Below are 288,358 nucleotides of genomic sequence, written 5' to 3' on the forward strand. Positions count from 1 at the left end.
TGCTTATGATTTCTCTCTCTCTCTCTTTTCCTCATAATAAACACAATCTAAAAAAATATCACTGATATAGCTCATAAAGTACTATTTGAGGAAGAAAATCTAATGGATTTGTTGAACAAAGGAAAGAAAGAATTAAACAAGGGAAAAATATTGGGAACTAACAGTATTACATCATCACCTCCCAGTGGACAACCTTCTATAGTCACCTTAAAAATCACGATAAACGCAGATTCCTTGTCTTAGAACCTATAACCATTGAATCAGAATCGCTGGGGAGTGGGGGAGTAGTTCCCAACTATCTGAAGATTTAACAAGCACCACAGAGATTCTGATGCACTTAATCTAGGGAAAACCCATAGAGAATAACACCCTAAGAAGTAAAATTGTTTATAGAGGACATGGCCTCTTATCCCTTAAAACATTCTTAGTTTACAAGTTAGAAAAAATGTTTAATTTAGTAGATATAATTAGAAAACTTTATCCAACTTTCAGAGAATATATACATAACTTTCTTAAATACATACATAACATTTATAAATGTTCATCACATTCAATATCGGATGGGCTAGAGCATAGGTCTGCAACAAAATGAAAAGAAAACTTAAAAAAATTAAAGTATGTTTGGAAAACTTAAATTATACTTTTAAATAATTAGTTTATTAAAGGCTATATCTTAAGGGGAAATCAGATGTACCCAGAATGAATGAAAATACTATATATCGAAACTTGCAAGATATAGCATAATCAGTACTTAAAGATAAATTTATAGCCATAAATTCTTACCTTAGGAAAAGAGAAAGTTGAAATTTAATGAGCTAAAATGTCAAAACTCAGAGAAAAACATAAATTATTGGTCCCAAGAAAATGAAAGTAATCAGATGATAAAAATAAGAGCAGAAATTAAAGAACACAGCAACCGTATCATAATGAAGATCAAGAAAGCCAAAAATTGTTTTTTTGAAAAGAGTACAATAAAATAGACAAAAATTTCTGCTGAAATTGATCAAGACAAAAAAGGGTGGTGCGCACACAAACACAAATATGTTAACAGTGAAAACGGGATCCAGCACAGATAAATCATAGATTAAAACAATAATGACACAATAATATGGATGACTTTTTACCTATTTTATTTTAAATAAAATATATAATATAAATATATAATATGAATATAATATTTTATCTATTATATTTAGATTTAAAATCTAAAATACATTGTGGAAAAGATCATTAAACAAAATTAATTAAAGGAGATATACACAATATAAACAACCCTATAATATTTGATGAAATTGAATCAGTATTTAACAATCTTCACACAAAGAAAATATAGAATTTGGTTGTTTTGTGAACTATTTCATTTTTTGCAAAATCGTCCAAATAGGAGGAAAAAAGGGAGCACTCTGAATCTCATTTCATAAGACTAAAATTACCTTGATGTTAAAAGTATATAAGAAAAGCAAATAAAAATTAAATTTTATAAGCTAATTCACTCATGTGCATAGATTCAGGAATATATTTTAGCTAAATTACTTCAAGCAATATATGTGAAAGTGTAATCGATCACATCAAAGTGCTATCTTTCAGGAATCCAAGGTTAGTTTAACATTAGAAAATTTATTCAAATAATTCAGTACATTAGTAGACTAAGAGAGCAAAAACGGATAATATTCTCAATAAATTCAGAAAAAATTATTTGATAAAACTCAAAACCTATTTATAATAAAAATTTAAACTTTTAGCAAATTAGAAGATAATATGCACTAACAATTTACAATAAATATTATACTTAATGATCAAATGATAGGAATCAGGAACAAAACAGTGAGGTCTTATATCATCATTTCCAGCAAACATTGTTCTGGAGACCCTAAAATTCAGGTCTGCATACATTGTACAAGAGACTTCCAAATGTCACTGCCACCGTGGTGCAAACACCAAGAGTCACCTGATGTAAAGCTGGCACTTCACACACCTGTCTTCTGTTGGAGATGCTTTTCATACCACAGCCTTCCAGATAGTAACTCAAGTTTATAAGCATTTAATGGCAAGCATCAGTTCAAAAAGTCCTCTGTGCATCTAAGCTGAACCAAGTCCTTACAGAATCAAGGACACCTGAGCCATGACATGATTCCTTTTTTTTTTTTTTAAAGATTTTTCATTTATTTATTTTTGCAAGATAGAGCGTGCACGTGAGTGCGCGCAAGCCCTCAAATGGGGGAGGGGCAGAGAGAGAAGTAGACTCCCTGCTGAGCAGGGAGCCTGATGCCGGACTGGATCCCACATGACCTGAGCCAAAGGCACATGCTTAACCAACCAAGCCATCCAGGCGCCCATGACATGATACTTCAATAGAAGTGAAGGGGTGGGCGCCTGGGTAGGGCAGTCGTTAAGCATCTGCCTTCGGCTCCGGGCGTGATCCCGCGTTCCGGGATGGAGTCCCACATTGGGCTCCTCCGCTGGGAGCCTGCTTCTCCCTCTCCCACTCCCCTGCTGTGTTCCCTCTCTCGCTGGCTGTCTCTGTCAAATAAATAAATAAAATCTTAAAAAAAAAAAAAAAAGAAGTGAAGGGGTGACCTGCAGTCACTGATCAAGGTTGAGGCTCATAAAATCCCCACAACTGTAAAATCTGTGAGATTCAAATGATCCCAACTGTGGAAATTCTTTGTTCATTGTGCTTATCTAAGAAACTCTTCATCAGCCGCTTCTCGCATCTCTCCATTTCTGATTTCTGAAGACAAGGAATCCTGTCTTTCCATAACAAATTATCTCAAATATGGTAGATTAAAACAACAGAAATTTACTCTTTCATGGTTCTAGAGTCTAGAAGTCCACCATCATTTTCATTGGACCAAAATCAAGATGTCAGCAAAGACTTGCTCCCTTCAGAGGCTCTAGGGAAGTATTCTTCCAGCTTCTGGTGGCTGCTGTCTTTCCTTGCTTGTGCTGCATCACCCCCATCTTTGCCTCATGGTCACATTGCTTTCCACCTTCTGGGTATGTCATCTGCCTCTGCCTATCTCTTAGAAAGACACTTGAGATAGAATTTAGAGCCCACCTGGAGAGTCTAGGAAAATCTCCCCCATGTCAAGATCCCTAACTTAACCATATGTGCAAGATTCTCTTTTCATATAAGGTAATTTTTGCACATTCCAGGAATTAGGACCTGATATCTCCGGGTGGCCATTATTTAGCCCATGACACAAAGTGATCCAACATCATGAAGAGCAGCTGGAGGCCCTGACCAATAACAGTCTCTATATAGCCTGGCAGGGCTCCACTGGGCTTTACCTAGGATGGCTACCCTCAAACAGGTGGCAATGTTAGGTTCTGCCTTTGCAGGCCAAGAAATGATAATACTTGTGGCTGCCATCATAGTAATCTGTAGCCACAAGCTTGCAGTTGCTGCTGGAATATATATAAGATATTTATTTTAATTTAATAGCACATCGGTATCTCAAAATTAAGAGACTGACTAGCACAGACCTTGATATATAACAAAAAGCCACTAAGTAGGTGTTTAGCTGAGCCAAAAAATACCATAAAGGTATTTGTCAAGGAGATTAGATTTGGAGAAAATGTTCCTTTATTACAGTAAAAGCTGTAGAAAGCATACCAGAATATTTGTGCTTTAGAAAGTGTTTTTTGGTTGCAAGGGACAGAGATCTACTCAAGAAAAGAAAAGAGGACTGGGGTGGGGTTATTGTAAGAATGTACACTGTGGGGGCGCCTGGGTGGTGCAGTCGTTAAGCGTCTGCCTTTGGCTCAGGGATCAAGCCCCACATCAGGCTCCTCCGCTAGGAGCCTGCTTCTTCCTCTCCCACTCCCCCTGCTTGTGTTCCCTCTCTCACTGGCTGTCTCTGTCAAATAAATAAATAAAATCTTTTTTTAAAAAAAAAGAATGTACACTGTGTACACAATTGGACACAAAGCTGCTCCTCTTTATCCCTTTCTCAGACCCCATTCATTTGCCTCAGCTTTTTTACATTCACTGTGCTTTTCTTCAGATATACCCACTTACTCAAGACTTCGGTTTGAGTGGGACCCATGATGGCTATGCCATTCAGGTTGTCTCTCAATAGCTTTTGGCAATTTCTTTCTGAATGACATACTTCAAACAACAAAAATGTCTGATTTCTTCAGCTTTTGTGAAACAAGAGCTACAATCAGAGGTTATGGATTGGCTGACTTCGAAGTCCTTGTCAATTCCTATCCAAGGGCAGAGTGGGCAAAGGATTAAGGCAGGGTCATGTGCACAAAAACACACCACCTGGGGTAGAAGGGGCTGTATGAGGATACATTTTCCTAACCCAAACTTTAGGCACCCTAAACTATATCAACCACAATCTTCTGTTGGAAATCTAGATCATTAAAATTCAAATGACTCCTCATGAAGCCAGCATAAATGTAAAGGTTAAAAATCTTAAAAAGCAAAATATACCATCTGGTTGTTATATTATAGGCATTTACTGGGGAATGGAGTTTTTAAATATAAGTATGCTCAAAATCTAATGTCACATTCGCAGTATTTCACTATTCTCTCTCTTCATCTCTACTGTTTCTAAAGCTTCAGTAAATTTACTAAATGTTCTCTTGCCTATAGTCTTATGTTCCAATTTGTCTTTATTTCCACTCTGTTCTCACTGACCTCTTGGACTAAAAGGATAGCTGAGCTCTGTGGGACCTAGATCTCAAAGAAGGGACACTCTATATTCCTTACCTAGCCATTTCTAAGATGCCTTGCTTTCTGCTTTGTGGGAAGACTATTCTTAAATACAGAACAAATGAGAAAAAAAAAAGAGAAACCAGCTTAGAGTTAAAAATCCCAAACCAGACCAGCCCCAAGAGCTTGCCCTGCTAGTTCCTGAAAAATGTGATGTCAACTGTGACGAAGATCTACTTAGAGATGTCCGGCTTCATATATTGAGTCCTACTAAGAATTGAGAATGGTGCAAAGCACTGAGTTAGGGCAGGACAGCCCCTGGCCTTGAAGAACTCCCCCTAGCAATTGAAAGAGACATGGACCAAATGATCACAATCTAATATTCAGGCAGAATAAGAGGTTTGTACATAGTGACAGCTAGAAGGATCTGGAAACATAGTCTTTGGTACTCAGGAAAGGCTTCACCACGCTAGTTATCATGTTTAGTATATGAAGGATAGGAAACAATTCCCCAGGAAGACAAAAGAGAAGGGGACAATGGTGGTACAAAGATAAATATGTGCAGAAGTGTCTATTTGTATAAATACACCGAAGCCTAGTGGTGCCAAACACAGTGGCAGGAATTTTCAGAATGCATGACAAGAGAAGGGTAGGAAGTGAAACAAGAAGTATAAACTGAAGCCACATGGTGAAGGACCTGGATGGTCAGCAAAAGAATATGGATTTATCCCTAGGTCACTGGAAGACACAGAAGGGTTTGAGATAGAAGAGAAAGATGATCAGATTTGGGTTTGGCAAGGCAAAGGCAAGAGTAGGTTAAAATGGGGAAGGGTCTGCTGGTGGGAAATCATTGGGGACACCTTCATAACAATGCAAGTGAGGACTTCTTCAGGAGGCCTGAAACAAGGCTCAGAAACGATGGGGGGGTCAACTGGAGTGTTCACACTGAGTGAGAAGAGAACCCGGACATCTTCCATCAGGTTTTAACCCGAGCTTGCTGGCTTGATTCAAAAGTGTGGTGGACAGGGGCGCCTGGGTGGCTCAGTCGTTAAGCGTCTGCCTTTGGCTCAGGGCATGATCCTAGAGTCCTGGGATAGAGCCCCACATCAGGCTCCTCCCCTGGGAGCCTGCTTCTTCCTCTCCCACTCCCCTGCTTGTGTTCCCTCTCTCGCTGGCTGTCTCTCGCTCTGTCAAATGAATAAATACAATCTTAAAAAAAAAGTTATTCTGTTCTTTAAAAAAAAAAAAGCGTGGTGGACGATGCTGTTAACTATTAACTGAACTACTCGTGAGAGAAAGAACAGAGTTGGAATAGGTTTGGAAAATTTGGGTTGAGAAAGGGGCTGGGTAGAGACGGGGATAGAAAAGTAGCAATGGTGATCTTCAAAGGATTGGATCGCATTCAAATCAGGCAAAACAACTCCATGACCACGCGAAAAACCACTGAATTGTATACTCGAAATGGGTGAGCTTTATGGTATGTGAATTATCTCTCAGTAAAGCTTTTAAAAAACAAAAAGTCAGGCCAGGGAGAAAGAATTCACAAAATGACTGAGAATTTCAAGGAGTAGAAGGTAAATATCCGTCAGACTTTTCCTTACTTTTCTTATTCTGTTATTTTTTATTCTCATTTCACCATTCCTAATTCTGCTTCCAATCTCAAGCTGCCTGTTTCATAATCCCCACCAGAAAGGGCCTACCATTCCCTTTAATGGACCCGAATTCTGATGACTCCAAGTCAGCAGTAAATTCACATATGCTAGTAGTAAATTCACATATTCATGTTTCTCACAAAGGGAACTTGTGACCAGAGAGAAACTGTAATTTTTATTTGATTGAGCACGTGCAGGTCGTCACAAGAATTTAATGCACGATAATAACGAAATGTTTTATTTGCTACATTTTTGTAAATGATTTCGAACAACCATATCAGGAGACCTTAAAAGTGAAACTTTCAATCGGATAAACCATAACCATACACAAATACTAAAATACTGATTGAGAAAAAATTCTTTATATTGGATATATTCATAATCCTGAATGTTTTTATACCAGTAATAAAGTATTGGTATGCTTACTGACATGTGACAGACGGATATGTGATCTCAAAGTCATGCGATCTATTTATACAGGCTAGAAGATGACAACCACAAGTTTTCTACAAAGAGAGAAGGAGATTGACAACAAATAGAACTATAATTTAAAATGGGAGGTGGGGGTGCAAGAAGAAGCCCACTCAGTGATCCTGTTAAAATGTAGGTCAGGTCGTGATTCTGTCACCTCCTCTGCTCCAAACCTTCCCAAACCTTCCCATCTCACCTGGAATAAAAGCCAAAGGCCTCCTCCTGAGCTTCCTGGACTCCCCCCATCTCTTCCCTTCCTGACCTGGTCTCCCATTCTCTGCCCCCATGTCACATGCTCCTGGGCCCCTGGCCCTTCATGGTCCTTGACCCTGCCACTTCTGCTACACGGCCCTGACTCTTGCTCTGCCCTCTGGCCAGAAAGCTCTCCAGATGGATAGCCACCAGCTCTCTCACCTCCTTCAAATCTCCCTGGCCTCGGCCCTGGACCTCCCTGTCCTCCACCTCTGCTCTGTATCTCCCCATAGCACCTATCCCTGAAATGACCGCATTACTTTTTATTTGGTTTTCCTGTCCCCGTTTCCACACTTAACAACGGCTCCACACAAGCAGAGATGTTTGTCTTTTTTTTTTTTAAAGATTTTATTTATTTATTTGACAGAGATAGATGGCTCCATACAAGCAGAGATGTTTGTCTTGTTTTGTTCACTCACGTGTCATCAGCACCCATAAGAATGCCTGACACATAATAAACTGTCTGTAAATATTTTTGAGTGAATGAAAGAATCTATTCCTTGAAGTTTGGGCTATACATATTTATCCAGTAAGTATTATAGAAATTAATACATTCTGGATCACTAAAGATTTTTCTCGTTAACATATACAAGGTATTTCCAATGAGGATTTCACCTCTTTGAAGTGCTGGGAATCCAGTATGAATCTTAAGTACTTGAAATGATACGCATCCTCTAAAGGAAATAGGTATATGCAAACGTGTGTTTATTTTTTTTTATTTTATTTTTTTTAAAGATTTTATTTATTTATTTAACAGAGACAGCCAGCGAGAGAGGGAACACAAGCAGGGGGAGTGGGAGAGGAAGAAGCAGGCTCCTAGCGGAGGAGCCTGATGTGGGGCTCCATCCCAGAACTCTGGGATCATGCCTTGAGCCGAAGGCAGACGCTTAACGACTGCACCACCCAGGCGCCCCCAAACGTGTGTTTAGCCCAGCCTACAGTTCACTGCTGTTAACATCTGCCTTTGTATCAAGTATCTATAAGAAGCCAACTCCCACAGTGAGTAAGGCTGAAATTCTATGTATATTTCTATATCAAAATAATTTTTAGAAAATGAATCTTAGTGAAGTTTCTTAAATTCTTTTGCATGTGTATATATGCTTTCTTTAAATATATTTTTATGTGTATTCCTGTGTGTTGTACTTTTTGTATTGGTTGATTGTTAACTCTGGGTGCAGAGAATATTTATCTTTTTTTTCTTGGTATCATTTTCACAAGTTTTGCCAAACAGATTAGAGACAGCCCATGATATATGTTGCTGAATGGTTGAAAGCACATAAAGGCAAGACTAAGAAAGTACCACACGTGAACACTGTCGGCATAGTCCCCAGACTACCAGTTTGATTTTCTTGCACTCATTTTGTCCAAGGCTAACTCTTCATAGAGCTCTGCCCTGATTAAATAAATAAGGAAAAAATAATTGGACATCTTTGGCATTTATACTGTTTGAAAAAATAACTCTCATGAGATATTAGAAAACACACGCGCACACATTTTAATGAGATCTTCTATTTCAGAGTCTAAAGAACACCTGGTTCATTTGGGGACATACATCATAATGTTAAGAACATGGAGTGGCTAAAGCCCGAGAGAATAAAGTGCAGTGGAAAGTATATTCAGCGTTATTGGAAATGCATTTTATTGCAAAACAGTAAAGATTTATGACTGAGTCAGGAGGATTAGCAGTACAGTTTTCTCATTTTCTTTAATAAATAAATTATGTTAATAACAGCTTTAAAAAACATCAGCAAGGTACCCTATAATTTTTAAGTTACATAATAAATAGTGACTAGAAACATTATTAAACCAATTAAAATTTATATTTAAAATTCCCCACTAAATTTATCTATAATTATTTTTAGAGGTCTGTGAGGGTTTCCAGCTTGCTGACCTGAATTTAATTATTGCTTAATGTGTTTTATGCACACATGTTCAAAATTTTTAAATGTTTTCTATAGATTATTAATCAATATGTCATATTCTGCCAGTCCAGTTGAAAGGCATTTGAAAATAAGGGGAACTAACAAGGAGTAAAAGCTTGCTGTGCATTATTTCATATCCTGAATTTAGCAGAGTATAAATATTATTCATTTAGTAATTCATTCTTTGAGGATAATTTCTCTGAGCATAAATAAAAGAGATGCGTAATGTTCTAAAGACAAAGATTACCTGCCAACATCAGAGTAATTAGCTAAATGTCCACTATGGAAAACAGATTTTTCTTTTCTGACAGAATGTAATGGAAGAAATATTTCAGGATTTACAACAACTATTCTGATGTTAAATTTATAATATTATTTCTTTCTTCATGAGTATGAAGAACATGGATGGAATTCTCATGAAATTCTCAGAGCCTTGGGGTTAGTATGGTGTCAGCAAGCAAGTTTTCCAGAGCCAAGTCGCACTGTGCCTTTTACCCAGGTGACCTCTGTAAACACCATCTGTAGGATTCTTTGCCTTTAAATAAGTCCATTTGCCTCTTTTGGGAGGTATATACTGCAAGACATTTACAGAAATATGGTATATGAGGGCACCTGGGTAGCGCGGTCGTTAAGCGTCTGCCTTCGGCTCAGGGCGTGATCCCAGGGTCCTGGGATCAAGTCCCACATCAGGCTCCTCTGCTGGGAGCCTGCTTCTTCCTCTCCCACTCCCCTTGCTTGTGTTCCCTCTCTTGCTGGCTGTCTCTCTCTCTGTCAAATAAATAAATAAATAAAATCTTAAAAAAAAAGAAATGTGGTATAAATCATAAACAATGCTTCTCCACAAATTCTGCATTTAGATAAGAATATTTTCTTACAGCAAGTTGCAAATTATAAAGCCTGGAACTTCTGGATAAAAACACGTTAAGCCTCCCAATATAAATACCCCAGGAATAAAGGACCTGTTCCATGACTTTTCTCCCAACTTCTCAGCCCCTGTCTGACTATCACTTGCTTCTCCAACTGGCATCCATCATGGTCACTAACTAGGAAAAAGCATCTGAGAAACAAATATGGAGGGAACCCTCCAAGCCTAGTTTGGGGATGTTTCCATAGGCTCTCTGTTGCCCAGGTGTATGCTCGTACTTCCAGAGCCTCTTCAAATATTATTCTTGCTCTACACTCTGCTTTCTGGCCTTTTGGAAGCAGTGCCAAATTTACAGAGTTAGTAGCCCAAGTACATAATGTCCCTTGTGGGATATTGGGCTGGCTCTTTCTCCAGAAATCCTTCTCTTTTACCCCCTTGAGACAACTGACATTTCACCATCAAAGAAAACTTCACACCTTTGGGTTTCCATACAGAGAAACACCAATAGAAGGCTAAATGTTTCCAGACTTAGAAGTTTGATGGAAACAAGGAATAACTTGTATGTTAAAAGACCAACTTTCCAGGCTTCCCATTTAACAAGGAAGGGTCTAAATACCACTTGGTTCACTTTTTCCTGAATTTCCATTAATATCCTGAGACAATATTTAAAATACATATATAAAAGCTTGCATCTGCATTGTAAACTAACAATGACAGAAAATGATATGCCAAGAGTCTAGGGCAAATTTTTACTAACTATTGCATTCATAGGGCTCAATGGAGAAAAAGAATCATGGGTCACCTCACACTCAAACCAGCACAGTGTAGTTGGGAAGAAGGAATTAGGAAAACATTTTGATTTCTGCTACATCATTCATTTCAACTTCCAACCCTACCACCCACCAGAGACTGAAACTGGCAATAAAAAAATGCAGCCTGCACCCTAAAGGCAAAAAACCAAAACAAAACCTTAACAAAAAAACATTACAGGCAAGAGAAAAGAGAAAAATCCTCAAAGAAATGCGTACTAAGAGATCTTGTCTTTTAAGTACCTAACCTGGACCAAACAAACTATGTTTTAAGCAATGAGAATGCAGGTAAAAAAATAGTAAAAATCCCACCTCCCACCTCAGTCTAAAAGAATGGCGCTGAATAAATATTGTATCAGCCAAGAATCATTCTGTGGGAAATGACAGAAACCTAAATTACCTTGTGCCGTAGAGGGAAGTTTATTGGCTCAGATATTTACAAGGGAGGGGGAAAGGGCAGAGGTGAAGGTGGCCTTGGAGAAAGCCAGATACTACACCCAAGTATCTCTCCTCCCTCCCTCTCCACTTCCCTCCCTCCCTCCTTTCTTCTCACCCTTCATCTTTCACTCACCTTTCCTCCCTCTCTTTCTGTCTCCTTGGCTCCAGACTTTCCTGTCTCTGTCTCTTCCTTCATCTTTCCTTTCTCTATGTCAGCTTTATTCTTTCTAAGTGCTACACCCTCCACTCCACGTAGTAGGGGAACAGGTTCCCAGCAGCCCTGTACTCATATCCTAATGGCTCTAAGGGCAGAAAGAAAAGGAGTCTTCTCTGCGAGCTCTATTTTAATCTTGAAGGACACTGAGAGGCTAGGCTTGGGTTACATGCCCATCTCTATGACAGGGGAGAGAGTAACATGACCAGCATGGCCTGAGTCATATGTCCCTGTCACCATGGTTGGAGTGAGAGAACAGGAGGAGCTCAAAGGGAGGGAGAAGTGTTTTGGAAGAAATGGTGAAAACGTGTTCGTGCTTACTGCAAATGCCTGCAAATCATCAGAGCTTTTGCTAGGTCAGTATTAATCTTCTCTCCAGGTATGGATGTATGGATATTCTTTTTTTGGTACAACTTTATTGTGGTATCACTGAAGTACATTAAACTTATTCTTTTAAAATGTACAATTTGATTGGCTTGAACATATGTATATAGTCTTGGAATCATCACCACAATAAAGATGACAAACATTTCTATCACCCACAAGATTTCCTCATGTTTCATTGCAACTCATCCTCTTCTACTCCCCTTATCTAGGCAGTCACAGACCTGCTTGCTGTTACTACAGATTAGTTAGCATGTTCTAGAAATTTGTATAAACAGAATCATGCAATAAAGGATCTTTTTTGCGGATTCTTCTTACTCAGGTTAATGTGTTTGAGAATCATCAATGTTATGCACATCTATAGTTTTTTCCTTCTTATGGCTGAGGTGTATTCCATCATATGGATGTACTAGAATTCGTTTATCCATTCCACTGCTGACAAACATTTGGGTTGTTTTCAGTTTAGGCTATGACAAATAAAGTTGTTATGGGTTTTTGTGTATAAGTCTTTGTGTAAGCATGCTTTGTGTTTCTTGGGTAATTACTAAAAGTTGAATGACTGGGGCATACAGTTGGTATATCTTTAACTCTTCAAGAAACTTGCAGATTTTGTCCAATGTAGGTGTACGCTTTGACTTTCCCATTGATAGTGTGTGAGAGTTCCAGTTGCTCCACATCCTCATCAACACTTGTTATGACCAGTCTTTTATATTGTAGCCATTCTATTGAGTGTGTGGTGGTATTTAATATTTTTTTTTGCATTTACCCCATGAGTAATGATGGTGAGGATCTTTTAGTGTGTATACTATCCATTTTTAGACTGTACATTCAAATCGTTTTTTAGTTGTTTCTCTTGTCGTTAATCATAAGAGATCTTTATATGTTCTTGTTTTAAGTTATTTGTGCAATGTATATGTTATAAATATTTTCTTCCAGTCTGTGAATTGCTTAGGTATAAGAAAAAAAAAATTTTGGTGTTTGTATGCTGTCCCCAGCACAGAGCTCCTAAAACCTTTGGAACTTCCTGAATGATTTGAATGAGGTTTTTTGTTTGATTGTTTTTTTTAAGTATAGTCCACACATGTTACATTATTTTCAGGTGTAGAGCGTAGTGATTCGACAACTCTCCACGTTATGCTTAGGTCACCACAAGTGTTGCTACTATCTACCATCATATGTTATTGCAGTACTATGGACTATATTCCCTATGCTGTACCTTTCATCCCTGTGGCTTATTCAGAACTACCCTTTGTTATTCATAACAAGCCTCTTCCAACCACATTTGAGTATATTATCATGCAGTGACTTAGGGTAGGGACACTAGAAAGCCTCAGAATGGAATTGATCATCAGCAGAAAGACCAAGTGATTAAATGATTGGAACTGTAAGCCCCACCCACCTACCAGAGGGGATTGAGCTCTATACAAATTTCTGAGCAAGGAGATTTGGAAAATTTCCCAATTGGTGAATACATCTAAGTGCTGGGATGGTAGCCTGCCCCAACTTCACTATAGGACAGAAGCTTCTGGACTTTGGAACCTTCCAGACCTTGCTTTATGTGTGTTTTTATCTGGCTATTCATTTGTATCCTTCATAAAAACTAGTAAACATAAGTAAAGTGTCCTTCTGAGTTCTGTGAGCCATTCTAGAAAACTGTCAAACCTTAGGAAGGTGTTCTATGAACTACCAACTTATAGCCAGGTGGTTAGAAGTCTGGGAGGTCTGGGACTGGCAGCTGGCAGCTGAAGTGGGGGACAGTCCTGTAGGACTGAGCCTTTAAGTTATGCAGTCTGTGCTAACTCTGAGTAGTTAGTGTCAGAATTGAATTGAATTGTTGAACACCCAATTGGGTGTCTGGAAAAATTGGAGAATTGGTTATTTGTGTTGAAAAACATGCCAGATTTTCATTTTTCTTAATGGTATCTTTTAAAGAACAGAGTTTTTACTTTTACCATAGTCCAATTTATCAACTCTTTCTTTTGTTTTTCATGCTTTTGGTGATCTAACAAATTGTTGCCTATTCTAAAATCTATATCTATTTTGAGTTAATTTTTGTTTATGATGTGAAGAGTTGAGGATTTTATTTTTTTTCTGTATAAATATATAGTTAGTTCACCACTATTTGTTTAAAAGTCTTGCCTTTCCCACGTTTAATATTCTTTGATCTTTTGCCTAAAATCAATTGATTTATATGTGTGGATTTATTCACAGCATATGGGAGTAAAAAGTGCCCCAGCATACTTCCTATATTCTAGACACACTGTTTATTCTGTTCCACTCATCTGTATGTTCATTTTTTCCACTAACACCAAAATGTTTCAATTACCGTAAAGTAAGCCTTAAAATCAAATAAAACAAAGCCTGCTTGTGAGAAATCGATTACCTCTTTCAAAATGGTGTCATCTGTCATGGGTCCATTGCATTTTAATAAGTATTTTTCAATTGGCTTTTAAAGTTTATAAAAGAAAAGTCAACTGGAATATGGATTAGGATTGCATCAGATCAATTCATCACTTTGGGGATACTTGTATTGTCACAATACTGAGTCTTCTAATCCATGAACATTGTAATATAACACTCTACTTATTTACGTAATTTTTAAATTCCTCTGTGCAATGTTCTGCAGCTTACAGTGTGAGGGTCTTAATTTCTTCTGTTAGATTTATTCCTACGTATCTGTATCAGTCAGAGTTCTACATATATATGCATTTGTAATAGGAATTCGATCTAGTGCAATTGTGAGAATCTCTAAGGCTGTTGTTTTTAATACTGAAACAGAGCAGAGAATTCTGAATGGGAGATAGACATAAAGAGAGGAAGAGCATAGACAAGCTAATACCCATGAATGTAAACTGAAACTTATGAGTATGAGTTGTCTGGAACCCATGAGAACACACTGGACCCTTATTAGTTCTTACTTCCTCCACCATGATGAATTGCATGTCCTCCAGGAGAAGCTGACACCCTGAATCATGAAGTTAAATCACACTTGGCTCATCAGTAAAAGATGAAGGAGGATTTAAGGGTAAGTGGAAGAGTTACAGACCTAGGTGTTGCCCTACATCAAGGAGGTAAGCCAGCAGGTGAACACCAACATGAATGAGGTACAGAGGCTGTTTGCCCCAACCTCTCAAGCAAATATGCAAAAGGGCTACTACTTTACTTTTGCATTCCAAATCTTGCATGAAAATAGGACTATAGTTTACCTGAACTGGAAATATTCAGGGAAGGGAACGCCAAGAAACAGTTCATCGCAGATGAGTTTAACACATTACAAAACCACATCAGTTCATTGCTTATCAACTTGCCACCCATATGTCTCTCTTCAAACCATACTCAGTGTCCAAACAGAAATAATAGCAAAGTCACATTTCTACCAAACATGAGGCAAACAATAAAAACAGGATAAGACTTCCCCCCCCAAAATGGATGCAAAGGCCTTTCTGAATCTCGGGTTGATGTTCATTCTTCTTCCAGATGATTTATACTCCTCATTTGACATTTTGTAACTTAAGTAGATATAAAATAAACTACTATTAACATATCTTATGTTAACTAGGAGACTGGGAAAGGTGAAGAAAACAAAAATGTTGGTTAATATAAGCATTCATATCAAGATTAAAAAAATACTCAACTGTCACAGTACTTAGTATACAATAATTATAACTAAATTATTCTACTACCCATTCAAAATTCCCTTTGCCTTCAGAAAGTGGATCAGTTGGTAATATTGAACACTTTTGAGTGACCAAACCTTCATTCTTGAATGCTCTGGTTATTAACAATCCTATCTGAATTGGGTTTTTGTAGTTTCCAATGACTTTAGTCTCAGGACATGAAAGTACTAAGAACTGCCCCCAAGGGATCTCCTACATTCCAGGCATACTGTTCCCTACCCCCACTGTGGAGTAGCTACCCTATTGTTCCTTAATGGTCGTGATCAATCATCCCAGCCAATATAGTAACAACTTTCTTTCCTGGTGGTTCACTGAAGCATCAGAAAGTGGCCAGGTGACAGTCTTAACTTACAGCTTAGTGGAATTATTGTTGTTCCCATGGGAAGCATTCATCTTTTGGAATTAAGATCTCCAGATAAGCAGAGTCCAAAGTTGCAGAAACAGGAAACACAAATTTTTCTTGTAGATCACCAGGAGTCAGAGTAAGACATTTCTAATCCCTCATTCCTAGATGCCTGAATCCTGGGTATGGGAAAAACAATTGATTTGAAGAACATACTGCATCCTGGAAGAAGTTTTCCTACCTCTCCAAGGTGCCGTCACCTAACAGATGCTATAAGTGAGTCCTCAAAAGGCCAGTCTACCTGCTGTTTCAGGATGGTGGGAAACGTGGTAAGGCCAGTTAATTTCATGAGCCAGGACCCATTTCTGCTCTGCATCTGCTATAAAGTGAGCTCCAGCAATCAGAAGCAATGATGAATGGAATACCATGATGGTGGATAAGGCATTAATAAGTCCATGGATGATGGCGTTGACAGAAGCTTTGCAGTCAGGGAAGGCAAATCCATATTTGGGGTAATTGTCTATTGAAGTGAGAAGAAAGCATTGCCCCTTCTGTGACGAAGTCTTTTAAAGTAATCACCCTGACACCAGGTAATGGGCTGGTCAATTCGGGGAGTGGTGCCATAACTGGTACTCAGTGTTAATTTCTGTCACAGGTTGGGTATTCAGTAGTGGCTGCAGTTAGCTCAGCCCTGGTGAGTGGAAGGCCATGTCACTGAGCCCATGCATAACTTCCATCCTTGCCACCATGGCCGTTTTGTTCATGAACGCATTGGGCAATGACAGGGACAGCCAAGAATGAAGCTGACTGGTATCTATAGAATGGGTCAACTTCTCCACTTGATCATTAAAATTCTCCTCTGCTGACATCACCCTTTAGTAAGCATTCACCTGGAACACAAATAGATTCACATTCTTCACCCATTCTGTCAGGTCTACCCACTTTCGCCTTTCCCTGGTGACTAGCGCTTGCACGACCCTGAGAGTAAGAGCCTCCTTAAATTGTGTGTGCTAGGCACTTCAGTGGTCTCATTCACCCTAGTCCTGGCCCAGGTTCATATCTCCTTCTCCAAATTACTTAAAAGACCAAGAATATTGTATTTTAGAACTTCTATTGCCAATTTTTTTTTTAGAAATTGAGGAAAATGGGAAAGATGATAGAAAACAAGATGAATAACTATTGACGAATTTCTGCCCAGAAGTTTCAAAAACCATTGGTTCATGCATTCCTTTCCATGACATCAATAGCATGCCAGGCTGGGCAGTTTGGACTTTATGCTGAAGACAGTAGGGAGTCATTGGAGAGATTTAAGCTTATGGGAAAGGGCTGATGTCACTAGATTTATAATATTCATAGAAGTGTCTCTGATTGCAGGGTGGACCATGGAACCAAAGGGGAAGGGACAGAAAGCAGGTAGGACACATTTTCTTCCTGAATGAGCTTAAGAGAAGTGATAGCCATTCTACCTCAATAAAGCTTATAAGAAAAGAAAGAGTGGTCAGTTTTCCTCAAGCTAACCTAGAGGAGGGGCGGGGGAGATACTGGAGTTGAGAGCCAAAGAGAAGTTTCAAGGATGAGATAATACTTGCAGAGTCTTAGACAAATATGTAGATAACTAATAGATGAGAAAAGGGGGAAGGTGTATTCTAGATAAAAGCGACCTGATGATAGAGGGTCTAGTTTAAGAATTAGCAGAGTATGTACAATGGCTGAAACCAAATCTTGGGGAACATAAACGCCTAGGGAAGAAACAAGTTTTTCACCAAACCATGAGAAATTCCTGTGCATTCAGTGGGATTCGCATCTATCTCTGAGTACTAACTTTTCTATTTTTTAGCCGTGGTCTTCAGGCAGTTAATTTACACATTCTTTCTCTGGCCCAGGTAATTCTAAGGCATAATACTGTGAAGGTTGTTTAGAGAATTATGTAAAATACAATTCTAAACCCTCATATATTAGGTGCTTATAAATGGAAGTTATTATTATTACATTTATTAAAAATGGTAACTTGAAGAATCGTGTAGTTATATAAATTTATGAATCCCTCTCCAAAACTGATAATTACTGAATGTTACCCTCAAGTAGAATCTTGAATGACCCTCTCTTTGGGTTTCTCTCAATTTGGGTCTACCCAAAGTATTATCAATAATTTCAACAACTCCTAGAATACAAGTTTATTAAATTTACAAACAACATCAAGCTTGGAGAAAAAGTGTATTTGATAGCAAATTAGAATTCAAAAAGGAAGCAAAAATGGTAGAAGCTTAAATTATTAGGCACAGTTAGCAGAGTTTAAAAATAATAATAAATCTACCTGAACTTTCCTTCCGCTCTTCAAACACACTGGGTTAACTCATGCATTGCGGCCTTTGCACCAGTTTTTTCCTGGCCAGGAATGTTCTACTTGCTTGGCTGGCTCACTGTGTCATTCAGATGGCAGCTCAAAGATCACCTTTTCGGAGTGGCTTCCTTGAGCACCCCATCATATATAGTACTATCCTTCTACCTAGCAGCAAGTTATCATATCACTTTCTATCATTGCCTTCATTACATTTATCAAAGTCTAACAGATTTTCATTTCACGAAGCTCACTTGGAATATGGAAGGTGTTTCCTTTGCCTAATAACTATTTCCCTGATAAGGTTCTTTGATGACATTCACAAACACAAGGCCCTGCTTGAGATTCTGCCTAGACGTAGTGTGCTCAGCCGATCCCATACTCGGTTTCCTTCCTTCTTTTCAGGAAGTAGCCATCTCCAAGCTACAAAAGTAGCTCTTGGTGAAAGTGGGGAGAACAAATAGGGAGGCCATTGTCTCCATTGTCCCTTCTCTGAATGGGGCAGACTCTTGTTTTCTCTTTTGGCTGGCAGGAAGTGAGGGAGAAATTGCTGGATTCCAACCTTTTTTCTTGCCAGCAGCTTTGCTCCATTTCATCTGACCAAATAGCTCTAGGCTAGCAACTGTAATTCTTAATTCAAGTCCACGGATCCTTTTTGATACCTTCTGGAAAATTTTCTCAGAAAATAGTCTAATTGTTGCAGTAGGTTGACTGACAGTTTTGGTCTTTTCATTCTATTTTCAGCATCTTTATTTCTCTTTTAGAAAAAAGTTAATGGGAGTCACATAGGGGCTACTATCCAGACTACTTTTTAACCATTTCCATCTCCTCGCTAATACCCCTCAGATTTCTTTTCTTTGTATTGTTTGGCTACTTCCGAGCAGGTTATTTGTTGTTCTAAACACCCGAGAATGACTTTATACTTAGACATCTTAAGCTTCACCCTGAAGATTTGGTTTATTGTCCCAACCTGATGTGATCTCTTTAAAATCTGTTTCATATTTTTCCTTTAATTACATGCAACTTTGTATTGCTTGAGATGTAGTAGGTTATGTTCATATTTAGAAATTTTGCAGTGTTAATGTAACTCCTTTCTTTGTACGTTTCAACACTATTTTAATTGAAATATAACTGGCATTACGGTATATATTTACATATATTTAATTAAAATGTAACGCATGAAGATTTACATGCTTATATATATTTAATTAAAATATAATTGAATATACAAATCTCGAGTGGAAGCTTGCTGGATTAGCACAAAGTGAACCTCCGTGTAGCTACCACTTATTAAAGAAACATCAAATAGCTAGTCCCTCTTAAGCCCTCCATGCTCCTTCCCGATTATTAATACCACCCTGTTCCCCCCCAAAAATCCCTCCTATCCTGACTTCTAAAGGCATAGATTAGTTGGCCCTTCTATTAAACATTATATAAGTCGAATTATATAATACCCATTCTTTTGTATCTGACTCCCTTTATTTAATAATGCATTTGGGTTTCACCCTTTTGGTTGCACATATCAGTAGCTTATTTATTCTTAGGCTGTAGAGTATTCCATTGTATATTATGAATATACCACAATTATCTATCAATTGTACTATCGAGAATATTAGTTATTGCCAGTGTTTGGCTCTTGTAAATACTGCTACTATGAGCATTCTTGCGCACGTCTTTTGGTTCATGTATGTACGCATTTCTTCAGGGGCATATTTCAAGAAGTAGAATTGCTGGGTCTAAGAGTATGAGTGTGGTTAGCTTTGGTAGACACTGACAAAGTGCTCGTATAGACTTACGCTCCTACCAGCTATGAATCAGAGTTCCAGTTATTACACAACTTGTCAGGTATTTTGGTTTTTAATTTTACTCGTTTTTGTAGTTATGTAGTGGTAATTTATTGTGATTTTAATTTATAATCCCTTAGTATGAATGAGGCTGAACACATTATTTTAATATCCTTATTGGCCATTTGGATACCTTGTTCGTGAATCCTAAGTCTTTTGCCTACTTTTCTTTGTTGTCTGTGAGTTCCTTGCATATTTTGTGTATGAGCCTTTTGTAAGTCATATGCATTGCAAATGTCTTCTCCTACTTTGATGAACAGGACTTCTTAATTTTGATGTAGTTCATTTTATTAAATTTTTATTTTATGTTTAAATTACTGTAGCGTTATAACAGGTCTTGGTACTTAGTAGTAAGATTCCCCCAATTTTGTTCTTTTTCCAGATAGCCTTGAATAAAACTGTTGAAATTTTATTTAATTGTTTTCTTTGTGCATTTTTTAATCCAATAGGTTATAAATTACTAAATGGCAGGATCATCATTTTTTCACTAGGAAAACGATGTACAGATTGTGAAATTCTCACATCTATGTGATAAATCTCTCTTCCTCTGTTCTTTTCTATTAATGAAATTAAAATCTCTGCTGACCCCCAAATGAAATCAACAGTATTTCTATCACACTTTGGCCTACAATCAATCAATCAGGCAACTAAGAGAGTTTTAATTCACTTAGACAGATAACCGTGTTTTAACAATAGGAAATCATCTGACCTCTACCTTCAATACATGGTCTTAATTACCCAGAACTAATTGTTTTCTAATTTAATCTTCAAGGGCTATAAAACGCATAAGAATTTTCAAATAGTTTCCTTCTTAAATCCACCAAGTTCTTCCTGATTGCAAAATAAAATATTTTCCTTATCTAATTGATGTCACTTTTTTCATGCCTAATCGTTTACAGAAATTCAGAACAACTGATCAGTCTGCTGTCTGCCCACTCCACAGACTCTCAGAAACTTTAAGAATTGTCTCTCTTCCCTGTCCTCCTATGACCTATTTCCGATTCCCCCCCAAAATTGTTTGCTATCTTTAAAATACAATAATAAAACCTAGACAAAACAAAGAGTGAAAGAAAGGCTATTTCTCAGACTTTGAAATGAAACTTTTTCCAAATATACCATTCCAGAACCGAATTGAATTTCATGAAACAAAGAGTTTCAAATCTAGCTCCTATTCGGCTTAAGAACTGCTATTGAGGTGGGCCTTCATTAATGAAATAATGGTTTGCCAAGGTGTTTTCATCACTGGCGTGCTTAAGCAGAGGCCATCTGCCCACGACGAAGTAGGCACTTTGTGTATGAGATTGAACTAGACATGCTCTCAGATCCAAAGCTAAGATAATTTGACCCTCAGGACTTTTCCTTTTAGTAATTCCTTAGCCTGCATTATATTGCATTTTCTGTTGTCAGTATTTATTACTAAGGGTTATCATTTTTCCTAATTCTAGATCATCCTACCTCTGATATACAATCCATTTTCAAGTCCCATTGGCTCTACTTCAGAAATACAACTCAAATTCATTAAATGTTCCTTCATCTTAATTACTGCCACCATGGTGCAAGCCACCTCCATCTGCTTCTCTGGACACTGTGAAGTTTCCAAGCTGGTCACCCAGCTTCCATTCTTAACTATCCTGCCACCCCCTGCAAATTTATGACATCTCAGCTAGATCAGTGTTACAGGAACAGAAGACAGATTATGCAGCTTTCAGGAGGCATGCAGAATAAAATCTCAGTTCCTTACCACAGCCTTACCTCTTCTCCAGCCTCACCTCCAACCTTTCCTTGATCATAAAGTCTAGTTGTACAGGTCTTCCTCGACTTAAACGGTGGGGTATGTCCCAATTAACTCACTGTAAGTTGAAAACACAGTAAGTCAAAAATACATACAATACACCTGTCTTACAAAACATCATAGCTCAGCCTTGCCTGCCTTAAATGTGCTTACAACACTTACATTAGACTACAGTTAGGCAAAATCATCTAACACAAAGTCTATTTTATACTAAAGTGTGCACTCCCTCATGTAATTTATTGACTACTGTACTGAAAGCAGAAAGCAGAATGTTGCACAGGATGGAATGGCTACAAGCGTGTTGGTGGTTGACCCTCATGATCCTGTGGCTGCCTGGGAGCCGTGGCTCTCTGCCGCTGCCCCGCATCACAACAGAGGAACCTACTGTCTATCGCTAGCCCAGGAAAAGAGTCAAATTCAAAATTCAAAGTATGGTTTCTCCTGAAAATGCGTATTGCTTTCACAGTGTTGTGAAGCTGAAAAATGGTAAGTTGAGCCATGGAAAGTCGAGACCTTCTATACTTGTCTTCCTTTTTCTCAAACACACCTAGCTGATTCTTCCCCCAGGGCACCCCTGGGGTGGGGTTGAGTTAGATCACATGGTCCAGAAGGGCTCGTTGGGAAGATGGTGTTTGAGGAACCAGCCGTGCAAAGAAGAGGGGAAAATGTATTCCAAGAAAAGGGAATGGCTATGGCAAATGCCCTGGGACTAGCTTTCCTTAGCATCATTCTACGGAAAACAAGCACACTCATCATCAGCTAAAATGGTCTCATGCATTCTTTATTATTTGATTGCTTTTGCTCTCCCGCCATGAGAACAAGGTACAAGAACCCGGTCTGCTTGTTTCCTGTTAGATCACCTTAGAGAAACTTCGCAGTGTATGTTGCTTGAACGAATGAGTGAATTAACAAACTACTGAATAGTGAGTAAACTCTTTTTATGATATGCCCATTCTTTCTGCACCTTCTCTACTGTCATCCTCCTAATTCTGACTTGTTATTGTAAAAACCTTACATCTAATTTAGGCTTGTAGTTTGTTGAGTACATAACGGGGAAGGTCTCATCTTGCTCCGTGAACTCTAAGAATCTATTTATACACACTCACACAAACATTATGTTCAGCATATAAATGTTTCCGATCTTTTAAAAATGTTGTAGATTCTTTAATCCTGGATTAGTTAAATTGTTATAAACGATTTGCCTGTCATTTGGTGAAGCACCAACAAAATGCTATTGCTGTGATCCAAGTCATCTTTCCAAATACCTGGGATTTCTCTTCTATAAAATATTATTCTTAGATTCTCTTTTAAGAGCTTGGAAGCTTTTCTTATCAGTGCAGAGAACAGAAATCCGAGTAAAAGGACCAGAAGCTGGAACTTTTCAGGCATATTTGTGGCTGGAGTTATTCCACTTCTTGTACATTATGTGGTTTACCTCAACATGTGGAAAAATACAGTAAGTTCTTCATTGCCCAGGGTGTAGTTACAGTCTCGTGTAACTTAGATGCTTTATACTTTTTACAAATATCTCATGATAAATACACAATATGCTGACATCCTTTCTGAATAGTTACTGTCTATTTGCTTAAAGAAGCGAACTTTTATCTATAAAAGCTCTTTTCAATAAGCATGGTTCTGCCTGCCCTTTACCTCTACTAAGAAAGTTCCAACCCCACAAATGTAGAAAAATGGCTTTAGGTTGACTGAGATCATTTATTCATGGGAGTATACAGAATAAATCAGACCTGCCTATCAGGAGAGACAAAAAGGAAGAATTCTGTTATGACTATACCAGATTTGCTTATAACAGGAAATTTACAACTTTTCTTCTCCAGATAACATAATTTCTCTACTATTATGGGAGGAGGATTAAATTAAGTGTACAGTGCACCCAGAGTTTATGCCTCACATATTACATTTTTTGCTATGAAACATTTTTTAAAAATAGTTCTAAGAAGTCATCAAAATATTCGGTTTAGTTTCTGACACTTTCAATGACCTCATCAATTTCACCAATAAGAAAAAGAATTCTTTTTGTATTTAGTCTTAAGGATTAAAGATCTATTGCTTTATTTTCTTTGGGATCTTGAGAATTCATGAGGGCTTACTACTATTTTGTTTTATCTGTAATATTAGACATACTAATCTGAATAGAAAATTAAGATGATTTTAAAAACAGACTAAAACTTTTCCTTACTCCAAAATCTCAAAGTTGTTTTTTATGTACAATTTTAAAACATCTGTTTTATATAAAAAGTTGTTGAATATTAAATCATATAATTATGATTCATATTACTGTATATTTCTATTTGTACATTGAAAAGTCTTATTTTACCATTTAATCACACCCGTTAACAGAGGTCAAAAGTGCTCAGCAATAATATTTTATACTAAACTTAGTGCTAAATGACCAGTGACTCTTTTCTGACCATTTAGAATCTTTGGAAACATTGTTCAGAAGCAACCATTCAACTGGCTGGTGTGTCATTCACAGATGATTCTTATTCTCATCATTTCTGAAGTTAACTTCCTGTTTTACAACTTTGTCCACCATAGACTCTCAGACCCCTTATCAGTTCTTCTTTATTTTATGTACAATTGTAATTTCTCCAACAGAAAAACCCTACACTGCTCTTTTTAACCCTCCCATTTTATAAAGTCATATTAAAATTTCATTTCCTCAAGGAAATTTTATAATCATCCTCCATCTGACTTCTCCATACAGCATCTGTTTGGTACTTATTTGAAATTGATCTTGTGTTATATTTATTGAGTTTATTTATCTGTTAAATTTTTTCATGGGTATATTCTCTTACTTAAGGAAATAAAAAATTACCCATGGATTGAAATAACATTTAATAATTTGCTGATAACTCTGACTCCTTCCAGCCCTTCTGCATCATATGCACAATGGGCTCTCTACAACATGAGTAGATCATTGGAAAACCTCTCATTATGACCAAACTCAATTATAGATGGGTGTGTCTCTATAAATTATGTTATCACTTTAGTGTTGCAGTAAGGGCAGAAGATTGCAACCTACATGTATCAATCTAGTCCCCATCAATAATTTATTAAAATGCTCTCTTAAATGTAATATGCTTCTACATTTAAATAGTTTTGTCCTTTAAAAGACTCAATCATTAGGAACAGCAAAGACTTTCTCAATGCAATTGTTAATACATGTACATATATAGAGATAAGCAGATAGAAGCTTACGAACAACACAGTTATTTATTCATGTCATGTAACAGTTTGCAAAATGATTTATGGTACACTTAGAGTTACAGCATTGGATCTATGGCATCAGAGAGAAAATCAGAGTCTGTGTGGAGAAAGACAGAAAAAATCACAAAACAAAAATTTCTAGCACCAGGATTGCTGTGTGCCCTCCCCCAGGGAGAGCCGCACCTGTGGGATAGCCTGTAGAGCTGGGCACTGGAGGCCCTCAGTTTTGTGTGGCAGCCCTGCAGAAACCAGAATGTAGAGAAAGATATTAAATTTCAAAGCCAGTCCTTAGTTAAACAGTCTTAAAACTCTTACTGATGTCTAATGAATCTGTTATAACCCATCCTACCAAAATGTACAATGGTCCTTACCAATCATTTTATTTATTTGAGAATAAAAATAAGATATAACAATAAAAAGTAAATTATGTATTTAAGATACATGTGAGTAAAATAGAAGTGAGGGAGAAAGCACAAAATGTGATATGACTAACATCAAAAATTAAGTACTTTTACAGTCTAAACTCTCTGCAAATATACCATAAGCATTAAAAATTTATACTGCTTATATGAGTCTTATGTCTCAAAATAAAAGAAGATTTTGTAGTGACATTTCAGTCTCCAGAAAAAGTCATCATTCAGGAAAGCTAAAAATATTTTATGCTAAATTAGTAACATAAAAGATTTCATAATAGCATATGATCTTTTGTATGAATTATATATTCTGGGTTACTTCTCAGTCAGATAATAGCAACTTTTAAGCATTATTTGACCACATGAAATGTTGAAAATTGAAATTTGTTACCTATCATATCAGAAAAAAATATATACTTTTTAACTTAAATCCTTTTTAGAAGCTGAGACGCAGGAAAACAGAGATATTATCTATTTCGTCAACAAATTAGCTAAATGCAAGTTAAGGAGTAGGTTGTTTATATTTACATAAGATAACCTTTCTATATTTATAAAGCTATATGGAAAATGCAACATGTCAGGGGGGCTATACACTGGTGGGAAATGAGCATATATGAGTACACATCCACTTTAATTAGCCCATTTTCACTAACCAAGAATATAAATTACGAACTGTGTATGTAGCCACCTAGATGGAGCTACAGACAGCCCAGACCATGCAGGAAAGCATCTCTCAGGATTTCACAAGCTCAGTACTTCCCCCGCCTATGTCCTGTTGTATTTGGGGCTCACGCCTTCATTCTGGAATAACTAAAATTATGATTCAAGAAAATATTATTGGAAAAACTCTTTCCTCCAGTGAGGATGGATCCTTTGCCAAATATTAGTCGATTTTTGGGCTGTCAATTCTGCTCCATGGGTTAATGTGTCTGTTTTTATGCTAGTACCATACTGCTTGGATTACTATAGCTTTTCAATATAGTTCAAAAATCAGAAAGTGTGTCTCCAGCTCCATTCTTCTTTTTCAGGAATTTTTTGGCTATTTGGGGTGTTTTGGGGTTCCAAATGAATTTTAGGTTACTCACCACAGAAAAGACAGTTCCTTCAATAAATCTTGCTGGGAAAATTGGGTATTTGCATACAAAGAAAAGAAAAAGACAGAAAAAAAGAAGAAAGAAAAAAAGAAAGAGAGGAAGGAAGGAAGGAAGAAACTAGACCCTATCTTAAACCACTTATAAAAATTAACTCAAAATAAGTTAAAGACTTAAATATAAGATCTGAAATTATAAAACTCCTAAAACAAAATATAAGGAAAAGCTTTTTGACATTGGACTTGGCTATGTTTTTAATTAATTAATTTATTTATTTATCTATTTAATGTATGGCTATGACACCTAAAGCACAAGCAACAAAATCAAAAATAAATTAGTGGGACTACATAAAACTAAAAAGCTTCTGCACAGCAAAAGAAATCATCAACAGTATAAAAAGGCAACCTATGGAGTGGGAGAAAATATTTGCAAACCATTTATCTCATAAGGGGTTACTATCCAAAATATGCAAAGAATTCATACAACTCAACAACAACAACAAAACATACACACAAATAATCGAATTTAAAAATGGGCAAAGGACCTGAATAGACATTTTTCCTAAGAAATTCAAATGGCCAACAAATACCTGAGAAGATGCTCAACCACGTCACTAACCATCAGGGAAATACAAACCAAAACCGAAACGGGCTCTCAGCTCACATCTAGTAGAATGGCTATCGTCAAAAGGAAAAGAAATATGTGTTGGAGAGACTGTGGAGAAAAGGAAATCCTTGTGCACTCTTGGTGGGAATGTAAATTGGAAATAGCCACTATGGAAAACACTATGGAGTTTCCTCAAGAAATTACAAATAGAACTACCCATCAAGCAATTCCCCTGCTGGGTATTTATCCAAAGGAAATGAGAACACTGACTCAAAATGATATGTGCACGCCCACGTCCATTGCAGCAGTATTTACAATAGCCAAGATGCAGAACGGCCAAAGTGTCTAGCAAAGAATGAATGGACAAAGGAAATGTGGCATATATACACGATGGAATATTATTCAGCCAAAAAAAGGGAAGGAAATTCTGCCATTTGCCACAGCACAGATGAACTTTGAGTGCATTATATTAAGTGAAAAAAGTCGGACAGAGAAAGACAAATAACTGTGTGCTGTCACTTATATGTGGAATCTAAAAAACCCAAACTCGTATCAACAGAGAACAGACTGATGGTTGCCATAGGGTTGGGGAGGAGGTGAGGGTGGTCACAAGGCACAAACTTTCAGTTATAATATAAATATGTTCTGGGATGTAATGTACAGCTTGGTGACCATGGTTAACAATATTGTATTGTGTATTTGAGAGTTGCTAAGAGAGGATCTTAAAAGCTTTCATCGCAAGAGAAAAAATTTGCAATGATGGGAGGTGATGGATATTAACTGAACTTAGTACAGGAATCATTTCATAGTGTACACATACATCAAATCATTATATTGTCCATTTTAAATTTATACAGTGTTCTATGTTAATGATATCTGCATAAAATGGTGGGGGAGGGAGGCATATTAGCAAGGCCTTGGGCTACTGGGGGAAGAAAGCAGAGTCAGCTATCAAGCATGCCCAGAGAACTGCTCTGCTTCCAGGATTCCGAAAAGCCCCTTCTACTCTGACTCCCCTACCACCTCCACCGCTCTGCCTGGGTGATTCACATCCTGTTTGGAACTAAAACTGCCATCACAACTCTATTTTCTCAAATATAATATTTTCATTTAGAAAAAAAATAACACCTTATGCACAGAAAATTAACAAGAATATTTGCTATTCATATTCTTAAACGTGAGACTTTATGAATGTTTTCAAATCCTAGGACGAGCTGGATCTTCCCGTAATTTCGCGTTCGCACTGGCAGGTGGGAAAGGAGCCCCGCTGGCTGTTGGGAACCGCATGCAGCTTAGGGACTTCTCCAGGCTGCCAGCGCTTCCTGTGCTCCACTTGGTCATGCAAGAAACGTTGCAGTGTAGAACTTATGCCAGTTCTGGGGACTGCAAGTTGATGAATATAAAGCGACATTAATAATTGCCCCACTATCAGGGCACGATTTATCTCAGTGAATATCTGATGAAATTTTGTCAGGTGCTCTGATTTTGCTAAGTAGTGTGAGAAATTTCACAAGAGGGGTTAGCTGCATCCCCTGTTCTCATATGGCTTACAGTCTTAATGAGGTTAATGAGGAGACACCCAAATACCACTAATTGAGCAGGACAATTTATTAATGCATAGAGAGGTCTGAGTTCTGAGAAATAGGCAATCTAATCAAATATAACAGAGGAAGACCTTCTAAGAACAGCATGATTAAGATATTTACTAAGAGTTTGGGAACCCAGCCAATCCAAAATTCAAAAGATTATTGTGTGATGATTATGAGAAAATTATGCTAGTATTTAAAATTTCTATTTACTGCTTTGCATAAAACTCCCAACTCACAGCTAAATAGAAAGTAGAAACTGTCACAGGAAGATGTGAATATTGATAAATGTCATAATTACATATCAACATTTTTGTAACCGATGTTGATTGTGTATCCATACTTCTGTTCTATCAGCAACGCCAAAATGGCAACATATGCTTCTTTGTTTTTTCCCCCGAAAGATATCAACATACTATGACTTAGTCTTCCTGTATATTCTCTGGATTTGGGCTGGAGTGACTAGTGAGCTGGGGCGTAAAGACATTCTCTTTGTCACCATATTCCGTCTTTTTCTAACCTTTCTCCCTCTGTTCCTCTACCTCATCCCTCTTCTATGACAAACTAGCTGGCAATTTGCAATTGCCAATGTTCTAAAAGGATATCTACTTAGAAGTCTTGACTGCTGGTGGTGAAACTAGCAGAAAATTTAAAATATGTGCAATTCATGAGTAAATAAAATGAGTTAGTCATTGACGTACTGCTCAAAAGATTGATTTTTACCAATTCGGAGAATGGAAGAATAACATAGAAGAGATAATAAAGAACACATTTGACTGGTATGTGTGATTACACAATGAACCAGGAAAGCTATTGTACTAAGCACAGGTAAGATGTGAATGACTAGATGCATGAGTGAAAACATTGAAAATGAGAGATTCGGTGACAGAATAAGTGAGGGAGGAATGAGTGGGTGAATGAGCTCAAATTCACATCTATACCAAAAGCACTCTGACATTTTGTTAAAAGTTCCTGATAATTTGCAGGTGATTTCTGCAGATATCAGAAATACCATTGCTCATCCTTCAGATTAATACCAGGTGACTGAAAAATAGAATGCCTACATGAAATTCTGAATATATTTTTACCGAACATCTAGAAGCCGTAACATACACTTGAAAAAGAGTCGGGGGGGGGGGGGGGAGAAATGCACATTGAGAATGCACCTACTTTAAGCCTGTTTTAAATAGAAGAAAATGGTTATTATGTATCCGTACCATCTGTGGCTCAGAGACCTAATACTCCCTCACTTGTCCATTTCTCCTTGGTCTCTCCTGCTTATTACATTTTTTTTGCTCGTTTGCATCTCCGCCATAGAAAGGAAGAGAAAAGTTCAAATTAGTTCATTTTTCTGGCTACTAGTGAACTGGTTTAATATTTGATTAGCATGAGGTTTGAATGAAATCAGGGATTTCAGTTATTCATGCCACTTCTGATTTTTGATTCCAGGGAAAATGAGAATTAGTGGGCTGTGAACAAAATGGATTATATTTCTATTAAGTAAGTAGCTTAATGTTCTAAGTTCACCTTGGCACAAGTAGTTTAAAAGTGCTCCATATATTTGGTACATTATTCCATACCATGAGAATATAGAAGGTTTATATACATATTTGTAAAAGATTGATTGATTGATTGATTGATTTATGAGAGAGAGAAAGAGAGCAAATGGGCAGAAGGGGCAGAGGGAGAGGGAGAGAGAATCCCAAGTGGACTCCACGCTGAGCAAGGAGCCCGAAGGCCTGCTCGATCCCACAACCCTGAGATCACAACCTGAGCCAAAACCAAGAGTCAGATGCTCAGCCAGCTGCACCATGCAGGTGCCCCAGAAGGCGTATATATTAACTTAACATTCCATACACCATGCAAGCAAATTCTGGCAGCTTAAACCTTTCAAAAGTTTTAAAAATCTGGAAGCAAGTAAAAGTTCTGAGCCAAATAGTAACAAGAGCTCATGTATTTATTTTGTAAAAGCAGACACAACATCTCAGTACTGAAGCATAGATCAGTTTTAGAGCTGGAAAGGACCTGAACAGTTTCAAGCTCCTCTACGTAATTAACTTGTTATACATAATATTTGGCAACCTAGAGTTTCTCAGGGAATTTTCTATTGTGTTTGGTGTCAAGAACAGACTAGGAAAATCAGTTCATTCAGTTCAATTGAACAGACAGCATCCATGTGCCTTCCATGGTCTCAGCATCGGGAGGTGGGGGAGAGGGGGAGCATTCAGTCATCAGCTCCAGCTCCTGGGTACCAACGATACCAGCTTCTCCTTCATCTGTGCTCTTTGTAGTGGAGTGTCTGGCTCCCACTAAAATCTAGGCTGACTCCTTTTTCTCGTTTGTCCTTCAGCTTCTTGAGAACTGTTTAAGTAGTTCCCTGTATTTCAATTCCATTTCCTGCCTGGATCCTGACTGATGAGGGGAGCTGTTCGTGCAGGAGGAAGGGAGAATAAGGATAACTTTAGCTATTGATTGACAGGTGGCAGATGAACATTAGGGGTGTAGGAGATAGCCAGGTGGAATCAGGTACAGCATTTGTGCTTGTCAATTTGTTTGTTTTAAATCTCTGATCCATTGCAGTCTGTTATTTGCATACAGACTACAAAATACAATGAAATATAATGTTCCAGCAGTGACAAATAGCTATAAAATTTTGTAAATGGCAGCTTCCACTTTTTAACCTCATCTTGCTCCAGAACAGTAATCAATTCACAGGCTACTGCTGGTCTACGGACAGCACGCTGAGTAGCACTAGTCCAGTAGAAAGCTAGGACAAAGAAAACAAAACAAAACAAAACACCTTCTTTGAAGATTAGAAAATGAGGTGGAAGTTAGAGATCAAAATTCTAGAGACCCTGACAAATTTCTGGCAGTTGGGGGCATAGAATTGGAAGACAACGGGTAGGAAGAATACATAGAGATTAATAGAAACAGTCTGGGGCAGAACATCAAGTGTCCAACAGCATCCAATAGCATCGTCAGTTATTACCGGAAGAGGCTACTCCACCAGGAGCAACTTGCCCTCAGGGTTATCTCTTATTGCACATTTCACAGTTTATTACATGTCCATGCTGATGATCAGAGAAATCAAAACAATTGAATTATGTTCATGAATACTGACCTGCATCATTTAATACTACCAACAACTATCATTTATGGAATATTCAGTCTGTGCTTTGCAATCTACATGCCTCATTTTTAATTGTAGCAATGGCTCTAAGCATAAATATTATAACCCCATTTTATGAACAAGAAGCTCAGGCCCAGGGAAGGTCAGTGACAAAGCCAAGGTCACAGAGTTAGTAATCAAAGAATTGAAAGACTGGTCCATGTGACAGATAATCTGAGAGAAACAAGAGGTGAAGATGGGGAAGAGAGATGCCAGACGAGGAAAGAAAAGCATGAGCTCCACGGCATGCCATTTGGGTCCACTGGGGCATTAAAGAGGCATTGTGCTTTCCTTGTGCTTTACTGATGAAGGCAAGCTGACATTCACGTTTACATACCCCAAAAGTCAAACGTTGAAATCCTAACCTCCCCAGGTGACGCTATAAGTAGGCATGGCCTTTGGAGGTGATTAGGTCATGGGGGTGGAGCCCTCATAAATGGGATTAAAACTCTCAGCAAAGAGACCCCAGAGAGCTCCAGGCTCCCTTCCCCTTTCTGTCACATAAGGACACAATGAGATGGCCATCTATGAAGCAGGAAGTGGGCTCTCACCAGACACTGAATCCCTTGGTATCTTGATCTTTGACTTCCCAACTTGCAGAACTATGAGAAATGAACTTCTATTACTCGTAAGCCACACAGTCTATGGTATTTTTGGTATAGCAGTTCAAATGGACTAAGACACAGGAACATAAATGTATTACATGTTTTAGAAAGAACTCCATCAAAACAGAGCAATTCACTTGAAAAATTCAATCACAGAGAACACCGTCTTTCTTCATTGGTGATACAGACAAACAGGTGAAGCATCAGTGTGGACAGAACTTTCGGCAATGTTGATGGAAATGTGTTTTGTCTGTGCTGTCCAGTGGGGTAGCCATCAGCTACCAGTGGCTCTTGGACACTTGAAAAGTGCCTAGTGTGACTGAGAAACTGAAGTCTTCAACCAATTCAATTTTAATTCATTTAAATTTGAATAGCAACATGTGGCTAGGCACTAGCTTGTTAAATAGATGATTTGTATGACTCCGAGGCAAGTTTGGCTTAGAGTAAAAAATACATAGGCTTTGAGGTCACATGGACTAGGCTTTCAATCCTTTGATTACTAACTCTGTGACCTTGGCTTTGTCACTGACCTTCCCTGGGCCTGAGCTTGTTCATAAAATGGGGTTATAATATTTATGCTTAGATCCATTGCTACAATTGAAAATGAGGCATGTAGATTGCATAGCACAGACCGAATATTCCCTAAATGTTACCTGTTTCGTAGTATTAAATGATGCAGGTCAGTATTCGTGAAAGTAATTCAATTGCTTTGATTTCTCTGATCATCAGCATGGACATGTAATAAACTGTGAAATATACAATAAGAGATAACCCTGGGGGTGGTTGCCTCTGGTAGAGTAGCCTCTTCCGGTAATAACTGACAATGCTTTTCTAGTTAGTGATTCTCTTATCTCTGCCTTGCTGTGAGAGCTGTCCTTTTTCAGTGTGATTGCTTCTGGCAAATCCACTCTGCTCCTCCCAAGGAGCATTCCTCACTGCTTTCTCTATAACCTCAGAAGAACTATAGGCTGTTCAGGAAAAAAGACAAATGGAGCTTGTCCAATCAATAACTTTAATTTTACATGCAATTCTAAGTCAATGGAGTCTGATCAGATGGTCTTTCAAGTTTTCTTCTGCGGAATGAAGGGCACAAATTCAGAGACATTTACTTCAACCCTGGCGGATCATTACAATATTTTGGGAGAACTTCTAAAAAAATATGCATGCCTATCCCTCCTCCCCCTAACCTGGAGCCCTGGTGCTGTTAGGAGCACCCCAGGAGATTCTGTTTCATGGTTTGAAAATTATCAGTGTATCCCATTTTTCTCGGGTGGGCTCTGGACAGATGGGAGCCCAGGTTAAATGAGAGATTTCTGTACCACTCTAGGGTGAGAACATAGCACAGACATTACACGGATCCACCACAAGGATGTTGAGGACCTTTGAATATTGGGCTGAAATTTTCCCTTGGGGAATGAGAGCCAATCGTTTGAACAAGTGTCATTCAGAGCTGGGTCTGGATTCTAGAACTAGTTTCTCTTTACTTTTGCTCCTAATCTACCCTGTCATGTTTCTGGGGATGGTTTACCTACTTGTACATTTTGTGGGGCTCCAATCTGATTATGATATACTATCATTCAGCTCATGGACTTTTGTGCGTGAAATTTCACTAGTTGTTGACATGACCAGGTACATACCCATCTGAAGAAAAACTAGCGAAAACTCTTCTCCCTTTATTTTTTTTAAAGATTTATTTATTTATTTGAGAGAGAGAGAGAGAGAGACACCTCGAGCTCCAGAGGGGGAGGGGCAGAAGGGGAGGGAGAAAGACTCCTCAAGCCGACTCCTTGCTGTGTGGAGCCAGATCCCAGGCCTCTGAGATCAAGACCTGAGCTGAAATCAAGAGTTGGCCCCTTAACTGAGCCACCCAGGCACCCCCTCTTTACCCTTTAGAAACCACTCTTGCAATCAGAGGCTCAGAGCAATGTCTTTATGTCTGTCTGACCCACTCTCTTGCCACCCAAAAGTGACCTGTGAGTAATGGTGAAGCAACATACCGATTAGCGTATGGATGCTTGTTAGGTTACTAGCCAAATAGTGTTACATACTTTTGGAGACAATTTCTGTGGAACAAAAGAATTCCAAGCATAAGCCAAGGGCCCACTTCTCCTGAACAATACGCAACACAATAAAATTCCAGCACAACAAAGCAATTTCAACAGTCCGTGAAGGTCTGTAGCAGGCCCTAAAATTTTCAAACCAGAAAGGATTATGAAGGCACATTTTATTGGAGTAATTGGCAAGACAAAAAATTTAGGGATGTTATGGTTTAGATATATTATTGTTTTCTCTCTGGTTTTCTAACCACATCTTTTATTAATTTTTGGTTTTAAGAGGGAGCAAGTGAAAATATTAAACCTACGCTGGGCAGCAGTAATACCTTAAATGAGAACCTTAGTCGTATTAAAAGTTAAGGCTTCCTTATTTTGTTATGAAGAGGCAATTTAGGTGATAGAGAAACTAGGACTCATTGATTACATCCCTGATTTTCAGGGCCTGGATCACATGGGAATCTCTTATGGCTTGAGAAGTGAGTATTTTGGAAAGAAACCTAACTCCCAATAAGCTAGAAAGACAATTAGTGCATTTCCCTTGAAATCCAGGAGTTTTGATTGGTTTCAGAGGTGGCCTTCTGGAGGGGCTCATTTATGCCATCAGAACTCTTCCTGTCTGTTGCTCAGCTGGCTTTCCTCTGGCGTGGACTTACTCTCTAATAGGCTACGTCCAGCGGCTTCAGGCTTACATGGCCTGGCCTCAGAAGCTGCCACATCAGCTGGGAAAAAGGACCTCCATTCTCCCAGATTAGGTTACATGTATCTCCCCTCCTCCCTTCGTGCCTAGGGGATGAGATGCACTCTCATTGGCAGGCCTTGGTCACAAGCCCCTGCAATGGCAGGGAAAGTCTGTCATACACAATGTGAGGGAGCAATTCCTAAAAGGAAGAGGTTGGGACAAAGAAGTTAATTTTTTTAATAGCTTACTTCAGGGTGAGAAAAGTTACTTCCGATTTGCTATGTGAATGATGAAAAATAACTTCATTCTACCATTACACGACTTTTGGATTTAATGGAGACCACAACATAATGTGTGATTATCACATGAAATGTGTTAGTATGCTGAAGGAAAGTTCCATTCAAAACCCAGTATCATCTCACTTTCTTAAAATAGTTCTCTTGTAAATAGCCAAAAGTTTATTGTGGAAGTCTGAGTTTTATTTATTTGACAATCTCTGAACTGGAATGAAACAAGTCACACAATTCAAATATAGACGATTTTTCTGAGGAAAAGGGATGAATGCAATTTTATTTCAAATGTGCAAAAGGTATAAAGAAATCTCTGCTAAATATTTTAGAGAAATAATTATGTTGTGAATTTGTATCTCATTCAATCGTTTTGATAAATATGGATTTCATCCACTAGAGTTCCCAATAGTAAAAACTAAAGTAGAATGTGCTTAGTATTCCTAAAACAACGAAACCCTCGAAAAACCAAGTAATTAAGCAAATTTAAAGAAAAACATTACCAAACTACACATTACGGCATGAATCATGATGTACCCCGAAACATTTAGTTAACTTGGAAACATCAGCTGGCCCATACTCTAGGGCTGTACATCGTGCTTGAGATTTTTTCTATATTCTTTACTGTTTTTTTCCAAACATTTTTTGGAGTCTTAAAAAAACCTTCAGAAATTAAGTCTACAAATGATAAGCAGGCTCCACTGAGTATGTGGAAGTGAGTCCATAGAAAATGTCAGGCTCGAAGATCATCTGGATGGGTTGACTACCAGGTGGGGTTATCGCATTCACAAAACAGACTTCAGGTCCCCCGTGCGCTGCGGTCTGATCTGGGGCTTTCTGGCAGTTGAGATTATGTGGATTCTTCCCACTGGGGCGGGAGCGGCGGTGGGTGTGTGGAACGGGTTTGAAGGTGGGAGAGGGGGTGGGTGTGTGGGAGGGGTTTGGAGGTGGAAGTGGGGGTGGGCCTGTGGGAGGGGTTTGGAGGTGGGACCGGGTTTGGAATGGGGGAGGGGATAGAGCTGAGGGAGGCGGCAGGGCTGGAAGTGGGGGTGTGGGAGAGGGCGAGAACAGGGAGGGGGTGAGGAGGGGGCGGGACGGAGGCGGGGCGGGGCGCTCTATAGGGGCGTGCACACTCCACAAGGACACGCGCTCTGGGCCACAGCAACTCGCTCCAAGTTCCCTCCCTCGCGCTCCGCGAAGCCCGCCTGAGCCCTCCCACTCGGTGCAGACCGAACCATCGCGGCCGCCGCCAGCCGGGCCCTCCACTGCCTTGTGTCTCGAGCCCCCTTGGCTAACCGGGTCAGCTCTCTATCCGTGACCTCGCGGAGGCGGCGCGAGGACTAGGCGGCCCCTGCGGCCCGCGCTCGGCCCTCCGGCGGCGCCGGCGGCCCGGACCCCCTTCCTGGCGGGGCCCGACCTTCCTCCCCGCCGTCCCCGGGAGCTTGGCGCCCGGCGGGGGCCGCATCACCCGGGGCCCGGGAGCGCGACCGAGGTAAGCCTGGGGCGGGGGCCGGGGCGGGGGTCGCGCGGGTGGTCGCGCGGCGCCCCAACCGCGGACAATGCCCGAGCCGCGCGCGGCCGGAGCGGAGCCGGGTCCACCTCTGAGCCTCCGCGCCCGGCCTGGGTGTCCATCCAGCCCGGCCCGGGAGCCGCACTGGCCCGGACGGACCCCCGGCCCGCTGTGAGGGCCGCGAGAGGAGGCGGTCGGCTGCGCGTCCGGGCTGGGCGTGGAGACCGGGCAGGGGCGCTGCGGAGCGGGGCGGGCTTGCGGGGCGCGAGCGGCGGGCTCCGAAAGCGCGCCTGCCGCTTGCTGCTGGAGGAGTGGGTAGGCGAGGGACCCGGACTCCGCTCAACCTCTTTCCTCGCGTAGTCTCCAGTCTCGGGGGCTAACTACTGGAGGGATCAATATTTCCTAGTCGCCGGCTGGGAATTCTTGCAAGAAATGCAGATTCAGAGGCTCTGGAAGTTTGTTTTTGGTTACCCCCTCCAGTTCCACCCATGGTCTCGATCGTCTCCACTTTCTTTGAAAGCACACAGGTTTGAAATAGGATTAAATTGTCCTTGGCTCACTCGTGCCCCCGTCACCCAGCGGAGCTCATAACTTGGCAGCAAAATGCGGGCAGGCGGTGGGAAGCCGCCGGTGCCTGCTGCCCAGCCTAGTGCCCTTTGATTGTTGTTGGAGCAGGAGCTGCGTGGTGGAAATGGCAGTGACAGTTCTCCCTCCGCGCAGGCTGGTGGGGAGGGTAGCAGAGATAACTTTGCTATGTGCTTCAGTTCCTCGGGAAAGTGGAAAGAAAGCACCTGGTGCCCGGCTTTTTAACCCTTTCAGGTTGTATGCAGATTTACCGAGCCACAAAAATGAACAGGCTTTCTTTGCTGCCTAAGATGCAGGCAAACTCTGGGTTTTTCCTCACGGTTATATCCTGTGCAAAATCTGGCACACATCTGTGACAACACTGCATGGCTGGCATTGTAAGGACTACAAACTGATTTGTTTTTGAGAAGGGGAATGTGAGAGTAGAATACGCATTTTTGCAGTATAGATAATATGACTTTCATTTTCCTCATTTCCCCTGCTGGTGTTGAAGACCCACATGTAGCATCTTCTCTCCAGTTTACATGTGGAGTCATTCCGTGGAAAATACCTGTACTAACCTGTACTTATTTTGTGACCTCACAACCCCCGGTCATTCAGATGAGCTAGTAAGCATAGTTATTTTAACATAAGGGCGAGGTAATGATAAGCCAGACTTCTTTGTCCATAACATCCCATTGATTTATTCTATGGTATTTATGGTGCTACTATAGATCTTACAACAGTAAAGTCACTAATTGAACAGGGAGATGGCCGTGCTTTGTCAGCTTGATAATCTGTAAAGTGCTTTGAGCTGTGCCTGGAACACAGTGTTAGGTAAGTGTCACCTAGTTTTATTTTTTATTTTCAGTCCATGTGTTTTTCTGTTTGGAAAACAGTTGTTTTGTTTTTCAGATTGCAGCACTTTTAAATCATGGTCTATTTTAAGTCTGTGGTTTAATTTTAGATCAGAATTGAGGTTGGGTTGTTGTTTTGCTTATGACTGACAGTCTGTTCTGTGTGTTCTTATGCACAATGTATAGCAGATCTGTAAGGGCAAGAACACAGTCCTGAGCCGTCATATCCAGGTACATTTCATAATAAGGAGGCTTAATTATCCTTAAGGGCCTAAATGTCTAAGAAGAAGCCTAGACAATAGGGGAAATGTGGGCTCTGGACCCTATTCTGAACCCCCTCGTTCTCTAGGTTGACAATAATACTTCTGATTCCTACTTGAAATTCCACTGTGGTGGCACAACAGTGAGGTAACACCCACTGGGTCAAAAGTTAATGAAGTATAAACATGCACATTGTATATACATCAACCAGATCCTATAATTCCTACTTGTGCTTTCAAATCTTTAGAGCAGCCTAATTAGCTAACACAACGAAAAATGGAAACTACTTACTTGCCATGTGTCTGCAACCAAATGATTGTGTTTGCTAGCTAGATATCTTAAAAGATTGTCAGGGGTTTACTTTCATTTTGAGATTCCCCCCCCACCCCCACCCCCTTTTAACTTTGAAATGATATCTCTTTCATTCTTAAACAGTTAACTTAGCTAATCAGAGGCATGGCTAACTCTTGGGGCCCTGCAGTACCAAAGCTGCTGTAGGCACAGTCTAGCAGTAGGTGGCGCTGTGGGTAACGCTGGTGGTCAGAATTGGAGGGGTTAATTTAGTAATCCCATTGCTTGCCCTCTCCCCCAAAATACACTCTTACCACACAAATACCATCTAACAATCTTTTTAGGAATAAACTTTTTAAAAAGTCTCTCCTTTTTATTTCAACCTTTTTTAGACTCTTTTAGATTTTTCTTTCTGAAAACCCTAGTGTTCCTGGTGTTAAGACAAACATTGCTTTGTAAAAATCTTATTTAATTAACTGTACTCTTTACTCTTATTTTTCCGTGATAGATTAAGATTGATCAATCAGAGCCTAGAGGATCTCCAACTAACCTGGACTTTTTTTCAGTACTTAACCTGTAAGAGAAACAAATGGTAAGAAACCCAGTTGCATTATGACTTTAAGAAAACGGCTTCTCATTTATTCTGATTTTTACCATTTTTCTGAGTCCCAATATGATGCAATGAGCATTGATATTCAGGATGAAGACTCCGAAGCTCTGCAAAGCCATGACTCATCCCCAAAAAATATATTCATTCTATTTAGTACAGCACCAAGGATAGGGAGTGAATAAGAAGACTCAGAACAAGGACTTTGTGGACTGTAATCCGAGTTATCTCTGTGGGCTGGCTCGGGGACTGGCCTCGTCCTAGGCAGTTGACAGTGGATTCTCTTTATTCCAACACAGGATAGTTGTTGTTATCTTCTCTCTTCGGGTGACATGGAGTGACTGGCTGAGTCACGTAGCTACTAAGTAGCAGCGCTGTGCTTTTCACCCCGGGCCTGTGTGCCTCTGGAACCCATGGATCGATCTTTCCACCACACCATGTGGAATAGCCTCTGTTTTGCACATGCAGGAGGTGCTCAGTACATTCTTTTGGGGTTTGATACCAACACATCTCTTCTTCATAGCTCAGTGATATGCTTTGAATGTCCTGGGTAACGTTGGGAGTCCAAAACAGGAGAAATGAAGCTAATTTTAATGTTCAGGGATAACCTCCTGAGATTTCACAATACTTACTAAAGATTGCTTATTTTAGAAGGACTGAGGAGAAGGCTGGCAGGTTTAATTTCTTTGAACCATGTAAAGGCCAGTGCAAATGGTTTAGATTATGAAGTCGTGTTGGGTCTGTTTTTGGCTTTTTTGCTCAGGTGAGCTGGTGAGAGTTCTAGCCTTCCGTATACCTCCACTGGCTTTCCTTTCCTTGCTTTAAAGGAGCTTCATTCATTTCCATCACTTAACTACATCAAATAATTAAATACGTTATGATGATTAATGAAACACTGGATCAAACCTCCTTTCAATGTATTCACTTTTTTAATTTTACACTTTAGCCAGAGCTGAGTTTAATTTTTTAATGGTCATTTTTGTATTGAAAGCATTATAGAAATACAAAAAAGTAGTATTGGAGAATTGTTCAGAAGAGAACACAGACTTTGCACAAAATGTTTACCAAAGAAGCTAAAGGTAGCATTGATTCTGAAGTTTGAAAGGATAAGTTGAGATCATTTGCATGGAAGATTTTGGAGAAAGTAGTGAGAAATACAGTTTTTCATTGTTTATGGATGTCATCACCCACACAATTAACTACAGATAAGGAAGGTATGGGCAAGGCTTCCAAATGTTTGCAGAATACACTTTCCTTCTGTTTTGAAGCCTGGGTTTGTTTCTAGATGATCTCTTGTACAAAATTAATGACCTTAAATCATGCATATTCCTATTATGGCACATTGGGTTTCCTCCTGCTTGTGAAAAGGGACTGTGTGTGATGTTTATGTTTTTAACATTTTGAGTCTCATAAGAAGAGTCACATAAGAACACAGCATTCAAAGGCATAAGACTGGGTTTTTTGGCTTTTTTTTTGTTGAAACTTTAGTAGTTAGTAGATAAGCAATTTACTTCCTCTTTCCAGTGTGTTTGGTGATAAAAATAGTGAACATGTGGATGATTAAACAATTTCAAACTGGGACTAGCGCAAAAGCTGGGATTTTAAAATTGTAAACACTTTAGAGGGAAGTTCAAAGGTGAATACTATGCAAAAGGAAACAATATGTCATTTGGCAGAGAGGTTTCTAGAAAAATTATAAGAATTCTGTGGTGTGTTTTATACCTCAGAGCAAGATCAATGGGTTTTGAAATTGTCCAGTTCCAGATAAAGCTTTGAAAGATACACTTTAGAAGCATATGGGAAATTTTTGAGTGGTTATGTTGTCAGGCAAATCATTTGCTCCTCAAAAACCCCACTGGAAGTTTGTTTTCTTTTCTTTTTTTTGTCTTTTTCAGGAGAAATCACAGATATGCTTCAAAATAATCATTGCCAGCAATTTTTTTTTTTTGGTCTCATTGACTGGAACTTAATGAAAAGAAAGTAACTATGAGAAGGAATGTAGTTTAGTAATTTCTTCCATTATGATTATTATGTTAAATGGATATTTATAGAGGATTCAGTGTGTGCCTAGGTACTAGGGATAAGCAGTGCCCAAGAAAGACAAGGTTCTTGCTCCTTTGAGGCTTAATGGTATATCAAGTGGAGGAAAAGCTAATAAAATAAACAAATAAATGAAAAGCTAGGGTTTTTTTTTAAAGATTATTTATTTATTTTAAAGAGAGAATGTGCTCGTGTGTCTGCATGTGGGTGCACTCGAGAGGTGAGGGGCAGACGGAGAGGGAGAGAGAGAATCCTTAAGCAGACTCCCCACTGAGCACAGAGCTTGACATGGGGCCAATCCCGGATCCAGAGATATGATCTGAGCTGAAATCAAGAGACAGACACTTAACCAACTGAGCCACACAGGTGCCCCCATGAAAAGCTAGTTTCAAGCAGTAGTTAGTGCAGTCAGGAATGAGGGTGGCATTCCCAGCTAGGCTGGGTGGTCCGAGAGGGCTCTGGAGGATGTGTGAGCTGAGACTTAAGTGGGAAAAAAAAAGAGGCAACCTCTGCAAGGTCTCTGGGCAGAGAGGACAGCTTATGCAAAGGTCCTGAGGCAGGCAGAACAGGAGATAGCATCAGAGGAATCAGGTCAGCAGGGCCTTCTAGACTATGGGGGTTGGGGGAGTGGATTTCTGTTTATTCTAAAGTAGTGGGAGCTGCTGGAGGGTGTGATACAAGGAGGACCAGGCTGTAGTGTGCAGATTCGGCAGCTCACATGGCCTTCCTTATGGAGAATGCATTGCCAGAAAAGAGTAGAAATGTGGAGACAGAAAGCTGTCCTGGTGACCAGCCAGTTGGACTAGAAGGAAAGAAAGGAAATGGGGAGGGGACCCGATGTTTGCACAATTTTGAATTTCTCCTAACCTACCCCACTATTGATCTTAAGCTGCATCATTATCGTACGTAACACCACGAAAGAAAACACACCGCTGGTTAAGCTGCGACATACCACTCATTGTGATATGACTCCTGATTTCAGGTATTAAAATGGGAAAATAGATGTGTCTTAGAATCAGTGAAATATGGTATACTCTGGAGCTGGAGCTGAGAGGGCTTGAATTTGTATTTTATTTCTGTTTGTGTATCAGTGATAGAAGTTGAATCCTGTTATTTGGAAGAATCTGGGGGTCCTATGTAGTGGAATCCCCTCCCTCAGGATTGGAAGCTGGTGTAGACAATTGCATCCAGTGTCTGTAGTCTTTCTGATATTTTCAAAATATGTCGAGCAGGCATTCACAGATGCTGTTGCCCCACATGCACTACAGGCCGCTGGTGTCAGAGATCAAGGAAAGTGGGACGGCCCAGATTTGTCAGATTCGAGGGGAGTCAGGGGCACCATGTACACCTTCAGAGTGGGTGGCAGAGCCCTGGGGAATTACTAGCTTTATTTCTTTGACACCAGGAGCAGGGCAGTGAGGCCAGGGTGACGGGTTCGGTTTGGGCCATGAGGATTCCAGGCCAAACACTCATTTGAAGGCCAGCCTGTAACAGAGAGGCTGAGAGAAAGTTTTTAGGTGTGTCTGGGGGCAAAGATTGGCTCTGTGTGAACTTGAGTGAGTTATGGAGGCTTCTGGAACCTCAGTTTCCTGATATGTAAAATGGGGATAACCTCCTTCCTGTCGTACCTGCTTCATAGGGTTGCTGGGATGGTAAGATGGTGCTTGGGAAATGCGGAGCACTCCAGTGAGGCTGGGTGCTCTTACAGATCTCAAGGGCCGTTCCATCTGTCTTGTCTGTCCTCATCATATAGGTCAAGGGCTGAAAGTCACTTTTTCAGAGACTTACCCTGACCCCGGGACCTAAGGTAGCCCTTTCTCCAGCCACTCTCTTTCCCATCGTCCTGCTTTATTTTCTTCACAGCCCCCGTGTCTATCTAGAACCGTGTAATTTCTCTACATGTTCAAAGTATCTTCTCCAGGCTGAAAGGGATGCTGTCATGGCAGCTGCCCAATCCACATTGCCTAGAACCGTGCCAGGCCCCTTGCGGGGCCTCTGAAATACCTACCCTGTGGGGTCCGGGTGTGACCTGCTGGTGAGGAGGTCTTTGCCTGTGGGACCTTGAAGGTGCAGCAAAAAGGTCAGAACTCAAGCAGAACTCTGCTCTCACCTTTGCGTTTGTGCTATGAGATGACTGGCTTTCCAGTGAGGTGGCTATACCTGAGGTCCCTTGGACAGGTTTTGAGCGGTCCTTGGTTGAGTATTTTGGGGACAGAGAGTCAGAGGAGAGGGATTTCTTGGGGTAGGACACGCTCGTGGGTTCGCCCTGGCCTTTCAAAGAGCATCACTGGCTTCATCCTCAAGCCAAGTGTCATCCAAGGCCTCCCTGATATGTGAGATGCCAGCTCTCAGGCACCTTGTCCTTCTATCAAAACCACAAGAGGAAACAAGGTAGAGAAATGTACCCACTATAAAAAGCAACCAGTGCTTGTCAGGCTGCCCTGGCTGTTCCGGAAGCCGGCCATGAAGTTGGGGCCGCAGCCGGCAGCCTGATAGACCTGCGCGGTCAGCAGTCTCGACTGCGGGCTCTCGCCCCTGTGTCTGAGCCAGATCATGTTACTTACGATGCCACATCTCATTATAGTGACTCTGGTCGGGGCATTTGGATGCTATTTGTATTTCGAAAAAGGAAATCATACCCACTTTAGAAATAAGCTTTCACGGTGCTCGCTTGTTGACTGTGGTCCTTGGGTGAAGTTTAGTGAATAAAATGCAAGGACTTCTTTTTTCTTCTTCTTCTTTTTTTTTTTTTTTTTATATTTTCTTTCTCTTTTTCTTTTTTTTTTTTTTTGTTTTTTACAAGAACTTATTTTCAAATGCTTATGTTGACACACTCCACAATCATAGGTGTATGCTTGTATTTATTCACTTACACGTGCAAACTATTTGTCATCTTTCTTTCCCTGGCTACCATGGGGCCATCCCTTCCACAGTTGGTCAGGAACAGACGGAAACAGAACCCAAAAGTGTTGAGAGATACCATTGAATCCTGACAGCACTTCTGTGTCTAGAACAAGGTGAAATGGAAGGCTCATTGTACTCTTAACTATGAGTTGGGGATTTAAAAAATCCTTTTAATCTGTCCCTGGCCTGTGCTCATTCAAATGATCATTAATTGGAATGTTGTGATTTTTAAGACTCAGATGTTGTTCTTCCCAAGACATTTTGTTCTTGTTTAGTGACCATGAAAGAAGAATAGAAATCTTTGTGTTGGTTCTGAATGTGACTGGTCAGGGATGGTCTTCATAGCTTCTGCGGGCTTTGTTCTAACCTGCAGCACGAATCTGGTGTGTAACCATATAAACCTTTTTATAATGTTTTGGTCAAAGTGGCCACCATCTCCGAGGGGATAGACAGGCTAACAACTCAGTTATTTAACCTAATGAAGATTTTCTTTTCTTCTAGTTCCCCCTAGGGAATTTATACTTATAGCTCTTGTAGAGGGAGAGGATTATAATCATATAAATCTACATTTTGTGGAAAGTTGAAATAAGGTTCTATCTGTGTATTTGTGTGCGTGCGTGTGTGCGTGTGTGCGTGTGTGTGTAGAGGTCCAGTTGTCAATACGAACTTCGCAGTGGCCATGTTTCCCAGTTAGAAGTGGCTCTCCCGGCTCCCCAGTGGCACACATTCCGGCTCATGTGGCCTATTTTGCTTATCTGATTTCTCCTCCAGGTATTTTTTTTCCTCTCAGAATTCACCGGCACAGAACTGAACTGCTTTAGTTCTTAATCCCCATTGCTATTTCCACATGCCTTTTCGAGTAATTTCAGTGTGAGGCATTCAGCTGTTGAAAAGCTCTGTCTGCCCTTCGGACCTTTCCCAAAAGGTGTTTAGATACTGTGAGTTAATGATAAAGAGACTGCATCACCAAGACCTTTTCATTCAGGATACTAAGAAATAATCAGACATTTTGTGTCTTTTTTTTTTTTTTAAGATTTTATTTATTTATTCGACAGAGATAGAGACAGCCAGCGAGAGGGGGAACACAAGCAGGGGGAGTGGGAGTGGAAGAAGCAGGCTCATAGCGGAGGAGCCTGAGGTGGGGCTGGATCCCAGAACGCCGGGATCACGCCCTGAGCCGAAGGCAGACGCTTAACCGCTGTGCCACCCAGGCGCCCCGACATTTTGTGTCTTAAATACTTAAATATCCTCATTTTAATTTGAACTTTTTTATATGACCAGGTAGTATGTGTCAGTCTTAGATACCTCGTGTTGGTCAGGGTTCTCCAGAGAAACAGAACCAATAGATTTCTGTCTCTGTCTCTATCTCCATCTCGTTTTAAAGGAGATTTATTACAAGGAAGTGGCTGGTGAGGTTATGGAGGCTGGGAAGTCCCAAATCCGTCATCTGCAGGCTGAAGACCCAGGGGAGCCCATGGTGTAAATTCCAGAGTGAGGGGTGGGGAAGACAGATGTCTCAGCTCACGAAGTCAGACAGAGATCAGATTCTCCCTTCTCCCTCTTTGTTGTATTCAGGCCTTCGACAAACTAGATGAGGCCCACCCACATTGTGGGGGAGGGCGGTCAGCTTTACTCAGGCTATCCATTCACGTGTCAGTCTCATCCAGAAACATCCCTACAGACACGTACTCGTTCAGCCGTGTATCTGGGCACCTTGTGTCCCGGTCAAGTTGATGCGTAGACTTCTCTAGTCCTAATGCCATGTCACTGCCTGTAGTAGAAGAATGGAAGTGACCTCAGGCGTTCTGACCTCATCCATCCTCTGAAGTGTCCTGTTGCTCTTGTTGAAATTGTCGGTGTGCCTTGTGAATGGGGTCACGTGCATCTCGGTGATGGCTCCTTTGATGCGGAGGATACAACATCAGTGAAGCAAAGATTCATCTCTTCATTTTTAGGGAAAAATAAAGCTTTGTCACTTTTTCTTTTTTTCTGTCACGTTTTGGCTCCCCTGTCCCCTCGTGGAACAGAAAGTTACATAAAAGGAATATGATGTCAGCAGGTATTTTTTTTCCTTGCATTTTGATGTAAAACTCCTATAAGAAGTTTCCTTCTACCAATAAGAGGATAAATTCCTCAAACCTAAAATAGCAAACATACTGGTAAGCAAGACAACTTTTGTCTGTGCTCATAGATTTTTAATCGATTCATTGATGCTTTGTGGTCTAGTGAAATGACATGATAAGAATCATGAAAAGCATTTGGAAAGGGGTGAATTCTTCCCCCTGCAGCTGAGCTGATGTTGACGTTGGGAATGCACCCCATGAAGGGGAGAGCCCTTCAGATTGACGGGTCTTTACAGCTGACGTGCAGCATCTTGATATTGAAGTCAGGACCCTGGTCCACTTTGACGTCCTCTCTATTTCCCTCTCTCCCTGACTCTGAAATATCTCCCCTGCCTGCCGCTCTCTGCCTCCTTGGTGCACCTTCCATCTTAGTTCAGTCCTGGGCCATCTTCTCCTTTCTGGCTGATAGCCCTGCCCTGAACCTTCTTCTCCTTCCTGCCTCCCTGGTAGTCTCGCCAAAATTAGCTGAGGTATCGGTCTGTCACATTGCTTGCCTGCCCCAAGCCCAGACCACATACTCAAAACAAAGTCTTATTAAGATTCCATTCCAGGGGTGCTTGGGTGGCTCAGTCAGTTAGGTGGCTGCCTTCGGCTCAGGTCATGATCCCAGGGTCTTGGGATCAAGCCCCGCATCAGGCTCCCTGCTCAGCGAGGAGCCTGCTTTTCCCTCTCCTTCTGCCTGCTACTCCCCCTGCTTGTGCTTTCTCTGTCAAATAAATGAACAAAAATCTTTAAAAAACAAACAAACAAACCCCAAAATATACCATTCCTATTCTTCCCGGTGTGGCTTCCGTGTCCCTCCAGCCCCTTCCCTTGGGCGTCTCCCTGCAGTGCACCTGCTGTTCATTCTGTCCAGAGTGCCCGTTCACCTCCGCTGTGCTTTGTGCAATCCTGGTCACCCTAAAGCGGTGTCTATCATGCTTCCTCTCTAATTATTTTCCTTGATCATAAATGGTCTGAATAAAAAAGAGCAGAAGAGGGGGCACCTGAGTGCCTCAGTCAGTTGAGCATCTGACTCTTGATTTCAGCTCGGGTCTTGATCTCAGGGTTGTAGGATCGAGCCCCGTGCTCAGTATGGAGGCTGCTTGTCCCTCTCCCTTTGCTCCTCCCTGCCTGTCGTCTCCCTCTCTCTCTTTCTCTCAAATAAATAAATAAATAAATAAATAAAATCTTAAAAAAAGGAAGAACAGAAGAAACAATCATGTCTTTTATGATATTTAAATAACTTGAATGCAAGGGCATAAAAGTATATCTCTGCCTTATGACTATTGTATGACTTGATAGAGGACATAAATCATATTTAAACCAGCAGCTTCTTGTGAATATCTGCGTCAGTCTTAAGCCACTCTGCTATGTAAGTAGTTTGCATTTCAAGATTGAAGTGAATGATCTCTCAGATGCTGAAGGAGTTTGCAGCTGGGATCAAGGCACCACTATTGATAATATCCTGAGAGATCATGGAGAAGACGGAAGTGCCGGAATCAAGTCAAATGCCCTGATTTTTCAGAAAGTGACAAGATCCTAGACCTGCCTGTCCAGTATGGGGGCCACTGGCCACACATGGCTACTGAGCACTGGCTGTGTGGCTAGCATGGATTGAGATATCCTGTAGGTGTAAAGTACCAGACTTTGCAGATTTAGCTTGAAAACAGAATGTAAAATAACTCATTAATATTTTTTGGATATTTTGGATTGATTGGGTTGGATAAAATATATTGTCAAAAATGACTTCATCTTTTTCTTTTTAATTTTTAATATACCTATAAGAGGGTTCGAAATAACCTGTGGTTCACCTTTGCAGCTTGCATTGTATTTCCATGGGAGGATGCTGTTCTAGACTCTACAATTCTATTATTTTACTCCCTATCCTTGGCAGCATTCTAAAACATAGTGTTAAGCAGATGGTTGTGTGCTTGTAGCAAAGGAAGTAGTAATAACTAAAAGCAAGAACAGTTCACTAGGAACAAATCATGCCAAGCTAACCTCATTTTTTTTTTCCCCAATCAGGTTTCTAGCCTCGAAGGTCAGAATGCTTCTGTAGATTTCCATTTGGGTTTCTGTGAAACACTTGGAACATGTCCTCTGATAAGCTCAAGAACAATTTAGAGTACATAGAGTTGTGGTCGATTGTGTGGCTGTGTCTGTAGCTGGTTGAACTCGGTTCTCAGAGTAGCTCGTATTGATTGTTGTGTCAGAAACAGGCTGGGGATGCTCTCCGGCTTCCCATAGAGCTTGTTCCATCTTAGTCACATGAGGGAACATAAACTAAGGTCATTTGTGAAGAGGTCAAGTTGGACCAGATTTCAGGCTTCCGTAGGAAGGTACGTCTCACCAGCCATGTTCTGCCACCTGGTCTGGAGTGCATTCACTGCACACATTTGTTTAGTTCGTATGTGTCAGGCACTACGTTGGGTGCTGAGAATAAAGGTCAATAATATATTGTCCCTAACTCCAAAATTTCATCTGATGGGAAAGAAAACCCCCAATAAAACCGTGTGATCACACATTGGTGTGTTGACTGCCCAGCAATGCAGAGACTCTCACCTCAGCTCTGCTGCCACAAAGAATGGCTTAGTATTAATTGGTCTGAAACAAAATCATTATCTTTAATGGTTCATATCTAACAACTCAATACATAATGAATTAATTTATGAGAGGGTTTTTGTCTTAATTGGTTTTATTTATATTTTTTCCAGCTTTATTGAAGTATAATTGACAAATAAAAGTCATTTATGTTTAAGATATACAGTGTGATGTCTTGGTGTATGTATGCATTGTGAAATAGGGACCACAGTCAAATTAATTAACACGTCCACTATCTCACGAAGTTACTGTGTGTGTGTGTGTGTGTGTGTGCATGTGCACACATGTGGTGAGAACATTGAAGATCTACGCTCTTAGCAAATTTCAAGTAGAATAGGGTATTATTAGTTACAGTCGTCACGTTGTACATAAGTCTCCAGAACTTATTCATCTTATAACTGAAAATTAGTTCTCTCTCTTTTTTTTTTTTTTAAGTTTGTTCTCTTTGACCAACATGTCCCCATTTCTCAACCCCCTACTCCCTGGCAACCAGCATTCTACTCTCTGCTTCTGTGAGTTTGACTTATTTAGATTCTTCCTGTAAATATGTGAGATTTTTTTCTGTGGCTGTGGTAGAAAGCTTGGTAATACCTACTCTGAAACATTTCCAGAACAAAATCACCTTGACGGTATACTTTTGGGGGTTTACTGGACCCATGTACTGGAGTGGGTCCTACAAACTACTATTTCTCAAAGAACGTTCTGGCTTTGCCCCCTAGATACCTTTATGGCTGCATTCATACAGAAGAGGATAATTCTGCATTCTGGTCAGGCGTTTGGAACTTCTGTTGAGAACTATGAATCTACTGAGCTCTTAACAATCTAAGAGGCTTATTTATTGTGAATTGTGAATGACTTTTTCAAGATTTTACTTAGCCCATCCCCTGCTTTGGTTTTTTCGACTTTGGTCTTCAAGTAGGTGGCTCTAGGTAACATTTAGGTGGCAAGGCGTTATTTTAGACTCTTCTGGAATCGTCCTCCTGACCAACTAGCCCTCTCACCCATCCCGTACTCTGCTTTGGTTGAAGGAGATTGCAGAGGCGGCCACACAACATCTCTTCCTGTATTTTGGTGGAGATGTCAGTAAGTACCTCTTGCATTGCTACCATCCAGTGTGCTCTACACTTTACACACTTAAAAATTTGTCAGAGACATGCAAATAATTTAATCATAAACAATAAAGTGAAAGCAAAATTGAAGCTCAACTGTAGCAGTTAAGCTGGAAATCATGACTAGTTTCTTCTCTATCTTGACCTGTTTCTGTGTTTAATTTTCTCTAGGTCTGTTTTCCTCTGATTTTATTTTTTGCTTCAAGGTATCTCACATCTTTTTGTGAAAGAAGGCAGGTTTAAAGTAAAACTAGAGGCTTTCTTAATGTAATTTTTGGTCTGTAAGTTGGTTATATAAACTATATTGGGAAGGTATGAGTTGTATATTTGACGTTCTTGAAACTTTCCTATTAAATATTTAAATCGTGGCAGTCAGCTTTTTAATTATTTATTTTTTGTAGATGAAAAAAATATTTAGAGGTCACTTTTTTTTTCCATATCAAATCACAAGTTCTGTTGAGCCCTGTGGCAGAAAAATTCTTACAACTTAATGATCTCCTGTGTAGAAAATCTCAAAGGGTAGAAAATCTCAAAGGGGGATCTGGTGATGTTTCTGGGCCATGAACAGCACATTCTCTGGGAGGGCTTGGTGGTGACCGTGTAAGGCAGGCATACCTCTTTGGGTTCCTGTGCCTGAGGGGGCTGCTGGAGGTTACCCAAGGTTACCTCATTTCTTTCTTGGAACAACACTGCAGTGTTGGTATTACTGTGGTCCCACCTTACTAATAGGTGCCAGGAGGTGACATGGAATCTTCAAGTCGTCGGGGAGTGGAAAAGCTGGTTTAGTGCCTGGACTCAGTGAGCCAGAGCTGCATACAGCCTCAGCTGTGGCAGAAAGAGGGGTTCCCACTGCCCTCCCCAGCCTGGTCATCCCTGGTGGTGCATCTCATTGCCCTGAAATGGCAGGATGGAGTGAACATTCCCACGTTTGTCTTCTCTGGCAGGTGCCTCCCTCCCAGGAGCTGCTTCCAGAGAGGTCCTGCATTTCACTGTCCCCTGGGATGTCTTTCTGCCAGCCCTACTTTTCCCCCAGGCCTGAGAGGGATCATTGATGACCCTCTGTTGGGTTTTCCTAGAGCATCTCCCCATCCTAAGAGACTGTTTTGGAATTAGATGGTGTGCTTTCTGAAACTGAGACTGGCCGGGCTTTACTTAACGAAGATTTCTCCCAGTACTGCAAATGAAGGCAAATATCTGATGTTCCAGAATCTTTACTTATATGTATCAAGGATGGAATATAGCAGCAAGAAATGCCAAGGCCAGTGCAAGAGTCTGAGGGGAGAGGTTTTAGGATGTGCCCAATGGCCGTCCTCAGTCACACGCTAGGGGCTCATGTGGAGATGGACTATTATCCTGTCCAAGACAGCTGCCTTGGCCTGGCATATGTCTGGGCTCGGTAAATAGTAGTTGACAATACTAGAATGGTCTTCGTAGGGTGGAAGAATTAGTGAATTGTATGCTTTGCAGATTACCCGGCCAAGATCCATGAGGGAAAGTGATATGAAGGCAGATTTCAACTTAATGAAGGTCAGAGGTGACCCAGACCAGAATGGGCTGCCATTTAAAATGGACCCTCTATTGTTGGGATGGGGAAGGGGGTGTCCAGAGGGGGCCTGGACAGTTGGCTTTCTGTCCCCTGTGCTGAGACCAAGATTGTTTTTATCCTGACACATACCAGCTTCACCTCAACCCACATGGCTGTTGCCATTTCTAGCAGGATCTTTCTGACTTCTCATTTTGTGTTCATTTCATCATGCGTTAGAAGCTGAGTCGGCTCCACGGTAGACTTAACGGAATCTATTCAGGGCACTCTCTCAGGGACACAGTATTGGAAAATAAGGTCATGTCTCTCTTTAACACCGAAATAAACTGATAAATGCTTGTAAAGCAGAGTAGGAGAGGAGCGAGGTGGCCGGCCTTCCATTTGGGGGCGTTTGTTACCTCGCTGGAAATGAGACTGGGACACGTGCCTCCTGGGAACGGGGTTTTCTGTGCATCCCAGATCCTGGCCTCCACAAGTGCAGAGTTATGCATTTGCCTTCCGTTCTTGCTGGCTTGGCAAACGTCCAAGCAAAACAGGAACTCTCGGGGCTGACTTGGCAAAATACATACCAGTTCTTCCTCGAAGTCTTCCTTCAAGTTTGCCTACTGCAGTGGTCCACATCGTCAACCCAATAAGAACGTCTGGGATTCTGCAGCGCCCTGGGGCCCTACCCCAAGTAGGAATTTGGGGGCACTGTGGAGGTGACGTGTGACGGTGCTGCCCAGGTGGCTTTGGGAGCCCCCAGACTCCAACACAGCAGAGTCACCTGGAGAGAGAAACACAAATTGCCAGTCGGTTCCCAGAGTTTCTAATTCACAAGTCAAGGGGGGACCTGAGAATTTGCATTGCTAACAGGTTCCCTGTGGCTGTGCAACTGCTGAGCTGGGTGAAGTCCTCATTTTAGGGGTGCATGGTGCTATATTGCAAGCCCCCAGACACAGTAAACTTGGCAGGAGCCTGGGCAGGAGGGGAGGAGATGGGGGGTATTTGAATGTGGATTTGTTGTGGGAAAATGCTGGGGAGGGCAGAAAGGGTTACAGACATGTTCCCAGAGAAGATCTGCCTTGTGTCATAGGCTTTAACTTCTCAGCAAGAATCTGAAACAAAGTCAAAATTGTTAATAGAACACTTCCGCTTAATAAGCCACGTGTAAGTCTGTTTTTCTGTAACCATTTTGCACTTGTCTTTGTAGTCTGTGTGGATATTCGTGTTTAAAGTATCAGTTGAGTTATGGTTTGGTTTTTGGGGTACCATTTTTTAAACATTTTTGGATATTTGGAAGCAAGACTATGATGAAACTGTTTTATTTTAAAATAAAAAAAATAATAGAAATCTGTTTTTGGAGCATGTTCAGCTTTTGTAAGATATTTTTTAAATGTAGTCATTCTAAGATGTTTTTGTTAACATCAAAACTTTGGGCCATGAAAATGTACTTACTTCCTCAGGTTTAAAAAACGTTTTTATGAAATGATATTCTTTTTTCCTTGGGAGTTTTTGGGTTTTTAGCTGAAGCGTTTGATGTTCTTTGAGGTAGCTAAGCTCTTTTTTTTTTTTTGTTTTAGAGTACATAATATTTACACTCTTGGAACAATTTTTATTTCAACAGAAATTGATGTAGATATTATTAAATGGATTAAATTTGGAGGAATAAATATAGCAAAGGTGATTTCTAAATTTAGTCTTAGGTCCTTAAGTAAAAATGGCTTCAGTGAACTGAAACATAATTTTAAAAAGTTCCAAGAGTTTAAAGTAACGTCTAATGAAATGTGTATTCTATAATTAAAATAAGTCCTATTTGGAAACAAATTTAACTCAAAGAATATTGAGCTATTACTTACTATATCGTTCAACTCATTCTATTTTTACAGTTTAATTATATAGTTGACCCATTTAATCTGAATACCTCACAAAACAGAAACTAGGGTATCTTTTAAACAATTTTAGAATCTGAGAAATCTGATGTCTCTTTGGTGAGGGTGGCCAGAGGGAACTAGAGCGTGTATTCTCTATGGCTCTTTGATGATTTTTTTTTATCCGAAATAGATACTTTTAGATAAATGATTATACTGAGCAAAAAGGAAGCTAAGAGTTGAAGTAAAATCTGTCTTATCTCTTACGTAAGAAGTGACCCCAAAACTTAGTGGCTTGAAAAATGTTAAGTGTCCCATCTTGACATTTCTCTGGGGATTCAGGGTGTCTCTGGAGGCTGTGGTCACCTGGAGCCTGGATGGGGCCTAGAGAAGCTGCATCCGAGGGGGCTCAGCTAGGTGGCTGGTGAGTTGAGGCTGGCTGTTGGTTGGGGGGTGGAGTTCAGTTCCTTCCCACCTGGGGCCTTTCCGACTGCTGGTTGAACTATTTCGTTTTTAGGTCCAATTCTTGGCCAGGGAAGCACCAGAGAATGATTTTTCACAACGTCTAATACTGGCTCTCTACCCAACTCCACATACGTACCAAAATTTTCCTGAGGTGCGGCTTTGCACCGAAGTTCTCCAGGCAAACACCTGCAATGCTCTTTGCCTCAAGGAGCCCAGAAGAGATGGTGCGGTGATCAGAATGTGCTAGCCTGAAAGGGAGGGGAGGGAGTAGCCCAGGGAAGTTTTCCTGAGGAAGGTCAGATCCAAGCTGAGTCACATCTACCTGCCTAAGGAAAGGGAAATGTTAGCCCAGGATGGGCTGGGGTGGGGGTTGGGGGAGAAATTAAAGAGGGAGATTTCAGCCAGATGGGACAGACCCAGTCAAGGGACTGAGGCATGATACGGCATGGCCTGTCTGGGATGCTCCGAACAATTTCGTTTTGCAGTGTAAGGCGACATATTTCAGTGCGGCGATTCCAGGAATACAGAGACCTAGTGTGGCAGGTAGTGGTGTTCGGACTTCAGCGTCTAAGTCTGCGCTTTTGAACCATGCAGCTTGGACACCTGGTCACCTTGCCTGTCAGGCATATTTTCCCATTCATTCCTTCAACAAAGAATTTGAGCACCTGTTAGGTTTGAGGCATTGTACTGTTTGCCTTACTCTACTCCTAAAAGGAGGATGTGTCTCCATTTTATAGATGAGAGACTAGTTGAGGGGGATTCATTGACTTGCTAAGGTCCTATGGCCAGTGATGTGGGGCTGAGTGTCTATTTGCACCTTTGTGAAAACCTGAAGGTTTTTCTGTAAGAATCACCAGAGACACATATTTAAAATAAAGATTTCAGGACCTCACCTTAGACTTATTTATTTCTCAGGGAGGAGCCCCAGGTGATGCCTGCTATTGGTGAAGTCCAGAACCTAGCTTTTTGCTTTGGGTTTGAACTTTGTACAGTATGGGTTGGGAAATTAGAGAAGAGGGGATGCAGTCTCTTTTTTGTCTATACAAAAAAGGGGCATGAAGACCAAGAGATGGTATCTCTCTAAGTGAAATTATAGCAGATGTTACAGCAATATTTTCTGCTAAGAGATTTATTTCCAAAGTCTTTAAAAAATAAATTGTGAAGGAAGATACCCATCAGCTTCGGTATCTTGGAAAGCAACACACCATCTGAGTTTTGTTAATTGATTTTATTGATATTTGGTATTTGGTTTGATTTAATATTTCACTTGAATTACTAGCTGAAAGGTGCTAGTAGGTACTTAATACCTGTACTGGAGCCAAAAGCTGAGAAATACGTGAATATAAGAGCTTACACCAGTATTAATGTCATGCGGTTTCCTAGGACTTAAACCAAAAAGAGTGGAATTCCTAAGAATCATTCAAAAAGGGTACTTTGGTGTTCAGGATTCCTCTGTATTTTATCATGTACTGTTCTAAGCACTTCAAGTGTTTCGGATCATTTTATTCCCAGAACCAGAAAAGCTTCGGCTTCTGTTTCCATGTCACAGGGATATAGAATGCACAGTTTATTTAGAAAAGGACATATAGCGGCACCTGGGTGGCTCAGTCAGTTAAGCATCTGCCTTTGGTTCAGGTCATGATCTCGGGATCCTGAGATCGACCCCGTGTCATTCATGCTCCCTGCTCCATGGGGAGTCTGCTTGTCCCTCTCCCTCTGCCTCCCCAGCCCCTGCTCCTGATCTCTCTTTCTCAAATAAATAAATAAAATCTTTAAAAAAAGAGAAAAGGACATATATACTAGTTAATTATTATGTTTTTTATTGCTCAAATAAATGTATTAAAATGTTCTATATCCTTATCATTTTTTTTTTGTCTACTTGTTCTCCCAGTTATTGAGCAGAGGGTGCTAAAAATCTTCAACTATGATTGTGGATCTGTTTCTCTCTTTAGTTCTGTAAATTTTTGCTTCATTTAGTTTGAGGTTTCATAATCGAGTGCATACACATTTAGAACTCTTAATGTGTTTGTGCTGAATTGACTCTTTGACCATTATAAAATACCCCTCCTTATTTCTAGGGATACCCCTTGTCTTGAAGTCTACTTTATCTGATAGTTATGTAGCCACAACTGTTTTTTATGATTGGTGTGTGTGTATATATATATGCATATATATACACATACACATAAAATACATATAACATATACGTATGTGCATTACTGCATTACATATATATATATATAATATATACAATTACATGCATACATATATACATATATATGTATAAATTCTGTTATTTCTGACCTATCTGGCCTTTGTACTTAAAGTGTGTCTGTTATAAATGGCATATAATTAGGTGTTCCTTTTTAACCAGTCTTGAATATTATCCCTCTTAATTGAGGGTTTTGTCCAATTACATTTAATGTAATTATTGATAGGGACAGTTTTAAGTCTGCTGTCTTATTATTTGTATTCTGTTTATTTGATGTGTTTGTCTTTTCTTTCTGCCTAATTTTGGATTACTCAAGTCTTTTTTTAGTATTTCATTTAATCTCCTTTTGGTTTTAATTTTTACTGGTTGTTTTAGGGATTCATCTACATTGAATTCATATTACACCTTTGAATTTAATCTAAGAATCTTATAACTGTACATTTCCATTTAGCCTCCTCTCATCCATCGTCCTGTTGCTTTACTTTTTTACTTCTACGTAAGTTAGAAACTCCATAATAATACAGTAGTATGTTTTGCTTCACAGCCAATTATCTGTTTTTTTAAGTTTAAAAAAACTTTAAAATATTTATCCACACTTTTACCATGTCTTTGCTCTTCATTCCTTCTTGTAAATCTGAGTTTTTCTGTTTGGTGTTATTTCCCTTCAACCTGAAGAACTTCCTCTATCATTGACTGTAATGTGGGTCTGCTAGTGAAAAATATTCTCATCTCTCATTTAGCTGAAAAGGTCTTTAATTTGCCTTCATTTTCGAGGGGTAATTTTGCGAAGTATCAGATTCTAGATTGACAGTTTTCTCTTTTTTCCTTGTAGAAAGTTTTCTCTTTTTTCCTTTCCTTTACGTAGGTCGTTCCATTCTGGCTTCTATTTCTCCTAATGAGATGTTCGCCATTATTATTGTCTTTGTTCCCCTGTATGTAATGTCTTTTTTCCCTTCTTGCTTTTTATTATTTTTTTCTTTTTATGGTTTGTTTTCAGAAATTAGACCATGATATGCCTACGTGTGGTTTTGTTTGTATTTTTCTGCTTGGGATTCATTGAGCATCTTGGGTTAATGGTTTGATGTTTTTCAAATTTGGTACATTTCATTCACATTCTTGAAATATTTTAAACCCTGTTCTCTCTCCTCTAATTATTCATATTTTGGATTGTTTGATAGTATTTCTCAAGTCAGTGCTACTTAGTTCATCTCTTTCCTTTTCTTTTTCTCTGTTTAATTTGGAAAATATAAGATTCCTGACTTGTCTTTTATGAGGCCCATCCAATAAACTTTTTTTTTTCAGATTTACATTTTTCTAATTAAGTTTTTCATTTTAATTTCAGTATTATGAACATACCATGTTATATTAGTTTCAGGTGTACAGTATGGTGATTCAGCAGTTCTATACCTTCTTCAGTGCTCATCATAAGTGTCCTCTTTAATCCCTCTCACCTATTTCACCCATCCCCTCTCCCTTATGGTAACCATCAGTTTCTCTCTCTCTCTTTTTTCCTTTGCTCATTTTTTTTGTTTCTTAAATTCCACTTACGAGTAAAATCAAATGGTATTTGTCTTTCTCTGACTGGCTTATTTCACTTAGCATTATACTCTCTAGTTCCATCTATGTGGTTGCAAATGGCAAGATTTCATTCATTTTTTTATAGCTGAATAATATTCCTGTGTGTGTGTGTGTGTGTGTGTGTGTGTACCACACCTTCTTCATCCATCATTGGGTAGTTAGGCTGTTTCCATAATTTGGGTATTATAAATACTGCTGCTATAAACATAGGGGTACATGTATCCCTTTGAATTAGTGTTTTTGTATTTTTTGGGTAAATATGCAATATTGTGATTACTGGATGGTAAGGTATTTCTATTTTTGATTTTTGAGGAACCTCCGTGCTGTTTTCCAAAGTGGCTGCACGAAGGGGTTTCTATTTTTGATTTTTGAGGAACCTCCGTGCTGTTTTCCAAAGTGGCTGCACCAGTTTGCATTCCCACCAGTAGTGCACAAGGGTTCCTTTTTCTCCACATCCTTGCCAGCACTTGCTACCTCTTTTGTTTTTGATTTTAGCCATTCTGACAGGTGTGAGGTGATATCTCATTGTAGTTTTGATTTGCATTTTTCTGATGATGAGTGATGTTGAGCATCTTTTCATGTGTCTTTTGGATGTCTTTGGAGAAATGTCTGTTCATGTCTTCTGCCCATTTCTAATCAGATTACTTGGGTGTTTTTGGTGTTGAGTTGTATAAGTTCTTTATATATCTTGGATACTGGTTGCCTGGGCACCTCAGTTGGTTAAGCATCTGCCTTTGGCTCAGGTCATGATTCCAGGGTCCTGGGATTGAGTTCCGCATTGGGTTCCCTGGTCAGTGGGGAGCCTGTTTCTCCCTCTGCCTCTGCCTTCCTCTCTTTCTGTCTCTCATGAATAAATAAAATCTTTTTAAAAAATTAAAAAATAAATATTTTGGATACTAACCCTTTATCAAATATGTCATTTGCAAATATCTTCTCCCATTCAGCAGGTTGCCTTTTTATTTTAGTTGATTGTTTTCTTCACCATGCAGAAGCTTTTTATTTAGATGTAGTCACAGTAGCCCATCTTTGCTTTTATTTACCTTACTTCAGGAGATATCCCATCCAATAAACTTTTTACTCAAATGCTGTATTTTTAGTTCTGGATTCTTTTTTTTTTTTTTAAGATTTTATTTATTTATTTGACAGAGACAACCAGCGAGAGAGGGAACACAAGCAGGGGGAGTGGGAGACGAAGAAGCAGGCTCCTAGCAGAGGAGCCTGATGTGGGGCTCGATCCCAGAATGCTGGGATCACGTCCTGAGCCGAAGGCAGACGCCTAACCGCTGTGCCACCCAGGCGCCCCTAGTTCTGGATTCTTATTTAGTTCTATTTTAGAATTTATGTTCTGTACTAATATATCTCCGATCTTCTCCCATTATATGCTTATTTTTCTACATATTCTTTAACATATTTATTGTAGTTTATAAAGTTCTTAGCTACTAGTTTCATTAATGGAGTCATCCATGTTTCCTTTCTTATTCACTATGTTAATCTTTAATTATAGATCACATTTTCCTGTTTTTTTTTTTTATGTATTTTGTAATTTTAAAAATTGTATCTCAGGTGGTGTAAATAAAATAGTAAAGACTGAAGTATGATATTTTGTTTGTTTCAAATTGCAGAGCATGCAAGCTCTTCCTTCTTCATGGAGCTTAGGGTGAGGAGCTGAAAATTCAGATCCCTTAGAATTTAGCTAAAGTCTGGGTTGCACTTTTAATCAGATGGAGTTCACCTGATCTTCCTTTTTTTTTTTTTTTTTAATCTCTGTCAGTATTTCAGCTGGGAGAGGATTGGACTACCATCTTAAATATTTTGATTCTCCTTTGCATTCAGAGATTAGGTACCATGAGAATATATGGGCTATGTGATTTATCTGGGCTTTCTAACCTCTTCTCGGTTGCTCTCTTGTCTGGTTTTTGGGAAGAAGGGTATGGGGTAGATTGGAAACCTTACTGGTAATTTGCTGTTGCATTTGTGGTTCTTCCAGATTCCTGTCTGTCTGCCCTACCAGGTCACACTGTCCTGTAAGGCTGCTCTCTCTCTGTGTGTTCCTGCCAGGTCAGGACTGTCTGTGGGATCTTCTTCCAGCTCTGCAGGCTAGCCAGGCACAGCCTTCAGATATACAGCCTGCACTGGCTTTCAGCTTGCCTGTGAAGGGCTTGTTTCTTATTGAAATGAGGTCATCAAGGCTTCTGTGTTTTTATCACTCTTTGCTAGACTGGCCCACAGAAAAGTATGTTTTTATTTTGTCCAGATGAAATTTCTTGTGACCACGAGATCAAAGGCCTTTCTACGTGCTCTGTATCCTAATTGGAAATGGAAGTCTCATATGCATTTTTGAAAGCAAATGCCCAAAAGTTTGAAATCCGTCAGTGAGTTTTCTGGATTCTGGTTGGGTTTGACCAATGGAAAACACTAGCAGATGAACAGTTCAAGTCGAAAGTGCTGAGTGACATTCTACTTTTTTCTTTTTCTAAGACTAAAATCAGATTTCTGTACAATTCTAATGAGCCACCCCTAATTACAGATACCTGACAATAAAATAAGACATCTGAAAGAGAATAAAAATAAAATCAATCCTTGTTCTCTGGCACTTGCCCTGAGACAAACTTCTTTTCAGTTATGGAACTGCCCAATCAAATGCAAGTCAGAAAACAGGAGCAGTTAAAGATACATACAAAAAGTGGATCCATCGCTGTCCTCGTCTTTTTAGACCGCTGTAGCAAACTACCGAAGACTGGGTATCTGGAGACTGTGAAGTCCAAGGTCAAGGTTCAGGCAGCTGCTGTGCATCAGGAAGGCCAGTTTCCTGGATCATGGATAATTTTTTAGTCTTATGTCTTTACAGGGCAGAAGGGGTGAGGAAACTTTCTTGTGTCTCTTTTATAAGGGTACTTGTCCCATTTATGAGGGCTCCATCCACATGACCTAACCACCTCCTGAAGGTCTGCTTCCTAATACCATCACAAGAGGTCCATTGCAATAACATTACTACCACTAATGGTTGAAACATAAAGGATTATTTACTGTATTTCAGGTTTCAACCTAGTGGTATTGAATGTGTTTGTCCTTTAATTCAGAGCAACTCTGAATAGAACTGAGATTTAAATTGGGAAGTGTTTTACTCAGCCATCAGAAAGGATGAATACTACCGTTTACATCGATGTGGTTGGAACTGGAGGGTATTATGCTGAGTGAAATAAGTCAATCAGAGAAAAACAATTATATGGCTTTTACTCATATGAGGAATATAAGAAACAGCACAGAGGATCGTAGGGGAAAGGAGGGAAGACTGAATGGGAAGTCATCAGAGAGGGAGAAAAACCATGAGAGACTCTTAACTATGGGAAACAAATTGAGGGTTGCTAGAAGGGAAGTAGGTGGAGGAATTGGGTAACTGGGTGGTAAGTATTAAGGAGGGCATGTAATGTGATGAGCACTGGGTGTTAGATGCCACTGATGAATTATTGAACACTACATCTGAAACTAATGACATACTATATGTTGGCTAATTGAATTTAAATAAAAAAAATAAATTGAGAAGTGTTTGACTATAAAACAAACACCTTTAACCACTAAGCTATAAATACTCCCTTGTTTAACCACTTTTTAATGATCAGTCCATTTATTTTTCATGTGTTAGTTGGTCCTATCAATTACTTTTTGATCAACCAGTAGCATTTTATCCAATACCTAGTTTTGTGTGAACATTGATGTGAGATGGATATAAAAGAATTCAAAGACTGTTTTTCTTGAAATACATAATTTATTTGGGGAAATAAGGCTTACATAAAATAGCCACACAGCCAAAAAAGTGCTACAAAAGATCATATAATAAATGCTGTATTTTATGGAGCAAGTTGTATTTTTTATCTTGCAATTTGGTATTACCATGAAGATAGGAAAATTGCCTTACATGTAATGGAGCCATTAATTTGATGTTTACTAATAATAGTGTCACTCTTTCCTGGCCAGTCATTTATATTGATACTCATTTCCCCAAAGCTCTAAAGATTGGGAATAGCAGACATGAAAAATGGAAAGTTCAGTCCTCAGTGAAACCGTACCCTAACTTCTTTTACCGACATGCCAGGTGGTCTGGCTCCCAAGCCCTACTCACTTGCCAGAAACAGGTTGAGAAGGGAGCCAGGAGCAGCATCCTGTGGTGCGGAGGACGCTCGTCTTCCTGGATCCGACTAGTACCGTCCGACTCTTGCTTTATAAGCACAGCGACTTCTGTTGGGACTGTCCATTCACTGCAGACCTGCAAGCATCTGGTTCTGCAGTTCTGTTCTGAAGCTAAAGCTTTCCTGTGATGTGTGAGGTCAGAAGTGCCCAGTAGAGGGCGCCTGGGTGGCTCAGTCGGTTAAGCGTCTGCGGCTCAGGTCATGATCCTGGGGTCTGGGGTCCTGGAATCCAGCCCCTGCTCAGAGAGAGGGTAGTCTGCTTCTCCTTCTGCACTTACCCTGCTTGTGCGCGCGCGCTCTCTCTCTCTCTCTCTCTCAAATAAATAAAATCTTAAAAAAAAAAAAAAAAAAGGAAGTGCCCAGTAGACACAGGCTACAGGACGAACCCAGAGGACTTAATGCTGAGTGAAATGAGTCAGTGGCAAAAGGACAAATGCTGTAAAATCCCACTTACGTGAGGTACTTAGGAAGCCGAATTCACGGAGACAGAATTAGCAATTGCTAAATATTGGCTGGGGCGTGGGGAGAGGGGCAGGGGAGCAGAGTACAGAATTTATTTATTTATATTTAATGGGTACAGAATTCCAGTTTTTCAAGGTGAATAGTTCTGGAGGTGGATGGTGGTGACGATTGAACAAGAATAGGAATGTACTTGATGCCACTGAACTGTACACTGAAAAATGGATAAGGTGGTAAATTTTATGTCATGTGCATTATACCACTGATTAAGAAATGTAATAATATAAAACCCGATGTCTCAGTAAATGCAAGTATTTAAACATTAAAAAAAGAAGTGCCCAGTAGATTGCATTACATTTCATTAAGATTATGCTTAATTTTTCTAGGATAGCAGAAAATGCCAGTGTTGATGTTGGCATTGTTCTATCCTTGCTTATTAATGAGACGAACAGCTTTTTTAAGAGAAAGCTAAAAGTAGAGATTCTTTGGCCTGAAGTCATTGCCACCTGCTCTGGAAGGTACTTGAAAGGGACTCCAGTGACACTTCTCACCTAGACAAAGAGCCCCAGACCTCAACGTTGTTAAACAGAGATCCGTCTCTTGAGAACCAAATAAAAAACAGCAGTGTGGGAAAGCTGCTGTGCCTGCATGTTTGATGAGGATAACAAGTGTGTGTGTGTCTTGCAAACAGTGTAATTGATACTTAGAGTCCCTGCGGTCCAACGTTGAATATATCATGGAGACTAATTTTTTAAGGCAAAAAAAAGGTGAGGAAAGACAAGCATTTCTTTTTTGGTATTTGAGCGTGCCTGGCAGGATGGGAAATTGCCAGTTTTTAATCATAGCAGAAAACAGAATTTTGTTGACATAATTTCTTGGCATGATAGGGTTATTCAAGTACTATTGCATAATTTTTATTTTTTGAGGAACATAGTGATTGATTTAATTACTCCCTGATGTAATTTACTCATCCAAAAATTATAACTTATAAAAGTAGAATTATCATATGAGCCAGCAATTCCACTTCTAGGTATACAGTCAAAAGAATTGAAAGCAGGGTCTTGAAGAGATATCTGTACACCCATGTTCATAGCAGTATCATTTACAGTAACTAAAATGTACAAGCAACTCATGTGTCCATCAGTAGATGGATAAGTAAGCAGAATGTGGTATGTCCATACAATGCAACAGTATTCAGCCTTCAAAACAAAGGAAATTCTGACACATGCTACAACATGTAGGGTGAACCTTGAAGACATTATACTAAGTGAAGTAAGCCAATCACAAAAGGACAGATACTATATGATTCCGCTTATATGAAATACTTGGAGTAGTCAAAACCGTGGAGACAGAAAGTAGTTGCCAGTGGTGGGGGGAGTGGGAATGGGATTTGTGGTTCGGTGGGTACAGAGTTTCAGTTCTGCAAGAGAAAAAGAGTTCTGGAAATGGATGGTGGTGATGGTTGCACAGCATTAGGAATGTATTTAATACCACTGAACTGGACACTTAAAAACAGTTTTAGATGGTAAATTTTGTGTTGGGTATTTTACCTCAACAAAAAATTTTTAAAAATAATAATTTAAAGATCGGTCTCCAGATAAGATAAATGCTTTTGCCTTGGGTTAGGAAGTTCCTTACTGCTACGTTTTTTTCTTGAAAGAACTATTTTCCATAATGTAGGTTAATAAGGGATTTTGCACATAAAAATTTGAGGAACTGCAAAATACATGTTTTCTACAACACTTTCTCCTGGACAAAGAAGTACAGTGACTTTGGAAGTATATTTTGGATTTAGGAGATCTCTGGTGTTGTACAAGTTTGAAAAAAAATTTTTTTAAAGTTTTATTTATTTAAGTAATCTCTGTACCCAGTGTGGGGCTTGAACTCACAACCCCAAGATCAAGAATCACATGTTCTTCCTGCCTGAGCCAGCCAGGCACCTCACAAGTTTGGAAAAAAAAAATGTTTTTTAAAGATTATTTATTTGAGAGAGAGAGAGAGAGCATGAGCAAAGTGAGGGGCAGAGGGAGAAGGAGAGAGAGAATCCATAAGCACACTCCCTGCTGAGAGAGGAACCCCACACTTGATCCCAGGACCCCAGGTTCATGACCTGAGCCAAATTCAAGAGTTGGAGGCTCAACCAGCTGAGCCACCCAGTTGCCCCTCAAGTTTGAAAATTTTCAAGGAAGGAAGCTCTTCTATTCTTTTTTCCTAGAATAGCATATTAGTCCTGCAGGATATATCAAAATTACTCCCGCTTATATTCATGTCCTTGCATCTAAATAACTGTGCCACCCAGCTTCATGCTGGCATGTGGGCTGGGAGCTACTTACCATGAACTGTTTGCTTTGTGATTTTATTAATCTTTTCTAAATGAGATATTATTTCAGGTACTGACTCACAATCATTAAAACCCTGGAAAATGACGATAATAGTAATTGGATCATAAGCCAGTTGATAAGGTGCTAGGTTTATAAACACATCTTTGTATAATAAGCTCTGTGTTGAGTGTTAAAAATGGACATTTGAAATGACACTCTTTCTACAAAATGTGTTGTTTGGAACCAGGTGCATTTATCCTTAAGATAAATTTGTGACATGGAGACTGTAGTAAGCCATTTACGGGTTTTTCCATGATGACATTTTCAGAAATTTCTATCTTGGCTATAACATTTCTTCGACCAAATGTGGTTTGCTAAGTGTTATTTTTTATAGAGACTCAATGAACAAAAGTGATGGGATACATTTGAGTAAATCTAATGGAACTTTTTAGTGTGCTTTTTTTTTTTTTTTTTGGTCAAGCCTAGAGAAATATAGGGATCTGTTTAAATTCAGTCCAAATAAATTAATTATTGGAACACATAAAAAGCCTCTTTTGAAGGAGTCTTCATGGTATGTGAGGTGATTGTGGTCTTTTTGGTTTGAACCTCAAGAGATTCTCTAGTTGTATAATCCTGTCTTTCTGGAAAGAAAAGGTAATTTTCTAGGTTTAGAAATCAGTGATTCATAATCAAGTGATTCCTGTGTACTTGGCATTTTTACACATTTTGTTGAAATGCCTTATTCCAGAGTAGGTGGTATCTCCATTCCTTAATGGAGGCGCAGGCAGGACAAGGTTGCGGAGCCATCAGACAACATTCAGCGAGCGTTTGCCACGTCCTGATTCCTTCACTACCTCCTTCATAACACACTGGCACGTAATCCTCACAGTGACCCTTTGAGGTAAGGGCTATAATTATCTTCATTTTGTAGACCAGTGAACCTGGGCTTTGAGAGGTTAAGTTAGTTCCTCTAGGTCACATAGTCCGTGAAGGCGAGGAAGTCAGATTTGAACCCAGCTGATTTCACAACAGCCAAGAGTGTCTGTGAGGTAATCATTTTGGTTCTAGTACTCTATCCCAACTGAGGCTGCCTGGATTCATTAGAGAGTTGCCCACCTCCGTCTTCTGCAGCCCTGAGATGACAGCATTTGCCTGGGCTCACCCTGCACCCCCTGCATAACCCCAGATGATACACTGCTATTGGGTATAAGGTCAGACAGGACGTACAGAACTGGGGTATCTTGGAGTCCCTGACTCGTCAAAAATATCTGTGGAGTATCACAACCTGAGCTAAGTCCTAGGGATTAAGAGAACCAGGCAGGGGTTTAAGTTTCAGCAGGGAGATACAGCCATAACTGATCTTTGGATCTGGGGTGAATGTTTTCATGGAGACCAGTAAGGCGCCATGGGCATGGAGAGGAGGAAGTGGTAAAGTGTGGACTGCTGCTCAGAGGAGGGATTGTATAAACTATGTGGAGGCCAAGTGGGCTGAAGCTTCCAGACACACATCAGGTGTGGGATATATCAGACAGTGAATGGCAGACACAGCGTGAAGGCAAGAAAAAGTGTGGCCCCATGAGCGTGTTCTGCAGTGATGCGGGATTATTGGACACAGCATATAAGGGAGAGTGGCAGGAGAGGCGAATTTGTTAGGGGGCCCTGTCTGCCAGCATGAGCGGTGTTTGGCTTTGATTCTGTCGTGATACAGAGCCACTGCAAGAGCTTAAGGATTGTAGGCATGAGGGTGGGTAGGAGGGCAGGTCCTAAATGGATATGAGAAAGATCCATGCGCAAGGTTGAAAATCTGGGCTTTGGGAGACAGGTTGTGGGATGACAGCACATTATGTTGAAGTATTGGTAATAGAATAGGGCTAAATTCTCAGCTCAGTAAACTTATGCTGCCAGGTCTTCCTACCTCATGAGGCAATCTCTTCAAATGTGAGATTGGTCAAAGCTGGAATGCTCCTACCGTGGGCCATATCTGCGCCTCTAACTTCTGCCACTCAGAATGATGTCTCTTCCTTCCCAGGATTGTCCACCTTCCACCCCCACTTCCGTAGCTGATTTAAATATTGCTGGGTCCTTTTCCTGTTTGCCCCTGCCTCAGTCTGTCAAGATCTGAGGGTATCTAACTCTCTTAACAACCTGGATTGTGTAGGAGAAACAGGGTAATTCCAGGCTTGTACATTATCTTAGGGACATTAGCAGTGGGTGGATGGTAACAGGTAGAAGATTGAGGCACCTAAGCTGGGCTTTGGAATGGGACTTGTAATGAGTATGTCCAGAGTGTAATGGAATGTTATCCACACCCCTACAGGGTTGGTCCATTTGAAGTAGAGTAGACTTGTGTGTTATGTGTATGGAATTTGATAATTCTGTTAGTTCAGCCTGCGATTTCACTAGTATTTATGCCATAGGTAAAGAGTTGTGTGATAAACTCAAGCTCGTAGGTCTTTTTCAGATTAATTAGTTTAGAACTCTTATCGCAGAGTGCATTGCTTACATTTTTTGGTTGATAAACTTTGTAAGGGCAAAGAAAGGGCTCTTTTTTAACCTTGGTGTCTTTTCTCATCTAGTTACCAACACATTGCGGCCCCTCAGAGAATATTTGTTGAATGAATGCAATATTTTTCCTCTGTATTTGACACTAATACTGTAAAATTGTTCCATCTTTATACCTTCAGAATCATGGTTCTATTATATAATATTTTAGCCATTTTTAACCTGTGAGTCAGCTATAACTTTGATAAGCCTATCTTAAGTTTTTATTTACAGCATAGATAAGCATGTCCAGTAGACCAGGTCAAAGCCCTGTGGATGCTTAAGAGGTGTTTCTCAATTAACGTATCAAAGAGTTTTATAGAATAATTTTGGAATTGATTTATAAGCTGACGCATATTTCTTCACATTTCCATACTTGTCGTTTTTTTCCTGCGGATTTCTTGGTAATTCTTCAATCTCCTATATATTACCCTACCTGGATCACCAATAGTTTTAGGAAGATTTTTCTTTTACAGTGAGGAGGTTTATTTTATTTTATTATTTTCTTTAAAAATTTTAAAGATTTTATTTATTTGAGAGAGCAAGCATGAGTGGGGAGGGGGAGGGCGGTGGGAAAGAGAGAAGCGGGCTCCCCAATGAGCAGGGAGTCAGACTTGGGGCTCCATCTGAGGACCCTGATATCACGACCTGAGCTGAAGACAAATGTGTACCCGACTGAGCCACCCAGGCGCCCCGAGCAGGTTTATTTTAGTCTACATGTTATTAGCCCACTTTTTGGAAATCTATTATAAAGCTAAAACTTATTGGAAGTTGCAGAAGAATGGAATAACTTACTTTCCCTATGAGCAGTAAATTTGACTATTGGTTTTTTCTTTCTCTTTTTTGGTGGTCTCCTGGTACTTAACCATCACTGATTATTAAGTATTTGAAGATGTAGAGTGCCATCTGCTGAAGGATTTTCAGATCTTATTGATGAGGTTACTGATTTCCGGGTTAAATGATGATGGCCCTGAGTCCTGTTTTGTTTTTAGTCAGTTTTGTTGAAGTATACTGAATATACAATTGAATTCACTGATGTTAAGGGTATAATTCCGTGAATTTTCTAACTGTGCACAAGCATGTAGTGCTACTACAATCATGATGTAGAACATTCCATCCCCGCAGCATGTTCTGTCAGTCCTTGTTGCAGTCAGCCCCTTCTCCCCACACCCCGGCCCCTCACAACAATTGATCTGCTTTCTATTGCTATAGCTTCGCCTTCTCAAAAAGTTCATATCCATGGAATAATACATTTAGTCCTTTGCGTTTGGCTTTTTAGTATGCTTCTGAGACTTACTTATGTTGTCATATGCGTCAATAATTCTTTTCTTTTTATTACTGAGTAGTGTTTCTTTGTGTGTAATTTGTTTATTTATTCATCAGCCGGTGGACATTTGTCAGATTTGGGGCTATTATGAATAAGGATATTATGAACATTTGTGTACAGGTCTTGGGAATTTGTGTCTTTAAATTTCTTTTGGGTAAATACCTTGGTGTGGAATTGCTGGGTCATATGGTAGGTGTTTAACTTTATAATAAACTGCCCAGTTGGATAGAAGAAAGAGAAATTAAGGAGTTGACCTACTTACAATTGCACCAAAAACCATAAGATAGCTAGAAATAAATCTAACCAAAGAGGCAAAGAATCTATACTCAGAAAACTATAGAACACTCATGAAAGAAATTGAGGAAGACACAAAGAAATGGAAAAACGTTCTATGCTCATGGTTTGGAAGAACAAATATTGTTAAAATGTCTATACTACAAGAGCAATCTATACATTCAGTGCAATCCCTATCAAAATACCATCAACGTTTTTCACAGAGCTGGGACAAATAATCCTAAAATTCCTGTGGAACCAGAAAAGAACCCCAATAGCCAAAGGAATGTTGAAAAAGAAAACTGAAGCTGGTGGTATCACAATTCTAGACTTCAAGCTCTATTACAAATCTGTAATCATCAAGACAGTATGGTATTGGCACAAAAACAGACATACAGATCAATGGAACAGAATAGAGAACCCAGAAATGGACCCTCAACTCTATGGTCAACTAATCTTCAACAAAGCAGGAAAGAATGTCCAATGGAAAAAAGTCTCTTCAAAAAATGGTGTTGGGAAAATTGGACAGCCACATGCAGAAGAATGAAACTGGACCATTTCCTTATACCATACACAAAAATAGACTCAAATGGATAAAAGACCTAAATGTGAGACGGGAATCCATCAAAATCCTAGAGGAGAGCACAGGCAGCAACCTTGGTAACCTCGGCTGCAGCAACTTCTTGCTAGACATGTATCCAAAGGCAAGGGAAACAGAAGCAAAAATAAACTAATGGGACTTCATCAAGATAAAAATCTTCTGCACACCAAAAGAAACCGTCAACAAAACTGAAAGACAGCTGACAGAAAGGAAGACGATATTTGCAAATGTCTTATCAGGTAAAGGGCTAGTATCCAAAATCAAACTCAACACCCAAAAAACAAATAACCCAATCAAAAAATGGGCAGAAGACATGAACAGACATTTCTGCAAAGAAGACATCCAAATGGCCAACAGACACATGAAAAAATGCTCAACATCACTTGGCATCAGGGAAATATAAATCAAAACCACAATGAGGTATCACCTCACACCAGTCAGAATGGCTAAAATTGACAAGTCAGACAACGACAGATGTTGGGAGGATGTGGAAAAAGGGGAGCCCTCTTACACTTTTGGTGGGAATGCAAGCTGGTGCAGCCACTCTGGAAAACAATATGGAGATTCCTTGAAAAGTTGAAAATAGAGCTACCCTATGACCCAGCAATTGCACTGCTAGGTATTTAGCCCAAAGATACAAATGTAGTGATCCAGAGGGGCACCTGCAACCCAGTGTTCATTGCAGCAATGTCCACAATAGCTAAACTATGGAAAGAGCCCAGATGTCTATCAACAGATGGATGGATAAAGAAGATGTGGTATATCTATACAACAGAAAACTACTCAGCCATCAAAAATGAAATCTTTCCTTTGTAACCACGTGGATGGAACTAGAGGTTATGATGCTAAGCGAAATAAGTCAATCGGAGAAAGACAATTATATGATCTCACTCATATGTGGAAGTTAAGAAACAAAAGAGAAGATCACAGGGGAAGAGAAGAAAAAAATTTAAAAAGACAAAATCAGAGAGGGAAACAAACCATCAGAGACTCTTAATCATAAGAAACAAACTGAGGGTTGCCGGAGGAGAGCGGAGTGGGGGGATGGGATAACTGGGTGATGGACATTAAGGAGCACATGTGATGTAATGAGCACTGGGTATTATATATGACTGATGAACCACTGATCTCTATCTCTGAAACCAATAATACATTACATGTTAATTAATTGAATTTAAATTAAAAAAGAAAGAAACTGGACAATTATTTTTTTAAAGTGCCTATAACATTTTGGATTTTCTGCCAGCATTGTGTTAAGGACCCCAGTTGCTCCATATCCTTGCAAACACTGAATGTTTTTGCCCTTTTAAATTTAATCATTCTTGTGAGTTTTTAGTGGTATCTCCTTAAGGTTTTACTTTGCATTTTCCTACTGACTAATTATATTGAATATCTCTTCCTGTGCTTACTTGACATTTGCTTATTTTCTTTTTAAACGTGCTTAAATATTGCCTTTTTTTTTCCAATGGGTTTTTTTGTGTGGCGCTGAGTTTTAGTAACATGAATGAGTGATTATGAAGAAATATAAGGAAGGTATTTTGTTGCTGACTTATTTTCAAGAAAGGAATTCCTTTCAAAGAATATTTTATTTCTTGCACCATTTTTTTGCTGTTTTGGGCATGATTAGAGGGATTCTTCTGTTATTTGTTAGTTTATTTGTTAGTTTATTTCAATTTATTTTACCCTGCTTCCCAACATATACAGTTGACTTTTGAACAATGCAAGCATTAAGGAGGCTGATCCCCCACCATGCCCTAGAAGATCCATGTATAACTTTTAACTCCCCCAAAACTTTATTAATAATCTGCTGTTGGGGCTCCTGGGTGGCTCAGTCGTTAAGCGTCTGTCTTCGGCTCAGGGCGTGATCCCGGCGTTATGGGATCGAGTCCCACATCAGGCTCCTCCGCTATGAGCCTGCTTCTTCCTCTCACACTCCCTCTGCTTGTGTTCCCTCTCTCGCTGGCTGTCTCTATCTCTGTCAAATAAATAAATAAAATCTTAAAAAAAAAAATAGTCTGCTCTTGACCAGAAGCCTCACCTGTAATATGAACTGTCAATTCACACATACTGTGTATGTTATATGTATTATATGCTGTATTCTTACAGTAAAATACGCTGGAGAAAACAAAATGTTATTAAGAAAATCATAAGGAAGAAACAAATACATTTACAGTACTGTATTGCTTTTATAAAAAAAAAAATACGGGTATAAGTGGACCCTCGCAGTGAAACCCACGTTGGTCAAGGGCCAGCTGCTGTTTACAATATCCGTCAACTCATATTCTCTGAGAAAATCCAAGTGGTTCTGTTAACTAGCCCTCTAAACACATGTTCGCACATACACGTTCATCACACGCAAACCTTGACTCAGTTAGATGCCGCTGTGGAAGCCTCCTTAATTATCTTCCTCATCAGCCTACAGTGAGCAAGGACATCGTCTCATGCTTTTGGGTTTCTTTGCACCTGGCGCTGTGCAGTGTGAATAATTGAGGAGTGAACAAATAACCGTTGATGATAATAAGTTGCTGATCTAGGTAAATTAAGTGCTCTTGAGTGATTCCAGAATTTTAGAGACTACAAGTTCCGTCTGAACTGATGCATCTAATAGTGAACTATCTTGAAATTCTTACTTTAAAAACTGCTTATATAAGCTTTTACTGTAGAATACCTACATTTTGCTTGCTAGCTATCTGTAAAATCTTGAAAATGTGTTGTAGCAAAGCTATGATTATGATTTGACTGTGACTAAGAGAGGGAAATTCTATTTTTAGAGTAGACATATCTAGGTTAGACAACCTAAGAGTATCCCAAATTTTATTTCAGATTTCTCACAGGCACTAGTGGTTTAATCTGTCTTTTGCAGTGGAGCAAAAGGCAGAGTATGTTTTTGATAATTCTGAGTAGTGTTTCATATTAACATAAAGTTAAGTTGACTCAAAGTGGTGTTCGTGCTGTGTAGAGGAAGAGATGTGTAGAAAACAGATGAAATTATAAGCTCTGAAGAGTTTATTTATGGAAATTAAAGATCAGTTATGATCTATTGGAGCACTAGATTGGCATCTGTGAAATCTGAGATCTAGGACCTGCTGAGCTTGTGACTTCAGAGGAGTCAGTTGACCATCCGGGCTTTCGTTTCCTTAGAAGTGAAAAGAGTGGGTTGGAGCAGCTGACCATAAAATGCCTTAGCTTTAAACTTTGTGCTGTGAATTATTTTTATTAGGATGGTTTTGATGTTACATGGTAACTTTGAGGATAAATACAATCCTGAAATTCATTTATGGTATTATTCTGCATCCCGATTATAATGGTGTGACTTTGACATTTCTCAGTCGTTAGAGGAAGGGCTGACCTCTATGTTGTTTTTCTCTTTCAAAGTGTGAGAAAGAAAAGGCAAAAATAATGATAAGGATGAAAAGGATTTTTTTAAAGGAATTTTTGATACAATTTAGGGCAAAACAAAAAACACTAGTTGGAAAAATAAATATAAAACTTTTTACTTTGTTATTATGAGTCACCATCAATCTCAAATACCTCTGGGCTCAATTTAAATAAAAATTTCTCTAATGCTTTGTTAAATGTATGTGATATTATTCATTTGAATTCTGGAATCAGGTATTTCAGCAGGTGAATAAAACCTTAAGTTGCAGGTAGTAAATTATCAAAAAGAGCTGTAGAAGTTGGAGTTCATATTTCTATTTTAATCTGGTACTAATTGTTATTTTATGTTCTTGATGAACATTATTAGACACAGGGACAGGGGAAAGAAGATTGTTTTGAAAGTTTTAAATGTGAGTGTGGGAAGTCTCAGTCTTAGTTGTTATTTAAAGAGACACTTTTAGGCTTTCTTTTTATTTATTTATTTTTTTGAAGCTGTGCAAAATCTAGGTCAAGATTTGCAGCCTTACTAATAAACTTCTGGCACACCGTTCATTACATCACTCCAGAAAGAAGATAATGATGGTGGGAACGTTGGCATTGACCTTAATGAAGTGGTTCCTAGCCATTGTCTGTCGAAGTCCCAAGTGCTTCCTTAAAAATTTTACTATTGATTATTCCTACGTCCATGGGAAATATACAGTAAATCTCAATAAAAAATAAATAAAAAAGATATCTATTACCGTCAGAGCTTTTCCTTCCCTGTCTCTAGCTCCCACTTTCAAGTAAACAAAGATGGAGTTATTTGGATTGATGGTATACAAGGAAAGCAGATGTTGGAGGAGAAAACGTTTAAATTTTCCACCACAGTATTTTTTTTTTTTTAAAGATTTTATTTATTTATTCGACAGAGCTAGAGACAGCCAGCGAGAGAGGGAACACAAGCAGGGGGAGTGGGAGAGGAAGAAGCAGGCTCATAGCGGAAGAGCCTGACGTGGGGCTCGATCCCAGAACTCCGGGATCACGCCCTGAGCCGAAGGCAGACACTTAACCGCTGTGCCACCCAGGCGCCCCTCCACCACAGTATTTTCTTGGCGCCTTGCCAGATATTCAGATAACAATCACTTTCAGGATTGATCCAAGTGTATCCAAGTATAATAAAAGCGTTTATGTGTCCGGCAGACCTGTGGACTGGACTTTCCTCAAACAGCCTCATTCCCCTTTGTAAAATGGAATCACAATGTTTCTGGGCCTGGGTACGTGCCTGGTCAATGTAATTGTTTCCTTCCTAAAAATGAAACATTGTGTGCTCACAATTTGGGACGGTGCTGCCTCCAAGGTCTGTCCTGGCTCCAGGAGCCAAAAGCCTCAGGACAACTAGGCATGTGTGTGTGAGCTCATGCATAACTGCATTTGGAGAACGAGACAAGCTGAAATGCCGATTTTGTAATATTTTATTTGCTTAGAAACGTTAAGAAAGTTCCAGAAGTATGTCTGTTTCCCTCTGCAGCAATGCAGCTGTTGGTGAGGGGCTACTTGTTTCCTACGTGGTTTTCTGACCTGGAAGGACTGACAAGTCGTGTGGGGGGTGTTGAGTTTGGAGGGGCGCTGAGCCTCTGGGGGTGGGGGCTCCAGGCAGATGGCAGTACACAGCCTCCTTGTCGGAATTGCTTTCCAGTAAACGCACAAACAAAGCCCACCCCGTGGTTGATTTTTGTTTTCTTCTAGAATCAACTTGAAGTTTGCTAGAGCGGCTGTATTTGAAAGAGGTTTTGGGCTCGATTCCCCCCTCCCCCGGTGTATTAAGAAATATACTGTCTCTTATTCAGTGAGAATTGGTCTCTTTTTAATGATACTTTAAAAATTAATCACTTTTATTCTCCAGAATAATTTTTAATCTTTGTTCTTTCCCTTTAGAAATCCCCAGTTGGACATCCAGAGCACCTACCCTGTTCTTTCTGCGTCTTGAACATCACCAGGACTCTCTGAGGTCTGAAAGGGAAATAAAAGGTAATTCCATGTGAAAACATCTATTATTAAATTTATGCGTAACCCTGATGATCATAAAGTAAATACAACCTTTTATTTGTCGAGCAGAATTTAGATGTCCTCCCTTTGCATTCCATCTTCCCTTCCTTTCCCCACTTCTATTCTTTCCTTTCTCTGTCCCTTTCTCTTCTCTCCTTCTTCCCTCCTTCCCCCACCTCCTCCACCCCCCACTCCTTCTTTCTGAGTATTCATCCAACAAACCTTTGTGAAGTCTGTCCCGTGCTGCTCTCTGTCCTGGGCACACACGCTCCATCCCCAGCTCTCGGCCCTGGCAGAGGTGAGAGGGATGGGCAGAAAGCTCTGTGAACATGCTACCCAACCAACCACGAGGTCTGGTGGTCTGGCTGCGAGTCTGGCCTCAGCCCCTGCCCCTGGCTCTCACTGACCCCATTGGCCCTGAAATGCATGGGCTGTCCCGGCCCTTTTTGAAGTTGCCTGGGTGTTTACTTGCAGTGGCTTTTTTGTAAATTCTGAGGCTATTTCACCTCCCCGGTTTGGACTGTTAGCGTTGCAGTTGCTCATGAGGACAAGTAAATCAGCAGCAGTAAGTATTCTCACTTGGAGGGGGATGTGTTGTATTTTTTGCAATCCCTAACATAATACATAGATTGCATCAAAGTGAGATGTCGCAGACCTATAACACAGAATGTGACTGTCCACAAGAAAACCACTCCCCAGAGGGAATACTGTTTAAATTGAGGTGCAAGCATGTTATTTTCCTCTCCATGCATAGACTCATGTTGTTAATAAAGGCCTTCAGTCTGTCGTAGGTGCCAACTGGATTAATCCAGTTGGCAAAAATATCAGGGGTAAAGGTGGTCTCATAATTTCCGCTGAATATAACACCTTATTTCTGTCTCGTTCTTGGTCCTTCTAATTGAAATGGCAGTTTCTGTGAGGTTGGGGCCACTGGTGCTCCCACTTGCTTGGTTCATGTTGGTGTTCTGTAGTCCCTTTGCAGTCAAGCTGTCCGTGAGGCTGCATCTTATTAAGAATGCATTAGTCAGGCATCTGGGTGGCTCAGTCGGTTAAGTGTCTGCCTTCCACTTGGGTCATGATCTCAGGGTCCTGGGATCGAGCCTCGCATTGGGCTCTCCGCTCAGTGGAGAGTCTGCTTCTCTCTGATCTCTCTCACTTTCACTCTCTCTCAAATAAATAAATAAAATCTTTACAAAAAAAAAAAAAAAGAATGCATTAGTCATTGCAGTATTCCCCGGGGATCCTGGACTCAGGTCAAGGTGGGCACCCTCATCTTGGGTGCTAGGTGGGAATGGGGAACTTCTCCCTAAGAGGAAAACATCCTCCATAGAAAATACACTCCAGCATGATGCTTGGGACATTCGTCTCATTTCTTCACAGTGCGTCTGTCTGTCCTTAGGGTGGGGGCTGTAAACGAGTCAGCTCATTGCCAGCACAGGTGTCTTCCTCCCAGTGGGACTGCTTCTTACCACGGCTTCCTGCCTTCCTCCTGGAATAAGGCTTCCTGGCCTCACTTCCAAGACTCGGCTCCCTACCTACCTTCTCCTTTAGGCTTTGTTAACCTCCTCACACACTGTTTGAATTGACCCTACCCCTCCCTCCTTGATGCCCCTACTATATCCGAGCACATTTGGCCATGATCTTAACAGCCCGTATTTCATGTTGTTTGTCTCCCTACACCGTTAGCAGTTGAGGTGGGCCCCTGGCTTAGTTAGCTTAGTAACTGAGAGCCTAGTATGGTTGGGCACTTAGTGGGCCATAGAAAGTAAGCGGTTGGTGACCATTGAATGGACATGGGGCATCCGTTCAGTCAGACCAAGGCTCCTTATTCTGTGATGCCTTGTGCTCTGGTCTGTTAGAAGCCCTGGCCTTTGGATCACATGTTCCTGGGACCATTGAGCTGTGCCAGCTTTGAGGTCAGGTTTCAGTTTTCTTGTTGTGAGTTTCTTCAGGGAAACTTGGGGGTGGGTCCCAGCCAGATTTAAGAGTTGGCTTGTGGATTAGAGGGTTCAGCTCTGGCCACACCAGCTCTGGCCCCTTTCCTGTCTGCTCTCATAGCCCTTCTCGTAGGTGGGATGGAGGGCAGACATGGAGAGCCAAATTCCTTGGGGTTGGTGGATAAGAGTGTGGCTTCGGCGTTCTGAGGATCTGGGCTCCGCCACAATGTATGTGGTGTTGGGAGAGCTGTTTGCTCTGTGTCTTCATCTGTCAAGTCAGGATAATGGTAGTGCTGCATCGTAGGGTTATTGTGAGCATTAAATGAGTGAGCTGCAACGTAGAAGGGCACATGCGGAATGCTTAGTATCTTTCGGTACAATCACCTTCTGCAGAGCAGAGATAATAACATTTACTTCTCGTGATTACTATAAGCATTAAAGGAGGTGGTCCTATACAGTTGACCCTTGAACAACACAGGTTTAAACTGTGTTCACCTATATGCAGATCTTTTTTCACTAAATATTTGTACAGTATAGTAAATGTGTTTTCTCTCCCTTATGGTTTTCTTAACACGTTCTTTTCTCTAGCTTACTTTATTACAAGAATACAGTATGTAGGAACACCTGGGTGGCTCAGTGGGTTAAGCGTCTGCCTTGGGTTCAAGTTATGATCCCAGGGTCCTGGGATCAAGTCCCTCGTTGGGCTCCATGATGAGCGGGAAGCCTGTTTCTCCCTCTGCCTGCTGCTTCCCCCTTCTTGTGCTCTCCTGCTCTCTCTGACAAATAAATAAAATCTTAAAAAAAAAAAAAAAGAATACGGTATGTAACGTATGAAATATGGTGAATCGATTGTTTATGTTCTCAGGAAGCCTTCCATTCTGCAGTGGGCTCTCAGTAGGTAAGTTTTTGGGGAGACAGAAGTTATATGTGGATTTTTGACTGCGTGAGGGTTGGTGCCTAACCCACATGTTGTGAACTGTAAGATACATTATGGCAGGCACATAGGGCACTACACAAATGGTAGCTCTCAGGGTTACAAATGGCAACCTACCAATAGCGTTATCGGCAAATGTATTCAGAACAGGACAGATATGGTGACCCGGAGTGCTGGCTAATACCTAGCAGTAGTATGCAAGAATAGCTACAAATTCACGGGGCGCCTGGGTTGCTCAGTTGGTTAAGTGTCTGTCTCAGCTCAGGTCATGATCCCAGAGTCCCAGGATAAAGCCCCCACTGGGCTCCCTGCTCGGCTGGGAGTCGGCTTCTCCCTCTGCCCCTCTCCCCTCTCATGCTCACTCTCTCTCTCTCACTCTCTCTCAAATAAATAAATAAAAAAAAATCTTAAAAAAAAAAAAAAAGAATGGCTACAAATTCAATTTGTCAACCAGACCGTAGGTATTTATTGACAACATTATTTAAAATCTCATCGTCAGCTTATTAAGTCACTGCCTACACTCTGGACACAAAAGTTAACTCAGAAAGGCTTTGTTTATGATTATTGGAGTGAATAGTTAAGGCTTATATACTCCTCTCATCTTTTTTATTTTTATTAGTATCAACTTTTTAAATAGGAAGGATAGCCTTCTCTTGGATCTTTATGAAATTGTAGAGCTACCATAAGAATAAAGGTATTAGGGGTGCCTGGGTGGCACAGCGGTTGGGCGTCTGCCTTCGGCTCAGGGCGTGATCCCGGCGTTATGGGATCGAGCCCCACATCAGGCTCCTCCGCTATGAGCCTGCTTCTTCCTCTCCCACTCCCCCTGCTTGTGTTCCCTCTCTCGCTGGCTGTCTCTGTCTCTGTCGAATAAATAAATAAAATCTTTAAAAAAAAAAAGAATAAAGGTGTTAGATCTTCAGTAACTTTAGAATGTCTAAGCCTACCTACGCATGTCTTAGATCACAACGTATATGTGTAAATATTTCGGTCTTTCTCATTAGACAATGCCTTTCTCTCGTCATTCTTAAGTATTGAGTATGTTAAAGTATTATCACCCATGTTACAGGGTTGTTCCAAAACTATAAAAGGGGAAACAGATTGAACTCTAATAACATTTGATTCTATGATACCTAAGTTGAGTGGCACTTACAAGAAAACCCTGACATTCTTTTTCCTATACTTTGAACCAAAACACATTTGAGTCTTCGGTGTATTGGTGTATTAGAGAACTTCTTACCATTTTCTAAAAGATTTGATTTATTTGAGAGAGAGAGAGTACGAGTTGGGGGCAGGGGCAGAGGGAGAGGAAGAAGCAGACTCCCGCTGAGCAGGGAGCCCAACGTGGGGCTCAATCCCGGGACCCCAGGATCACGACCTTAGACAAAAGCAAAAACAAAATCGACTGAGCCACCCAGGTGCCCCTCTTACCTTTTTTTTTTTTTTTTTTAATCCATTTGCTTTTGGTATATTTGAAACAAATGACATTCCATGGCTGAAGAATGTATTTTAAAGAAAAGAGTATATCATTCAAGTGACTGTGAGTCACCTTAGGGTGTGAATGTATCTGAGCCCTTCTGGTAATAAAAGCTTGTCTTGTTATCCTTGCACCCATGCCTGGCAGAGAGCACGCTCAGTGAAGATGGGAACTGAATTAAAAACACAGCAAGGCAATTGGAGAACTGAAAATGCCCTTGTTAGAATACTGAGACTATGATGACTTTTCGAATTTGCCTTTAGTGTACTGTAATTCAGTTGAAACTATAAATAAAGGCCTTTCAGTGGGAGTGACTTTTTGTGTGATAGTATTTGGAAGCAGTGATACTAGTTCTTTGTTCTGTCCTAAGTTTAGGATACTGATGGCCTGGGGTCTGTCTCATCTTTCCTTCTGCCCTCCCTTACTGCGACCTCTTTCTCTTCTGCCCCCTCTCCTTCTCTATCTGCCCTCCTGCCCCCGCCCCCAACCTCCTGCCTGTTTTTGAGATGGACTTTGAACAAGGCCTTATCTGTCCCTGCCCTCGTGTTCCCTGGGCAGTGGCCTGGGTGTCTTCTTCAGAGGTGCTGAGGAGAAGTCAAACTAAAGCAGCAACTGACTTTAAGCAATAATGCTGCTACCTCTGCCTTTTCTGTTGTGACTTGTATTTGGTGGACCCCGCCCCCGCCCCCCCAGGGAGCCTGCAGCCTCTCTGTTAGGATCCGTGGCTGTCCATCTCTGAACTGGAGTTAAATCCACCTCTCTCTCTCTTTTTTTTTTTTTTTTAGATTTGTAAAATTTATTTATTTGAGAGAGAGAGCGAGAGAGCAAGAGAAAGAGCAGGGGGAGGGGAAGAGGCAGGGGGAGAAGCAGGCTCCCTGCTGAGCAGGGAATCCAACGCAGGACTTGATCCCAGGACCCTGGGATCATCACCTGAGCTGAAGGCAGACCCTTAACTGACTGAGCCACCCAGTTGCCCCCTAAATCCACCTCTTAGAGTAGTTTTGTCAACATCCTTTGCTACATCTTTCCTCAGCTAATTTGGGAAGAAAACATTCTGCTTCTATTAACATCACTGTTTTCTGGCAGAGAACAATATTATGATTGTGTTTCACAGGAAAGACCCAGGCTCAGCCAGAAGTGTTAAGTTCTGTTTGAAATCAGACTTATTCTCTTATCTGCCAATATTTATTCCTCATGATAGAAATCTAGCACTGTGACTCCTGAACTGGCTTAGCTTTCTTCCCAGCAATAGACATTAGCTTTTCATTATGATCTTTAAAAATTTTGGTGTCTGAATATAAGTTGACACAATCATTATGATTTTTTGTTTTGGAGATTTGCACAATTTAAAACGTTCAACTTTGTTACATGGTTGCACATAGATTATGGTTTGCCCTGAGATTAAGCAAGTAAAAAGAGAGCAGCTACTTCTCAAAATTTGCAGCCTGACAAGTGAAAGTTTCTGGAAACCAGGGAGTAGTTTAGTCGGTGTTCTGAATGGGATGTTGGTGAGCCCCTCCCCTCCATATCCCCGCCCCCTCCACCCTAAGGTAACTTTTGATTTAAACTCTCATGGAGACTTCTTTGCTTTTGGTATAGATCTGACCTGAGTACCATCACGGAACAAACCATTTAAGCGGGAATATATTTGTATATGTAATACACAGTTTTTCAAATCCTAGGAACATTTGAATTTTTATCTTCCAAGTACTGAGTGTCCTGCTTTTTATTTTTATTTTTTGAATTTCTGTATTTACTTAGATTTTCCCAGACTGAGTTTTTCTGATTAATATCCAGTCAGTCTCCCTTCCTTCCTTTTCCTTCCTTCCTTCCTTCCTTCCTTCCTTCCTTCCTTCCTTCCTTCCTTCCTTCCTTCTGTTATTGTCTAGTTAAAGAAGAAAAACATCTGATGGTATGTTTTAGTTTTTCAGGAGTTTTTTGGGAGACCATTAAGTTATTGATAGACCTTTCATGTATGAGTGGCATTAAGTATGTGTTAATTTTTTTTTTGCCAACTTGTTTTTCTAATCCTAGGCTCTGATTAACCTACAAAGCCTGTTACCTACAGTACATAAATTCTAACTATTACTATATACGATTCTTTAAAAAAGTACTTAGTGCTTTTTAAAGGTTTTTCATACCCAAATATGTAATTTGGTTTTCCTTCTCTAAAAGGAAATTTTCCTATTGTATTGATTTAAAATGTTCCCAATTTAAGTTGCACACTTCAGTCATACAGATGAGGCTCTGTTTTAACAAGGAGTACTGTGTATAATCTTTTAAGTTTTTCTAGTAACATCCCTTTTCAATGAGTACCCTTCTTGGCTATGTTTTCTGACTTGTTTCCTAAGTTAATTAGAATCGGAGAACAAACACTTCTTCTCTCTCTCTCATTGTTCAGGGACACCTCTCCACCTGCCCTGGTCAGCATTCCATCTCAGAGGCTCTTCTCTTTGTCATCTGAGCAGATAGGCATCACCAAAATACGACGAAGCAGGGACTCTCTGGGTTTGAAATGCCAGCTGTAGTGACCAAATGAATTCTAAATTGTTCTGACCTAGGAACTCACCCAATTTTTGTTTCTTAATCCTCAAAAGGTACTATTAGGAGGATCTTTGTTACTATTGGAAAAGTGAGCTCTCCTTCTCTCCCTGAGTGATTGCTAACACATGTATAAATGTGTGTCAGCGTCTTTTCACTTAAATTTTGAATCTCAGATGTTACTCATTCTGGATCCGGTGGCAAAGCTGCCATCGTGCTTCCCCATCAACCCTGGGAATGTTATTGATGACTGTTCTCTGGACTAGAAGCTGTGTTGTATTTGCATTCGAAATCATGACTTTCTTAAGATAGATGCAGATTTCACGTTAGCTCCTTGATTTTACAGAGGAGAAAATTGGGACCATGTTATCATTGCCGTCACTTAAAATATTTACAAGAATTCTGCAAAAATATCATTTTCTACTGTTATTCTTAATGTAGTATTTTTATGTAATTAAAATATTTCTGGAAAGTAACTAGTACATTAAATCATGTTGAAAGTGATTAAGCATCAGTAACCACCCCAGTAAGGGACAGATTTCCTTTATCTGGGACCTATAGGAGCCGAACTGGCATTGGGATTTCCTAAACAGTCACGTGTTTCTATTTGTCATCTAATGTTCACATAACAGACGTGTCTTGGGCATCCACAGTACCGACCATATGGAAAGATTGGGCTCCTGCCTTTGAAAACAACACACTTAATTTGCCAGATCGATTTCATCTAATCCTGAACTTCTGTAAATTTAGCATTCTCCCGGGCCACAGAGTTTTTTTGATAGAAATTTCCTGAGGCAGCTAAAGAAAGCATATGATCTCCGTGACAGTTAAGGCAGCTGCATTTCCCCTTGTCCTTCTCAGGTAATTCTGCACAGTGTCGCCTGTAGTGCCTGGAATCAGGGTACAGTTATCCTGGCTGGCTGGCAATCCCAGGGCCTCCTCACTGGCCCTGCTTTAGAGAGGTAAACTGAGCCCTGAGTCATCCTCACTCTAAGAGAGCTGGGAGAATGTCCTTGTGAGAGCCTCCTATGTGTAGGTCATGTTAAAATTGCAAAGAGCTTAGATTATTCTTAATGTGATTCAAAGACTGAACTCCTTTCCCTCAGAATGCATGTAATGTGTTTAATGCCTACGAGATCCCATGCTGGTTGGAGAGGGCTGGCCGCAACCCCAAAGCACCATGGGTTTTGTGTTCTAAAGAGGGCCTTTGTTACCAGCTCTGATTTCTTTTGTTCCCTTTGGAACGAACTCCTTGCCATCCATGTAGAAAGTCTTGTCAGTGTGGGATCGCACTGAGATCACACAGTCTTGAAATTTTATTCCCTAGTACTCTTTTCACACAATTTTCAAAATAGTAATTTAATAAATTGTTTCTGTTTCATAGGCTGTGCTAGGAGCCAGGCCCCTCTGTTGGACACTGGGAGGGGCAGCAGGGATTTCAGAGCTGAGTCCTGCTCTGCTCCCTCGCAGTGGTTTGAGTCGCCTAGAGAGGTCCGCTCCTTCTCTGAAGGTCACCTCTTTTTTGACATATTCTACCAGCCTTGGCTCTCTCTTCTTTTTTTCCTGCAGGACATTTAACTTTTTCTTGCTTTTGATTTGGGCACAAATTATTCTGTCCCCAAAGCTAATTCATCTGCGTTCTGTGACAGTTTATTTTTTTGAACACGAAAGCAAAAGCAGTTTGTTTTTCTCTAAGTGTTTCATTTTTACCAGTATCTGAAATAATGCTCACAAAGAGAAGTTGATATACGAACACTTAGAGACCCAGGTGCTCCTGGAAGGTTGCCCCCTAGATCAGGACAACCATTTTTTAAACTCCGTTTTCAGCGAGGCTTCCAATGTCTACCCTTGATGTTTTTCCTTTCTCTCCTGCCCTTATTTCATCAGCCTTGTTGGGCATATGATGGTTTATTGGTAAAATAAATTTTAGTGACAAATGCACACAGTTTTTGTTTTAAGCGGGGGGGTTAGAAATGGGGACATCTTAATTGCTAGGGTACACCATGGTAGTTTAACCACCCGAATAAGCATTAAGTGGAAATGTTCATTCCAGCGAGAAATAGGACCACACCAATGTAAAACATGGTAACGTTTCCCTCCCCCTTCTCTTATTCTATTCTTTTACCAAAACTGAAAACATGCCAGCATGATTGGATATTTTTGGTGATCCCCATCACTTAATTGGTGGTGATATTTCAGCCACCATGCTAGCATCTGTTCTTTCATGATACTGTGTCTCTCCCCTCCCTCCTTCGGATTGGTTAGTATTCCTAATTAGGGAAGCCACAGCCAGAAGAAATGACAGCAGGTGCCCTGTAAGCTGGGGAGTGTCGTTGCCAGGTAGGGAAGGTGAAGGCATTGCCCTGGATGGCACAGTGCGCTCACCATAGTGGTTACCAACTGTCACAAACATGTGGCATTGAGGTTCTGGGCTACACTGGTTCGTGGAGGAAGAACTTGGGGTCAACGGCACTTCCTGGTGTGAACCATCTGGTAAGTGTGGACGTTCCCCAAACTAGTGTGTGTCTCGCCACATTCTCCATTTTAGCTACAGGACTTGGTAATCCTGCAGTGATGTGATCACCAGATGGTCGGCAGACGGCTCACTTCTGCTTGAAGTCTGGAAGCGGCAGCAAGAATTAACCATCTTTCCTTGTCCCTGAGTCTGTCTTCTAGGGAACAAACAGGGGTCTAGCTTCAGCTCTTAGTAGGGCTTGACCTCAGATCCGCTGTGTAAAGTCTCCAAGGCTTAGCCTCCTCCTGTTTACCGTGCAGAGAAGTAGAGTCTGATTTCTCTGCTTCCACAAGACATATAATTTTTGATTTGACCATTATAATCAGGTGTTAAATTAGAACAAGTAATGTTATTGGACTGAAAATAATGTTATTCCTTCTTCTTAGATACCATGCTCTATGCTTGATCCCAGGATATTACGCTAATTGCGTGTATGATGAAGACATTTTAAAAATCACAGATGTTAATTGATGAAAAAATAGAATGTCTGCATTTTTATTAAGCTGTCGAGAAACAGAGTTTGGGTGCTTTTTCCTGATTTTCTAGCCAAAAGCAATGGTGATGAGAATTGTGGGTAGGATGACAATGTCACGCAGGGACGATATTGTGTGACCTGTTTGGGTTTTGGCTGCTTTGTACACAGCCTGTTTCACACAGCATGTCTTGTTTCTGGTTCATTCACCCTTCTAGTTTACCTGGATTTTCTGCTATGCAAATTTGCAGTGAGCTCTCCCCATCTCATTTCGTAAGCAAGGGGAACTCGTTAGGTGCAGCTAACATAGCAGCCCGTATGGAAGGGTTTAAGAGGTAGTCGGGACAGCTGTGGCACCGAGGTAATGCACGCACCCCCCGTGTGCCAGAATTGATGGGGTAGGACTGCGCTTTCCAGGCCACTAGATGAAGATGTGGGTGAGGAACTTGTTTCCTGGCTGTCGTGTAGTTTTCCACTATCTAAGAGCTGCAGTCTGCATCAAAACCAGTTACCAAATCTCCCTTGGTCCTCGTAGAAGAATTGAAATAGAGAAAAAGCAGCTGTTCATTAACATGCCAGGCCTCTCTGTGATTTCTTGATGCCCCACTTCACACTGTGGAGAGGAGCCTGGCTCCTTTCAGCCCCCGAGACTTTGAGCGACACTTTGATCTTCAGAACACATCCCTCTCCCTCAGGGCACCGGGAGCGACACTGTTTGCAACTGAAACGAATGACATGATTTTCCAGGGTACGAGTGTAGCGCCCCAGGGAGTGTAGCGCCCCAGGGATCAGCTGATATTTAAAGAACATGAATGAAAGCAGGAGACACCTCCCCGGGGCAGGACGAGAGCTTCCGGACAATTACTCCCTTCTGGGACTAGGAGTCTTCTTGATGGCTGATTGTGTGAACTGGAGTTGTTTGTCCACTGGTGTGCATCTCCCCACGAGGAGAGGGGGGCCAGTAAATGCATGTCAGCCCAGGCTCTGGCGGTACATGGCTTCGGAAGGCCCTGAGCCTCAGCCCTGGTGGCTTGTTAAGGACGACCCGTGTCACTAATCAAAGCACTCAGGTGCATGGCAGTTTGCTTTTCAGATGTCAGAATGACTTCAAGTCATGGGTTTTGCCTTCGTCAGAAAGTTGGGATGTAAAACAGCATGATCTCATGAAAACTCTAACCTGTGAATCAAGAGTTTTCATTTCCATTCTGGAAGAAACCCCTGACTAATTCTTAAACCCGTGGCAAGTTACCTGATCTCTCCCTGCTTTGATGTTCTTGCCCAATGATGCTGATTCCAAATTTGAACACTTACACAGGGTCTACTGTGGTCAGGCACTGTTCTCGTACTTTCCATGTATTACCTCATTTAATCCTCATAAGGGCTCTGGGTTACGCTCTTATCCCCATTTTATAAATGAAGACACTGAGGTATAGAGAGGTGAAAGAGCTCGTCCAGGGTTACACAGCCAACAGTAGTGAAGTAGGATTTGCACGTAATCAGACTGATTCTAGAATTCCATTCTCTTAAATGATATGCTGGATTGTCTCCCTCTCTGAAACATTAGTATAATGGTCCCCCTGATTCCTTTGTATGTGGTTTGATTGTGTAAGAATACATTTACTCTTCCCCAGGAAGTATTTGAACCAGTGAATATGACGACTATTTGTCTGGTACTTATGTACATTTTGGGGGGGCTTGTGTAAAGCGCCGTGCTACTTGGAAATGACTTTCGGCAGCAGCCTGGAATCATACCTAGCATTTGGGTGCTCAGAGGCACCACATACACTTGTACAAATGAATCGTGGATGGTCCTAGGGTGCCACTCACACAGACCACCGAGGTCATAACATCTCTCAAATTGCGTCGTCTGCGGCCTGTACCGCTGTATGCCCAGCCCTTTCTAAGCTAACTGATAGCCTTATTTAGAAAACCTGCACATTCATATAGAAAATATATTGCACCCATGATAATAGTGCATGCTCTATAAGCTCACCTTAGTGTATCAAAGCTACCTTTGAATGAAATGAAAAAATAAATATCTTACATAGCAAACCTCGATCTGCTAAAACACCCATATGAAAGCAACGGCGACCAGGTCGATAAAGAAGCTGGTAGGACTGCAACAGAAGAATCAGAATAAGTCCCTGTACTAATTTCTCATTTGGATGGACATTAGTTGGCCAGACCGTGGTTATTAGAATTTCAAACGAATCAGCTTAGTAATTTTGCAAATTATAGGCCTCACCCAACAGAGTCACAAAATAAAAGCCGGTTTGAAATATTTCAGCTGTCACTTAGCTTCAAGCCAACACAACACACTCACACATCAGAGATTCATGACTGTTCTTTAACGAAGTCCCGGTTCTGGTTAAAATCAGGTAGCGCTTGGAAATCCTCATGAGACAAGGACAAAATACTTTGTGGATGAATTGAAACGAAGCCCTCAAACTGTTGTATCCATTAAATGCATTGAGTAGTAAAGAGGTTTAGGACACTTACACTATTTAGTTTTAGGAAATCACGAGTTAACTGGGTGAAATAAAGCTCTCTTTTTAAGCAGCTTTAATTAGTTAGAAGTTGAAGCTTAATAGTCTGTTAAAAAGTTATTTTAAAAATTAGTGAAGTGAATTAATGGTAATCTGACAGTAAGTCAGTGTGGTGTACGTCTGTGTAATTAGAATAGTTATGACCACGTTTATTACAAGGGGAGGCGTAGCCCTGAGTCTGCCATGTTGAGTGGCTCAGAGCACACTGGAATTGCATTCTCTAGCTGCTCAAAGCACTTCTGGATACATCAGCCATAATCAGGGCTGCACAGCTGTATGGTCTCTGACAGCATGATCACACTCTCCCTGCTGCTGTGTGGCTCTTCCGTGAGATTCTTGTCTAGTCGAGGTGCGTGGTGAGCTCCCTGAGGGCAGGAAGTCTCGTCTGTTGATTGCTGTATCCCCAGGGCCTGGAGCAGTGCCTGACACCCGATGCGTGCTCTAGTAATAGTCACCAAATGAATGCATTGAACTATGTCCTGATCTAGGACTTCTGCATTCTCCGAAATTATTTGTATGTTTGTATGTATGTCTCAGTGCCACTTCTATAATTTCTTCCTTGCCCTTTCAACTTTAGGAACCCACTTAGAGCAGAGATTTGAAGACGGAAATCCATGTGCACTTCTTACCGTAGATGAGCACATGGACTTGTGTTCACATGTCTTAATCTTCAACTTGTGTCGCCTACACAGATTCACTTTTGTAAGAACATGACTTATGTGAAGTCAGGCAACCACTAGTTGTGCAGTTCAGACGACTGCATCTCCAGCCTTACACTAGACTGCCCATTCTGCCAAATGATGGCCGTGGGGTCACGATTTATTGTAGTGATCACGATCCAATTGAAAATGCAATGCTTGGTGGCTTGACAAATGCTGGAGAGAATTTTCATAACAGCACATAGGGTCTGCAGGTCTTATGGCGTGAACTGAGGAGCCTGTTATATAACTGTGACAGATTTTGAGAGCTGATGTTGTTGGACAACCATGATGTTAACACACTTTCAAAGCAGAAGAAATTTGGGGGGAAGAGTTACAAAGAGAAAATATCAGTGATGGTAGGAGCATTTTCAAACAATACTGAAATGATATTCTGGGAGCGAACCTAAATGGGTGGAAAATGGAAACTCAGTAGATTTCTTTCCTTTGAAAACAGTAAAGACCATACAAGTATGAGATACCCTTCTTCTTTTGGAAGCAGTGACATGAGGAATCTGAAGGATTTCAAATGGTGAGGTAATTCCCTTTCCTTATTCCAGCAGTCCTGGCCTGACCAGGAAAAAGGTAAATATTAGATACCTGAGTTTTGGCATCATGGTCTGTGTTTGGTAGGATGGTTGTTGGGAGGTTTGAGGGCTAGGGTGTATACTCCCAAACTGTAGCCTTATCTGGGGTGTACTGGGAGCTGCCATGTTTGTTCCCTCCTGTGTCCTCAGCATTGTTGCTGGAGGCCACTGGGCCTGGGCTGTGGTTCTAGTCACTGAGGCACGGCAGCTGACTAGCGGCGCCAGAGACCGCCTGAGACCGTGATTAATCATTTTCTCTTTTCCCTTCTCTCTCTCTCCTTTTTAAACTGATGTTAATCAAGCAACAGTTCTTTGTAAATCTTTGAAGAGGTAATTTCCTATCAAACAGTAAGAGAGGAATTCTGTCTTTGTACAGTTTATACTGTTTTGGTAAATGACTGCTCTCTTGTAATACTCAAGAGGCTGTTTCATGCACGTAATGGATATTGAGATTTTAGTGTTTTTAAAAATAGCTTCTTCGCGTAGGAGGTTAGTGTGCTTGGTCACCAATTGGAGAATTTGGGGGAAAAAAATGTTAATGTCAGAGTAGGACTTAATTTAAACTTTAGCTTCTTTCTTTCAACTCTCTTTCAACTTCTCCAGAACAGTTATTAGCATAAAAGCTTAATGGATTCACATTCCCTGGGTTATATATGTGCTGCTGAAATTCAGTATTTGGTTCTAAATACTTGCTTAATAATCCCTAAACCGAGCCTAAAATGCTGGTGTGCTTAAACATTAGTTCATTATTACAAAGCCAGTCATATTTTGAGGATAAAAATAGAAGCATTGACTATTCCTTCGGTGCAGGTTTGGTGGAGAATATGTTGGTGCTGCTGAATATTTTTCATTTTAGAAAGAACGTTAACATTGATCTCACCATTGTTCTTACCCTGTTGAATCCTGACTGCCTCTTCTTCTCCGTGGAGTCAGTCCATCTCCGCTCCTTGCCTTGCACCTCACAACACGTCTGTGTGTTCTGCTGTCCTGCTTCTCACCTTGGGCCTTCCTTTCCCTTCTGCCTTCGCTCGGCACTACCTTTTTTTGGTACTTTCTGGAGGTTCTCCACCCTGATGTATAAATCTGGGACACTTCATTCCGTCTTCCCCTGACCTCAGGACCCCATGACCTGCTGGTCTGTTTTCTGCTGTCTTGCTAGGTCAGAGGCGCTCATCTCCTCCATGTCCTGCCCTCTTTGTCCATCCACTTCCTGTGACTGAAATGTACACTCAGACCAGGGCTCTGTCTCAGCCATTCGGTCGTTTTGCACCTGGAACATCACACCCACACCTGGTTCCAGCTATTCTTCACACATTGATTATCTCAACCTTTTTTTTTTTTTAAGATTTTTTACATTCTTATTTGAGAGAGAGACAGAGAGATGAGAGCACATGCACAGAGGGAGAAGCAGCTTCCCCAATGAGCAAGGAGTCCAATGCGGGGCTCAATCCCAGGGACCCAGCATCATGACTGGAACCATAGGCAGATGCTTAACCCACCCAGGTGCCCTGATTATCTCAACCTTTACGTCACTTGCTAGAGTCACTTAATCAATAATCTACTCCAAACTCAAATGCACTAGGTCACGAATGGATCTCCAGATCTTCCTGCTAAACCAGCATCCTCTCCTAGCTTTTCTGCAAGAGTATCATATCACTAAGTTTCTATTACTAAGGAACCATCTTGGGAAAAACTTGAGCATCACCTGCACTCCTCAGCATTCGCTCATTAAGTATTTTGGTTCTTGGACTTTTCATATTTGCTCTTTTCTTTTTGTCCTTCCTGAGTTCCAAGTCAAGCGCCCGTCTTCTTTCATCACCTAACATCGCTGAAGATGTCTCCAGTTGGTTACTCTGTCCCGCAGGTGTTCCCTATCCAGTCTGCCTTGTGTGCTGAGTGTAGGCGCTTCTTGATAAAATAGTCTTCATGTCACCTTCGTTCTTAAAAACCTTTTACTAACTCTCATAGACTGTGGGGGTAAAAGGTACAAATAAGGTAGGTCAGGCGCTCACCTTTTGCCATAGGCGAGCTCTGATTTACTTTTCCAGCCATTTCTGTTCTCCAGCTTGGAATCCTCCCCCTCAGCTCTGTTGGTCCACGTGAGATCTTGAATGCTTTTTGCAAACCCTGCTCATTTCCTCTGCTCTCATTTTGGCGTAGAATCCCTGTCCCCTTTCTTCACGTAGCTATGTAATAGTAATACATTCTGTAGTCAGCAAAACCGAAGGGGCATCTCGTGCCTCCTTTAAAGACAAAACTCTCACTTGAATTTATAGCACTTATTGTTTTACGGTCTCACAGTTAGTTTTGGGTTATTGGTGGGTTTTTTTTGTTGTTTTATTTTTAACTGTGGTATAAAAACAACAACAACACACAGAACATAAAATTTACCATCTTAATATCTAAGTGTACAGTTCTCGGTGGTGGTGTGTTACTGTTTTATATTATCACTTTGAAATTTTCTAGCCATGTCTCTACAGCTGATATATAAACTGAGGCCTTGGGTAAAGTATTGTTTGCTTCATTGCCTTCAGTCGTGCATTCATTATGTGCCTGTTGTTTCTAAACACTACGTTTTGCATCCTTGACTTTGTCTAGCGCGCATAGCAGATGTGAAACATCTGACAACCAAGTTTAAGACATTTCTTTTAGGAATAATTTTTAGTGTTGGAATTTGAAAACAGCTTGTGTGAAGAGTCATAGCTCATTCTTTTAAAAAATAAATGCCAGGGGCGCCTGGGTGGCACAGCAGTTAAGCGTCTGCCTTCGGCTCAGGGCGTGATCCCGGCGTTATGGGATCGAGCCCCACACCAGGCTCCTCCGCTATGAGCCTACTTCTTCCTCTCCCACTCCCCCTGCTTGTGTTCCCTCTCTCGCTGGCTGTCTCTATCTCTTTCGAATAAATAAATAAAATCTTTAAAAAAAATAAATAAATGCCAAATAAGACAAGCATTATCCTGGGGGAAATTTCTCACCTAAGAAAAATCTTTATAATAGGGATTAAGATTTTTATTTCCTCCCAACAAGATTGGTAAGGTAGATATTTGGCATGTGTGTGTTCTTAAATTGTAATGTTCAGTATTTCCTGTTATAATCACTCTATCTCTTCAATTACATGGTTATTGTCATTTTATATTGCTGGGTCAAGAATGAAATGTTTCGTGCATTTGATTTAGGCCCCAAACTCTCATATACTGTACTCTGTTTCTGGGAAGTCAGTTTGGTTTTAATATAACTTTCTATTTGGAGAATGTTAGAAGTTAGTGAACTAAATGTCGTTCCCTCCCATGGATGGACACCATTTTGTAGTACTCAGGCTATTGTTTTAGACTTGATGGTGACAGACTGAGAACCATCACCTTTCATATGTAAGCAGATGACAGTGGATTGAAGTATTTTATGAAAAGTAGTTTTCTTTAATTAAAAAAATGCAGTTGGTCACAATCCTTAAGCTTACAACAAATGTCAGAACTGCCATTAATTAGGTTAGCTGTTTCTGGGTAACTCTTAATTGTCTTGGGTGGATGGATGGACGGATGGAAATAGACACTTTTTTTTTTCAAAATTCTGATTTTATTTTACTCTAACTTTTTTTCTTTAATTTCATTCCATTTTATTTCTTTTTTAAATTGAAATATAGTTGACACCCAGTGTTACTTTAGTTTACTGTGTACAGCATAGTGATTCAACAACTCTATACATGATGCTGTGCTCATCACAGATGGTGTAGCTACCATCTGTCACTGTACAACACTGTTACAGTACTGATGATTATATTCCCTATGCTGTACCTTTATCCCCGGGACTTACTCATTCCCTAACTGGAAGCCTGTACCTCCTACACCCCTTCACCTCTTTTGCCCTCCAGAAAATAGTATGGAGGTTCCTCAAAAATTTTAAAATAAATATACTTATGATCCAGTAATTAATTCAACTACCGAGTATTTACCCAGAGAAAACAAGAACACTAATTCAAAAAGATATATGCTCCCCTATGTTGATTACAGCATTATTTACTATAGCCTGGATATGGTAGCAACCCAAATGACCATCTATAGATGAATGGATATAGAAGTTGTACTCAACACACACACACACACACACACACACACACACACACACACGCTGGAATATTACTCAGCCATAAAAAAGAATGAGATCTTCCCATTTGTGCCAACATGGTTGGACCTAGAGAATATTATGCTGAGTGAAATAGGTCAAAGAAAGACAAATACCGTATGATTTCATTCATTTGTAGAATCTAAAAAACACAAATGAATAAACAAACAAATGAAGTGTACGCTTTCTTAATTGATCACTCACTACCATCACACCAAACATCATGTGATTCCCAGACTATCCTGCATCTTATACATCACACATACCAGTAATGATACTGTATTGATTGGAATTGTTTTAATTCTTTTTTTTTTTTAATTTTTTAAGAGAATGTGCCCATGAGCAGGGGGCAAGGAGGAGCAGAAGGAGAGGGAGAGAGAATCTTAAGCAGGCTCCATGCCCAGTGAGGAGCCCCAGGCGGGGCTTGATCTCACAACCCTGAGATCATGACCTGAGCTGAAATCAAGCGTCAGAAACTTAAACAACTGAGCCACCCAGCTGTTTTTTTTTGTTTTAATTCTTAATAGAATTGTTTTTCCTCTCTCCTTATAGCCTGAGGGTTACTGGAAGGCAGGGGCTGACTTATGTATCTGTTCTTAGTGCCTAGCAGAGAGCCTAGCATGGAGTAGAAATGAAACAAATGTCTATAAATTGAAATAACAGCAGGATTGCTTATAAAAGCAAAATGAAATGCTGAATATTTGTATTTTAACAATAAGTATCTACTCTCAAGAAAAGCAATAGGCAAACATCCTCTGATATTTACTTTTTCTTATAATATGTAGATGACATGTGTATTTTAGCATTCCCTGGAATTAGTCAATAAGCACTTACAAAGGATATAGTAGATAACCAATTACTATTTTGATGAATAAATGATGAACACTTTTCCTAATATATATCATAGAAACCTAAATCAGTTATAACGTTGATGTTGCTCTTATTGATGTTATCATTAGTAAAATATTGCAGAAGGGCTGATTCCTATTTTAACATTTCTGAGAAGTGCTGCTTATATATGGTGATCTTTAGAATAGTCACTATCATTAAAGATGTGTATGTCCTGGGGCGCCTGGGTGGCTCAAGGTCTGTTAAGCGTCTGACTTTGGCTCAGGTCATGATCCCAGGGTCCTGGGATTGAGCCCCACATCAGGCTCCCTGCTCACCAGGGAACCTGCTTCTCCCTCTGCCTTTGCCGCTCCCCCTGCTTGTGCTCCCTCTCTCTGTCTGTCAAATAAATAAATAAAATCTTTAAAAAAAAAAAGATGGTTATATCTTGCTTGTCCTCAGATTTCATAGTTTTATAGGAAGGATGAGATTTCCTTCAATGCTTCTTATACTTTGCTTTCTTTTTCATTTGTTGGTTACACATTCATACCCATGAGGACAGCTGATAATCCTACCAGTCGATGGGAGGAGGTACTTTTAGGATAATGTTATTTTTATGTGAACAGAGGCTAGCTTAGAAGAAAGCGTGTTAGTTTTCTGTTGCTGTGTACCAAATTTCCACAAGCAACCATTTCTTAGCTCACAGTGGTATTGCTCACAAGGCATGGCTCAACTGGGTTCTCTGCTCACGGTTTCACACTCAGGTTATTGGCGGGACTGTGTTCTTGGTTGAGACTTTGGGGAAAAATCAGTTTCTAAGCTCATCAGGTTTTTATCAGGATTGAGGTCCCTGTGTCCTCGCTATCAGCCAAGGCCAGCCATCAATCAGTTCCTAGAAGTTTCTAGAAGCTACTGGCATTTCCTTGCCCTGGGCCTGCCGTTTTAAGTGCCTCTCATCAGCTGCAGCAGAATCTCTCATCAGATCCCCCTCACTTCCGATCTCTTAGTTTCTCTTCTGTGAGCAGCCAAAGGAAACTCTCTGCTTTTAAAGGATTCATGAGATCAGGTGAGGCCCATCCAGGTGATCTTCCTATCTTAAGGTTAGAGCACCATAAAACATCCCTAAGCATAGGAGTAAAATCCACTGTATTTACTGTCCTGGGATTATGCAGGCTATGTACAGGGTTGGGAATTCCTGGGGGCCGTGTTAGAATTCTCCTTCCACAGAAAATTCAGTTAAGATACTTGGGAAATGCCAAAAATTTACTTCCACACTTTTTTTTTTTTTTTTAAAGATTTTATTTATTTATTTATTTGACAGAGATAGAGACAGCCAGTGAGAGAGGGAACACAAGCAGGGGGAGTGGGAGAGGAAGAAGCAGGCCCATAGCATAGGAGCCTGATGTGGGGCTCGATCCCATAACGCCGGGATCACGCCCTGAGCCGAAGGCAGACGCTTAACCGCTGTGCCACCCAGGCGCCCCTACTTCCACACTTTTATTTTGGAGGCTGAAGACTATGTTTTATAGCCTTTCTCTTTCTCAACCCTACTGTATTTCCATAGGAAAGAGCAGTAGTCTGTCCTTCTATAAAGAGATGTCCTTACAGTCAGTAGGGCTTAGAGTTTACTGTTTGTGGTTTTCATTCATTGATCTGTATTCTTTCAGCCAATCACTCCAGGGCCAGTGGTGGCCAGATGAGGCCTGGAGTCAAGTGTGCAGAGCCTTGCAATTATCGTGGAAACCAGACTGACCCAGGTTAAGTAAGGGCTTACTCCAGGAGAAGAACTTGACAAGTGAGGCCACGGGGAAGGCTATGAACTTGACAACCTAGACCATAGGGAGCCGCCCTCCATTCATGACCAGAGGAATGACTTGCCGGAATCACTGTTTTTGGCAGATTGACCTGGAAACTGTATTATGGTTAGAGGTGAGAAGCCAGAAGCAGGAACCAGCCAGGAATTCAGAAGCGAATGTTTATTTATCAGTGGCAAGGGAGATCTAGAAATTAATTAGGTTCCTTGCATTACATTAATAGTAGTGGTGCTAGAAAAATAAACAAGAGTGGGGGAAGCTAAACACGATAAAAGAGAAAATCAAGCTGCTTTGTATGATCTGTAATCACCTGAGTAGAATTTGATTAATTTTAATGGAGACCATGGATGAGTGTTTTTTAGGATGCATGTCAGGTAAATAATCAATTTCTTATTAACTTATTGTTGCAGTTGGGCTTATAAGTATTTAAGTGCCTATACGTTTTTCTTCTCATCCAAACAATTTTGCTAACCAGGGGCATATGGAATAAAATGGATACCCAATACCAGATGTGTATTTGACATGGATTTGTATTTATACATATAGCATTTGGCTTTGCCTGTTGCCCTACTACCCCTTGCAAAAAACTGCAACACTCCCTTTAAATGAGATGGATAATGGATCTGTCACATTTACTACTGTAGCGATAGGTTGTTCATTGCTTCTGAATACCACACTTTTCTCTTTGTTGAAATCACATACTCCTGGTTTTCTCAGAGTCAGTATTCAGAGGGAGTTTGGCTTTTACTTCTTATTCCCCCCATTCATTTTTTTGACTGAAGAATTTTTAAGATACAAACAAACAAACCTGGAATACTAGACAGTGAACATATCTGTTTTCACGTAAGTATAAAAATGCTGGTTTTGCAACCATTGAATGTGGAGTTCTCGCCACATCATTGGCTGATAAAACTATAAATAAACTCGAACTACGGAGCTTTGTACCATGAGAAGGAGAGCATTTAGCTTCATTTTTTGTGACTAAAAGTTGCAGTGCAACCACAATAAGAAAAGGACATGGTAATTTGCAGGGTAGCGGTGGAACCGGAGATGCTGACATGCTGACGGGTTTTAAAGCAAACCTACAGAGGAAATAATTTATTCATTCCATAAATATTTATTGTCTGAGCCTGATCTTCTACGGCTGGGGATATAGTAGGAAACAAAAACAGACAGTGAGTTCTGCCCTTGAGAGGCTTCTGTTTCCGTGAGGTGGAGCAGAAATGCGGAAGATAAATAAATATAAAGGAAACTGAAGGTTGGGGATAGATGGTGTGTTGTAGGGTGAGGCAGTAGCATTTTAGAAGGTATGCTAGGCAGGGCTCTAGGGTGACCCTGGTACTGGGCGGTGGGGCCAACAGAGCGTGGTGAAGGTGCTGTCACTGCTGTGGCTGTTTGATTATGGTATAGAAGACCGCCTCTCAGCAGACTGGGGTGGGAATTCTCCTGCGGACCGTGAAGAAGGGAACTGTGAGAAGGCCACTTGGCAGGGGACTGGGTGCTGCTCTGCTAGTGGTTGAGAATGATCCCCGCCCACAGCCCGCAGGAAAACCGGGACCTCAGTCCTGCACCCCCAGGGACTGAATTTTGCCAACAGCCGCAGGAACTCAAAGGAGAACCCCAGGCTCCTAAAGGAAATCTACCCAGAGGTCACCGTGATGGCAGCCTTGTGAGACCTGGAGTCAAGAACTGAGGTAAGCCACACCCGGGCCTTGACAGATACTGGGAGATGTTAACTGGGTGCTGTTTTAAGCCACAGCATTTGTGGTCATTTGTGACACAGCAACAGAGAACTGATACAGATGGGGGGCCAAGGAAGGCCTGACTAGGAGGGGATACTTGAGTCAAACCTGTACCTGGGAGAGTATGAGCCAGCCATACAGGTTTCTGTGGGAAAGGGCCGCAGGTAGAGGGAGCAGCCAGGAGAGCAGCATTGATGGGGTGGAGGGGGGCCCCATGCCCATCAGAAGTGAGGTCAGAGAGTGTTTGGAGCCAGAGTGGAAATGGCCGTTGGGCTGTTAGGGTTTCAGCTGTTGCCCTAAAGGCGATAGGCTGTCATTAGAGGGGTATGGACTGAGGAGTCCAGTGACATATGTCCAGTGACATATTTTCAATTGCTTTATCTCCATGATAAAACATGTTTTCTGTTCTTCTGCAGCATTTGAACTCACTCTTAAAGTTTTTCTGTTTGCTTTCGATAGATGGTATTATCTCTTGGACCCTGGTAGGTAGGGAAGTGAAGCTGGGTATGAAGCACTGTTGCCACCTCGTGCTGGGAAGATTCTAGCACTAACTAGGAGCAGACCTCTTCTTCCTGAGGGCAAATAGATGTGTAAGCCTGGGGCCTCCCAAGAGCCCCAGGGCAGGTGTACGTAGCTCCCCAGGTGAACAAGAGCAGGCAGAGCCTTCCTGTATCTTATCCTAGACCTCAACTTCGTTACCACAGCATGGATAAGCAATCAGTGTGGCTTTTCAAGATGGGGTTTGCAGAAGACCCAGGACTTGCTGGTATAGGTTTTGTTTTGTTTTGTTTTGTTTTGTTTTTAGAGAGAGAGAGAAAGACAGCAAGCACGAGTGGGGAGGGGCAGAGGGAGGAGGAAAGAGAGAATCTTAAGCAGGCTTCATGCTCAGCACAGAGCCCGATGCAGGACTCGATCTCATGACCTTGAGATCATGACCGGAGCCGAAACCAAGAGTTGGACGCTTAACCAACTGAGCCACCCAGGCACCCCTAGTTTGCTCTTTGTCTTCAGTTAGACACAACTACACTGTTAGATAGACAAAAATAGGAGGGTACCCTCTGGGACTTCAGCAGATAGGGAAAGATTGAGACTCCAAAGAGCAGGGCAGTTGAGAGGAGGGGAGAGAGTAGTCTCTGGGCCCCTGTGGAATCTGCATTTACCAAGAGCCCCAGGGCTGGTGTATATAGCTCAAGCCTCTTTGGAATTGCTGGGAGTGCGGAGAGCCATGCCCCTCACACGCAAAAGACCTCTACCTGTGGGTACATCTGCTTTTATATAAGTAATCCCTTTAGTTCATAAATTTCTTTTTCAGGCTAGTTACATATTTATTCCTATTTCTTCCAAGTTAACGATTACTCCATTGCGCTTTTTCCTCTTTTTTTCCTTTCTCCATTTTCCATCATATTATCAGCTGGGCTATTTTAATCTAGTATCAAATTGCTACATTGTCAAAGTAGTACCTTTTTTAAAAAGAGTCACACAGGCAGTGATATGAAATCTTTGGGAACTGAGATAGTTATTCATGCCTTCTCTTGCCCCAGAAAGGGCTTGAGCGCCAAACCTTGAGAGTTTGGGTTTCAACTGGTTGACCTTCTGGAACGAGGACACCGTGCTGACTTTGTCACCCAGGACAGTGAGCAATGGGGTCAGAGAACGGCCGTGTTTGAATGTACGCACCCAGATTTATGGTGTTAGAAGTCCAGCGTACCTGTCCTTCCTGCCTGCCCACAGCTGAGGGTCTTTGTGATCTTTGCTCACCTCGGACTTCATTGGCACAGGCTCCCCCTCCTCCCGCCCCTGGGCGGCATCTTTTTTTTTTTTTCTCCCATTTCCGGTTATATTCCCTTTGGGCATGGAAATAGTTAACCATTCCTGATCTAAAGATTACATCTTAATTAATTTTCCTTAAACCTTTGAACACAAATTCTTTTGTATTATTTGAGAAGAATACATCATGCTTTTCCCTCCTCCCTTAGTGTTTTGTGTGCTTTCGAAGCACAGCATTTTCAGTGCCCTTTTCAAGTTGAGTGAATCAATTGTGCTCTTAAGTAACAGCAGTGAATTTTTTTTTTTTTAAGGCGCTTTGGGCCTGTGGAGATCCAATCCCCTTCAAATGAAGCCTTCCCTTGTAAGAACACTTTCTCTAGCCATCTTGAGTCACACATAGGATCTGCTCTGTTTCCAGCTGTGATCAGCGTTAACACCTGCTAATGTGTTGTGTGCAAGAAAGGATAAACACCCTCAAGTCTTCTGCTTCTTGATAAAAATTAGCAACTTCCAGAAACTTGAGAAACATTTGCCACATCTAACATTATACACTTGGTTACAAAGGATTGCTTATTTATAGATCTTTTTTGCTCTGAAGCATCAGCTTCCAATAGAAAAGACCAGATTCCACACTGCTTTAGAGGTTGACAAATGTTGGCCCATGGACCACATCCAGACCACTGTCAGGTTTTGTAAATAAAGTTTTATTGGAACCTAGCCATGATCATCCGTTTATGTGTTGCCTATGGCTGTTCCATTCTATAGACGCAGAATTGAGAAGTCATGACAAAGACTGTGTGACCTGCAGATACTCAATATCTGACCCTTTACAAAAAAGTTTGCCAACGGTGGTCTAAAATAGCTAACTTTTTTTCAACTAAAACTTTTCAGCCATAACGTAATTTTGGAATCATTGATATCTCCGGCTTTTTAAAGTTGTCGGGGAGAGTCCATTGAGAAAAGAGCCAGTGGTTTAAAATAAATAAAAATTCAGGTTGTTTGGTTTTCTACCACCACTTCCATTTCCACAGGTTATCAAAATGTATTTAACTTAAGCATAATGTGTGGAAATGTAAAATAAAAAGCATTTCAGGTCACAGTAAAAGAGAACATTGGCATTTCTATGTCACCTTAGTATTAGGTTGCATTTTCACAGGGCTCGATAACACTTAGAATTCAAATCTTCATGAAGGCATAATTCACACGTTGCCCGAGGTCTCCCTTATAAGCCACCCAGTTTGACATGTTTATAGCCTAAAGTGAAGGCTGAATTTGCTTTCACTAAAATCAAATGAGAGCTTAGTTTGCATGGGTTTCTGTGTATGTGTGCACGTGTGTGTCTATGAAGATTTCAATGCTTTTCTGGCAGGTTAATTACATTTTCATACTAATGCGTAGTTTCTTTGAACTGCTGTTATATTTTCCATAGGCTTTTGGTTGTTAATGTGTGTTCCAATATGATAAGGACAGATCCCCTCTCTCCCCGTGCCCTTTCCATCCCCATCACTGGTGAAATTGCAGGGTATTGTCATACAAGCCAGACCCTGATAGAGAACGTTCTCTCCATGGCTGTCTTTTGCTTCAGGGGCTAAGGCAGGACACAGAGCTCAAAGTGAAGAAGTCTGTGTTTTTAGTGGAAACGGTCTGCTTTGCTTACCCGTCCAGACCTGGTAAATGAGGGCAACAGAGGGGTTGTGTTAAATGTGGCAAAATCTAATTACTGCTTGATTTATAGCCATATCCACAGTATAGCCAAGGGGGCAAGTTCACTGCCGTGAAGCATACTTGGCTGGTTATGGACTGCCTGAAGGGCTCTGTTCTCCTCTGCTGGCCCCTGCAGTAGGAGACTGCTCTCATTGGTGAGGGCACTGGGCCGGCTTACAGGTCCTCAGGCCCAGGGGGGACATCTGGCCAGGGCGCCTCGGGCACATGATGCTGGCATGGGTGAAGTCGTGCTGGGTTTGCTGGACACACACACACACACACACACAGCAAACTGAGACAGCTCCACGCAGTGTTTTTGGCAAGGCTGCTCTTCTCCATTTCCCGGATATTGGGAAACGAAACTATTTTCCTAAGGACTATAACAGGAGGCTCTGCTTTCTTAATTGTTCTTATATCTTGTGCCATTGTGAATCAAGCTTGAGGATCCAAATTCCAACACGACTATTTTCCATCAAGAGCCCCCCCCCCCACCCCTGCTGACCCGTCCCACTCCCTTGCCAGTTACCTTTAGAAGCTGCCCTAAAGGCTCAGAAGCTCAGAAGCAGTAGTGTGGCTTCATGGTGGCAAAGGCGTGTGTCAGGGTTCGCTGCCAGCGTGTCCCTCCTTCGACCGGTCCCCGCTGGTAGCCTCGAGGTCACAGACCTCTCAGTTCCTGAACTATGAAGTGGTGACCATAGTTAGTGCCTGCTTCATTGAACTGTGGCAAGGATGAAGTGATGAATGTGTTTGTCATGGGGCCAGGCACAGAGAAAGTATTCAGGGAAGGTTAGCTGTTCCTGGGCCAGCACTGAATTGAAGACTCACCTCTGTCTTGTGTTCTCCTGCTCCTGCCCTTCACCCTCACAGGTGGGAGACCGTAGTGCTTTGATTTCATTTGCATTGTCGCTGGGGACGGGTAGTTTATCACTGCTACAGCTTGGAATTGTCTGCATGGGGCATGTGGCTATTTTTTTTTTTAATTTTCTACGAACAGTACACCCCCTTATTAGTTTCAGGGAGCCAGCTCTCACCTTTCCTTCTCTCCTCTCCCATCTCAAAGTTGTGAAATAGTTATCCACACAGCTGTTTTTATTTAAGAAGAAACTGAGGCATGAAGAAATTCAGTAATTTTACCTAAATCCACATAACTCGTAAGGAATAGAAGAGATATTCAAGCCCAAGACTATCTTAAAGCCTCCTAGGACCTCAAGATGCTTAACTGTGAGTTTGTTTCTGTGACATACAAGTCAGAAGAAAAGGCAAATGGATATAGTATATCCTATAAAATGTGTTTTAATTTCTTCCAGAAACCTGCTTTATGACAAACATGAGACCAAAGAAAAAATGGTCAGGTAAAAACAGAAGAGGCAAAAATAACTTACAAGAGAGGCATTTTAAATGGGTGCTAACAGCAGTTAACTGTTGAAAATAAGCTTTCCCAGGGCCTATAAATAGAAAAAAAAATTCTCAGGCCCTGATAGAGTAATCTAAACATTAAGGTGCAACATGACATTCAAATGAGTAAACTATAACTGACATGAATTCATGTGGGACTGAGTCATCATTCCTTCTTTATATATGCATGACATACTACATATAAATAAAAGGTTGGAAAGTTCAGAAGAATTTAAAATAAAAATAGATTTTAATTAAGATATCAAATCAGCATTAAGGCCCTTGAAACTTCGTGATGAGACAATGTTGGTAATATCGTGTCTTTATTTATAAAGTATGGGATTTTTTGAGGTAAGATTTAGAGATCTTAAGTGTACAGTTTGATAAGGAAGGTCTAACAAACATACACTCTCTTAGAACCACCCTAATAAAAATGTAGACCGTTTCCATCACCCCAGCAAATTCTCTCTGCCATTTGGCAGTTAGTTTCACCTTTTCTACCCCAGAAGAAATCATTGTTCAGCTTCTGATTTCTATCACCATAAATTAGTTCTGTCCGGTTTTAAATGTATATAAATGGAATCACAGCAAATACCCTTTGTGTTGGTTTCCTTTCATTCGGTATCATGTCTTCCAGATTTGTCTGTGCTCTTGTCTCAAGAGCTGGTTCCTTTTGTTGCTGAGTAGTGTCTCATTGTGTGTACATAGTGCAGTTGCTTTTTCTCTGGTCTTCTGTTAATGGGTATTTGGCTTGTTTCCAGTTGGGCATTTGGAATAAAATTGCTGTGAACATCACTGAACAAGTCTTTTTGTGGACATATGTTTTCCTGTATCTTGGATCATACCCCTGAGTGGAATTACTGGGTCAGAGACCAAATGTTTGATTGACTTCAGACCTTCCCATTAGCAGTGTGTCAGAGTTCCAGTTATTCCACATCTTTGCCGACATTTGGTATTGTCTTTTTATTTTTAGTGATTTGAGTGGCTATGAACTAGTGTCTCATTGGGTTTAAATTCGTGTCTCCCTCACGACCAATGCTGAGTACCTCATGTGCTTCCACATCTCTGTGTATCTTCTTTTGCAAAGTGTCTGTTGAAGTCCTTTTCCCTTTTTAGAAGTTGGGTTGTTCATCTTTCTATTATTGATGTGTAGTCCTTTATTTTTTCTAAAAGTTCTCTTTCAGATATATGTACTAGATCTATTTTCTCCTATTTAGTTTTTGCCTTTTCTTTTTCTGACAGTGTCACTTGATGGGCAGAGGTTTTTAATTTTTTTAAAGAACAGGTTGTCAGTTTTTTCTTGAACAGTGTTTTTTGTGACTCTGGGAAATTTTAACCTACGTCAAGGTTGCAAAAATATTCTCATCTGTTTATTCTAGAAGCGTTACACTTTTAGATTTAATTTGTGGGTCTGTGATCTGTCTCAAGTTGATCATTTTGGTCCATGTTTACTATTTTTCTAAATGAGTATCCACCTGTTCCATCATCATTTTTTGAAAATACTTTTCATTCTCCATTGAATTGTCCGAGTTCCTTTGTCCAAAAGGAACTTGTGTATTTGTGGATCTATTCCTAGATTCTTCTGGTTCATTGATGTAGCAGTTTATTTTCATTAATGCCACAATGTTGGAATTTCATTGTCTTTGTGCAACAGCTTACGGTCTTTCTCTAGGAGGAGGACCCTTATCAGTGGAAGCACAGATGACCCAGCATGCAGGTTCCTCACAGTGGGACACATTGCCACAAAATGTAAAACATCACTAATACTTGACATGGAATTTTGCAGGTGGAATGTGTTTTGCGGTTGGATGACTTTGGTTTATTCAGATATGAAAAATTTGGTGTAATACATTCCATGTCACTGCAATTTAGGTCAGAGAATAATGCTGAAAAGAAATATATATGAAGGAATGAGTGAACACAGACTACAGAACAGCCCAAAACTAGTATATCAAAAAGGAAGATAGGTTAATTGAAATTTCAATTAATTTCACACAACTGAATTCAGTGTTTTAAATGATAGTGCTTTAGTATTGTTCCTTCTTGGTTTTCAATGGAGTATTTTTTCCCTGTAAAATACATCCTTTCCAAAAGGTACGCATCTTTGGGCATCTTCGGGGAGGACAGAGATTAAGTTGGTTTTCCAAAAGAAAAAAATAATAGGAGAAATTCTGCGTAAGTTCCTTTGCTGAAAATGAGGACATTAAGAAAAGTAGTAATTACAAATCAAAAAAGATCTTCCTTTGCTGTGCTTCCTCCCTTGTTCTATCCTAGGCTGCGGCTTGAGGCAGGAGACTCTGGCCCATCTATGCAGGGCCCTGACTTTCACCTGGAGCATCTAAAAAAGTTGACATGTTGATTTTCATCTATCGGACCACCCATCACTACTGATGGAGTACCAAGACCTTTAGGAATTTCTAATTACTTCGTCCAAAAACCAAGGATCCATTCTTTTGTGTGGATAAGCTGTGCTCATTGTAGGCAAATTGAAATTAACTAATTTCCTCTTGCACCCCCAACTCACCCTCAAGATAACGGAACACGGGGTACTGAGTTTTTAAAGCCTGGCATTGACTCACATCACGTATTCAAATTGGATATGTTCTTAAACAACATTAGAAATAAATGCAAAGATTATGCTTACCTTTTGGAGAAAGATGATTAAAACTGCAAATGCTTCTTTAGTCCATAAAGTGTGCCAAATACCATCAAGATACGGGGTGGGCAGTTTCTGTGGCTGCCCTCTGGGCTCCGATAGTGCTTTTCCACTAATCTGTTAGGTACTTTATACCATATTTTCCTATTACAGAACATTTCTGTGATGTTAATTTAAAAGCCTTCTATATAACTTAGTACGCAAACCGCTTGTGTAGGCTTGACTCAGACTTTATGATAAAAACCATTCATCATGGGCTATTCCATGTAGGAAGAATTTAAACTCTCCTCTTCATTAGAAGACCTGCCTTCAGTAGAATTAAAATAGCTTCTCCCTGAATGGGAGCACTGATTTGGCAATGATCATGAGCAGTCAATTCAAGAGGAATGTAATCGAATACTTGAAATTTAAATTAGCTTGTAATCTGACATTGAAAATAAAGCAAAAGAGAAGCCCAAGAAAGTTTCCTTAAGGTGAATTAATGTCCTTCAAATCACTTCCAGTTTCAAAGTTAATAACATACATACGATAAAAGTCATATGCAATGAGGCTCATCTTTTTTGTGCTCCTTCTCCCTGATACACTGACACCATGATTAGAAAAACGCTTCCTACAGAGAGAGCACCCACATCCGCGGAAATGATTTTCAGATATCACTAGAGATTTGCAAACTGCCTCAGGAATGTTTGGAGGAGTAACTTTTCTCTTTATTGTGGCCTTAAAGCCCAAAGTGATACCCCAAGAAAGAACCTTCAATAAGTAACACGGATTTTCTTGTTTATTTAGACACTAGTCAGATGTTCCTATTTTCAGAGGATTCTCTCTCTTCGAATACCTTCTTCCCCATTCTTGAAGGACACGTTCTTTTCCCCCTTGAAATCACTGAGTGGTAAGCGCTCCAGGAGAAGAACACTAGTTAAATGAAAAGGGTCCCATAATTATTGTCACTGGCTTTAACAGGATTACATAAGAAAAGTTGTTTTTTCGCTGTAAAAGAAACCATGGAAAAGAATGTCTACATATGGAAATAGGAACAGGAGAAATACAGGGAATCCAGATACAGAAACTAGTCACCAGGTATGAAAAACGTAACATTCACAAAAGAACTGGTGGGGGCGGGGGAGTGATTATTTTCAGTAGGAAAAAAAAAAAGTCTTGGCTTTACAGGTAATTACACATTTAACAGTATAGATGGTGTAGAGCTCAGGTTGCTTCAAGGCAAATTTCTGTTAAACAATTCCCACTTGCACATTAATTTCTATTGTGGCACTTAAAAAAATTGGTCCCTGGATATAATAAAATTACCTTTAAGATATACACAGGTAATGGAAATATCTTTCTGACAAAACCATCGAACCATTGTCTATTAATAATCCTGAGCTAGGGTTCACAAGATTTTTTAAATTGTGAAAGTAAAAACAGGAGATGCAGACATGCTGAAAGATTGTTTTGCTTTACTTTATTTTAAACTCGATTCCTACTGTAGTGATAACAATGTATAAAGCTTCAGAAACCTCCCAAGGTCACAGTCAGTCTTGAAGCCTGCTAATGTTCCTAACTTTATATCCAGAGAAATTATTTTCCATTTCTTTCATCACTTAAATTTACTGGCTTCTTTCCAGACGTTTGAACCTGGCGATGTCTTCCAAGTGTGTAAGAATGCTTTTAGATAAAAGGAGAGAATTATCCAAATAACTAAGGCAAGGAGTCTCTGAACTGCACTTAGCAATGAGGACTTAACGCCGTGCCAGCAGAGGCTTGCCCTAATGTCTAATCAGCAAATTGACTGACAATCCAGGCTGAACTCTTGGTTCCCACTCTAATGGTTTGACTTACGGTAGGGAACGATTGGCTCATCAAAATCATGTTTGCTGAGGCTGCTACTTACTCACTGGTTACTTACTTGCTGGTTAGCGAAGCGAAGTTGCACCGTGAAGACTGGCTGTAGGCTCTATCTGTTGACCAGGACATGAGGCAGCAAGAATCTCCAAGCCTGAGGCATTAGAGGGGCTGTACTCATTAAAAACTTGCCACCCACAGGTTTTTATTTTCCATGGGTGGGAATGGGGGAAAAAACACAAAGTTTTAATAAACAATTTGTGCTCAATGTTAGTAATAACTCAGTAGAAAAATTTAAAAATTCAGGCAAGTCAACCATGCAGAGATAAAAAACTATTCATATTGTGGGATTTGCTCCTAGACTTTTCCTCTGTATATATTCAGACATATGTGTATACATACACAACGAGGTAATTTTAACAAAAATGGTATCATAATATATGTTGATTTATGACTCTCAGTTAATATTTAGCTTATATTCTCATTTAATAAATACTCTTCTAAAATATCACTTTTGAATAACTGTATAATGTTCCATTAATTTTATTTATATACCATAATTTATGTAGCCAGTTGGCTGTTGTTGATGTGACAAATACCATAACTATATATTTTTACATAACTATATATTTTTACATATATCCTCAATTATTTCTAATTTATTTTTGCACATGATCCTTAGAATGATTTTCCCATAGCGAATAGCCATGGGTAAAGGCATACACATTTGTAAAATTTTGAAGATGTTTTTTCCCACATTCCCCCAGAAAAAAAATCCATGCTTATTTAAGTTCCAGAATTTCTAGATGTTATTAACAAGCCTTAACAGTATAACATTTCCCATCTGGGTTGTGCTCAGGGCATGATAATTATATATTTATATTATATACTTCTTTTTCTAAGAGAGGGTCTGTTTTTCTAATACCATTAATATCATTTGGCCTGGATGTTTAATTTTGCAGTCAGCCAAGTGTGAGGAAATTAGATAATGTTTACAAAATGCTAAGTACTCTCTACATGCTTTCTGTATGTATTAACTCATTTAATCCACATAATATCATCATCCTCATGTTATAGATGAGAAAATTCAAGCATGAAGAAGTAAGTAATTTACCCAAGGTTTCCAGCTGGAAAGTAGCTGGAATGGGATAAAATATAATGGGATAGGAGGTGAGAAGTACGTGACGATGTTGTTCTAGCAACATAATTTCTCCCAAAGAGTATCATTCAGGAGGATATAACTTCCGAAGTTTTGATATGACCCCCTTGAAGACATCTATCCTTTGGCTCCTACTGACTTCAAAAGTTTCAGAAAGACCCCAGATGAATTTCGTAACAGATTATATTTTGTTACATATTTGTTTGGATGAAAGTAATCATTCGAAGTTAGTAATGTTAAAACATAATTATGAGCATTCATACCATGCATAGCTGAAGTTCTTCCATGAAACTTTTGCTTAAAATAGCAGCGTGCATTACTCATGCAAGATGATATGCCTTGATTTTGGACAATAATTGTAGAGACACACTCAAGCACTAGTGCTGATGCTATACAGAACTATTTATAATTATAGGAAACGTCATTTAACTGAAATCTGAAATGTTTAGGCATTCCACTTTGGGAGACAAAGCCACAATTTAGGATGTTAGTCCATTTACTGTAATTTAAAGGTTTGTAGGAATTATCCATGGTCAGTAGAGAAAGAGTCCTTTTGGTAGAACAGGGATTATTGATAAGGTAAACACTTTCACATCCCAGAAGATGCTTGTCGATGTCTATAAAACATGGTATGATTTGAGAACAGAAGGGAAGGTAATAAGCTCAGGACTATTGCTGCAAGCTAATTCATAACTTATTATATTATTTTATATAAGATTATTTATATATATTACATATATGTTATATGTGCTATATTTATATTTATCATGTGTAATATATGACGTGTATTATTTAATATTTAATATAATATTATTTAATAATATTTAATTATTACACCCATGGGGTGACTAATATTTTGAGTATAAGAACAAACTGGTTTTAGTGAGAAACAGAGCAAGATAGGAACTGATTCTGAGTCGAGTCCCTGAGCAAGTCCTAGTTTGTGGCTCCCCTTTCTGAATTCTGCAAGCCCCCTGCAGGGAGCAAAACTGCTAGGTGCTTACTGTCTCCCTCACCTGTAAATTCTGTGAAGGGAAAGGCTATATTCTCAACCCATGATCACATAAAAGGGGCTCAGTATATATTTCTGGAACTAACGAAGCAATGTCACTTTAGTATTTTAGATTCTCAAATAACCCTCTCTTCCTGTCCTAAACTTCCATTTCTTAAAAGCTGCTAGTCAGAATGCCAAAGATTAATCTTATTGGTTATTTAAAATCATTTCTGTTAAGGTATAAATCACTGATGTTTTAATCAGTGATTTTGTTGTTTTTGTTGTTGCTTTTGTTGTTGTTAAAGAAAGTTTCTTAGTGATGTTAATTTTTAATTGCCAGAATGCCCATTCATTGCAGGCTGTCTGCTGTCCAGTGCCATTTGGACATGTGGGTTCTGATACTAACATGACCTTAGCCGTATATGAAATGTCCTTGTGCATTCTACCTCATCAGCTGAATAAACTCATGTTTGACGTGTAGATGTATGTAAATATAAATGAAAGGAAGGTAGGAGGTTTGATTTCTGAACAATATCGAAGTTCTTCTATTATGCAATGCTTTAAGTTGTGTGCAAGGGAGACTTTTAAAATTCCCTGTCGTTGACTATTTGACTTTATAATTAGGAAACAATCATTTGGGTTAAACTGGGCTGCTCTAGAAAACAGGTGAATCAAAAAGATGCTTTCCTAAGAATATTGTGTTTATGAGTTAGGATCCTAAGATGCCAAATAAAACCATCTTAATGAAGAGTTTTCTTAATCTGATGTTCATTAGGCATGTAAGTGTGCTTTTTGCATCAAAATTTCAAAACTTTTACCCGAATCATTTAGTTTCTCAGTTTTGGGGGGAAAGTCCCTTTTGCATGACTGTATCCCAGCTCTCTTCTTAACCCTATCGACCTGCACAGCAGCACCTCTGTAGGTTCTTAATTTGAGCCATGTTGTGCTGAACATTGAGGTTACCATTCTTTTAACAGGTTCGGGAGCTCACCTCCAGTGCAGGAGTCTTGTGTATTTCTGCAAAATTAGCACAAGTAGGAGTTGGAGTCCAGTTTTCCTGTAGGAGGGCAAGGGACTGGCTGGTTAGTGTTAGGACTTGCGGAGGTGTGGGGGCTGGGCAGACCTATGCAGCCTGCTAAGGTTGTAGGCACTTGGTACTTTTGTGCCCTAGGGTCAGGGTGCTAGATGTTGGAGAAGGATACAGAGGACATGGGACATAACAGATGTAAATTTTGTCTGTATCAACTTTTTTGGTGGTTAGTCCCATACCCAGGAAATTCTTTGCTCTCTTCTTCTACCAAGTGACTTCTCACCTCTTGGCCTAAGAGGCCAGTTACATTCCTGGTTAAATAGGCATAACGGGGGTAATCCCAGTGCAATATTGACCTGTGATTAGCCATTTCAAAGTCCAGAGTCCTCACCTCAGTGGTCCATTGGGTGGGCCAGGGTGGCAAACAGTAAGAGAAGCTGAGAGCGTGTAGGGTCTCATGGGTTTATTACGGGGGGATACAGCAGGAATGTGGCCCAAGGAAATGGGGAGAGGGGGCCCCTGGGAAATTATCTGTCCAAGCACTGTGGTCGAGTACCACTGACGTGTACTGTGAAGACATGCATTTGTGGGTCCTGTGAAGTCTCTCCCCGAGGGCATTTGGACTGCTCTGGATCTTCAGTGTACGGAGAGACGCCATGTGTGTGAGGGTGTCAGACATGCCTGACTATGCTAGCAACTGCCGCCATTCAGAGCAAACCTCCATGACGGTGTCTCCTGAGCTAGCCGCCCCTCAGATTCGTAACTCCTTAGCTGTCTCACTGTTCCCTGAAGAAAAAAAGAAAAAGGCGATGGCTTAGGCAAGGCTTTGAGAAGACGCCTCAAGATGCACAAGTGAATTGTAAACCGAGTTCCTCCAAGAAGACTCACGCAGTCTACGTCTGAGGCCTGGCGGGATGATTGTCCACACACATCTTTATCAGCGGGTGGCTTCTCAGGTGGCCCTGATAACGGACTCCCACAAAGGTGCCCTGCGTTGATGTACAAAGGAACCTCTGAGGCCCTATTGATGCAGTGGGGTCGTTTCATGGTAAACAGGGCAGCATGCTAAGCGTCTGAATGAAGGGGGCCCCGAGGGCTGCATGTGGCCTTTGGAGCAGCTGGGGTAATTTCCAGCAGCCCCATTCCATCTTTCTCAGCTTGCCCACATTATACCTGCATCAAGAACACTGTATGGTGCATTCTAGAAAGAAAAAGAAAGAGAGAAAGAGAGAAAGAGAAAGAAAGAAAGAAAAGAAAGAAAAGAAAGAAAGAAAGAAAGAAAGAAAGAAAGAAAGAAAGAAAGAAAGAAAAAGAAAGGCGGAAGGAAGAAAGAAAAAGGAAATGGAGGGGAGGGAAGAGGACGGAAGAAAAAATGAACAAATGAACAGCCAGTGTTTGGGTGTTACAAACAGAGAAGGAAGGAGCACTCTACTTCCTAACTACATATATGTTTTTCCACCAGTTGTCCTACCTCTTGTAGCCAGAGGAGACTTTCACAGCCTGGGCATGCTTTTCTTTTCCTTGGAGTTGGGAGTGAGTGGTATGCTAAAGCCCCTCACATGAGCTGACGGTTAGCATCTCTGCCCAGTGACTTCATGTTGGTTGGTGGCTTGACATCCTTCAGTGGAACTGCTACTGGTCAAGGCCACACCATCCCAGGCTGGCTGTCCTGACACTTGCTAACCCATACTCCACATGGGTTGGGATCCATGCCATGACCTGGACCATGGCTCCACTGCTGGTCGTTGCTCCCTCGGCTGGCAGAGCTGGGGGAGTAGAGCTGGGCTGCGGCTCCCCGTCAGTCAAGTGGAGCATCATTGGCCATGGAGGTCTAGCTTTTGAGCAGCCCTCCCCAACCGCAGATCCTGTTCCTCGGAACAGAAACTGCCCTCCTGGATCCCTTTCAGCAAGTTGGAGTTTGACCAACAACCGAAACTGAGACACTTCTGATCAGTCAGAAGTTATCTGGGAGCCATAGGCTTAAACAGCATCATTTTTAGTTCGTGAACCCTGGTTTCTGTTCCAAGGAAAGAAAAGTTCAGCAAAGCTCTACATGGAAATTCTTTTTTTTTTTTTTTTAAGATTTTGTTTATTTATTTGAGAGAGAGAGCACAAGCAAGGTGAGGGGGAGAGGGAGAAGCAGGCTCCACTGAACAGGTAGCCCGATACGGGGGCCGATCCCAGGACCCCAGAATCAGGGTCTGAGCCGAAGGCAGATCCCCAACCGACAGACACCTAGGCACCCCCTCCATGGAAATTTTTGATACATAGGCTTTCCTCTCCTCATTCTCCAAGGTTAGAGAATCAAAACAGAACTTGAGGAAATCCATTCAGGGAGGTGAACAGTGTGTGTGGTGAGTAACTGATCTTCCTTGCCCAGTGTAGCAAATGTGAGATGTACCTGTTATTGTTCTTTGCACAAGGAAGGGTAAGTGAAGGTTTTGACTTGGAAGATAGTGGGAACTTGTTACTCTTTAGAAAGAACTGAAATGGAATTGGCAGTCAGAGTTTCAGAGGGCTGGAGTCAAGCTCTCTTCCTCCTTCGGTGTATGCTGTTTCCAGCTGTGTCTCCATGTCCTTCCTTTGTCCTTGGGCCCCACCAGCCTCTCTAGGACCTTCACACACCCTTGGCCCTTCCCCACACTCCCTCCAGAAACCTTCAAACACAGACCAGTCAGTCCACCCCCACTTCACAGCGGCTTACCCCATTGTGATTACTCATTTGTTAATGAATCACTTAATGTTTATCGCCCTCATTAGCTTGGAAGCTATATTGGAAATCAGAACACTCTGGCTCTCAATGTCCAGCAATGCCTTTGCACATAGTAGGTGCCAGAAAAACTGTTCATTAAGAGAATGAATGATTTTTCAGAATCAAGGATGAGTTGATGAAAGTTCAAAGACAAAATTGCTTATTCCCAAGGTCAAAAAAATATATAGGCTCACCTAGCAGAGTGGCAGTCAGAAAGATTACCAATTAACTGTTACTCTGTTTCAAACAAATATTGGTTCCAAACATGGTGGAAGATAAGACCGAAGAAAGGACAGTCTCTTCCGTCTCTTAGAAAGGGTCTGTTTAATGCTTATACGAAACAGGCATGGGAGAAATTAATCAAACAGCTTTTTAAAGTGCCTTTTTTGAGCTAGCAGTCCGTTAAATGAAGGGGAAGGCAGAGCTGTTTGATGTTTCCTAGATAAATGCCTCGGAGTGTTACTAGTCTGTATCCTGGCAGCCTCTGGGGAGCTGTGCCTTAGGCCAAATCACTGAAGCCAATTCCTCTTGGAGTTTTAGCTCCTGATGATACTGATTGCACTTTGATAATTTGATGGTCCATGCTTCCAGGTAGCGCACCAAGCAATCGTTTTCTTTAGCAGAGTTGCCTCCATCATATTTTCCCAGAGTTTGTGTCTCTGTGTCCATTCCCCCACACGTGTTCACTCTTGAGTTTATGGACCATGAGTTGCTGTGCTCTCCCTTGAAGTTTATGGGCCATGCCGTCCCTTTCTGTAGCTTACTTCCCAAACAGGTGTGGGACACAAAGACTGGAGGATGAAAACTGATCTGTAGTCAGGATTCCTTTTCTATGGCTACTGATTAATCCCTGGGGATATTTGGTTCCTTGAAGCAAATCATAATGCCTTTTGAGAATGTCAGCTTTCTATAAAGGTTTTCAAAGGAAAATCGGAGCAAAACAAAACTACGGAAATGAGAAGCTTGTATAGTATCATTGGATTAGAACTTGACTGGTAACACATTACCAACTTCTGGGAATTACTGAAAGAAGTTTAACATATGAACAGATTTGATTAATGTCACCCTGGGATGTTAATTTTATAAAATATACTGAGAAGAAAGAAACGACTTTAAGGGAGAACAAATACATAAATAGGCTGCAGGACAAAAAGTTGCATTTGACTAGCTGACTTCCCTCCTCTCCCCGTCTCACATAAATGTGTCATTTTAAATTGCTCGAACTTCTCATTATCAACTTTCCCCAATTTATATTCCATAGAAAACACTTTTAAAATGTGTATCACCTAATCTATATTGCAAATCATTAAGGAAATACAATTATATGCCTATAATTTCCTGAAAATACCTCTTAAGATTGGTTCATGTAGAGTCAAGTGAAATTGTAGCAATTACATAGACAAAAAGGAGGTGTAATAATTTTTGTTACTAGACTGAATACCAATAATGATTCTCTGTGATGAATCAAGTCTGCCACTGGCTTGTCACTGTTAATTCTACATGGTGTTTCTGCATGGTGTTTCTGACAAAACTATAGTGGAGAAGTGTTTAGATACTTTTTTTAGAGTAGTGTGATGCTGGAAAAGATGGTAGACTATATGATGTAGCAGAAAGATTGCTGCTATTAATAATAGCTTGATTAGACCTCGCTGTGTGCCAGTCCCCGTGCTAAGTGTTAATAGCTCATTGACAATAATCCTGCAGGGTGTCTCCCATTATTGCTTCGGGGACATAGAGGAATCCAGTCACTCGCCCAGTCACAAAGGTAAGAAATAGCTGGTCCAGAACTTAAACCCAGCCAGTCTGACGGTTAGGTGCCTGCCTTTTATCTGTGCATCAAACCCCCTCTACAGGATTTGGCTTCTAGAACTAATTTTACCATTAAATTGTGAGGTGGGCAAATTTATTTAATTTTTCTTTTATAATACCTTCTGATACCCTTTTTCTATCTTTTGTAGCTCTGAATTATTATTCATCACCGTAGTCAAGATTATGACTTTCAACACCTTGATTAGCCTTTTTCCACTATGGATGGAAATGTGCATGGTATTTCCAACTATATTGAGAGATTAATTAGCACTTTAGGACAAATGAGTCGCAAATTGCTAACCAGGGTAAATAAAGCGAGGCTCTGATTTTATAGCACTCAGATTTTAATATCTTCCTTGTATCAATTTTATTATTTCTCAGTCCTGGAATCTGGTAAGTTTAAGTAAGCTGGTAGTACCGTACATTGATTTAACTACTCTTTGTGTGTCCGCATTGGAGAAAAAAACAAGAATGTACTTTTAAAAATCACTTACAGTTTATAAGGTGATGCATTAATCTTCAAAATGACAGGAAATCAAGATGATTTTGTCTGTGGGGTTTAATTTATTAAAATTTAATTTGCTCACGTGCTTTGCTCCAAGAGCTCTGTGCTAGCAAACTAGCTATAATTAGATTAGCAGCCTGCTAAGCGCTGGTGACAGCCTGCGCCTCAGAGAGCATGTGCTGGATTCTGCATGAGCCTCTCCTCATTGGTTGCTAGCATTGCTGCTCGCCAGTTTGATAGGTTTCCACAGTACTCTTTATGCTGCATTGGAGACATAGATACAGAGATACTCTTCTGTGTTCTTGCATCGGTGGAGGTGCTCAGCTGGTAACGGTAAAGAAGGAGGAGGGCACCAGAGAGAAGGTGTCTGTCTTTGTTGTAGTGTATCGGAGCCACCGGCTGCCGGCTGCCGGGGATCAGCGAAGAAGTTTCAGTTCATGGTAATTACTTTGAGGCTTTCTCTCGCAGGAAAAACAGGGCCATGCATGAAATGAAGCGTGTTCCTCATGTCATCTGTTTAATTCGATCTTGCTTTTGTTAATATCATGCATACTCCAGTGTTCCCGGACAGTGATACGCTCTCCTGGAGAGGGCTCGACTGGTAAACAGCTACCCTGTTCATGAAGGAATATTGTTTTTACCTGGATTCAAGAGTGTATGTAGTGGGGAATGATGCTTATTGGTTCTCTTCTGTTTGGGAAAGTCCGATGTTGCATCAGTGTAGCTGTCTTTGGAGGTGCGTTTCAGTAGCCGGTTGACTTTGTTTGCATTGAGTCCAGACTGTCATGAATAATGAGCAATCGGGGAGAGTTCAGTACTTTAATTAGGACGGGGCAGCGATTCTCCCGGTGTCGACGCAGGGTCTTAGCAGAAGTAATGTGCTATTGTTTCTTCAAAGATGTGTGCAGCCTTCATTTTGGATGGTTTTCTTTGTTTCACCTTTTGTAGTTTTCATGAAGCCTTTTTAATATGGAGAATATTAGTATATCCCATTTTGCCAAAAATATACATAGGTGTGTAGTCAGCCGTGCCAAAGGGAGAATTTTTCACTCGGGGCTTTGTTTAACAGGGACATTGCTTTCGGAGTTGGAATGAAATCGCAGAAAGGTGGGGTTCTTACCACTTTGCCTAAGGTTTGACAACATTTAAAAATTCCTATTAACAATTGCCTGGGTGTTTTTTCCAAATCAAACCATAAATGATCTTAAGTTCTATAATAAAGGTGGTCTGTTCTGGAGGAAAAAGATCTACATGGCCAAGGCTGAGCCGAAAGAAACCCAAACAAACGCAGTGTGAGTTTTTGTTTCTCATGGTACTTCGCCATAGAGTGGTTTCACACCAGGAGAACCCCCGTGTTATCATTTAGTCCTCTACTTAAAAATTGATGTCCTTACCGTATCAGCTTGTGGAGACCACAGAAACTTGTGTATTGACTCACCAGTCACACGGCTGGCTGGCTGCCACCATGCGTCTCTGCTATCAGTGGAGAGCCCTGCTGATAGCTGAAGGCTGTCAGGAATTATTTCTCTGCTCCTGAAAAGCCAAACATTGCCATTTAACTATTTTGTTAAAATAACTGCTTTGATTTAAAGCTCTCATCTGGTTGAAGGGATTCCATATATTCTCTGGCAGAGGAAAACTTCAGCATGCTAACTGGGCTTCTCCCCCCTCCCCATTCCACGTTCCCCTCCCTAGTCTATCCCGAGGGGTAATAAATATCTAATGTCATATTTCTCTCAGGTAACAGTGTTAAGAAAAAATAAAGAATATTGTGAAAGGTTGTCCTTTAGTGTGATAGGGCATCATCTATAGTGACAAAGTTTGATAGTTCAGTGTAAGGCAGGGTCTCTAACTACGGGTGGGCTGCAACGGTTCTGTGTCAAGACACCACGTGTGACGGGCTGAATGTGGGGAGGGTCGCTCTCCTGAGAGCTCTTCCTTCCTGTCTGGACTCCCCTGACACTAGCCACGCCTGGTTCAGACTTGAGAAGGTTGCGTGGCAGTGCCAGAGAGCACAGTTTGCTACAGTGCTCTTGCTCTCCTTCACACACCCGGACCCCACTCCCCCTTTCAGCCCGAGGTTCTTCCCCTGACATGCGTTCCTGCTGCAGGTGTGGAAAATAGCCTACACCTGAGAGCCAGGCTTGGACCCTTGGGTGGGGAAGAATAATCAGATGCATTTCCATGACTGTCTCTCCCTGTCCTTTTCTCCATCTCCTGAAATACTTCCTAAATTGCCTTGGCCTTACAGAATTTCCAAGAAGTAAGCCGCCTTAGGAGTAAATGATTGCTGTCCTCCTCCGTCAACACTGTGAACCTCCTTTTGTGAGCACAGCTCCATTAGGCTGTGTGTCACAGGAAGCTATGGGAAATAGTTCTAAGTGACGCTGACAGTCCTCGGCTGAATCTTAAAAGACTTTGTGTGTCTAGAAGGAACTCCTTAAAAATGTGATATAAATATAAATGTGCGTGGATATTGTGTAATGTACTAGGATATCCCAAAGGGCCTTTTAACATATACTAAAAGGGCATTTTTCATATAGCACTAAATAAAATGTTATTTATCTTTCTGCAAAGTAACAGAATCTGTACTTTTATCCTCAGGTGAATTATAGCTCTTTTTTTAAAAAAGTATATTCAGGGCAATCTTTATGTATTTCTGAGATAAAACAGTAAAAATAAATTTCTTAGACACTTGAATATTTTGTTCTCTCCCCTCCTTGTAATTCTGTGCCTCTTTCCTGATGAAAGAATGACATTCCTGACCAATCAAACATAGGTCCGTTAGCATGAACGAGAATATAAAATGTATAATTTTTTAAATTAAAACACGAAGTGATACTTTTTAACTTTTTCCCCTAGGAGCTCATAATCACAGCAGGAAAAATGGGAATGAGTTTAAAAACAGAGTTATTCCGTGTAGAATACGACATGCCACAAAGAGCTGGGCTGAGCACAGTCTGAAAAGAATTGTAGAAAAGAAGGAGCGATGTGCACTGCATGCTCTGGGATGTAGGGTTGCAGTTTAATACCGAGGGGTGGCTTTCTGTCTGGATCTGGCTAGATTCGGGCATCTCTGATACAAAAAGAACTGAGGACATCTGTCATTAACAATTGATTACCATCTCAGGATTGACCCTCCAAAATTTACCTGGGTTGGAAAACTATTTGAAGAGACATCGGGCCTCTCATCTAAGTGTATTTCTTTTCTTTCTTTATTTTTTATTTTTATTTTTATTTTTTTTGTTATTTGATTCTGTAGTTACATGCACCTACCATGTGCTGCTAGGGTCCGTGCTAAGCGTAAGTGAGAGGTAGATAGATACACAGCCCTTTCTGTAAGAAGTGGCCCTATGGAAGAGGAGAGAGACTGAAATGAATAGTAATACATAGCAATATGGGGTGGAAGGAGAACAGAGGGGGCGCCTGGGTGGCTCAGTCATTAAGTGTCTGCCTTTGGCTCAGGGCATGATCCCAAGGTCCTGGGATCAAGCCCCGCATTGGGCTCCCTGCTTTGCTGGGAGCCTGCTTCTTCCTCTCCCACTCCCCCTGCTTGTGTTCCCTCTCTCACTGGCTGTCTCTCTCTCTGTCAAATAAATAAATAAAATCTTAAAAAAAAAAAAAAAGGGTAACAGAGGCATTTAGCTTGACGATAGCAAGGAGGGGTGACCAGTTGCTTAGAAAGGGTGGGGAGAGAGGGCTTCAGGAGAAGAGACATAGTACCGCCCGGCCCCCATCCAGAACTCTGTAATTGCCGCATCCATTACCTCTAATGTCTAGTAGGGCTGGTGTGGGCCGCAGATCTGGGCCATAGCTTACATTGACTTTCAGTTTCACTCTGTGGTATTATTTGTTATCTATAATAAATGTAATAAATACAAACTCTCATTTTTTTTTTTCCTCCTGGTAAACCTTTTCAGAAGACACAGCAGATCATTGCATGGAAGTATTTTTGCTTTAATAGATTTACATAGCATGGGATTTAAAAAATATATTTTTTAATGTCTCCAGTAATTTAAACGTATCCATTAGTTTCAAAGTTCATCTTAAAGGCACCACCAAATACTCTCCTTCCTGGTGGACTCCTAAGTAATTTAGTGGTTATTTTTGGAATTGCTGGTATTGCCAGGAATGATCATTTGCCATTGGATGCCTGTTGATGCTTTTTTTTAAGTCATTTATTTTGTGCTGCTCATTAAAGACAAGCTTGTGAAATTGGGGCTTGGATTATAACACTGGCCTTGAACCCTACCATGAATAAGGCCTTCTGCTCTCCTTACACATTTAATTGAATTTAGACATATTTGAAATCTTGCTAAATTTGGTGGGAAAGTCCACTTGAAGGATCGCGTGTTTGCATTAGATCTTGCCGCCAGTGAAACATGTGCATTTCCAGTATTCGGAGCCAGCCGTCAGGGAACCCTCCAAATTCTGCGGTGTTTTGCCCTACTCAGGCTTTATTACCCCCTTTTTCACAAGCGGCCATATAGCAGCCCTTATTTCTCTCTGTCTTATCCCCACCCCTTTCTCACTGCGTTGGAAGTCTTCTCCTTCATGAAGAGCTGACAGCCCAAGCTAGCAGCTGCCCACCTGCTGGCCTCTGGGACACAGCTCCCTGCGGTTTTTCTCCTGCCTCGAAATGTTTCTTCCCAACCTCCTTCTTTCCTGCCCTCCTTTTAAGTAGACATTCTCCAAACTTCTGTGCTTCCTCAGCTTCCCTGTCACGTGCTCTCCACTGGTCGGTTCATCCAGTGCCACAGACTTAACCACTACTCCCGTGTCCCCGCGTGTCCCCTACTCCTGTCTGGCCAGCCTCCCGCGCTCTTCGTGCCTCATGGTCCTCCCTGCCCCTTCTGCCTGGAATGTGCTTCCCCCAGTAGACCCATGGCTTTGCTCCCTCACCGCCTTCAGATGTCTCCAACTGCCACCGTGGCGAGACCGTTCTGAGATAGCACTTGTTGTATTTAGTCTCCCCTCTCTGGAACGTAAACTCTGAGGCCAGAGATTTTTCTCTTAACCCCCAGAGCCCAGAACAGAACTTGGTCCGTAGAAAGTGCTCTGTCAGTACTTGAGAATGAATGAATGCATGAGTGAATGAATGAATGAGTACTGGCATGGGAGTGTGACAGTGCAGGGGAAGGGCGCTCCTGTGGCTATCAGGAGCTCTGCCCCAGCCAGCTGAGTGGTCCGTGCCAAGCGCCTTAACTGAGTGTTCTGAAATGTGGATTGTGCACCAGATGGGCCCCGAGGCCCTTTGAAATGCTAACACCCTGTCACACCTTGGGTAGACTTGGACTCAAGATATACAGAGCCGCCATTCCAGAAATGCGATGGTGTCCTGTAAGCCTTTATTTATGTGACTTCTCACAACCTGATGTTTATATCCTTCTGTATAATTGCTGTCTCTGGTTAAATGTCTCCTTAAAAAAAAAATAGTTGAAGTGAGCAGAACCCTTAGCTTCTAAATGAAGCATGTAAGAAGCAGCACACTTTGGTGTACTTACATGTTTATCTATTTTTTTAATTTTTCACCAATATTTAAAAGAATTATCATTTTCCGTTGCTATGTGTATTTAGCAGGCTGCCTCTTTTTGTCAAGTAAAAAAGCAATAGCCATTTTTTTCTGTATTTCCAGGTATTACATGCTGCAGAGGGTTGCTGAAGATAGAACGGACTCCCTGTGACACCTGCCCCCCATCCATAAAATACTCATTCCTCTTTCAAGTAAGTACGTTGCTTTATTTTGGCCTATTCTGAGCAGAAGGTATTGATTCTCTCTGAAAACTTGTGCCATTATTACGTTAAGACAAAGAGGCTGAGGGCTGAGGTTTCAGATATTTTGCTGTCTGGAAAGAAAAGGAGAAGAAAAGAAAAAAAAAAGAAAAGGAGTCCATGTCTTTGAGGTCTCTACCAAGTCTGAACTAACAGTAACCATGATTTACTTTTGCTTTTGCAAGGGTTTCCATGGTATGTCTTCTACATATTTGCTTAGTAGTTATGGTTTTTTCAAAAGCCATGTTATATTTACCAGTAATCACTAGTGAGGTACTTGGAAGTGCATGGATTTGAAGACAGTATTAAAAAGTGAGCATCTTTGCCCTTTCATGAGAAGTACACCGTGGTTGGGGAATGAAATGGTGTTTTCTGACAGGCCAAATGGTATAGGGCCAGCAACGAGCACCCTGGGAGTTTTGGGGAGAGAGAATTTTGCAGGATGGTCTCCCAAAAGAGGCCATGTCAAGAGGGCAGAACCTAAATGCCAGGGACAGACTGAGAGTAGGGGGCAGGTGCTGACAGACAGCCAGGCAGCCTTGGGAATGTGTGTGCTCTGTGCAAGATACTGCTGGGTACTTTGCCTCATGTCCATAACACCCCAGGATTCCTTCCTGGTCTCCAGAGCTGATGGAGAGTCCGGAGATATCCTAGAACCGGACCCATCTTTCCATGAAGGAGCCAAAGAAGTGGATAAATAGTAGTCGAAGTCCAAATGGTTCCTCCCTTTTCCAGAGAGGTTGAGTTCAGTATCACCAAATGAGGACATTGGGAATGTTTAGGAAGTTGGAGATAGCTCTCCAGTTGACTGATGTCTCCAGTGACTTAAGGAGTAGTAAAGAGCAGCCCTCATGAGAACGCAGTCTTAACCTCAGCACCATATTCCCGAGTGACCACATACTTTGATTTGATCAATAGCCTTCCTCGAGCCTCCTTTCTGGCATCGATATGTAACAGGCCATTGCCTATAGAGTATGTAATGCATTGTATAATTTATTATTATTGTGTTATGCATGACCTTGCTGGGTAGATGTTACCACTCTCCAGGAACCTCAGAATCCAATTTAGGCTGACAGGTAAGAACCAGCCCAGGCCAGGTAGAATTCTGCAGGTGGAAAGAGAAGCATTACAGAAAAAGCCAACAGTGCCCCTCAGTGATATATCCTGAAATCCATCACTCATCACCATAGGACCTTATCTTCTGATCCCAGATCTAAGACGTTCTGAAATGAAAGCCCTGGGCTCCTGTTGGCTGGAGGGAACTCCCCATCTCCCATCCCCAGGTCTGAGATTGCAGATTTACACCTGAGCACAGGTGGATTTAATGGGGAATGCCTCCAGCCGGGCCTGTGTTCTCCACTCTGCCTCATTCTAGGAGCCCACCCATCCCCATCTGCCCACAACCGAGGAGTTTTCTGTGACGTGCTAAAAGCAGGAGAAGTCCCCAGCAAATGGGCCTGTTGGTTCCTCTTATGATTCCCAGCACCCCTGCTCTCCCACACACTGCTATGTGTGGTCATGCTAACCAGTGTTCACCAGGCTGTTTCCTGACAGCACGTGAATTTGCAACCCTGATGGCCAGGAAAGAACAGAGGGGTAGGGTAGACATGAGTGTAACCTCAGCTCCACTGTTTACCAACCCGCGAATGGACTTTACTTCTCTGAGCCTCAGTTTCCCACATACCAACTACGAATACCAGCAAGCTAGTAGAAACTTGCAGAAAGCTAGGCGCATAGCTATAGGAGTGCCTGGTACAGCGAGAGGCGGAGGACCCCTCTTTCCCCCTCCCAGGCAAATTCTGGAGAAGACGGTCAGTTAAACTTCACAGGCATAACCATCTTGCCTTTGTCAATATTTGTCATATTCTTATTTAGCTAGGACCTGCACTGGGGAGATTAGAAAGGATTCAACCACATGACTCAGCAGTGCAATGTCATCTGGGTTGGAGACACTAATTCTTGGCCCTGTATCCCATTCTCAAATAAAGTCAGGTCATTTCAAGCTGATTTCAGTTGTTTTTATATCAGTTTTCCCATAAATAAGATGGAAACATTTATTTTAAAGTGTGATAAAGATTGCTGTGAAAAGCATAGTTTTTGTCGTACCATCCAAATGTTTTCAACTGTTTTTTGCGATTTTTGCATTTAAAGTTCATTAAAGCTTCGTTCTTTTCTGAGCTCTTACATTACAGGTAAGTAGCCTTACGAAGGCATATGTACTAATCTTGTCATTATTGGATTTCACTACTTCTGCATTTAAGATTACTTTGTTTTTAGAGTACGAGGTGTGTCTTTTTAAAACATGGTTCCTTGTTTAAGGAAACTAAAAAAGAAAAGGAAGGCATAAGGTGACCTTGTGATGTTCTTCTGGTTAAACTTCTGAGTTTTTTCAACCTAGACTATGAAACCTCTCCTGTGTGCTGTATATGTGAGTCATTTTTAAAGGAATAAACACTGATTTCTATGCATTATCCACGTGACTGCAATTTCAGGGAATAAGTTACAATGCTCACTTTGTTTTTAGTTTCTTGTTATCTGAGTCAAGCTTAAGTCACTGATAGAGTCAGTTTCTCCTGGAAAGTTTCCTTTTTCAAAACTTGAGACAGATTTTTTATTCTATTTATAGTGTAAGCGCTAGGTACTTAAGAAATTCCTGGAAGCACAAACAACCTGTGCATGCCTTTTCTCGTGGGTTAAATGGTCCTAACCAAAAATACAAGCTAGTTTTCCCCAAACAGCTTCTTTTCCGTTTCTGAGTTTCCTAAAGCTGGTGCTCCGTAATGAAAGATTTGTTCCTTGTCCATGACTCACCTACCTTTCACGCCAGCATCTCTGACTTTTGCCTTTTCCCAGATCAGCTCTTTGCCAAGCAAATGACTCAGAGCTCAGGTTCCATGGGTACTGTCAGGTGTGGCTCCTCGGAAGCCTGCTCAGCTGACCTTGAGCAAGGTCTCCCCAGGAGCCAGGGAAGCCAGCCATGGTAATGAGAGCCACCGTGCAGCCCAGTGGAGCCAGGTTTCGATCTTGCTCGCTGCTTTTTAAAAAAGAAGAGGAAGAGGAGGGGCATTTGCTGGCAAAAGTAGCTGGGATTTTACTTGTTTTATTCTCCTTCTTCACAAAAATCACCCAGGCTTCTGTAAGGACACACGTAGAGATAGTCTCTTCTGTAAAACAAAGGACTCCTATCCTCAGAAAGTATCATTCTATTTTTGAGGATTTAACACGTGTTTATTACGAAGTTCAAGAGGCCATTATTGATTGCGATTTGAATTGTTAGATTGCCAATTAAGTTATTTGACATATTTAAAAATGCTATTTTCTGATCAAATGAACGAAATTCCGTAAGTCAACTGTGTGTGTCTAGTTTTTTGTTGTTAATTATTAATGGCTATTACAGTGTAGATCAGTTCATTGTCGATGTAGTCACTGCTTTTCTACAAAAAGCAGCAGAAGAGTTAAGCCCATAGTCTGTGGAAAGCTTGCCTTGGGAGTGCTGTGCTGGTAGCATCACGTGTCTCTGTAGTCCGCACACTCGCCCTGCAGAGAGGGTATTAGAATTTTCATTGTGTGGATGAGGATACAAGAATTGAAGAGGTTCAACCTGATAACAAAGGGCAACCGTGTGACAAGACGCACTGGGTATAAACCCAGTTCTATCCCAGGCTCTTCTTTCAGCCCTTTACCAGACTTTTCATACCAGTTGATTTCTCTATTGTGATGGGTTCATACATGGAAAGATAGTTGAGGGTCATTGGACAGTGGGAAAGTAGAATGGGGAAGTCACAAGAAAATATGGATGTCTGGTGGAATATTAGATCAACTCGTAGAAACCGTGGGCAGTCTTCAATTAATCAGAGAAGGGATGAGACCAAAAAGTCAAATAATGAGAGAAAGGGACCATAAGAGCACACCCATTAGAGAGAGAAAGATACCCACAGAGTGATTGCAGCTGTGATGGGTGAAAAGCTAGACTATCAAGACCTTACTCTTCTCCAACCTGCTGAGAGTCTGCTCCATCATTAGGTGTGAATTGAGAAAGCATTCGTGCATCCTGACTACTCAGAGAAGTTCAGAGAGATGGAGGCCCTTCAGGACCATGTGATTAGAGAGCCTTGAAGTGTCGTCTCCGCACCGGTCTCTCTCTTCCATAGCCTGGTGCTGTGGTCTGAATGTGTCCCCCACCCCGTTCATATGTTGCAATCCTAATGGCCGTTGTGATGGTGTGAGTTCATGGGGCCTTTGGGAGGTACGTAGATCATGATGGTGGAGCCCTCATGATTGGATAGTACCTTGTAAGAGAGGCTCCCGAGAGATTCCCTTGCCCTTCCTGCCATGTAAGGACAACAGTAAGAAGCCTGCAACCCAGAAGAGGGCCTTTACCAGAACCAGGCATGCTGGCACCTTGATCTTGGATTCCAGCCTCCAGAATTGTGAGAAAGAAATGTTTATTATCTCTAAGCCGCCCAGTCTGTGGCATTTGGTATAGCAGCCCTAACAGACTGAGACACCTAGGGCGAAGCTGGTCTCTGCACATGGCCTTTGGGTAGTGTTTGGACACACCTGCTCTTTAGCTTCACAAAGCACTGGTCTGGCATGGTCTGGAACTTTGTCTCTTGCTCTTGCTTGAGTCTCGTGGGTCTAACTCTCTAAAGGGCACATTGAAAGCAGAGCTCAGCTCAGCATCCTCCTCAGACAAAGAAATACAGTTTTGACCACGACAGTCAACAGAAGGAGCATCCTCTGGAAGGAAGCCCCACCGAGTAACTGCTGGCTCTTTACCATGCATCCCCAGGCAGCCATCAAGCCCTGCTGGCTTTTCCTCATGCATCATACGCTGGCATCACCATCTCTACACCAGACTGACTTAGCCTTATTAGAGCAGTCAGCCCGCCTCTGGTCTCTGCTGCCAGTCCATTTAGCAAGCAGAAAATTCTTTTACAAACACTGTTCATCTGGTTACCTCCTTGCTCCCAAACCCTGTTTTCTCCCAGTTACCTATCAATCAGATTTAAAGTCCAGAGCCCTGAAGTTAAAGGCACCTCTCAACCGGCCTCCCCACACTCATCCAAAGTCAGCATCCGTTACTCTTCTTGTGTTTCCTACACACCTGGCTCATCAGGTGTGTGTGCCTCTTCTTGCCCAGAACTCCTTATCAGTTCCTCATCCTCAGAGTCCAGGACTTCCTTTGAGGCCCATTTCAAAAGTTACTTTTTCCTCTATTTAAAAATAAATAAGTAAATAAATAAACTTTCTGAGCAAAATCCAGGAATTTCTACCATTCATTCATCCAACAAATTCATTCAAGAAATTGCTTCACAATTTAGTATATACCACACACCTTTATAGGTAGTCTTGGAATTATCTTTTGTTTTAAGCATCAATATGATTCTCAAATTATATGATAAGTTTATTTACAACTTGTCTCTTACTGTAAAGCACACGGACTCCCAGCAGTGGTGTAGGAGCCCCGGCGGGCATCCATCTGGTGCCTGCCCTGAGGGAGCATGGGCTGGGCTGAAAAAGACTTTCAAAGACTTAAAAAAAGACTTTCAGAAGCTCCGCAGTATCGGGACAGTTCCAGGGACTGATAAATTCCTGAAGAGGCACCAAGTTCTTTACTAACGTGGCTCGCCCTTCATGAAAATAACGCTTTTGTTCAACAGCACGGAGTGGAAAGCTATCATCAGTTCTTATGTCTCCAGAGGAGAGTGACATCTAAGTAGACTTAAAGAAAACACAGTCAAGAGGAAAACACAGCGTCTCTTCTGGAAGGTAAACAGACCCACCGACAGCAAGAAACACAAGTAGAAACTCGGTCAGAATCCCACCCATACGTGAGGTCCAGTTCAGGTTTCCTCTGTTGTGTGAAGACCTCACTGTCTCCTAAATCTTCATTTATTCAGAATTGGCATTACAAGTACTCCTAGGCCCTTGTGACGATGAGTGTGTGTCATGAACTTTCCTCAGAGTCCATGGAACATACTTACCGTTATCTGATTTCTGTTACGGTAAGTTCCCCCTGCCTCCTGCTAGCGCATTATACGCAACTTGATGGTAGGAATAACGTGTGTACCTGTGTCTTTAGAGTCCTGCACAGAATTGAGCAAACTATAGAGGATTAAGAGCAGTTTGTGGACTTTAATAGGGACTGAAAGGCCTTGTCTACACGTAAAGAGGAAAGTCACTGTAGGTTTCTCATCTGCCTTTTTATAAGCTCTGGTGGCAGCCTCTGCAGATACAAGGCATGGCAGCACCAGGGGTCAACAGGACCAGAGGCATCATTTCAGTGAAAGAGAAAGACACCGTCTACTCATGGGAAAAGAAAGGAGAAAATGAAGTCAGAAAAAAGGAAGAAAAAAAAAAGAAAATTTGAGTTATTTGTGGTGGGTTATAGTTAAACATTATGGTATAGAATTAGAAGAACTTGAACTTCAGCTTTAAACTAGTCAAAGCAGGGAGTAATCAAGGCATAATTAGCTTTATCAAAAACTCTTTAAGTCTGGACTCCTCAACTGCATTTAAATATGGTTCTGTTTACAAAATTTAGTTTAGATACAAGTCTGTTCTTTAGCTCAAATTCAGTGTTCCCTAGCGACTCACAGATTCAACATTCAGAAGCTCAATTATTTGAGCCTGGCCCCAAGTTGAATAGTTGCTTTAATTTGCAATTTGGGGGAGGTCCCACCTCAAAAGGCACACATCAGTGCTGATGAAAAATAAAGAGTGAGCACAGCCATGCCTACTGTTCACACTCACCCCTGCTTTGCATTCTGCCTGTGTGTTAATCCATTCATCTCTTCTGTTAAAAAAAATTTGTATGTATGGGCAGAACAGAAGTCCTGGTTCCATGCAAGGAGAGTATGACTAATTCATGGGTAGCTCAGATCCATGACATATGAAAGATTACAGGACTACATCTTTGGTCTCTTCTCATAGATCATAGAATAATCTATGAATGCCAAGGGTCTATTATTCTCTGTGTCCTCTGAAACCTCCAGGTACGTTTCTGGAAGGTGTGCTTGTGAGCAAGATCTTGCCAGCTGACCTTTTTCTTATATAGTGGGGGTACAGAGAAGACAGTGCAATGTATTGATGGGGTACACTCCCCACTTTAGAGACGAACACACTGTTTTCAAGCATCATTTTAATGGCAGTTCATCTATAAATAGTGTCAGAGTTTCATATTTTAAGTGGTTTTATAAGACTCTCATGTTTGTCTTCCATCCAGTTAGCAGTGGACTTGAAATCTCATTTTTTTAAAAACATGACTTTTCACTGAAGAGCTTAACACTTTTCATACCCTACCGCTCTCCATCTCCCAAGTAGAGGGGGCTGCAGAGCTATTCTCTTCACCTGTTAATGTGGATTACTTTCCAAAGAGGTTCCACTGAGGTGCCAGTGGGGTTTTTATACGTCATCGCGGGAATCATGGTAAATATCCCCACCCAGTAGTGTTAGATCCTAACCCCAGCACAAGGTGCTAGCTCCCGTCCTGTGTTCCTAAGACCCCCTTCTGCACTCCATCGTGCAGGGATGTCAGCGTGGGCAGCCCTGGTCAGACAGAGTCGGGATTGGTACGTGACTGTCTTCCCCAATCCCACTGCCTTTTCCACCTCTGCCTCGGGCTCTGTCTCCCTGCTCCAAAACTGGCAGCAGACCGCAAAACTAAGGGAAGAAGGCAGGGCTTCATTTTCTTTTATTCTACGAGTTTCATTTGTAGTTCATTTCATGCTGTACTTTTAAGGAATCCCCCCTCCCCTTTTTTTTTTTTTTCATACCATTTAATCAACCAGGAGATCTTAGAAAGCTGATACCCTTATAGATTTAAGGTTTTGACCATGGACTTGTTGCGAACCAGAAAGATGCAGGCATTTGTTGAACTCGGGCCTGAGAAGGTTTTACATTAGAAGTGTTTAGAGAATGTAATAAACTGTCTTAGAATACACGTGGTATGTTGATTTATAAGGCATTTGAAGACCGTGTTCGTCTTCTCGCCCACCGACGTGTATTTCTCCACTTTGAACCTGCCCCGGGACTTGTCCCTGTTATGTAATGTGCTGATTTCTGCTTTCATGTAGCTGATTAGTCCTTCCAGCGTTCCTTGATGCTGCCTGTTTGCAGGTGAGACTTTGCCCGCTAACCTGGTGTTTGTCCGCTGTGGACAGTGCTCACACCCTCATAACTGACTCTCTAGCCGTTCAGAGCTAGTCCTCCAGGAGGGCAGACCAAAGCAAATGGCCTCATTTGGAGCCTTTGAAAACATCTGTCTTATTCTTAACATCCTTTGGTCACTAAGCACTCGATTAAGATATGCTAAAGTACAATTAGGAAAAGTCATATGAATATGTGACTTTAAGTCTCTCATTAAGAAACAGAAAGTTAAGGGGCACCTGGGTGGCGCGGTCGGTTAAGTGGCTGCCTTCAGCTCAGGTCATGGTCCCGGGGTCCTGGGATAGAGCCCCGTGTTGGGCTTCCTGCTTCTCCCTCTGTCTCTGCTGCCTGCCAGCGCCACCCCCCCATGCCCAGCTTGTGCACTCTCTCCCTCCACCCCCTCTTGCTCTCTCTCTCTCTGTCAAACAAATAAATAAAATCTTAAAAAAAAAAGAAAAGAAAGAAAGAAACAAAGTTAAGAGATTACTTGAAGACATTTTATGCCATATCTGCAGCACTTGGGGGTTTCTCATTGTCCTTTATTAATGACACTTGACGTCATGCATTAATCTGTTTCAAAGCACTTTATGATTATAGACTTTTGCATCCAATCGATCTCGTATTTTTAAGACTACGGAAATCTGGTTTTGAAGTGCTGTCTGAAACGTTCTTTTATTTTAAAGTAAGAAGTAGCCACATCATTTGGCACTGAGTCGTGTACATACATAAGACCACTGTGAACTTCTTAGGATATTTTATAGAGAATGTTACCTCTGTTTTAAACCTGTACATTATTGCTGTGATGTGTAAAATACTTTACAAACTGCCTCCTTTGATTTCCAGTCTTCCACTGGTCGTTAATGGATGGTGATACTTTAAGAGTACATCTTCATACTGATATGTTTCCTGGGGAAGACAGTGCAATGTTTTTTGGGTTTTTTGGGAGGGGGGATTTGGTTTTTTTTTTTTTTTAAGATTTTATTTATTGATTTGACAGAGACAGAGAAAGCACAAGCAGGGGGAGTGAGAGAGGGAGAAGCAGACTCCCCGCTGAGCAGGGAGCCCAATGCGGGGCTCGATCCCAGGACCCTGGGATCATGACCTGAGCTGAAGGCAGATGCTTAACCGACTGAGCCACCCAGGCACCCCCAAAGACAGTGCAATGTTGATGGACAATTAGCTCCATACTATAGTAACTTACATGATGTGGCACAAGCAGAAGGTTGTGAAGCGGTGTTTGGCTTAGCATTCACTGGGCCTTTTGCAGGGACCCGTGAGGGTGGGAAAGCTTTTATGTGCGTCAGTTATCTCCCTTAATTCTCTTAACAGGTAGTTGTTGGAAGAAAGCAGATAATTAGGAGGCAAGATACAAGCCCGTGTTCATCGGCCTGCAGGTGCAGCCTTCTCATACACCTTGCTAAAGTGTGTCGAGAGTGATGGCCTAGGTGCCAGATGTTACTCAGACTTTGGAGCTAAAATGTTTTCTTCCTATTTAGAAACCATATTCTTTGGGCAGATTAGATTTACGAAAGGATTCTCTGAACCAAAAAACTTGCAGTAGATGCCAACAAGAGTTCCACGTCAGGCTTTATTAAATAGTGGCCTCAAAGAGACCCATGTTTTCCATCATTTCCTTCCTCATCGGGGGCTGGTGGAGGGTGGGTTGGGGACTTGGATGGGTCACCTGGCCATCTGGGACTCAGGTCATTGGGCTTTGCTGCCAGCTCTGATTTGAAACTGGCAATTTGCTCTTTTTTCCCCCATAGACTTACACATTTTATAAAGCACTTTCACTTCCACAGCCTTGGGGGGGGGGGCGGGGGGCGCAGTCAGCTCAGCTTTATAGACGAGGCAGCAGAAGCATAGGAGAAAAGTGACTTCTCAAAGTAACCTGGCTCATCACTGTGAAGACCAGCATATAAACCCATCTGTCTCCTTCCACATCACAACTCTGAAACAAAACCTCTACCTCTCATTGGTAGAATGAATGAGCTGAACTTCGTCAGTGGTTTTCGGTACTGTTCCCTGAAGTACAGAGGTTTCCAGGCTGACGGGGCACTGAGATTTGAGGCCCTGCTTCTTCCAAAACCACTGTGTGTCTATGTGTTTTACACACTGATGTACATAACCTTTACTTTAGAGACAACTTCTGTAGCTAAAAAAATGCTTTGAAGACTAGCGAATGTCAAGATTCTTATTACATCCTAAGCTCTACCCTTTAGTGCCCAGCGTCAACTTAAAAATCAATGAAATTAATATAAACATGAGTAAGTTGTCAGTGGGCAAATAGGAGTTGGCTCACCAAGTTAATTTGCAGCTTTCCAAAGATGTTTCTGTTGGGTAAGACAAAAAGAGCTCCCCAGAAATAAGACTCCCTCATAGCTAGCTCAATACCAGATACCCCCTTGAAGCCCTAGTCCTACCTTCTCTGAAGGTTTGCTGCTCTCCTTGCCTACTCATGTCTACCTGCATACTCCACAGGGCACAGGCTGCTCCCTGCTCACCACCATTCACTGACTCCCATCAGTTACAAGGTCAAGTTCATGCCCCTTCACTTCAGATAAAAGATTCCCCATGATAGTCTGTTTACCTCTTCTTCTCTGTCTGTCTCCCCCCACCCCGCTTCCACCACAGTTTGCCTGTAGGATCATGAAAAGACCCACAGTGTCTGTGAATACCAGGTTCTCAATGCCCTTGGGCTTGGGTTTAAACTGTTCCTGTCCTGGCATTCAGTTTCAGGAGTCTACTTACACGCCTTTCTTCCAGGATGGCTTCATTACCCTTGGTTCTGTGATTTAACCCCACCTGCTCCCCTCAGGTGGTTTCATGGTCTCTCCCACGCTTTCATTTCTGCACTGAGATCCATTCTTTCAATTCCACTGGTATCTCTTTTTCTCTCTAGTTTGATCTCCTGGGCGCCTGGGTGGCTCAGCTGGTTAAGCATCTGCCTTCGGCTCAGGTCATGATCCCAGGTCCTGGGATCGATTCTTGCATCAGGATCGAGTCCTGCATCGGGATCGAGCCCCACATCGGGCTCCCTGCTTAGTGGGGAGCCTGCTTCTCCCCCTCTCCCTCTGCTGCTCCCCCTGCTTCTGCGTGCTCTTTCGACCTCTCTCTGTTATATAAAATCTTAAAAAAAAAATCTGATCTCCTCGATGACAGAGCATAGATATCAGTCATTTTGTGTTATCAGTCATTTTGTGTCCCTCATGGTTAGAATAGCACCTGGCTCATGGGAGGGGCCCAATAAATGTTTGCTAAGGTGAAATTAAATGAAAAAATAAATTTTATTATAGTATATATTTTAAGCAATGCACAGAATATCAAAAATTTACTTATTTTATACCTGTGATAGTGAGGATTATAGATAATTTCATAGTTAATTTTAAAGGATAATCACCTTTTGGTTTTTCCATTAAATCTTATTTTACTATGTGTATAGATATATTCAGTGAGTTTGTATATTACTGTGAACTTCCCCACTTTACCCAGTCACTCCATAGCTGTCTTTACTGTTTTACTGACTCGATAAATTCCCAGTTCCATCAAGGCCCAAATGTTTTCAACATATCTAGTTTAGAATTCCTATAATAAAATGACATTTCAGGACAGAATTCTCCATATTTTGTAGTTAAATTCTGAATTCAATGAAACCTTCCTTTTTCTTTCCATAATCTATTGTCCGTATCCTCTTCATTTTTGGAGGAGATTTAAGTAGAGGGATTGTATATGCTTCTTTTTATGGGATGCCATGAACACTTAGTTTAATAAACCACATTATATTTTCCGCATTTTCCAAACTTCAGGTAGGTTTCTGATTGTCACTTGATTGCATGCACTAGAATTTGTGTGAAAGTTCCAAGAACACCGAACCCTGCTTTCGAGTTATGACTTCTGCTTGGCGCAGCCCCATCCCGAATGTGAGGAAGGAGGGACAAGAGTTATGACCACGTTCCAAGGGGAAGTGATATTTTATCTGAAAACCATCAAGGACAGATTTTTCTGCTTTTCAGGCTCCCTTTTTGATCAGAGCATTTACAAGATGAAACCCACGCACCTCAACTTGCTGCCTTGTAAATTTGATCCCTTGTAAATCTGCGACATTTTTCCTTGTTACAACAGTTTTATATTCCTATATACATAAATACTGCCTTTGACAGGATCAGAGCTAGCGCCATGAATATTCCTTTAGCAGTGGTGGGAACTCTGCAATAAAGCGTTGAAGTTTTAGGATGACAATCAAACGGTGCAACAAAGGGCAGGGAGAAGCTAAAATAAAACCTTCACAGATGAGTGGTTTTATTTCACATCAACTCTGTGGTCTTAATACTGTCTATCAATTGATGCCTTTGTGCATCGTCCCCGTGAATCGGTGAACTTTAGTGTACAGGGCTCATAAAGTATTTTGTCACTTGAAGGTCATCTGTGGCTAAGCTGTAATCTCTACAGTTCTGAGAACATTCCACATCTCCCTCAACCACATCATTTTCACTGGGGATCTGTTTCGATGTTTACTGCTTCTGTTTTGACTGCTGCTTCTCTCAGTGTAGTGCTTAAATTGTGGTGCCTTAAATTCACAGTAATTTAGTTTCATGGTTTGATCTATTTGTGGGTGCCTTAGCTTTATGAGTTTTGCTTTCCACGAAAAAATATAATAGAATCTGAGCCAAAGCCATTACCTCTATTACCCAACGTACATTTCTTTCCCTGGTCTTTTTTTTTTTTTTTTTTCCTGATTAGCACAGTTTTACTTTGCGGTTATTCTGCTTGGTGTGATAAATGGATTATGGCCAAAATAAAGACAAAAATAATTATGACAATTTAAAAACACAATCTCTGGGCATGAGGAAGCCATAAACATCCTAACATTGTAATGATTTGATACAGAGAATTTGAGAAATAGATATAATATGGGTGCATTGCTAAGTTTTACTTCTAAGCTAGTTATTCATGGTAAAAGTTCACATAGTCTTTATTTATTTTTAAATCAGGTAATCATCTTTTCGAAGAAAGCGTTTCATAGAAGTAAAACACCACCAGAGTTAATTTTTACTTTAAAAGCATATTTTTGCCATGATGGCATCTTCTAGAAAATTTTATTCATTGTACATCTGAAGTATGATTTCTGTACTTCTCCCCAAGTGCGTCATACGTTAGCAAGATTCGGGAGCAGAACTTCAGTTAATTAGTTTTCTTCAAAATAAAGGCTAAGGTGTCTGAATACTCTTCTGGAGGGTTCCTTTGAGAACCTTGGTGTCTTTATCTCATCATTTAAAAGGGTTGACCTGAGGTTTTTTCCACAAGGCCTCTTGAAGGACACTGCCTCGTTTTTAGTAGTAACGATACTAATCCACAGTAATAATATAGCAGAGGACATTTCTGGGATGCTTGCTGTGCTCTTTTCCCTCTTTTAAGCATTTCTCTGGATTTTTCTCACTTTGTCCTCACAACATCCCCTTGGTCCAGATGAAGAAACTGAAGCACGCAAGTTCCAACCTTGTGAGACGACTTTCTGCTAGGGGTCAGCTGTGCCTTGCAGGTGTGGTCCAGCTGTGCCTTTCAGGTGTGGTCCAGCTGTGCCTTATGGGTGTGGCCCAACTGTGCCTTGCAGGTGTGGTCTAGCTGTGCCTTACAGGTGTGGTCCAGCTGTGCCTTGCAGGTTGTGCCTAAAGGGTTTGGTCCAGCTGTGCCTTACAAGTGTGGTCCACCTGTGCCTTTCAGGTGTGGCCCAACTGTGCCTTGCAGGTATGGCCTTGCCTTCACCAGTATAGTGAATCATTGACCATACAATCTCTGTAATGGGCCAGAAGTTAAGGCCACTCCAGAAGGTGAGCAATGTAAGAGAAAAGAGAAGGGCATTTTCATGTTCACCTCTCCAGCCAGAGTTCTATTTGAAGCCACACAGAATGGGAACATTTCCTTAAAAAAAAAAAAAAAAAAATTCTCTAATGAAGACGCCCCGGTTTACGGATTTGTGAGTGCTCATTTCTGGGTCATGGAGCATCTACTGCACTTCTTGTTTCCAGTTGGGACGTAAGCCTCTGTCTTTATGGAAACCATGCTTTCTACCTGATCCTTCTATGATCGCTTGGTCATTTGTCCCACCTTCGCTGCCCAGCTGTGTTCACGAAGCCCCTGCTGGACAGCAGCCACCTACCGTGCTTCCTCTACATGGAGGGTGTTGTACGTGTCTAGCTTTCTGGCTTAGCCCCTCCTCCATCAGGATTCCGCGTCAGACTTTTATAACCAGGTGTGCTGTCACCCACAGCATGAGTTAAAGTGAAATCTGTGGGGGAATTTATCACCACCGTGCCTCCCTCAGAGCACATGCCTGATGGTCGTTGACACATTGAAGAGTCGAGAAAAACATAAAGTTTAGGGAACTTACACACATCAGTGCCATGTGCGTTCTCATAAAAATCAGGACGCTAGCAAAAATCATAATTGACGGTGATCCTGAAAACCCCAAATGCAGATCTCCCTTCTCCCCATGTGGTCGATGGGTTATAGGGAATGTGTGAACTGATCTCTTGTTGGCAGAGCAGCCTGTAACCATAGAAACATGCTTACTAGTTTCTAAACCCTTCTGGCTAGTTCCAGGAACATTAACTCTATACTAGTACTGAAAAAATCAATCTAAGATTCGTGGATCTGGCTTTTGAATATGTATAATTATTGGAAGAAGAGCATTCATTTCAAATCACAAATAGACTCTGCTCATCTGAAAAGTAGTACATTTGCTATTATTAATAATAATACTTCATATAAACAGAGTAACCACTGCTAGTAGACTGGGGTTCTCTTGCCACTAACTAAGCCTTTTTTTCCCCATACATAGTTTTGGGCTTGGCATCGGAGTGATCTGGAAGAACATAATTCTATTTAGTCATACTTGGCTGTTTATGTACTATTTTTGTCTTCTAAACCTCGACTTCCTTATGGAGACATGCTGTATTTTACCAAGCCTACTGTCCCTGCACAGACAGGATGAGTAACTGTTCACTTTTCCCCCTTAACAGTAGGTTTTGGTTGCAGTGTCTATATTCCTGTTAATTTCTTAGTTTAAAAGTGGGAACAGTTTTTAAAGGAATGTACAGAAATATCCAAGGTGATATAGTAATTAATCATGATATATTAAATATTAAATGTAGTTTTTAAAAATGAATACTTAATTTAAAAAATTGAACACGAGTCATTTTCAGTATTTAAATCTATTTTGTAAACTCTGAGGAAAGTAAGTTTGTTTATTCATTATGGTTGTTAAGTTCTTGCTTGTAATTCAGGTCCAATCCTCTGGTCTCCCTGGGCATATTTAGTGCTCCCATGTACCACATTGATTTGCAGATATTTCCATACATGTTGTTAAGATGTTTAAATGGATATAAATGTGAATGCTGTACATATATACACACACATATGTATCCAACCATACTGTCATTTGCTTTCAGAGTAGATCTTGCCTACTTCTTATGTATTTTTGTGATCTTTCTTAAAATTTCTTTTTATTTATTTATTTATTTATTTATTTATTTATTTATTTATTTATTTTTAAAGATTTTATTTATTAGAGAGAGAGAGAGAGAGAGAGAACCCGAGCAAGGGGGGAGGGGCAGAAAGAGAAGCAGGCTCTGAGCAGGGAGCCCGGACATGGGGCTCGATGCAGGGACTCAAGGATCATGACCCTAGCCGAAAGCAGACGCCCAACCAACTGAGCCACTAGGGCCCCTATGATCTTTCTTACTACATGTTTTCTTTTCTCCCATGTAGCCTATGGCCTCACATGTAGGTGTCCCTAATGAAGGCTGTGTGTTTTATGTGCTTCATTTTCATTTTTGAAAATTTTTGGTGATTTCTCTCCATCTCTTCATTGTCTTTCCTAATACCCAATTGCTAAACATTCAAAAATATCACCCTTTTGTTCTGCTGGCCTAGTCACAGTTTGTGAATTTGTCCATGCTTTTGCTTCTCTGGAGTGCTCTGTCAATACTGTCTGCTAAACTTGGGAAGCCTGGCTGGCTCAGTCGGTTAAGCATCTGCCTTTGGCTCAGGTCACAATCCCAGGGTCGTGGGAGCCTGCTTCTCTCTCTGCCTGCTGGTCCTGCTGCTTGTGCTCGCTCTCTCTCTCTCTCACAAATAAATAAATAAGATCTTAAAAAAAAAAAAAAATACTGTCCTCTAAAAATTTTTCCTGGCCCCTAATCCCTGATCTTTGTTTGTCCCTTTCTTTTCTCTTTTTTTTTTTTTTAATATTTATTTATTCGACAGAGATAGAGACAGCCAGCGAGAGAGGGAACACAAGCAGGGGGAGTGGGAGAGGAAGAAGCAGGCTCATAGCGGAGGAGCCTGATGTGGGGCTCGATCCCAGAACGCCGGGATCACGCCCTGAGCCGAAGGCAGACGCTTAACCGCTCTGCCACCCAGGCGCCCCTGTCCCTTTCTTTTCTCTTATATGGTCGATTCGAGGAAATCTTTTGGAGGTCAAGGATTAGAAATTCTGTGCTTCTAGTTCTCTGTATTATCCAGCACATAGACATTCACAAGCTATAAATACTGAAATGCCACTTCCTAAATTTCACTGGGCTCTTCCTCCTATACTTTGAAAAAAACAATCATTAATGCAATTTTGGGTACTTGAAGTTATTCCCATAAGGTGCATTCTGAAGGTGGGTGAGTTCCTTCAGAAAGCAGCATGCAAGGGGCTATATTTTGGTCCCATTCTCAACTGAATACATTTCACAAATGGTATCAGCCTGCTAGCACTGCTAACCCAAAGTCTCGAAGCCTGAGTGGCTTCAACAACAGGAGGGTGTTGCCTCTCTGTCCTGGAAACAGGGAAGTCTGAGTCAAGGTGTCCAGGCTTCATTCCTTGTGCCCTGCCTCCCCCTGACGTCCTGGTGTCTACATCTTTGGCAATTTCTGGTGGCAGTCTTCAGTATTTCTTGGCTTGTAGAAGCATCACCCTGATCTCTGCCTATATTTTCACACGGTGTTCCCCCTGTGTGTGTGTCTGTGTCCAATTTCCCCTTGCCATAAGGACACCAGTCATATTGCATTAGGGCCCACCCTCCTCCAGTATCACCTCTTCACTAATTACATCGGCAAAACTTTATTTCCAAGCAAGGTCACATTTTTTGTTACTGAGCAATAGGAGGGACTTCGATGTATGAATTTTAGAGGGACACAATTCAACCCATAACTTTTATCATTATAGTGAAATTCGCTTTATATCTAAGTCTGTTTAGTGATTTACAACAAGTAGATCTTGTGTTTGGATCATAGTACAAACCAAACACAGTCAGAGCAGGTGCTTTTAACAAATGAAGTCTTGAGCATTTATGCCTTGGCCAGCTCCACTAGGCACTCTGATTGTCACGTACTTGGAAGGTCCATTGATGCCTAATCATTATGTCTAAATGTGTACCAGCAGTTGTCACTTCCAAATGACAGTGAAATCTTTTAACATCTTTGTCACCTTTTCATCTAATGATAGTTTCATGTTGACCCAAAAATAACCATGACCAGATGACTATTTAGTCAGAATAAACCACAGTATTTTATTAATCAGAGCTATATTGATTTCTTATCTAGATAAACTGACTTCTTCCAAAATCTAATATTTTTTCTGTTTCAAGAATTAATTTCTTGATGGTGTTCTCTGACATTGTAATTTAATCATGGTGGATTTAAGACAGCCAGTAAGAGCACCAGGGTCTAAGTGGCCGATGGCGTCTAGTGGTTCACCATCGTTTGTCCCTCTTGGTACCTGTTTCCTTGAAGCTACAGGTGTGTGACCTCCAGCCATGAGGCAGTAGAAACTGTCAGTTGGGAGTCCCAGGGCACAGGCTTCAAGCCCAAAGGGAGACATTGAAGCAGTAGCTGGAGCTATGCCTTTCGCCCGCCTGTATTCATTCTGTTTAAATGATGCTCGGGTCCTACATCTAAAACTTGAAAGGAAAGGAAATCTTCAGTATTAATGCTGCTTTTAGTTATTTTCTGGACCAGCACTTCTTACTTTTCCTTTCAATTCAATGATGCTAACTTATTCACCAACACTTTCCAAGAATGTGTTTACGTGAGAGCAAAGCCAGGATGTTAAGAGACCCAGATTGCAAGTAACGTTGCCACTCTTCAGTGGCATTCAGAGTGAGTCACCCTGCCTCGGTTACGGAAGGAGGAGCACTGATTGACAGAACTTGGAGAAGACAACATGGAGCAACAAATGGATATTCCCCCAAATCACTTTACTTCCGTTTTAGAGCTCAAAATTGGGAAATTATCTATTCACAGTGTACCAATTTCTTATTGTGTAATTTGATTTTCATGCTAGAGGCTTACTGTTGTTTATATAATTTGATCTCCAATAAAAGACATCATTTTCATGTCTGACTCTCCGCTCAGATTATATCTAAGTCAGCTGTTCAACAATATTTTTTTCAAATGTAGCAAGCTACTTTAAACCAGAATCCATGGGTTCTAATTATGTAAAGGATTTATTTGGGCAAGTATTAGTATAAAACTAATTACATCTGTTGCATAAACGAGTTGATTTCTGCCAAGGTCGTCACAATATATATCTCAGCCCTGAGTGGGGTTCACATCTTAGCTGCACACGAGCCCTCTGCCTTCTCGCACCTGTGACTCCTCATACCTTAGCTATGCCATTACCCAGGATGTTCATTGGTCACTCAGGCTAGAAACCTCAAAACTGTTAAAGAGATTCAAGAGAACCTCTCATCACTACATGATCAGACTTGTGCTTTAGAAAATCCATCATCATCTTCCCATGTGCAGTATTATGTAGCGTGGTGCTTAGTACAAAAAGACCTATTGAATGAAGCAACTCTTCAAAGCAGTAAAAGGGTTGAATATGCGTGTAAGGTCTTAAACCTTAATTTTAAAAATTTGTTATTTTGTTGAAAGCAAGTTTCAGCTCTCAAAATTAATTAAACTTTGTAAGGGGACACAGAGAGAGGTTTATACAGCTGACCCAGTTAACGCAATATGTAGAGTAGGACATGTATAAGCACCCATGACCCGTATCAGTCTTGATAATAAACTGCACAGGCGCAGTACCCCCATGTTCCCATCATTTTCACTACTTTGACTCCTTCCAGGAGACATAAAGGTACAAAAGTGAGTCATATAATAGTTTTATTTTCCCAGCACATTCTATCTCCTTACTTGGCACTTACCAGCCTTTCCTTGAAGCTCCCCTAGTGCTCTGTTCATAATTCTAGTAGACTGCATATCACACACTCCAGTGTAGTCATCTGGTTGCGTTGGCCGCTAGAGCACACTTTGTCAGAGCTGGAACCGTGTCATTCTGTGACTCGCGCTCATCACCGCGCACTGGGCTCCTTCCTCAGCCTGCTCAATACGTATTTGCAAAATGAATGAAGAAAGGATGAAGACAGGGCTGTTTTGACCCTACAGCCAGCTCCTTAACCTTTGCTTCTCTGCAGACCTCGATTTCATGCTTTGATTTTCCCAAGGCGAGTCTCTCAAGGTTTACCTGTCAACTTAAGAATCACTGTACTGTATGGTGACTAACATAATATAATAAAAAAACATTAAAAAAAAAAAAAGAATCACAACTGATTGGCTAAGATGTTTCCTGGAAGTGTAATACAGAATCATGTGGTTTAGACAGTGTGGCAGCAAGTATGGCAGCAAAACCTTTGCGATCTCATAAGCATGCCGCGGATGTTAAGGAAGTCTAAGAAGGAAGATTGCAGAACGCGGGAGAGCCAGCTGGGTCCTCAGACAGAGTAGAAAAAACTCTGTTGATACTACAAATAAAAAGGAAATGTAAACATATCCTTGTATATAGGGACCATTTTCTTCCTCACTCTCTTTGCACCTCAGAAGGGGAAAGACCACAGGGCCGACTGTGACTAGATTAAAAGACTGCAGACTTTTTATAATGTAAAATTGATTCTCATTAAAAGTCAACCTGCAGTAACTAGTTTGCAGCCTTCTGAGCTGTAATGCAGTATTTAATTGCTTTTGGAATAATTACTCTCCACCGTTTTTCTACTGATATTCTTTATTTTTATATTATCATTGCGTATTTTCAAAAATTCACATTTGTTTGCCTTTAAATATTTGAAATTATGCATATTTTTATATGCAAATACAACTAATCAGAATAAAAGCACATTGTATGAAGTTATATTCCAAAAAGTTTCTCAGATGACATGGCTCGGAGATTTCTTAAAGGATAGAAGAACACTTTATTAATGGAGAAAACCAAAGTCTGTCTTCTCCTGGGAGTATAGGTTGCATTTTAACTGAGTAATTGTCCATCAGCCCCTTCATATTATTGACATTTATGAGGCAGTGGATTTCTACACTAGCAGTTCTTTACAGAAAAAGAAGTCTCTTCTTGCCTTTCCTGAGAGAAGGGAGCTTCCTCAGAGGGGTAACCATTGACTCTGCAGCCCGAGAGCTATAACCAGCAGTGGGACTAGGTGCTCTGGGACTTCGTTGTCTTTTCTAAGGGGGAGGGCATAGTTTCAAAGACTTTTGCCATTCTCTTAAAATTGCTTTAGGCTCCATGTTGCCTAAGGTTGAAGAACAAATTCTAGAGCTGGAAACACCTGGGTTTCATTATAGCTCTGCCACCTCATTGTGGGGGGGTGATCTTGGCAAGCTAGTAAACTTCTAGAAGCCTCTGTTTCCTTGTGTTGTATGCCTGAAATGACAGCTTTGATATAAAGTACTTAGTATATAATGTTATTTTGGTATTATTTTGATGGTCCAATTTTCATTGCATTAAAAAGGATGGTTGAATTCATTTCTTCAATTTTCAGGTGTCATTTCAACTCTGAATGTGTATGCAAAGCTGGGGGACTTGGTTTTTGCCCCCGCATAAAGAAATAGGAAATAGATAGAGGCCATGGAGTTAGAACAAAAATGTCTAGTGGTTTTACATTCTCCGAATCATTTCTCTTTCCTTTACTTGGTTCTAATCTACATGAACTTCAGTCACACAGTTTAGTTAACAAAACCAGCTGCCCAATATCACAGTCCTGATTTCAGTTACCCCAGTATATTAACTGTCATTGCATGAAGTGGAGACATCATAGCCATCTCTACAATCCACAGATCACTGCATAAGTAGCGGGTACTCATCATGATGAATGAGCAGTCATGTCACTTCTTTCACAGTCTGTCAGTGATGGGTCACTGCCCATCTCGCATCCAGTTCACCCAGAGACGGGTGTATAGTTGTATCACCCCCTTGCCTCCCAGTAATAACTAACTCCCGACATTTTATAAAAATGTGTTCTTAAAAAGGGAATTGGCCAACCAAGATGGAAGTGCCGCAGAGCAATGAGACTGGAATCGAAGGGAAACAGAAGAGGTTCCCTGGGGAATGTTGACCCTGTGTCATTCGAGAGACTCCAGATACGTGGTAGGAGCGGAGTGAAGGATGTTTACCGCATCGGTGAGGAAGGCGGTTGTGCCCAAAAAGATAAGGATGTTCCAGAGGAAGTGACACCGTCAAAGACTTCATGTTAAAGGGGTTTTCGGGGATACTCACTGAAAGCATAAAGGATTAAATGTTAGAAGAGGAGCGTGACAGTTCAGCCAGACATAGAAAAGATGCTTGCCTCTTTCCTGTAGGGTGAGATGGAGAAGACACGCATCGATCATTTAAACTACTCTTGCTGAGTTCTCACAAAAAATTAAAAATTCTCGGTGTGTATATAGTGTTTTAAACTGTAGTGTTCTTTTCACTATGCATTTATAATCAACAGTAAGAGAGTTTTAAGGTAAGATTTTATTTGATTATTTGCTAGAGAGAGAGTACGCGTGAAAGAGAGAGCAAGAGAGAGTACAAGCAGGGGGAGCTGCAGGCAGAGGGAGAAGCAGGCTCCCCACTGAGCAGCGAGCCCGATGTGGGACTCCATCCCAGGACCCTGGGATCATGACCGGAGCCTAAGGCAGCTGCTTAACTGACTGAACCACCCAGGTGTCCCAGAGTTTTAAGGTTTTGACAAGAAATTTTAAAGGCCCCAGAACTTTCATAATTTTTGCCATGGATTGTAAGTACCTATTGCATGGTTTCAGCTTATATGGCTCTTTTCCTCGGCATCACCTGGCAAAGCGAGGCCCATCTGTAGGGAAAAATAGTCAAAACAAATCCTGTTGCCGTTTGGATTTTCTATTCCTGAAAAATTAGTTCACACATCCTCTTTAATATTGTCATTATTTTCCTTTGAAAAGGAAAATGCTTCCTTCTCTTTTTATTTATAGCCTTTTAAAGGCAGTTCATTTAGTAACAGATGCCTTATTGATCATACAACTTCTCTGACTTTCAAATATTCGCTATTTTTAATTTCCAGAAAGTCCAGGAATTAAATATTTAAAGACTCCTATTTTTGTGGTGCTTTTAGTGAAATATTTTTGCACTGTGAAAGTTAATTGTTTCTTTGTTTTCATCGTAAAAGAAGGTCCTGCTGGTAAGTTTCATAGGCAAACAGCCTGACCACTGCATTATACATAGCAAGTTGTAGTGACAGTTCTTTGGCGATTACTAGATTTACCATTCATATCTGCAGTCTCTGGAGGGGTGAGAAATGTAATTTTGTTTGCTAGCTAAATCAACAAGCTGAGGAGATTCGTTGTGTATCTCATAGTATGCATGCAGACTGTTTGGATTTTAAGATCTCTAGAATAATTAAAACGGTCTTGTAGCATTCAACCTTATAATAATTACCTATAATTTAAAACCGCTGAATTAGTTGGTTTTGAAAGATGTTAGTATAATGAATAATAATAAGGGCCCCTGGGTTATCTTGAACGTCTTGTGCTCTGGTGTGTGGAAGAGAAAGGAACCTTGATTACAATTTTGGAGAGTGTCCCCCGCGCCACCAGCATGTCTGCGTCCCCTGCCGTCTCCCTGCGGGGCCTCACGCTGACAGCGTGCTTGGTCACATACAGTAATGAAAAGCCTTGTACTGGGAATGTTTGTGCTTTCAGAGATCGGTTTAATCATGTTCAGGGAGTGGAGCTGATTTAAACAGAGCTCAGAGTAATTCTGATCGTGGAAAGATTGACTTTCTGCGGTGCTTTTCCCGTTCTTTCTAAAGTAACCTCTTTAGCACTCATGCAGCAAGGAAACCAATTGCTTTTGTCCTTTTCCGGATCTGCCCCCATTATATACAGGAATCAGCATATAGTTTTTCATGTAATTTATTTTATCCTATTCATCAGCTCTCTAAAGAGAAAAAAAAAATTATTTTTTATGCCAAAACATTGTTTCCTGAACTTGATGTGGAGATTCCCATGACAAACAATGAAGAGGTGACAGACATAGTAAAGAAAGGGGGGTCAGAAATGGGGATTTTGAAGGTCCTTCACTAGTTCTCAGAGTCTAGTTTGGTTTTGGGTTTTTTTTGTGTCTGTTTTTTGGGGTTTTTTTACGTCCATCCAGAAAAAGGGCAATTTCAGGAATAGGAAAATGAGGAACGTACAGACCTGAGCCAGCACGGATGCAGGCAAGACCTTCAGAGTCATTGTAGGCCCACTGAAGGCTGCCCCGAGCCCCTTCAGGACAGGCTTTCACTTCAGACTTGGTCTAAACCATTACGGGAAGCCTCTCCTTTGGCTTGAATCCCATGGGAGGCTTTCTAGCACATTTAGGAAAATGGGTGACTTGGAATTCAGTGTTGTTTCTCCTTGGCTTCCTGGCCAGCGGTGTCTCCTGCTCAGACCCGGGCCTCCTGACTGCAGCCTGCTGCTCCTGATGGCCCGGAGGACAGCCCACCACACCACAGGCCTGAAGGCCCCAGCCGCTTGCTTCCCTTCCTCCCCCTCCTCCAGCAGCGGCGAATTCCCACCCTCCCCGGTTTGGCTTCTGGTAACTCACGACCTAGCTGGGACCATTTCCTCAGCAGGAGTCCCTCCCCTCTACCACTCTGTCACTCTGTGAACCCCAGAGAGTGCTGAAGAAGTCTTTCCCGCCTTTCTCAAGAGCTTCATTACTTCTTTGCCTTCATTACTTCTTCTTCCAGAAGTAATTTATTCTTGGCCACCATGATACCTCCTGTCTTGGGGGTGCCTGTTATGCACCAAGGCACTTGACATGCATGATGTCGATTCACCCAACGGCCATCTTCAGCCTGTTACAGACGCTCATAGATGAAGGAACAGCTGCCTTGCTGAGGAATTCGCCAGTAAATAGTGGAATTTGGATTCCAACACCTGTCCTTTTGTACAGCACATCACACAGTGTGCGGTTATCGTGTGCCTGCTTCATTTTTAGCTTCCCCTCCAGGCTATAAAGTCCTCTGTCTTACCTGCTTATCGCTTCCACCTCCACCCTAAACATCCAGCACCACGCTTGGCCCGGGGCCCTTGTTCCATAAATAAAGTTTATTGGAGGACCAGATGAGTGACTCAGTGAAAGTTTGAACCAACTCCCAAGAAGCTTCAGAGTTAGAATAAAGACTACAATCCAATTTTAGAGGCACCTGGGTGGCTCAGTCAGTTAAGCGTCTGCCTTCGGCTCAGTTCATGATCCCAGGGTCCTGGGACTGAGTCCCGTGTAGGACTCCCTATGCAGCAGGAAGCCTGCATCTCCCTCTGCCTCTCTCTCTCTCTCTTTAATAAATAAGTAAAATCTTTTTTAAAAATTTAAAAAATAAAAAAAAGTAAAATCCAATTTTATAAAATTAACATAATATTTGCGGGAATATTTTTCTTCTGTACCTATTTGGCCATGGTGAGAGTCTAGGGCTCATTTTACCCTCTGGCCTCGAACAAAGGCACAGTAGGGTATGGAATAGTGACCATTTCGTGTTCCACAGTACTAATCCTGCATGGACCCCTTTTCTGGTTACTGGCCAGGTGGCATGTGAGGGCAGTTTAGGGAGGCGGAAGCGGGCTGGTCTCGAGTTTCTCAGCCTCCAGCCCAAATGTGTGCTCCACTCCCACAATAGAAGGACAGCCAGGAACGCGAGGTCGACGACCCTGGACAGCGGCGAGGTGCCCGGGACGCTGATGGAGAATCCGGAGGGCCGGCAGGCAGGCCACCGCCATCAGAAAAGCAGAAGGTTGTGGACTTGCCAGAGTGTCCGTTTGAGCCAGTGTAGTCCCCCCTGCTGTGACCGGTGACCCTTCAACTAAACAACACCCTAGTGCTTTCCAGTCATTAATCTGCCCTTCTTTGCAGCTAATTTATAATGGAAGTGAGTCAGGCCTGGAGAGAACAGTCTAGGGACTTATTCAATTTATTTTATTCAAAGGCTGTAGTGAGAGGCTTGGAGACAGGGCCAAATAGAAAACTTGGAACATTATGCCATCGTGTTTATTCTGACGATTCTTCTCTTCCATTGCTATCAGCTACACCACACCAGGGACAAAGTCCCTGAAAAACTGATGTGTTTTTCCGACAGAAGTCATCTATGATTTGGGGCTAGCGGGAATTAAACTTGCTACCTGTGTCATATCCCTTGTTCACATCTGGGCTGCTTAGAACAATTTATTCAAGGAACCCTTCAAGGCAGATGATCATATTGTCATACCCATGAGTTTGGAGGAGGAAATGTACTTACTAGTCTATTGGTCCTAAACCAGAAAGTCCTACTAACTGCTATGACTAGAAAAAGGAAAAAGAAATGTATGTTAGTTTATTTATGACATGATTGTGCCTTTTAATTAGTAGAGAAAAAAGAAAGGAACTGGTTAAGATGATTAAAACTTACATTTTTCTTTGGAGAGTCAGTGGCTCATGAAATGGCTCAGAAAGTGGTCATGGTTGGGAACGTTACCCTAATTATGTGTAGTGAAAAGTTAATTCCGTTTTAAGTAAAGGTAACAGTATTTCGAGTATATTTCGAGCATTATCTTTCCTGTCATTTTTTTCTTTCCCCTCAATCAGAGCCCCTGACTCAAGATTCTTCTTCTTTTAGAAAAAAATGACTTCAACACTTGATTTGGACTGTGTTATTGGCCAAGTATTACACTTTCTTTTTTATTTCAAATTCAGACCAACAGGGGTTAGAAAATCAGATTAAAACACAGATTTGGGGGGGGCCTTTTTTCAGTTTTTGAGAAAATTTCCACAGATAGTCAATTATATATATTAGGCATTTGAACATGTCACTTGAACGATAGTGTAAAGTTGTCCCAAACACTTTGAGTGACACAGAGGGGGAAAACACTGATAGTGATTATTCTCCAAATAAAAGGTTACTCTTTAAATAGCTATAAAAGATGCTCCAGGAAAATAGACTCCAGTTACAGTAGGCCAAATATAAAATCTTTAAAATGTTATTTTAGAACATGACTTTTCAGAAGATAGCGTGATTTCTTAATTGTATAAAACAGACTTGATTGAATACTCTTACTTGATTATAACAGTTCATAAATTTTATGTTCTAAAAAATATTGGACTTCTGAATAATGTGAATTAATTGATCTTTATGAAAATAATTTTAGGTTTTGTATTTACTTACAATTCTGTGAATCTCTTTTGGCAAACATAAAACAACATTCTAAATACACATGCTCGGGACGCCTGGGTGGCGCAGTCGTTAAGCATCTGCCTTCGGCTCAGGGCGTGATCCCGGCGTTCTGGGATCGAGCCCCGCATCAGGCTCCTCCGCTATGAGCCTGCTTCTTCCTCTCCCACTCCCCCTGCTTGTGTTCCCTCTCTCGCTGGCTGTCTCTATCTCTGTCAAATAAATAAATAAAATCTTTATAAATAAATAAATAAATAAATAAATAAATAAATAAATAAATACACATGTTCATTTTGTACTAGCTCCAGCCCCCATTTACCCATAAGTTTAAAAAATAATGCTGAGCTCAGAAAAGGGCTATTTCAATGTAGTGGCACAAAAATACTCTCCTCACCCCTATGCTGTCCATTCAATGCCTTATTGGCTTACATTTAATGCAAGTTTTTAAAAATTCAATTATCTGGGTTTTGAACTCAGCAGATTTAGGAGCAGGAATTGTGAAGGGGTTGGGAAACTTCTGGACCCATGAATAATGACAAGACAATTAGAACTAACAACCTGGTTCCGTGAGAACACCAGAAATCTAAGAAAGCAGACCTCGCCAGGCAGTGTTTCTGTGTACTGTAGTTACATAATAACCAGGAATGATCGATAAACAGATATGCAAGTATATAAGCTACTTTTAAAGGATTCCATCACAAATGCTCATTTAAACAAACTGTTTGGATCCTCACAGAGACACGTGGTGACTTAGCGCGAAGCCGTTAGCTTCTGATTTCTCGGTCTCCCCAAGTGTGCACGAGCCCGTCACCCACCCACAGTGGGAATCGGTGAGGGGTCAATGCTCTCTCACTCACTGAGCACACAGTTTGTGCCGGGCCGTGTGCTAGGCACTTTCCGTGTCTTATTTAACTGAAATAAGGAAACAGATTCACCCTCGGATATCCAGATACCCCATTGTTCAGATCAGTGACATGTAAAGCAAAGGCCATTGGTAAAAAGCAAATCTCTTTTTTGAGTAGTTTTTAGAACTGTTTAAAATTGTAACGATGTTTAAGTTTAAAAATCAGTATCTTCTGGGGCGCCTGGGTAGCGCAGTCGTTAAGCGTCTGCCTTCCGCTCAGGGCGTGATCCCGGCGTTCCGGGATCGAGTCCCACATCGGGCTACTCTGCTGGGAGTCTGCTTCTTCCTCTCCCACTCCCCTACTGTGTTCCCTCTCTCGCTGGCTGTCTCTCTGTCACATAAATAAATAAAATCTTTTAAAAAAATAAATAAAATAAAATAAAATCAGTATCTTCTTATCGACAGTTTACCAAGTAATTTTTACAAGTAAAGTTCTAATTTGATTTTGCTTGGAACATCATGAATATATCCTTGTAAAAAGGATACTTCCAAAGTCTGAGTAGCCAAATCTGTACCTTGAGCATTTGCTTGTTGTGCTAGTAATGACCCCTCCTCCCATCCCGCAGTGCAGCGTCACCTGAATGTGACTCCCCTGTGCCGTGCAGGGTGCTGCTGAGGGCTGGGCCTGGTCCCTGGGTCTCCCCCAGTGGGTTGGTGGCCCCACGTCATACTTACGCAGCTCCGACCTGATCCAGCCTCGTTCCAGATGAGTGCTGATGCCCATGAAACCTGGAAACAATTTCTAGCTCTGTCTTCCCAAGAACATTCCCATAGGAAATATCATCTGGCTTTATGGTTTTAAGGGATCTTCTATAGTTTTCTGCAGAAGAAGGAAACAGATCTCGGACTGGGGGTGACTCATTAATAAAGGTCTCCTGGGTACAGATCTTTAATGGTGTTTCATAGGTAACCATGCACGCAATTGCTCTGGATTCTTGTCTTGGCTAAAATTTAGTAAGCATAGATGATAAATGTCAGAGGAGAGTGTAAGTGACTTCAGCATCATTTTTGAAAGGCTTATTATGCGCGCTCACAGCCCCTTGTCCATTTATTTTGGTATTCTGCATTTTAAAGTAACTCACATCCCGCCCCGGCATTAATGTCATCTGCAAACTTAGTAAGTTTGCTCTAACCTGCCATCTGGGTCTTTAATGAGCATGCCCTGTCCCTTAAGAAGGGAAAGACTCACTAATAACTCAAAGGCTAATATTTGTAGAGGGAGACACTATTCTCCCAGATTATCGCTATGATATGAGACAGAATCGGAAGTCCTGATAGATTCCACCTATGACTTGTCCACTTTCCATGACAAGAGACTGTGTCAGTCTGAGAGAATTATTCTTAGAATCAGAATTGCTGTTCCTCAGGCCAAATAGGTTTGTATTTCATGATTACTTGTTCTGGTAATGGCACAATAATCAGTATGTCCATGGATTCTCAGAACTTTCTTTGAGAGCGGTAATTATGAATAATCTTCATTGGTGTTCTCTCCAGGTGTGTTCATTCTCACGCCCTGTGGCCTCCACTGTCACAGCTGGCCTCACACTGACCTCAGGGACTTGACATTCTTGATTATGAGACTCCAGGTTCATCTCTTTTGAACCCCAGGCACAGGACACCAGGCTCTTCCTTCTGGACTCAAACACTGAAAAGGGATTCCCCTTCTTCATTACTTGGATGAGCTGGCAAAGTGGAGGGAAGGGGAGGGGGCGGGCATGGTGCTTTACGTGCCTTTTCTGTCAACAAGGTGAGAGATGAACCCACTAGGTGAAGTAACCAGTGTTCAGTAAGGGCTACCTATCAATGTGAGCCAGGCACTCTTCTCTTTTGCCTGGGGGCACGTAGGTGGCTCATTCGGTTAAGGATCTGCCTTTGGCTCAGGTCATGATCTCCAGGTCCTGGGATCAAGCCCCGAGTTGGGCTCCCAGCTCAGCCGGGAGTCTGCTTCTCCCTCTCCCCTGCTTGTACTCTCTCTTTCTTTCTCAAATGAATAAATAAAATCTTTCTAAATAAATAAAAATGTTGTGTGCATGTTAATAGAGTTGACCCTGACTTAATCCTAGGAGGTAGGTAATATTTTATCTCTTTTGACAGATGAGGAGATTGAGACAGAGAGAATTCAAGTGTCTTGCCAGAGGACATTTAGCGAGTCCGGTAGAGGCAGTGTCTCAAACCAGCAGGTGCCTCTCCAGACTTGACGCTGTGCTGCCCTCTGATTAAGAGCGGCAGGAGAGATCGTTTTCACTGGCATCAGACCTCTAGTGTTGCTGAGTGCTCTCGGCTTACCTGTTCCCCTCTGCTGCAGAGTTTGTTGTTGTTGTTTTAATTTGCAGCTGGATCACTGTAAGTTCTAGGAAAATCCGTTTTCCTCAGAATCTGTGACTCATCTTGACTAACACTGTTTTTTAAAATATTCCATTGTTCACCTACCTGTGCCCAGCCCGATGCCGCACCCCATTCAGTTTCTTATGAACTGCTTTCCTGGCTCATTTTCCATTTTCTTGAGAACGACAAAAGGGAATTTCCCTCGTATGTCTTTTGTGTAGCTATAGAGTGCTATTAGTATAGTGTCTTTACCAGAGAGTAAATTCTACACACACACCCACACCCACACCCACACACTAACCAAGGCTCTGCTAAGGTCATGTTAGAGTATGTCGGAGCTTCTTGGGACCTTTCCCTTGTTTCTGACCCTTATCTTCCAGATGTCAGTACTGTGCGCAGATGCCTAATGATAGAGCGTGCCTTATTCAGATGTTGAGAAATGCATTACCCTGAGTATGACTTGGCGGGGGGGGGGGGCTTTTATTCCTGGTACAAAGTTCTGTTAGTAGAAGCAGAATAGCATAATGATTATGACTGGACTTGGGAGTGCGAAATCCCTGGATTGGAATCCTGGTTTAGCCTCTTGGCAGCACTTCAAACTCTGGCAGGTTGATTGACTTATTCAGCGAATATTTGCAGACTCCAATGTGCCACGTACTGTTCTGGGCTCTAGAGATGCAGAGAGCAAAAGAAACCAAGGCTGCTCCAGTGCAACTTAATGCTAGTGTGGAGACAGACAGTAAATAAATAAAAATAAGATCATCCTGTGGGCTCCACCTTCACTATATTTCTAGAAAATGACTGGTTCTCATGGCTGCATTGCTGTTACTGAGGTCCAAATCCCTGGAATCATTGAAGTAGTCTTCACTGATCCCTGCTTCCATTCTGGGTCCTACAGCCTATTCCAAAGAGCCCCAGCTAGCTCATGAGTCCAAGTCCTCACTCCTGGGCTCAACACACAGCAGTGGCACCCATTCCCCCAAAGAGGTAGTTGTGGTATTTATAACAGCCCACAGCATGGCAAGGTCATGCCCCTTGGGTGGCCCAGCTCCTTCCTCCCATGCCCCCTGCATGTGTGCTTCCAGGCCTCTGCGCTTGTCTTTACAGCATCTCTGTGATCACCCTTTCACCTCCTTCAAAACTTTGCTCAGAGGTCCCTTCAGTGAGGCCATCCCCGTCTGACATAGAGAATATTGCCTAAATGTGGAAGGAGCTACCGTATCTGTTGAACATACAAATATGCCAACGCTAAAATTCAGAGATATGTTCCTTGATAGTTCAGTTTAATAGTTCAGTAACCCATCAGAATAAAAGCCTATTCTGAAGGTCTTGGGAACCCTCTTCCTTACAGACACTGACATTTGGATATGTCGTGATAGTCAACCCAGAGATGATGATGAGTGAACATTTAGCCTATTAAGAAAGAGATAAGGAAAAGACAAATAAATTACTTTATCTGTTCCTGTCCAAAATTTCTTCCATTTCAGGCTTGTGATTCTGGGTCCTGGAGGCTGGGAGTTAGACTGAAGAGCGTCAGGAATGGTTTGTTAACCGCAAACCATTTCAAGCTTCTCCTTAGTGCAATGCACACAGCGTTTGGAGGCTGCCTCTAGGAGTGTAAGCCTAGCAGCTCCCTCAAGACCTAAAGAAAAGCAAGTGAGGAGGCCAGAAAGCCCATGTCTGAGGACCCCATGGGATGGCTTAAAGCAAAGAGCCTCTTTTGTGGCAGGTTTATTTTATAGCGTTTTTGTGCTAACCCTGTCCAGAATCCCTTAAGCAGGGGAAAAAAAAATCGATAGTAGGTAAACCAATTAGGGAACCTAAGTGAGGTGGTTTCTGTGAGTCTAATAAAGCAGAAGGCAAGCTGAGCCACATGAGAAGAGCTGATAGGATTCTGGGCCGTGCTTTCTTGGTGGCAGCTGGACACAGCTACGCGAACAAAGAGGAGTTTGTTCAAGTTTACTCCCTAGTGGGACGATCCCTGAACCAACATTCAGGAACAGAGCCAGAGAAAACTTAGAAAGGGGGAAAGCTGCAGAGGCCAGAGCCATAGAATGATTGCCAAAAGTGAGGATGGCAGATATGGGGGGAGGGCGGTTAGCCTCTCAGCACCGCCATTTCTTTGTTGGACAAATGCGATCGTGAGACGCATGTGGTGTGGAGCCAGACTGCCTCGTTTGCAATCTAGCCCCCACTTCTTCCTGGCTGGGGTCGGGCGGACACTTTCTTGAGCAAATTACTGAACATGGTAACATGTTAGGGCCTCAGGTTCTTCGGCTGTAAAGTGAAGGGTAGGCGCAGCCCCTCCTAACTGCTGTAGGAGCCCATCTGTTAATATTCGTAAAGCACCTTGGAACAGTCCTGGCACACAGGAAGCGCCATCCTGGAGTCATGCCTGTAGTCATTCCTCGTGAATATGAGTATCAGTAAACATAGTCTATAACTGAAAGGCATTTTTGCAACTTCTTTATTTAATCTGCATTAAACTGACTAGATACTTAGGTCCCCTGTTTCTTCGGAAAACCAAACGAGACTAAATACAGGACCGCATTTTAAAAATTTAAATCAAGGGGTGCCTGGGTGGCTCGTGATCTCGGGGTTGTGGGATCAAGCCCGGCATCGGGCTCTGCACTCAGCGTGGATCAGCTTGGGTTTCTGTCCTACCCCTCTCTCCTCCCGCTCATTCTCCCTTTCTCTCTCTCTCTCTCAAATAAATAAATAAAATATTTAAAAATAAATTAAAAATAAAAATTTAAATCAAAAAGTATATCTATCTCTATAGACACTTATGCAATCCTGTGAAATCCCTTGACCTCTAAAATAGTATCGGAAAGATTCTAGAGTAAGATCCTTAGATTAAAAAAAGATACATACTATGGGCACAAATGTCATTAACCTCAAATAAAAAAAAAATTTACCCAGTTACCGTCAATCTCTATATTGATAATAATGCCATTTCCATAATCCCAAGAGACTTAATTTGATATATTCCTTTTCTCTTTCCTCCTCTCTCTACTGACCTTGTTCCATGACATCATTTTTCATAAATTTGATGAATGAGCACGGACTGTCCTGGAAATGCCAATCCCGGCTACTCCATGCAGTGCAGGTTGATACAGTCAAGAAGCAAGCATCATTCACATCTCAAGAGCCAGAAAGCTCTGGTGTCTTTCAATGAAAAGGGAAACTAGCCATACATTCCAGGGCATTCAGATTTCAAACACTTCCCATTCTAAAACCAGTCATGTATTTTGCGGGATGGGGGGCACCAAATGTCAGGTCAGAGCGCTGTTTCAGATCAGTGGCGGGGAAGTTTAGCTCAGTGGCTAGTGGAAAGCTTTGTTCCAATGATTACTTCCAAGCAGAGGCTTCTCGGGGAGGGGAAAGGATGGCCATGGTAGATTCTTCCGTAGAGACTGCACTGAGGTTGCTTTTACTCAACACACTCAGATTTTCAGTTGCAAAACGACGGGATCTGTAGCAGCTTCTGTTATGAAGATCTTCCATGCCATTTAGGTTAAAAGCCCCAAAAATTCCTCTTCGAACCTTACAAGTGTGGTTAGAAAAGTACTTCTTTTTACAGATACAACTTCAGATGTTAGTTTGGTGCAGACTGCAGAAAACGCTTTACCTCTTCTACTCTAAAACACGTAATAATAATAATAATAATAATAATAATAATAATAATACATCTGCAGAACCACTCAACCATATTTGTGCTTCCGGCCTTATAATCTCATTTTTAGATTCTCATTTTAACATTGCCTACAGACATTATTCCTATATATTACTTTAAACATTCAAAATTAGTATTATTCATGATTCTTCTGAACAAGGAGGATAACGGGATCCTCTAGGAGACAAACTCTGATAAGTGCCCATCGCCATGGCCACGATCTCAGGATGGCTGAACTGAAATTCAGGATGGAGCAAATACAAATCAGGTAGCATCTCTGAAGAAAGTTAGTATGCATGCTCTCTTCTGTCTTATTTTTTTTTTCTCTTCATCTGGGTTTGGGGAAATCGTGGTATGTAAATTTCTCACTGTGATAGATCTAACATTCCAAACTTGCTTCTCCTCGGCAAGGTTTCGAGAAATCGATTGAAATATATGCTTTACTTTTCTCGTGGGTCCTTGTAGTCGTTCTGTTGTGATCCCCATAAGATGGATTCAGACAACTTTGATGGCTTGAGTTCCTCCTGCTGACCTGTTTTCAGAAGTTCTTTAGGACTGTACCGCTTCTCAGGCTGCCCTGTGCAAGGAGAGTAGCTGATGGCTGCGGCCAGTGTGCCCTTTGGAGCTCACTGTGCCTGGCAGCGTTCTAAGTGCCTTGCCCATGTTACGTCCTTAACTGTGACCATCTGGTAGGATAGGTGATATGTGTCATTCCTTTACTGTCAAGAAAGCCATAATCTGTTTCAGGGACATGCTGCCAGTGAGCAGTAGAGCCCAGAGTGAAGCCAGCATCTGTCTGATGTCCAGGTTCATACTTTCAGTCACTATTCATACTGTCCGTGAACAAGTGAGCAAAACATCCTGCCTCCCAGCCCTGTGTCCCGGACTCAGTGACTCCACAGGCACCTTCCACAAGGGCATATGATTTCTGATGGAAGGAGGGCAGAAGAAAGGCACCTGGCCAGAGCATATTTAAAGAAGATAGGCAAAATGCATTTGCTCATGAATATTTATCATTATGTAGGACACCCTGTACATTCCACGTTGCTTTCTTATTGAGATTGCTTTGGGAAATCACTTTTTCTGGGTGTTTCCCTTTTGATCTTCCTGATCTAGCTTTTCTTGTGTGCAATGCCCTATCAACTGCTTAATAGTGAAGAATGATGGGGGATGTAGGAGTAAGAGAACAACCCCACTGATACCTATTATCTACCAGGAGACATTCCAGGCAGGGTACCTCAGGGAGTACCTCTGGTATTTCAACAGGTGAACTTCTTTCTCTCTAGTTTATCTTTGTATCAGAATACTGGCTTATAGACGGCTGGATCCCATCCCAGAGCAGCTGCCCCTTGCTGTGGATAAGGGTAATCCACAGCGAAGGAGCTGCTCAGGAGCTCAAAGGGAGGGAATACCTCGCCCATACTGTTGAGGTTTGGATTTATCTGCCCAAGAGCCGTGTTATAAACAATCTAGCAGTTTAAGAACATGCCTCTGGGATCCATGAAGTTTAACAAGAATGGGTGTAAGTGAGCCACGAGACTGGGAGAGGAGAGGGTGGTGACTTAAAATCCCAGAGGGGTGACTGGAATCATGGGGCTTACATTCTTGTGCGGGAGACAGACAAATAAGATTTCAGTTAGTGGCAAGTTTCTGCAGAAAAATAAGTATTTAATAGGTTGGGGAGTGATGGGGTGCGCGGGCTGTGTGGCTGCTGGTCTGAGACCAGCTGAGCAGAGGCCTGGCGAGGAAACCAGAAGGTCATTGATCTCCTTTGACCATCATACACAGCGTTTCAGTCGTCTCACTGATGTAACAACAAAACCTTCTGTTTATTGTGATGTAGGTCCGAGAAGTCTGGTAGGGTTCTGCAAACTAAGGAAAAGTTATTTGGATTTTAGTTAATATTAGGGTCCTAGACTCCAGACATCCATCTGAGAATGCTTCATATTGAAAGTATTAAATATAAAAAAATTTAATCTGGGCTAGATGCAGATGTGATGCAGTAATGATTTAAACTCATTTTTTATTGTTTCTTTTTTTCATGAATTGCCCAGGGAATATGCCAGACAGCAGAAACTATATTAAGGTTAGAGTCTTCATAGTTTATTTGTAAGTTAATTCGATTATAAACAATGTAATATAGTTACACATCCCACATAGCTCGTGCCCTAGAAGCCTACCTCCTTTCTTTTAGAGAACTGTCCTGTGTCATAGTTATTCGTGGCCTCCTTTTGTCTTAACGCCTTTTTTCCTGATACACCTAGAGTCCATTTTTTCCCCACATGTTCCAACGTTTCTGCCATATGCCTTTGAATAATATTTCACAAATACTCAAACATGCCTCCTTCCTGGAGCTCTTTATCCCTCAAGGTCATTTCCAGGCCAGTTCCTCTCTAAGCTGCCCCACAGCTGCTGTGCTGTGACTTCCCAACACAATGCTACAACCTCCCTCGGGCCTTGGGGAGGTTGGGGAGGGGCCGGGGTTGGGAGATCTTCTCTTTTCTTGGATTCCTGTATCTTTCTTTTCTAGGTTTATTCTCCCATCTGACGAAGCACACCCTCTATGAGTTCCCTAAATAAAGTTTGCCTGGAGGTGTACTTTTGAATCCCTGCATGCCTAAAACGTGTCTATATTCTCTCTGTGCTTGAAGAAGGATGGCCTGGGTATACGACTGTAGATTAAAAAGCGTTTTCCCTCAGTTTTGAAGACATGGCACCACTGTTTTCTGGAATGCTCTTAAGAAGTATAGTGCCATTCTGGTTCCTGTATGTGTCCTGTTTTTCTCTTGAAGCTTTTTAAAAAGATCTGTTTATCCTGATGTTCTGAGATTTCATAGTGATGTGACTTACTGTGGATTATTTGTTTCTTTATTTTTTTCTTCCTTTATTCTTTGTTCTTTGGACTTCTCTTCCTAGCTCTGGATGCCTGTGTCCTTCCAAGACTAACCTTTTTTAGTATTATTTCTTAAATAATTTCTCCCCTGCCTTAAACCTCTATTCTCTTTGCCTAGAGTGTTTGTTACTTGAATATTGGACCTTCTGGATGGAGCATCTCATTTTTATCACTTTTTTTCATAGCTATTTCCTAACTTTGTTGTTTGTTTTTTGCTCTACCTTCTGGGAGAGTTCCTCGATTTTCCTCCAAATCCTCCTATGGAATCTTTACTTCGATTAAATATTTAATTTTCCAACTTTTATTTTTGCCTTTTTTTAAAAAAGGAGCATTTGGTTTTTATTTTAGGGCTGCAATAGCTTTATTTATTTCTCTAGACAATTTCCTAGGCCTTTTGAAGTTTTCTTCAAATGTCCTTTGAATACCTTGTTTTCCTCCAGGTTCCTTTTTTCTGTTTGATTATTCGGGTCTCTGGCTTTCATGTTTGAGGCCTAGCTGCCCATTACCACTTAAAAGGGAGTTACTGAGAATCTGATCGGGATCTCAGTGTGAGAAGGGAAGAGCTGTGGATGGAGGAATGCACTGTATTGAATCCTGTGCTGAGCCAGCTTTCTCCAAATTGGAACCCCTAAACTTCACAGAGGTGCCCCTTTCCCTCTGCCCCAGTGCCTATGCGCACGCACGCGCACCCACACACAGCCCTACCTGGGCTGATCAGTTTCTTCCAAGGGGAAAAAAATCCTTCCCAGGAAGCATCCTGTATTCCGGCTGCTGTCATGGACAGCTTGGCAGAGGAAGTGAGACAGAGACCCCACCACTTGGCACCTTCATTGTAAGTCAGTCCTGCGGGCTGGCAGAGGCGGGGTGGAGGGCTTGCCTCCATTCCCTGTCATGGTGTGGGGGGCACAGAGACCCACCAGTACTGTGTTTGGAGTTTCTCAGGCTCCGTATTTTCAGCCTGCTTTCTAGCCCCTCCCCCCCCAGGCCCATCCTGCACCAGGGTCCTGCCACTTTGGGGGTGTTGCCAGGAAAATCCACCCACTCGTCACTGGGATTTTCCAGCACACACTTAGATGTCATTTCCACCATCCAGTTAGATTAGCTCCTACTCATCCCTCTGCTTTGTGTGTCTCTTGCTCTTTTTGCCGTTTTTATTCTCTTCTCATTTTAACAAGATTTGGGGAATGAAAGGAGATAAAGGAAGTCATGCTACCATTTTGAACCAAAAGTAACATTTGGGATTTCTTCTCCACTTTATTTATATATGTTTCACATTATTCAAATTATAGCAGTTGCTAGCTATATTCTCCATATGATGCTTCCATCTTTAGAAACCATTGTGCAGAAAATACTAAATTCTGTAACATACCAACATGAGAGGATAAGGATTTTATACACTAATTATAAATTATTTAATTAACATGACTTGTGCTTTATAAAGATCAATTGAGAAAGACCTTGTCAGCGGTGCCAGACTTGTTTCCATAGCTGTCCTGCTTGTAGACTCTGACATACCGTTTCTCGCTATACAGACTTGCTTTGGAAGACAGAATAAAAGCAGATTTCTAAGTTAATTAATAGTGTTTGTGACAGAGATTCAATTTTGTTCTATTTATATAGAAAATGTGTTCTTCTGATTCTTGAGGAGGTTATGATATCCATATAGGAAAAAGGTCTTTTTAATTTGATATGCTCTTTTATATCTCTGTTAATCTGCCTTATTTTATCTCTCTTTTATCTTTTTTAACATCTTATTCTGGGGAGAGGATCCCGGTTATTTAAGAAGAGTGTCAATCTACAGAAGATAATAGTGGAAATATTCAGCTCTAAAAGGGAAGATAGGGTTCCCAAGGAACATCTTCTTGGCCTCTAGGTCTAATAATTAGGCTTGGTCTCTATTTTACAGATTAGAGGCCATCCATATATTGGCAGAACCTTCAGTACTAGGTGAATTAGGATACTCAGTCATCCTGAAATAAGTGAATTGGAACAGATGGGTCTCTTAAGTCCCTTCTGATGATAAAATGTACTGTGAAACCCTCAGCTTTCTTGATAGCAAAGCATAGTGGACCATTCCTCAGAAAAGTTCTAATGGATTCCTTCTTGGGTTGCACTATCTATGGAAAAAGTTGCATTCCCAAAGCAAAACAGATCTCATAGACTAGCTAGATGTAGAAATTGGGATTCCATATTACACTGTACACTTAACTTTGTTCATTATCTTTGTTGCACTCTTTCAATCCCAGAAATAACAGCCTGCACCCTAGGGTTACATGTAAAGGTAGGCAAAGGCAAGAAGGGGAAGACATCCTAAACTGGCCCGGTAGATTTTGAGATATGCCAGAGGGTAGGAAAATTGCTTTTTATCCATCACCAATTCTCGAACAGCTTTCCATACTTAAACAGAACTTAAATTTGCAAAGCATGTGTTTTTAAAGCTTTGCCACTGACTTTATGCATATCTCTGTTAGAATGGTCATTTAAAATATAGAATGAATGAGGAACACTTAGGAAGTGTCAAATATGAGATCACTGAATCCTGTTCTTCTAAGTCAGTTACATAGAAGCTGGGGAATTAAAAAAGAAAAAATGATTCATTCCTTTTAAGTTTGGTAGACCAAGAAGTCAGTTCTGCCCCAGATCCTTTTTCTTGGATGCTAATTTTTTTCTTTTTAATTTCTTGTTAAAATAAGTTTAAAGCACTTCAATCTGGAGTAGGAAATCATTGAAATTCTGGAATTGTTCCATTGGAATTATATGGAATTTTTCCTTGAAAAGAGCTTTGAGAAACAATGGCAAAGAACACTTATGAATGTATTAATTTTTTTTTTCTAATCTCTACACTTGCAACTTGGTATCTTCATAAGCATGAGTAAGTTCATATGTTAATGCCTTATTGTCTTCAGTACTATTTTAATGACATATTTCAATCCATGCCAGATTCTGAACTGTAAAAAGGAAAAGGCACTTTTTTTTTTCCAAAACAAAGTTTCATTTTAGAATCTCATAACAACTTAGAAAACACCGTCCCGTCTTCATGCTTTTGAGGCCAAAGTTTGAGTCTTAGGTGGTTTTTTCAATATTAAAATATGAGAAATGTTAAAGCCTATTTCTCCATATAAAATGTCTCCAAATCTGACAAACATGTTCATTTCTATTATAGTTTAACCTGTCATTTTTAAAATCTGTGTTATTTTTAAAATAGTGATTTGTTCATTTATTTGGGGAACAGATTGTATGTTCCCCCCACATCCTGGGCAAGGCTTTTTTTTTTTTTTCACTTTTTATTCTGAAATTACAGATTCATAGGAATTTACAAAGATAATAGAAATTCCATATACTGTCTCCTGGCACCCCCCCACCCTCACGGTTGTGTCATATAATTATAGCGCAGTATCAAAGCCAGGAAATGGACATCGTGACAATGTGTGTGTAATGACGTATATATGCTACTTTATCACGTGGGTAGTTTCATGTAACTGACACAGTCAAGACACTGTTCTGTATCACAGAGGTCTCCCTTTCCATACTCCCTTACACACACACACACACATACACACACACACCCCTCCCTAACCCCTGATGACCATATATGTGTTTTCCATCTCTGTAGTTATATGATTTTGAAACTGTTATATAAATGGAATCGTTCAGTATATGACTTTCGGATATTGGCTTTTTTCACTCAGTGTAATGCCTTTGAGATCCATCCAGCTGGTTTCGTGGATCGGTAGTTCTTTGTCATTTCTGACTAGCATTCTGTGGTATGGATAAGCCGAAGTTTAATTAACCAGTCACCCATTAGAGGGACATTTTGGCTGTTTCGAGTTTTTGACTATTACAAATTAAGCTACTGTGCACAAGTGTGGATAAGTCTTATGTGGACACAGGTTTCATGTCCCTGGAATAAATGCCCAGGAGTACAATTCCTGGGTTCTATGTAAGTTTACACTTAGCTTTAAAAAAACAAAAAAAGAAAACAAACACCTGTCAAACTGTTTTCCAGAGTGTCTCTACCACGTAGTACTCCCACTCAGTGCATACAGTGATCTAGCTTCTCTGCGTCCTTACCAGCATGATCTTGGTGGTGTCACTTTTTTATCTTAGTTGCTGTAACAAGTGTGTAGAGATAACTCTTTGTCATCTTAATGGCCAGTGACGTGGAACATCTTTTTCATGTGTTCGCCCTTCATTTGCCCTCTTTGTTGAAATGTCTCTTTGTATCTTTTGCACATTTTCCAGTTGGACTGTCTGTTTTTTCAGTTGAGTTTCGAGTTATTTATATATTCTAGATATGATTCCTTTGTCAGATACATATTTTGCAAGTATTTTCTGAGTCTGTAGCTTGTCTTTTCATCCTCGTAACAGGGTCTTTCACAGAGCAAAAAGTTTTTCAATTTTGATAAGTCCAGATTATCCATTCTTTTCTTTTTTGGATCATGCTTTTGTTGTTATATCTAAGAACCTTTCCCCAAACCCAAGAATCCCAAAGATTTTCTCCTGCGTTATATCCTTAAAATTCTAGAGCTTTATGTCTTCCAAGTAAATCTATGATCTTTTTGAATTTTTGGATAACGTATGAGGTTTAGGTCCAGATTCCTGTTTTGGCCTATAGATGTCCAATTGCTCCAGCACCATTTGCTGAAAGGGCCGTCCTTCCTTCATTGAATCGCTTTGGAACCTTTATCAAAATAAGCTGGCTATACTTGTGTGTGATGATACTTGCACTGTATTTGGGTTCTCGTAACGTTCTATTGATCCGTATGTCTGTCCCTCCACAATATCACGCAGTCTTTATTACTGCTGCTATTTGATAAGTCTTGAAAGTGAGGACAGTGATTCCTCCCCTTATATTCTTCTTTTTCAAAATTGTTTTACCTCTTATATTCCTTTGCCTTTCCACGTAAGTGTTAAAAGAATCTTGTGTGTGTTTGCATGTAACTGACAGGAGGTTTTGCTTGATACTCTTCCTGCCTTGCACTAAGTGGCGTTTCAGCTACGTTGCTTCTCTCTGCTTCTCCTTTGTTGTCTATATTGTCTGATATGATTGTCTACTTGGAAAATATCAAGGGGTCTACCAAATTTTTTTTTCAAAAAACCTCTAGAATTAAAAAACGGATTCAGCAAGCTTACAGGGTACAAGATCAACATACAGAAGTCAATTATATCTCTAGGGACTAATAATGAGCACATGGAAACTAAAATTAAAAATCCACTATTATTTACAATGGCTAAGAAAACAAAACCTGAAGGGTGGAGCTCACAAAATACATATAGGCCTTATATTCTGAAAACTGTAAAACTCTGACAAAGAAATTTGGGATGATCTAAATAAATGGAGAGAGATACAATATTAATAAACTGAAAAACTCAGTTTAGTAAAGATGTCAATTGTCCCCAGATGGCTAAGCAGATTTAATGTCTCTCAAAATCCTGGAAAGATTTTTCTGTAAATACAGTTTTTGTTTTCATGCATTTTTTAAAACAAGGACATCTCGAATTTCCACATGTTTTGAAAATAATGACTTGACCAGGGAAATGATTTTCCAACATTACCAACTACTTTTTTAATAGTTTAAATTACAGGAGTGCCTGGGTGGCTCAGCCGGTGAGGCATCCACTCTCGGTTTCAGCTCATGACATGATCTCAGGGTCATGGGGTCAAGCCCTTTGTTGGGCTCCATGCTCAGCAGGGAGTCTGCTTGAGATTTTCTGTCTCTCTCCCTCTCCCCTCACTCGCATGCCCACATGCACTCTCTCCCTCCATCTCTTTCTCCAATAAATAAATCTTTAAAATAAATACTTTCAATTAGAAATAACACCTTTACTATAAAACATATGCACAATAGCTTCTATATGCCGGGCCACATGCTGAGTGCCTTCCATCCTTCGTGTCATCCATCACAGCCACCCTGGCAGGAAGGTGCTGTTGTCATCTCCATGTAACAGACAGAAAAGCAGAAGCACATGGAGGGAATTTACTCACCCAATGTCACAGGACCAAAGCATACAGAAGCAGGATTGAAACATACACCAACTACAGTCCAGAGTCTGCCCTGCATTCAGAGGTCTTGCTGTCTTCCCCAGTGTCAGCAAGGGACTCACACCAACTTCTTTCTCAGATAACCCTACTTTTTGAAAATACCCTAATCCTTATCTTTTTGCTATCTGGTTTCCTGCAAGGTTGTTTTTGTTGTTTATTTAAGAGAGAGAGAGAGCCAGGGGAATGGGGCAGAGGGAGAGAGAGAATCTGAAGCAGGCTCCATGCTCAGCACAGAGCCTGATTCTGGGCTCGATCTCCCAACCCTGAGATCACGACCTGAGCTGAAATCAAGAGTCAAGTGCTTAACCAACCTAGCCATCCAGGCACCATCCCACCCCTGCAAGGTTGCATTTTTAATATTTCCAGTATACCATAACATTCCAGTTCAAGCTAGAGAGTTGGACCCAAGGATTATATTAAATTGTCCAGCTACAAGGCAACATTTAATAGATACTTTTCAGAATAAATTTTTGTGGGGGGAAAGGGGTTTCATGTAAAAGAGGCTTTCCCATCTGTCAGAGAAGAATGACTATAGAAGTGTTGTCGTTTGCCTGACAAGTGGAAGAAATGGATTTTGGAATGACACACTACTTTTTGTAGGTGTCGGGGAAAGTAGGTCACTTTATAGTATTTATCATAATATTTGAAAAAACTGACATTGAAAAATGAGAAGTTGAATATTGAGTAGTTCTTTGTCCAAAGACTGGAAATAGATTACTGAGATATTTTCTTCTGAGATAGACAATAGCTTTTTTAATATAGTTTCTTTTCTCCTGCTTTGCCTTAAGATAAATTTTGATGTAATGGTCCATCATAGTTTCATAAAAGGAGTCATTTCGCCTTTACATATATTTTTTGGCTTCATTTATTGAAATATTTTTCTAGATATATTTGTATCCACAAGAAGGCTCTAACCTCCTTGTGCTCCAGAAACAGCGATTGGAGAGATCGAGAGAGCCTTGGTAAGTAAAGCAGGTGACCCTTTAAAAGCCTCCTTCTGTCTTCAAAGCTGTTAAACAAAAGAGAAAAATCCAGTGCCCTCCCTCTAGAAATCGATAAAGAAAAAAGAATATCACAGAAGAGTTAGATTCCCTCCAAGCCAATGGAGGGGGAAATTACATGAATCAAAATGTTCATTTTGGAGACACGGGCATTGCCTCCAGCGGTTCCTGGTGCTGTCTCTCAATTCAGAGCCAGTGGCCTCCTGTTGCAGGCGTACGAGGTCCTGACTGCAGGATTTAATGACTCCCATTTCTAAACTGCAGTTGTGGATAAATGCTTTCTGAAGAAGCTGGGATGACGTGATCTCAAAAACAAGCTGACACTCCACATGCAGATGTAACACTGTTAGTGCCACGCGTCTACCTCTGACTTCCAGGTCTCAGCCACGCCTTTCTGGCCCCTGTAATCATTCCTTAGCCCAAGACATGGCTCCTACATGGTGATTTCCATGGTCAGCCCATAAACTCATGGGGCATCTTCAGAGCTCGTGCACTGCTTGAAGGATCCTACACAGTCTGTATATGGAAACACGCTGTGTAAGAAGTACGAGAATTTCAGGGTCATAAAGAATGTGAAAGATCAACTATGGTACAAACCAGAACTACTAGAACAGTGTGGGAAGAAATGTGGTCAGCTAACAAGGCACAGCTGGGTCTCTGTGCCCATGGTTGGCAAGATGTCCTGCTCTCTCTTCCTTACCCCCTTTCATCCAGCCCTCTTCATCCATACCTTCCTCTTCTTCACTGTTTCTTGGAAGACTTACACTGCTTATCAGAAATATTCTTGCCACTTTCTTGGAGCACCTGAGTGGCTCAGTTGGATAGCATCCGACTCTTGATTTTGGCTCAGGTCATGATCCCGGTTGTGAGATCGAGCCTCAAGTCAGGCTCCCCACTCACCAGGGAGTCTGCTTGAGAAAATTCTCCCTCCCCCCCTCCCTCCGTCCCTCCCCCGCCTCAAAAAAAAAAAAAAAAATCTTGCCACTTTCTTAATGTAGTCTACTTAATTATTCTTTCAGTCCTTAATAACTTAGAACAGTTTATCTTCAAACGTTTCTGCTGACTTCATGTTCTGTCTTCATGTTTTCTCTGTTCTCCTGTTCCTGTCTTCTTGCTTTGAACATAATAAATTAAATCTAGGCAATGAGAAACATTTCAGAGAAATAGACTTACTGGAAAGGCACTTGGTATTCACCTGCCACACCGTCCCTCCCATGGCAGGAATCCCCTCTAAAATTTCTTAGACAGATGGCAAGCCTGTGTCTGCACAGACCCTTCCTGGAAGAAGAAGCTCACTCTTTACAAAGGAGTTAGTTCCAGTGTGGGATAGTTTTAACTGTTCGAAAATTCTTCCTTCAGTCAGTCTGCAGATTGCCTCTGCAGTCTCTGATGGTCCTCTGATAGTATTTCTCCAGCTCATTAAAAAGAACAGTGGCTGACATGGATCGCCCCCTGCGCTAAAGTTGATCCCAGTGCCATCTGCATGGCGCAGGTAAGGAAAGCCAGGGAGATGCGGTAGTAAGGGCTGGAGCCAGGGTGGGAACCCCAGAACCTGGAGGGTGCAGCCATATGAGCCTCTTCTTTCCTCCTTGCTTACTTAGCCCATCTGGTCCTCTGTAATCTGTTTCTTTCAGATGCCTTTCCCCCACTCACCATTGGAATGGTTACGAGTTAGTGTTCTCTGACTTTTAGTCTTTGGCTCTGCCCCCCTGCTGTTCTGCCTTAGAACCCAGTCATCATATCTCACCCCCTGTTCTCTGAATTGTGAGGTCTGCTCCCTGGAATGTTGTGAATGCCACACTCGCGGCACTCTCTCCAGCACCAGCAAAGGAGGCTGGCGCAGGGTCAGTGCTCGGTCCGTATTCATCAAATGATTGACTTCCTGCCTTGGTTGTTATATACTCTGTGAACTCCGAGCCGTTTCCCCCTGGGGTCTCTGATTTTCCACTGGTAAACTTTAAATTCGCGGAAGTGATATGTTCTTCCTCTGTCTTATAGGAGATAAAATTGTAATTGATCAGATGATCTGCTTTTGGCCGAAGAAGCAGCAAAGGGAGAGTTGTCGCTTCTTGTCACCATTAGGTTTTGCCTCTGTGTCAGTCTGTAATCTATGCTAGAAGATAGCTGCTGACTCACTGGGGTCTAGGAACATTCTCACAGCAACATCGCTGGTTCTCTGTGCAACTTGCAGCGTCGGCCACGTGCTCTCTGCCCCATGCCCACGCACAGGCTCCGAGGGGGTCCGTAACCTACCACCATGACCCGCAGCAGCGCTACCCCCTGCCATTCCTTTAGAGGCGTCATCATTTAGAAAGGTCTCCTCCAGTGTCACAGGCTGGTTATAAGACGTCCCATTCAACCTTCCGACACCACTAAGCCATTGCTCTGCGCCTGAAAGTTTGTTTATTCCCCTGTTCTCCGTACATTTGTGTGAGGTCTCACTCCTGCGTGGTGCACGTGTTTCTCTTTCTACTGTATTATTCCTGTCAACATACACGTGTGCTGTCATCTCTACCATCTTAAAGAAAAAAAACCTTCTCTTGATCCTGCTTCCCCTCCAGCCATCACCTCCTCTCAAAGCTCCTAAACAAGCCTCCAGCACTCAGTCTTGCCTTTCTTCCATTCTCTCCCCAGCAGACACTTCACCAAGCTCTTGTTACTGAAGTCAGCACGTCATTTCCACCTCGCCACATCCTTGTTCTCTTTTTCTTTTTAGCAGCTATACTTACCAGACTATGTGTTTTCTTTATTTCTCTTATTTGTTGCCATGTATATGGACGCCATATATGTGGTTCATTTTCTTCACTGCCTGGCCTATAGTAGATGCTCAGTAAACATTTTCCGAATGAACCAGGCCCCTGCTGGTGCTTCCTGCATTCTAGACATTCTGTGCACACACACTTGCTTAAACATGTCCCTTTAGAGGGCTGCGTGAGAGCAGGGACATGAGCCAGAAAGGTAGGGAGAAGAGAGGGCAGGGAGGTTATAGGAAGCCGTCTTTGTCATAGCAAGTGGGTCTCGGTGGTCTGAAGGATTCATGCCCTTCCATAGGCAAGCCCAGAGGTGGGCTCGAGCTGCCATCAAGACAGAGTCTGGTTTTTACCTCCTCAGATGTTATTTGTCTTGCTATTTTTCTGGCATTAAGAAGACATTCTAATTTCCTTAGCAAGATATTGGAATAATTATTTTCCACTAAGGAGGGTGAAGTGAAATTTTGAGATCCCCTCAGAGAACCTTACCAGACCGAGCTTTTATTGTCAATGCCACACACTGGATTTATTGGGCCTATTTTTCATATGTTATGAAGGCCATCTCACCAGGTGTTCAGAACACCCTCCTGCCTCTCATTCCCCCTCGCCGTTTCATCCTCTGGCACAATCCAGCACCGCTCTCTGTGGTTTCTCTCAACAGCAGGGGACACAAATTTGCCACTGCAGCAGGAAGGAGGTTTTGTTATGAAAGCGGCCCGAGGCCTGGCATCAGATGGGCTGGGGGTGGGAAGGAGGGCGCCTGCTCGGCTCTCTTCTCCCTTCCTTTCTGGCTCATGTCCAGACCCAGCCCCTTGTCACTCCTTCCAGGGACAGATGTTTCCATGACTGTTCAGAGCAATGCAAGGGCACAGGTTGAGGATACAGACAGACCTGAGCTTGACAACAAGCTCCTTCAACTGACCAGCTTCAGGCAAGTCCCTTTAACATCTGAGCCTCAGTTTCCCTGTGTGCTAAGTGGGACAAATGATACGTGTTAGGCAAGGCTGGTAAATACAAGGCGCCCATCCCGTCCAGCCTGGGGTCCAGGAGAGGAGAGGTAGCCCCCACCTCCACAGATGAGGAGAGGTACCCCCACCTCCACAGATGAGGAGAGGTAGCCCCCACCTCCACAGATGAGGAGAGGTAGCCCCCACCTCCACAGATGAGGAGAGGTACCCCCACCTCCACAGATGGGGAGAGGTACCCCACCTCCACAGATGAGAGAGTAGCCCCACCTCCACAGATGAGGAGAGGTAGCCCCACCTCCACAGATGAGGAGAGGTAGCCCCCTCACAGATGGGGAGAGCGCCCCACCTCACAGATGAGAGGTACCCCACCTCCACAGATGGGGAGAGGTAGCCCCCACCTCCACAGATGAGGAGAGGTAGCCCCCACCTCCACAGATGAGGAGAGGTACCCCCACCTCCACAGATGGGGAGAGGTACCCCCACCTCCACAGATGAGGAGAGGTAGCCCCACCTCCACAGATGAGGAGAGGTAGCCCCCACCTCCACAGATGAGGAGAGGTAGCCCCCACCTCCACAGATGAGGAGAGGTAGCCCCCACCTCCACAGATGAGGAGAGGTACCCCCACCTCCACAGATGAGGAGAGGTAGCCCCCACCTCCACAGATGGTTGCTGCTATCTTTCTCTTTTTAGACTTAGTGATTGTGCCTAAAATCAAAAGCCAGGGAGGTGATGAAGCACTGAACACCAGCAACCATGTTTTGGCACAAGCAAAATAATTCTTGTTAAAAAATAATGGAAAACTCCATTTCTCGCCAAACAAACAAAAAATGCTAGAGACTGAGGGGGGGGGAAACTATTTTGAAAAGCCTACTCCCTTTTATCACTTTGAATGAGTCATTTTTCCTTAGTAAACAGGAGTGGGAAGCTTAAAATTAATCAAGATAGAGGCGGGGATAGCATCATTTTAAAGTGAAAGCACGAAGGAAGGTAGTAAAGGGAATAAAAATACACTGTATGTGAGCGGATATTGAAGCCAGAGCGTTCAGAGCTCGTGAAAGATGCTTTTGTCCATCCAGCAATGTCTGTAGTTTTTTAAAGTTTTTATCAGATTACTTTTACTATAGATTGGCGATTACCATAATCCTTAGAGATCCTCCTAAGTGAGCAGCCGTGTGTTTGTTCTGTTTCTTTTGGCAGCAGGAGCAGGGAGATGGGGAAGGAAGCGAGGCCTTTTTGATAGTTTTAGTGTTTGTTCTTTTACACTGAGGCGGAGAACCCATCCTGACCTGGACACGTGTCAGACAGGGTCCCTCCCCCCGAGAGACTCCGTCAGAGAGCGTGGCCTAGAAGAGGAGGTCCTGGCGGCCCGTGAGGATGGACAGGTGGGAGAGGCCTGGGGCCACACGCCCAGATGTATCCTTGTCACCAGGGTCTCCCCTCCCTTCTAATGGCAGCCTGCCTGCAGACACCTCTAAGCTGCCTAGCAGAGCCAACAGTTTGGCCTTCTGCCTGCTGCTATACTTCCAGCAAGCTCAGACGCAGAGCTGGGATGGGCCCGGGCAAGTTGAGTGAACTTCTTCTTAGTCATTCCTGAGCTCCTTGTCACCTGGACCCAGAACTAATATTTCAAGCGCACATTGTGGTGAAGCTTTACCTCGTGCCGTTCTAGGTTTGAAAATGATTGGTGTAAGTTGTGTTAGGTGCTAAAGATGAAAATACGTGCTGCAAAACTAGGCGTCGATCTACTTACATATCTTTCTTTGAAAATTATTATTTGTCCCACGATTCAGTCTGAACCCTTAAAAATGAAAAAAAAAAAAAGTTATCTTTTCTGAGTACACTTGAGGCAAAGAACTAGTTGTCCTAACAACTGCTGTAGTAAGAGCTATTCAAAAAACAGAAAGGTTTCTAGGTGTTCCCTGGTAAATGAGATCCACAATATTTGTTTGTTTCTTTAAAGTGAACCTACTGGTTATGCTTTAAAATTCTACCTTGTATTGATTTCCCTTTGCACCGTATTTGTGTTCTAAGCACACTTGAGTGCAATGTGTTCGTTAAGTTGTGAATGAACAGTGTCTGTGCGTTCGTGGACTCTTGCCCCATACTCGCCAATCAAAAGGAGGCGCTTTGAGTGTTGTTTCAGATGTATAAAGTGTATTCCAGGTTCCACTTTCTGAGCTTCTTATCTGACATCTTCATTGAGTCTTTACAATTTAAATGATGTGCTAGATCTTCTCCTGGGTGTTTAGCATTTTATATCTGCCTACTATGTGCATGGCTGGTGGCTTTCCTAGAAATAGCAATAAATAGCATGTGCTCCCTCCTCTCTGATGCTCTGGGTCGTCAGATAGAACGAAATCGCAGTCTTATGTTGCTTGTTGTTCTTTTTAATGTATTTCTCATTATTTCCATCAAAGTTCAGTTAACGTTGATAGATCTGCAGTCAGTGGTATCCAGAAAGAAAATGAAATTAATGGAACCCAATTTATAACACTTCACCTTCTGTGCTTGTGCATTTAAGCTGTTAGCAAATAGCAAGGTTATTTGATTTCACAAAAAGTTAGGAAGGTAAATAGTAAATAGCCATTTGCTAAACTATAACTAACCAAGAGTAGATTTTAGAACTAAAATATAATTAGTGTGGGTTCCTTAGCCATATTACTCAAATATAAAACATGGAAAATGCATCACACGTATCTTTTTAAGAGCTCTGGAGTGACAGTGTGACGCAGTGAGGTGGGCCCAGGTGTACTGATAGAGACCTGGGTGTGGAGCCTACAGCTATCAGTAGCTGACCATCCTAGCTTTCACTGTCCGGACATGAGTCTCTTCATCTGTAACATGGGGATCATAACACTTGCTTTAGAGACATGGACAGAATTGAATTTAAAAACCTTGGGCGCCTGGGTGGCTCAGTGGGTTGAGCGTCTGCCTTTGGCTGAGGTCATGATCTCAGGGTCCTGGGATCGAGTCCTGCGTCAGGCTCTCCGCTCAGTGGGGAGTTTGCTTCTTGCTCTCCCTCTGCCCCTCCTCTCTGCTTGTGCTCGCTTGCTCTCTTTCTCTCTCTCTTTCTCAAATAAATAATCTTTAAAAATAAAATAAAAACCTATAAGATGCATTAATACAGTCCTGGGGCATCATATGTGCTTACTAAGAAATGGTCATTATTAACAGGTTAATTTTTAAACATGATACATAGGAATTTACCTAATCCATTTACAGTGAACTTGATCCACTGTCCAAAAAATGCTGCTTTGCTTTTTCTCCCTTCAAGTTGACAAATGTTTCACAATTTTATTTTAACACATCATAATGTGTATTTCAGAGTAAATATCCTTTTACCCCAAGGCTGATCCCTAGAAATTAAAAATATTTTCAGAAATGAAGGTTCGTTCTGCATTGTCACCCTTAGTCTTTGCTGTTGAACGTACGCGCTCCCATTGCCGTAGAGTGCAAGCTCACACAGCTAAAGGAAAAAGCAGTGTGCGGAGTGCAGATGCTTAGAATCGATATCGGCGGAGAACAGGGTGCAGGGTGCCCAGATCCGCACAGCCCTGGATTCTGGTCGGGTCTCTCAGAGGCCACTCGCAAGTACTTACGCTCTACACTTATACGGGGGGATCAGACAGCCTTCCGGGGGTAGTCGTGAGGATGGATGCGGTGGCAATCTTCGCAGTATTTCCATGAACAACACACTGTTGTTGGGAGTTCATAATCTGTGAGATCGTTGAGTCCCTGCAATATCGTTAGGCTCCTGGTCTGCCTAAGTAGGGGAACCAGCTGACACTGAGACCCACGTTTAGCTAGCAAGTCTTCTAAAGCCTGAGATCTGAGTGGACTTGTCTGTAAAAAAGGACATTGGTCCCTTGAACTCAACATTCATTTAGAATTTGGCCGTGGCCTCCCACATTCTCACAGCTGAACGTAAAGCCACATAAAACTCTCTCTGGGAGAGGATAAAAGTGTCCAAAAGTGGGATCATTTTATGTTTGCTTGGAGAATGCGGGCAGTCCTATTGGGATTTCATTAGGAATTCTAGTAGCCCTGCTTTTTAATTACTTGTAGTTATTTTCATGAAGCAAGCCATTATATTGCCAATGATTTTTGGCACCAGCTACGTTCTCAGACTTGATTTCTATAATCTCAGGTGGAAGGCGGGGCTCCCCCCACTGGAACAAGCTGGTGGCCCTCTTGTAACAACATTTTCTTTACTTTCATTCGGCCAAGAAGAATGTTGAACCAGAAATGTGATTTTTTTTCCTCTGATCCGCTGTTTCATTTTCATTGCCTTAAATAGGAGAAAGGCATTTTAAAAGAAACCCATAACATTTTTTAATAATGGATTGACTTCAGAATGAAAATGAAGCATGTGAATATGTTTTCTAAATGACCTTGAGAATGACACTGAAGTAAAGAATCCATCATGGATTGAGATTTGACCTGCTATTTTTCTTCTACCAATTTTAGGTTTGATTTCATTTTTAATAATGGCTTTATTATTTACTCTAGCCTGATTCACTCATATAACTGTTTGCTTTGAAATTTGAAACCACATATTTTCTCTGTAACTCAAATAAAAATGGGTTCACGAGAATGACCTTTCAGACAGAAACTGCATAATCCATCCACTTTGACAGAAATAGCGCACGCGAGCACACACACACACACACACACACACACGCTATCGCTTGAGAGTAATGGAATCGTTTTAAGACAAAAGATCATTCAGTTACCGTAAAGCTTGAAATCTAATGATGGTGATTATCAGTGCCAAGTTGTGGACACTGGAGACGAAATGTAATAACCACTCCCATTGACTGAGCAAACTTGGTGCCGAGTTCCACGCTGAGCACTTCATGGAATTCCCACAGCAGCTCTAGGAAGTGTGGGAATCATGATCCATAGATGAGGAAACTGAGGTACACTGTGCTTGAGTAGCTTCCTAGGGTCGCAGACCTGTAAGTGGCCAGGCTGTGCGAGGTAAGTGCAGTTGACCTTGACCCCGAGAACCTGGGCTCTGGACTGAGGAGGGGCAGCGAGTCCAGCAAACAGAAAACCTGAAGGATATTATGCGAAGCCCTTTTGTTTTCTGCCCTGGATTTCTGAGGGTGAACAGCAAGTGTGTACTCTTTTTCCCATGCCCTGAGAATTCACCTGGCCAAGTTCTCCTTTCCATCCCTGGGATGAAATCTCAGATGGGACCCATAGCCTCTTCGGTTAGTCTTAAATAATTGAAAGTTCTCAGATCAGTTTCAGGATGAAAGAGCCCAGTCCAGCGTTTATCACGACCAAAACTCCAACCTCTCATTCGGTTTAAATGAACTTCTCTCTCTTGCAGCTCAGGCCTGTGTTGGCTTGGAAGGGGAGGAGGAGGGTTTGCTGTGGAGGAGGAGACTTAATAAACAGTGCAGATTTTTCCCCTCTTTTCCTTGCTCCAGCTCCTTTCCCACTCATCATTAGGTGTCACTTGTGACCTCTCCCAGTAGGTCCTGTGAGGGTGTGCGAACGTGCAGGGCAGGGAGAGTGCTAAGGGGAAGACGAGGAGGTTCCTCTCCTTGGCTCCGGGCATGGGAGATTTCAGAGCTCCCTCTCTGGGAGCTTTTGGGTTCCCTGGGGGCAGCTACGCCCCTCCTACCGCAAGGGGGTGCTTTCCCCTCTGTGCAGGGCTGCTCGCTTCCTTTGGGGTTGAATCTTTGGGGGAATTCCTTTTACCATAATCCCAAACCAGTTTTTCCCAAGTACTTATGTGGACCTAGAAAACTCCCACCCTTGTACGCATGGAAACACAGCTTCCTCTCACCTATCTGAGACCAGGGTAGACATACATAGCCACTGGCCAGGTCTCAGCTCTGAACAGAGAGCTTGAGACTGCCTTTGCTACTGATTTCTGGAGGCGAAGTTGTCTCCTGTTCCCATCTTTGCCCTCTGGGTAACACATTGCAAGCCCTCCGCTCTTCCCTCTGGACTTGCTCGGCTCACAGCGCCACCTGGAGGATATTTCCGAAACAGGGTGCCTCCTGGGTTGTCAGGATAATTTTCGCACATTTATCAAAATGCAGGCACAAGTTTCTTGCTGCTTCACCAGTGTGCCCCAGCACATTGTATGAGAGCCAGTGAGATGGACATCACTTCTTGGTCCATATCTGGGAAGTCATTAGAAGCTAAGAGTTGGCCTCTCCGCATCTGTGCACCCATTCCAACATCTGTTTCTGTCCTGCAGTTGTGTAGAATGGTCTTATCAGGAGAAACAGGGCTTAACAGGGGTGCTGAAAAAGTGGGGAAGTGGTTTACCCAACATGTGGAAAATTGAAACAAAATAATGGAAACCTAGGGCCAGGATTGGTTACCAAATAACATATGAAGACCTCCTCTAGCCAACTGAAAAAATAAGCTGAAAAATGATGAGGATACTGGAATCAAAAGTTGAAATGTTATTAGGAAAAGCCCCTGGGGGCGCCTGAGTGGCTCAGTTGGTTAATTGTCCGCCTTCAGCTCAGGTCGTGATCCCAGGGTCCTGGGATCGAGCCCCACATCGGGCTCCCTGCTCAGTGGGAAACCTGCTTCTCCCTCTCCCGCTCCCACTGCTTGTGCTTTCTCTCTCTGTCAAATAAATAAATAAAATATTTTAAAATCTTTAAAAAGGAAAAGCCCCTGGCTTCCAAGAATATACAAGTGTGATTGGCCAGAAGATAATTTCACTTACAGCTTGGAGCTGATGCTGACGGCAATGCTGAGGTCAGAAAAGAGAAGAGTCAGCCGTCAGAATTATAGATGAGCGGGATTCACCGGACGACAAGAAAGAACGAGGCACGTCATTCAGTAATTGCAAAAGTACAGGTCCTGAAAGGGCAGTGGTTTTGACTTAATGCTTCCAGATGGTTGGCCCTCTGATTTCTTAGTTTCTGTTCAATCAGTAGTGTGCAAATTCAGTCCGTATTTGGAAACATACTTTCGCCACTTCCCCGTTTACTTTTCCACTTTCGATATGCTCCTTTACTTTTGCATTGTTTGTAAGTTATTTTCGCAGCATAAAAGAAACGAATACAAAGGAGTATGCACTCGGAAGGGAAGATGTTGAAAACATGGCATGTTCATTAAAATGAATAAATCAGTGTCTTCCAAGTGGAATGGCATTGCTTCCTTTAGCCCCCAGAACTACGCATTATTTATAAATGCATTTTGCTTCTAAATATAATTTTTTGTGATAACCACGGTATTGTTAACTATGTGCGATACATATTGAGGTGACAAACTCTGTGACACCCTGCTGATTCAAAAAACATCGGCGGCCCGATGTGTGCGTGAGCACAGCTGGTTTGCAGGGGCTTGCCATAGTTGGGTTTGGCTCAGGCCTGGCATGCAAAGGAGGGAGGAATGGAAGAGAGACTGTATACTTGCCCACAAACCACTTCTCAGTAGTCATACCGGAAGCCCAGAGTCATCCTCAACACGCCCCCTCGCCCTCCACAGCCAGTCCGTCTCCAGGGTCAGCCCAGTGTACCTCATCAACATCTCTTGAAATTGTCCATGCTTCTCTCCATCCCCAGAGACAACCTCTCATAATTGTTATGTCAACAAAAAGTGTCTGGGCCCTTATTGAACCGCCTCAAATCCCATAAAGAGGTGGGTACTATTTTTATACCCACTTTGCAGATGGAACACTTGAGGCACAGGAAGGTACAGTAACCTGCCCAAGGCTACTCAGCCTTTATGGGGCTGAGCCAGGGTTCAGACCCAAAGGCAGCTACTCTGAGCCCTGCCGCTGTGTCCCTCCCCTGGACAGTTCTGACCGGCCCCTCTCCACAGCCCCTCTGGCTCCCCCCTCCTGCCACCCATTCTCTGCCGCCAGGGGGATTTCTTAAAAATACAGATCTGACCCTGTCACTGATGCTTCATTCCCCTTCAGTGTGCTCCCCGTACTCTGTCTAAAATCTGGAGTCCATCTGCCCCCACCACCCCCATGGGGTCTCTGACCACTGTCCCCCTAGCACTCCGCACCAGCTACTGGCTGTCTTCGATGTTTCTGGATTGTACCATGAACTCAGTAGACAGCCACTTCGAGAGTGGATGGCCCCGCCTCCCGCACCTTTATTCCAGATCCTCACTGCCTTTCATCTGACTACTGAGAAGTGGTTTGTGGGCAAGTCCTTTAGGACAGTCCTGCCACATTTGTCACAGCATTATTCAATTCATATCCGTCATATGCATTTTGAATCCTTTTTTTCTAAACTGTCATGACTTCCTGTTTCTTTACACCTGACACCAAATTGCTCCATCAACAGGTACTAACTGATGGAACACAGCCCATCATTCCGTGAGCACTCATATATTGTGAGTGCATTTCTCTCACATTTGTAAGGAATTCAAAAGGTAACATTGTCCTGTGAAACTGTGCATTTTTATTTCACTGACAAGGATGTTTCTCTGTCCTTAAATGGGAAAACCAAGAATAGAGCTGTGAGAGTGACCCCCCCAGCCCCAGCAAGTTGGAGTTTGATGGCTTAAAGTCAATAGCACAAATACTATTACAAAGAAGTCAGAAAGCGACATGGCACAATTGTATATGTATTGTCGGTGTTCTGTGATCAGACATGTTAGGAAATTAGAAAGATCGGTTCTTCAAGAACCCTTATTAACCTCAAAGGTAAAACTGCTTCTTTTATTATTTGCCTCCAAGAATGTTTGAACTGAAGACGTTTTCAAGCTCAACACATTCAATTTTCATAGATAAGGTCACAACGTGGAGATGTTCAGTGATTAGAAATTGAATTAGACTCCCCCTTGACAACAATATTACCACCTTTTCCGGGCCAGAAGGCATGTGGGAAATGGCCAGTCTTCACATATTTAAGAAACTTCTATGGGTGGGTCTGGAACTGTGTTCAAACTCAGGTCCTTGATCTAACTGCAATGCTTGCTTTCTACTTACAATTTAAAGACCAATTAGACATTAACTATCTCTTTCTTTTTACTTACCAGAAGCACTTGGCCTACAGTGTTTCACAAATTGAATTTTAAAATCAGGAGAGTTTCTGCAGAGCTCTGGATCTGCTGCTTCAATAGTGAACCGCAGTCCCCATAGCAGCCCTTAGCTGGAGGCCCCTTTCACACGAGCCGCAGTTGCCCATGATCAGCCAGACCTCGGGGGCATTGAGGTGCGGGGTACCTGGATTCCAGGAACTTGGCTTTTAAGCATTTTTCATATAAAGTGTATGTTTCAGGACTCATTTTCTGTCCCGGACTGCCTTCAGGGTTGCAAATGCTCTTAGTCCTAGCTCACTGGGTCTCCCCAATGTCATACGTTAGGGGAGGATGCTAGTCTACCTAGCAGCCCCTGTGAGCATCTGGCAGATTTGACGTTAGAAAAGGTTCAGTCCACTTTGGTTTAAAAGTTTTGAATTCTCTGCTTGCTATTTCCGTGCCCCCAAAGCCCCAGACTTTAATTCATTTAAGAGACAAGAAAGCTTGGTTTGTTTTCCTCTGTGCCAGAGGCGTTTCGTTTCTAACCTTGTGCTCCCTAGTGCAGCAGTGGGCTTCCTTCCCTTTCCCCTGGCCGCTCCAAGGCTAGACCAGCTTCCTGGGCACCACCTGGGATCTGCGAGAAACGCAGAAGCTCGGGCCCCACCCCAAATCTACTTCAGGACTCTGCATTTCAAGGACATCACCAGGGAGTCCCAAGCACATTCAAGTTTGAGAAACACTGCTAAAGTGAGTGGCAGCCACCATTTGTTTCTGGGCCCCCTGTGCCTGGCTGGTGTGGCACTTCAGCCCTCAGAGCCAGAGCAGGACTCCCGCCCAGATAATGTGACCCTCTAGCCTGGCTTCTCCATGGGGAAGGAGCTGGCAGGGCTTTGCCCCCATCGCCCTAGGCCAGATCGCAGTGGAGTTCATGTGTGCCCTGGTTCAGTGGACCGTTTTCTACCTCGGCTCTGCCACGCTTTATTCTCCAGTTCATTTCAGACTTTCATGAAATATTCAAATGAATATTCAACGTGGTCGCATGTAGCCAAATAGTTTGTGAGTGGACGTTTCTCTCTCCCTCTGGCTTATGTTCCCTCTTCTTAGCCATAAGTCAAGGATCAAGCAGGACTGTATAATGACTGTTGTTCCTGCAGTCCTCTGCCGCTGAGATCTAATTTTCCTTTCCTGGAACAAGATGAGGAAATAGCAGCCTCTCCTGGCCGCACCTGAGGGGTCTGCCCAGGTGTCAGGGGCCAGTGGCAAGGCTGAGTCAGCAGGGGGTCATGAGCTATGGTGCTCCCTGAGCACAGTTCATGGTTGTCAAATTAATGACGTCGAGATGTAGCCCCAGGTTTCCGGGTGTGTCATCTACCATTTGACCCGTCTTTTCAAATGTACTTAGTCCACATCGTAACAAAGCCTATACTGCAGAACTCTGGGAATATACAGCTCTGTCCCAGCCAACACTGTTGAAGCATTGAAAGGTGAAAGAGCAGAAGTTAGGGATTATAGAAGCATCAGAAGAAGGAGCAGCCTAAGCCCCTTTGTTATGTTTGAAGTAGGTATAGTTTGTGGGCTAAAACAGATGGTCTAGCCCCCGACCTGTCCTACAGCATTGTCCTCTGCTTTCGGTTCTTCCAAAAAGATGCTTTCTCTTGTCCTCTCCAAAGAGTTCAAATTAAAACTTTTAAACTCTGAACATGGTCATGTGTAAATATCAGTGTGTTGAAACTTATTAGGGCAATTGGGAATGACAGAAGAAAGAGAGAGGGAAGGGGCAGAACCAAAAGGAAATGAAGTGGAAAGTGGTTGCAGTCAGTGCCTTTCTCACATAATTCTTTCACACTGGTTTTGTTCTGGAAAATGCTCCCTAAGGTTAGATGGCTTGGAGCAGAAGGGCGTGCCTGCAGGAGCCCTCCTGAGGGCGTCTGCCTCTCTTTACCCATTTTCACGCCTTTTTTTTTCCCCGTGATGAAATCTGTGTGAAAGCAGGCCAGTGAGCTTCCTTAGGGGTGCGCCCTGGTAAATGGACTGGTGTTCGTCAGTCTTGCGAGTTGAGAGTAAAAATTCTTATTTAGTGTTCCAATGGCCCCAGAGCCCGCCGTAACAGACAGGGCGTGCTGCAAAGTCGGGGCAGTGGCAGTGTGGATATTTGGGCTTCTGGTCCTCGTGTGATGGAATTAGAAGGGAAGACAGGTGTGCCGGCCACCATGGGCTTCAAGGCCAGTTCACATTAGGTGATAAGGACAACTCATCATTCAGAGACTATTTTCCTAAGAACAGTAAATGCAGGAACCATAGTGCAGTCAGTCACACGCCAATAGTCCCAGTTGCCATTTTGAAATTGGAAATAGTTCATTCATTCTTAGCGCCTCAGAACCACACGATTTAAAGGGAGAAAGGATCTTGGGAATCTCATCGAAGCAGTTCGTATTGCAGATGAGGAGTGGAGGCCCCAGGAAAAGAGGTACAAGCTCTGTCACCTACCACCCACTGGGCCACCTTCCCGCTTGCCTTGCGGGAATTTGCTTTGGTCCTTAAGCACAAAGCTGATGAGTGCAAATCTTAATCCTGTCCTTCACTCTGCCCCTAAATGTACTGCCACTGTCCCATCTGTGGACACATTTGGAAGCCCCAGATATGGAGTTGGACATCTTACACACGTAGGGAGAGTTGGGAGGGTGGGGGGTGGGGTTGCCTCTGAGCCCAGGCTCTGCTACCAGTTCTGGCTCTGAGCTCCTCAGTGAAGGGGACCCCAGTTCACCTTCCCAGTCAGGTGAAACCAGTGTGGTGGATGGAGAAACGCAAAAGGCGCCGCAGAGAAATTGCCACTCCCCTCTGGCATTTCATTCGAAATTTGTTCAAAAAAGCAATCTCACTTAATCTTCATGAGAGGGGGGAGGAGGTGGCTTTTTCAACTAAATTGAAGTATCATAATGGAACTGCACAATTAAAGGAAGTCATTATGTAGGAGTTGCCTTGGGGCGTCTCAAATCTCGCATCGGAAAATATTTTTATTAGAGCAAATCCTTTTGCAGATTACTAAAATTGTCTCTTAACAAAACATGGCGATGGGTGTATTTGGAGATTAAGTTTTTAAAAGATGATAAGGGAGAACTATCAGGCTTCCCTTCCCCCACCTCCAAGCTTGTTCTTAATAGACACCTCATTTTCTTACCATGATAGCAGATAATTTTATAGTAATAACACTCTGTTTATTTTGTAAATTAGTTATTTGATGTTAGTTGAATACATTACCCTTAATGTTCCTAATTATAACCAAAGATGCTGAAAAAATCTGTAACCAGTTACTTTGGGATGCCGATGCATTCAAAAATGTTCTCTGCCAGCAATAACAGGCAGGGAGAGGAGTTGTTCTTAGAAAAATGCTACATATATTGTGCACTAAGTAGAAAGATGGCTTATAGATTTATATTGGGAGTACTGATAAATGTTTCCTTATAGTGGTTTTTGTTGAGGGAGAGGGTGGTCAAATTGTACAGAAAGCCATGAATAATAGGGCCATGAATAATTAACTATTATACCTGTTTTCTATAAAGTAACATATTTAGGTATGATTGACATCTTAAGATTGTATTCTTAGTTCCCTAGGGGATTTGGGGAAATACATACCACAAAGAAACTTTTGATTTCTGCTCATTATGTGTGAAAAATTATGGAGCACTTATCATTAAATTATCTAGTTACAAGGTTAATCTAGAGGTTTTTCTAGTTTTCTTGTTTAATTAAAAAATAAGTTTTTAGTTAACAGAAGGAACTTCATACATAGTCTCGCTTTTCAGAAGAAAGTGTTTTCAAATATACTGGTTGGCGAAAGTAAGATAACTGAAACATGCTTTTTAAAAATTTTTTCGTCTTTGCTGCCAATCCCCTTTCTTGCCAATGTTTTCAGTTTTTGAAGAGTTAAAGAAGTGCTCGTTTCAGATGTTATCGAGAGATTGGGGAGTAAGAAATTAGAAGTTTTGCTTCATTGAGAAAGAGACATACTCTAATTCACCGCTGCTGTAGCCTAAAGCAGATACCGGATTCATAGGAACCCAGGGGCGTTCAGTGAACTGGGAACGCGGCTCTGCCAAACCCGCATTTCCACATTCAGCCAGGATTTCCTGAGTTTGATGCAAGGAATGCCAACCGGGCGTGATCAGGGGGCGGATCTCACCAATGGGGAGGCGGCTGCACGAGCCCACGCGTGGGAAAGCTCAGCCCCTCTCTGTCCCCCGAGCACCCGTGTCTGACTGCGGGCGCCAGGCGCGGGCTGGGACGCCGGGCGCGGGCTGTCCGCGCTCCGGGACCCTGGGAATCGCTGCCCAGAAGCGGCCCTGGGCCGGAGGGCGGCGGGCGGCCAGCGGAGGCGGGGGCGCCGCGGGGTTTCTCTGTTGCTACAGCCGTGATGTCACTCGCCCATCCTAACCCGCGGTTGGTTGTTGTGTGTTTCAGCTCTGCCTGCAGTTGAGCACAAAGACCTGGAGGAGACTCCCACATCCTTCGGGGAGAAGAAAGGAGGCAGCTAAGCAGATTAAAGGAACTTGTGGCTTGTGGCCTTTTGGAAAGGGGGAAAGTGAATTAGAGGCCCCGGTGGCAGTTAATGAGCTGTGAGATGAGGCGCCGCTGCTGCTGCTGCTGCTGACACCCAGATTCCAAGCTCCGTCCGCGCTGCCCTTTGTGCTTCATGTACATGTGTCTATTCAGCGCATCCGGAGGCGCCCAGACCAGAATCCAACACGGCTGCCGGGGAGAGACCACCCACCATGCCCACGGAGACCCTACAGACAGGTAGCATGGTGAAGCCGGTCAGCCCCGCGGGCACCTTCACCTCGGCCGTCCCCCTGCGCATCCTCAACAAAGGGCCCGACTACTTTCGCAGGCAGGCCGAGCCCAACCCCAAAAGACTCAGTGCCGTGGAGAGGCTGGAAGCGGACAAGGCCAAGTATGTCAAGAGTCAGGAGGTCATCAACGCCAAGCAGGAGCCCGTGAAGCCGGCCGTGCTGGCCAAGCCCCCGGTGTGCCCCGCCGCCAAGCGCGCCCTGGGCAGCCCCACGCTCCGGGTGTTCGGCAGCCACGCCAAGACCGAGAGTGGCGTGCAGAGGGAGAACCTGAAGCTCGAGATCCTGAAAAACATCATCAACAGCTCTGAAGGCTCCAGCTCGGGCTCGGGACACAAGCACAGCTCCCGGAACTGGCCGCCCCACCGGCCAGACTCCACCGACCTGCACCGGCACTCGTTCGCCGAGTCCCTGAAGGTGTACCCCACGCAGGGCCGCGGCAGCCCGCAGGAAGGCGGCTCCCACGTGGGCAGGAGGCTGCTGGAGCAGTCGGCGGAGTCCTTCCTCCACGTCTCCCACAGCTCCTCAGACATACGCAAAGTGACCAGTGTGAAGCCCCTAAAAGCGATCCCCTGCAGTAGCTCCGCCCCTCCTCTGCCTCCCAAACCCAAGGTCGCGGCCATGGCCACCATGAAGTCCCCTGAAGCTGACCCGGTGGAACCAGCCTGCGGAGTCAGCCGAAGACCCTCGCTCCAGCGGTCTAAGTCGGACTTGAGTGACAGGTATTTCCGTGTGGACGCAGACGTGGAGAGGTTCTTCAACTACTGCGGACTGGACCCCGAAGAGCTGGAAAACCTTGGAATGGAAAACTTTGCAAGGGCTAACTCCGACATCATATCCCTCAACTTCCGCAGCGCAAGCATGATCAGCTCAGACTGCGAACAGTCTCAGGACAGTAACAGTGACCTTAGAAATGATGACAGTGCCAATGACCGGGTGCCATATGGCATTTCTGCCATCGAAAGAAATGCTAGGATCATCAAGTGGTTATATAGCATCAAACAAGCTAGAGAGTCACAGAAGGTCTCCCACGTGTAAGACAAAGTGCGTGCAAAGGAGGGAGGGATGGGTCTCTGTGCATCCGCAGTCGTGAAGGTTGTGAGGTCTCCTTGAAGTGTTGTGAGCTTCTCCACTCTCTTTGTGTTGCTTGTTGTGCAATGTTTCCAAGTTGCATGCCTGTCAACATGGGGACTGACCTGGCTTCCACGTCAACCATCGCTGCAGAGCCTGGCTGAACACAACGTCATCTGCCAAGAGTTTCAGGCCAGAATCCGATTAGGGCTTCAATCTTAAGCAAAACTGTTTACACGAAAAACGGTATACAACTTCTTCAATATTTATGTGGTTCTTGTGTTTTTATATCCCGAGTTCTTGTGTCTTAATTAAAAGTTTTATCAACTGGCTTTTAAGTTGAGAGTAGAATCTTTTTGAAATAAAAAGCCAATTTGCCTACGTGTGAGCCCGAAACAATGGGGAAAATCAGTGGGATCTGCCACCAAACAGATACAGTGACTGACCTAAGGTAGAGAACCAGGCTGGGTTTTCTGAGGAAGAAAGCGCTGAGCCTGATGTTAATCATTTGCATATTGGAATTCTCCTGCCACTTAAGTAATGGTTGGGGCAACAGTGCTACGTTTTGTGTCCGAATCAGTGTGTAAATGTTGGTGCTTCTGTGTAATACTGACCCCAAGGAAAGACAATCAGAAACAATGAAGGTGATTAAATCTAGGAGTTTGGGTGCTGGGGGTTTTGTTGATGTTGTTCTGATTTGGGTTGATTCCGAAATTTCTACTATGAATCTTTTGACGGGAACGGCCATCCTAAAGCTGATACTAAATGTCTTTAAAGAAAAAAAAGTTGTTTGTTTTTTGATCAAGAACTAATTCTATACTGACTCTCTTCCCCTTCTCCTTCCCTCCTTGTGTCGTTGATTTATTTGGGAGAGGGGAGCGGGGCTTGTGCAGGTGTGAGCTATCCGAAGGCATGAACACAAATGGGAATACCAGCCATATCGGTATAGAGCCTCCCATTCAAAAGCAAATACCTTCCATAGCTAAACCATATCTGAGCAGTGCGATTGTGTTGTCTTGCATATGTTATTCTTTCAGGCTGTGGACCTTTGTTGCAGCTCTAGGAAACTGGAGAGACATGATGCCATGTAGCTTTTCCACCCTCTGGTCTCTAGTGCTGCATATCGACTCATTCCCGCTTTCCCCAGTAACTGTCTTGCAGGTGGGTCGTTAGCTGTGGACCAGCTGACAGCCGTGGTGTGTGGTAGCCGAGAGGTAGACGTGTAGCGGTCTGCTTCGTTGCTCCGTGGTCATGCTCGGAAGTGCTCCACAGCACTACCTTGACTTCATCAGCTAATGGGAAACTTTTTATGGTGTAAATGCTGTAAGACTTTGTACATACTTCAGTTGTTATGAAATCTTTAAGAAAAAAGAAAAAGTTACGCTAATAAATAGCTTTGGTGCAGGCACTAACGGTGGTGGTTTCTCTTTGTCCTCTTCTTTGCTCCCGCCACGAAAAGTTTAACTTTGGACTGTGAGCCAGAAGCAGATTTGTGATAGCCTTGAAGGAACATGTTTTCATTAAGTTACTTTTGCCATATCACAGTTATTCTGAACAGCGATAGCAGTGTGCTTTTGCTAAAATAGTTTCGTCAAGGTTCCTAAAATATGCTGCCTCTTTTACTTGGTTCACACTTGGTTATTTTTACCTTTTCTTAAACATCAGAAATTTTCACATCTTCCGCGAGACCTTCAGTTGTAAATATTTATGAGTTCTTACTGTGGAGACCTACCTTTGAATGTTATTTGTACAAGCCCAACATCATTAGCATTACAGGAGTTCATACATTTGTCCACTCGTTCGTTCATTCCTCTTTCAACAGGTCATTTGGTGAGTGGCCCCCTTTTTGGGCCTGACAGTAGGCACAGGACTGCTGGGGTCAACAACACAGTCTCTGCCTTCAGGGACATAGATGCTCCCCTTTAAGAGAAACCGCATTCCTCTTAGTGGACAGATCGTAACTCCTCTTATTAGGACACTGAGTATTCAAGTATCTATTGAATCAAGTTATTTGAAGATTCACATTGCTTCAGAAGTTACATGTACTGTGTAAATGGAAAAGAAAGCATTGCTTAAAAAGCAATTTTCAGAAGCAGAAATGATAAGATTCCCAACTATTACTGTTTCTAACTTTTTCCTTCTGGAAATCGAATGTGGTTCCCTGACCCTCTCTCTGCTGATTTGGAATTCTTTCTGGTTCTCTGATTAATTATCAGTTCCACTAGACCTCTACTTCCCAGAAGAAATATTTGGAAATGTAGCTTTCAGTGGTGATGACACAGTGCATTCAAGATGATAGAATGAAAATAGGTTTCTTTCATTTAGTTCAAAATAAGTATATATGTGTGTGTGTGTGTGTGTATACATATATATTCTTCCCTCGCGGTTAAGGCAGAAATGTGGCCATTTGAAATATTCATGGCTTAGCATTTATATATCCATCTCTTTCTAGAGCTATTGAAATACCAAAAATAGATGTCATTTTTCTAAGGAAACCAGTTTTTTGGGAGGCAAGCACTTCTTAGCTAATTTAATATCACTGTCTATGCTGTTTTAGTCATGGATTCTGATGAAGCTTCCAGCATTTCAAAACCACGTTTAATCTGTGTCCCACCATAATTCAGCCTAATCCTCTGTGGCCTTATTTGTACAATGGACAAATGTGAGCCTTTTGGTTCCCTTTATGGAAGGGGGGAGCTCATTATTTTCTTTTTTGTTCTTGAAATTAGAGTTTCTATAAAGGACTGTTTCAGAGGCTTCATATTAAATCCTAAGAGTAAGACATTTCCTAATTGTGAAGTCCTTTTTACAAAGTGCTGGTTCTGCTAGTGCACGAAAAGTATCTCGTGTGTGCGTGCATGCTTGTGTGCGTGTGTGCGTGTGCGTGTGTGTGTGTGTGGTGATAATCGTCACGTTGGTAGGAATAGAGAGTTATCATGTAGTTCAGTGTACTTTTCCCTGACACAATGCAGATTGAAGCATGATTTCACAAGATGGCTCTAAATACTGGTTGTTTCCGAAAACCACCAAATTTTAAGACTACTCCCAATATCCACCCGCTCTGCCGTTGTCTTAATCCAGGCTCCCATCTTCATACCTGAACTGTATTCTTCCCGTAACCTCCTACCTGGAGGTCCCTCAGCCCCCAACCAATCTCCCTCCCATCCCATTTCATGCCAAAGACATCCTAATCAACTCTGATCGTGTCGCTCCTCTATGTGAAAACATCCTCCAGCTTGCACATGTTGCTGAAAGGAGATATCCTAACTTCTTATGAGAGAATGTGGGGCATTTACCTTTCAGACCCCATTTTCTGTGTCCCCAGGCCCTCAGGCTCCAAGCAGAGGAAGTTTCCATTGAGAACTGTTTGCCACTGTATTAGTGGTCTATTGCTGCAAAACAAATTTCCCCAAAGCTCAGCAACTTCAAACAAATATTATCTCCCTTTCTGCCGGTTAGGGAGCCTGGTGTGGCTTAGTCAGATGCTTCTGGCACAGGGTATCTCATTAGGCTCCAGACAAAATGTCGGTTGGGGCTACATCCTCTGAAGGCTTGACCGGGGCTGGAGAACCTAAAATTCCAAGATGAATCATGTGGTGGTGGCAAGAGTCCTGACAACATGGCGTCTGGCTTCCTCGAAAGGAGTGACCCAAGAGAGAAAGCAATGAGGAAGCCACAGAGCCTTTTATGATCCAATAACTAAAGTCACACCCCTTCACCATGTTCAAGACATTTAAAGCATGTCACTAAATACAGCCCACACTCATGGAGAGGAGAGTTAGACCTCATCTTTTAAAGGAAGGAATAGCAAAGCATTTATGAACATGTTTTAAAAATCACTACTGCTGAATTTCAGTAGCTTTTCATTCTGTGAGGAATGCTTTTTCCTTCCTCCTTGACCTTGCTGATTCCTGCTCTTTCAAGACTCAACACAACGATCAACCAGTGAGATTTTTGCATTTCTATGATGTCTTTTCCCATTACCTACTAATTTTTGTCCTGCGCATGGGCCCAGCCTTTGCAAGCTTAAACAGTGCCTTTGTGTAAATTGTTAAAAGGTATACCTTCCTCAAAACAATTTCTTTTCTGCCAGATTAAAAAAAAGAACTGTCCTAATAATTCATAAGTCTCCAATGATTATAATGTGAACTGTGATCTCAGAGAGGGCCAGTGCACAGCACAGCAGCCCAGAGTATCTAGTAGATGCTTAGTAAGGGTTGGCTGGATTTTTTTTAACCTATCACTTTCAAGTCCTGTGCCAGTTACTCTATAAGTGTTAGCAAATGAACCCAGGCTGGTAGTTACTGTCCCATTTTACAGGAGAAAAACCTCAGTTCCATGGAGGTGAAGCCCCTTAACCAAGATCCCAGAGGAAGTAGAGGCAGAATGGGACTTGAACTCTACACTGCGATTCCAGCTCTGCCCCCTCCCCCTGCCACAGCCCAGCTCAAACCACAGAAAGGCAGACTGAAGTGTTTTGTATTCTAAAACCAAAGTGCTCTTAAATTCATCCTGTTAATTTCTTCTGCCTGTATATACAAACATGTCTCAGACACTCAGAATTTCAACAATTTCATTCTTACCAAAATGGTAACCAATAAAATTTAGAAAAAGACTTCAGCTGTTCCATGATGTGTAACACAGAGCCTGCTAAGTCCAAAGAGACAAGGCTGTTGTTAGAAGAGTGTTTTTTCAGTTTTGAGTGTGCTGTGTTTTGGAGGTACATCCTGTCTTTTTTGGCCAAGGACTTTTGGAAGGGTAAACAGAGATAAATGTCTGCCCATAATTCAACAATCAGGAAACACATTTTGGCAATTTGGTGAATCAGCATCCCTCCCCTCGGCCATCCTTGAAGAGGTACATGGTGTGTTCTGCCCAGAAGATGTACTGGGGAAGGAATAACAAGGTTAAGGGTGCTCCAGAGGAACTGAATAGATTCTTAACTCAGAAAGGATGATTAATCTCACCACGATTTTGAAAATGTGAAACCTGCCTTGTCCACTTAGCCCCGTAAGATGACCAAGAATTCTATTGGCTTCCACATGGCTTCCAAGAGATGTACTATGAAGGACCACAGGCTCGGTGGCGGTATGGTTGGCTCAGAACAAGTCACCGTCATGGGGGGTTTCTCTCATATGTTCAGCTCGCACCCCCTTGCTTTGGCAGAAACCCAGCAGAAGGAGAAGCCAGAGGGAAATGGGCCTCAGCAGCCTTTTGAAACCCCTTCCTCCAATAACTGAGAACAATCCCCCTAAAACTTTGCCTCCATTCTCTCATCTGTAAAACAGAAGGAAAGTCATCTAATGTGTGTTCCTTTGGCCTCAGGGCTGTGACAGCACTGAGAGCTGTTTCCGGAACTTTAGATTGAGGTGTGGGGTTAACGAAAATTCAGAGAGGACTGGATTCATGTTGTCATGGTGAGCAGGATAGCAGGCAAGGCCTGAAGGGGACCAAATACTTCCCTGACGGGCATTTTATGTACCTGCCACTGAGAGAGTTCTAGCTGGAGAAGGAAATGGAGTCTGTAAAACGATTCTTCTCTGAATGGAAGGAATCTCCAGAAACATGACAGGTTGTCAAAAGCTGACAGAGTTGAACGTGGCCAAGTGCACACCGACCTACAAAACCATGATAATAATAATGATATAGTCATTCACTAATTGGGCATTTTTTTCATTCCACATTCATGAAACAACTATTAGTATGTCTTAGATGCAATGCTAAAAGCCCTTCGTCCCATTATCTCATTTTATTCTCACAAGAACTTTAAAAGTGAATTGGAATCCATTTTGCAGATGAGAGATCTGAGGACTGAGCAACTTCTCAAAGGCACACATCCAATAAGGGGCAAGAGTGAAATGCAAACCCATGTTAATAAAGCACATGTTAAGACTCATTCCATAATGAATTTTTAGCATCTAGGAGGGTGGGAGCCATTTTCACTTCTTTGTGGTAGGTACGATGTGTTACAGAACATTCCCCAGAAGCTGAACACGCAGTTGCAGATACTGGATTGTGATTCTTCCATACAGTGAGTGACCGAAACCTGCTTCTCATATTCGATCACATCAGGACTGAAGCTTCTGGGTTCTTCTGAGAGGGACACTAGTGATCAACTATCCCTCTCGTACTTTACAGAGGAGGAAACAGGTGCAGAGCCATGAAGCGGTGGGATCCAGACGGGGCTACAGAGCAGGAGGGTCAGCCGCTGTGGCTGGAACAGAGACGCGAGTGTTCCCCCACCCTCACAAAGGACCAGCGCCAGGGAACGGGGGCAACATGCAGCACTAACAATTCCACCACATGGCTTAGTTAATATATATGTTTCCTGTGCAGTATTCCTTGTCCTCAAAAACTAGCAGATATTTAAAGAAACTTTAATTAGTTTTTCTATTAATATGCATTAACCATAGCAGATATAAAAATACTTAATGGAGATGAAGGGATTTCTCTAAGGAAGTTTTTAGCAGTTTTGAAAGTACTTAGTACTGTTTTCATGTTATTTTAGTAACTCCGCTGTCCATAGATGCACCATATTCCTCAAGAGCTTAGGGACTATTTTTTATAGGCCTGATTCTTTGCCTCCTCTATTCTCTGATGCAGACTTTGCCACTGGCTGAAGTATCCATTTGCTTCTCCTTCCAGATCACAAGAGGATTGCATGTTCACCCCTCCAAGCATTAGGTGTGGCCAATGAGCCATGAATGGAAGTGAGCATGTTAGAGTAGGGAGGAACCAGTCCCAGGTTCTCCATGTTCTCTTCCCTCCAATATGGCAGCCAGAAAAGTTCCAGGAGGTGGAGTTCCCATTAGAGTTGCCATTAGGATCCTGAATGAAGACAATGGGGACGAGAGCCCTCCATCCCCAACACAGAATGGATATGTAAACCCCAGGGGATGAATCCTGTCCTTGTAAGCCACTGTGATTCGGGGCATTATTTTGTCCTGCAGCACAACCTGGCCCATCCAGACTATTGCCTCAGTAGAAAACTAACCAATAAGACTTAGAAGACTGCCATGTTATTCCAGCAAGAAACAGGATCAAAGGGCCAGCTCTTAACACACTGTTTCCCAAAATGTGCCCCTGAAACACTATATTTGAATTCCATGAGGTTCTCAATACAAAGCAAATTCCTGAGCTCCTTTCTAGACATCCCAAGTCAGAAGTATAAGGAGTGGGCCCAGGAATCTGCCTTTTTAACCAATACCCTCCAAATGGCTCTGGGGCAGGTTAAAATTCCAGATTTCCTAAGTTCACAGTTAATCAACTTTCAAAGTCACTAAATGGAAAACAGGGAGAATGCTATAGTTGTCAGATATTGGAAAATACTCTTGATACATTTTGGAATCATAATTACAAACTCTAGTCCCTGGGGTCTTATTTTCCAAAAGGAAAGCACACAGGAGACCGCCTGCCAGCTCTCATAGACACAGCAGGCAGAGTGACATCGCACTGCGACCTCTGTCCACTTCCTGTGCCCACGCCGTGCTGGCCTCTGGAACCCTCCTCTGGACCACTACCATAGCCTCTGAGTGGGTCCTCCACTCTGCTCTCCCCTCAATTTACTCCCATCAAGCAATCAAAAGTGACCTTTGCAAAACCAACAGCGCATAGAGTCATTCCGCCGCTTTAAACCGTTCAGTGGTTTTCCACAGTGGTGATGACAAAATTTAAAAAATGCCTCTCCTCAGGCCGTAAGACCCCAAGGCGTCTCCTCACAGCCTTGGCCCCCCCAACACCAAGGCTCCCCATTCTGTCTGCTCCCACTCGTGTTTGTAAACAGCACAAGCTCCTCTTACCCCAAGCCCCAGGGTCCAGGACAGTGCTGCCCTCCTTCACAGACCCTTTTCCTCTTGATAGTCCCTCCTCACATTGCAGACTGATCACTCCTCAATAAATCCCCTTCCAGCTACTCTATGTAAAGTCGATTCCTTGTGTGAATTAATCTCTATCCCCTGCTAATTTCCTTCCTGGCACTTAGCACAATCTGAAATCCTCCCATTCATTAAGTTATTGTCTATCATGGGCAGCCTTTTACCCCCTTTACCTGGTTCAATGCTTGGCACAGGGATGCTGAAAAATACGTATCTTCGGAATGAATGGAGGAATCCAAACCTAACTCCTCACCCAATTCCACCTCATGGCCTCGGAATCCCGTCATCAGCTTGTCCTTCTGCCCCTCTTGTCTCTAACAGTGACACTGTCATTCTACGAGTGAGAGCCGGGGTTGCTGTTTAATAGTTTCTTGCCCTAGTATTTGTTTTTTGGAAAAAAAAAAAAAAACAGTGCATTTAAGGTCACAGGAGTCCACAACATGGACCTTACTGCATAAAAGGGTTTTATAAGGAAGAATTTCTCACTCATCGCACAGTGACCTTAAAAAGAAGTGGAAGTCTCCTACTCACTCTGTACCATAGCACAAAGCAGTGAGGAGCTGTACTTGGGATAGGATGGGGGGGGGGGAGAGGGGGGCAGTGATCTAAGAATGCCTGGTCTTTATCTTGACTTTGCCTCAAATGTCAAGGAATGAATAACATACCCCATTTCCTTGCTTAAATACCGAAGTTTGCCTTTTATATGAAAATACAAACTCGAGGTAGCACTACTGGGTATAAATCATTGGAACCCTTCTGGCAGACTGTCTCAGGTTCAGAAACACCTCCCATTTTAGCCTTTCTGTTCATGCACACTGACCTCTCAACCATGCGCTCACCATCACCTTCTCTGAAAATTCTGCTAACTGGGGAATTAAAATAAATAAATAAATAAATAAAGGGAAGTCACGCATGAATGCAATTGCTCTCTCAACTGAACGAAACTGCGGTGGCTGGTAATTGAGAACATATGGAAGATGGACTGGGAAAAGGGAAACTGGGAGGGAGAGCACTTCGTTGCTCTAACGTGCTTGGGGTAGCATGTTTGGCCTTGGAGAGTGTAAATAAGTGTGAAGCTTTCCAGGATTTCTAGGCATGCTTAATCTGTCCTGCTTGTTTCCTCCCCTCCCCCCCTTTTTTTTCTTTTTTTCTTTTTCTTTTTTTATACTAGATGGAGAACAGCAGCCAGGTAAGTTATTTATGTGTCTCTCAGCTGCGGCAGGCAGGCGCTCCAAATGTTTCAGGCAGACACATCATTTCTCCACCGAGTTCTCGACCATTTTAAGGACTTGAGCTACTGAGCATTTTATTTTGGAAGAAAATGTTGATACATTTATTTAGGCACTTCATGGGCATGTGGTTATTTCACTAAAGGCTCTTCCTATGTGCTCCCAGTGAACGGACAGCTGCACGTGGTGCAGGAACGTGAGGCCAAGGTCTGCAGTTGTGAGAAAAGGACACCATGTGGTCTGAACCCAGGCTTGGTGTGTTTTGTCCATGTTTCGAATTCCTCAGAGCATTTCCGTGTATGAGCGTCCGATATAAAACCAACCCACTCCCCCTCCAGACTACTGGCTCTGAGTTTAGGGATCTTCTTCCAAGTGCTGAGAATTCTCTGAATTGAAGAACCTGTAAGCTGAGCTTTGGACAGCATTTTGGGTTCCCGAGGGTTTGTTTTCAACCTTTAATTCACCACCTGATGCCTTTTAAATCCAGTTTAATGGTCGCCATGGATTTTTGTGCTTTCTGCTCTTAAATGATTATGTGTTTGTATGCACACACATGTCGGATTTCTTCAAGAATTTATTCCAGACAAATGTGCTGAGGGTCAAATTACACTACCGTTATTTTTTAAATTAAGATCCTGGCAAGTTGGGGGAAGGGGTCTTTGCAGGGGAATTTGACCTGATATGTAGCCTGACAGGTAGTAAGGCCAATTTCAAGCTGGAAAGAAAATGTAAAGCGTCTTCCCTTCTTCCACATGTATGGACTCTTAACCCTCTTCTGGTGATTTGGTTGCTTTTGCACACATTCGGGTTAAGGGGAAAAGAAAACATTGGAGAGCAAACATCTTGCCTGGTGAGAAGACAGAACAGCTAAGAAGATGACATAGTTGTGTTTGGTTTTCCTCTTTCTGTTCATACATGTGCCCACGAGAAGGGAACCTCCCCTGAAGGCAGGGACTGTCCCCACTGTTGTGTCGCCACCACCTCGTTAACTGTCTGGTATGTGAGCAGTGTAGGTGCTTCAAGTTTGTTGAATAACTATGGGGTACGAGAAAACCCAAGATCTCTTTAGGAGTCCTAATCTGAAGGGAGAGACCAGAAAGGCTCAGCAGGGTCCTTTCCCTTCGGTTGTGCCCTGTCCCTTCATAGGTCTCCAACTAAACGTACTGTAGCCGTCCCCTGCTTCAGCCTCCTCCATCCCATTTCCCTTCTGGGAGGGACTGCCCTGTGGCAGGCTCTGCTCTAAGCCTGGGGATGTGGCAATGAACCCTCCAGGTGGAACACCGCCCCCCACCCCACGCCCCCACAAGGAGCAGATATATAGAATATGAGACAGTGACACAAGCTTAGGAGAAAAGAATAAAACAAAGCTGAGTGCTGGGACCACTGGGTGGCACAGTTGGTTAAGCGTCTGACTCTTGGTTTCGGGCAGGTCATGATCTTAGGCTCCTGGGATCGAGCCCTGAGTCCGGCTCCAAGCTCAGCATGGAGTCTGCTTGAAATTCTCTCTCTCTCTATCTCTGCCCCTCCTCTTTGTGCTCATGCTCTCTCTCTCTAAAATAAATCAATAAATCAATAAATAAGTAAACAAATTCTTTAAAACAAAAACAGGGCTGTGTGATAGGCAGTGGTCTTACTTGGGTTGTCATTTGAGGAAAAACTGAAGCAAGGGTGGGAGAACCCTTGTAGATATCGGGGAATCTACAGGCTACAGACACAGCAAATACGCCCTAGGGCCAAGAGGGCTGAAGAGAAGCAAAGGGGGTCAGGACAGCCTATTTAGCTACTTAGTAATGAGTGTCTAAGAGAGAAAAATGTCATAGAGGTCAAATGCCATTTAGGGGACCCTCCAGGTTAAACAAAACCTCAGCTATTCTCTGGGATCTCTGTGGGAACATTTCCATTCCAAGAGGGAGTTTTAGTGCAAACTGGTTCCTAAGTGTATATGAGTCCGGAACTACTTTGGGGGGAGCTTGGTTCCCTCAAGATCATAGAAACAAGCTGACGGCCAGACAGGTGGATAGCCTCATGACCCACCCTGGTCACCAGCTGCGTCCCCAGTGCATCCTAATGGAGCCCACGACAGTCAGACATCCAGGAAAGAGAAGAACAGGGCCACAGCGAACTGCTATGTCAGACGACAGACAGAGCGTTGGGGAAAGATTATGTTCTCCTGACAGAATATTTGTTTGCTTAGTCCGACTTTAATTACCACCAATTGCCACTGCTTGCGAGTCTTATTTTTGTTTTGTTTAATTAATAACATTTCTGTAACAGAAAAGTATATCATACCAAATAATACATGATTTCAAAGAAACACCTTTTTTATGATAAAGTAAAAGACATGTGTATAAATATATATACATATATAACTATATAGAGATATATTATGTATACATATATAACATACATACACTATGTATATATCTATAATACACATTCATGTGCTATGTATGCATAAAATATATATATATATATAGTATCTGTATTAGCTGGTCAGCCTACTTGAGCTCAGATTTCAGTTTTCAGTGGTGAGTTGGAGAACACATTAGCCCCCAGCCCCACTTGGAGAACAATGGCAATGGAAACCAACAGAACAGTGCAGACCAGCAAAAATTCACAGGGTGGAGGGTCCTAGAGACAGAAAAATCAGTCACTTAGACTGGAACCAACCAGAAACGGAAGCATTTCTGAGAGCTTGAAACTTCACTGTCCTTGGCCCAGCCATGGCAGCATCTCACATTCTCCTATCTGCTCTGGAAAGTGCCAGACCCTCCCCACCTCCCCACTCTGAGTTGGTATCTGTGGATTCAACTCCCAGTTTTTTCTCTTCCCTTCCAGCCATGAACCTTCAGCAACTCATACAGACTTGCTGAGCCTCTGCTGCTTTCTTGGCTGTAAAATGGAGACACTGTTGCCTCTTCCTCAGGAGGAAAGAGTAACCCTTTTGTGAGGGATAAATTTGTGTACACAGTGGCCCCTGGTGTCTCCCCTCCTCCTCCCTGTTCTCTTCATTTCATGAATTTCTGGATGTATTGTCACTTCAAAGGGGGCTTGAACTTTAGAAAATGATTAGCCATGGGAAAACTTTCTTTCCTGCATTTACATAAGAATTACCACTGCAGCCCAGCTCATCCCGGGTTTTGTGGAACACAAAGGGAAGTAGTGGAGAGGACCCAAGTCCTGGGGCGTCCTTGCTGCCTCCCCTCTGCCCCAGCTTCTAGCTCAAATCCTATGAACCCCAAATCAAACTACCTCCTTTCTAAGCCTTCCCGTCCTGCCACACCACATACCTGGCCTTCTCGCCTCCCTTCTGCACATGCGTATGACAATTATTCATCGTAGAGAACATTTGGCAATAAACCACATATGGCCCTGTGGCATGTCTTCCATTGTTGTTTTAATTGTTGTTTAAAAATGTTGTTTAAATCTCACATTAGTCTATTTAACTTTTCCCACTGAGAAAGCAATGGGAAAACCCACCCATCTAAATGTTCACACTGTGGCTTCATCTGGGAAAACCCACTTTGCATACAAGCTGCCCAGAATTAACTCCCACTTGAATTTACTTTGTAAGACTTTCAGGGTTTGGTTTATCTATAAAATTAACTGTAGTTCTAAAAATCGTTTTGGTTCAGATGGGAAGTAGAGACGCGTAGACGTGTGCAGTTAATTAAAACCCTAGGTAGACAATCCCCGCCCTGAATTGAACACTGCTATTCCTTTCATTGTGAGTGCCTGCAGTCCAATATCCTTTAAAGCAATTGGGTTTTCCATCGTGCTACATTGTTACAGTAACAGGAACTTTAGTGAACTTGGAGAAGGAGGGAGGGAGGGAAGGAAGCCAAGCAGAGGGAGAGAAGTTTTCCTAAGTGCTGTATACTGTTGTGAACTTGACTCATTGCAGTAAGGTTTTTTGTAGAATTTACGATATATTACAACTTTCCATGCACTAGAAACGACACGACACGCTGTACCTAGTAGATAAGTTGTTCTATCTACTCGCAGTAATTCAGGGCTCAGTTGTGCAGAACTGTATGATGGCACTGAACTTGAAATCGAAAGAGGCAGTTTGCTGGAAAAGTGACCAAGAATGGTGACTGAGTGAAAACAACCCTATTTGCCGAGCTTGTCTGAGATGATTTAGTTGTATAGCTCCCACCGCCGGCCTAGAAAGGCTAAGGCGCTGCAAGACCATACGACAGGGTTAGAGAATGTTCTAGATGCTACCAGAAAGTGAAGTCTTTGAAAGACTTAAAAGTGTGGAGCCGAAAGGATTTTCTGTGTGAAAGCTTTCTACAGATGTGTGTGTGTGTGTGTGTGTGTGTGTGTGTGTGTATTCATACTTTTATTAGAGAAGATGTACTCTATAATTTCGGGGTTTGAAAATGTGAATAGAGGGGACAGGATTTTGCAACGTGGGTTTTGTTTGCTGATTCTTAATCTATCTGAGCCAGTATTTTAAGCACACTGTTCTCATTTCCACCCTGAGACCTTGCAGATAAAATGGATCTTCCTGCCGACAACGCTCAAGGCTGGGACACGCACCACACACCAGCTTGCCGCGGCTGCAAAGACAGCCTCACTGGCCCCGTCCCCTAGCCTGCCCCACAGTCAGTCACAGACCGGCAAAAACAATGGCCCTGTCTCTCCACAGAGCACTGGGGTGCTCGGCAGGGCTCGTTAAAACTCCACCAGCACTGACCCCTGTGTGAGGCGGCATTTCTTTTAAATGACTGCAGTTTGTCAGTCTGCAAAAGGAGATTGCATCCCTGAGGATGCAGAGCGAGGACAGGACACGGGGGCTGTCCCTGGAACAAAGGGCACAGTCTGTTCTGTTCGGATGGTGAGCTGGCTGAAGAAGGGAACAGCAACATCCATCCAAGAAACAGAGGGGAAGAAATGGGAAAGGGGGCAAGCCAAGGACACTTCCAGAACTAAATGTCTGACCAGTTCAAGGAAGGCTCCTCGCCTAGATCTTGGTGGCGAGGGTTTGATTTGTAAGTGCTCAAAAGTAGGTTAACCTCTACCAACTCTTCTCCTTCAAAATGAATACCTAAATATTTTGTCAGGGGGTCATGTCGCCGACTTGGCCCAATGGCCCCAGTGGGATGGCCCTGAGTGGACACACAGAACAGGGCAGCCAGCCTGCAGAGACCACCAGGCTGCCTGGCACCTAGCCCCAGCCCCGGCCACAGAGCCTCTAGATAAGAGGGACACAGAAAGGGCTGGCACACTGCTGTCCTTTCCTCACTCACTGTTCCTGCTTCATTGACTAGGAGGGAATCGTTCATGGTCTACGGTAAATAAGCTACATTGATCTCAGATATCCCCTGTGCGCTGCAGTCCTCGGAGGTCAGGCCTATGGGCAACGCTGGTTTGACTTGCAATGTGTAAACGGTACCCCTCTGTATTCCCTTAGGCACCTGCACCACCCCCGCCACCACCTCCTCTCATGCATCCGGCTCTCAGGGGAGGGTTGGCCTGTGACCCAGGCAGGGCCAGTTAGAGAGTGTCCCAAGTCCCAGGCCACGGAGCCCAATCGGAAGTCCTTCCAGTGAGAAGGGGGGAGAAACTCCACTAGAACAAGCCAGTAGGGGTGACCCTGGAGCTACTGGGGGTCACCACGGAGAGTGATGCCCAACCAAGATAGGGCTGCTGGTCAGCCACGTGCATCTGACAGTTCCATAAGCCAAAAAGAAAAAAAAAGGAAAAAATCCAACCCCCCACCCCCCCTTTTCCACATTAGTTTCAGTTGGGTTTTCTGTCACTTTCTACCCAAAGAGTCCTGATGAATGCCCTATGTATGGTGTCTTTGAGAGAGTCTGTTAGTTTAAAGACAGTGAATAATTGCACAGAGTTACTCCGAGACAGTTTCCAGGACTCAGGCTCTCCTTGGAGGCCGTGTGCACTTGAGGTCTTCATGAGAGCACTGGAGCAGAACCAGAGGGAGCCCATCCATGGACTGTTAAAAATGGTCTGGGCCAGGGGCGCCTGGGTGCCTCAGACGGTTAAGCGTCTGTCTTCAGCTCAGGTCATGATCCCAGGGTCCTTGGATAGAGCCCCACATCAGGCTCCCTGCTCAGGGGGAGTCTGCTTCTCCCTCATACTTTCCCCCCTCTTGTGCTCTCTCTCTCTTACTCTCAGATAAATAAAAAAACAAATCTTAAAAAAAAAATTGGTGTGGGGCAAAGAGCAGCATTCAACCACCCAAGTCAGGGACTCCTGGGGCTGAACGGCCCTCTGAAATGATGGGCACTTTAATATATAAACTTGCATGTTCAATTTTGCAAGTAATACGTTGTAGTTATAGAAAAACTGGAAAAACTGATAAGATAAAAAGGAAAAAGGGATTATTTCTCCATAATTCTCACTATACACATAGCTAAAGATGTCGCTAATACTTGACTACCACTCCATTGCACTGGGAACACACAGACCGGGCTGTTATTATTATAATTTCAAGATCTAGCACTATGCCTTGTAAGAAGCGCAATAAGCGATTAGAAAAGTGAGGGAATGTGTGCAGAAAATGGTGCAGCACAACGAAGCTCATCCTTCCCAGCTCCTATGAAAAACTCATATTTGCAAAGTACTCTGGAATAAATAAAGGAGGCTACTTGGAGCTGGAGACAAAAGCCCTGCTTAGGGGGCCTACCACAGGCTTAACTCCTAATACAGTTTGGAGAAGCTCAGGAGTGGTTCCGTGCAGCGGTTGGCTTTGGAGTCAGGCTTGCATTCAGTCTTGGCTCAGAGACTTTCTAGGCTTTTGAGCTTTAATAAATGCCAGGTGCGATGATCACATAGGCCAGGTGCTTCTGCCGAGAGGTACTGCCATGATTCTTCCTTCTCCCGGAGAATCAAAGCTCCGCTACACAGCGGCTCTCTTCAGCCCTTGTCCTGGGCCAGGGTGTGTCCTCCTTGGTGTGTGACCTTGAACCTGGACCCACAAACCTGAAGTGGGATTCATTTCCCTTTGGATAGATCATCTTGATATTTAGAGATTGGATCCATTTGGGGAAATAACACAAGGAGAATAATATGAATGATCAAAGTTTACTTTTATTTTGGGATAAGATACAATTATAGAGTAGAGGATGCATTGATCATTCTTATGTAGTTTAAAAAAAGAAAAGTATCGTAGAGCCATTCCAAAAACAGAACTCCAGAATATTTTAAGAAACAACACCTCTGTGAGAATGTGTGTATCCTCTCCACCATAACTGCTCTGCAGGAGCCTCATTTAGATGCATGAGTTCCAGCCAGCTTATTGAAAAGCATATGTCCTTATCGTAATACCATACAACCCAATCACTTTGGAAATACCCAGCCACCTTAGTTTGGAGATGTGTAATGTACTGTTTGTATGGAGTCAGGTGCCTCTCGCGGTCACACTGATGTATTGTGGAAGAGAGCGTTCATGGTACACAGCCAATATATATGGGCTTTGTCCAGCCCCCGACCCACACAGAACCTAGGGAGCCTACTCAGCCGCACTCAGTCCCAGTCACTGAGGGGATTACAAGGACCAATTTTCAGGCTTTTATGAAAAAATCCAGGTATAATCATTAACAATGACAGGCAAAGTGACTCTTCAATGTTTATATTTGCCAGTCTTTAAAAATCATTATCTGAACCTAAATTCAAGCTTAGATCTTAAAACTCTTTTTTGATAATAAAGCAGAGTTCAAAAACCATGTTAGTTTTCTTTCTATATGATGTAAAATTGTATCAAAAAGCTATTTTAGTGAATGTTACATTGAAATAAAATATATTATGTGGGGGCGCCTGGGTGGCTTAGTTGGTTAAGCGGCCGACTCCTGATTTCGGCTCAGGTCAGGATCCTGGGATCATGGTCCTGGGATTGAGCCCAGCATGGGGCTCCATGCTCAGTGGGGAGTCTGCTTCAGGATTCATTCTCCCTTTCCCCCTTCTCCCCCTCTCCCCTCTAAAACAAACAAATAAATCTTTAATATATATATATATATATCATAAAATGTATAATGTATAAAATGTATTTATATATAAGATGTGACGCTGCATTATGCATGTTAGTGGCACCCTATATTAGGCCATACTATATTGTATTAATCATTGGTATGTTGTGCCATATTAATAACAATCACCAAAATATTCTGTCTCCAAATGAGAAAGAAAGAAAATAATAATGAGAGCCAGCCATTAGTACACAGATCTTGTTAGTTAGGTGCGAGCACTGAGCAGAGGGCCCTTCAAATGTAATCACACTTTCTTCTAGCAGCATCCTTGAGAGAGAAGCACATGATTCCCCTCTGCATGGCCAAGGAAACCTATACTCGGGCCACCCAGGTAAGATTTTGACTGTATGTCCTCAGTCTAAAGCATTATCTCAGGGCCTGAGTTTTTAGAGTAAAGTCTGTGGGATGTTGAGGTCTAACCTGATACTTTTAGGGAGAGCTTTCTTTTTTCTGTCTCCAAGACACAAGCATATCTCTCTGACTGGGCCTGTGTGGGACAAGAGGCTGGAGGTCAAGCAATGTCTCCCTCCAGACCAGCTGACCACTGGGTGTTCCCTCATAGTGGGGAGAATTCAGGCACACTGGCCTTCAGTTCTGCGAGAGTACCAGCAGAGGGTGGGTGGCTGGGAGGGGTGCTGGCGGGAGAGCTTCACTGGGTAAGGAAGAGCATCCATCCCTAAGAGGTGTCTGTCCCAGCCTCTGCCCATGAGGGTCCCTTGTGCTTTTCTTCCTCTAATGCCCTTACCATCAAATGCCACCTCCTTCTTTGTTTCTTTTTCAACACCACTTATGGAGATTAAACAGCCTTCCCTGACACCCTGGTCATACGATCCACGGCACTTTTTGCAGATTTTGCCTATTTTTGGTTATTTGCTCTTGTGTTGATTGTCATATGTTATACATTAGACAGTAATGGAGAGCGGGACAATGAGGTCTTCTTCTCTGATGTACCCCAGTGTTTCACCACAGTTCCTGGGACATGAATATTTATTGAAGGAGTTTTTAAAAAGTTATGTAAATCCCTTGATGTAGTCTTTGTGTTATTCATTGTTGATGTTACCAGCGTTCAGTTTAGGCAACTAATGAATGTGGAAGAAATTATGGAGTTAAGATTTCACCACCTTACCACGAACAGAGCAATAATTGATTCAGGCAAGAATCATTAACGTATGCCAAAACTTCTAGATACATGTTTGATGAGGAACAAGGATATTTACATAGCTTCAAAGAATCTTCCCACAAATTACTGGTTAATTAGAAAGGAAAAATGGTCACCTTATAGTAGAGAAACCTAACGGATACCAACTTAATCAATGGATCCAAGTTAACATCACCAGTGTTGGGACCAACCAACGTCATGTGATTCCTGGTGTGATGCACCAAAAGGACTGAGCATCACCTCCATAGAGTCCATGTGGAGTAGGATTGGAACGTGGAAGGAGCAGAAAGCCTTTTCCTTGGTTCTCATGACAACCCCAGTGATTATAGGAATGACCCATCCCCATAAAATAAGCAAGAGAGCCCCTGCAGTGGAATTAGATGACTTGGTCAACAATTAGTGCTAGAAGGTGTCAGAGTCCCACCTTTAGCCAGGACTTCCAGCTCCAGCCTTAGTCTTCCCTCCATGTCCTGCTGCCTCTCCAAGGGCCTCAAATCCACACGAAAGATGAGTGAGTGGCTCCAACGATGGGAGGGAGCCTAGTGGTGAGCACATAGAGAGGGAATCTGAAGGCTGCAGGTCCAGTCCCACCACGGCTACCATCCATGGGAACACTGGGGGGAGGGATTCTTTGCACCCCTGCTTCCTTTTCTGTAAAAGATGGTTCCTATCTCATCTATGATTCCGGGAAGTAGATCTTTCTGTCTAGACTTTTGATACATAGACTTGGCAACCATTCATTTGCAGTATGACTTGGAAACTTGCTATGCATGTTTTAAAAGAAGTAATTTCCTTCAGAGTCAGATGTTTTGACACAATGAGTATAATATCTTAGATTGGAGACAGGAGCAAAGAAAGGAGAAATCATATGCCATTAGGAAAACCCTTCCAGGTATAATAGAAAATGAAACAAAACTTCTAACACCCCCAACAACAGGTCAAAAACATCCATTCATTCATTCAACCATCCATTCATTCATTTGTTCATTCATTCATTCATTCATTCATTCAATCATTTCGTTGAACCATAATTTCCAAAGCCACATCGCTATCAAACACATGCTCATTATATAAAACTACTCTAGAGGTTAGAAACCTAAGTCTTCATTGGCTTGACTGAAGTACAAAAAGAACACTGCCCCCCACCCTGAAGAGGAAGGAGTTTTGGCTTTAATGTCTTCATTCCAGGGATATTTAATGAGGACTAGTGTGCACAAGGCATGATGCTCTGGGATACCAAGGAAGGTTTAATGTAGAACGTGAATAAGGGGATGAAGGATGAGTAGACTGTGCTTGCGGAGATGGAAGGAAGGAGCCCTACGTGCAAACACAGGGGAGAGAATACGGTCCTGTACAAAGAGCTGTGGGTATTGTTCAGTTCACTTGCCTGCAGGATGTGTGCGTATCAGGAGAGGACAACAAGATCAGAAGGGTAATGTTAGGGTTAAAAATCTGAAATCTGTCTTGTAGCTCTTTAGGATTTTGTCAGGAGGATGATTTATTTTTAGCAAAAGTTCGATGCTGTAGTTTTTTTGTTTGTTTGTTTGCTTAAATGATGCTAGCTGAAGGAACCATGGAATGTTTGGAATGTCCCCGTAGCAAACAGGCAGCAGGGAGAGAGCTGGAGCCCAGACCAGAGCCCCAGAAATGAAACCTCTGATTTCAATGGCTACTTGAAGGACAGTGAGTTGGACGAATCTCAGGGTCTCTTTTGCTGTTTGGATTTTTAAGTTCTCTTTTTAAATACTGTGCAGTGAAAAATAAATACACCTTCTCATCCACTAGACAAGGTTGGTTTCCCCCACCCCTGGGGAACCTAGTCACCTTCCTCAGACACCCCTGGTTATACTCCAAATCCTTTCCCATGCCTCCCACCCACTGACACTATCCCTGTCTTGCACAGTGATGAGGGTCCAGAAATGGGGGTAGAAGATGGGAGGAGGAAAAGCAGGAGAGCCCCCTGAACTATCAGATCTGGGTGGGTCACGGAGCACCCCACACCAATAGGCAGAGAAGGGGGGTGTTCAGAGAGATTGGGGTATTGGAGGGTAAAGGCACGTCCAGTCTGATGGGAAAGGCTCCCCTTCCCCTGGAAGTAGGGAGCGCAAGAATGGGGAATGACCCAGCTGCACACCCCTCCACTAGCTCCTGGGGGTTGGGGAGGTGTCCAAAATGCTGTGCCACCCTCCCCTCCACAGATAAGAGCAGCTCCAGCGCAGGTCAGTCGGGCCTGTGAGGGCAGCAAATGAGATGCAGAAGGGAGGGATTTGGGCTGCAGGTCTCGGACACCTGTTCCAGCCCCAAAGCTCTTTATTCCTGGGGGGCTTGGATCACACCCCATGCCTAGATTATGTAGAAGGAGCCGATGCTAAAGTTGCAGCTGGAAAGATCCACTTAGGTTATGCAGTAGGCTACTTGAGAATCCAGAAGTATACAAGAGGGAAACAGCCCATAAATGCTTGATGCTCAAGCATTAGCTCTCATCTGAGTTCTCAGCAAATGTTATTGACAGTCCTGGGCACCTCTGAGAAAGTATTCGCGCATTTTTGACAGAGGCCAAACTCTTTTCCTGCTGGTGATAGTCCCTCGCTGGGAAGGTGTCAGAGCCTGAAGCGTTCTCAGAAACCCCTGAACTGAATTCTTTGGAGTCACCTGCCCTCCACTCACGTACCTGCCTCTGCAGCGGCTTCTGCTGTGTGTTTATAGGAAAACCAGTCTGTGGAGAAGAAGCAGGGAGGAATTATCTGAGAGAGAACCACTGACAAGATCAATGATGGCTTTGCCCCGGGGCTTGAAGTATCTTGAAGGATCACAGAAAGGGCGCCTCCTGTGTATCCACATACTTTCCCAGGCAAGAATTTTCCATCAGACTGTATAATGAGAAAGCTCACAAACCGTACAGCAGCACTATTGCGAGGGGTGGGGGGTGGGGGTCAGGGGACTGGTGCTGGTCTGCAGAATGATTGTTACTACTTCACAGAGAGATCCATGCAGAAATCATGAGTAAACATTTAGAAACGTTTATGGCAATTTGACATGGTCACGACACTCCAGCCTCTGACCAAGGGGTCCTTCTCCCTGAACAGAGTAGAGACCAAAAAACACCATTCTGTGACAGATTGGAAATGAAAACAACAAACCAAAACCCAAGTGATCCTTCATCGTGGCTAGTTTTAGCCGCAGTGCTATGGCAAGCACAGTGGGGAGGGGACTGACTTCGGTGGTTTATCATGAACATGCATGGAGTGCCAGCCTGTGCCAGCAGCTGGGGATGGAGGCCTAAAGATCGTCCTTGAGGAGCTCACGGTGCAGTTGGCAAAGCCGATGCGCCAATGGACTCACGCAACCCAATGGGATAGACGCTAGACTAAGCTTACTAGTTTCCTCCCCGACACCTCCAACCAAGGACGTTCTTCTTGGTTATTTGGGTGCCTGGTATTAATGATGCTAGTGTCCATTTATTGAGCATTTACACATGCCAGTCTCTAAATTTAACACTTCACATGCGTTATCTACTTAATCCCCACCAGAAGCCTCTGGGACGGCTACCTTATCGTCACTTTCAATTGATAGATGTGGAAATTGGGGCCCAGAGAGGATACAAAATCTTGCACAAGATCATAGATTTAATAAATGGAAAAACCAAAATTCACAGAAAGCCTGACTTTAGGATCCAAATTCTTTTGTTTTTTTAAAGATTTTATTTATTTATTTGAGAGAGAGAGAGAAAGAGAGAGAGAGAAAGCACAGGCAAGGGGGAGGGGTAGAGGAAGAGGGAGAAGCAGACTCCCGGTAGGGGTCGATCCCAGGACCCTGCGATCATGACCTGAGCTGAAGCCAGACGCTTATCTGACTGAGCCCTCCAGGTGCCCTCAGGATCCAAATACTTAACCCCTACCTATGTTGCCTTTAACTGATCACATTGTATTTGCCTGTTTAGTGACAGATGCTTGGTACACAGCAGGTGCTTGGGAGAAAGCCGATGACCGTTCAGCACACAGTCATTCCCTCCCTCCCCAACCAGACTCCAAGAAAGATGCGTACATCCCACACCATTGATGGTGAATGTGGCCGGGTGACTTGTGTGGCTAACAGAACAGGTCAGCGTGCCAGCTTCAACCACAAGAGCATCACATTTCCACTTGCCCCTCTTGTGCTTCTGCCTATGCCATTAGGAGATCCTTGGGTAGCCAATGGTCTAAGGAAGATCCTTAGAATGGAGCAGATCTGGGCCTAGGTCACAGTTGAGAACCAAACTGGGCAAAGCCAGCCTCCATCAGGCAACACCCACTTAATGGGCAAATGAGGAATAAATGTTTGATGTTGGATGTATGAGGGTTCATTTTGTAGCAGTACCTAACAAAAGTTTCAAGAAATGTATTTGTCAAATAATGTATCTGGTGCCACGGGGGCATAGAAAAAGGTACTGACTCAGTGGAAGTGGGAAGGAAAGCATCCTCCTAGAGGATTCCCCTCCCTGAGTAGTTACTTAAGCAGGCTTATCCACGTGTGGATCCCCAGTGCTGTAACCGGCACCCAGCACTGGGCTGGGAATTAACATAAACTAGGTGAATGAATACCAAAAATAAATTAGGTTAATATAAAGTGACGTCTATAAGCTAAAAAAGACTTTTTAGCTAAAGGATTACAACGGGGTGCCTGGGTGGTTCAGTCGGTTAGGCAACCGACCCTTGATTTTGGCTCAGGTCACGATCTCAGGGTCGTGAGATCAAGCCCCACGTCAGTCTCCACACTTGGCACAGACTGCTCTGCTTTTCCCTCTCCCTGCCCCTACCCCTGCTGGCACGCGTGTGCTCTCTCTCTCTCTCTTTCTCAAATGAATAAAATCTTTTTAAAAATTTTTAAAAAGGATTAAAGTTATCAATATTGAAATTTACAACCTAGAGGCAGAGTATTCCTCAGAGTTGATAATAATTCCGTGTCTCCAATCTGAAGCAGGCCCAGCCAGCCCTTCATCCCTGTGCATCCTTTGATGTCACATAAAGCCAACGCCAAAAATGCGGCCCTTTCTTTCTCTTTTCAAAATGTGGATATTCACTCAATACCTGCATCTGTCCTTTGCTGCCTGGGCTCAGAGCAGAAGTGGCAAAATGCCATGAGATCGACAATTGGCCCCAGATTACCGATTGGAAAGAAAGCCAGAGGTACCAGCAAACTGAAAGGCTTCACACTCAAAAGATTCTGGCTGAATTTGTGCAGATGCAAGAGGTTTAAACAAATATCCAAACTTCTGCATGGTTATCAAGACTGCACCGCTGAACCCGTCACACACACAGAGATCGAAAGCAAGAGAATAAGAAAGACTGAGCGAGCTCATGAATAAAAATTACATTTAACTGTAAATGCCCCCTTGCTCCTAGTGGCTTCCCACAGAAGGAGGATAGGCAATATTTTGAACAGATCAGCCAAAACCATCAGCATATGTAGGTTACATCTGAAACAAAGTCAATACCACGTGATGTATCCTTAGCAGACTCAACCCTAACAACAAGATGCAGTAGATTTGTGTGTGGTTGTATATCTAGAGGTGGAAATGGTTTTTTCCTGAAGAATGTATTTCTATCTGATCCACATGAATATTTGAGATATATATATATATATATATATATATATATATATATATATATATATTCATATATTCCTGGGCTTTCAATTTGTCTACTGCTTGAGCAGATGGCTAATAGTATAAAAACTTGGAACTTATTAAAACCTCTGAATCCCAGGCCACTTGGCTTATTTTGAATACCAAATTAAGTATTTGAATGTTTTAAATTAAAACACATAATTCTTACCACCTTGATTAGGGGTTTAGATTCTGTACTCAGATTAACTAATGAAGTCACAAATCATGGAAGATTTTTTTTAAAATGAGGCATGATAGAGCCTCTTTAAAAGATAATTTGTTCCTCAGGATGGAGGAAGGAAAACATTTCATGCCAACACTTTCTACCCTGATTATTTTTATACCATACATTATAAAGACATCTTACTTTCTTCTGTGCCACTCATGTGGCGTTTTCACTATGTCACTCATCAGTCAAATGTTCTTATTTTATTGTGTATTAAACCAACTTTGCCTGGTGGTTCTGAAACTCCCTGGACATGTCCAAGTCTCACTGGCTTTACCTCCTTTCATCAGGGATCTACTATTCCCTTCTCTGTTCTACCTCCTAACCAATCCATTCCTGCCTGTGGCTTCCCAAATTATTTGGCAAAGATATGGCAATAAGTTAATGTGCTATGATACTTGGTGACTCTTCGGGGGTGGCAGGAGGAAGGAAGAAGCCCTGTGTCTTGCTGCACTGAAGAGCAGGAAAGGGGTATCTTGCTGCCCTCTGCTCCCTCCCAGCTACTGGCCTGGGCAACTTCTCCCACGGCCCAACGACTCAGTCCCTGCAGAGCTGATCCCCCGTGGGCAGCCTCAGATGCTCCCTTCTGTGTGGTCTTGCCTGTCTGCCCTTAGTCCTCACGTGGAATCCCTGAAGTTAAAAGTCCCCCAAACAAACAAGTCCCCTTCCCTGGATTGATCAATATCCTCCTCCAGCTATCTGTCTCTTTTCTCTCTGCCTGTTCAAAGCCAAATTCTTGGAAGGTTTGCCCACATTCTCTGCTTCTTTTTCATGTCCTGTTCACTTCTTAACTCACTGCAATTAACTTCTGATGCTCTCAGGTCACTGAAACTCCCCTTGTCGGGGTCCCCCGTGACCCCCGTGTTGCCAGGTGAAGCGAGCATTCCCAGCCCGCTGGGCTCTTGCTAAGTTTGCAGGAGCAATGGGCACATTCACCTGTTTCCTCCTTGGCCGGCCTTCCCCTCCTCCCCTGTCATGGCTCCACCCTCTCTGCTTTCCCTCTCCCTTTGCCGGCCCCTCTCTCGGTTTCCTTTGCTCTCTTTTGCCAAAACTTAAAAAAACGGTGAAATGCTTCAGAGCCCATTTTTCTACTCTGCTTTATTTTTCCTATATTCTCAGTCTCATCAATATGCTGATGGCACAGACCTGTATCGTCAGCTCCAGCATCTCACCTGAGTTGTATACTTCTAAGGCTCGCTCTCTGCTTGTTATCTCTACCTGTGTGACCTGAAACCCAAAATGAGATACATAACAACAAAAGACCACCTAGTCATTGATCTCACTTCTCGACCTCTCTCATCACCCCTCAGTCTCCCCCATCTCGGTGACTGGCATTGTTGTCCAATACCCCCACTTCAGATCACGAAGTCAGTCCTATTGGCTTTATCATCACAATGTATTCCCAATTTCTTTACTTCTTTTCACCCCACAGCTACCACCCTTGTCACCAAGAATATGGCTCCAGACCAGTGGTTCTCAAAGTGTGGTCCCTGGACCAGCAGCATCCGCATCATGGGGGAATTGCTAGAAATATAAATTCCGAAATACTGAATCAGAAATTTTGGGGGAATGGCCCAGAAACCTGTGCTTTAACAAGCCCTCCTGGGGATTCTAATACAATTCAGAAGGCTAACTTAACTCTTTCTGCTTAATTTTTGTCTTAGATCACACTGTCCTGCAATAAAACTTCCAATGGCTACAACTTGTTAAAAAAAAATTAACCATTGCACATACAATTCTACGTGTTAGGGTTCCTTTCTACATCTCTGATCACATGTCGTGGCACATCTCCCATCCTACCCCAATGCTCCTATCACATTGGCCTTCTCTGTTCCTTGAATATGTGAAACTCGTGTCTACTTCAGTGCCTCACATTGACTGTTCATTATTCCTGCAATGCTCTTCCCACCCCACCCCCCCGTCTGTCTTGTTCTCATTGGTTAGATTTCAGCTGAAGTGTAAACTCGACGAAGAATCTCCCCAACCTTCCTATCTACTCACCTGATCATTTTCTATTGAGTAATTCTTTTATTTTGCTCATAACATTTATCACTACTTAAAACCATATTATTTATCATTTTACCTGGTTTTTGTTTGTCTTTCCTGATAGAATTTAAAGTTCAGGATAACAGTGACCTTATCTCATTCATTACTCTATCATCAATGCCTAGAACAGTGCCTGACACAACCACATTTGTTGAGACAGGGACCATCCGTGTTCTAGAGCTATCTTTACCTTGAACTTGGTTGTCTGACCTTGAGTTAGTAACATTTCAGGTCCTGAATATCTTGTCCTGGATGATTAAAGACATTAGAGTATATAATTCCTAAGTTCCTGTCCATTTCTATAATGTGTTAAAATCTATAAATGTAAATCCTCTTTCTGCTTCATGTTTTAAAAATCATTAAAAGCATTTCAAATAATTATTCTATATACAGTAAAGAAGTACCAGAAAAGATGTTTTAAGAAGAAAAGAAAATGAGAAAAGAGGTAATAACAGAGAATGAAGGATAAGGAGAAGAAAAAGAATAGGAGGAAGAAGAAGAGGAAGAAGAGAAAGAATCTTCTATGGTCCCACAAACCAGAAATAGTTACTGTTTGAATTTTCATGTATTCTTTTTTTTTTTAAAGATTTTATTTATTTATTTGACACAGAGAGAGACAGCCAGAGAGAGAGGGAACACAAGCAGGGGGAGTGGGAGAGGAAGAAGCAGGCTCCCAGGGGAGAAGCCTGATGCCGGGCTCGATCCCAGAATGCCGGGGCCACACCCTGAGTCAAAGGCAGCCACTTAATGACTGAGCCACCCAGGAGCCCCGCATTTTCATGTATTCTACCCAATATTTTTGCTATGGGTATTTCCCTTCCTCATCCTTAAAAATGGGATTATGTTATACTTTTTTGTAAATTCCCAATTACTCTTAATGTTTTATAAAAATCTTTTTATAGGTATTAGTTAAGGTTCTTATTTGCAATCAACAAAATTTGACTCTGGCTGAAATTAACAGAAAAGGAACTTAGGAAAAGGGTATTGAGTAGCTCACCTGAAAGGCTGGAAAATCAGGGCTGAAGCTCACTGGGCAAAACAGCACTCAAAATGATACCACAAGATTGGAAACTATGGATACAGCCATTGCCTCCCATGCAATCCATCACCAGAATAAATTTTTTGCATCAACTTTCATTTCAATATATGACTGGCGAACACCTATATTATGCGCACATCCCTTAGCAGCAACAGAGCCAGGAAGAGAAGTATCTGGTATTTTCAGCTTCTATAGTTGAAGCCAAATTTGGCTCCATAAAATAAGGAATTACCCCAGTATAATTCTTCATAGATACTACATAGCCTGAAAAAAAGGTAAATTTCCAATACAAATCACCTCTTAATTAAACAGACACAATGACAGACACACACACACACACACACACACACACACACACACACACAGTACAATTATAATGCAACATATAATGCAGGTAACCCTCTCGCAACCGAAAATATGCTCACCACTTCCCCAAAAATGATCAATCCAAGTTCTTTAATTACTGCAGCCATCATGATCCAAAATGTCAAAATTATGTCCATTCTTTCTTCAGTTCTTCGTAATCCTTTTTTTTAACTCTGTAGCCCATGGACTACATGGTACAGTCAACAACCACTAACACACACACACACACACACACACACACACACAGATAAAAGAAGAGAGAACAATAGTGGTTAATAAATATATGCATGAAAATATAAGGAATAAAATGCAATTACATGCCACAGTCCTTGTTTCTGCAACTAGTCCCCAGGCTTTATTTGATAATTATGTCTTGCCTCTTCCTCTGCCCAGTTCTTTTGCTTTAAGCCAGCATTTTATGGGATGATGAAAATTCTTGTTTCTAGAGGCTGTGTTCCTTTGGTAGTACTTATTTTATAGGGTTCCTTTAGTTTTTCATGTACCAGTTCATGTCCTAACTACTTCTGTAGTTTATTAGCAACCTGATTTTCCCTAATCACCCCAGTAAACCATAACCCTATTTTCTTACCTGTTTTTCCAGTGAATGAAGAACCTAAAATAGCCGGGTAACAATCTCAGCATGACCAGCTACATAATTTGTAGAAATGTTTGTGAAATGAAAGGTGGGTCCCCTGTTAAAAATGTATGAAGAATTTTAAGATGGGAACAGCAGAGTATTAAACCAGGTATGGGGGGCCTCTAAGCATTGGACACTGTGGGACTACAGTGACCACATGTCCACAGGTCGGCCCTGAGTCTCAGTTCTTAATCCAATGGAACAAGCATTGCGTCCTATAGTAGACTATATTTTATTGCTGCATCAATACATATTTCATTCCACATGCTCATCTTCCAATGTATTATTAACACTCCTGCACTGAAAGGTGAGGTCTATGTCCCCTCCCCTTAAACTCGGGAAAATCCTTGAAAATGCCTTGACCAACATAATGCTTCTCTCACCCTCCCTCCCTCCCTCCCTCCCTCTATCTCTCTCTCTCCCCCCACACCCCTTCCTACCTCACTGTCTCTCTTTCCATGTAGTCTGGGAACTTCGAATTACCCTGAAGTTGCATGCTGGAGAGATCTTATGAAGAGACTACATAGTGAGGTACTCAATGAGCTCCAGCTGTTCTAGTCTTCCCAGTCCAGCCACTAGACCAAATGAAGAAGAAGCCTTGGACACCAGTCCCAGCTACCATCTGACTACAGCCTCATGAGAAATTTCAAACCAGAATCCTTTAAATACATCCACATTTTTTACCCAAAGTCATCATGATAGATAATAAATGATGAATACCATTTTAAACCATTAAGTGTTGGAGTGAATTCTTTTTCTATAGCAGTAGATAACTAATCCATATCCCTTGAACAATAACCTCCAGCCAGAAAAGTCCAAGTCTTAGGGATGGGAAACAAAAAAATCATGTAAGAGGGTCATTATGTATAATAGTGAGAGATTCGCTCATCCTTACATCCAATGGTACTTGGATGATTGTGTTCTATTTATAGAAAACAGCACAATATACGGAGGTCGGTTCAGACCTAATACTGAATCCTAGAGGATAGCACCACAAACTTACAAGGGTGGTTTCCCAGTTAAAGCTATAATTGAAATGTCAATAAGTAGAATGTCCATATAATTTATCATTTAAAGAAGGACATTTTGAGAGCAAAGGGAGCACTTTGAATAATTATTATGAAACAACAAATATAAATCAAGGCCACCCTAGGCACAGCAAAATGTGTGGTCACTCTATCAACGATATACTTCTCAGTCATGGTATATATAGTAAGACCAGTAAGTCACATAAACACAAGGAACAATAAATTCCTTGGTCAAAAATAATGTCGGGATACCATGATAGAACATAAAGTTTTCAGCAAAATCAATGATAAGTGGATTGGGACACGAAAGTAACTTCTAATACAGAATACCTGTGTATATTCCACTGGGGACCAATTCCTCCTCCTCCATGAAAGGCACACAAGTGACTGGCTGGTCCACCCAAGATGTGTCACCCTATTGGGACTCACAGTGGTCACTGCTGCTGTAGTTCAGCAGCCAGATGACCATAGTAGATGGTCAGTAAATGGTAGCTGGTAATTACAAGTTTGTGTTTTGGTATCTGGTAGACACACTTCTGTCTTACAATTTTTTTTTTCTAAAGATGCTTCACTTCTTGAGCCTGTATTATTTTAGCTGAATTTCAGAATTCTGTTCCAGTTTCCAAAAATCTCTTAAGGGATTCTGACTAGAATTCTATTACATTTATAGATTAATTTGGGAATTAATAAAGGCTATAGAGGGAAAGTTGCATTCTTAGACATGCAGAGTAGTAAAGGTATTCTTGAAACGATTTCCCACTGCTTACTGAATACCTGGCATATGATATCTCATAACGGGTCCCGTTGTGAGCACTTTAAAATGGACTGTTTTCAAATCTTTCTTGGAAGAGCACAAAATCAAGTTTTCCCAAATGTTTATTGAGATTTGTTCATGGGAACAGTTCAAGTAGAATGTGTAATAATAATCTGCCGTTCCTTAGAAAATATCAATTAGATATATTGCTGTGTTGGTTCCATCCAATGGTAATCAGACATACAGTCCTAGGAGCTTCATGTGATTTACGGAAGTGATCATTTCAAAATGGTTCCTTTAAAATATTTCTTATATTTTAAAGGAGCAGCTTCTCTGGTGGGTCAGTTGCATTGGTATGAGGTAGAATTCCATTGTTTTTAAAGATTTTTATTTTTAAGTAATCTCTACATCCATTTTAGGGCTCAAACTTACAACCCTGAGACCAAGAGTTACATGCACCACCTACTGAGCCAGCCAGGTACCCCTGTTTCTGACAAGAAAAACTATTATGCATTAGTTTCTTGCTTGGCAAAAGAAATCAGATCGAAACAAAAGATTATTATAATTTATTTTTTGAGAGTGGGAGAAAACTACATATGGTAGTAGATAAGAAATATTTTTTTAAAGTTAAAAACCATTAATCAGGTAGATGTAATAGAGTGATCTGAAGATTCTGTCTTGCTTTTCTAATCTCTTGAGACAACTTCACAAATTACTTAGTGAGGTTACAAATCTTGTTAATTATACTAGCATCTAGCATAATTAATATTAAAGCACATTTCTGTGGCATTTCCATATTAAGAATTACTGATGCTAAACTAACCTAAGAAGTGGGTAAAGATATATGAGATTTGCTGTAAAATGTCTGGTTTTATGGGAAAAAATTACTATATAGGCCTTTATCCTTGTAACTTCTAATGCTTCTGGTTAGAAATGATTTTCTTGCACTTCAACTGGAAGGAGATAATAACCTCAGAATAAAAGTCATACAAAAGTGGCTTAAGATTATTTAGTTGCAGAGACATCCAAGTAGAAAAGGAAAAAAAAAAAAAACCCATAAGATTCCTTACTACCCACTTAACAGAAGAGTCATATTAGAGCACACTCTTCCCTTCCATTTAAATTTTTATTGAGGTACGTCATACATACAGTAAAGTGCACAATTCTTAATTGATGAATTTTAGTACATACCATGAATGAACCCCTCCCCCAGACCAAATGACAAGATATCCCAGAAGGCTCTCTCAAGGGTCTTCCAGCCAGTATTTCCCCCAGCCAAAGGTATTTTACTTCCGTCACTGTAGATTAATTTGCCTGCTCTTGAACTTCGAGTCAATGGAACCACTTGTAAATACAGTATGTACATTCCAACTTCCTTCACTCAACACTATGTTTGTGAGATTCATCCATTCTGTTGCATGTAGCATCTATTCCATTTTCATTTCTGTGGTTGAAGAGTAAAAATTGAACAGTAAAAACTTCAAGAGAGTTTAGAGAAGAGCAAATAAATAACTAAAATTTGGTGAGTTAAGCATTGGTCTGCATCTACATTTAATCTCCAAATGAAAAGCACCATGATTACCCCCTTATTCTTTATACTTCTCACATCCCAGAATGATCAGCCATGAACCCCAGGGGACCTCAAAATGGAAACCATGCATAAGAATCACCCCCATAAGGAAGAAGAGAGGTGAAGGCACCTATAGGATCAGGACAATGAAACAGTTTACAAAGTAGTTATTGAATGAGTATCATGAGTATTTGGTTGAATCAAAAGGAATATTTCTCATTGTGGTGAAAACATGCTAACAGGTTGGAGTCTTAAACTGAATGGTAATGACACCAAATTAAAGATGAGAAAGATTTAATAACTATGAGAACATGGAATAATACAGAAGTCGATTATACTATTGCCTTCTCTGGGAAGTTTGGGGAAAAATAGGAAATAAGCATTTCCAATAATCATATTTAAAAATATTCAACTTTATATCACAATAAAGTAGAGTTGACCCTTGAACTGTACAAATCCACTGATATGCACATTTCTTTTCAATAAGTACAGTATGGTACTATAAATGTGTTTTCTCTTATGATTTTCTTAACATTTTCTTTTCTCTAGCTTACTTCATTGTAAAAATACAGTGTCTAATATACATAATATACAAAATATGTGTTAATCAACTATATTATCAGTAAGGCTTCTGGTCAGCAATGGGCTATTAGTAGTTCAGTTTTGGAGAAGTCAAAGTTATGCACAGAATTTCAGTTGCACAGAGAGTTAGCGCCCTTACCCCCATGTTGTTCAAGAGTCAACTATATTAGAACAATAATAAAGAGAAATTTGCAAAAGTTAAAAAAGGTACCAATATCAGTGCTGGCCAGAATGTGGGGAATGAACACTCTAAATCACAGCCGGTGGGGTATAAATCAGTACACCATTTCTGGAGAACAGTTTGTCAGTATGAATTCACTACCCTCTAGTAGTAATTTCATGTCTGGGAATTTCTTTTCAAGAAATAATGATGAAAATGGAGTTATAGGCAAGGTGTTTATTACAGTACTATTTTTATAACAAACATTTTCTGAAATTTAAATATCCAATAATTAGAGAATAGTTTCATGAATATCATATAGCAATATGATGAAATATTATACAGCCATTCAAGACTTACTTTTAAAGGACTACTAAGTGGCATGAGAAAATACTTTTGAATAATGCCAGGTAAAAAAGAAAGAAATAGGACAACAGCTGTCATAAACTGTTCTCTGTTTGGCCTACATAATGGTTTAAAAAAATTAAGGTTTATGGGGCATCTGGGTGGCTCCGTTAAGTGTCAGACTCTTGGTTTTGGCTCAGGTCATGATCTCATGTGTTGTGAGATGATCCTTGCATCAGGCTCTGCACTCAGGGCAGAGTCCTGGGAGTCTCCCTTTCCCTCTGCCCCTCCCTCCCTCCCACTCACGTGCTCTTTCTCTCCCTAAAATAAGTAAATCTTAATATTTTTTTTGAGTTAAGTTTCTGCAGAACAACATGTTAGTCCCCTGTACTGTTGACAGTGTGCTAATGGAACATGGTCCACAAGAAGGGACACATACTCAGGGTGTCCTAGTAAGTGAGAGAGTGACAAAGTGTAGGAGATTAACCTTACAAATACAGAGTGGCATGCTGTGATCTGGGCAAGCCAGGTCAACCCCTTCATGAAAAAGGACAAGATATTGCATCTTGTATCGCTTGGATGTGCAGGCAACATATACTGTACTTGGGACCACCACAGCTCCAACCATTTATCAAATGACTCTGAAGGCTGCCTGTTTTGAGGGGAGCCCAAAGCAACAAAAGCCACTGCTGCAGGTCTCTGCCCTGCCATTCATGCTGCATGGCCCAGTAGACCCACCAGTGCTAGAGGATTCTTTGTGTGGCCATCCCTAATTAAAGGGTTGTAGCCCAGATCTGTAGAGTTCTGGATGGAGGACTTGCTTTCTGCAGCAGGAAACTGTTGAACAGCAACTCCCATGTGCTCCTGGGCCCTAGTAGAGATGGAGCACTTGACAATGGGATACCAAGTGACAGTGTAATCAGTCTGGCCACCATGTGCTGGGATCTGTCACAAGCAGGAGCAGGCCTGGGAGAAATTTGTTGTGCTATGGAAATAGTACACAGTGGGGGATCCTATCAGGGCAGGTGGAGAGAGCACAAGTAAGATCCAGCAGTATGTCACTTCCTTTAGTTCATACCTGTGGCCTCCAAGGATGTTCACAAAGAGGAAAAACCTGAGGTTCTTCTGGGATTAACTCAATATGTATTTGTGTGAGCTGAAAATGGATTCATGCTTCAGTAGAGCCAATTTTGACAAATGGCAACATTCATATAACCCACACGTTTATCAAGACAAGTCATCTACTTCTTAGGAGTGATACGTATACAGACTTTCTCAAAGACAGGAATATAAACTAATTTCTCAAAACTATGCTTTACAGGAAAATGACATCATTCTGTAATTACAGTACTAATCTTAATTAACTGTGGCTTTACTTGTAGTCCAGTTATTTAGCCTGAATTAATGAATAAAACTCACAGTTTAGCTAGTACACAATTACTAGACTTCTTAGGCCCATTTTAAGTGAACTGTCAAAATACTTTACATCATATATTGGTTTATATGGGCAATAAATAAATATATAATTTTTAAATTCTTGGTCATTTGCTGTATTTCTCAGGATAACATTTTATATTCATAATATAAGACACAAACCCATTATTTTTCTCTATTTATCTATCATCTATCTATTTAAATATTGATCTACATATCTGTTATCTATCTATATCTTGTATTCTGATACCTTTTAGCTCTGCTTGGGAATAACCTTTGGGTTACATTAGTTTTTGTCGAAAATCAGAGATGTCCTGATTCAGGTACTCACGAAGTTTTAGTGACAGTTTGTTTGCTTGTATTCAGTAACAGAAGGAATAGAATAGATCTTCAAATGGATTCTTTGGTACTAGTGGCTGTTCTAAACATATCTAATTTGAATTTTTCATTTACACAGCTGGTTTTATTTGCTCTGAGGTATTATTGCAAAAAGGATAGAAGCGGCACATGTGTTATACTAAGCTCAAAGCTCATTTAAACATTTTATCTTCCAAATCCTGAACTACAATTGAACCTTTCAAAGTTCAGATTTATACTTACTCGTGGAATTATTAAAATCCCTATTTTTATAAAAGAAGTCACAGAAAAAATATTGAGAATAAAATCTGCCTCTCAAAGTCTACTAAGTAATTATAAATGGAACTAAAATTGTTGACTTAATTTTCCTTAAATAACTCCAAGGAGTATGATTTAATGATACAAATAAAGCAATTCAATATTTGCTATTATTTCATTTGTTTAAAATATTATTATTTATTTCTATTTCTTTATTATCTAGGCTCCTGATTCAAAAAAGTCAGACACAAAAGGCCTCTTGAATGCTGTCCTATCTTCAAATATTAGAAAACTTACCCACAAATATTAACTTTATGTTTTGGTGATGACTTTTTTTATGGCATCTATTATAAAGCTACTAGAGAAAGAAATGTAGTGATGGAACCATAAAAAAAATACATAAAATACGTCATGTGGAGGATTTTATATTCATCTTAAGACTAAAAGCTACTGTAAACCAGGATATTCTGAATAAAATAAATCATCTTAAGTAATCTCTTTGGATGTCATATTTTTTTATCTAGTTTCACTTTAGAAAGACGAAATGCATTATTTGTAAAAACACTGGTTTCCCCTCACCAAAGGTGCAATTGATTACCTATGGAAACAGAAACATGCCTTTAGCAAACCTGAGGAGTGAATGCTGTGATTTGCATCACATTAAATTCTTGCTGCAATGATCAGTCCTTTTACTTAGTGATTTATCTCGCTCTTGGAAGGTGGGCTGGGGACAGTTAAGGAGGAAGATGATTGGTACCTTGGTAATGGCAGGACCAAGGGTATGAAGGCAGTGAGCATGGAATGATACTGGGAAGGATGTGCCTTTTTCTATGGCAAGACCCTTGGCATGGGAGCCCAGATGATCAGACATGGTGGAGAGAGAATGCGCCAAGGCACGAAGTCTTGGATGCAGAAAAAGAAGGACTTCACTGTGGGCGGTAGAGAAAGGCTATTGAAAGAATATTTTTAAATAGGCTTTAGGCATAACTGACTGGTTTAGGAAGGGTACTTTAACGTGTTTATTAGTTATTTTATTTAATAAATAACACTGAGTTCTGAAACTGTGCCAGGTGCATTCTAAATGATGGCAACACAAAGAGACCTTTGGATGATTCTTTCTCTCAAAAATTTCATACAGCCTCTGGTGAGATTGTATAGGAGGAATTGGAGAAACAGAATGATGAGGGCAGTTAGAAAACATTTTTAGCAGCCCAGGAGAGAAAACCTAAGCTAAGTTGGTGGCAGGGGGAATGAGGATCGTTCATTTGGGTTGGGTTCATGATAAAACTCTATGTAAAGTTGACAGAAGTTGATAAATCATTTTATATGGAAAAGAAGTGGAAATTTTTAAAAAGATCTCAATAATTTGGTAAATTAGACATATCAATAACACAAAAAACATCCTGCAAGTGCAGGTTTTCAGAGCAGAATTTGGGTTAAGACTAGGATGAACTGGAGTGCCTGGGTGGCTCAGTCGTTAAGCTTCTGCCTTCGGCTCAGGGTGTGATCCCGGTGTTCTGGGATCGAGCCCCACATCAGGCTCCTCCCCTGGAAGCCTGCTTCTTCCTCTCCCACTACCCCTGCTTGTGTTCCCTCTCTCGCTGGCTGTCTCTATCTCTGTCAAATGGATAAATAAAATCTTTAAAAAAAAAAAAGACTGGGATGAACTGATTTTCGAGGTCTTTTGAGGTATCTAGTTTGGTCAAGAGTTAGAACAAGAAGCCATGGTTGGGTTAGGGAGAGAGTGACCATATACTTTATCATCCACACCAGGACTCCTCTGAGAGTGCACTGGACACTATTAATACCTACACCAGGACAGTAAACACAAATTGGAACTACCTCAGGCAACCCAGAATGGATGTTAAAACCATCCACCTCATCTCAATAGTTGTCTTTATAGGATAGTATAAAATTGTTAATTCTGCGCCATGAAATATGTCATTAAATTGTGGTTTGGGAGACATTGCTACTAGATTATACCCTGGGAAGTTTTTCAAAGCTGTATAAGAGGCTTTGGCCAAGTGAGAGTTAAATAAATGCCCCTGTTAATCTTTAGAAGTCCATTTCATAGCCACCATTTTGCCACAGAAAAAAATCAGATGGAGGAGAAGGTAGGTAAGTTACAATGCTTCTGCAATCTTTGTTTTCAAGACCATGTCCAGGGCTGGCAGGAGTCCACTGCTGTCTGAGCAGTTAGGGCAGCAGTGTGGGCTGTGGCAAGTATGGGAAGGGGCAAATGGGAAAGCACGGTGATGGGACATGCTCTTCATAGGAGAGGAACAACCTTCAGAGGAGGGAATGTAAAAACAAAATGTCAGGGATCAACGACAATGTGTTTGCTCACAGGAAGCATTTATTTCCTCATTGCATCCCATTCGCTAAAAATGTGTGTTGGAAGATGCCTAAAGAAGTGTGAGGGGGATAGTGAATGAAATGGGATGTCTGGAAAGTATTCATCTAGATGCTAAGTGGAGGCCTTCTAAATTTTCATCCTCTAAAAATGAAATTATTTTTAGGAAAAATATTACTTAGTTCTGAAAGTCTTACCATGATATGCTGGAGCCAGCTCATACGAAATCACAGGAATCCGTTGTTACATTTCCAGGAATTTTTCAAGCCCGTTGTTAAATATAGCCATTATTAAAAATTGCATAATATATTATACAAAATTATGTTAAATAATTTTATTATGTAAAAAGGTATAAACACTTGAAACTCAATCATTTCTAACTATTATATTGCATTGTACTCTACTCCATGCTCTTCAGGATTTTTTTGCTTCTTTTTGTACCAATTTTGTAGAAAAACTATAGAATGATGGCTACTTGTACATCTTGCCCCAACGCCATTATTTGTGTCCGGTTGGTAGCTTGAAATTGTTCATGATGGGCATATTAACACCCAGAATATAGGTAAACATTATAAATCAGGGCAACATTCCAACCCTCAATCTCAAGAACTAACCAGTTCAATATTTATATAGATAGTATCTACCACTTCAACTGTATGTTTTATGGTAAGAATTAATTAAGAGGGGGCGCCTGGGTGGCTCATAGGTTAAGCATCTGCCTTCAGCTCGGGTCATGATCCCAGCACCCTGGGGTCGAGTCCCACATCAGACTCCCTGCTCAGGGAAGAATTCGCTTCTCCCTCTCCCTCCCCGCCCCAAGCTCCTGTGCACAAGCTTGCTAGCTCTCTCTCTCTCAAAGAAATAAAATCTTTAAAAAAAAGAATTAATTAAGGGAACTGCATGTAATATTAACTTTAGTACAAACCAGTGGCCAGGTGAATTGTTAATTGCAAATTATAGTAGACAGATTGTTAAATGCTTCTATAGGACTCCTTTCTAGAATAAACTTTCAAGAGTGACAGCAGCATATTAGCACTCATGACAAAAAAGCGACTATTTAGGAACCACCTGACCATTCACTTTAACTGAAACATTTTGTAAATATTTCTCTGCAACATCCGCACTCTAGTAACCATACATTCACAACAAAACCCAGAATATTAGCTTGGGCACTGCTGTGTGTTAGAAAATATATCTTGTGTTCTGTATTCCTGGATCATAGGCAACAAATCTCAATTTTCTGAGAACTGGCTTCTTCCTCAATTAATGGTCCACTCATAGACTGCCTGGGCTCTTTTGACATTCTTTGTATTATTTTTACATTTGTATTTACTGCTTTATCTTTTCGATGATTTTTTTCTTGATAAAAATATGCTAACAGAGAAAGCTTACTTACAAAGCCTAAATTAATGTCTTTTTAACCACAGTAGTTTTGCGATGACATGTTTATGTGCCAGAATTAAATAAAGTTATATTTAATTTTTCTAACCAATGGATGTGGCTCGGATTTAAATAGCAGTGGCCCCAGTAACATGCCCCCCCCCCCCACCCCAGGAGAACAAAGCCAAGATGATCTGCATTTCCTAACGTGGAATTTCAGGAGTTGCTACTCAGCTGATTTTCATTTTAACTTTACAATAGCTCCTTTTATTTGTTTTTTTTTTTTAAAGATTTTATTTATTTATTTGATAGAGAGAGAGACAGGGAGAGAGGGAACACAAGCAGGGGGAGTGGGAGAGGGAGAAGCAGGCTTCCACCTGAGCAGGGAGCCCGATGCAGGGCTAGATCCCAGGACCCTGGGAGCATGACCTGAGCCGAAGGCAGATGCTTAATGACTGAGCCACCCAGGCGCCCCGCTCCTTTTATTTGTTGTTTTTGTGTGCTGGTGTAGATTTCACTGAGACTCCTTTATCAGATTGGATAACCTAACAACAACTGAAAAGTCTGTTCATTTCTCTTCCTTCTGCCTGTTCTAAGAGGCTTACAAAAGACTAGCATGCCTAAGTGGTGCATTTTAATTAATAAATCACTAAATAGGCTTACAGCCTATCAAACTCAGTGGATCAAGAGGAAAAATGACTTACATGAGGCACCTAAGACGTAGTATTGTTTAAGAAAAAGATGCAATTTAACATAATACATTAAATACAGCCATTATTTGTAGTTGGTAGGCTCCATCCTTCCCTAGATATATGGAATCCAGTAGGAAGACAAGATTCTAATGACTCTTTCAAAACATTGTGGTAACTGTGTGGGTGCTTTCAAGGAGCTACCCATATGAAGAGATCCACATAGGAGATTCCAGAAGGTCTTACTGTACCATTTAAGTCTTAGCTAGAGCTAATGACTGCAGCATTCACCATGGACTGGGCAAAGTTTGGAAGTCTCTTACCTTTCATAACCCTTCCTAAAAGGGTCTTGTAGAAGAACACAGTAAAAAAAAGGAGAACAATTTGAACACAGAGAATTACTGAAACTTTATCTCTTCTTCCAAAAATAGTTTCAGCATTAAAGCTAAAAAGTGTTTGGCTAAATGTTAAGCAACAAAGCCATTAACTAATTGCAAGTGACACGCTCAGTGCAAGCCTCCAGTAGAGAATTTTTTTTGAGGTAGTGCATTCTCCAAAGACATTTCTATAATAAATCTTACGGATGTATACTCTCTTTAAAGATAAATAGGAGCTAGGTAGGTAATAGGGATAGGCAGACACATGTATCTGAAGGTGTGTGACCAACCCCATTTCTCTCCCTTCACTCAGTGCCCGTTCCATATGGGATCCAGGAACATAGGGTCTTCTCAGGCTCTTCCTTCCGTGCCCACTGAAAAAATGCCCAATGCGTAATGTAGGTATGTAGGCTAAGCCTCCGTCCTCTCTATTTTAAAATTGCAGCTCCATACTCACCACAAACAATATGGCCACCTATCCGGGATGAGGAAGTATTTGGCTAAAGAATTCACAGATGTCTTAATAGGAGCCCAGGCCAGCCTTGGGCACCAACACACAGTTTCTCTCTTTACCCTGTAACTATCCCAGGAGTGTCACTGCTTTACGCATTGTTTTGATAAAAGCCTCCTAGAAGGAGCATCTTAAATACAGAGCATATGGAGGCAGTTGGCAATGCCCCCCAACTGAGAGAGAGCTCTTGTCAGTAAATCAGGCTCCTTCTATTGTAAAGTCCATTTTATGTTGCTAAGGGAAAAATAGCACTGAAACATTAGTCATCTAGAAAATGTTTTTCAACTCAGAAAGCAACAGAATGTATCTCTGAGGAAAATTCATCTGAGGCTACCTCCACAAATGAAACAGGAGGTTTCTGAGTCTAGAAGTTTGATTTAAGAACCATTTCTACATAAATAGATTTATGCTCACATTTTCAGGTAGATGTAAGTAGCACATCACCTATTTCATAGGTGACCTTCCAGCTAAAAATGTTGGGGGGGGGGAGGTTGGATGGGAACAGTTGAGGAAAATAATAAGAAGATAATTCTTCAGGGGCCCCTGGGTGGCTCGGTCCGTTAAGCTTCTGACTCTTGATTTTGGCTCAGTGGAGTGGAGGGATTGAGCCCAGCACAGGGCTCTGCGCTCAGCAGGGAGTCTGCCTGAGATTCTCTCTCCCTCTCCCTCTGCCCCTCCCCTGCGCACACGTGTACACACACACACACACACACACTCTCTAAAAATAAATGAATAAATCTTTTTTAAAAAGAAGTTAATTCTTCAAATGAAATGATATGATAATGTTGTAGCCTCGCATTTTTTGCCTCCTTTTCTCTTAAATCACTTTCTGATATAGACAACAAGTAAAGAAAATTATAAATACTGTTAGAAATAAACCTGAGTTCCACACAATTGACAGTAGAAGTGAGATTGGCAGGTGTTTTGATTGACATTAGAAGTCTATTCCTGTTTATTTAATTCTGACTTACCATTATTTTGATATTACGTTAATAGAGGGGAAAAGACGTACCATCATCTTGTCAAGCTTTGCAAAGAAATAGATCTGATTTCCTACTGGGAAATTATAAACATATCTTCTTTCCAGTTGGGATAAAGTCAGAACTGCGGTTCATTTCCTATTGGCCATATATTGGCTGCCTCTGTGTCGCCGAGAGTGTAGGCATGGTAACATCGTTTGTATACCTGGGTCATGATTGTGAAAAATATCTATGCAGGAAAAGGATGCAAAGGGCAGCCTGGAGTATAGGAATATGAGATCATCAAATGCATATGTTGGTTCATCAACTATATTTTGAGAATAAGTTCTCAAATGTGCATAATTAGCATGTGCTTTTCTTCGGAGAGTTAGTTTTTTTCTCTTCTGAATATGTTGGCTTTTTTTTTCTTTGTTATAGCTCAATGAGTATTTATGAAAAGATTCAATTTATTGAAACTATGGGTTTACTTTTTTTTTTTTTTTTTGGTTAAATGTAATTACATGTTTATCAGAAATAGATGAAGAGTATTTAGAATTTCTGGTATATATAGGGCCAAGTCTGACCTAAGGGACTTCATATGAAGGGAAATCCACCTCTGACGTAGGGAAGCTGAAGGGACTCCATTTACAAAGGCCCCGTCTGCTGTTCTTCTGCTAGGCCCCATTTACTCATGTTCTGTATTTTGCCTCTAACTGAACCAAAGAAGCTGTGTTCCCACTCCAAGGGGGAAGCAACGAAGTTAATCCTTCTCTGAGTTTAGTCATTGGCCCCCAAACACCTGATAACATGTAAGAAGAGATGGATCCCAAATACTTTCTAGGTCATTAGCTTCAAACACACCTCTGTGGATGCTGGTATCAGCACCCTGGGTGATTTACAAAATAACGCCTATTGTTCACCTGCCACTCACCTTTGATTGGACCCTGCCCTGGATTCCTGAAGGAGTATGGACCCTGGACCCTTTTCAATATAAAGCCCTCACCCCAAGCAATGGCGGGACTCATTCCTCCTTCTTTTCTGAGTGTCTGTCACTCACACTATTCAATAAACTCTACTTTCACTTTCTTCTGCTCAAGTTTGATTTCCATTCTGTGCAAAGCCAAGGACCCTCTTGGCTGGCCCTGTGGGACCCCTCTGGTCCTCAAACCCAGCCTGCCTGAATCACCTCCATTAATTAGAACTTGATGGGAGTTAATAGTTCCATGAAGACTTTCTCTCCCTCCATGGATGTTTGAGAGAAAACATGCGTTCTTGCATTAGTAACAAACTATTGCCAAAAGTGATCACCACATAGACCTGGGATAACTAATGAAATTAAGTCTCCTCTGTGGTAGCCAAACCCATCCTGAGGGACCACCGTTCTCCACTCCTTTTTATGCGATGTGTGTCAGTTCCTTTAATCTCTAACCACCTTCTGTTTTTCCTCCTAACACGGCCCTAGTCAAGTCCTCTGGTATCTACAAACCTAATCAAGACAGGAATCTCTACTGTGTCATCAGGGCTTCAATGCAGAAGCCAAAATAAGAGTAAACTGTAGAGATTTAATGGACCTTTAATAAAACATCAAGTCATTTTTAAACTGCATTTCAGTGTTCACAGAGTAGAATTCTTTCCTCCCCTGTCTGTTTTTAGTTTAAGATTGCAGAAGTCATTCTTTCCCTTATAATGATAACAAGGACATGAAATTAGACAGAAACAATTTTGTTTACTTATTTCCAAAAACAGTTACTGTAAGCCTACTATGCGTCAGGCACTGTTCTAGACCCCAGGATGCAATAGTGACAAGACAAAGTAACTAAAAGAGTTTATGTTCTAGTGGACAATCCGGGCAATACAAAATAAACATGTAATGTCATGGCCACAGTGATAAATGCTGTGAAGAAAAACAAAGCAGAATAGGTGGTTGAAGGATGACCTGGGAGAATAGAGATAGGTGGTCAGGGAGGATTTCTCTGAGGAAGTGACATCTGCACACAGAATCGTTGCTGACAAAGGTAAGGTAGTGAGCCACATGAAGAAAGCCTAAGGAGGGGCATCCCAAGCCAAGGGAATAAGAAATGTAAAAGCCTTGAGAGAGGAAAGGCCTTGACATAAAAGGAATAGTAGAAATGCTGATGAAGCCAAGATGGACCAAGCATGGCCAACTTTCAGAGGAGGTCAGAGAGCCTGACCAAAGTCAAATCATGGGTGGCATTCTGGATTATGTGAAGGGCTTTGGATTCACTTCTTGGTAGGGTGGGAAACCACTGGAAAGTCGATAGCAGGGAAATGACATAACAGATTTATATTTAAAATAAAATCTTTCTGATGGCTGTGGGAAGAATCAAATGCGGGGGTAAGGGGAGGAGAGGGAGAAATCAGGGGCAAGAGCAGAAGCAAGGAAGACCAGGCAGGAGATGGTGGCTGAGACTTAGACCAAGAGATAGAGACAGAAGCGGCAAGAAGATGTCAGACTTGGATACATTTCAAAGGAAGAGCTGATAAGATTTGCTGATGGACTGGATGTTAGGGGAGGGATGAATAGTGGGGATAAGGATAATTGCAGGATTATAACTGGAAGAATGGAGTTATAAGTTCTGGAAACAGAGAACACTGGAGAAGGAGCATGTTTTGGGAGTGTCTTCATTATGGCCTTGTTACGTCTGAGGTACTATCTAGAAGTCAACATAAAGTTTAGAGAAGTAGTCTGGGCTAGAGAAATAAATTTGGTAAGCATCAGGATTGAATGGTATTTAAATCCATCAGACTGGGCAAGACCCTCTAGGAGATGAGCGTAGATAAAGAAGAGGCCTAAAGACTGGGCAATGGGCTCTGGGACCTTCACAATTTAGCAACTGAGGAGAGGTGAAGGCAGCAATAAAGGCTGAGGAGGCACAGGAGGCTGATAGAACACAGGAAGGGTATGGTGCTCTGAAAACCAAACAAAGTAAGTATTTCAGGAGGAAAAGAATGATCCCTCTGTCATATCCTCCAGAGAGATTGAGTACAATGACCTTGTGGCCTTAACTAATTGTGCTTTCAGTCTGGAGACATGGGTAAAGGCTGAGTGGGGTGGGTTGGAGAGAAATTTCAAGGTGAGGATGTGGAGAAAGTCTGTAGAGACATCTCTTTTTAGCTGGGTGGCTACAAGGCAACAGGTTAGTACGGCTGAGGCTGAGGGGAATGAGGATTCTTGGGAGAACATTTTTATTTTTATGGGAATTGTAGCATGCGTGTTGACAGTCCTGATCTAAGAGAGGAAACGAAACTGATAAAACAGTAAGGAGAGGAAATGATTACAGGATCAAAGTCCTTGAGTAGCTGAGATCCGAACATATATCAAGTCATTGGTTTCCTATAGGGGTGGAGGGCGTTCAAGCTCTGTGAGAGGGCGCACAGAGCAGATGGGCCAGCGATGTCAATAGGTCGGTGGATTTGATGGAAGGTAGCCAAGGCAGTTCTTTCCCTAATAGTTATTATTATTTTTTAAGTGAAATGAGAAGGAAAGTCATCATCTAAGAGTGTGAAGAGTAAAGGAGCCTTAGGAATTTTTAGAAAACAGATGTTCAATAGTCCTCTCAGAGAGTGGAATCATTCATTGACTAGGGAATAAGGTGAATTTTTGAGGAGTGTTGAAGAATTACTTGAAAAATATGGCCTTAAACTTACAGTGAGCCTGTCCAACTTAGGTTTGGGCCTTTGCTCAGCCCGCCCTGCTGCTCACAGGTGGGATGTAGCAGATGCAGAACCTGAGTTGTTCCAAGTGAATATGAGGGACAGTGTTGGGCATAGATTAGAAAACCTTTTTTGAAAAGGGTCAGACCGTCAATATTTTAAGCTGGTTTTGTGGGCCTTTCGGGCTCTGTCACAACTATTCAGCTCAAAAGTGCAAAATCAGCCAAAGACAACACGTAAACTAATGGGTGTTGCTGTGTCCCAATTAAAGATTTTAAGAACAGTCAGAGCGCTGAATTGGCCTGATGACCTTAGTTTACTGTCCCATTGTCTAGGGAATTGAGAGTGCACGCAAAGGACTGACTGTAGTGACGGACTCGAGGCTGGATGATGGATGGAGTGGACACAGGAGGATGTGATAAACTGCAAACGACTTGGAGGTCTAGCTGGGGTTAGTGAACTACTGGAATAGGGACGCTGAGGAAAATGAACTGGAAAGAGAGAAGTTAGCGCTTAGGCTGTTGGCTGCTCGACATCTCCTTGTGAGAGACGACACACTCATTGGGTAGGAGCCGTATGAAAACAGGAGCCTTGGAGTTTTACAGGCACCCTTTAATGTTCTGGGGCTGAGTTGTGGTGAGCAGAATGAAGGAAGGTTCTTACCAAGAAAAACATGGTGCTCTGGAAGCTTCTCTCAAATCAGGGGCATCTAGAGTTTTAGATGTTTCCTACATGGATTGCCTCGAGCAGCAAGATGGGCGGACATCCCAGGACTCAGATCTCTCCTGAAGCCCGTGAGTGATGGCATGGCCAAAAAGAAGTCATTTTCCAAGAGTACATGCACCCTGAAGTCTACTTTAATTCCTTTGTTGGTTACTTCCAGCGTATCTGGTACCATATCTCTTCCAGATCATCATTTGTTAATGTTCTATGGGAGGGAAAAAGACAGGGTTATTATTATTTTTGCAAGATCATCTTACTTGATATCTACCACATGACATTCTCGATATACCTCTCGCAATTCATGCAGTATTTATGTTGTAAGTCTTCTCATTAGGAAAATTTAATGGCCATTACAGACATAAAATACTATTATTAGTAATTCAAATATTGGTAAATATAATTATTTGTAAATTAGCTCATCTATTTGCTTATTCATTCATCTTACATGCTAGGCAGATAAATATTGTTGACCCTGAAAAATGCAGGAGTTCAGAGCACCAATGTCCCCCCCAACACAGTCAAAAATTCCAGGATAACTTTTTTTTTTTAAGATTTTATTTATTTATTCGACAGAGATAGAGACAGCCAGCGGGAGAGGGAACACAAGCAGGGGGAGTGGGAGAGGAAGAAGCAGGCTCATAGCAGAGGAGCCTGATGTGGGGCTCGATCCCATAACACCGGGATCACGCCCTGAGCCGAAGGCAGACGCTTAACCGCTGTGCCACCCAGGCGCCCCCCAGGATAACTTTTGACTATCCAAAACATTAAGTACTAATAGCCTACTGTTAACCAGAAGCCTTAATGATGCCATAATAGTTGATTAACATATACTTTAGTATGTTATACATATCGTATGTTGTATTCTTACAATAAAGTAAGCTAGAGAAAAGAAAATGTTAACAAGAAAATCATAAGAGAAAACACATTTACCCTACCGCACTATATTTGTCAGAAAACATCTGCATATAAGTGGTCCCACGAAGTTCAAACCCACATTGTTCAAGAGTCAACTGCTTATTTAAGGCATAGTGTCTGCCCTCAAGATACTTAAAGTGGAATGGATTTTGTAAATAAATAGTCCCAAGACACTGAATTAATTGCCCTGACAAAGCAAAGAGTAATTCATTTGTTATTCATCACAATTTTCTTTTTTAGTACTTTCTATAATGCCAGAAAAATAAAAATGAGTAAGATATTTTCTTTCGCTACCATGGTGCTCAGAGGCCTGGCCCATGTGGGGGTGGATACACAAACAATTTCCAGACACTACACTTACTGCTACTACACGAAGAGTGCAAATATGCTATAGCAGGGGCACAGAGGAGGTCGAGGTCACTTTGCCTGGAAGGTCAAGAAAGGCTTCACAAAGGTGAAGACTCCTGAGCTGGGTCTTGTTAGGTGGTTGGGATATCAGTAAGAGCAAGGGAACATTCCTGGAGGGAGGAATGGCAGGTATGTCCAGTTCAGGTTGGGCTAGAGACATAGGACAGAGGAGGTGAGTAACAGACCCCGAGGCTGAAAGGTAAGAGAGCCAGAGAAGGGGAGGAGCCCCAAGGAAACTGAGACTTTATCAGGCAGGCTGGGGAGCCCCCTAAGGGCCTTGATCAGGAAAGTGAACATCGCATTTGCACCTCAGAGAGATGGCAGGAGATGGATGGATGGGAGAAAGGTGTTACTGGAGGCAAAAGTTTTCTAGTTTATTTTTTTATTTTTCTTTTTCCAGGATTACTTAGTCTATTTGAGTAGTCTAGTAAACTTTTCGGAGGGGGGACGGAGTTATGGAAGGCGCTTCTCAGGGAAGTGTCCAGGGCAGGGCAGGGGGCCTGAGCCACCCGCCTGCTCCCAGGGCAGGGGATGCCAGAACTTCTGGGTCAAACAGAACACAGGCAGCCTCTCTCGCGGGTCAGTCTGGCGGCCCCCCCCCCCCCACACTGTGGCAGGTGTCCCCCGCACCGGTCAAGTTCCCTGCCGTGTCCCTGTGCCCCGTGGAGCAGCGGCTGCCATCTGCGAGCTGAGAGCCCAGGCTGGCGGCTGGAGCAGGTGTGGGAAGGTGTTGTGGCTGGCACTCGATGCTCGGCTGATCCGCTCTGAGCACGTGTTGACAGCTCCACGGGAGCTTCTGGGCGCCCACGCAGAAGAGTCTCCGGCTTTCTGAAAATTGCCAGGTGCACCTCCCTGGGAGGTATTTGTTCCCAGTCCCCTAGGAAGCTCCTAAAATATCTCCTAATTCCAGTGAGCTCTCTGTGCCTTCGATAAAGCCCCCTGGGGTGCTGGCGGGAGCCGCTTTCAGCTGCCTCGAAGTCCGGAGCTCTGAGCTCCAGAGCGGTACTCTGGCCAGATGTAGCTGTTGCTCAGTGGGAGCTCAGCACTGCAGCTGTGCCGCGCAGTGGCTTGCTGAGAGGGGGGAAGGGGGCGCGGCGAGGTGAGGGGGCCTTCCCAGCAGGTGCGCTTCCAAGTCCCTGGCTACTTTATTTTTTCTTTACTTTTTTTTTAATGTTGGTTGTGACCAATTAAATTGATTTCATGATCGTTAATGGGCTGAGTTATGAAACACACAAACTCAGAATTGAATGTTTCACTAGGTTCTTTATAATTTTCATCTATGCTGGTTTTAGGTCCCTTTACTGCTTACATCTATCATTTCTAAAAGATTTTATTTATTTGTTTGAGAGAGAGAGAGCGAGAGCAAGAGAGAGCACGAGCAGGGGGAGGGGCAGAGGGAGGGAGAAGCAGACTCCCCACTGATCAGGGAGCCAGACATGGGACTTAATCCCAGGACCTTGCCATCATGACCTGAGCCAAAGGCAGCCGCCTAAGAGACTGAGCCACCCAGGCGCCCCCGCTTACATCCATCATTGCACATAGCAGGCCACGTGGTAAATCTTCATAGATGGGCCCTTTCCTGTTACCAGACGGGGAATTCCTTATGGATAAGGAGCAAGACGTAGTTCCCTCAGTGTGCACCTACCTTAGGTCTGGCTGTGCAAGCTCCAAATTACTGAACTGAACCAAATATGTATTGCTTTATTTTCAAGAGCTATGGAGAAATTGGTGGGTGGCGGAGAAGGCCTACTAGCGATATTCGTGGTGCCCTGAAGCCATATCTACCAATGGTGGAAAGAGGGTAACAGGCTTAAGCTTCTAAAACACAGCTTAGCTAACATTACAGAATTGAATAACCTGAAGGAATTAAAAAAAAAAAAAAGGAGTTCTACTGTGCTTAATGAGATTCTAACTTCTTCAAGGTAGGTATTTTTTAACTTGCTTGTAATTTATTTTCAAAAATGCTTCCTCATTGTCCAATACATGAACATGGCATAAAAGCAATTTTGGAGGCAATATTAGAAATGCTAAAGTTAGGGTCTAACTTAAAAGGACTGTCAAAAGCCAAGGTGGAAAATGATGTCGTACACAGTCAGCCAACGGTTGTGTCTCTATTGGACGGTGGTGCTGAAGGCAGTGTTAGCTCTGTGGTTTTACCGCATTCACCTACTTACATTGAACCCACAACGCTCTATTGGACAAACCGAATAACTGTCTTAGCAGACTTGAGTTTTGATTTTTCTCCTCCACGTTGCCTAACACTGTTTGTGGCCACTATTTCACTAGTAATTAGTCACTGGATAAGATATAACATCAAAATGAATTCCATATTGTATTCTCTTCAGTATAATTTAAAATACACCAATGCCTTCAGCATCGTGAAATAAGAAAAAGTGCAGGCAGCTCTGTCTTGAAGTCCTAAGATGCAGGTGGTATCTGGAAAGTTGGGCCATTTTTAAAGAACAGTGGCAAATAAGTTATTTATATTATTTACATTTAATAAATTCTTTCTAGCTCTAAAAAGAAAGTGATTCTCATGTGACCTGTAGGAATGGGAGGGGCAATAGTCCTCATCATTACTGGTTTGGTGCCTGTGGTTATGGTACCAAGAATGGGTGTGTCCTCTCTAGGCTTACAGTACATGACATTTATGACCTAATGTTAGAATGTTGACCTTTATGATTGATGCATAGACAGAGGCGCATTCTCAGATAGGATTTGTTTTTCTTCCTCTGGACACTGAAGACCCCAACTAGGTAACTCAATGTCTTCACGAGACCGAAATAATGCTTTGCACTTATATGAAAGACCCACACACTTAAAAGATTTATCGATCATGAATCAGTTTGTGTCTAGCACGTTTCTACAGATGAGGTCTTGCGGCATTGTTTATATGGCTGATATATCAGAGATGATAAACAGGTTGTCTGGCTTTTCAAGAGGAAGACGAGAGAGAGCAAAAAAGAGGCATTCTTTAGTGAGGAATCTCATCATGCAGTCACACCAGCTGGAAGTCTGTTTATCAGTTTATTTCTTGATGTAAAATTTAGTAAGCAATCAAGGAATTTCCAACATGACAGAATGTACTTAATCACTCTGAAGCAATCACTTATCCACTGGTCAAAATAGGACACTGCTTAGCTACCAGAAACCCCAGGGAGCCTTCCATCAAGGAGATTCTAGCAAGATGGCACAGCCACTTCCCTCTGCTTAAGGCTCCATCCTCTTCATATCGGTCCCTGTTGCTCTCCACACCAGTAGTAGATGTGGGAAAGTTCATAAAATCAAGTTAAGGAAAAGCAAGAATGATCGGGGCTAATGAAGAAGTGAATTGGAATGAGTTCCCAAGGAAGACTGTTGAATCATGTTCACTCTCTGCTACGTGAGCTGTTTTGGATGTGATTCCAAAAAGTATGTGCGATGGTAAGTTTTACGTGCCAGCTTGAAGGGTGTGTTGGGTATGATTAACATTTAAATCAATGAACTCTGAGTAAACAGATTGTTCCCCATAATGTGGATGGGCCTCATGCAGTCTGTTGAAGGCCTGAGTAGAACAAAAAGACCAGCTTTCACAAGTAAGAGGAAATTCTCCAAGAGAGTGGCTTTGGAGTTCATCTACACCATTGGCTTCCCCGGGTCTCCAGGCTCCTGGCCCTTTAAATGGAAATTCACCATCAACTTCCCTGGGTCTCAAGCATACGGGCCCACTCTGCAGGTTTTGACGTGCCAGTCTCCATACCTATGTGATCCAATTTCTTATGATAAATTTCTTTGTGCGTGTGGGTGTGTGTGTATCAGTTCTGTTTCTCTGTTTCTCTGGAGAGCCTTAACTAATACAGTACGATATTCATCAACAGACCAATTGTACCAGTTGTTCATCAGTAGACATACAGAACTCTGGATCCTATATTTATTGGTCTCTAAAACCACATGAAAGCTGATTACTAGAGTAGATATGCTTTGTTATCAATACCTGGTTTACTTGCCACTCTTTGAATTTCTTCAAGACCCTGAGAAGGCACAGGTCTGGATGGTCATGATTGTACCAGGTAATCCAACCCCCTTGGCCCAGAGGTGGACCAGAGGTGGATAATGACTAGGGGCATTGGAGGGTAGCTCCATCTGCTGGTCTGAGCTAAATGAGTGTTTGGTGTTACAGATCTGAACTAAAAGATGTTGAAACAGTCAGAGTAGACATTGTTGATGAAAACAAGTACTTATGAGGCGCTGGGATGGGTCAGTTGGTGAAGCATCTGCCTTTGGCTCAGGTCATGATCTTGGGATCCTGGGATGGAGCCCTGAGAAACAATGGGCTCCCTGCTCAGCGGGGTGTCTCTTTCTCCCCCTCCCTCCACTTGTGCTCACTTTCTCTGTCTCTCTATCTCAAATAAATACATAAAAATCTTAAAAAAAAAAAAAAGAAAAAGAAAACAAGTACTTATAAAAAGCTTTGCAACCATCTTCTAAGCCTACGGAGGCTAACCAAAAGCACAAGAAGGGGAGAGCATGCCTACTGTGAGCTAAAATGGGAGGGGCCTGAGGCTGAGAGAAGGAGAATCATGTATTCACATGCTAAGAACTACAAAGGCTAAGAAACCTGCTATGCACAGAGAACGCTGAGAAAGACCCACCCCCTGCCAACATACTGTGGATTTGGTTCCTGGCTCCAGCTGCACCATTATTTGACCTTGGGATAAGTCACTTCTCTTCTCTGGGCTTTAGTTTTCTCATCTATATCATCAAAGTCTTACCCTTCATTATGGAATTCTAGAGAATCTGGCATTTTTAAGTTTGTCCTATGAAATAGAGATTGTTTAATGATGAGTTTTCCTTTAATATTTTTAGGCTCTGTATTCTATTGGTTTCATCTGTGGCAACAATGGGTTGTTTTCCTGAGAAAACTAATTTTCAAGTTTTTTTTTTTTTTAATACCAGGGAGCCCTTTGTTTAAAGGAAGTCTTACAGGGAGATTTAAGTAAATAAAACGGATTTAAAAGCTGAGCGGATCTGATCAGAGTAACTGGGGCCTGGAGCTTCACCCCGGTGGCCTTTCCCAACCTGCCTCATCCCCACACACCCCACATCTCAAGCTCTTCGGACTCCAGCATGGAAAGCCTTTACCCTTGAGAAAGAGCTGAGATGAACACGGAAGAGGGAGAATGAAGTTAGTATAAACTGCAGGAGCAGCTGGAGACCAATGGGATTTTAGAGATACACAATCTGGAAGTATTTCCTGCCTTGGCATGGTGAACTTCAGCCGATAGCACAGACGGGGCAGGGGCTGAGGAAAGGCAGCTGCAAAATTGGGGCCAGAGGTGAATGGGTATTATGGAGCAAAATAACAGGAGAAAGCAAAGGTGTATGGTGTGGTGTTTTTGTGTCCCTGGCTTCAAATGACATAGAAAATAAAAGAACAGTGAAGGAAGGAAAACATTTTTAAGATACTGTTGAGAGATTTAAAAGAAGGAGACTTTTTAAAGGGCTACTATAATTAATTAAAGAGAGGAAAAGGGACTTTTCTTACATATTTGCTAGGAAAGACCAGATTTGGTGTCGTTTCCATTGGAATCAAAGGAGCTGAGGACACAAACAGAAATGGTGGAGTAAAGATCTTCAGAAACTCTCTCCGCCATAAAAGCAATGAGAACAATGGCAGAACTTGTCAGAATCAACTTTTTCTGAACTCTGCAAATTAACCAAAGCTTGCAGCAATCTGGGGAGGACTTATTCAAGTAAAAGAGCTAAATCTCAGTAAGGATAGTGAGCTCTTTGGTGTTTCTACTTCTCCTATCCTCATTCTCCCCTCAAGCTGCTCAGGAAACTTGAACACTTATAGCCAGGAATCATGGTGAAAATCAGCAACCTGGCAGCTTGGAGGCAGAATGGGGCTGGTAGAGCTCCTTCAAGACCCATCCTCAGAGAATTAACATTATCTGACCTGTGTGGTATTTTCCTGCAATATCCCACTTGCAAGATTCCCTTTATTTGACCTTATTTAAAGCTCACCCCATACAAACAACCTTTTTTCCCATGGACATTTTTTGAAAATAATCAGAAGCAATTGAATATTGTGGCTACCTGAAGTAAAAGATAACAGTTGGAGCAAACAAAACCTGACCAAAATGATTAATAGGTAAAGCTGGGGGCATGAGATGTCTCCATAGGGAGCTTTGAAAGGCTGCAACATGTCGCTGGGAATCTAGAAAGCCACATGCTCATATAAGGCTATTTGTATGCCCAGGGTTGTGCACATGCCTCAGAAAAGACCAGAGAAGGCCCAAAGCACTCATTTTGGGTCAACCTTGAGGTTCTGCCCAAGCAAAAAGTGAAAACCAGGACAGGGTTGTAAATAGCCTGGCTGAATGTTGAAGGCATGCCTCAACACATGCAGAACTTCTTAGCAAATACTGATAGAAGTACTGGTCTCAGGTAGTAAAGGACATCTCTTTCTAATCATTAGTTGACGAAAATGCTAACCAGTCAGAGATGTCAGTGGCCACACAAAGAATGCAGACTTTGCAGAATTAGTTCAGAAAAGTCATTGAGCAAATAAACAACAACAAATGGTCAAAACAACAAACCTGGGAAGAAAAGAGAGTCTGATTTCCAGAGTTTCCACATTATATTATTTTAAATGTCCAGTTTCAACAAAGAACTAAGGGACTGGCAAAGAAACAAGAAAGCATGGCTCATGCACAGGAAAAAAAAAATCAATTAATAAAAACTCTCCACGAGGAAGCCTGGACAGTGGACATAGAAGAAGTCTTTAAATCACCAAACAGAGACTATCAATAAACAGAGAGAAGTTACAGAAAAGGATCAACTAGAAATTCTGTAGTTGAAAAGTATAATAACTAAAATTTAAATTTCACTAGAGGCTTTCACTAGCAGATTTCAGCAGGTAGAAGTAATAAACAAACTTGAAGATAAGTCAATTGAGATCATCCAGTTGGAGGAAAGGAAAGGAAAAAGAGTGAAGGAGAATAAACAGAGCTTCAGAGACCTGTGAAATGTTAGCCAACATCCCAACATATACATAATATGAGTCCCAAAAGAAGAGAGAAGAGAGAAAAAGACAGAAGGAATATTTGAAGAAATAAAACTTCCCACGTTTGATGAAAAACTAAGTTTATACATCCAAACAGCTCAACAATGGTCAAGCATAATAGTGCAAAGGGATCCACACCAGACAGGTTATAATCAGTGTACACTTCAATGTCCCACTTTTTTTTTTAAGATTTTATTTATTTATTTGACAGAGAGAGGGACAGCCAGTGAGAGAGGGATCACAAGCAGGGGGAGTGGGAGAGGAAGAAGCAGGCTCCCAGTGGAGGAGCCCGATGCGAGGCTCGATCCCAGAACTCTGGGATCACTCCCTGAGCCGAAGGCAGAGGCTTAACGACTGAGCCACCCAGGCGCCCCAATGTCCCACTTTCAATAATGAATAAAAGCACTGTACAGAAGATCAATAAGGAAACAGAGGACTTGAACAATGCGACAGACCAACTAGAACTCACAGACATCTATAGAAGCCTTCACCCAACAACAGCAGAATGCATATTCTTCTCAAGTACATGTGAAACATTCTTCAGTATAGACTGTATATTAGGGTACAAAATAAGTCTTGATAAAGTTTAAAAGATTGAAATCACATGAAATATATTCTCTGACCACAGTGCAATGAAGCTAGAAATCAATAACATAATGAAAACTGGAATTCACAAATATGTGGATATTAAACAATTCATTCTTATACAACCAAAAGGTCAAAGAAGAAATCTTAAGGGAAAGTAGAAAATATTTAAAGACCAATAAAAATAAAAACACAGCACACCAAAGCTTATGAAATGCAGAGAATGCAGGGTAAATTTATAACAGTAAACACACAAATTTAAAAAAAAAAAAAACCCAAGTCAATCACTAACCTTACATCTGAAAGAAATAACAAGAGAAGAGCAAAGTAAACCCAAAGCTAGCAGAAGGAAATAAATAACAAAGTGGAGATAAAATACAGAATAAAAGGCAATAGAATCAATGAAGTCAAAAGTTGGGTTCTTTGAAAATATCAACAAAATTGACAAACATTTAGCTAGACTGACCAAGCTAAAAAAGAGAGAAAATGCAAATTACAAAAATCAGGAATGGAAGAGGGAAATATCACTACTGACCTTACAGAAATAAAAGGATTCTAAGGCAATACTACAAACCCTCATATACCAACAAATTAGAAACTCTGCTTGAAATGGACAGATTCCTAGAAATATACAAACTACAGAAACTGACTCAGTAAAAAGTTAAAAATATGAATTGACCCATAAGAAGAGATTGAATTAGTAATTAAAATGTTATCAAACACACACACACACACACACACACACACACACACACACACAGCCTAGGACCAGATGGATTCACTGGTAAATTCTACAAAATGTTTAAAGAATTAACACCACTTCCTCACAAACTCTTCCCAAAAATAGAAAATAGGGAACATTGAGAAGGGAACTCATGCTATCATGCCAGTATTATCCTGATAGAAAAAGCAAAGACTTTACTAGAAAACTGCAAGCCAATTATCACTTATGGATATAAACAAAAATCCTTAACAAAAGATGAACAACTTGAACACCAGTATATTTTTAGAAAGGATAATATACTATAACCAGTTGAGATTTATCCCTAGAAAGCAAAGTTGGGTTAATCAATGTAGTACATCATATTATTAGAATAAAGAAGAAAAACTACAAGATCATCTCAATGGATGCAGAAAAAACATTTGAGAAAACCCAACAACCTTCATGAAAAAAACACTCAGAAGAAGAAAACTTTCTCAACCTGAGAATGGACATCTGTGGAAAACCCACAGGTAGCTCACTTACTGGTGAATGACTGAGAGCTTCCCCTAAACTCAGGAATAAGGCAAGGATCTTTATTGTCACCATTTCTTTTTAATATTGTGCTGGAGGTTGTAACCAGGAAAATTAAGCAAGGAAAAGAAATAAAAGTCTTCTAGTTTGCAAAACGAAGAAAAAGAAGGAGGAAGAGGAGGACGAGGAGGAGAAACAGCAGCAAATGTGTTTCTATTTCCAAATGACCTGATTTTGTATTTAGAAAATTCTCAAGGATCCACCAATAAATAAATAAATAAATAAATAAATAAATAAGTGTATTAGCGCTACTAAACAAGTTTAGTTTGAAAGTTATAAGATTAATTTACAAAAAATCAATTGTATCTCCATATACTAACAATGAGCAATTTGAAAATAAAAATTTTAAAAATACATTTATAATAGCATCAAAACAATAATATACTTGGAAATTAATTTAACAAAAGAAGTGAAACACTTTTATACTAAAAACTACAAAACTTCATTGAGAGAAATTAAAGAAGTTCTTAACAAATAGGAAGGTATCCCATGTTCATGGATTGGAAGAGTTAATATTGTTAAATTGATCAGTAGATTAGACATAATTCTGATTAAAATTTCAGCTGAATTTTTTTGGAATTGGTAAGTTGCTCCTAAAATTCATAATAGGAAATGTTAGGGACTCAGAAACAAAAACAATCTTAAAAAAGCACAGAGATGAAGGATTCACATTTTTCGTATTCAAACCTTACTATAAAGCTACAGCAAGTCAAGACAGTGTGGTACTGAGATAAGGTACTGATATAGATCATTGGAATAAAACTGAGAGCCCATAATAAGACCCATATATTTATGATGAATCTATTCTCAACAAGGGTGCTAAAACAATTTAATGTAAAATTTTTGCTGGTATAATTGGATATCCATATACAAAAGCATGAAGTTGGAACACTATTTCATACCAATACAAAAATTAATTCAAAACATATCAAATACTTAAATGTAACAGCTGAAACCATAAACTCTTAGGAGAAAACTGATGTAAATCTTTGTGACTTTAGTCTAGGCAATAGTTTCATAAATATGACAAAAGCACAAGCAACCAAGGAAAAAATAGATAAATTGAAACTCATTAAATTTTTAAGTTTGTGCTTCAAAGGACGCAATCAAGGACTAAAAAACCAAAACAAAACAAAACAAAAAACCCCACAGAATTGGAAAAAATGTCTATAAATCATATGTATAATACAGACCTTGAATATAGAACTTATAAAGAATTTTTACAATCCAATAATAAAAAAGAAGACAATTTAAAAATGGCCAGTGAATCTGAATAAACATTTCCCCAAAGATTTATTGATGTTCAATAAGCACATGAAAAGATGTCCAGGCGCCTGGATGGCTCATTTGTTAAGCCTATGACTTTGGCTCAGGTCATGATCCCAGTGTCCTGGGATTAAATCCTGCATCAGGCTCCCTGCTCAGTGGGAAGCCTGCTTCTCCCTCTCCCACTCCCCCTGCTTGTGTTCCCTCTCTCACTGTCTCTCTCTCTGTCAAATAAATAAATTTTAAAAATCTTTTAAAAAAAAGATGTCCATTACTCATTAGGGAGATGCCAATCAAAACAATAATGAGATACCACTTCACACTTATTAGGATGGCTATAATTAAAAAAAAAAAAGACAGTGACAAATGGAATGTAAAATGATGCAGCCACTTTGGAAAACAGGCAGTTCTTCATATGCTTAAATATAGATTTACCATATTATCCAACAATTTCAATTTCCAAGTGAATGCCCAAAAGAATTGAAAACATATGTCCATATAAATTCTTATACATGAAGAAGAACAGCTTTACAGATAATATCCAAAAAATGGAAATAACCAAGGAACCCAAAATATCTAGCTGACGAATGGATAAACAAATGTGGTAACCATATAATACAATATTATTCAGCCATTTAAAAAAAAAAGAATGAAGTACTGATTTATGCTACAACGTAAATGAACTTTGAAAACATTATGTTATGTGAAAGAAGCCAGATACAAAAGGCCACATATTGTATGATTCCATTAATATGAAGTGTCCAGAATAGGCAAATCCATAGATACTGAATATAAATTTAGTAGTTGCCAAATGCTGAGGGCAGAAGGGAATGAGGCACCGACTACTGTGTTATGGAGCTTATCTGGGGAATCATGAAAGTGTTTTAGAATTAGGTAGTGGTGATTGTTGCACAACTTTATGAATATACTAAAAAAATCACAGAAGTGTACATTCCAAAAGGTGAACTTTATGATATGTGAATTATACCTATAATTTTTAAAAATCATAGGAACTATTTTGGGGGTCCTCCCTTGAGTGGCCTGAGCCAAGAACTAAAAAAAAAAATATTTCAGCTCAGTTACTATTACTTCTTACTGTTGTCCAGTATGATTCAAATTCTCTTTTCTTACCATCTAACTCATCTGATGACAACCCGTCCCCCTCTGATTGAGGATGACTTACTCTTTTCCTAGGGGCTGTGGAGGATTCTCACTTATTCTACTGATCAAAGGATGTGAGACATGGGGCAGGCCCCATTGAGCTAAATGTCACGAGATGTTATTAGTTCAAAGGGAAAAGATAGGAAGGGACTTCTAGGGCAAGCACGCGCAATCAGAGGTGCAGTAGAGGTGGCAGGGGATTCTTCTCCTGCTTGTGAGGGTGATCAGCCTAGAAGTGGCCTGTGAAGTGCTTGATGAAGAGAAGGAGCTTCATAGACAAGCCTAGATGTCCAGCTTCCCACTTGTGCTAGCTGCAACTTCCAGTGCTGGGGACACCAGAACATCAGTCAAACCTCCCAAGATCTTGTGAGTCAATCCTATGTTATCCCTGTACCCTTGGAACCACAGCTACTAGAGATGTAGTCTAGAGTTAAAAATAAAATCAAAACAATAGATTTACAGGGATTTAAATCTCCAAATATATGTCAGATTTAGATGTATGCGTATGTTTGACATTTGGGGGGGAAATGCGAGAGCAAAATCGACCGTATCTATTGGGATTTTATGATAATCACACAAGAAAGCCAGGGTCAAGACAATTTTCATTTGCCTTAAAAATTGATGGTTGTAAATTATGTAAAATGTGGTATTAAAATACTATGTATCTGATACTAATAGTCCCAAGGATCGTGGCCACTGGTTGAAATATGAATTGAGCAATTCAATTGTTAAAAGAGAAAGAGAAAGGCAAACATTTTTTAAAACCAAAGCTAATTATTCATGCAATTCCTGGGGCATTTGATCTTGATACATCTTAAGTTATAATAGTTGTTATTCATATCAGGAGTGTTAGCATTTCCTGAGTCAGAAAATACAATAATACTGGTATTTATTTCCACATTCTGACTACCAACAATTTTGTATAATTTTTCCACGGAACAAAAGGAGGAGGTATACCTGGCTGTCATCAGAGGCCGAGAAGGAAATTATAGAAAGCTATTGTCAGTCATCCAAACCTGAGCTTCAAGGATTGTATGCAATAGCTGACTCAGTGCAGCCCTGGCCAGGTGCATGCAGATCTATCAGAAACTGTTTCCAGAATGAGGAAGATGGACGCAGAGCATTTCAACAAGAGGTAGAATAAAGAAGAATGGCATTTGAGATTATTGTGATGCCACACATGGAAGGGCAGAGAAATGGATAAAAAATTTTCATTTTTCCCCAAAAAAATATTTTTTAAAGGGGATCTGTGAAATAAGAGAGAAAATAAGACTTTGCAGGATAGGAGGACAAGATACCATATGATTAAATAGTTGAAAGATCTAAATCATAATGAATTATGAAATAAAATGTGTTCTAGCCTTCTATTTTGACAACTATTCTTTTGTCACCTGGAAGGCCAGGTCACATTTAGAATTTTTGTGCTCCTTGGAGTTCTGCAATGAGAGCCTCCCTGTGGGACCCCCTGGATGCCTGCAGCCCTGTGTCTCTTCTCTTTTCACTCTGACTTCATCCCATAGACAAGGGGCCTTCTGCACTTGCCTGGGGATGTCTGAGTCTAAACTGTCCACATTCAGGCAAACTGTGGCTACTTGGTTGATCTGTCCTTGGGAGCATTGTCTCCATGAAAAGGTCTGTGGAGGCCGAGGAAGTGGGCTTGGGCAGGGAATTCCAGGGTTCCAGCTACCAAATGTGACTTTAAAAGTTCTAGAAGGGGAAACCTTCTACCCCACAGGTTCCTCACCCCGTGGGGAAAGGTACTTCCAGAGGAAAGCCAAAGAGAGGCTCTCTCAAGCACAGAGCCCAGGGCAGAGACCTCTCTAGTTTGGGTCAAGGGATGGTGTTGACAAAACAGTTCTGTCTCAGAGATAAAACACTTCTACTGATGTTTGGTAGAGCAGACAAGGAAGTAAGAAAAGAAGTGAGATAAACAAAAATGATAAAGACATTAGGACTTAGTTGGCTGCAAAACAAGTTGAGATTCAATAAAAACATTCTAAAAAAGAAAAAGTAGTAAAAACAAAACAAACAAACAAAAAACTGGAAACAAAGGGAAGGGGTAAAAACCCAGAAAAAGAAACTTGGAGAGATCATTCCAGAAAACTTAATTCATCACACTCAGGATTACAGACAAAATACAGCCAAAATTAGAGCTGAGTTGTGAAGAAGTAAAATGTGAAAGAAAGAGATTTTGATAAGAGTTTTTGTTTGTTTTTAGTCTAGTTTAAGAAACATGTAGCACTCACAAAGATTAAATTTGGTCAGTAGGGAGAAGCCTTGCAAAACAAGACAGAAAATTGATGATGAGGCGGTCGGGAAGGCAGACAATAGGGCGGAAGGATCTGGGTGTGGAAGAAGAAGGCTGAAGAGCGGTACTTTCCTCCTTTCACCCTAGGTAAAGAGTCGTGAAGCTGAGTGGGGCCCTGGGGTGGAGAAGCAATACAGCTGCAGTTTGTCATGGAGCAGTGATGAGTATTACTTTCAGCAGCATCAAAAATAAGCCTGTATTTTTGCTCTTCAGTTCGTTCCTTCTTTTCCAATATGGGCATACAGAGACAATTCTATTTAAATATTTTTTCCATCATCCCAAATCCTGAAGAATCTGAAGTATTGTTTCTTGTAAACAATATTAATCTATAAAATACCTAACCATTTACAATTAAAATTTCCCTCCGTAGACGGAGCATGGTAGTCTATCTCATTTAGAAAATAATTTTTGCTGCTAATGAAAAATTTCTTTCATATGAAGTCATTTCCTAGCCATCTTTGTTAATAAAATATGATAAATTGCTATTTTATATTTAAGCATTACATATGCAGTTCATCATTTTAAATCTTAAGCTCTGTTAAGTTTAAGGCAAGATGCCTTTGCTCTTGGGATAGTGATTTAATTGACTAGTGCCTTAATTGATGACATTTAAGGTGCAGAAAAGAGTATCAGATCTGTACACAAAAGCAGAGACTGGAAAATTTCCTCTTTTTATTGCAGCTGGATATTCTACATGACAGGAAAAATTAAACTGGGATTTAGAGACTCTTTCTTATATCATGGAATGGAGGGCTTTTACAATTTTACTTTAATTACCCTCAGATTTTTATTTGTTGTCTAAATTAATCAACGAAAGTTTTTGTCTTCCATTATTATTACCATATCTCTTCAGCAAAATTACTTTCTGTCATATCAGAGACAGACCAAATGATAAGAGTTTTCAGAAATAAAATACTACTTTTCTGAATTTTCCAGAACATTGACATTCTTTCAGTACCCAATTCAATAATCAATATGGGTACATATTTAATTGATTAAGAATACTGTATTACAAGGTAACTTATGCTCCCAACTTTTTCAAGTTTTTCCAAATTTTGCCTCCATCCTCTACCTGGTATGTCCATGGATATATATTTGGTGAGCATTTTTCAGTGGAAACAAAGGAGCCTGTAACACTGCAGATGTATTAGTGTCCAATTTTATCAGCTGAGTTACCACTCAGTTTAGGTCTCCAACTGTTTCTGCTCTATAACCAGGCTCACGAATAACCATAGCTAATATATTCTGAGCACATCTACCATATAGTGTTCTGAGACTGTAACACGTGTTCAAACAATCTTCACAACAACCCTATGAGATAGATAATGTTATGACCCTCATTTAACAAATGAGGACACTGAGGCACAGAGAGGTTACATCCCGTTGCTAGGAAGCACCAGCGTGAGGACCTGAAACTTCAACAGTCTGGTTTCATTTCACAAGCTTTCAACTACATTCCCTGCAAATATTATCATTGCTGTACTCTTAATTTAAAAAATGCTATTTAGAAGTATGATGAAGGTAACTTTGAGATTATCATGGCTTTTTTTAAGTCTATCTTTTTGATAGCCTAATAGTTGCTACCTCTATGCAGAGAGAGAATCCAGTCCCTAAATAAAGTTATTAAGACAAAGAACTATGAGCTGATATTTCTGATTGTCTCAAAAATCACTTTTATTTTGCTTTCAAACTTGAAAATGTAGTTATTAATCCTAACATTTGGGAAGGAATTGAGAAGGTGATATAACTAGTACACACTTGTATGGAATAATTTTAGTACACACACTTTGAAATGAGGGCGTATAATTTAATTGTTATAACTTGTTTACTGTAGTACATTATCATATTGCTGTAAGAACTATAAAAATTCTTTGTATCACAATGCAAAGCGTAGATACCTGGAAAAAAATCCCCTTCTCTACCTCTATTCTCTTCACCAATTGCTTCAGCACCAGATGAGCAGAGGAGACCAAGAACTAAAGAAAAGAAGGAGAAATGTCCATCACCTTAGTTCCACGAGGGCTATCTGATCTCTAGGTCGAGGGCATAGTTATAGCCACTCTGGCTAATACTTAAAATGATACTTTCTAGGGACTCCTGGGTGGTTCAGTCAGTTAAGCATGACCTGCCTTCAGCTCAGGTCATGATCTTGGGGTCCTGGATGGAGCCCCACATGAAGCTCCCTGCTCAGCAGGGAGCTTGCTTCTCCCTCTCCCTCTGCTGCTCCCGCTGCTTGTGCTCTCTCACTCTCTCTCTCAGATAAATAAATAAAATCATTAAAAATAAAATAAAGTGGTACTTTCTAGTGGGATCTCTTAGAGAGGGATGATAAAAGGGAGCAGATTTGCATGGGCCTGAATATCTTGAAGCTTCCATAAAGTGAGGTGAGAAACTCAATGGTAATTTATCATCTTTCTGTGGTTCATGTGCAGCACAAGTTTGCTCCTGATTTTCATAGATCATGGTGTCTTTTCAACTCTGTGTCTCTCCCAGATGGGTTCTTCATCACATCTACACTGTAAAGATCATTCATTATAACACTGTGTTGTCATGTTTCTTGGATGTCAGCATTCTCCTGATAAAAGTGTTCTAAGTTCTTTCATGGGATGTATGCCCTAGTGAAATGTAGTGATAACTTTTCCTTCATTGCCTAAGAAGACACACACACACACACATACACACACACACACAAGCACACTTACCAGGTAAAGAAGGAGGCCACTCTGCAGGACTCAAATCAATGGAAAGGGCTCTATGTATGAGCAGTATTTTCTCTTAGGTGGAACTCAAAAGCATCCTGCCAAATTCCCAGACAGAACCGTCACTCTAATGGCATTTTGTATCCTCCAGCCTATCTGAGAAGAAAAACAGCAGTGCTCCTTGAACACAAATGGGAAGCAAAGGTTGTGATTATCATGTGCTGCATCTAGGAAAATATTATGTCTCTATTTTCCCTTTGGGAAATAATTTGGGGAAAAACCAAAGGATCAATGCAAACTCTAGGTTGTTTATGGAAGTCTTTTCTGTACCAGTGGAACCATTATTTCAGCCTCCCCTGTGATGAAAAATTAATATGCAGGAGAGAGAAATTATTCCCAGTATAATTCCTTAAAAGAAATGATTTAATTTAATAATTTATTATATATGGTTTTTCCTATTTAGCAAATAGATGATTACTAGGGATGGACTTAGAAAGTCACCTAGCAACTCGGTCCTTTGTACCAGCCCATAATGAATGGGGCCCGTTTTGGTTTGGTTTGTGATAGGACAGATTTGGTTGTTTCATCCATATTACTCATAGAACACATAATCCATTGTGGAACTTGGGACATCCATTGTTATGACAGGTCTTGGATTCAAATTCTGTAGTTGAATCTGGAACACGATTAAATCATTGGAGTAACAACAATAAAAAATACACCAAAAAATGAAGTCATCGTGAAAATAAAGAAACCCCGAATCCTTGCACCTTAAAACCAGTGACTGGACTGGGATCAAGAGAGCAATGATGTTTTTGCTGGGCCTTATACAGGGAGGGGGGAAAGGGGGTGCATTTTTCTCTAAGAATCAGGTTAAAGCTGTTTCTGAAGACAGAATGTCTGACTCAGCAGTAAGCAAAATATGCCCCACTGATCTTTCGTGGCTGTCTCCTGAGGGGTATCAACAAGGTTTCAGGATTATGTCGCTTTTTAAACGGAATGGGATGTGTGATCTGGAGAAGTTGCCACGCGTTTTGAAGCAGCCATGCTCAGACACCTTGCAATGGGTGGTTCACATACACTCTTGAGGTGCAGAGCCTCGGTGGACTGCAATAAAGGGCCGTCACGGAGGGAACGGAACAGAACATCTGCGGTTGTCACATGACTTAATATCAGAGCTCTGTTTTTAGCTATTACACACACATACGATGGTATTTACCAGAGAAATGCTTCTGTGGGATGTGGCAAACAAAACATAGTATTCTGAATTTCGTGCTTCTGAAAGTCGAGAAATGCGGACGTTAAACACTTGCTGCAGTGCTAGGGGCTTTCTGCTGTGTGGCTCCCGGTCCGTGTTGCAAGCATTTGGGGGAAGGCTTCATGCGATTGTGCATGTTTTTAAGTGAATCAATGGATTACAAAGGAGACCTTGAAAGAAATATTCAGAAAGACCCATTCCCCACACCCCCCCGGTGCTTGATCAACCAAAGCAAGCAAGCAAAAAACAAGACAAACCAAACAAACAAAATGAACAAATTGTGGACACTTGAGAAAATTAAAGCAACAGAAAGTAATCACACTAAAACCTTAAAAGAGGAATGATAAAGGCAAAATTGTATTTCATCCTTACTTCATAAACCGTGGATTTGTAAAACTGGTCTCCCACTCTTTATTTTTAATAATGTTATTTAATTAATAATAGTTTAATATTTTGAATTTTTGCTTTGCTTTGTTTTGTTTGTTTGGAAGAAAGAAAAGAATTTCTCAGATCTGAAATACGTCTATTTGTGAAGGTTGAAAGAGTTGTAAAATGGAATACGGACTAGCACAGCTCTGTCCATTGGAAATATAATGAGAAGCACATATGTACTTTAAAACTTTCAAGTGGCCACGTTTGAGAAAGAAAAAAGTGAAATTAGCTTTAATAACACATTTTGTTTAATCCAATGTACCTAAAATACTACCATTTCAACGGTTAATCAATATGTAAAATTATTGGGATATTTTACGTATTTTTTTTCATACTGTTTTTGAATCCAGTGTACATAGCACATTTCAACTTGGACTGGCCACATTTCTCATTTCTTGTGTTCAGTAGCCACATGTGGCTACTGGTTATGTACTTCCCATATCAGACCGCACAGTTTTAACACAAAGGTGAAGGGTCCCATCTTTGGATTAGACCAATTTTTGTTCAAAACATGACTGTGCGCTTATTAGCTACTTGGCCTTAGGCAAGCAATTTCACTTCTCCTTTTTCTATAAATTGGAGAGAATAACATCTAACTCCTAGAGTTTTGTGAGAATTGAAATCAGTGCTGTAGGTAAAACCCTTTCCTGGGCACCTGTCTTGTGGCCGTACCCAATAAATGGCTAGAAAACCATTTGGAATGCAACCGAGATTACTATAGTGCAGCCATTATAGTCCGTTAAAAACAATTACCCTAATGTTGCAGTATCTGCTGTATTCTACATAAAGTGAAGGCATGCCCAAACCAAGGGAGGCCGAGCCATCTGGCCCCATGGCAAATTTGAATATTGAAGCACATTGTCTCTGTTTAGGCTTTGAAATGTATATACATTTTTGAGATTGGACTTTTCCAAACCTCACATTAGGAGCTATGAGTGGGAAAACTGTTGGCATTCAAACATGCGATCCTCGTAATAAGAAATAGCAAATGAGCCTCTCCACCATTTCAGAAGGGCTATTTACCTTATTGGTAAGCCACAGAGGATCTAGAGGCCAGAAGTGCTCAGTCAAGTGAGGAGAATGAATTCCCCGAGCCTTGGATATCATCTAGTCAGACACACTGTCTAGTGCCGGGATAGACTCATTTAATATTTTGGAAGAATTTATTGTCCCCTCTTGACCCTCAAAGAATGGTTAATGGTTACTGGCTCCTCAGAAGATACTATTGGTCTCAAGACTAGGATTTAAAATCTTGACCATGATGTCAGTGATAAAGACACTTACGGAGCCCTGTGGTACACACCGTGCTATTACTGACTCTTATAAAACCCAGCCATCTCTGACCCGATGGAATTTACACTCTGCATTCCAGAAGTGAATGGTTTGGTGTTGTTTGTTTGTTTACATTGCAAAATCATGTTTATCAAGATCTCTGCACCCTGATTAATCAGTAATTTTAGAATTATCGAGAAGACAAAACCAAAGAAAGTCACAGCTGTTCATCTTCCTGGCTGAGCTGGCTTTCTCTCGAAGCGGGGAGCATGGTTGTAAATGAGGTGGTTGGTGCCTCGGGGAAAGGCTTGTAAACCCTATTCCTGAAAGCATATCAAGAAATCACCTGTGGCAAAGTCTCTTCTCAAGATAGCTCAGGCTTCTGTTGGGGGCGGGGGGCACATCGAGCAGGACCCCATGATGATGAAAGCAATCGTTTTTCTTTCTGTTTTCCCAGCTCTGCAGCATGGAACTCAAACCCAACAGTAATCTGAATAGACTTCCAATGACTAAAAGATCCCCTTTAATTTTCAGTACTCAGCAGCAAAAGCAACATATTCTGAGCACGCAAAGTAGTTCAGCTGAGTCGAACAGCTGAGTCGATGCTTTTCACAAAAAGCCACTCACAGCCAAAACTCAGGGAATCAATATCTTGACCGGTATTAGCTAAGCAGCTGAGGATTTTACGGCTCATTAAAATAAGACGGGGCACAAAAGTGCAATGCCCCCACTTGATTGGGGGTGGGGCTCAATGGACATTTCCTTGGGAAGCGAAGGGAAATGCTCTTTGTCATCCTCACACCAAAGGGGCCACTGGCTGTGAGGCGTCCAAGGCTAAAGTCTGGTCTGACCTGACGTAGTTATGCTGTACACCACCAGGAAGGAGAAGAAAATCACATCCGTCTGTCTGGGGTAGAGAGAAGAAATCTCCTTCTCTGCTTTGCACATTCTGTTGGCAATATGCTGAGCACAGACAGCATATCCCATCAATCCACAAACCTGTTTGCAGGAAGAGCATTTCATCACTTTTCAAACTGCAAGGCGAGGTGTTTTCTGGCCTCACAAGACGTGCTGACTCCTTACAAATCAGTGTGGCAAGGCTGTCCCAGGTATGTCCCAGCCTATACCTAGGCCATACTAGGTACGTACCTAGTTCTTGTTTAGCAAGAGACCCGAACCGAAGCACTGTGCGAAGTCCTGCTGCTCACAGTGCACTCAAAACACCAGAAACCCCGTGATGTTTCATTTACAGGCCCCTGTGAAGATAGTATTTAAGCATAAATGTGCAATATTGAAATTTTCTCTCACCACTGCCTCCCTGATGGATCTGTAGGGGGATTCAGTTTGGGTAATGAAGAGACATCCTTGGAGGCAGCTTTGTGATGGTCTTGGAAAAAATGCGACACACCGAGATATCCCTGTTTAGTGGAATAAACCCCCAAGAAAAAGCTCAAAAGTACAACCTCTTCTATTTCTGGTTCTACAAGCTGTTTGCCCAAGTACAAAATGCAGATGATAAGTGGCTTGTTAAATTATGAGAAGGAATTACTAATTAAGATGATTATAAAATATTTTGTGATTATGAAATTAACTATAGAAGGTTCTACAAGTTATAATAAAACAAGACTCCACTCATACTATAAAATATAGTAGGCCTTTCCAAGATACCCACTTTAACATTCCATGTCACTTATTTTTTTTTCCATTCTTAAAGAGTGTGGGCACCTTCTCGAACAAAAAACTGGAGGGCAAGCCTAAAGTATGTGACTTTAAAAAATACACAAAATGTGACTGGAAGAAGTTATTGCTCTACAGGGTACACAGACTTATAAATGGAATGTGAAAATATCTCTGTCTCTACCCAGTCCCTGTCTCCTGTGAGGGGAATGAAATAAATGGGAGAAGCCAGATTCCCCATGGGATATCTTTGTTTCTAGAACTGGATAAACATCTCCCCTTGGAGAACCTGATAAGTGGCACAATTCTTCAGAAAGCATCCAGGATATTCTTTAGAAAGCACCTACATTGGAAGGTAGAAATATGGTGTCTTCTGGCTATGATCCTACCATGGCTCCTGGCACTCGGACTTTTAGCACCAGAACATTCTCCAAGGGCCTGGCCTGCTTCTAATGCTTCCTGTCCCAGGGGGCTCTGTTGGGAACAACTGAAGAGAGAATGGTTGTGCCACTAATGGCAAGACAAAAAATTATTTTAGAGTGAAATAATGCTCACTATTTCAGTACATGGAATTTATTTTTGGGTATGTTCAGTTTTGGGTAGATAATAAGCATGTGGGCAATTGAAAATTAAGTATTCTATGCCATTTGGAATTCATCTAGGCCATGACCAGAGGAGGATCTTTTGGTTTTCTGGAGATGTGCAGTTATTAGATTATGATTAATGACCTATGAACAGCTTTGCAAAAGCAAGGACTCTTGACATTTCTGGGAAAAATCCAGTTATAGAAATTTTTGTCTCTTCCATTTCCCTCTGGAGGTAAATACATGTATAGTATTTGTTGCCATTTCTTTCTATGTACTCTTGGATAATCTTAAAGACCTTGAGAACCCTCATTTTATTTCTAAATTAGGGGGAGGAGAACTGAGGAAACTGATGGAACCAAGAGGTTAAAATCAAAGAACATTTCATTAACATTATAATGCCTCTTCACTTCTCATTTACCAACTGGAATTTGTCTGGTTTTCCTCAATCAGAAGATTTCCTATATCACCATTGCTTCATTCTACATTATCCCATGGACAAGTCTAAGTTCTTAAGATTCTTTTTCTCAGAAGTTGTATTCAATAGACAAGCCACCATCCAAATCCCTCCTAAAGCTTCCTGTAGTCTTTGAAAACTTAGTAAATGGCTAATTCCTACCTTCAGTTTGATTTCAGAAGACCTGCAAGGTCACTCTGCAAAATCACTTAATTTGCTTCACAGCAAGTCAAGTTCCCAAAATCTGGGCTTTCTGGTGTTGTGTCAAGAAGGTAGAGCATGGCATGTACTGTCTCACAGAATCTGCCTCCCCGGGGTCTGTGGGAAGCTAAGTCCTATTTACTAGGCAGTCCTGAGTAATAGAACATTGCAGTGAAGTATGGAATTTAAAATTGCCTTTTCTCTATGAACTGACATGTACAAGAATGAAAAAGTGCATTTCACTCTTCATGGGGACAAAGAAGGAATAATAGCAGGCTAGTTAATACCACCGCCAACCACATCGGCTAACATCCTGGGACAGCTTATGAGCCCATGTTGTTTTAAGCTCTGTATAGCTCATTTTTTCTTTCAATCTTCCCATGAAGGAGGAATTATTATCACCTCTGTTTTATAGCTGAGGAAACTGATGGAACCAAGAGGTTAAGTGACTAGCTCATGGTCATGCCACAAGTAAATGGCAGAGTCAGGATTTGAGTCCCGGGGAAAGAAAGGTAGAAAATATCAAGTGGAAAGTAGCGTCTAATAGATAATTGCTTAATTCAGCATTGGCTTTTATAAATATTATTGGGAAATTACACATGAAAGTGATCAAATCTTAGGGCAAGCGTTCTTTAGGCAAGGGTCCATGGATTCCTGGCTGAGTCACATATGAACTTCAGTTTTATGTAAATCTGGTTGAGTGTATGCATGTGTCTACAGCAGTGGTCAAGGGCATTAGTCAATCTTTAAAGGGATCTGAGACAGCATCCAGCCCCCCAACCCCCAGTAAAAAGCCTCTATTAGGACCCAAGGACACACTCTGTGTGTCCTAAATTCTGCAGCAAGACTAGCCATTAGCATTCTGTAAGCTAAGGCCTAGTGATGTACTTGTTCTAGTCATTTACTAATTTACCTGATCTCATAATCAAGAGAAATTGGCTGAGATGTCAGTGAGCCGTTCATCCACGCCGTGACTGTGTTTGCTGCCCCAGCTGCCATCAGCACTTTGCTATACTTACACCCAGCACACTGGGCTAGGTTTGCAATGGTACCAACCCAATATTTTCACCCAGTCTTGTTGGCCTTGCAGTCAGTAAAACTTCCTAATGTGACAAGAGTTTGATCATCAGTGTTGGGCATTTTTATTCTTTGCTACATCTATTCAATTATCTTAGCGGAGGTTTAGAAAGTCTATTATGGGCATGATACTCCGGTACCATTTGAAATCTGAATCCTCACAAGAGATTTTAGAAACCATTTTGATATGCTAAATGCACTGGTGAAGTCAGTTGCTGCAGGTTCTGTTCTCCAGAGGCAGATGCGGGCTCTCTATTGGGAATCAGCACCCATGAACAGGAGGGAGAGGAAGCAGACTTGGGCAGAAGGAAAAGTCGAATCATGATGCAGGCAGAGCAAAGCCTGAACTCACCCATCGAGAAGATCTCCAGCATATACAGAGCTGTGTGGTTTCAGGATGAAATTGTGGGGAGGGGGGGTGGATGGGAGAGCTTTGTCCACTTGCCTCCATCAATTGTTGAATGGGCATGCCTTTGGGAGAGGGGACTGCGCCGCTGAGGCAAGCTTTTCAGGCACTGACAGCTGGAGGCTGTGTGTTGAATAGTGCGGCACATGTCCTTCCTCCAAGTCAAACCTGGGTGATGCCCCCTCATGTCCTCTGTGACCCATGCCCTGAGCCACTGCTTCATGCCAGCTTGGGGAGCACCTTCTTTAGGACTTGGGAGGACCTCTCTTCTTTGGGGAAGAAGAGAAAGAGGACAGTTGGCCTCACGAACCAGAGCCCCTGACATGACTGTGGGTCTCAGGGCTACAACAGACACTGACCCTCTTTTGTCTTCCACTCTCCATTAGAGACTGCCCTCCCCTTCCCCCACCACTTCTGCTGCTCTCAGTGGCTTACCTGACGGCATCACTAACACTCTCATCCCTGAGAGGCCTAAGCCCCTGGTCACCATGCACTTCTCAGGCCATGGCTTATCCGTTTGTCATCAAAGTTGAGCAAGAGAGGGCCAAAGGGCACCCAAGTGGACCACCTGGATGCCCACCCTATTCCTCTCTTTTATGCGTAACAGCAGCCCTACCTCCTCCCCCTGGTGACCAGGGCCAACTGTCCCCTGAGAAAGATGGCTCAACTTCTTGCTTGTTGGTCCCTTGGCACAGGGAGTCTAGCGTCCAGGAGGCAGTAGCAGCTTATAATTAATGGGACACTTGCTATATCCTCTGCTGGAATATTCTGACACTAAGAACGAAGATCTCTAAACTTCTATAAGCTAGAGTTGTGGGAACAGGAGGCACAGATTCCCAAAGTGGGTGACTAGAACTGGGAGTAAGCAGGGCCAGAGAAGGAACAAACAAACAAAACTTTATCCTTGGTTACTTTACTTTTTCTGGTAAATCTTATTTAAAAAAAATATGTTGGTACTCTGAGCTGCTCTGAAGAAAAATGCTGTATTTAGAAAGATTCCTACCAAGAATTCTTGTTGAAGAAGGGTGCTATTTTTTTCCAATGAAAAATGTAAGCCTCCCAAATAATTTGGAAGAAGACATGTTTACTCTCCTTATAAGCTTTTCAGATTTCTTCTAATATGTGGTAGCAGGTTTTATAGTGCCTCGTACTGGACCCGGAGCTTTATTGATGTTTTTAAATCTGTATTTACAAATACCCATCAGACCACAGCTTGAAGTCAAGCTGACACCTGTGAGCAGTGAAGTGATGACTTAAGGTCTGGGAAGGAGGAACCTAACCAATGAGGGGAGAGATGCATTAATCTGAGATTTCACCTGTGAACCTGTTTTGTTTCCCCCAAGACCCCATAATTTTAATCATCTCTTTCCCAACTGATACAAGTTGCTGATATTCATGCTTTTAACAAAGGGGTAAACAAAACCTATAACACTGCTTTTCTCCCCCCCTTTCAACAACAGAAGCCTTACTGATTTTAAAGTTTAGTAAAGTAATTTGAACATCTCATGCCAGGTAATGAATGAACATGACAATTTAGTAGCTCATTTTTGAGACACTATTATTGTTGAAATGTTTCTTATCTTTGTTTTTTTTATGCTTGTGTGATTGTGATAATTGAAAATAGATAGTACAAACAGCTCCTTGGCTGGCTCCCTTTACAGTCAAGCAAGAGATTGAACCAAAGAAATGTATGACCTGGAAAACAAATTTGGGTAATAACAATGGACAATGGCTGTACTGCTTATCCGAGCCCCACATTCTAATGATACTAATTAGACTCTGAAAATTGTATTTCAATGAAAGGAATGACAATTCCAATTTAAGCTTTCCTTACTCTGCCTAGTTTCAAGAAATATATAATGTAAGTTATGGTACTGCTAATTATAAACTTCCATAGAAAATGCTATAGCACAACCCTGCTAAAATCTGCAACTTCTGAAAATTTTAGAAAATGAGCTTCACATGTAATAAACAGGTCAACCATGTGTACTCCTATAGATGATATTTACATTTTTAAGCAAACTCACAAAAAAGTGTAATGAAGAACAGAATAATTCAATATTTGTAGAGTAATTTACTCAGGTATCTCTACAGGGAAGAAAATGAACATCTTTGGGCATCAATATTTTAAAAAACCTAAATAATTCTTTACACAGAAAATTAGCTATAAATTTACCTCTTATATGTGGTAAAGCATGAGCAAGTATCTTCTTTAGACAGAATTAATATATTGGCTATTCTGTTTCAGCAGTATTCAAAATACCAATATATTGTTATCCAAGGATACATATAAAAGCTATTTAGTTGGTTATGCAAACCCACCAGACTCCTCAAAAAAGCATCAAACATTCTCATACTTATTGAATATATTCAGCTACATTTTCAGTTTTCCTATTGAACAACTTTAAATGAACATAGGGAATATGTCCCCAAAATCATAAATATAAAGAACAGCTTCTATTTTCTTTAGGATTATTATTTTCTGGAAATGTTATCAGACTAAATAAACCAGTACTGAAAAAAAATGACTTTGTTGGGGAAAGCAAAGCAATGGAATCCACATTCCTGTTTCAAGAATGTTTGTCTGCTAGTCTTAAGGCAATCATTTCCAATTTCATTTAGACAACCAGTTCTGATTTTATAAAGGATTCCCAAATTTGTATTTACAGTAATGCCTAAGTAGGATTAGTACTTGCATGCCTGAAATTTATTGAAATAGTATATTGCGTGAATAAGAGTGAGGAAGTTTGATAAAGAGATACAAACAATAGCTTCAAGAACAGTGACGTTTGTAGATTTTTAAATTTTTAATGAGAAATACAAACAACAATATAAATAGGCATGTGAGAAAATACAATACTCAGAAATAGAAAGGCCAATTCGAACCTTAAATAACTGTGTTAGCTGTTAAAACTCTTTGCAGGTCAGGGGCACCTGGGTGGCTCAGTCAGTTAAGCATCTGCCTTCAGCTCAGATCATGATCCCAAGGTCCTAAGATGGAGTTCCGCATCAGGCTCCCTGCTCAGTGGGGAGTCTGCTTCTCCCTCTCCTTCTCCCTCTGCCCCTCCCCCTTTCGTGTGTGTGTGTGTGTGTGTGTGTGTGTGTGTGTGTGCGCGCGCGCGCACGTGCGCGCGTACTCTCTCTCTCTCCCTCTCTCTCAAATAAACAAATAAAATCTTAAAAAAAAAAAAAAAACCTCCTTGAAGGTCAAAGGGAGCATAGACATGGTGTTTTTTAACCCCAGCTCTGTGGCATACTAAGTCAAGCCAATCTGCCCTCCCCAAGCCAGTTGGGGAGGGGTAATGGCACTTCCCTCCAGTGGTGACTGTAAGGATATACTAGTTAAAGGGCTTGGCCCGGAGTTAGTGCTCAGTAAAGTGTAGGCATTATTATCAGAAATTTAAGTGGCAATCTAAATTGAAAAGACAATGTCATTTTAATTGTTGAACTAATGGATTTTAAATTTTCAAATGACAAGAAGGAAACAGCAAACAAGGCTCTTCCGTGTTGTTTGTGACTTTGGAATGTATGCATCTAAATTTCTTCAAAAAGGCAATAATATCACCACCTACATGGATAACGAGGATGTATTTTTGCAGTCAATCCAGTAAAAGTAGTGAGACATCTTGGCGTGTATCTATTTCTGTTCCAACTTTATACCCCACTGAAGAAATTGAGGCCCAGAGAAGTGACGCTACTTGCCCAGAGAACTCATGGTGGAGTCAAGATGAGGAGTTTCTATCTCGATTCTCACTCAACACCAGTGCTGTCCATCCCACCTTCCCTTTCATATTCACCTGACCAGCCAACACAACAATCTCCTCTGTTGTCTTCAGTCACTGGTAACTTGCAACCCATTTCAGGGTTTCATTACTGATTACCATACTCTCCATTCTTTTCTCACAAATACTCTCTACTCTCATCATGGTTGAAAATGAAGTACAAAGCCATGTGTACCCTTTTTTTCTGGGCACTCAGCTGGAGTACACTTCTGGCTGCTATTGCGGTTAGGTGAGCTGTGGACCAGGGACTCTTCTCCAATGCAATGTGATGTGTCCCACTTCCAACCCCAAACCATACAATCCTCCTACTCCCAATCCTTATTTTTTTCCACTCCATGGGCTAAATGGAGCAAATGCAGAAAACCTAGAAGGGTGTGAAGCAGGAATAGGGATCCTGAGTGGACTACATGGTGCACAACACCCCCATCATTGGTCCCTCTCCTCAACGCCTACTCGGTGGCACTGAAGAATGACATGAGTACGAAATAAAATGTATTGATTAAGTCTTTTAGATTTGAGGTTGTTTGTGTAGTAGTTAGCCTATCCTCCTTAAAATTCATACTCCAAATATTTTCACTATAACATATCTACTTGCTCCTTTTTCCCAAGACCAATATTGCAATATTGGAGAATCTTCTAGAATTAATCTACTATCAACTACCTTCTGAAATAGAAAAAAAAAGTTGTGTGAAGAATAAAATAGACAGAATCACCATTAAAAGGAAATCATCAGGGTGAAAGGGCCAGCTCTAGAATTTCCACTATGGAAGGTCTTAGGAGGGGGCAGTCCTGTTGAAGCAGGCTCCAAGGGGGGCTTGCCTAGAAGTTATGGACACATATTTTATTAAGATTGTTTAGTTGAGGTGGCCTGTTTGGGAAATGCCATTGATGTCAATCACTAGACCCATGTGGGGAGTAAGATTTTTTCATTAACTTGAGCCTCTAAAGACATGGAATCCTCTGTAATTGAAATATTCTGGCAAGAGCAATTCATTCACTGAAAGAAGAAATTGGTTGCCTTGAAAATGAAGATAAAGAGACATTTTTATACATTATAGATGGAGAACAAATTACATATATTTGTCAAAATCTATTAAAATTTTACCATAATAATTGCATACCATTTGACCTAGTAATTTCCACCTGTGGACTACCTATATAGAAACAAATATTCCAGTACTATGGACACATGTACAAAGAATTTTTTTCAGTAACGTTTCCAGTGGTTGAAAAACAAAAACAAAAAAACAAACAAACAAACAAAAAAAACAAAACAAAAAACAACCCAAAAAAAAGGAAACACACACAGCCTCAATTTCTACTATTCGGAGAATGAGTGAATATTTTATGGCACACCTCTGCCCATAAGAAATGTTACTCAGCTTTTGAAAAGAATTAGTTAGGTCCATGACTGTTGACCTGAGGCCATGTCCATGGCCTCCTGCTGAGTGAAAAAAGTAAGTGGTGATACCCTGTGCCTCCTGTCATCCCACTCTGTATAATCAAAGACAGAAACGAAATCCGTACATTGGTGCCTGCAGAAAAAAAAAATGGAGTAAAAGATGATGTGGAAAGAGACAGACCAACCTATTGTCATATGTTAATTTAGAACAGTTGGGGAATAATATTGGCTTGTTCTTTACACATTCCAGTGTTGTTTTACTTTCAAAAGTCATGCTTTCTGATGTTTTCAAAGCTACTAAGCCAGAGAGGCCCTTGAGCGTGAGGGCTGAGCGTGCGGTCCCTGGAGCCGGACTGTCTGGATCACAGTCCAGCTCTTCCAGTTACCAAGTGTGGAGCTTTGGACAAGACAGCCCATCTCCTCTAGTTTCAGTCTCCTCATGCAGGACTAATAAAACCCATCTCCAGGGTTGTTAAAGTGCTTGGTGATAGCGAAAGCTCTCTCAGCAGTTATTCATGAAATGGAAAACTCCGAAGAGCCTATTTGTATTGTGTCCCCTGGCGATAAGCACTGTGCTGAGTGGAAAACTGGGGTGCATGCAAGGGGGGACCAGGTGACTCATTGTTTAGCTGTTTGCACACTAATAGTCGGTTGCCCTGGTTTTTCCTGCCGAGCTTTCAGAGAGAATGAAAACGTGAAGGGGAAAAGAAAACAGCAGATAATGGCCGGGATCCGGGAGTCTGGTAGCTGACATCCCGGTTTCTCCATCTTCTCTCCTGAGAAACACACGACAGCGCTGCGGGTTGACTCAGCTCATAGGAACTCAGTGTCTCAGGTCGCTTTGTGGTGGTAGCCTGAGAGCTCCGGCGGTGGCTTCACTTCTGAGTCCCTCTTCTAAGTCTCAGGACTACTGAGTTGCAGGAATCCAAAACATTTGAATTTATTAAAAAAAAAATCTTGGGGCACCTGGGTGGCTCAGTCGGTTAAGAGTCTGCCTTTGGCTCAGGTCATGATCCCAAGATCCTGTGATAGAGTCCTGCATTGGGCTCCCTGCTCAGTGGGGAGCCTGCTTCTCCCTCTCCCTCTCCCCCTTCCCCCTGTTTGTGCTCTCTCCTGTTCTTTCTCTCTGTCAAATAAATAAATAAAATCTTTTAAGAAAAAAAAAACAAATCTTAAGCACTGCATATCTCTGTTTTCATCTCTGCCTGTCTGACTCTCAAACACACACACATGCACACACACACACACACACACACACACACTCAGTCATACTCGCTTACATCTCTGCATTTGTCAGTCTTATTCTGTATGTTTTCTTTCCCCTCAACCTACTTTTCCACAGACAAAGCTTCAAGTACAACCATTACATCACATTTCAGGCCTCTCTGACCAGGCCTATAAACCACTCCTACCTGATGGAGAGAAGAGATGTCTTCGGTGACCTTGAACATATGAAGTCATGATTCCCGGAATAAAGCTTATTGTGGCGCTCAGTGAGGCCAGCGGTCCCCAGCAATGCCTAAAATATCCCCCAATAACAAAGGAAACTGACTGGAGCTTCTGATTTCCTCTGTTGTCTTGGCCAACAAGGACACTATAGGACCAAGATTGTGCCAATCAGTTTCTCAGAAACTGGTGTCTTCTTCACTCATGAGTGGCAATGGAGTTTCATCAGGTCAAATCTTCCCAGTGCCCATTGGGATCCTTGTAAGGCAGGCCAGCTGATGTGCCTGGACATATGTTTCTCTTCTCAAGTTTGTTTGCTCCACACTCTTCCTTCCTCCAAGTCCTCATCCTTGCTGTTGCTGCTATCCTTAACAGGGAACAGAACACAGTTCAGACTCTACAGAAAATATACATGGAGCATTCATTTTCTGCTCAGTGAGGGAGACTGACATGCACTGGATACATTTCTTGCCCTTAAGGAGCTTAAAATCCACATCTTACTAACATGTCTTCTTTGTAACATATCATAATGTCCCAGAATATTAAGTCATTTCCACTCAATCTAGGTATTTCTATTCTAATACATAATAACCAAAGGTGCATTGGAAAATAAAGAGTTGCTTATAAACCATCAACATGTGAGTAAATGTGTCAAAATCTAAGTAGACAGTCCAGTCCACATTCTTTTGTACCAGAGAATGGTATGAACCCATTAGTCCCTGAAGCCCACAAATACAAAAGAAAATGTGTGCCAGACTGGGACATATGCTGTCTTCTGATAAAATGTAGTTGACATCAAATGATTGGTATTTTACTGTAGTCTGTATGTGTTCACTTAGGTGTTTTAGAATATAACACCCAGAGAAGATGTGCAGAAAAGCCAAGCTGTTTGACGGTATTAAAGATAAGACTGGTTTTCTGTGGCCTGGAGACTGCGTGGCTGCCTTGTCATGTGCATCAATCCCTCTTTGTGTGCACTTGGCACAAAGAAGAGATGTTAATGTCCTCGAACTGTGTCATGCATGCCTTTGTTCTAGTATCAGGCAATAGTGTATCTCTCACAATATCCATTCAGATGCCACTGAGAGTACTCTCACTTTGACTTTGGCCTTTGTTCAACTGATACTGAGACTAGTTTCTATCCAGAAAGAAGACTTCCACTGACATTCTACCCAGTGGAGAGGAGCAGCCTGATTTTGGCAGATGCAGTGTTGTGTTATGGAAACCCCCTCCCACCCTCCACTCCCCAGCAGAGGAAAACCATCCTTGATCACAGAGACGGGAATCAAAGTGTCCGCTCAGGAGGTTATACATATCATCCTGGTCCCCGATGAGAATATTTATCAATGTACTAAGAACCAACTGGCCTTGTCTGCACTACAAAAACAAAGAGAAAAACTAAGACCAGGATCTGAATGATTCAAAAAAACATTTTAAGGGGCTCCAACAATTATATAAAGGAAATAAAAATAAAGCTCCTGGCCTACCTCCCAGAGACATTCGAAAGACACATGAAATAATAACCATGAAGGCTTTACATCACGTGGGAGGCAAAAGGTCTTAACGTAAAGTATAAGCCCAATTTATCTTATTTGTAATCATCATGTTGTTTACATGATAATTATACTTTGGCCCCATTGGACTTGTAATGGCTATTCTTATCTATTCACAGTGAATTTATTCTGTCTGTTTATAATATTTCATGCTATTTATAATATTCCATGTGTCATGTTCATAAACTCATTTAAGTTATTTGATGAGTGTTATTATGTTCCATGCATTGCACTAGTTAAACCCAATTCCCTGCCTTCAGGAAGCTTAACATTCTAGTGGGGTGCTAGACAATAGAAGCATGTCAGTTAGTGATAAACGCCAAGCAGAAAAATAAAGCAAAGAACGTGCCTTGAAAGTGTTCGGTAGTTGGGGGTGGATGGTTAGCATTTTAGACAGAATGGTCAGGAAAAGCCTCATTGGAAATGTGACATTCGAGTGAAGACCTGAAGGAAGGAGGAGCAAGCCATGATGCTATTAGGGGAAGAAGCTTCCAGAAGGAAGGAACAGCAAGTGAGGGAGGGGCATGCACGCAGGGCTGGGAGGAGCAGCTGGCAGGGAGGTGTGGAGTGGCATGGGGAACAGCATCAGAAGGTGAAGTCAGACAGGTGACCTGGGCATGGAAAACTACAGGGCCATGGGAAGCTGCTGGAATACTCTGAGCAAAGGCGTGTCGGGACCTCACTCAGGATACGGCAGCAGCGCTCTGACTACAAGTTGTGAAGGGTATGAAAGAGGCAAGTGTAGTATCAGGGAGACCAGTGAGGAAGTTACTGCAGTGATCCAGGTGAAAGGTGAAGGTGGCATGGACCTAGGCGCCACCCATGAATCAGTGAGAAACTACTGGCTTCCGAGTGTATTTGGAAGGGAGAACCGACAGGATGAGCAGTTTAACTGGATGTGAGATGTGAGGGGGAGAAGGCAAAGAGAGCCCCAGAGATTTTGACAGGAGCCACCGCAAGGTCAGTAATAGAGTTAACAAAGGTGCAACCGTGGGGTGATAGACGCTTTAGACGCCAAAGAGCCAGCCGAGTAGATAATTGGGTAAGCAGTTGAATATGCAAGGTTGGAAAGCAAGGGAAAGACCTGGACCATAGATATCCATTTGGTTGTCATTGGAAACAAGGAGGGAGTAAGTGAGAAGAGAGAAAGGCCCTTGATCTCTCTGTCCCTAAGAAGAGGAATTGGAACCAGGACAGACCAAGAAAGGGCACACAGGAAAACCAGACCCGTGCCATGTCCTGGGCAGCAAATGAAGGACATTTTTCAGGAAAGAGCATAATCTGCTGTGTCCACTGTAAATGAGAGGCCAGGATGGTTGACCATTGCCTTTAGTGATGTAGAAGTCACCACCAATATTGAGAGCAATTTCAGTAGCATGAGAGAGGCAAAATCCTAATTGTAATAGACACAAGAGAGACAAAGACAAGATAGATTGGAGCCTGGAAGTGTCAACAACCATGCTGAGGGATTTTGCTAAAGAAGGGCAGTAGCTGAAGGGAAAGTGGAGTTAAGAGTGTTTTTTTCTTTTTAAGCTACAAACTGGCTTAAAATAAAAGTTTACTCTCTCACAGTTCCAGAGTTCCAAATGTCCAAAATCGAGCTATTGGCAAGACTGCGCTCCCTCCAGAGACTCAAGGGAAGAATCCTTCCTTACCCTTTCAAGCTTCTGGAGGAGGGGTGTCTCGTGGCCACACATCACTCCAATCTCTGCCTCCATGGTCACACCGCCTCCCCCCGCCCCGCTTCTCTCTTTTAAGGATACATGTGATTGCACTTATGGCCAACCCAGATAATTCAGGCTAATCTCCCCATCTCAACATTCTTAACTTAATCACATCTATAAAGACCCTTTCCCCAAATAAGTTGACACCCACAGCTTCCAGAGGTTAGGACATGAACATACTTTTGGGAGCCCTTATCTGCCTATCATATAAGCAGATGACAGTGATCCAACAGAGAAAGTAAAAAATGACAATGCAGGAGAGGGGAGAGTTACTGAAGCAATGTCCTCGAGTAGGACAGAAGGGATTGGGAGTAGTGGACACACAGAGGGGTTAGCCTTACTTAGGGGCATGGACAATTCATGAACAGTATTATTAGCAACATAAGTTTATGTTGAAGTTTCAGAATACTTTCACTTAAGTGTATGCTCTGGTCTTTATTTGTATTAGTTCTCTATCACTGCCTAACAAGCTTACAAATTTAACAGTTTAAAACCACACACATGTGTTATCTCCGTGTTTCTGTCAAGTCAGTCCCGAGTCTGGGCACAACCCTGCTAGGTTCTCTGCTTCAGAGTCTCCCCGGGGTTGCAATCCAGGGATTGGCAGGGCTATGGTCTCATCAGAGACTCACTGGAGAAAGATCTGTTCCCAAGCTCCTCAAGTTGCTGGCAGAATTCATTTTCTTGAGATATAAGTCTGAGGATGTAGTTTCTTGCTGGAGGCCACCTTCAGTACCTAGAGGCCACTCATGGTTCCTTAGACACATGGGCTTCGTCAACGTGGGCATTTACCTTATGGAAGCATGATTCTTTGACATCAGTGAAAGGGCCTCCCTCTAGAACATCTTCCTGAAAGACAGTCTTATACATGTCAGAATTCCCATGATTGTTGCCATATAACACAACCTAATCATGGGAGTAACATCCTATCACTTCAGCCATATTCTTTTGCTCAGGAACAAATCACAGGTCCTGTTCACACTCAAGGGGATGAGTTATACAAGGGCATGAATACCGAGATATGGAGATCATTGGAGGTCTGTTCACCGCATTCATGATCAAGATTGAAATTGAGTCAAATACCCATGGATTTAGTGAACTCTCATATCGTTTATCACTAGAAAAGAAAATAGACAAGAAGGATACTTGTAAGCAGTGTGTAAGGTAACGAAGTACTCTCTGTCCTTGTACAATTTGACTGTAGACTTAGAATAAAACATGAACCAAAGAATGAAGAAGAGCCAGTTTAACCGACTGAGCCACCCAGGCACCCCAAGAGGAATTAGTTTAGAATATTCAGATGATAATTTTAAAAGGTCAACAAACTGCTCCTTCAGAAAAAATATACTTGATTCATTTTTCTTATTTTACTCCCATGCCCAAAGATTAGTGCATTAGTGCATTATCTAACTGCATTGATAAGAGAAATTATCACTGGATTTTGCAACAAGGTGTTATGCACTCATTTTATTAACTGGGATCTTGTTCAAATTATTCAGTCAAAGCCTCAGTTTCCTTATCTGAAAATGAGGACAATAAAGGTTTCTATCCCATGGTATTGTTGTGAGAATTAAATCAGATAATCTATTTGTGATGATCATTGCAGTACTGACAGATAGTAAGAGCAAATAAAATTAACTGCTATCTTTTTTATTACTATTCTGACTCAGTCCATGGCCAGAATTTGACAGACTCATAAAAACAGGAAAATATGTACACTAAGTTATGCACCCAACTGCTTTTTCAAGTGAACATACTGCTTAATGGTTATCCTACCTTCTGAATATTTCCCACATAAAAAGGTCAAATGGTCCAACCACATTATAGTTAAGGTAGAATGTTCCGAATTTTTCCTGCTTTTGAATTCCGTTTCTCCACTTAAACCTGTGGAACCTTGGGAAACCACACCCCACATGGCTTAGTTCTCTCATCTATAAATCAAGGGTAATTGTGTTCCCTTCCTAGGGTGTGGTGAAGCTTAGATGCGATAATTCACATTAAGCAATTAATCCAACACCTAGCAGAGGGTAAGTGCTCAGTATATAGCAGCCAGAAGCAGCAGAATAGTCCAATAAATAATGAGCAGACCCTCAGAAACATTAATAGGGAAAAAATTACCTATATTAATGCACATGGGTGTGTCTTCTGAGTGTTTCATTAGTTACTTCTGATTGTCAGACAAGTCAGTATGGATATTCCAATTTGGGGATTAAGGGCCAATAAATAATCTTTAGGATTTTAGGGCCAATAAATTAAAAAAAAATTTAGGGCCAATGTTTTTTAATTTTGCTAAATAAAAAAAAAATAGTGAGTTTCCTAGAACCGAAAAAGTAGGAAGGACATGATTGCAATTTAGAGGTCATTCTTTCAAATGGAATGAATTTGGCTTTATGAAAACTCTTTTTTTTTTTTCAAGGATATGTGGAAATTTTATCTCAGACCTATGCTGGCCTGCAAAGCACTGATTAGGACACACGGGGCTATAACAAATTTAACTGTAAGAGCCCAAACGTGGATTGATGAGCAAACCTATAGGGTGAATTTCACTTCCCAGTTGCAGGCAGGAGACAGACCATCCTGACTGCCTATAGAGGGAACACCAGGAACATGTGTGGTAATGACTGGGGGGCCTTCAATGACTGGGGGAAAGAAGGTTCTATGTAAATCAGGGGTCTAGTTACTCATACTTAATATCACCGTATTCACCATTTATATATATTCTTCTGCTCTAGGAAACAATCATCTCTAAAATTTTCTTTACGAATCATCCTAATATATTGTAAGTCCTTTTTCCTTGCCCCTCCCCCCTTTGTCACCTTCAAACATTTTTAACCTCTTAAACCTTTTCATAATGAGTCCCCCTAGCCTGACTTTACTCTGAAGCCCCTAATGCAGATAAACCTTTGAAAATATGAAGTTGTCGTGCACTCCAGGAACTTTCATTTTTTAACGTGCTTTTGGCAGCCTCAGAGTGTTAATGGGAACTGAATTCTATTTAATGCCATGTGAAGGAAAAGCCCTTTTCCTCATAGATACGCACTCTTTAAAGAATTTCTAATGATAAGCACTTCAGCATCAAGTTTCTTAGCAATATATGCCCATAAAATTAATTCCATTACAGCCTTTCACATTTCACATTTTTGCTATAGGCAAAGGCAAGTTCAGCCCTAAGCAGTTTTCTTTCAACTCATTTTGTGCAAGATGAGCCAGATTCTCTAACACCATTTAGAGGGTCAGTCCAGCCTGAACAGAGTGAGAGGAAATTGAAAGACAAGATAGTGTTTATCTGAGATGTGAAATGGGTTGAAGTATTAAGTAACACTATATCGCAGGAGGGAAAACCTTGCCACACTGAAGCTTTTTCCTTAGCTATGACATTTCTTTAGACTCTCTCTTTTTTTTTTTTTTGGCAGAGAAAACTGGGGCTTTTGGGAAAAAGTAGAAATTTCATCTCACAAAGAAAATCTCATTATGAGAAGTACAGATTAGAAGTCTTTGCTCTCAAAGCTGCACACCCCATCTTTGACTAGTTCACTGTTCAAAATTTTCCACTCATATTTAAGGGGAAATTGTACAAGCAGTGACACAAAGATGAAGTTGCTATGAAGGAGAACTGACCACGGAAAACTGCATTCTCTGAACTCCAGGCAGCATTCATGATTGGGCAATCTACAGCAAAAAGGGCTTTACTTGGAGGCAATCACAGAGACAAAAAGAATGGATGGTGGGGGCAACAGAGGCTTCTGCTTTTTCCCTGTCTCCTCTGGTAATCTGTGAATACTAGAAAGAAATCCAGCAAAATGTCAATTTTCTAAGTTTAAGTCCCAGTGAACCAAATACCGAAAGCACAAATCATAGTAGGAAAGAAGAAAAGAAAAAAGAAGAAATGTCTAAGAATACCTTTTTCAATTCATCTTGTTTCTTTAAGAAGATAGGAAAATATGACTTGTGACTTAGTCTATGTCCCCCAAAAATGGTACTGAAAATAGCTGCTTATAATTATTTTGCAATATCTCTTTCTTCTTTTTAACTACACTTAACAAGTGCAGCCTTAAACTAAAGATTAGTTTTGACAAAATCAAAAGGAAAACACTCCTGGTTTCAGCTCGGATGTGGAATAAGATTAGACATTTGTCACTCCTGCCCTTAGTACAAGGGAAGTGAAACAAATGGAAAAGGAATGACTTTTCTTGGACCCATCAGAGAACTGAGGTTGCAGAGCAAACCCCCTCCCCAGAGATCTGGAAAAACAACAGAATCCAGAGAGTCGCACCTGACATCTGCTCCTAGAGTCACACATAGCAAGAGCATTTAAATGGCAACTCTGACAAACTACTAGAGTCTGAGTATGCACCAGTGTGAGCTTGAGCCACTTTGGTGGGCTGTAACTCCAGGAATCTCCCCAGGTTCTCACAGTGAAGGTCCCAGAAAGGTGCCCTGGAGTCTCGAGGAGAGGGAGGAGAAGAGTCACCATCATGAAGTGTCAAGAGGCTCCTCAACAAAGCCTACTTTTCCAGAGAAAGCCTTTCCCAGTACCTTTTCTCACTAGGAAGCTGAAAGGCAGCTACCAACTCCAGCCCTCTCTAGATTTCCTGTCTCACCGAAGGGGGGAAAATTAAGCATTCAAGAAACACTTATGAAGGTATTCACCCACAGACACAAGCCCACTAAACATCTAAGATCTAATCATAAGGTTATAGAACTTTGCCCTTTTTCCACACCTTCCCACCACATTACAGGGCTCCAGGATAACAGTGGATTACAACAGAAGAGCAGCAAGATGCAGAGTCTATGTGAGAACAAGTACTTAGAGAAGCCCAGAGGTCACAGGGGAGCCAAAAGCAGGTATTATACAGTAATTTACAGCGACAACAAGCATTAAACATGGCCCAACTTCTAGCTAGATTAACATAAAACTTCACGTTAAAGTCCCATTTACCTCAGTTCCCATTACCTAATACAACACATCTGGCTTTCATGAAAAAACCATAGGACATGCTAAAATGTCAGAAAAAAAATCACACTCTGAAGGCACAAAGCAAGTATCGGAACCAGACTCAGATATGGCATAAATTTTCAAATTATCACATAGAGAACTTAAAATAACTGCAATCAATATGTTAAGAGCTCTAATGAAAGAGGTAGACAACATGCAGTTATGTAAGCAGGAAAAATGGAAATTTAAGAAAGAACCAAAAGGAAATGCAGCAAGTAAAAAATGCTGTAATTAATGAAAATGCCTTAGGTGGGATCATCATTATATGAACAAAGTTAAGGAAAGATTCAGTGACTTGAAGCTAGGTCAATAGAAATGTCCTAAACTGAAATGAAAATAGAAAAAAGAATGAATAAAACAGAACACGACATCTAATTACTTGGTACAGTTTCAAAAAGTAGAACATACATGCAATGGAAATACCAGAACTAGAAGAAAGAGGAAATGCAGCAGAAAAAATATTTTAACTAATAATGACTGAGAATTTTACAAAACTAATGATAGGTAACAAATAAAAAAAAATCGATAAGCTCAGAGGATACCCACAAAGGTAAGTAAGTACCAAAAGGTCTGTATCTAGGCATATCATATTCACACTGCAGAAAACCAAAGACAGAGAAAAAAGGAGAAGAAAAGCTAGGAAAATAGAACAACTTTACCTATAGAGAAACAGGAGAGGGAGACAGCCTCCTCATCAGAACCAATAATCATTTAAATATGAATGGTCTAAATACACCAATAAAAAGACAGAGGTTGTCAGAGGGGATTCAAAAACAAGACCCTAGGGGACAGTTACATGGAAACTATGTAGCCATATAATTATACATCTTTTAGGTAACTATATATCTTTTAAATAATATCTTTGAAGCATTTTTTTACTCTCTTTATTTTAAGCAATGCAGAAATGTTATTGCTAGCATATCTACATTTACACTGTTTCTGACATCCTTTTGGACTATTTTAGGACCAGGTACAAATCTACATTTAGCCTTTTACATTTATTAGCTGTTGTCCTTTGAAAGAGAAATTAGATCAGTAAATCTTAACCTGCACTTCTTCTTTCATAACGAAGTGATTCAGAAATTTCACTGAGCTCAAAAAAAGTAATGCAAAAGTAAAATTCTTACTGAATTGGGTAAACATAGATACTAATACATGCATTTATCCACTTGTAATTCTCCACTTTCTTCATAGGGATTTTTAAAATCTCTTTTATGTTTGCTCTTTTATTACTTCATCACTTTGTGTCATTCCTTTTTACCTGCCTATCTCTCTGACCAAGATGATTTCAAATTTAATCATGCTCACAATAATGTATTTCAAAATGATTTACATGCAAAAAAGGAAGAGCAACTGCACTGATGTGCAAATGTTAAATCCCTCAGGCTCAGAGACAGACTATTTCTCCAGAACCAGCCTTTGCTAATTTTTGGAAAGTGTTCATGTATAAGAGTTATGGTGTCACTCTCTTATGCTTTTACTGATTTGTTTGACTGTAATCAAGCACACAAGAGTCAACTTTCCTTTTTTTTTTTCCAGCAAAAGTACTTTAATAACCTCATAATGGAACATATGAAATGGTCCCCTGGTGCCCTAGTTCCTCCCTAAACATTTCCTTTATTTTCTCTAGTTCCACGTAATAGGAAATTACTCTGTTTCTCTGGGGCTTCATTTTCTAGGCTGTGTAAAGCAGTCTATGATTCTATGTAGCAGCGAACAGAATTTAATTCTCTGTACTGACCAGAGTCCTTAAAAAGGACAAGTCCATTTCATTTTTTCATATTTCTTAATTGAAAGACAATTCAGGAGGAGAAATCCTGGGGGGAGAGAGAGAAAGACACAGACACAGAGAAAGAAAAAGGAAGGGAAATTTTAAAAAGAAAACCTTGGCTTGCTGCTGGTTGAGCTATACCTTTGCTTCCATAGCATTGCAAGAGAATCCCAAGGACCTTACTTAGCCCTGCCACTTTGCTATTGAAAAATACATCCCATTCTATTCAATTTGCACAAAAATCAAACAAAGCCATTCATTTTCTTAATTTTGTTGCCACTCCCTGGAAATGGGAAAAAGTTATCCAGAATGGCTTTCACTGAAGTTAATATTTCAAGGTTTTCCTTTCTTCCTTCTCAATATTTTCCATGGACCCACTCTGCAGTGGTATCTTTAGGAGTTAAGTACAAAGCCACAGAGACATACTGAACATATTGATTACCAAGTAAAATGGTTTCCCTGGCAACCGTAACCCAATGAAAGCCCTTAGAACTGCCTTCCTTTCACACATGAAGTTTTTTCTAATGATTACAGACATCACAGATGGCAGAAACAGATACAAAAGTACCTGCTTTAAATGCGTCGCTGCAAAAATGAAGCTGATTCAGCAAGAGATACTCTGCTCTGTTCTGTGGTTAGTTAATATACTTTTAATTTGTGATCGTAATTTATCGGTAATTATAAAATGAATTCATTCCTCTGTGCATTATAGTATGTAAATGTATTGGTTGTTTATTACTGCCATAATAAATCAACGCAAACTTAATGGTTTAAAATAACAAAAAGTTATTATCTTATAGTTCTGCAGGTTAGAAGTCTGACACGGGTCTCACTGGACTAAAATCAAGGTGTCAGCAAGTTTGTGTTCCTTTCTGGAGACTTAAAGAGAGAATGGAGAATCTTTCTTTAAGAGAAATGGAAAATCCATTTCCTTGCCTTTTTCAGTTTCTACAAAACACCTGCTTTCCTTGGATCATGGCCCCCTTCTTCTCTTTTTTTATGATAGGACCATCACATTTCTGGTCTTTCCTCCACTGTCACTTCAGAGCCAGTAAAGATTCTTGCTTTTAAAACTCTTCTAATTATATTGGGTCCACCTGAATAATCCATAATGCTCTCCCCAGTGCAAGGTCATACCCTTAATCCCCTTAATCAAATCTGCAAAGTCCCTTTGGTCATGTAAGGTAACATATTCACCTGTTCCAGGGATTAGGCCATGGAGATCTTTAGAGGGCCATTATTCTGCCTGCTATGATGAGTCTATTGTCTAGCATATTGACAAAAAAAAAAAAAGAGGCTTCTCAAAATATTGATGTGCAACGCAGCATGCACTTTGAACTGCTTCCTTTAAGTACTGGTGATTATTTCCCATTGATTTAGAGTGAATATCAACAAACTTTTTCTGTAAAGGACAGACCTTATATACATTTGGCTTCGCCTACCATACAGTCTCTGTTACAACTACTCAAATCTCCCAGGGTAATGTGAAAGCAGCCATTGACAATACATCAATGAATGAGCTTGGCTGTGTTCCAATAAAAATTTCTATACAAACACAGGCAGTGGGCCAGATTTGGCCTGTAGGCTATAGTTTGCTGACTTATAAACTAAAGCTATGAAATCTCTAATCCCATAAGTAAAATCTGACACACATTTTCAGAACAGAGACCTCTCTTTTTGGATATGAAAGACAATAAAACTAAAAGTTTGCATGGGGCTTCTTTAACAATATAATGAAGAACAGAGGCATTCTTCATGATAATAAAACCTTTGTTGAGTATCAGTGATAGGGAATAAGACTATGAACAGCTAGAAGACCAAGAGTCAGCCCTCAATGGACTTAAAAGGTAATTGGATAGGTGACACTCATTGAAAGATAATAACATAATTTTTATCTATATAAGTAACTGAATATATTATCTGACTTCCAAAAATGTCTTTTAAAATTGTATAATGGGAGTTCTAACTCTGGTAATGGTAACAGACTTTTTAGAGAAATAACCTCCCTGAAGACAACAATGATTAACTCCAGACAAAATATTTTAATAAATAAACAAACAACTATATGTTGGCGGTGAAGATTGACTAAAAACACACACCAGGAAACTTATGCTACAAGAAATACTAATAGATATTCTTCACTTGAAAGGGAAATGACAACAGATGAAAGCTAGGATCTATAGGGAGAAATAAAGGGTGTTCAAAGTGCTAATCATATGGGTACATACATGACTCTCTCTTGCTCTTTTTGTCTATGTATATATGTATGCACATCTAATATGTGTGAATCCCTCTACATATTCGTTGCTTTTTAAATATACTGAAAATCCATAAGAATGTTTAAAGCAAAAATAAAGGGGGAGGCTAACACTGTACTGTGAATTTCTAACGTATTTGATGTAAGATACACAACAATAATAGCACTTAGGATGGAGAATAAATTGCAATAAATTGATGCATGATCCTTACACTTTACATGAAAGGATACAATATTAGCCCAAAGTACACTGTAATAAATTAAGTGTCTATATTGTAATCGCTAGGGCAAACACATGTGTGCACATGTGTGCGTGCATACACACACACACACACCCTGTAAAGAGGAATAGTTACAAAGCCAATAGAGGAATTATAACGAAACACTAAAAAGTATTTAATAAAGCCAAAGAAGACAGAGAAAGAAAAATAAATTCCCCCTTGGGACAAAGGGGAATGAATAGAAAGATGTATAGACCTAAATCCAAACAAATCAATAATTATTAAATATAAATGAATTAAAGATTCCCAATAAGAAGCAGAAATTCTCAGACTGAATTTTTAAAGCCATCTATGAGAATCACACCTTAAATGTAAAGGCAACCTTTATATAAGTACATAGATTGGAAGTAAAAAGATGGAGAGTGATATCCCATGAAAAATAATAGAACAAGACATCTGAGTGGCTATGCTAATGCCAGAAGAAAAATGACATCAATACAAAGATTATTACCAGAGATTAAGAGGGGCAGTTCATAGTGATACAAACTTAATTCACCAGAAAACCATAATGATTATAAAGTTTGTGCAATAGTTGAAGAGTTTAAAAAGTCACAAAGCAAACATTAACAGAATTCAATGGAGAAATAAACAAATCCATACTCATAGATTGGATGAGTCAATATTGTCAAATATTACTTCTCCAAAAATTGACCTATAGAGTCAATGCAGTCTCAGCTAAAATCCCAGCAGGATATTTCTGATAGATAATTACCAGTTGACTTCAAAATTTATAAGGAAATGTTCAGGACCTAAATAGCCAAATAATCTTGGGGAAATAAAATGAAAATATTTGGAAGACTTTCACTATTTTCACTACCAGATTTCAAGAGTTACTATAAAGCTTTATTAATCTTGATAGTGTGGTGATGATATCGGATTGATAAATAAACTAATAGAATAGACCCATTCTTATAAGAGCAAATGATTTTTTAACCAAGGAACCAAATGAATATAATAGAGAAAGGAAATTCTTTTCAACAAATTCGGATAGAACAACTAGCTAAAATTAATTCAAGATGGATCATACAGCTAAAAATAAACCTAAAATTCTATAGAAACATCTAGAAGAAAGCATAGGGAACTATCTCTGCAAACTTGGAATAGAGGAAAATCTCTTAGGATGAAGAAAACATTCTCCATAAAAGAAAATACCAGTAAAATGTATTTCATCAAACCTAAAAATTCTGCTTATCAAAAAGCACTGTCAAGAAAATGAAACACAGGGGCGCCTGGGTGGCACAGCGGTTGGGCGTCTGCCTTCGGCTCAGGGAGTGATCCCAGCGTTGTGGGATTGAGCCCCACATCAGGCTCCTCTGCTATGAGCCTGCTTCTTCCTCTCCTACTCCTCCTGCTTGTGTTCCCTCTCTCGCTGGCTGTCTCTGTCTTATAAATAAATAAAATCTTAAAAAAAAAAAAGAAAATGAAACACAGGCCACAGTAGAAAAAAGTATTGCATATATACATATTTTATATATATATTTATATGTCAAATATATATAATTTATAACATATAATATTATATGTAAATATATAAAATATATGTCCAGAATACTTAAAGAACTCTTACCACTCTACAATGACAAGACAACTCCAAAAAATAAGGGGAAGAGAGATCTCCAAAAGACGCTTTAAAATGGAATGTATACGAAAGTCCAAAAAACACATGAAATGTTGGCATTGGTAACCATCTAGGAAATGCAAATTTAATGCCATTAACACCCAGTAAAATGGCTAATTTTTTAAAAGATTTTATTTATTTATTTATTTATTTGACAGAGAGAGAGAGAGAGAGAGAGAGAGTACAAGCAGGTGGAGCGGCGGGCAGAGGGAGAGGGAGAAGCAGGTTCCCCACTGAGCAGAGAGTCCTACGCAGGGCTCAATTCCAGGACCCTGAGATCATGACCTGAGCCCAAGGCAGATACTTAACTGACTGAGCCACCCAGGTGCCCCTAAAATGGCTAAATTTTTAAAAACAAAAACCCTTGAGTTCAACTCCAAATGTTGGTAAGGATGTGCAGTGTCTGGAATTCAGATACATTGCTGGGGAAATGGTACAACCATTCTGTAAAAAGGTTTGGCAGTTTATTATGAAGTTAAATGTTTACCTACCCTATCAACTAGAAATTTCAGTCCTACATGTTACCTAAAGGAATAAAAATATTTATCTGTCTCAGAATGCTCATAGCCATTTACTTGTAATAACTCCAAGCTGGAATCATCACAAATCCTCATGTACAGCAGCATGGCTAAATAATTTGTGGCATATCATACAATGTAATGCTGCTTAACAATAAAAAAGAATGAACAACCAATGGATGAATGAAAAACATGGTTGAATCTCACAAAAATTATGAGTGAAGGAAGCTAGACAAGAAAGAGTATATAATACAGTTTATATAAAGTTCTAGAATAGGCAAAACTCATTAGTGTCTAAAAATATCAGAAAAATGTTGTCTCTGGGGGCGCCTGGGTGGCTCAGTCAGTTAAGCCACCAAATCTTGATTTTAACTCAGGTCATGATCTCAGGGTGTGGGATCCAGCCTCATTGAGCATGGAGTCTGCTTGTCCCTCTCCTTCCACCCACTTGCCCTCTCTCTCAAGCAAATAAATAAATAAATAAATAAAATCTTTTAAAAAACGATGTTGGCTCTGGGAAGGGAAAACTCACTAGAAGTAGCAGGACAGAACTTTCTAAGGTAATGGAAATGCCTTATTTCTGGATAGAGAATTACAGGTGGATGCACTTATTAAGCTCATCAAACTGGGCACTTAATATTCATGTATATAATTATACATAAATTTCATATGAAAGAAAGCCCAGTAAGCAAAAATTATACTCTAATTAGTAAGTTTGCTTTTCACACTGGGTATCGTGAACAATTTGGAAACTACTTTCTGTTTATTATAGTAATGAACAAAGGAGTGACTCTATAGAATTATGGAAATTGTTTCCCACTGCCGAAGAAGAGAGTTACAATTATAAAAAGGCAAGGACTAGAATTTATCCTCTGGCATTTTATTGTTGTAATGAAATTGAATTATCAATATGAACTTGTACTCCTAACTCCGTGAAAACATTCTCTTCTCTTTCTTTCTTTCCCTTTCCTTCATCTGTCTTCATATTCTTCTCCTCACCCACTCACTCCTCCTTCTTGATTCTCTCTCTCTGTATATGTATATATATACACACGCATACTTCCTAGTTGTCTTCTCAGAAACACATTATTATCTTTTTCTTCTATAAATAATTGTAACATCAAAGCAATAAGCACGTCTGGCACCTAGATCTTGGTTTCTAGATACCATTACCACTTAAAGAAGCCACCCATCTGGGAGAAAAGTTGATTCCACGATTGGCAGGGAAACAAGATAAAATTGCAAGATCTTGTGTCAGAAAAAACTGTCATGGTCAGGTTTATGTATCAAACAGTTAGAGTAGGCAGTTAGTCTCGGGCAGGAGAATAACAGATGGACAACTGCTAGGGACCACCAGGTCTACCGCCGCCCATCTCCCTTAGACCAATCCCTTTTGCGATTTAGCACAGACTGATAAGCAGAAGATACACTCTATGGGGACGACTCCAACTTTGGAGCATGCGCACTTAAGACATTGTCCGCTAGTAACCCCGAGGCTATTATAATATCATTATAATACTCTTTGCATTGTGGTTTGGGGCGCCCCCACCTCCAGTAAGTTGTGTTTAGGCCGTGAGGGAAGATGAGTAACACAAACTTGCTCAATGGGTTGGAGTGGAGGAAACCAAGGCGGATCCAAGGATGGAACTATAGCTATAAGACGGGGGAGAAGAGACCAAATAACTCCCTGTACGAAGACACAATGAGAAACTCCGTGTGCTGCCACCCATCCTTGGGTGGACCTGCCGCTGTCTCTGGAATGCACTGTCACTTTCTGCTAAAACAAAAACAAAAACAAAACAACTTTGCTACTTCAACTCTATAAAATCTCTCTCCTGAATTCTTTCCTTGGCAAATACAAGGATGGAGGAGTTGCCCAACTCACCACCAGGTAACAAGCTAGACTCTAGCCCCAGTGACTAAACCAAACACTAGTCTGAGTGTTGGGGAGAAGGTATTTTGTAGATGTCATAAACATCTACAACCAGTTGGCTTTAAAAGGAGATGATCCAGGATAATCTGCATGGGCCTGAACCAGTTATTCAAAAGGCCTTAAGACCTAAACTGAGGTTTCCTTGTAAGGGAAGAAATTCTCCTGGGAACTGTAGTTTCAGCTCCTGCATAAAGAATTTCCAGTCTTCCCCAGGTCTCTGCAGATTGTGGGAGATTTTCCTAGGCAGCCCCACAGTCATGTAAGTCAATTCTTTGCAATAAATCACCTATTATCTATCTCTATCTATCTATCATCTATCTATCTATCATCTATCTATCTATCATCATCATTTCCTAGTGGTTCTGTCTCTCTGCTGGAGTCCTAACTGACACAGTCAGGCAGTACAAAATGATGGCAACATATCAAAAAGATATAGCAGCTAGCTTGAAGGAGCTTCTACTCACCCCAAATGAAAATATGGGACATCAAAATAAATAATGGGTTGAAGAAAATAAGACTTCATGTGTCTATACTAACATAAATGAATCAACATAAATAAGTGGAAAGATGGGAACAACCTTTCTTACAGTAGTATGCCAACTAACCAATGAAGAAGGAATGGCGTAGCTAGAAAATCATCAACGGATGCTGAAACTCTGTAAAGGTTGGTGGGGAGCAAGATATTTACATGGTGTCCAAGTATATCCTCACAGATTATTAATTGTAGAGAAAAAAGAATAAAATTACAGTGAAGAATCATGGACCACATCATCTAAATTAAAGGATCAAAGTTAACGCCATCTTTATTAGGACAAACCAAACTCCTATGCCTTGTAATAGAATGCACTCAGAAGGACACTACATCACTTCTGTGGGATCCCTGACAATATGCATTTAGTCTAATCATGAAGAAATAGACAAATCCAAAAATGGGAAAGATCCTGTAAAGTAAATGTCTGTTCTCGCTTTAAATGGCAATGTCCATAAAGATTTTTAAAAGGCTGAGTGATTGGGGATAAAAGAGACGAATTAGCATAACAACAAAGTGTAATTTGTAATCCTGGATTACATCCTGCATGAGAACATGAAATTAGCTACAAAGAACATTATTGGGAAAATTGACAGTTTTGCCTGTGGGTCAGATAATAGTAGTGTATCAGCGTTAAATTTCCCAACTCTGATAACTGTACTGTGGTTATATAGAATAATGTCCTTGTTCTTGGGAAGTATAGTCTGAATTATTTAGGAGCAAGAAAGCTCGATGTCTATATATTACCAGAGGCTCAGAAAAGTATGCAAATATAAACAAACATACAGTGGGAGAATAATAAATCAAATGGGACAAAAGGGAGATAATTAGAGAAATTGACAAAAGGGTAAGGGAGCTCCTAACACTATTCTTGCAACCTGTCTGAAAATTTGAAACTATCACAAAATAAAAAGTTACCAAAAAACAAAACATATGTAAAGGAAAGCTATGGTGCCAAGATTGCATTTTACAGTGATAACGACATGGGTATGAAGAAAATAGAAAGACTTGAGGTGTTATTTCCAATGAAAAGCAATCAATAAGATTAAAGATCAACAACTAAGACAAAGCTGGTTTTTACATGCTTCCTCATTGCAAGAGGTTAGCTGGAACATGAGACCAGAATTTTGTTTCCTAACTCTGAGAATATTTTTTGGTATTTTTTTCATTTTTCTTTTCTGCTTTCCAGTCTCTTATGTCTGGAATTCTCCAAACCATGGTTCCAACTGTTGGATCATTCTCAACAAATTGTATCAGAGTTAAAGAATTTTCTGTTTTCATAAAGCTCAACAGAAGGTAATCAAATATTTATTATAGCTAAATAGCAGAACAGGGGAAAATACCTTTTCAGCTGGGCCTTATGTTTTCCTGAATAGCTTCAGATAGTGTAGCCTAAATAATTTTAGAAGAAATTCTCATCTCAATTTAGTAAGTAGATGATAGCAGGCTTATTTTATTGGCAAGGACGCACTATAATTGGACTTTGAGAAAGGGAAAAAAACACCATGATTATATTGCTTTGTTGTTGAATTGGTGAGATGGGGGGTGGACTTAAATTGATAATGTGAGTTGAACTTTTCCCATTTGTAGAGACCTTTATTGTTGAAATAAGTGGGTTGTATGTGGTTTCTGTTTATTTCTTCCCCCAACCCTGGGTTCTCCAATCCCAAATAATTTTTTCCCCAAAGCTGTAATTACTGAGATTACAAATAATGTGAAGCATCACAGATGGTCCTGGCATGTTTCCAACACATAATCACCTGTCGTGTGCACTAATTCCTGCTATGATTAAGCCCCTTTATTCACAGTAGGGTCTGACAGCTCTATTGTTTAAAATGTCACCCATTAATAGAACAGGCATGAGCTTGTCCGTGCTCTAACTAGTCTCCTTGCATATTTTCTATGTCAGCTTCAGTTAAGCTGTTATACCGTGTATTTGATGAGTCATCACTTTTCCTGGAGCCTGGTATTGTCAATAAAAGACTAATGACATGTGAGACCATAGCTTAGTTAGATATGGATAGATATGGATAGATTGATATGGACTCAGACAAAGCCTTCTAGAAAACATTAGAAACAGAATTTAATAGGCTCCAGACTAACAGAGTAAACACAAAATTGTCTTGGTTTCTTTAAGATAGATAGATAGATAGATAGATAGATAGATAAAATGCTGGGGCTTAAATATGACAATAATGGCATTTTCCCTTGTTTTGGGAAAACAAGCTATGGCTAAATCTGTGAAAAATTTGCCACTTGAAATATACATTCAATATATATTGCAATATATATGTTGAACATATTTCCAACGTATTACTAATAATATAGGCAATCTTTTCAAAATATTTTTATTTTTTCTATGAAAAGTCAACTCCAAATACTAACTAATGGGGCAAATCTTATGAATCAGATAACAGAGACACGGAGCTCACTTCAACTAAAAGAAGAATCCAAATGCATTCTATAGGTGACCTTGAAAAATGGAAAATTACAAGAGCTTATTCTGTTGTTTGAACTGGAAATCTTGTGTGATCTTAAAAAGCTCCATTGAGAAAAATTGGCACAGTTCTAAAGCGACCCAAATGGAGATGCCAGGAAGAATAAGGAAAGCTTTGTGTTAATGCTTAAGTTCCATCTCCCAACTATATCGTATTCAAATTCACACATGCTTTGCTAATATCTTTCACCTGTTCCAGTTTGCATTTGTGATTGCAACTAGATTCCTCCAGCCCTTAATCAAATAGCAGCCTCATTCTGTTTCTATAACGCACAGAGACCATGCAGTCATGTCTGCACTCGTTTCTGTTGTCTAATGTTTGCCTGAAGTTTGATCACAGACCACAGCAAGTTGGTGATTGTGCAGAGACCCATCTGAGATGAATGCCTTTCTCAGATTCACCTCTTCCACCAGCTGCAAAGATTGATTGTGAGAGAGAGATAAGAGAGAGAGAGAAAGGGAGAGAAAGACGGTAGGTAGAGATAGAGACATAGGTAGAAATAGATAGATGATAGATACATAGATATAGAGGATAGATAGATAAATAGATACATAGATAGAATCAGACTCTCAACTCCAACATTTCCAGCCTATGACCCATGTGCAGAGCCCTTCTGATTCTTGCTTCAAGACCTTCACTTGTTCACTTTTCTTACCAAGTCCTAACCTTTGCCTTACATATAGTGAAGATGTTATCCCTAATAGACTGAAGAACTTGAAAGGCCAGTCAAAAGTTATCAACCCAACCAATAGGAAGTAGAAGATGTACATTAAAAAAAAATACTGATTTGGTGTCCTTGAGTCAATCTCCTAGTGATGGAGAGGAAGAACTGTTTGAAAGGAGAGCCTCTGGCAGTCTTACAAGATACACTTTAAAAAGAATTGGTACTCTGGGGACAAGATTTTAAGGGAAGAGGATTTTAAATATGGTTTCAGAATTCCACCCTTTGCTCACCACAATATAAAGCTGTATGACATGGTGTGGTTGCATTCCAAAGCACATGGATGCATGGGTGTGGAGAGAGCTAGGTTCTGTCCTGCACCAGTTTTCCCCTTTCTCTCCTCCTGAACTAAATCCCAACATGCTGCCAAAGGACAACTCCTGTGAGGACAGATACATTTCACCACTTATAGAAATTAGGCAATATGTAGATAGCAGAACAAATTGGTATTTAGACTCTGCCATGTTTCTAAAAATAGCAACAGTAACAATTACCTCTGAAACTGCTAATTAAAATGTCTAAAACTCTTTCAAAAATAATAGTTAGGAATGCTATTGAATCAATTACTTTTAAAAGGCCATCAAACCTCCTCTATTGATATAATTTATTGCAGATATTCAGTCCGTTACAGATGTAACATAATTTTTTACATAATTTTGGGGAAAAATGCATACAAATCTGATTTTGTAAACTGTATAACATTTTAAATATGCTTGGAGACCTTTCTATTTAAAAAAAAAAAAGTCCATACTGTGTCCATTTGAAAGCGAGAGCAAGAATGCAATATTGCAAATAAAAATTGCCTGCTTTATCTTCTCTATACTTTTAATATCTTACTCTTTAGAATTTCTTAAAACTAATTACACTTACACAGCATAGTATACTCTCATAAGGATGCATGTATGAATTGCATATTTTTGTAATATAATTACTTATGAGAATCTCATAATGAGGTACACCAATTTAGATATATTTCCAGTCAGGTTATATTTTCCCACACATAGCAACTAAATATGCTATGTATGCAGATTGTAAAAGTGTGATACAGCTTGAGGCAGTACACACCTGGACCAAATGGGTCACATGGTCAAACCCAAAGTCAATGAGACAGAGATATATACTGCCCACCAGGAGAAAGGCAAGTCACATGGCAAAGGGTATGTGTGGATATTTAGTTTATTCGAGGGGAAAAGAGAAAATTGTAACAATAATGCAATTTACTATATATGCCCAGTGACAAAAACCGCTTAATATAATTTGGTGAAAAAGGGGAATTTGCTGAAAGAGACCATTGATTAAAGAAAGGGATGAACAAGTAAGTCATGGACATCGTAGACACATACCTGGGCCTCAAGAACAATGGGAAACAAAGTCATGATTCAGCTACACTTCTGTTTCTCTCTCCCACCAATGGGTGTTGGTGTCATTTTTTTGTTCCCAAAGAAGATTAAATTACATCATATGGCAAAAACCATGGCTGTCTCTGGCTCCTGACTCTCACATTCTTCCCCCAATGATGAATGACTCCCTCTCTTTCCCACTTCTGGTTACTGAAGTCCTGAAGAAGAATACTGACTGAATCAGATGTTGGTTTTTTGGCCCAACCTGAATCAGATGTCCCGTCAACTATCAGCCTGAGCTAAGGTCATTTTCCACAGGACCACATGATGGTGAAAGCTGGTGTGGGGACAAAATAAGTGTTCACCATACCAGGACATAGGACATGGATATATTTAAGAGTTGAAAATTATTTATAGAACAGGTAATATTTTGCTTTAAACACTTAAATATATTTTTATGTAATATATCTGTCCTATTGAGTAATTTTCGGTAATACAAGTTTAAATTTCCATATATGATTCTGAATGGCCTTTAGAGCCCAGTGTACCTAGTTGAGAGGCAACCTGCCTTATCTGTAAGATGGATATGAATGGAGTACCCTGTCATACGGTTTTGTGAGGGTGAAATGAGTTAACACATACAAAATGCCAGAACAGTGCTTGGTCCATAGGCAATGCTCAGTAAATGTTTATTTTTTAAATTGATCTAGATTGATGTCAAAGTGAAAGTGTTGTGTGCATAACTATGTAAAAAGCCTACATCTAAAATATACATGCATATGAGGGAAAATGGCCCTCTCACAAAGCAGAAGGCCATCATGAGATTGTTATTTTGTGCTGTATTACAGCAATATTTCCTGGGCCACATTTTATCTTAATGGCTAAGCAACAAACAAGGTGCAAACAGATGGTTATTCTGCTGTGGGTCCAGATGGCTTCTCTATAGTCCTACCGTGGGCAGCTTCTAGGTTCACCTTGAAATGTGTACAGCAAAGTATTTCTCTCGGTGATGCAATGACTTGAGAGCACTAGGAAAATCTGCCAGGTGCATGGTGGTGAGGATACCACAAGAAGAGTGCTGGAGTATATCACCCAGCCCTACACATTCTGTGTGTGCCATCCTCAGGTGAATTAATGTCACGCCTTCTCATGATTTTCCAAGTATCTACCATCTATCTGACTCCACTGAAATATTTTTGAAATGATTGTTTTTTAACTAAAATATATCAACAGAGGGGAACTATGGGGAAATTTCTGAGATCTTTATAAGAAGTGAGTGTTTCATAAGACAGAGGATCATAGGGAAAGGGGGGAGAAATAAAACAAGACAAAATCAGAGAGGGAGACAAACCATAAGAGACTCTTAATCATAGGAAACAAAGAGAGGATTGCTGGAGGGGAGAGGGTCGGGGCATGGGGTAACTGGGTGATGGACATTAAGGAGGGCACATCACGTAATGAGTGCTGGGTGTTACATAAGACTGATGAATCACTGACCTCTACTTCTGAAACTAATAATACAATATATGTTGTTTAATTGAATTTAAATTTTAAAAAATGAAATGAATAAAAAAAGAAGTGAGTGTTTCAAATTCCTGACAGCTTTTCATTATTTAAAAATATTCCAATGGCATTTTAATGATATTCTTCTGGTGGGGAGTGGGGGGATAGTTTCTCAATGGAGAAGACAGCATATTAAAGCAATTCATGAGGTCATGTTTTGCATGTTGCCTGAATAATGTCAGCAGTCACCCTTAGATTATTTACATATTTGCTATTTCATGTATGGAAATAGGAAAGTTGCAACAAATACATCGGGATGCATAGGATAGTGGGAAAAAGTAAGTTCTTCAGCATAATTAAAAATAGGTATGAATTTTAGATCCATTTTAAAAAATTGTATTTTTGCTTATTTTGACACCACACAGTTTTTTATTTTGATTATGTGCTAAAATATTTGAAAATCTGTAGACATAACCAACATCAGTTGGTACGATGAAGGGCTGTATGCCATGACATCGTAAGCATCTCTTAAACAGATGGATATTTTACACTCAATCCCAATGCCCACATGACCACTAACAAAAGCGACAATTCCTTGGTATCGTTTAACATGGACTCCATATGTAAGTTTCTGCAGAAATCTCAAAATGTCTTTTTTCAGTTAGTTTGTTCAAAACACAATCAAAAAAGGGACTACATGTTACATTTGGTTGCTACATCACTTGAATGTCCTTTAATTATTTAGTTTAAGAATTTACAGTAAAAAAATAAATAAGAAGAATTTATAGTAAAGTTCACCTTTTTTGTGTGTACTGTTTTACAAGTTTAGACAAATGTCTAAATTTGGGTAGCCACCACCATAAGATATAGGCAGTTCCATCACTGCCAAAAAACTCCTTTTGGCTGCTCCACCATAGTGACACTCTCTTCAACAGCTACTGAGCAATATATTCTCCATCCCTATAATTTTGTCTTTGCCAGTATGTCATATAATCCTGAGTAGTATTCCATTGCTTACGCATACCACAACTTGTTTATCCATGAACCAGCTATAGGACATTGGGTTATTTCCAATATTAGGGGGGGCTTATAAATTAAGCTGTTATAAACCTTCATATATAGGTTTTTGTGTGAATATTACCATCTCTTTGGGTAAATACCTATAAGTAGGATTGAATCATATGGTGAGTGCATGTTCAACTCTGTAAGAAATGGCCGAACTATTTTTCCAAAGTAGCTATATCATATTTTATTCCCAACGGATGTGTAGGAATGTTCTAGTTGCTCTGCACCCTTGCCAGCATTTTGTGTTGTCACCATTGGTTATTGTAGTCACTCTGAGAAGTGCGTAGAGCTTTGTCTTTGTGGTTTTAATTCGCATGTTCCCGAGGACTAAATAATGTTGAGGAGGCTTCTATGGGCTTATTCGCCTACTGTATATTTTCTTTAGTAAAATGTCTGGCCCAGCACAGGCACCACACAAGGGTTAGTCTGACGCTGGGGCAGTGGTTTATATGGAATTCAGTTCTCAAACACTGTGCTATGTGTATTTGGTCTGTGACACCATATATAGCTCACGGGGGACCCTGGGCTTATGTCAGTTCATGCACAGAACTGGGGGGTGCCCATCTCCAGCTCTCTGCAATCTGGGATTTGTCCTACAATCTTTGGCCCCATGCAGTCTTTCTTAGTCCTCTATCCAGAATGATGGACTTCTTGGAGTTTAGCCTCCCACACGGACACACAGTTCCACACAGAGAAAGCTGATCATGTCATCCATCATGATTCAGGTTTTGACTTTTGTCCCCAGTCCACCCTTTGTTTACTTTTCAAGATCTTCAAGTAGCTGCTTTTTATATTCTGTTCAGAGGTTTCAGTTGTGATCAGTGGTAGAGATGGGACGTCATGAGTTTTATCCAACTTGGCCAACATTACAAGTTGTCTTGAGTCTCTAAATCCAGAAAGTTCTCCCTCTCTTTTTCACAGTGCTGTTGGCTTTTTGAAGAAATTAGACCAGTAGATCTGGACCATGTCCCCCAGTCTGGCTTTCTGTATTTCTACATATTGTTATTAACATTCTTTCATCCATTTATTTTCAGTAAACTAGATACTGGCTCCAAAGACTTGTTTAGCTGTGTGACTATGGGTAAGTTCCTTTAGGTCTGTGGGTCTCGGTCGCTTCTGCTGAAGGTATAAGAATAATAGTTACTGCATAGAATTGCTATAAGGAGTAAATGGAATAGGACATGTAAAGAGCTTAACGAGATTTCTAAAATAGAGTCGTATATATTTTACAGAACCCTGAATCTAGTGATTCAACCAAACGGGTTTTATCCTACTCAACTAACTAGAAGCCTCTGCCTGAGAACACCACACAGGACCCAGCCCCATCCTGCTCTTGCTTCATCACTCAGTTATAGAAATGAGCCTCTGTGTATTGGCCCCTAGGTTGTTCATTCCTTCACTGTAGGCTGAGGCCCATCAGCACAAAAGCCTGCCAGTACCAAACTCAAAATTTTACACATGCAATTATTTTAAAGAGAGTCCAAACGAGTAGATTGTTTGCCACTTAGAGCGTGCCTGCTTTGCATACCTCACAAAACCTCACTCCACATCTGCTGTCAATAGATGGTAGAGAGCCTTGTGGTTATATGACCGCCAGCTGTTGTGGCCCTTGGGGGCTTTCTGACCCACAGACTCCCCACTGAGCTTCATCAGTTGGGTGCATGAGACCCCTCTCCCACCGCCATTTCCTCTGGGAGTCTCCTTACCCCCCTACCCCTTCTGGATAGCGGCCTCTTCTCACTGTGAGCTTCTGGACTGTCCCATGTTGTGAATCCATCCTGTGCAACCCCATCCTAGCACAGCCCAATCAAGCCTGTTTTGTGTCACTGTGCCCGGTGGCCATGTCTTTTTTCTTGATCAACTCCAAAATCCCTCAAACTGCAGCTACTCTTAGGGTATGGCTTTCATTGTCATGACCACAGGATAGCTGCACCTCTTTCTGAAGGTTAAGCACAAAGGGCATGGGTCATCTGACTTGATCATCGATTTATCAGGAAACCGACGGTTCTACAAGTACCACTGAAATGTAAGTAGGCTCACTTATATCTCATTATCCAAAATGGCAGAAGAATCTGGAGAGGTGAGCATTTAAACTGCCAGCTTTCATACCCTGAACAAAGTCAGTTTTCTGTAGAGGCAAAAGGAGGAGAAGCAGTATTACCTAGATAACTGGCAGGGCTGGTCATCCAGACCAGAGGCTTTTTTTGGTACTTAAAGAGAGGTGCCAAGCTAACAGCAAGGACATGCTCCGTGTGCTAGAAAAGAATAAAGCCTTATCACACATGTAAAAACTTCACCCCAGTTCACATACAGATGGTTCAATTCCTAGGTCTTTGCATGTGGCAAACAAGTATCATTTTGTACTCTAATTTTATTTCCCAAATTGTTTACAGCAACAGTTTTTTTTTCCCATGAAAAAGAGTGGCTGGAGGGGAAGACATTTTTTTTCTTACCAGAATTGTAGTGTCTCATAGCGGCATGATGGAATTAGACGGTACTTGTGGCAATGGGGCAAAATCACAAACGTAAGTAGATAAGCAATATGAGCTTTTCTTCTTTCATCTTTCCCTTTTGCCTGGAGTTAGCTATTAGTAAAAACTGCAGGAGGTGGAAAGAAGAGCTAGGGCTTGAAACTATTCTCTATCACTGAGATTCCACTGAACAGAACATGCCCAAATTCAAGACTCTACGTTCAAATCATTTTCAATATGGAGCTTCTTGTTGAAAATACAGTAAACAAAAGAAGTTTTTGCTTGTTTTTTTTGCTTGTTTTACCAAATGAGAGGTCTAAGTTTTCTTTTCTTTTCTAATTGAGGTATAGTTCACCACATTTAAATGTGTATTTTGATAAAATTTGGTAATTCTAAACAGTTGTGTAACCACCCCCCAAATCACTTATACAACATGTTCCTTTACCTAAACCTTTTCCTCTTGTCCCTTGTAAGTTAACCCCCTCTTCTCCCATCCAACCCTTTGCAATCACCATAGCCTTGCCTTTTTTGGAATTTAATATTTATGTAATCATCCATTACGTAGTGTCTTGTGTTTAATTTTTCTCAATTAGCAAAATGTTTTCAAGAGCCATTCATGTTTTGTGTATTAACTTTTTGTTGTTCCATATTATGGATGTCCTATACTTTGCTTATCCATTCATTAGTTGAATTTTTGGGTTGTTTCCACTTTTTTGCTATTATGAATAATGCTGCTATTGACTTATTTACTTACATACATGTCTTTCTGTGAACATATGTATTTATTTCTCTTAGGCAATGACTAGAAGTAGAGTTGCTGGGGTTGATAGCATATTTATGTTTGAATTCATAAGATGCTGCCATATTGTTTTCCAAAGCACGTAAACCAGTTTTGCATTCCCACCAGAAATGTGTGAAGGTCTACTTGTTCCACATCCTCACCAACATTTGGTATTGTTAGGTTTCTTAACTTTTACTACCCTAGTGGGTATGTGGTAGTATCTCACTATCTTTGTAAGTTACATTTCTCTGATGACTAATTATGTTGAGCATATTTTTGTGTGCTTACTAGCCATTGATCTATCATCTTTTATAATGCATCTATTCAAATCTTTGGTCTATTTTCTATTGGATTATTTAGTCTTATTATTGAATTGTAAGAATTCTTGATGTATTCTGGATAAACCCTTGTCAAACATATGTTTCACAATTATTTTTCTAAATATGACTGTGACTTGCTTTTCCCCCCTCATTTATATCTTTCAAAGAGAAAGTGATTTCATCTTAATGAAGTCCATTTTACAATTTTTGTGTGTGTTATAGTTTGGGCTTTTTATACCTGTGTAAGAAATCTTTGCCTAAAATAATACCACATAGATTTCTTCCTATGTTTAGTTTTTGAAGTTTTATAATTTAGGTCTTATATTTAGATGATGATACATACTGAGTTAATTTGAATGTATGGTTTGATTCAGTTATCAAAGATTTTTTTCCCCCCAGAGGTCTAGGTGTTCCAGCAACACTTTTTGAAAAATAAAATTATCTTTTTTTCATTGAATCTAGCACTTTCAGAAAAAATTGACCATAAAAGTGTGAGTTTATTTTTAGATTTTCTATTCTGTCCAATCTATTTATATGTCTAGCCTTACACTTGAATATACTGTCTTGATTACTGTACCTTTATTGTAAGACTTGAAATTAGGCAATGTTTAAGTTCAAAGTTTTTCTTCTTTACTGAAATTATTTAGGCTATTCTGGGTCTCTTTCCTTTCCATATAAATTTAGAATTAGCTTGTCAATATCTTTCAAAAGCAGCCAGTTAAGACTTTGATTGAAATTACATCAAATCTATGGATCAGCTTAGGGAAGATTGCCATCTTAACAATGTC

General features: G+C 41.2%; 1 protein-coding gene and 1 long non-coding RNA gene across 6 annotated transcripts; both read left to right on the top strand.

Moving 5' to 3' along the window:
- Nucleotides 1-36,769: 36,769 nt before the first annotated feature.
- On the top strand, nucleotides 36,770-184,052 carry FAM110B (family with sequence similarity 110 member B). Of its 5 annotated transcripts, none has more exons than XM_040625855.1 (5): nucleotides 36,770-36,874; nucleotides 74,881-74,973; nucleotides 96,999-97,153; nucleotides 120,447-120,535; nucleotides 181,188-184,052. In XM_040625855.1, the coding sequence occupies exon 5, from the start codon at nucleotides 181,499-181,501 to the stop codon at nucleotides 182,609-182,611; it is 1,113 nt and encodes a 370-aa protein (XP_040481789.1). In that variant the 5' UTR covers nucleotides 36,770-36,874; nucleotides 74,881-74,973; nucleotides 96,999-97,153; nucleotides 120,447-120,535; nucleotides 181,188-181,498; the 3' UTR covers nucleotides 182,612-184,052. The 5 variants fall into 5 exon arrangements, with proteins under 5 accessions (XP_040481789.1, XP_040481791.1, XP_040481788.1 ...); XM_040625857.1 differs by lacking the exon at nucleotides 96,999-97,153 and adding an exon at nucleotides 126,247-126,355; XM_040625854.1 differs by lacking the exon at nucleotides 96,999-97,153.
- A 15,949-nt stretch (nucleotides 184,053-200,001) lies between these two features.
- On the top strand, nucleotides 200,002-211,557 carry LOC121101700. Its single transcript, XR_005833680.1, has 3 exons — nucleotides 200,002-200,072; nucleotides 210,823-210,904; nucleotides 211,323-211,557. It is a non-coding gene; the product is annotated as an uncharacterized LOC121101700 (long non-coding RNA).
- Nucleotides 211,558-288,358: the final 76,801 nt, after the last annotated feature.

This window comes from Ursus maritimus, unplaced genomic scaffold, assembly GCF_017311325.1.
Source record: "Ursus maritimus isolate PB19 unplaced genomic scaffold, ASM1731132v1 scaffold_9, whole genome shotgun sequence".
Lineage (NCBI taxonomy): Eukaryota > Metazoa > Chordata > Mammalia > Carnivora > Ursidae > Ursus > Ursus maritimus.

Excerpts from the sequence above, each read along its gene's own strand:
- FAM110B (XM_040625855.1), top strand. The coding sequence starts at position 181,499 with ATGCCCACGGAGACCCTACAGACAGGTAGCATGGTGAAGCCGGTCAGC.